The 279,153-nt window shown below is 50.5% G+C and overlaps 2 protein-coding genes and 1 long non-coding RNA gene across 9 annotated transcripts; all 3 read left to right on the top strand.

Moving 5' to 3' along the window:
- The first annotated feature begins 48,471 nt into the window (after window positions 1-48,471).
- LOC110511642 (exocyst complex component 6) lies at window positions 48,472-176,218 on the top strand. Of its 7 annotated transcripts, none has more exons than XM_036972091.1 (22): window positions 48,472-48,682; window positions 81,549-81,720; window positions 85,329-85,376; window positions 85,509-85,599; window positions 87,604-87,649; window positions 90,487-90,691; window positions 94,875-95,054; window positions 98,840-98,908; window positions 104,764-104,847; window positions 108,688-108,852; window positions 110,600-110,671; window positions 111,004-111,207; window positions 112,611-112,720; window positions 118,196-118,307; window positions 123,846-123,980; window positions 125,368-125,547; window positions 127,680-127,709; window positions 148,719-148,860; window positions 156,174-156,247; window positions 168,607-168,719; window positions 173,870-173,881; window positions 175,902-176,218. In XM_036972091.1, exons 1-22 carry the CDS (start codon window positions 48,549-48,551, stop codon window positions 176,032-176,034), a joined length of 2,511 nt encoding a protein of 836 aa, XP_036827986.1. In that variant the 5' UTR covers window positions 48,472-48,548; the 3' UTR covers window positions 176,035-176,218. The 7 variants fall into 7 exon arrangements, with proteins under 7 accessions (XP_036827986.1, XP_036827985.1, XP_036827989.1 ...); XM_036972090.1 differs by having other exon boundaries at window positions 48,473-48,682; window positions 108,685-108,852; XM_036972093.1 differs by lacking the exon at window positions 48,472-48,682 and adding an exon at window positions 49,139-49,299 and having other exon boundaries at window positions 108,685-108,852.
- On the top strand, window positions 91,870-92,459 carry LOC118947025. The gene is made up of 2 exons (XR_005041652.1): window positions 91,870-92,266; window positions 92,377-92,459. It is a non-coding gene; the product is annotated as an uncharacterized LOC118947025 (long non-coding RNA).
- An 18,096-nt stretch (window positions 176,219-194,314) lies between the features above and the next one.
- On the top strand, window positions 194,315-199,016 carry LOC110515447 (cytochrome P450 26A1). Its single transcript, XM_036972084.1, has 7 exons — window positions 194,315-194,850; window positions 194,971-195,195; window positions 195,347-195,628; window positions 195,738-195,884; window positions 197,807-197,941; window positions 198,153-198,305; window positions 198,421-199,016. Exons 1-7 carry the CDS (start codon window positions 194,662-194,664, stop codon window positions 198,757-198,759), a joined length of 1,470 nt encoding a protein of 489 aa, XP_036827979.1. The 5' UTR covers window positions 194,315-194,661; the 3' UTR covers window positions 198,760-199,016.
- Window positions 199,017-279,153: the final 80,137 nt, after the last annotated feature.

The following is a 279,153-nucleotide window of genomic DNA, read 5'->3' as shown; positions in this document are numbered from 1 at the left end:
GATTCTCTCCCGGGAGGTTCCTTCCAGCGTGGATTCCTTGATTGAACTCGCTATTCGCATTGAGCGACGGGTTGATCTTCGTCACCGAGCTCGTGGAAAGGAGCTTGCGCTCTCCGTCGCCCCCCTCTCCGCATCACTACCATCTTCCTCTGCCGGCTCGGGTGCTGAGCCCATGCAGCTGGGAGGTATCCGCATCTCGACTAAGGAGAGGGAACGGAGAATCACCAACCGCCTCTGTCTCTATTGCGGTTCCGCTGGTCATTTTGTCACTTCATGTCCAGTAAAAGGCCAGAGCTCGTCAGTAAGCGGAGGGCTACTGGTGAGCGCTACTACTCCTGTCTCTCCTTCAAGATCCTGCACTACCTTGTCGGTCCATCTACGCTGGACCGGTTCGTCAGCTTCCTGCAGTGCCTTAATAGACTCTGGGGCGGAGGGCTGTTTTATGGACGAGACCTGGGCTCGGGAACATGACATTCCTCTCAGACAGTTAAAGGAGCCCACGGCCTTGTTCGCCCTGGATGGTAGTCCTCTCCCCAGGATTCAGCGTGAGACGCTACCTTTAACCCTCACTGTTTCTGGTAATCATAGTGAAACCATTTATTTTTTAATTTTTCGTTCACCTTTTACACCTGTTGTTTTGGGCCATCCCTGGCTAGTTTGTCATAATCCTTCCATTAATTGGTCTAGTAATTCTATCCTCTCCTGGAACGTCTCTTGTCATGTGAAATGTTTAATGTCTGCTATCCCTCCTGTTTCCTCTGTCTCTTCTTCACAGGAGGAGCCTGGTGATTTGACAGGGGTGCCGGAGGAATATCACGATCTGCGCACGGTGTTCAGTCGGTCCAGGGCCACCTCTCTTCCTCCACACCGGTCGTATGATTGTAGTATTGATCTCCTTCCGGGAACCACCCCCCCCCGGGGTAGACTATACTCTCTGTCGGCTCCCGAACGTAAGGCTCTCGAAGATTATTTGTCTGTAGCTCTTGACGCCGGTACCATAGTCCCCTCCTCCTCTCCCGCCGGAGCGGGGTTTTTTTTTGTCAAGAAGAAGGACGGGTCTCTGCGCCCCTGCATAGATTATCGAGGGCTGAATGACATAACAGTGAAGAATCGTTATCCGCTTCCTCTTATGTCTTCAGCCTTCGAGATCCTGCAGGGAGCCAGGTTTTTCACTAAGTTGGACCTTCGTAACGCTTACCATCTCGTGCGCATCAGGGAGGGGGACGAGTGGAAGACGGCGTTTAACACTCCGTTAGGGCACTTTGAATACCGGGTTCTTCCTTTCGGCCTCGCTAACGCTCCAGCTGTCTTTCAGGCATTAGTCAATGATGTCCTGAGAGACATGCTGAACATCTTTGTTTTCGTTTACCTTGACGATATCCTGATTTTTTCACCGTCACTCCAGATTCATGTTCAGCACGTTCGACGTGTCCTCCAGCGCCTTTTAGAGAATTGTCTTTTTGTGAAGGCTGAGAAGTGCACTTTTCATGCCTCCTCCGTCACATTTCTCGGTTCTGTTATTTCCGCTGAAGGCATTAAGATGGATCCCGCTAAGGTCCAAGCTGTCATTGATTGGCCCGTCCCTAAGTCACGCGTCGAGCTGCAGCGCTTTCTCGGCTTCGCGAACTTCTATCGTCGTTTCATCCGTAATTTCGGTCAGGTGGCAGCTCCTCTCACAGCCCTTACTTCTGTCAAGACGTGCTTTAAGTGGTCCGTTTCCGCCCAGGGAGCTTTTGATCTCCTCAAGAATCGTTTTACATCCGCTCCTATCCTTGTTACACCTGACGTCTCTAGACAGTTCGTTGTCGAGGTTGACGCATCAGAGGTGGGAGTGGGAGCCATCCTTTCTCAGCGCTCCCTCTCTGACGACAAGGTCCACCCATGCGCGTATTTTTCTCATCGCCTATCGCCGTCGGAACGTAACTATGATGTGGGTAACCGCGAACTGCTCGCCATCCGGTTAGCCCTAGGCGAATGGCGACAGTGGTTGGAGGGGGCGACCGTTCCTTTTGTCGTTTGGACTGACCATAGGAACCTTGAGTACATCCGTTCTGCCAAACGACTTAATGCGCGTCAGGCGCGTTGGGCGCTGTTTTTCGCTCGTTTCGAGTTCGTGATTTCTTATCGTCCGGGCTCTAAGAACACCAAGCCTGATGCTTTGTCTCGTCTCTTCAGTTCTTCAGTAGCCTCCACTGACCCCGAGGGGATTCTCCCTGAGGGGCGTGTTGTCGGGTTGACTGTCTGGGGAATTGAGAGGCAGGTAAAGCAAGCACTCACTCAAACTCCGTCGCCGCGCGCTTGTCCTAGGAACCTTCTTTTCGTTCCCGTTCCTACTCGTCTGGCCGTTCTTCAGTGGGCTCACTCTGCCAAGTTAGCCGGCCACCCTGGCGTTCGGGGTACGCTTGCTTCCATTCGCCAGCGTTTCTGGTGGCCCACCCGGGAGCATGACACGCGTCGTTTCGTGGCTGCTTGTTCGGTCTGCGCGCAGACTAAGTCCGGTAACTCTCCTCCTGCCGGCCGTCTCAGGCCGCTTCCTATTCCCTCTCGACCGTGGTCTCACATCGCCTTAGATTTTGTCACCGGACTGCCTTCGTCAGCGGGGAAGACTGTTATTCTTACGGTTGTCGATAGGTTCTCTAAGGCGGCTCATTTCATTCCCCTTGCTAAGCTTCCTTCTGCTAAAGAGACGGCACAAATCATCATCGAGAATGTTTTCAGAATTCATGGCCTTCCGTCAGACGTCGTTTCGGACAGAGGTCCGCAATTCACGTCTCAATTTTGGAGGGAGTTTTGCCATTTGATTGGGGCTTCCGTCAGTCTCTCTTCCGGCTTTCACCCCCAGTCTAACGGTCAAGCAGAACGGGCCAATCAGACTATTGGTCGCATCTTACGCAGTCTTTCTTTTCGCAACCCTGCGTCTTGGTCAGAACAGCTCCCCTGGGCAGAATACGCCCACAACTCGCTTCCTTCGTCTGCGACCGGGCTATCTCCTTTTCAGAGTAGCCTCGGGTACCAGCCTCCGTTGTTCTCATCTCAGTTCGCCGAGTCCAGCGTCCCCTCCGCTCAGGCTTTTGTCCAACGTTGCGAGCGCACCTGGAAGAGGGTCAGGTCTGCACTTTGCCGTTATAGGGCGCAGACTGTGAGAGCTGCTAATAAGCGTAGAACGAAGAGCCCTAGATATTGTCGCGGTCAGAGAGTTTGGCTCTCCACTCAGAACCTTCCCCTTAAGACGGCTTCTCGCAAGTTGACCCCGCGGTTCATTGGTCCATTCCGTATCTCTCAGGTTATTAATCCTGTCGCAGTGCGACTTCTTCTTCCGCGATATCTTCGTCGCGTCCACCCGGTCTTCCATGTCTCCTGTGTTAAGCCCGTTCTTCGCGCCCCCGCTCGTCTTCCCCCCCCCCCCCCCCATCCTTGTCGAGGGCGCACCTATCTACAGGGTCCGTAAAATCTTGGACATGCGTCCTCGGGGCCGTGGTCATCAGTACCTAGTTGACTGGGAGGGGTACGGTCCTGAGGAGAGGAGTTGGGTTCCCTCTCGGGACGTGCTGGACCGTGCGCTGATTGATGATTTCCTCCGTTGCCGCCAGGTTTCCTCCTCGAGTGCGCCAGGAGGCGCTCGGTGAGTGGGGGGGTACTGTCATGTACTGTCATGTTGTCTTGTCTCTGTCCTTTCCCTTCACCCTGTCTCCCTCTGCTGGTTGTGTTAGGTTACCTTTTCTCCCCCGCTTTCCCCCAGCTGTCCCTTGTCTCCTCTAACTACCCATTCACCCCGTTCCCCACCTGTTCCCTTTTTCCCTCTGATTAGGTCCCTATATCTCTCTCTGTTTCTGCTCCTGTCCTTGTCGGATTCTTGTTTGTTTGTGTCATTCATGCCTGAACCAGACTGCCGTCATGTTTGCTGTAACCTTGTCCTGTCCTGTCGGAATCTGCCGGTCTATCTGAGCCTACCACAGTTTGGTTATTAAAGAAGCTCTGTTTAAGTTAGTTCGCTTTTGGGTCCTCATTCACTCATCGTAACACTCTCTCTCTCTCTCTCTCTCTCTCTTTCTCTCCCGTCTCTCTCGTCTCTCTCTCTCTCTCTCTCTCTCTCTCTCTCTCTCTCTCTCTCTCTCTCTCTGGCTATGATTAAAGCTCTGGACTAAACCTGACCAAACAACCAATCCACTGTTTGATAGAGAGATTCAACAGATCATATCTCTGCTCCTAAATGGACTGATAACAGGTTGATGTGATTCTCAGGGACAAAAGTTACATCCAAGATAAAACAGTCCCGCTGGACATGTGACTTTCTAAATGACGAGTCAGAAACATGACAAAGTCCTTAACATAGTAACGGACTGGAACGCACTTCTGCGTCTACGTTTCTACTTTTCCAATAAAGACATGGATACAGCTATGTAACGTATGGGCGAGGGGACGGTCTAAAGTTATACTGTTACATCTATAAACTGGCAATAATTCACCTCTGCTGACTGTTCCTCAATGCCTCGCTCTCTGCAGCTGTGGTATTAAACCATGACCAATACTCTGCAGCTGTGGTATTAAACCATGACCAATACTCTGCAGCTGTGGTATTAAACCATGACCAATACTCTGCAGCTGTGGTATTAAACCATGACCAATACTCTGCAGCTGTGGTATTAAACCATTACCAATACTCTGCAGCTATGGTATTAACCATTACCAATACTCTGCAGCTGTGGTATTAAACCATTACCAATACTCTGCAGCTGTGGTATTAAACCATTACCAATACTCTGCAGCTGCGGTATTAAACCATGACCAATACTCTGCAGCTGTGGTATTAAACCATTACCAATACTCTGCAGCTGTGGTATTAAACCATTACAAATACTCTGCAGCTGTGGTATTAAACCATTACCAATACTCTGCAGCTGTGGTATTAAACCATTACAAATACTCTGCAGCTGTGGTATTAAACCATGACCTTACTCTGCAGCTGTGGTATTAAACCATGACCAATACTCTGCAGCTATGGTATTAACCATTACCAATACTCTGCAGCTGTGGCATTAAACCATGACCAATACTCTGCAGCTGTGGTATTAAACCATGACCAATACTCTGCAGCTGTGGTATTAACCATTACCAATACTCTGCAGCTGTGGTATTAAACCATTACCAATACTCTGCAGCTGTGGTATTAACCATTACCAATACTCTGCAGCTGTGGTATTAAACCATTACCAATACTCTGCAGCTTTGGTATTAACCATTACCAATACTCTGCAGCTGTGGTATTAAACCATGACCAATACTCTGCAGCTGTGGTATTAAACCATGACCAATACTCTGCAGCTGCGGTATTAAACCATGACCAATACTCTGCAGCTGTGGTATTAAACCATGACCAATACTCTGCAGCTATGGTATTAACCATTACCAATACTCTGCAGCTGTGGTATTAAACCATTACCAATACTCTGCAGCTATGGTATTAAACCGTGACCAATACTCTGCAGCTGTGGTATTAAACCATGACCAATACTCTGCAGCTGCGGTATTAAACCATGACCAATACTCTGCAGCTGCGGTATTAAACCATGACCAATACTCTGCAGCTGTGGTATTAAACCATTACCAATACTCTGCAGCTGCGGTATTAAACCATGACCAATACTCTGCAGCTGTGGTATTAAACCATTACCAATACTCTGCAGCTGTGGTATTAAACCATTACAAATACTCTGCAGCTGTGGTATTAAACCATTACCAATACTCTGCAGCTGTGGTATTAAACCATTACAAATACTCTGCAGCTGTGGTATTAAACCATGACCTTACTCTGCAGCTGTGGTATTAAACCATGACCAATACTCTGCAGCTATGGTATTAACCATTACCAATACTCTGCAGCTGTGGTATTAAACCATGACCAATACTCTGCAGCTGTGGTATTAAACCATGACCAATACTCTGCAGCTGTGGTATTAACCATGACCAATACTCTGCAGCTGTGGTATTAACCATTACCAATACTCTGCAGCTGTGGTATTAACCATTACCAATACTCTGCAGCTATGGTATTAACCATTACCAATACTCTGCAGCTGTGGTATTAAACCATGACCAATACTCTGCAGCTGTGGTATTAAACCATTACCAATACTCTGCAGCTATGGTATTAACCCATTACCGATACTCTGCAGCTGTGGTATTAAACCATGACCAATACTCTGCAGCTGTGGTATTAAACCATGACCAATACTCTGCAGCTGTGGTATTAAACCATGACCAATACTCTGCAACTGTGGTATTAAACCATTACCAATACTCTGCAGCTATGGTATTAACCATTACCAATACTCTGCAGCTGTGGTATTAAACCATGACCAATACTCTGCAGCTGCGGTATTAAACCATTACCAATACTCTGCAGCTGTGGTATTAAACCATTACCAATACTCTGCAGCTGTGGTATTAAACCATTACCAATACTCTGCAGCTGTGGTATTAAACCATTACCAATACTCTGCAGCTGTGGTATTAAACCATTACCAATACTCTGCAGCTGTGGTATTAAACCATTACCGATACTCTGCAGCTGCGGTATTAAACCATGACCAATACTCTGCAGCTGTGGTATTAAACCATTACCAATACTCTGCAGCTGCGGTATTAAACCATGACCAATACTCTGCAGCTGCGGTATTAAACCGTGACCAATACTCTGCAGCTGCGGTATTAAACCATGACCAATACTCTGCAGCTGTGGTATTAAACCATTACCAATACTCTGCAGCTATGGTATTAACCATGACCAATACTCTGCAGCTGTGGTATTAAACCATGACCAATACTCTGCAGCTGTGGTATTAAACCATTACCAATACTCTGCAGCTATGGTATTAACCATGACCAATACTCTGCAGCTGTGGTATTAAACCATGACCAATACTCTGCAGCTGTGGTATTAAACCATGACCAATACTCTGCAGCTGTGGTATTAAACCATGACCTTACTCTGCAGCTGTGGTATTAAACCATGACCAATACTCTGCAGCTGTGGTATTAAACCATGACCAATACTCTGCAGCTGTGGTATTAAACCATGACCAATACTCTGCAGCTGTGGTATTAAACCATGACCAATACTCTGCAGCTGTGGTATCATTCAGGCTGATTATTTGAGGAGAGTCTCCCCTCCAGATAATCACCTTAAACCCTAAATGATCCTAACATTTAAAAGGTTTTAGCTTCTGTGACCCACCAGCCAGATGAGACAGAGTTTGTTATCTTTACAAATTGAACGTCCTCACGGTCAATTTCACATTGAGTCCCTTTTAAGTTCCCCCTGATGAGGCGGATAGAGGCCTCCGGCCGCCCGCTGCTAGGCCGCGTGTTAGCTTAGCTCCGCCTTCAGATTTATAGCTGTGCTCCGGGCCGGGTAATGGCAGCGTTCAACGCACTAACGCTCATTTATTAGTCCGTTTGGTTAATCCGTGTCACTCCCGTCACCGAGTGGAGACACAGCCTGGGAGATACTGTATCAACGCAAACACTGTCCTCATTCATTTATCAACTGGGCTCACAGGGGAGATAATGGTGTCCATTTATCCAAGGTCAACAGACAGACGCTGGCGCAGTAGCCGGTGAACGGCATCCCAAATGGCTACCCTATTCCCTCTGTAGTGCACTACTTTAGACCAGAGCCCTATTCCCTCTGTAGTGCACGACTTTAGACCAGAGCCCTATTCCCTCTGTAGTGCACGACTTTAGACCAGAGCCCTATTCCCTCTGTAGTGCACGACTTTAGACCAGAGCCCTATTCCCTCTGTAGTGCACGACTTTAGACCAGAGCCCTATTCCCTATATAGTGCACGACTTTAGACCAGAGCCCTATTCCCTCTGTAGTGCACGACTTTAGACCAGAGCTCTATTCCCTCTGTAGTGCACGGCTTTAGACCAGAGCCCTATTCCCTCTGTAGTGCACGACTTTAGACCAGAGCCCTATTCCCTATATAGTGCACGACTTTAGACCAGAGCCCTATTCCCTCTGTAGTGCACGACTTTAGACCAGAGCTCTATTCCCTCTGTAGTGCACGGCTTTAGACCAGAGCCCTATTCCCTCTGTAGTGCACGACTTTAGACCAGAGCCCTATTCCCTCTGTAGTGCACGACTTTAGACCAGAGCCCTATTCCCTCTGTAGTGCACGACTTTAGACCAGAGCTCTATTCCCTCTGTAGTACACTACTTTAGACCAGAGCCCTATTCCCTCTGTAGTGCACGACTTTAGACCAGAGCCCTATTCCCTCTGTAGTGCACGACTTTAGACCAGAGCCCTATTCCCTCTGTAGTGCACGACTTTAGACCAGAGCCCTATTCCCTCTGTAGTGCACGACTTTAGACCAGAGCCCTATTCCCTCTGTAGTGCACGACTTTAGACCAGAGCCCTATTCCCTATATAGTGCATGACTTTAGACCAGAGCCCTATTCCCTCTGTAGTGCACGACTTTAGACCAGAGCCCTATTCCCTCTGTAGTACACGACTTTAGACCAGAGCCCTATTCCCTCTGTAGTGCAGCCAGCCAATCAGCCAGCCAGCCAGTCAGCCAGTCAGCCAGTCAGCCAGCCAGCCAGTCAGCCAGTCAGCCAGCCAGCCAGTCAGCCAGTCAGCCAGCCAGCCAGTCAGCCAGTCAGCCAGCCAGTCTGCCAGCCAGCCAGCCAGCCAGTCAGCCAGTCAGCCAGTCAGCCAGCCAGCCAGCCAGCCAGCCTGCCAGCCAGCCAGTCAGCCAGTCAGTCAGCCAGCCAGCCAGCCAGTCAGCCAGCCAGCCAGCCAGTCAGCCAGCCAGCCAGCCAGCCAGTCAGCCAGTCAGCCAGTCAGCCAGTCAGCCAGCCAGTCAGCCAGCCAGTCAGCCAGCCAGTCAGCCAGTCAGCCAGCCAGTCAGCCAGTCAGCCAGCCAGTCAGTCAGCCAGTCAGCCAGTCAGCCAGCCAGTCAGCCAGTCAGCCAGCCAGTCAGCCAGTCAGCCAGCCAGCCAGCCAGTCAGCTACATTCCACTGTCGTTTCAATTGTAATAACACATTAACTGATGTCTACCTTCCTCTCTACCTGATTGATTATTACAGGATGGTGCTGATACCTTTCTGTACTCTACTGGAGTGTTCCGTGGTACTGGCCCTGGTCAAAAGTAGTGCACTCCATAGGGAACAGGGTGCTATTTGGGCCAGGAGCCTGGCTGTTTGTTTCAGAGTTGATCCAAGGTCCCAGAACGTATAGTCACTGAGAAGAGGATGAGGCAATAGAGGCTTTGACATTCTAGTGGTGGATTTTCTACAGATTAGCCCTGTATTAGTCCTGTATTAGCCCTGTATTAGCCCTGTTTTAGCCCTGTATTAGCCCTGTATTACCCCTGATTTAGCCCTGTATTAGCCCTGTACTAGCCCTATACTAGCCCTGTACAAGCCCTGTACTAGCCCTGTATTAACCCTGTACTAGCCCTGTATTAGCCCTGTTTTAGCCCTATACTAGCCCTGTACGAGCCCTGTACTAACCCTGTATTAGCCCTGTATTAGTCCTGTACTAGCCCTGTATTAGCCCTGTATTAGCCCTGTATTAGTCCTGTACTAGCCCTGTATTAACCCTGTATTAGCCCCGTACAAGCCCTGTATTAGCCCTGTACTAGCCCTGTATTAGCCCTGTATTAGCCCTGTACTAGCCCTGTATTAGCCCTGTACTAGCCCTGTATTAGCCCTGTATTAGCCCTGTATTGACCCTGTATTATCCCTGTATTAACCCTGTATTAGCCCAGTGGCTGATGGGAGCAGGAAGTCAAACAAAGCGATACTGTATCTGTCATAGTTGTCGAGCCTTGTGCGCCAACATAGTTGTCAAGACTTGTGCGCCAACATAGTTGTCGAGCCTTGTGCGCCAACATAGTTGTCAAGACTTGTATGCCACCGCTAGACAAACATAAGCCTTCTACTCCAAATCATAAATCTTTCTTTTAAATTTCTTATCTCTATTTCTCTGGACAAAGAATGGTTTTATAACACAGTGTCCATCAAACAGTCCAAAGAGTTGTATAATTCCCTACAGCTAGATCAAAAGAGGTGATTATCATCGTATCTCTACGAGCCAGTCAGTATACAGTAGTCCTCTATTAGAGGTGATTATTAGTAGTCCTCTAATAGAGGTGATTATCTCTACTAGCCAGTCAGTATACAGTAGTCCTCTATTAGAGGTGATTATTAGTAGTCCCCTATTAGAGGTGATTATTGTGGCAGTTATATGTTTGTGTCCCAAATGGCACCCTTTTCCCAATGTAGTGCAGAGACCGGGGTTCTGGTCAACAGTAGTGTACTACATAGGGAATAGGGTGCGATTTAGGATTCCGTTCTAACCTGGAAGGACAGTGTTATCAGCCCTCTGAGACAACATGTGATATCTGCTGCTGGTTGAAACCCCATTGATTGCGGGTAGGTTTTATGACAGCCTTGTGTTGCTGTTATGGTAGAACCATTGATTTTACTGCTGAAGTCAACACAAGCCGTTGTAAAACTAACTCAGGCCATTTATTTTTACCTTTATGTAACTGGGCAAGACAGCAATGAAAGTTTCCCAAGTAGAGGATCATCGTTTGTCTGTTGGAGCAGAAAGACGGTCAGTTGTTTATTCTGAGGGAGAGAAGTGAATGAATCAATACAGGAAACTGTTCAACGTCGGACCCTCATCTGGAAAGGGGGCTTCCTTCACGGTCACTTCATTAGGAGTTTATTGGATTGAATTAGACAGTAGACAGTCAGACAACTAGACAGTCAGTTAAGAACCAATTCTTATTTTCAATGACGGCCTGCCGGGGAACAGTGGGTTACCTGCCTTGTTCAGGGGAACAGTGGGTTAACTGCCTTGTTCAGGGGAACAGTGGGTTAACTGCCTTGTTCAGGGGAACAGTGGGTTAACTGCCTTGTTCAGGGGAACAGTGGGTTAACTGCCTTGTTCAGGGGAACAGTGGGTTAACTGCCCTGTTCAGGGGAACAGTGGGTTAACTGCCTTGTTCAGGGGAACAGTGGGTTAACTGCCCTGTTCAGGGGAACAGTGGGTTAACTGCCTTGTTCAGGGGAACAGTGGGTTAACGGCCTTGTTCAGGGGAACAGTGGGTTAACTGCCTTGTTCAGGGGAACAGTGGGTTAACTGTCTTGTTCAGGGGAACAGTGGGTTAACTGCCTTGTTCAGGGGAACAGTGGGTTAACTGCCTTGTTCAGAGGAACAGTGGGTTAACTGCCTTGTTCAGGGGAACAGTGTGTTAACTGCCTTGTTCAGGGGAACAGTGTGTTAACTGCCTTGTTCAGGGGAACAGTGGGTTAACTGCCTTGTTCAGAGGAACAGTGGGTTAACTGCCTTGTTCAGGGGAACAGTGGGTTAACTGCCTTGTTCAGGGGAACAGTGGGATAACTGCCTTGTTCAGGGGAACAGTGGGTTAACTGCCTTGTTCAGGGGAACAGTGGGTTAACTGCCTTGTTCAGGGGAACAGTGGGTTAACTGCCTTGTTCAGGGGAACAGTGGGTTAACTGCCTTGTTCAGGGGAACAGTGGGTTAACTGCCTTGTTCAGGGGAACAGTGGGTTAACTGCCTTGTTCAGGGGAACAGTGGGTTAACTGCCCTGTTCAGGGGAACAGTGGGTTAACTGCCTGTTCAGGGGAACAGTGGTTTAACTGCCTTGTGCAGGGGAACAGTGGGTTAACTGCCTGTTCAGGGGAACAGTGGGTTAACTGCCTTGTTCAGGGGAACAGTGGGTTAACTGCCTTGTTCAGGGGAACAGTGGGATAACTGCCTTGTTCAGGGGAACAGTGGGTTAACTGCCTTGTTCAGGGGAACAGTGGGTTAACTGCCCTGTTCAGGGGAACAGTGGGTTAACTGCCTGTTCAGGGGAACAGTGGTTTAACTGCCTTGTGCAGGGGAACAGTGGGTTAACTGCCTGTTCAGGGGAACAGTGGGTTAACTGCCTGTTCAGGGGAACAGTGGGTTAACTGCCCTGTTCAGGGGAACAGTGGGTTAACTGCCTGTTCAGGGGAACAGTGGGTTAACTGCCTTGTTCAGGGGAACAGTGGGTTAACTGCCTGTTCAGGGGCAGAACGACAGATTTATACCTTGTCAGCTCAGGGATTCAATCTTGCAACCTTTCGGTTACTAGTCCTACACTCTAACCACTAGGCTACCTGCCGCCCCTCCACTCTAACCACTAGGCTACTTGCCGCCCCTCCACTCTAACCACTTGGCTAACCCTTCTCTGCCTGGCCGGTTCCCCTCTCTCCACTGGGATTCTCTGTCTGGCCCGTTCCCCTCTCTCCACTGGGATTCTCTGTCTGGCCGGTTCCCCTCTCTCCACTGGGATTCTCTGTCTGGCCGGTTCCCCTCTCTCCACTGGGATTCTCTGTCTGGCCGGTTCCCCTCTCTCCACTGGGATTCTCTGTCTGGCCGGTTCCCCTCTCTCCACTGGGATTCTCTGCCTCTAACCCTTTTACAGGGTCTCTTCCATGCCGTCCCTAGGAGGAGGGCGTCACTTCATGTAGAATGTTTTTGTATTTAACCAGGGAGGCCAGTTGAGAACAAGTTCTCATTTACAACTGCGACCTGGCCAAGACAAAGCAAAGCAGTGAGACAGAAACAACACAGAGTTACACATGGAATAAACATACTGTCAATAATACAGTAGAATAATCTATATACAGTGAGTGCAAGAACTTCACATCCTCTTGATGTGCAAGTAGAAATACTGGTGTGCAAAAGAGCAGAAAAGTAAATAAAAACAATATGGGGATGAGGTAGGTAGATTGGATGGGCTATTTACATCTGGTCTGTGTACAGCTGCAGCGATCGGTAAGCTGCTCAGATAGCTGATGATTAAAGTTAGTGAGGGAGGTATAAGTCTCCAACTTCAGCAATTTTCGCAATTCGTTCCAGTCACTGGCAGCAGAGAACTGGAAGGAACGGCGGCCAAAGGAAGAATTGGCTTTGGGGAGTGAGATATACCTGCTGGAGCGCGTGCTACGGGTGGGTGTTGCTATGGTGACCTGTGAGATATACCTGCTGGAGCGCGTCCTACGGGCAGGTGTTGTTATGGTGACCTGTGAGATATACCTGCTGGAGCGCGTGCTACGGGTGGGTGTTGCTATGGTGACCTGTGAGATATACCTGCTGGAGCGCGTCCTACGGGCGGGTGTTGTTATGGTGACCAGTGAGATATACCTGCTGAAGCGCGTCCTACGGGCAGGTGTTGTTATGGTGACCAGTGAGATATACCTGCTGGAGCGTGTCCTACGGGCAGGTGTTGTTATGGTGACCAGTGAGATATACCTGCTGGAGTGCGTGCTACGGGTGGTGTTGCTATGGTGACCAGTGAGATATACCTGCTGGAGCGCGTCCTACGGGCAGGTGTTGTTATGGTGACCAGTGAGATATACCTGCTGGAGCGCGTCCTACGGGCAGGTGTTGTTATGGTGACCTGTGAGATATACCGGCTGAAGCGCGTCCTACGGGCGGGTGTTGTTATGGTGACCAGTGAGATATACCTGCTGAAGCGCGTCCTACGGGCAGGTGTTGTTATAGTGACCAGTGAGATATACCTGCTGGAGCGCGTCCTACGGGCAGGTGTTGTTATGGTGACCTGTGAGATGTACCTGCTGGAGCGCGTCCTACGGGCAGGTGTTGTTATGGTGACCTGTGAGATATACCTGCTGGAGCGCGTGCTACGGGTGGGTGTTGCTATGGTGACCTGTGAGATATACCTGCTGGAGCGCGTCCTACGGGCAGGTGTTGTTATGGTGACCAGTGAGATATACCTGCTGAAGCGCGTCCTACGGGCGGGTGTTGTTATGGTGACCAGTGAGATATACCTGCTGAAGCGCGTCCTACGGGCAGGTGTTGTTATGGTGACCAGTGAGATATACCTGCTGGAGCGCGTCCTACGGGCAGGTGTTGTTATGGTGACCAGTGAGATATACCTGCTGAAGCGCGTCCTACGGGCAGGTGTTGTTATGGTGACCAGTGAGATATACCTGCTGGAGCGCGTCCTACGGGCAGGTGTTGTTATGGTGACCTGTGAGATATACCTGCTGGAGCGCGTCCTACGGGCAGGTGTTGTTATGGTGACCTGTGAGATATACCTGCTGGAGCGCGTCCTACGGGCAGGTGTTGTTATGGTGACCAGTGAGATATACCTGCTGGAGCGCGTCCTACGGGCAGGTGTTGTTATGGTGACCTGTGAGATATACCTGCTGGAGCGCGTCCTACGGGCAGGTGTTGTTATGGTGACCAGTGAGATATACCTGCTGGAGCGCGTCCTACGGGCAGGTGTTGTTATGGTGACCTGTGAGATATACCTGCTGAAGCGTGTCCTACGGGCGGGTGTTGTTATGGTGACCAGTGAGATATACCTGCTGGAGCGCGTCCTACGGGCAGGTGTTGTTATGGTGACCAGTGAGATATACCTGCTGGAGCGCGTCCTACGGGCAGGTGTTGTTATGGTGACCTGTGAGATATACCTGCTGGAGCGCGTCCTACGGGCAGGTGTTGTTATGGTGACCTGTGAGATATACCTGCTGGAGCGCGTGCTACGGGTGGGTGTTGCTATGGTGACCAGTGAGATATACCTGCTGGAGCGCGTCCTACGGGCAGGTGTTGTTATGGTGACCAGTGAGATATACCTGCTGGAGCGCGTCCTACGGGCAGGTGTTGTTATGGTGACCAGTGAGATATACCTGCTGGAGCGCGTCCTACGGGCAGGTGTTGTTATGGTGACCTGTGAGATATACCTGCTGAAGCGCGTCCTACGGGCGGGTGTTGTTATGGTGACCAGTGAGATATACCTGCTGAAGCGCGTCCTACGGGCAGGTGTTGTTATGGTGACCAGTGAGATATACCTGCTGGAGCGCGTCCTACGGGCAGGTGTTGTTATGGTGACCTGTGAGATATACCTGCTGGAGCGCGTCCTACGGGCAGGTGTTGTTATGGTGACCTGTGAGATATACCTGCTGGAGCGCGTCCTACGGGCAGGTGTTGTTATGGTGACCAGTGAGATATACCTGCTGGAGCGCGTCCTACGGGCAGGTGTTGTTATGGTGACCTGTGAGATATACCTGCTGGAGCGCGTCCTACGGGCAGGTGTTGTTATGGTGACCAGTGAGATATACCTGCTGGAGCGCGTCCTACGGGCAGGTGTTGTTATGGTGACCAGTGAGATATACCTGCTGGAGCGCGTCCTACGGGCAGGTGTTGTTATGGTGACCAGTGAGATATACCTGCTGGAGCGCGTCCTACGGGCAGGTGTTGTTATGGTGACCTGTGAGATATACCTGCTGGAGCGCGTGCTACGGGTGGGTGTTGCTATGGTGACCAGTGAGATATACCTGCTGGAGCGTGTTCTACGGGTGGGTGTTGCTATGGTGACCTGTGAGATATACCTGCTGGAGCGCGTGCTACGGGTGGTGTTGCTATGGTGACCAGTGAGATATACTTGCTGGAGCGCGTGCTACGGGTGGGTGTTGCTATGGTGACCTGTGAGATATACCTGCTGGAGCGCGTGCTACGGGTGGGTGTTGCTATGGTGACCAGTGAGATATACCTGCTGGAGCGCGTGCTACGGGTGGGTGTTGCTATGGTGACCTGTGAGATATACCTGCTGGAGCGCGTGCTACGGGTGGGTGTTGCTATGGTGACCAGTGAGATATACCTGCTGGAGCGCGTCCTACGGGCAGGTGTTGTTATGGTGACCAGTGAGATATACCTGCTGGAGCGCGTCCTACGGGCAGGTGTTGTTATGGTGACCAGTGAGATATACCTGCTGGAGCGCGTCCTACGGGCAGGTGTTGTTATGGTGACCTGTGAGATAAACCTGCTGGAGCGCGTGCTACGGGTGGGTGTTGCTATGGTGACCTGTGAGATATACCTGCTGGAGCGCGTGCTACGGGTGGTGTTGCTATGGTGACCAGTGAGATATACCTGCTGGAGCGCGTGCTACGGGTGGGTGTTGCTATGGTGACCTGTGAGATATACCTGCTGGAGCGCGTGCTACGGGTGGGTGTTGCTATGGTGACCAGTGAGATATACCTGCTGGAGCGCGTGCTACTGGTGGGTGTTGCTATGGTGACCTGTGAGATATACCTGCTGGAGCGCGTGCTACGGGTGGGTGTTGCTATGGTGACCTGTGAGCTGAGATAAGACAGAGCTTTACCTAGCATAGACTTATAGATGACCTGGAGCCAGTGGGTCTGGCGACGAATATGTAGCGAGGGGTTGAGTGGGTTGAGTCACTGATGTGATCTTCCTGTCTGGGTTGCCTCCCCCCTTGGGTTGTGCCGTGGTGGAGATCTTTGTGGGCTATACTCAGCCTTGTCTCAGGATGGTAAGTTGGTGGTTGAAGATATCCCTCTAGTGGTGTGGGGGCTGTGCTTTGGCAAAGTGGGTGGGGTTATATCCTGCCTGTTTGGCCCTGTCCAGGGGTGTCATCGGATGGGGCCACAGTGTCTCCTGACCCCTCCTGTCTCAGCCTCCAGTATTTATGCTGCAGTAGTTTGTGTGTTGGGGGGCTAGGGTCAGTTTGTTATATCTGGAGTACTTCTCCTGTCTTATCCGGTGTCCTGTGTGAATTTAAGTATGCTCTCTCTAATTCTCGCTTTCTTTCTCTTTCTTTCTTTCTTTCTTTCTTTCTTTCTTTCTTTCTTTCTTTCTTTCTTTCTTTATTTCTCTCTCTCGGAGGACCTGAGTCCTAGGACCATGCCTCAGGACTTCCTGGCATGATGACTCCTGGCTGTCCCCAGTCCACCTGGCCGTGCTGCTGCTCCAGTTTTAACTGTTCTACCTGCGGCTATGGAACCCTGACCTGTTCACCGGCTGTTTTCAACTCTCTAGAGACAGCAGGAGTGGTAGAGATACTCTCAATGATCGGCTATGAAAAGCCAAATGACATTTACTCCTGAGGTGCTGACCTGTTGCACCCTCGACAACTACTGTGATTATTAATATTTGACCCTGCTGGTCATTTATGAACATTTGAACATCTTGGCCATGTTCTGTTATAATCTCCACACGGCACAGCCAGAAGAGGACTGGCCACCCCACACAGCCTGGTTCCTCTCTAGGTTTCTTCCTAGGTTTTGGCCTTTCTAGGGAGTTTTTCCTAGCCACTGTGCTTCTACACCTGCATTACTTGCTGTTTGGGGTTTTAGGCTTTTAGGAGTTTCTGTTCAGCACTTTGTGACATCAGCTGATGTAAGGAGGGCTTCATAAATACATTTGATTAATTACCAGATTTAAGGTTTATTGGTTGTTATACAGCAACCATGATGGAGTGAGAAAGAGAGAGAGAGCGACAGAGAGAGAGAGAGAGAGAGAGAGAGAGAGAGACAGAGAGAGAGAGAGAGAGAGAGAGAACAATAGAGTGAGAGAGAGAGAGAGAGAGAGAGAGAGCGATAGAGAAAGAGAGAGAGAGAGACAGAAAGAGAGAGAGAGAGAGAGAACGAATGAGTGAAGAAAAGATCTGAAGTAGAGACCCAGTTACCTGTGAACCAAAAGCAGTGACCCTGAGGTTAAGTCAATAGAGACAGCACTTGTCAGGCCAGGACCTAGAGACGCAGACAGTGATAATGGGTTTGGAGCTCCACTAGTCCCCTTGACTTAAACTGACTGACAAAGCTCTCCTCTTGGCTGACTGGGCCTGGAGCTTAACCCTTCAGCTGATCTCCTCCACTGGCCTCAGGAGAGCAGAACCCACATCATGGCATACCACTTCAACACTCGACTAGAATGGTGGTCAATGTTTTCACGGTGTAAGAATAACAAGGAGGGAGTGTTGCATTTACCTCTGTCTGTCTTCTACACCTGGGAGTCACTGCCCCCCCCCCCCCCCCCCGGGAGTCACTGTCCCCTCCGGGAGTCACTGGGAGTCACTGTCCCCCCCGGGAGTCACTGGTAGTCACTGCCCCCCCCCCCCCCCCCGGGAGTCACTGTCCCCTCCGGGAGTCACTGGGAGTCACTGCCCCCCCCCCCCCCCCCCGGGAGTCACTGTCCCCCCCGGGAGTCACTGGGAGTCACTGCTCCCCCCCCCCCCCCCCCCCCGGGAGTCACTGTCCCCCCCGGGAGTCACTGGGAGTCACTGTCCCCCCCGGGAGTCACTGGGAGTCACTGCCCCCCCCCCCCCCCCCCCCCCCCCGGGAGTCACTGTCCCCCCCGGGAGTCACTGGGAGTCACTGTCCCCCCCGGGAGTCACTGGTAGTCACTGCCCCCCCCCCCTGTGAGTCACTGGGAGTCACTGTCCCCCCCGGGAGTCACTGTCCCCCCCGGGAGTCACTGGGAGTCACTGTCCCCCCCGGGAGTCACTGGGAGTCACTGCCCCCCTGTCAGTGTTAACTATAATACTCCAACCCTCCAGGCCTTCAGTCAGTGTTAACTATAATACTCCAACCCTCCAGGCCTTCAGTCAGTGTTAACTATAATACTCCAACCCTCCAAGCCTTCAGTCAGTGTTAACTATAATACTCCAACCCTCCAGCCTTCAGTCAGTGTTAACTATACTACTCCAACCCTCCAGGCCTTCAGTCAGTGTTAACTATAATACTCCAACCCTCCAGGCCTTCAGTCAGTGTTAACTATAACACTCCAACCCTCCAAGCCTTCAGTCAGTGTTAACTATAATACTCCAACCCTCCAGGCCTTCAGTCAGTGTTAACCATACTACTCCAACCCTCCAGGCCTTCAGTCAGTGTTAACTATAATACTCCAACCCTCCAGGCCTTCAGTCAGTGTTAACCATACTACTCCAACCCTCCAGGCCTTCAGTCAGTGTTAACTATACTACTCCAACCCTCCAGGCCTTCAGTCAGTGTTAACTATAATACTCCAACCCTCCAGGCCTTCAGTCAGTGTTAACTATAACACTCCAACCCTCCAAGCCTTCAATCAGTGTTAACTATACTACTCCAACCCTTCAGTCAGTGTTAACTATAATACTCCAACCCTCCAAGCCTTCAGTCAGTGTTAACTATAATACTCCAACCCTCCAAGCCTTCAGTCAGTGTTAACTATAATACTCCAACCCTCCAAGCCTTCAGTCAGTGTTAACTATAATACTCCAACCCTCCAAGCCTTCAGTCAGTGTTAACTATAATACTCCAACCCTCCAAGCCTTCAGTCAGTGTTAACTATAATACTCCAACCCTCCAGGCCTTCAGTCAGTGTTAACTATAATACTCCAACCCTCCAAGCCTTCAGTCAGTGTTAACTATACTACTCCAACCCTCCAGGCCTTCAGTCAGTGTTAACTATAATACTCCAACCCTCCAAGCCTTCAGTGTTAACTATAATACTCCAACCCTCCAAGCCTTCAGTCAGTGTTAACTATAATACTCCAACCCTCCAACCCTTCAGTCAGTGTTAACTATAATACTCCAACCCTCCAGGCCTTCAGTCAGTGTTAACTATAATACTCCAACCCTCCAGGCCTTCAGTCAGTGTTAACTATACTACTCCAACCCTCCAGGCCTTCAGTCAGTGTTATCTATAATACTCCAACCCTCCAAGCCTTCAGTCAGTGTTAACTATAACACTCCAACCCTCCAGGCCTTCAGTCAGTGTTAACTATAACACCCCAACCCTCCAAGCCTTCAGTGTTAACTATAACACCCCAACCCTCCAGGCCTTCAGTCAGTGTTAACTATAACACTCCAACCCTCCAGGCCTTCAGTCAGTGTTAACTATAACACTCCAACCCTCCAGGCCTTCAGTCAGTGTTAACTATACTACTCCAACCCTTCAGTCAGTGTTATCTATAACACTCCAACACTCCAACCCTTCAGTCAGTGTTAACTATAACACCCCAACCCTCCAGGCCTTCAGTCAGTGTTAACTATAACACCCCAACCCTCCAGGCCTTCAGTCAGTGTTAACTATAACACCCCAACCCTCCAGGCCTTCAGTCAGTGTTAACTATAACACCCCAACCCTCCAGGCCTTCAGTCAGTGTTAACTATAATACTCCAACCCTTCAGTCAGTGTTAACTATAATACTCCAACCCTCCAGGCCTTCAGTCAGTGTTAACTATACTACTCCAACCCTCCAGGCCTTCAGTCAGTGTTAACTATAATACTCCAACCCTCCAGGCCTTCAGTCAGTGTTATCTATAACACTCCAACACTTCAGTCAGTGTTAACTATAATACTCCAACCCTTCAGTCAGTGTTAACTATAATACTCCAACCCTTCAGTCAGTGTTAACTATAATACTCCAACCCTTCAGTCAGTGTTAACTATAATACTCCAACCCTCCAGGCCTTCAGTCAGTGTTAACTATAATACTCCAACCCTCCAGGCCTTCAGTCAGTGTTAACTATAATACTCCAACCCTTCAGTCAGTGTTAACTATAATACTCCAACCCTCCAGGCCTTCAGTCAGTGGTAACTATAACACCCCAACCCTCCAGGCCTTCAGTCAGTGTTAACTATAATACTCCAACCCTCCAGGCCTTCAGTCAGTGTTAACTATAACACCCCAACCCTCCAGGCCTTCAGTCAGTGTTAACTATAACACCCCAACCCTCCAAGCCTTCAGTGTTAACTATAATACTCCAACCCTCCAAGCCTCCAGTCAGTGGTAACTATAATACTCCAACCCTCCAGTCAGTGTTAACTATAATACTCCAACCCTTCAGTCAGTGTTAACTATAACACTCCAACCCTCCAGGCCTTCAGTCAGTGTTAACTATAACACTCCAACCCTCCAGGCCTTCAGTGTTAACTATAACACCCCAACCCTCCAAGCCTTCAGTGTTAACTATAATACCCCAACCCTCCAGGCCTTCAGTCAGTGGTAACTATAACACTCCAACCCTCCAGGCCTTCAGTCAGTGTTAACTATAACACCCCAACCCTCCAAGCCTTCAGTGTTAACTATAACACCCCAACCCTCCAAGCCTTCAGTGTTAACTATAATACTCCAACCCTCCAAGCCTTCAGTGTTAACTATAACACCCCAACCCTCCAGGCCTTCAGTCAGTGTTAACTATAACACCCCAACCCTCCAGGCCTTCAGTCAGTGGTATGTAAAACAGACGTTTTCTGGGAAAGTTGAATCATTTCCAGCCCCCTCCGGTTGGATCATGTTCTAGATAACTACAGCAAGTGTTTGTAAGAGACCTTAGATAGTCCATTTTCTGGCGCTCCACTCAATGGGCTTCAACATAAATAGTTTTCTGTGAAGCACATATCCTGTTTTGGGGCCTTTTTTGTATTGTCAATTGGAGGGATTTGAGTCACAATCAGCTTTTCCTGCTTCTCTCAGCAGTACAGGATGGACCTGCGCTCTGTTGATGAGAGAGAAAGAGGAGAGAGGTGGGGGGGAGAGACAGGGGGAGAGAGAGAGAGAGAGGGGAGGGAGACAGGGAGGGAGGGAGGGAGGGAGGGAGAGAGAGAGAGAGAGAGGAGAGAGAGAGAGAGAGAGAGAGAGAGAGAGGGAGGGAGGGAGGGAGGAGTGAGGTGGGGGGGAGGAGTGAGGTGGGGGGAGGAGTGAGGTGGGGGGGAGAGGGGCGGGGGGAGACAGGGAGGGAGAGAGACAGGGAGGGAGAGAGAGAGAGAGGTGATGGGGAGAGGGGCGGGGGGAGATGGGGAGGGAGAGAGTGTGAGAGAGAGAGAGAGAGAGAGAGAGAGAGAGAGAGAGAGAGAGAGGGAGGGAGGGAGGGAGGGAGAGACAGAGAGAGAGAGAGAGAGAGAGAGAGAGAGAGGGAGGGAGGGACAGAGAGACAGAGAGAGCGAGAGAGAGATGAGCTTCAAGGTCTTAGCTGGGTTGGGCTCATGGAGCTGTTGGCAAGGGGCTGATATGGTGGGGGGGGGGGGGCTATCTCCTCACGACACACACAATTAATCTCCACCACTCAGGAAGTTATTCTTACATGTATGTTTCCACAAATAATGTTATTGGGAGAGCTTGAGGCCCAGAACAATGGCCACTAATTTGTTGTGCTTCCCCTCTGGCCCGCGGAGGGCTGTGAAAACAAAGATGAAAATGGGAGGAAACACCTTAATTGAGAGTTGAGGAATGCAGCCGGCTGCCGACCCAACAAGCTCAGTGGGCTATTTCTCTGAATGGAGTCAGAGGACAGGAGGGAGAATGGTCAACAGTTTCCCCTCGCTCTTCCTCTATCTGACCTGGAGAACGGAGGGAGGGAGGGAGGGAGGGAGGGAGGGAGGGAGGACAATAGGACTGACTGAGAGAGGAGGACACCAGTACTCTGTATTTTCCACAGAGGTTGAAAGCAGTAATTTTCCATGTTATGTGGTAGAAAGCAGCAGAGACAGAGGGAGGGAGCTGAGATAAACAGAGGGAGAAGGACAGTGATGTCTGTTTGGTGAGAGAGATAAATAGAGAGGGAGAAGGACAGTGATGTCTGTTTGGTGAGAGAGATAAACAGAGAGGGAGAAGGACAGTGATGTCTGTTTGGTGAGAGAGATAAACAGAGGGAGAAGGACAGTGATGTCTGTTTGGTGAGAGAGATAAACAGACAGGGAGAAGGACAGTGATGTCTGTTTGGTGAGAGATAAACAGACAGGGAGAAGGACAGTGATGTCTGTTTGGTGAGAGAGATAAACAGAGAGGGAGAAGGACAGTGATGTCTGTTTGGTGAGAGAGATAAACAGAGAGGGAGAAGGACAGTGGTCTAGATGTCTGTCTAATACATGGTCAGCAGATGTTATTGTGGAGTGAAATGCTGATGCCTCTAGATCCGACAGTGTAGCAGTATCTAACAGGTAATATCTAACTATTCAACAACAAAAACCTGATACACACAATCTAGTAAAGGAATGGGATGAGAATATATAAATATAAAATATATGAATGAGCAGTCGCAGAGCGGCTAAGATGCAATAGATGGTAAAGAATAGATAGTGAAGGATACAGTATACAGTACATACATAGGAGATGAGTAATGAGAGATATGTAAACATTATTAAAGTGACCAGTGTTCCATTTATTAAAGAGGCCAATGATATCAAAGTCTGCAGTCGCCTCTCTGTGTTAGTGATGGCTGTTTAACAAATCAAATTGATTTCAAATCAAATTGATTTATAAAGGACTTCTTACATCAGCTGATATCTCAAAGTGCTGTACAGAAACCCAGCCTAAAACCCCAACCAGCAAGCAGTGCAGGTGTAGAAGCACGGTGGCTAGGAAAAACTCCCTAGAAAGGCCAGAAGAGGAGCAGCATGGCCAGGTGGTCCTGAGGCATGGTCCTAGGGCCAGGTGAACTGGGGACAGCATGGAGTCATCAGGCCAGGTAGTCCTGAGGCATGGTCCTAGGGCCAGGTGAACTGGGGACAGCATGGAGTCATCAGGCCAGGTAGTCCTGAGGCATGGTCCTAGGGCCAGGTGGTCTGGGGACAGCATGGAGTCATCAGGCCAGGTAGTCCTGAGGCATGGTCCTAGGGCCAGGTGAACTGGGGACAGTATGGAGTCATCAGGCCAGGTAGTCCTGAGGCATGGTCCTAGGGCCAGGTGGTCTGGGGACAGCATGGAGTCATTAGGCCAGGTAGTCCTGAGGCATGGTCCTAGGGCCAGGTGGACTGGGGACAGCATGGAGTCATCAGGCCAGGTAGTCCTGAGGCATGGTCCTAGGGCCAGGTGGACTGGGGACAGCATGGAGTCATCAGGCCAGGTAGTCACGAGGCATGGTCCTAGGGCTCAGGTCCTCTGGGAGGGGAGAGGGAGAGAGAGTTGAAACTGGAGCAGCAACATCAGCATCTGAAAGAAAGAAAGAAATAAAGAAAGAAAGAAAGAAAGAAAGAGAGAGAGAGAGAGAGAAAGAATTGGAGAGAGCATACTTAAATTCACACTGGACACTGGATAAGACAGGAGAAATACTCTAGATATAACAAACTGACCCTAGACCCCCGACACATAAACTACTGCAGAATAAATACTGGAGGCTGAGACAGGAAGGGTCAGGAGACACTGTCTGATGGCCTTGAGATAGAAGCTGTTTTTCAGTCTCTCGGTCCCAGCTTTGATGCACCTGTGCAGACCTCACCTTCTGGACGATAGTGGGGTGAACAGCTAGCGGCTCGGCTGGCTGAGGTCCTTGATGATCTTCATGGCCTTCCTGTGACATCGGGTGGTGTAGGCGTCCTGGAGGGCAGGCAGTTTTCCCCCGGTGATACGTTGTGCAGACCTCACTACCCTCTGGAGAGCCCTGCGGTTGTGGGCTCCAGGCGGTGATACAGCCCGACAAGATGCTCTCAATTGTGCACCTGTAAAGGTTAGTGAGGATTTTGTGTGACAAGCCACTCAGTACTGGTACTTCCTGTATATAGCCATGTTATTACCTGGTACTTCCTGTATATAGCCATGTTATTACCTGGTACTTCCTGTATATAGCCATGTTATTACCTGGTACTCCCTGTATATAGCCATGTTATTACCTGGTACTTCCTGTCTATAGCCATGTTATTACCTGGTACTTCCTTTATATAGCCATGTTATTACCTGGTACTTCCTGTATATAGCCATGTTATTACCTGGTACTTCCTGTCTATAGCCATGTTATTACCTGGTACTTCCTGTCTATAGCCATGTTATGACCTGGTACTTCCTGTATATAGCCATGTTATTACCTGGTACTTCCTGTATATAGCCATGTTATTACCTGGTACTTCCTGTCTATAGCCATGTTATTACCTGGTACTTCCTGTATATAGCCATGTTATTACCTGGTACTTCCTGTCTATAGCCATGTTATTACCTGGTACTTCCTGTATATAGCCATGTTATGACCTGGTACTTCCTGTATATAGCCATGTTATTACCTGGTACTTCCTGTATATAGCCATGTTATTACCTGGTACTTCCTGTATATAGCCATGGTATTACCTGGTACTTCCTGTATATAGCCATGTTATTACCTGGTACTTCCTGTATATAGCCATGTTTTTACCTGGTACTTCCTGTCTATAGCCATGTTATTACCTGGTACTTCCTGTATATAGCCATGTTATTACCTGGTACTTCCTGTATATAGCCATGTTATTACCTGGTACTTCCTGTATATATCCATGTTATTACCTGGTACTTCCTGTATATAGCCATGGTATTACCTGGTACTTCCTGTATATAGCCATGTTATGACCTGGTACTTCCTGTATATAGTCATGGTATTACCTGGTACTTCCTGTCTATAGCCATGTTATTACCTGGTACTTCCTGTATATAGCCATGTTATGACCTGGTACTTCCTGTATATAGCCATGTTATTACCTGGTACTTCCTGTATATAGCCATGTTATTACCTGGTACTCCCTGTATATAGCCATGTTATTACCTGGTACTTCCTGTATATAGCCATGGTATGACCTGGTACTTCCTGTATATAGCCATGTTATTACCTGGTACTAACCCTAACCCTAACCCTAACCCTATTATTTCTCTATTGTCTTTCTCTCTGCGTTGTTGGGAAGGGCCCATTTCACTGTTAGTCTACACCTGTTGTTTACGGAGCATGTGACAAATAGAATGTGATTTAATTGTGTGTCTGTGTTTTCATGAGGGCTTGTGTGTGTGTGTGTGTGTGTGTGTGTGTGTGTGTGTGTGTGTGTGTGTGTGTGTGTTTTTCCAGAAAGTCTAGGAGGGCCACTGAAGTATCTACATCAACAGACAGTGTCTAGTAGGGAAGGTCAACAGACAGTGTCCAGGAGGAAAGGTCAACAGACAGTGTCTAGGAGGGAATGTCAACACACAGTGTCTAGGGGGGAAGGTCAACAGACAGTGTCTAGGAGGGAAGGTCAACAGACAGTGTCTAGGAGGGAAGGTCAACAGACAGTGTCTAGGAGGGAAGGTCAACAGACAGTGTCTAGGGGGGAAGGTCAACAGACAGTGTCCATGAGGGAAGGTCAACAGACAGTGTCCAGGAGGGAAGGTCAACAGACAGGGGGAAGGTCAACAGACAGTGTCTAGGGGGAAGGTCAACAGACAGTGTCTAGGAGGGAAGGTCAACAGACAGTGTCTATGGGGGAATGTCAACAGACAAGAGGGAAGGTCAACAGGCGGTGTCTAGGGGGGAAGGTCAACCAGACAGTGTCTAGGAGGGAAGGTCAACAGATGGTGTCTAGGAGGGAAGGTCAACAGACAGTGTCCAGGAGGGAAGGTCAACAGACAGTGTCTAAGAGGGAAGGTCAGCAGACACGAGGGAAGGTCAACAGACAGTGTCTAGGAGGGAAGGTCAACAGACAGTGTCTAGGAGGGAAGGTCAACAGACAGTGTCTATGTGGGAAGGTCAACAGACAAGAGGGAAGGTCAACAGACGGTGTCTAGGGGGGAAGGTCAACAGACAGTGTCCAGGAGGGAAGGTCAACAGATGGTGTCTAGGAGGGAAGGGCAACAGACAGTGTCCAGGAGGGAAGGTCAACAGACAGTGTCTAAGAGGGAAGGTCAGCAGACACAAGGGAAGGTCAACAGACAGTGTCTAAGAGGGAAGGTCAACAGACAGGAGGAAATGTCAACAGACTGTCTAGGAGGGAAGGTCAACGGACAGTGTCTAGGAGGGAAAATCGACAGACAGCGTCTAGGGGGGGAAGGTCAACCGGCAGTGCCTAGGAGGGAAGGTCAACAGATGGTGTCTAGGAGGGAAGGTCAACAGATGGTGTCTAGGAGGGAAGGTCAACAGACAGGGGGGAAGGGCAACAGGCAGGAGAAAAGATCAACAGACAAGAGGGAAGGTCAACAGACAGGGGGGAAGGTCAACAGACAGGAGGGAAGGTCAACAGACAGGAGGAAAGGTCAACAGGCAGGGGGGAAGGTCAACAGACAGGAGGGGAGGTCAACAGACAGGAGGCAAGGTCAACAGACAGGAGGGAATGTCAACAGACTGTCTAGGAGGGAAGGTCAACGGACAGTGTCTAGGAGGGAAGGTCAACAGACACAAGGGAAGGTCACCAGACAGTGACAGACAGGGATAAGTGTGAGGGGCTCATGCCTCCGACCTCTGACCCTGGTTCCACACAGTACAAACGGCCTGTTTCTCCGTGACCCCTGCCAGTCAGACAGAACTCAGAGGGCAACCCTGGTTCCACACAGTACAAACGGCCGTAAGGTTTCTCTCAGAGCCTTGACTCACTGTGGTGTCCATTGGAAAAGTGTTATCTCAGCCAGCCTCGCTACAGGAAGCTGTGTTTATCACTTCCTCCCAGTTGTAGTTTGTTTAGGGCTTCATCATATGATCAGGTTGCCTTACAGAAACCGAGGCCCAAATGGCACACTATTCACTAAATATAGCGCACTACTTCCATAGGGCTCTGGTTAAAAGTAGTGCACTAGATAAGGAATAGAGGGCCATTTGGGACAGATACGAGAAAGCGAGAGAGAGAGAGAGAGAGGGCCCATTGTGCCTTGTGCTCATCAACAGCCCTCCTGGGACCTCAGGACCCCCTATCACCTTATTGCAAATGTACTGGTGTATGAAAACAACAGCTATCTCAGGGTGACTGATCTCTCTGTTGGTTCTTCTTGAAGCTCTGGACGGAGAGCAGTGTTGTGTGGGATTTCAGAACGACAGGTTTCACTTCCCCTATCCAGCTGAACTCTGGATGAGTACCAAATGGCCCCCTATTGCCCGTAGTGCACTGCTTTCAACCAGAGCCCGGGTCAGAACTAGGGCACTATATAGGGAACAGGGTGCCGTTTGGGACACACACCTGCTGTATCACTGAGGCATGTCTGTTGGGCCGAGGTAATTTCACAACAATCACAGACGAACAAGGGGGCTGATCTGACACGGCTCAGAGGCTAAAGAGGAAACTCAGTGGACTGGTGTAGTCATCTGTCGGTTTATATTCAGGCCAGTGGGTTGTAGTGAGACAAGCAGAGACTGACTGTATTTCACACACATGATGAGGAAAGAAGAAAAGTCTTCATGTTGTTGTTTTAGAAGATGTTATGTTGCCTCTCTCAGCTGACTGTGTGTCTAGTAGGAATGAATGTAACTCTGAGTCTCCTCCACTCTCTCTCAGCTGGCTGGGTGTCTAGTAGGAATGAATGTAACTCTGAGTCTCCTCCACTCTCTCTCAGCTGGCTGGTGTCTAGTAGGAATGAATGTAACTCTGAGTCTCCTCCACTCTCTCTCAGCTGGCTGGGTGTCTAGTAGGAATGAATGTAACTCTGAGTCTCCTCCACTCTCTCTCAGCTGGCTGGGTGTCTAGTAGGAATGAATGTAACTCTGAGTCTCCTCCACTCTCTCTCAGCTGACTGTGTGTCTAGTAGGAATGAATGTAACTCTGAGTCTCCTCCACTCTCTCTCAGCTGGCTGGGTGTCTAGCAGGAATGAATGTAACTCTGAGTCTCCTCCACTCTCTCTCAGCTGGCTGGGTGTCTAGTAGGAATGAATGTAACTCTGAGTCTCCTCCACTCTCTCTCAGCTGGCTGGGTGTCTAGTAGGAATGAATGTAACTCTGAGTCTCCTCCACTCTCTCTCAGCTGGCTGGGTGTCTAGTAGGAATGAATGTAACTCTGAGTCTCCTCCACTCTCTCTCAGCTGGCTGGGTGTCTAGTAGGAATGAATGTAACTCTGAGTCTCCTCCACTCTCTCTCAGCTGACTGTGTGTCTAGTAGGAATGAATGTAACTCTGAGTCTCCTCCACTCTCTCTCAGCTGGCTGGGTGTCTAGCAGGAATGAATGTAACTCTGAGTCTCCTCCACTCTCTCTCAGCTGGCTGGGTGTCTAGTAGGAATGAATGTAACTCTGAGTCTCCTCCACTCTCTCTCAGCTGACTGTGTGTCTAGTAGGAATGAATGTAACTCTGAGTCTCCTCCACTCTCTCTCAGCTGACTGTGTGCCTAGTAGGAATGAATGTAACTCTGAGTCTCCTCCACTCTCTCTCAGCTGACTGTGTGTCTAGTAGGAATGAATGTAACTCTGAGTCTCCTCCACTCTCTCTCAGCTGACTGTGTGTCTAGAATCAGAATGAATGTAACTCTGAGTCTCCTCCACTCTCTCTCAGCTGGCTGTGTGTCCAGTAGGAATGAATGTAACTCTGAGTCTCCTCCACTCTCTCTCAGCTGACTGTGTGTCTAGTAGGAATGAATGTAACTCTGAGTCTCCTCCACTCTCTCTCAGCTGACTGTGTGTCTAGTAGGAATGAATGTAACTCTGAGTCTCCTCCACTCTCTCTCAGCTGGCTGGGTGTCTAGTAGGAATGAATGTAACTCTGAGTCTCCTCCACTCTCTCTCAGCTGACTGTGTGTCTAGTAGGAATGAATGTAACTCTGAGTCTCCTCCACTCTCTCTCAGCTGGCTGTGTGTCTAGTAGGAATGAATGTAACTCTGAGTCTCCACCACTCTCTCTCAGCTGGCTGTGTGTCTAGTAGGAATGAATGTAACTCTGAGTCTCCTCCACTCTCTCTCAGCTGACTGTGTGTCTAGTAGGAATGAATGTAACTCTGAGTCTCCTCCACTCTCTCTCAGCTGGCTGGGTGTCTAGTAGGAATGAATGTAACTCTGAGTCTCCTCCCTTTACTTCTTCCTTTGTTGATCACATGGTCTGTGGTTCCCCATGGGCTCTGGCCAAAGCGGCACACTATGTAGTGAGTATGATGCCGTTTGGGACTTGCCGCTCTTCTTTTCAGTCTGACTGCTCCCACCTTGACCCCTGTAAGAGAGAGAGGAAAGATATGTTCACATTCGTCTTCACATGTCCTGCTCCCAGAACATGTCCTCACTTACCAGCATCTCAAGAGAGATCAACAGCCTCTGAAAGGGTTTTGTGTGCAGAGCAATGGACGTCCATGTCACATGGTAGGACAGAGCCACTTAAAGGACATTACATCTCCTCAGAGAGATCTTAAAGGACATTACATCTCCTCAGAGAGATCTTAAAGAACATTACATCTCCTCAGAGAGATCTTAAAGGACATTACATCTCCTCAGAGAGATCTTAAAGGACATTACATCTCCTCAGAGAGATCTTAAAGGACATTACATCTCCTCAGAGAGATCTTAAAGAACATTACATCTCCTCAGAGAGATCTTAAAGGACATTACATCTCCTCAGAGAGATCTTAAAGGACATTACATCTCCTCAGAGAGATCTTAAAGAACATTACATCTCCTCAGAGAGATCTTAAAGAACATTACATCTCCTCAGAGAGATCTTAAAGAACATTACATCTCCTCAGAGAGATCTTAAAGAACATTACATCTCCTCAGAGAGATCTTAAAGGACATTACATCTCCTCAGAGAGATCTTAAAGGGCATTACATCTCCTCAGAGAGATCTTAAAGAACATTACATCTCCTCAGAGAGATCTTAAAGGACATTACATCTCCTCAGAGAGATCTTAAAGAACATTACATCTCCTCAGAGAGATCTTATAGAACATTACATCTCCTCAGAGAGATCTTAAAGGACATTACATCTCCTCAGAGAGATCTTAAAGAACATTACATCTCCTCAGAGAGATCTTAAAGGACATTACATCTCCTCAGAGAGATCTTAAAGGACATTACATCTCCTCAGAGAGATCTTAAAGGACATTACATCTCCTCAGAGAGATCTTAAAGAACATTACATCTCCTCAGAGAGACAGAGAGATCTTAAAGGACATTACATCTCCTCAGAGAGATCTTAAAGGACATTACATCTCCTCAGAGAGATCTTAAAGGACATTACATCTCCCCAGAGAGATCTTAAAGGACATTACATCTCCTCAGAGAGATCTTAAAGAACATTACATCTCCTCAGAGAGATCTTAAAGAACATTACATCTCCTCAGAGAGATCTTAAAGAACATTACATCTCCTCAGAGAGATCTTATAGAACATTACATCTCCTCAGAGAGATCTTAAAGGACATTACATCTCCTCAGAGAGATCTTAAAGAACATTACATCTCCTCAGAGAGATCTTAAAGGACATTACATCTCCTCAGAGAGATCTTAAAGGACATTACATCTCCTCAGAGAGATCTTAAAGGACATTACATCTCCTCAGAGAGATCTTAAAGAACATTACATCTCCTCAGAGAGACAGAGAGATCTTAAAGGACATTACATCTCCTCAGAGAGATCTTAAAGGACATTACATCTCCTCAGAGAGATCTTAAAGGACATTACATCTCCCCAGAGAGATCTTAAAGGACATTACATCTCCTCAGAGAGATCTTAAAGGACATTACATCTCCTCAGAGAGATCTTAAAGGACATTACATCTCCTCAGAGAGATCTTAAAGGACGTTACATCTCCTCAGAGAGATCTTAAAGGACATTACATCTCCTCAGAGAGATCTTAAAGGACATTACATCTCCTCAGAGAGATCTTAAAGAACATTACATCTCCTCAGAGAGACAGAGAGATCTTAAAGGACATTACATCTCCTCAGAGAGATCTTAAAGGACATTACATCTCCTCAGAGAGATCTTAAAGGACATTACATCTCCCCAGAGAGATCTTAAAGGACATTACATCTCCTCAGAGAGATCTTAAAGGACATTACATCTCCTCAGAGAGATCTTAAAGGACATTACATCTCCTCAGAGAGATCTTAAAGGACGTTACATCTCCTCAGAGAGATCTTAAAGGACATTACATCTCCTCAGAGAGATCTTAAAGGACATGACATCTCCTCTCAGAGAGATCTTAAAGGACATTACATCTCCTCAGAGAGATCTTAAAGAACATTACATCTCCTCAGAGAGATCTTAAAGAACATTACATCTCCTCAGAGAGACAGAGAGATCTTAAAGGACATTACATCTCCTCAGAGAGATCTTAAAGGACATTACATCTCCTCAGAGAGATCTTAAAGGACATTACATCTCCTCAGAGAGATCTTAAAGGACATTACATCTCCTCAGAGAGATCTTAAAGGACATTACATCTCCTATCAGAGAGATCTTAAAGGACATTACATCTCCTCAGAGAGTGTCAGGTGCGTGAATGAGGACCCAAAAGCGAATTAACAAAACAGAGTTTCTTTAATGACGAAACACACGTAGGCTCAGATGGACAGGCAGATTCCGACAGGACAGGACAAGGTTAGATGAACTGGCAGATTCCGACAGGACAGGACAAGGTTGCAGCAAACACGACGATAGTCTGGTTCAGGCATGAGAAACACAAACGAGAATCCGACAAAGACAGAAGCAGGAACAGAGAGAGATATAGAGACCTAATCAGAGGGAAAAAGGGAACAGGTGGGAAAAGGGGTGAACGAGGTAGTTAGAGAAGACAAGGAACAGCTGGGGGAAGGAGGGTAAGAAAAGGCAACCCAATACGACCAGCAGAGGGAGACAGGGTAAAGAGAAAGAACAGGAACAAGACACAACATGACAATACATGACAGTACCCCCCCACTCACCGAGCGCCTCCTGGCGCACTCGAGGAGGAAACCTGGCGGCAACGGAGGAAATCATCGATCAGCGAACGGTCCAGCACGTCCCGAGAGGGAACCCAACTCCTTTCCTCAGGACCGTACCCCTCAAAATCCACTAGGTACTGATGACCACGGCCCCGAGGACGCATGTCCAAAATCTTACGGACCCTGTAGATAGGTGCGCCCTCGACAAGGATGGGGGGGGGGGGAAGACGAGCGGGGGCGCGAAGAACGGGCTTAACACAGGAGACATGGAAGACCGGGTGGACGCGACGAAGATATCGCGGAAGAAGAAGTCGCACTGCGACAGGATTAATGATCTGAGAAATACGGAACGGACCAATGAACCGCGGGGTCAACTTGCGAGAAGCTGTCTTAAGGGGAAGGTTCTGAGTGGAGAGCCAAACTCTCTGACCGCGACTATCTAGGACTCTTAGTTCTACGCTTATTAGCAGCTCTCACAGTCTGCGCCCTATAACGGCAAAGTGCAGACCTGACCCTCTTCCAGGTGCGCTCGCAACGTTGGACAAAAGCCTGAGCGGAGGGGACGCTGGACTCGGCGAACTGAGATGAGAACAGCGGAGGCTGGTACCCGAGGCTACTCTGAAAAGGAGATAGCCCGGTCGCAGACGAAGGAAGCGAGTTGTGGGCGTATTCTGCCCAGGGGAGCTGTTCTGACCAAGACGCAGGGTTACGAAAAGAAAGACTGCGTAAGATGCGACCAATAGTCTGATTGGCCCGTTCTGCTTGACCGTTAGACTGGGGGTGAAAGCCGGAAGAGAGACTGACGGAAGCCCCAATCAAACGGCAAAACTCCCTCCAAAATTGAGACGTGAATTTCGGACCCCTGTCCGAAACGACGTCTGACGGAAGGCCATGAATTCTGAAAACATTCTCGATGATGATTTGTGCCGTCTCTTTAGCAGAAGGAAGCTTAGCAAGGGGAATAAAATGAGCCGCCTTAGAGAACCTATCGACAACCGTAAGAATAACAGTCTTCCCCGCTGACGAAGGCAGTCCGGTGATAAAATCTAAGGCGATGTGAGACCACGGTCGAGAGGGAATGGGAAGCGGCCTGAGACGGCCGGCAGGAGGGGAGTTACCGGACTTAGTCTGCGCGCAGACCGAACAAGCAGCCACGAAACGACGCGTGTCATGCTCCCGGGTGGGCCACCAAAAACGCTGGCGAATGGAAGCAAGCGTACCCCGAACGCCAGGGTGGCCGGCTAACTTGGCAGAGTGAGCCCACTGAAGAACGGCCAGACGAGTAGGAACGGGAACGAAAAGAAGGTTCCTAGGACAAGCGCGCGGCGATGGAGTGTGAGTGAGTGCTTGCTTTACCTGCCTCTCAATTCCCCAGACAGTCAACCCGACAACACGCCCCTCAGGGAGAATCCCCTCGGGGTCAGTGGAGGCTACTGAAGAACTGAAGAGACGAGATAAAGCATCAGGCTTGGTGTTCTTAGAGCCCGGACGATAAGAAATCACGAACTCGAAACGAGCGAAAAACAGCGCCCAACGAGCCTGACGCGCATTAAGTCGTTTGGCAGAACGGATGTACTCAAGGTTCCTATGGTCAGTCCAAACGACAAAAGGAACGGTCGCCCCCTCCAACCACTGTCGCCATTCGCCTAGGGCTAAGCGGATGGCGAGCAGTTCGCGGTTTCCCACATCATAGTTACGTTCCGACGGCGACAGGCGATGAGAAAAATACGCGCAAGGGTGGACCTTGTCGTCAGAGGGGGAGCGCTGAGAAAGAATGGCTCCCACGCCCACCTCTGACGCGTCAACCTCGACAACGAACTGTCTAGAGACGTCAGGTGTAACAAGGATAGGTGCGGATGTAAAACGATTCTTGAGGAGATCAAAAGCTCCCTGGGCGGAAACGGACCACTTAAAGCACGTCTTGACAGAAGTAAGGGCTGTGAGAGGAGCTGCCACCTGACCGAAATTACGGATGAAACGACGATAGAAGTTCGCGAAGCCGAGAAAGCGCTGCAGCTCGACGCGTGACTTAGGGACGGGCCAATCAATGACAGCTTGGACCTTAGCGGGATCCATCTTAATGCCTTCAGCGGAAATAACAGAACCGAGAAATGTGACGGAGGAGGCATGAAAAGTGCACTTCTCAGCCTTCACAAAAAGACAATTCTCTAAAAGGCGCTGGAGGACACGTCGAACGTGCTGAACATGAATCTGGAGTGACGGTGAAAAAATCAGGATATCGTCAAGGTAAACGAAAACAAAGATGTTCAGCATGTCTCTCAGGACGTCATTGACTAATGCCTGAAAGACAGCTGGAGCGTTAGCGAGGCCGAAAGGAAGAACCCGGTATTCAAAGTGCCCTAACGGAGTGTTAAACGCCGTCTTCCACTCGTCCCCTTCCCTGATGCGCACGAGATGGTAAGCGTTACGAAGGTCCAACTTAGTGAAAAACCTGGCTCCCTGCAGGATCTCGAAGGCTGAAGACATAAGAGGAAGCGGATAACGATTCTTCACTGTTATGTCATTCAGCCCTCGATAATCTATGCAGGGGCGCAGAGACCCGTCTTTCTTTTTGACAAAAAAAAACCCCGCTCCGGCGGGAGAGGAGGAGGGGACTATGGTACCGGCGTCAAGAGCTACAGACAAATAATCTTCGAGAGCCTTACGTTCGGGAGCCGACAGAGAGTATAGTCTACCCCGGGGGGGAGTGGTTCCCGGAAGGAGATCAATACTACAATCATACGACCGGTGTGGAGGAAGAGAGGTGGCCCTGGACCGACTGAACACCGTGCGCAGATCGTGATATTCCTCCGGCACCCCTGTCAAATCACCAGGCTCCTCCTGTGAAGAAGAGACAGAGGAAACAGGAGGGATAGCAGACATTAAACATTTCACATGACAAGAGACGTTCCAGGAGAGGATAGAATTACTAGACCAATTAATAGAAGGATTATGACAAACTAGCCAGGGATGGCCCAAAACAACAGGTGTAAAAGGTGAACGAAAAATTTAAAAAGAAAGGGTCTCGCTATGATTACCAGAGACAGTGAGGGTTAAAGGTAGCGTCTCACGCTGAATCCTGGGGAGAGGACTACCATCCAAGGCGAACAAGGCCGTGGGCTCCCTTAACTGTCTGAGAGGAATGTCATGTTCCCGAGCCCAGGTCTCGTCCATAAAGCAGCCCTCCGCCCCAGAGTCTATTAAGGCACTGCAGGAAGCTGACGAACCGGTCCAGCGTAGATGGACCGACAAGGTAGTGCAGGATCTTGAAGGAGAGACAGGAGTAGTAGCGCTCACCAGTAGCCCTCCGCTTACTGATGAGCTCTGGCTTTTACTGGACATGAAGTGACAAAATGACCAGCAGAACCGCAATAGAGACAGAGGCGGTTGGTGATTCTCCGTTCCCTCTCCTTAGTCGAGATGCGGATACCTCCCAGCTGCATAGGCACAGCACCCGAGCCGGCAGAGGAAGATGGTAGTGATGCGGAGAGGGGGGCAGCGGAGAACGCGAGCTCCTTTCCACGAGTTCGGTGACGAAGATCAACCCGTCGCTCTATGCGAATAGCGAGTTCAATAAAGGAATCCACGCTGGAAGGAACCTCCCGGGAGAGAATCTCATCCTTTACCTCCGCGCGGAGACCCTCCAGAAAACGAGCGAGCAAAGCCGGCTCGTTCCAGTCACTGGAGGCAGCAAGAGTGCGAAACTCAATAGAGTAGTCTGTAATGGATCGATTACCTTGACATAGGGAAGACAGGACCCTGGAAGCTTCCTCCCCAAAAACAGAACGATCAAAAACCCGTATCATCTCCTCCTTAAAGTCCTGATACTGGTTAGTACACTCAGCCCTTGCCTCCCAGATTGCCGTGCCCCACTCACGAGCCCGTCCAGTAAGGAGAGATATGACGTAGGCGATACGAGCAGTGCTCCTGGAGTAAGTGTTGGGCTGGAGAGAAAACACAATATCACACTGGGTGAGGAACGAGCGGCATTCAGTGGGCTCCCCAGAGTAACACGGCGGGTTATTGATTCTGGGCTCCGGAGATTCGAAAGCCCTGGAAGTGGCCGGTGGATCGAGGCGGAGATGGTGAACCTGTTCTGTGAGGTTGGAGACTTGGGCGGCCAGGGTCTCAACGGCATGTCGAGCAGCAGACAATTCCTGCTCGTGTCTGCCTAGCATCGCTCCCTGGATCTCGACGGCTGAGTGGAGAGGATCCGAAGTCGCTGGGTCCATTCTTGGTCGGATTCTTCTGTCAGGTGCGTGAATGAGGACCCAAAAGCGAATTAACAAAACAGAGTTTCTTTAATGACGAAACACACGTAGGCTCAGATGGACAGGCAGATTCCGACAGGACAGGACAAGGTTAGATGAACTGGCAGATTCCGACAGGACAGGACAAGGTTGCAGCAAACACGACGATAGTCTGGTTCAGGCATGAGAAACACAAACGAGAATCCGACAAAGACAGAAGCAGGAACAGAGAGAGATATAGAGACCTAATCAGAGGGAAAAAGGGAACAGGTGGGAAAAGGGGTGAACGAGGTAGTTAGAGAAGACAAGGAACAGCTGGGGGAAGGAGGGTAAGAAAAGGCAACCCAATACGACCAGCAGAGGGAGACAGGGTAAAGAGAAAGAACAGGAACAAGACACAACATGACAATACATGACAGTACCCCCCCACTCACCGAGCGCCTCCTGGCGCACTCGAGGAGGAAACCTGGCGGCAACGGAGGAAATCATCGATCAGCGAACGGTCCAGCACGTCCCGAGAGGGAACCCAACTCCTTTCCTCAGGACCGTACCCCTCAAAATCCACTAGGTACTGATGACCACGGCCCCGAGGACGCATGTCCAAAATCTTACGGACCCTGTAGATAGGTGCGCCCTCGACAAGGATGGGGGGGGGGGGGGAGACGAGCGGGGGCGCGAAGAACGGGCTTAACACAGGAGACATGGAAGACCGGGTGGACGCGACGAAGATATCGCGGAAGAAGAAGTCGCACTGCGACAGGATTAATGATCTGAGAAATACGGAACGGACCAATGAACCGCGGGGTCAACTTGCGAGAAGCTGTCTTAAGGGGAAGGTTCTGAGTGGAGAGCCAAACTCTCTGACCGCGACTATCTAGGACTCTTAGTTCTACGCTTATTAGCAGCTCTCACAGTCTGCGCCCTATAACGGCAAAGTGCAGACCTGACCCTCTTCCAGGTGCGCTCGCAACGTTGGACAAAAGCCTGAGCGGAGGGGACGCTGGACTCGGCGAACTGAGATGAGAACAGCGGAGGCTGGTACCCGAGGCTACTCTGAAAAGGAGATAGCCCGGTCGCAGACGAAGGAAGCGAGTTGTGGGCGTATTCTGCCCAGGGGAGCTGTTCTGACCAAGACGCAGGGTTACGAAAAGAAAGACTGCGTAAGATGCGACCAATAGTCTGATTGGCCCGTTCTGCTTGACAGTTAGACTGGGGGTGAAAGCCGGAAGAGAGACTGACGGAAGCCCCAATCAAACGGCAAAACTCCCTCCAAAATTGAGACGTGAATTTCGGACCCCTGTCCGAAACGACGTCTGACGGAAGGCCATGAATTCTGAAAACATTCTCGATGATGATTTGTGCCGTCTCTTTAGCAGAAGGAAGCTTAGCAAGGGGAATAAAATGAGCCGCCTTAGAGAACCTATCGACAACCGTAAGAATAACAGTCTTCCCCGCTGACGAAGGCAGTCCGGTGATAAAATCTAAGGCGATGTGAGACCACGGTCGAGAGGGAATGGGAAGCGGCCTGAGACGGCCGGCAGGAGGGGAGTTACCGGACTTAGTCTGCGCGCAGACCGAACAAGCAGCCACGAAACGACGCGTGTCATGCTCCCGGGTGGGGCACCAAAAACGCTGGCGAATGGAAGCAAGCGTACCCCGAACGCCAGGGTGGCCGGCTAACTTGGCAGAGTGAGCCCACTGAAGAACGGCCAGACGAGTAGGAACGGGAACGAAAAGAAGGTTCCTAGGACAAGCGCGCGGCGATGGAGTGTGAGTGAGTGCTTGCTTTACCTGCCTCTCAATTCCCCAGACAGTCAACCCGACAACACGCCCCTCAGGGAGAATCCCCTCGGGGTCAGTGGAGGCTACTGAAGAACTGAAGAGACGAGATAAAGCATCAGGCTTGGTGTTCTTAGAGCCCGGACGATAAGAAATCACGAACTCGAAACGAGCGAAAAACAGCGCCCAACGAGCCTGACGCGCATTAAGTCGTTTGGCAGAACGGATGTACTCAAGGTTCCTATGGTCAGTCCAAACGACAAAAGGAACGGTCGCCCCCTCCAACCACTGTCGCCATTCGCCTAGGGCTAAGCGGATGGCGAGCAGTTCGCGGTTTCCCACATCATAGTTACGTTCCGACGGCGACAGGCGATGAGAAAAATACGCGCAAGGGTGGACCTTGTCGTCAGAGGGGGAGCGCTGAGAAAGAATGGCTCCCACGCCCACCTCTGACGCGTCAACCTCGACAACGAACTGTCTAGAGACGTCAGGTGTAACAAGGATAGGTGCGGATGTAAAACGATTCTTGAGGAGATCAAAAGCTCCCTGGGCGGAAACGGACCACTTAAAGCACGTCTTGACAGAAGTAAGGGCTGTGAGAGGAGCTGCCACCTGACCGAAATTACGGATGAAACGACGATAGAAGTTCGCGAAGCCGAGAAAGCGCTGCAGCTCGACGCGTGACTTAGGGACGGGCCAATCAATGACAGCTTGGACCTTAGCGGGATCCATCTTAATGCCTTCAGCGGAAATAACAGAACCGAGAAATGTGACGGAGGAGGCATGAAAAGTGCACTTCTCAGCCTTCACAAAAAGACAATTCTCTAAAAGGCGCTGGAGGACACGTCGAACGTGCTGAACATGAATCTGGAGTGACGGTGAAAAAATCAGGATATCGTCAAGGTAAACGAAAACAAAGATGTTCAGCATGTCTCTCAGGACGTCATTGACTAATGCCTGAAAGACAGCTGGAGCGTTAGCGAGGCCGAAAGGAAGAACCCGGTATTCAAAGTGCCCTAACGGAGTGTTAAACGCCGTCTTCCACTCGTCCCCTTCCCTGATGCGCACGAGATGGTAAGCGTTACGAAGGTCCAACTTAGTGAAAAACCTGGCTCCCTGCAGGATCTCGAAGGCTGAAGACATAAGAGGAAGCGGATAACGATTCTTCACTGTTATGTCATTCAGCCCTCGATAATCTATGCAGGGGCGCAGAGACCCGTCTTTCTTTTTGACAAAAAAAAACCCCGCTCCGGCGGGAGAGGAGGAGGGGACTATGGTACCGGCGTCAAGAGCTACAGACAAATAATCTTCGAGAGCCTTACGTTCGGGAGCCGACAGAGAGTATAGTCTACCCCGGGGGGGAGTGGTTCCCGGAAGGAGATCAATACTACAATCATACGACCGGTGTGGAGGAAGAGAGGTGGCCCTGGACCGACTGAACACCGTGCGCAGATCGTGATATTCCTCCGGCACCCCTGTCAAATCACCAGGCTCCTCCTGTGAAGAAGAGACAGAGGAAACAGGAGGGATAGCAGACATTAAACATTTCACATGACAAGAGACGTTCCAGGAGAGGATAGAATTACTAGACCAATTAATAGAAGGATTATGACAAACTAGCCAGGGATGGCCCAAAACAACAGGTGTAAAAGGTGAACGAAAAATTTAAAAAGAAAGGGTCTCGCTATGATTACCAGAGACAGTGAGGGTTAAAGGTAGCGTCTCACGCTGAATCCTGGGGAGAGGACTACCATCCAAGGCGAACAAGGCCGTGGGCTCCCTTAACTGTCTGAGAGGAATGTCATGTTCCCGAGCCCAGGTCTCGTCCATAAAGCAGCCCTCCGCCCCAGAGTCTATTAAGGCACTGCAGGAAGCTGACGAACCGGTCCAGCGTAGATGGACCGACAAGGTAGTGCAGGATCTTGAAGGAGAGACAGGAGTAGTAGCGCTCACCAGTAGCCCTCCGCTTACTGATGAGCTCTGGCTTTTACTGGACATGAAGTGACAAAATGACCAGCAGAACCGCAATAGAGACAGAGGCGGTTGGTGATTCTCCGTTCCCTCTCCTTAGTCGAGATGCGGATACCTCCCAGCTGCATAGGCACAGCACCCGAGCCGGCAGAGGAAGATGGTAGTGATGCGGAGAGGGGGGCAGCGGAGAACGCGAGCTCCTTTCCACGAGTTCGGTGACGAAGATCAACCCGTCGCTCTATGCGAATAGCGAGTTCAATAAAGGAATCCACGCTGGAAGGAACCTCCCGGGAGAGAATCTCATCCTTTACCTCCGCGCGGAGACCCTCCAGAAAACGAGCGAGCAAAGCCGGCTCGTTCCAGTCACTGGAGGCAGCAAGAGTGCGAAACTCAATAGAGTAGTCTGTAATGGATCGATTACCTTGACATAGGGAAGACAGGACCCTGGAAGCTTCCTCCCCAAAAACAGAACGATCAAAAACCCGTATCATCTCCTCCTTAAAGTCCTGATACTGGTTAGTACACTCAGCCCTTGCCTCCCAGATTGCCGTGCCCCACTCACGAGCCCGTCCAGTAAGGAGAGATATGACGTAGGCGATACGAGCAGTGCTCCTGGAGTAAGTGTTGGGCTGGAGAGAAAACACAATATCACACTGGGTGAGGAACGAGCGGCATTCAGTGGGCTCCCCAGAGTAACACGGCGGGTTATTGATTCTGGGCTCCGGAGATTCGAAAGCCCTGGAAGTGGCCGGTGGATCGAGGCGGAGATGGTGAACCTGTTCTGTGAGGTTGGAGACTTGGGCGGCCAGGGTCTCAACGGCATGTCGAGCAGCAGACAATTCCTGCTCGTGTCTGCCTAGCATCGCTCCCTGGATCTCGACGGCTGAGTGGAGAGGATCCGAAGTCGCTGGGTCCATTCTTGGTCGGATTCTTCTGTCAGGTGCGTGAATGAGGACCCAAAAGCGAATTAACAAAACAGAGTTTCTTTAATGACGAAACACACGTAGGCTCAGATGGACAGGCAGATTCCGACAGGACAGGACAAGGTTAGATGAACTGGCAGATTCCGACAGGACAGGACAAGGTTGCAGCAAACACGACGATAGTCTGGTTCAGGCATGAGAAACACAAACGAGAATCCGACAAAGACAGAAGCAGGAACAGAGAGAGATATAGAGACCTAATCAGAGGGAAAAAGGGAACAGGTGGGAAAAGGGGTGAACGAGGTAGTTAGAGAAGACAAGGAACAGCTGGGGGAAGGAGGGTAAGAAAAGGCAACCCAATACGACCAGCAGAGGGAGACAGGGTAAAGAGAAAGAACAGGAACAAGACACAACATGACAATACATGACAGAGAGATCTTAAAGGACATTACATCTCCTCATAGAGATCTTAAAGAACATTACATCTCCTCAGAGAGATCTTAAAGGACATTACATCTCCTCAGAGAGATCTTAAAGGACATTACATCTCCTCAGAGAGATCTTAAAGGACATTACATCTCCTCAGAGAGATCTTAAAGGACATTACATCTCCTCAGAGAGATCTTAAAGGACATTACATCTCCTCAGAGAGATCTTAAAGGGCATTACATCTCCTCAGAGAGATCTTAAAGGACATTACATCTCCTCAGAGAGATCTTAAAGGACATTACATCTCCTCAGAGAGATCTTAAAGAACATGACATCTCCTCAGAGAGATCTTAAAGGACATTACATCTCCTCAGAGAGATCTTAAAGGACATTACATCTCCTCAGAGAGATCTTAAAGGACATTACATCTCCTCAGAGAGATCTTAAAGAACATTACATCTCCTCAGAGAGATCTTAAAGGACATTACATCTCCTCAGAGAGATCTTAAAGAATAGTACATCTCCTCAGAGAGAGATGGAAGTAGAGAGAGAAAGGCCTTCAACTGAGCACATGGAGTAGAGAGAGAGGGGGGATGGAGGGAGAGATTGTGGGAGGGAGATAGAGAGTGAGAGAGAGAGAAGAGAGGGGGATAGGGACAAGAGGGAGAGAGAGAGAAGAGAGGGGGATAGGGACAAGAGGGAGAGAGAGAGAAGAGAGGGGGATAGGGACAAGAGGGAGAGAGAGAAGAGAGAGAGAGAGAGAGAGAGAGAGAGAGAGAGAGAGAGAGAGAGAGAGAGAAAGAAAGAGAGAGAGAGAGAGAGAGAGAGAGAGAGAGAGAGATTCAGACATGCTTCCTCAGGTGCCCTCTGCAGGACAAACCCAGGTGGTGCAGTCCAAGGTTCAAACGCACCGTGCCAAAACATTTATCAAATAGGTTTATCAGCTATTCCAAAACATTCTATCCTCATTACCCGGGGCCTTTCTTTGAAACTTTTCAAAGCTCAGCCATCGATTCCAGTGAGTAAATAGCTGTCTGCCTCCATCGATGCCCCTCTCCCTAACTAATCTAATCTACAGCATTGACAGGAAACACAATGAGAGGAGAACAAACGTCTCTGCTAACAGAAGACCTTATCCCAGCCGTGCCAATGAACAGGGCTGATCAGTGTACCAGCCTTGTCTAGAACACCTTGTCTGTGTCCCAGGTGGCGCCCTATTCCTCTATATAGTGCACTACTTTTGATCTAGGGCGGCCCAAAGAGTACTGTATAGCGAATTGGGGGCCATTTCCAGCACAGCCTAGGTATTTGTCATCTTGTGTCTAATGAATTGTGGGTTGGTTTTGGGAGTGGAGGAACGGAGGAGTGGAGTCAGTTGTTTTACCTGTAGTGGTCACTCATTACAGGAGGAGTGGAGTCAGTGTTTTACCTGTAGTGGTCACTCATTACAGGAGGAGTGGAGTCAGTGTTTTACCTGTAGTGGTCACTCATTACAGGAGGAATGGAGTCAGTGTTTTACCTGTAGTGGACACTCATTACAGGAGGAGTGGAGTCAGTGTTTTACCTGTAGTGGTCACTCATTACAGGAGGAGTGGAGTCAGTGTTTTACCTGTAGTGGTCACTCATTACAGGAGGAGTGGAGTCAGTGTTTTACCTACCTAGTGGACACTCATTACAGGAGGAGTGGAGTCAGTGTTTTACCTGTAGTGGTCACTCATTACAGGAGGAATGGAGTCAGTGTTTTACCTGTAGTGGTCACTCATTACAGGAGGAGTGGAGTCAGTGTTTTACCTGTAGTGGTCACTCATTACAGGAGGAGAGGAGTCAGTGTTTTACCTGTAGTGGTCACTCATTACAGGAGGAATGGAGTCAGTGTTTTTGCCTGTCGTGGTCACTCATTACCAGGAACAATGGGAGGTTTATAAGATCCTTCACAGCTCTGGATATGTCATTTCCTGTACGTGTGACATCAGAGAATACAGCAAGAAACATTAGGTTAAATGTTTATCACATACATACTGTATTACCCACAGCGAATGAAACTTGGCAACATCCCCTGTTGTTTGTGTCATTGCTGTAGGTTGAGTTGAATTGACACGAGGTCAGTAGTTCCAGGACCTGTTGAAAGCCCTTCTCTGTCTATAGAGGGAAGACACAGGAAGCTGTTAGAACAAGGACAGGAAGAACACATGGAGGAAAGAATGGTACAGCCTGACCAGTTCAAGTACACTGACAATGTCCCAAATGGCACTCTATTCCCTATATAGTGCACTACCTTTGACCAGAGCCCATAGGGGGATGGGGAGAGAGAGAGAGAGAGAGAAAGAGAAAGAGAAAGAGAGAGAAAGAGAGAGAGAGAGAGAGAGAGAGAGAGAGAGAGAGAGAGAGAGAGAGAGAGAGAGAAAGAGAGAGAGAGAGAGAGAGGTCTATCAGTCAGGGGAGGCCGGATCAGGATTCCAGCGCTGGGCCAGGTGGCTATCGGTCAGGGTCAGGGGAGGCTGCTGAGGGGAGGACAGCTCATAATAAATTAAATCCGCTGGAATGGAGCAAATGGAAGCATTTACAATCATGTCGCTACACTCACAATAACATCTGCTAACCATGTGTATGTGACCCATAACATCTGATTTGGAATGGAATCAAATGGAGTCAAATGGAATCAAATGGAATCAAATGGAATCATGTGTTTGATGGATTTGATACCATTCCACTAATTCCGCTCCAGCCATTACCACGAGCCCGTCCTCCCCATTTACGGTGCCACCAACCTCCGGTGCATCAGAGTGTTGTATGATGCCATTACCACGAGCCCCTCCTCCCTATTTACGGTGCCACCAACCTCCGGTGCATCAGAGTGTGGTATGATGCCATTACCACGAGCCTGTCCTCCCCATTTACGGTGCCACCAACCTCCGGTGCATCAGAGTGTTGTATGATGCCATTACCACGGGCCCGTCCTCCCTATTTACGGTGCCACCAACCTCCGGTGCATCAGAATGTTGTATGATGCCATTACCACGGGCCCGCCCTCCCTATTTACGGTGCCACCAACCTCCGGTGCATCAGAGTGTTGTGTGATGTAAGATCAGTACTGACACTGAATCTGGCTGATAAACGAGCCTTGGACAGAGATGTCAGCAAAACAGTGTCTCTACAGCGTTGGAACAATACCATGCAGCCAGCCGCCTGTTCCTGTCCCTCAGACAGTGTGCGCGTCCCAAATGCCACCCTATTCCCTACATAGTGCACTAGTTTTAACCAGACACCTCTTTTTAGGCCCTGATCAAGTAGGGCACTCGATAGGGAATAGGGCACCATTTGGGATGCCTGTGTTTCCTGCTCTGAGCTGTTGCTGCAATCATCAGGCCACTTCTTGTTTTTGCCAGAGCAATAAGGAAACCCTTAGTCAGGGCTTTTGTTGTTTAAAGAAGTCTCTGTCCAATATTAAACCCAACCAACCACTAATGGGCCAATCCATTTCATGGCTGGGAAAGATGATTGTTTATAAGTTCAATTGGGTAACAACAAGAATTGTAGGAATTTTGATCAGAAATAATAATGACAATCAGTAAGTCATGATGTAATATATTGTTATTCTCAAAGCATCTACCAGATAAAATAATACTAAAGTCTAAAACACGTGGTGTCAAACTCCATGGAGGGAGAAGGGAGTTCCTTACTGAGACCTAGACAACCAGGTGAGACCTAGACAACCAGGTGAGGGGAGTTCCTTACAGAGACCTAGACAACCAGGTGAGGGGAGTTCCTTACTGAGACCTAGACAACCAGGTGAGGGAGTTCCTTACTGAGACCTAGACAACCAGGTGAGACCTAGACAACCAGGTGAGGGGAGTTCCTTACTGAGACCTAGACAACCAGGTGAGGGGAGTTCCTTACTGAGAACTAGACAACCAGGTGATGGGAGTTCCTTACTGAGACCTAGACAACCAGGTGAAGGGAGTTCCTTACTGAGACCTAGACAACTAGGTGAGAGGAGTTCCTTACTGAGACCTAGACAACCAGGTGAGAGGAGTTCCTTACTGAGACCTAGACAACCAGGTGAGAGGAGTTCCTTACTGAGACCTAGACAACCAGGTGAGGGGAGTTCCTTACTGAGAACTAGACAACCAGGTGAGGGGAGTTCCTTACTGAGACCTAGACAACCAGGTGAAGGGAGTTTCTTACTGAGACCTAGACAACCAGGTGAGAGGAGTTCCTTACTGAGACCTAGACAACCAGGTGAGAGGAGTTCCTTACTGAGACCTAGACAACCAGGTGAGAGGAGTTCCTTACTGAGACCTAGACAACCAGGTGAGAGGAGTTCCTTACTGAGACCTAGACAACCAGGTGAGGGGAGTTCCTTACTGAGACCTAGACAACCAGGTGAGGGGAGTTGCTTACTGAGACCTAGACAACCAGGTGAGGGGAGTTCCTTACTGAGACCTAGACAACCAGGTGAGGGGAGTTCCTTACTGAGACCTAGACAACCAGGTGAGGGGAGTTCCTTACTGAGACAACCAGGTGAGGGGAGTTCCTTACTGAGACCTAGACAACCAGGTGAGGGGAGTTCCTTACTGAGACCTAGACAACCAGGTGAGGGGAGTTCCTTACTGAGACCTAGACAACCAGGTGAGGGGAGTTCCTTACTGAGACCTAGACAACCAGGTGAGGGGAGTTCCTTACTGAGACCTAGACAACCAGGTGAGGGGAGTTCCTTACTGAGACAACCAGGTGAGGGGAGTTCCTTACTGAGACCTAGACAACCAGGTGAGGGGAGTTCCTTACTGAGACCTAGACAACCAGGTGAGGGGAGTTCCTTACTGAGACCTAGACAACCAGGTGAGAGGAGTTCCTTACTGAGACAACCAGGTGAGGGGAGTTCCTTACTGAGACAACCAGGTGAGGGGAGTTCCTTACTGAAACAACCAGGTGAGGGGAGTTCCTTACTGAGACAACCAGGTGAGGGGAGTTCCTTACTGGGACAACCAGGTGAGGGGAGTTCCTTACTGAGACCTAGACAACCAGGTGAGAGGAGTTCCTTACTGAGACCTAGACAACCAGGTGAGGGGAGTTCCTTACTGACACCTAGACAACCAGGTGAGGGGAGTTCCTTACTGAGACAACCAGGTGAGGGGAGTTCCTTATTGAGACCTAGACAACCAGGTGAGGGGAGTTCCTTACTGAGACCTAGACAACCAGGTGAGGGGAGCTCCTTACTGAGACCTAGACAACCAGGTGAGGGGAGTTCCTTACTGAGACCTAGACAACCAGGTGAGGGGAGCTCCTTACTGAGACCTAGACAACCAGGTGAGGGGAGTTTCTTACTGAGACCTAGACAACCAGGTGAGGGGAGTTTCTTACTGAGACCTAGACAACCAGGTGAGGGGAGATCCTTACTGACACCTAGACAACCAGGTGAGGGGAGTTCCTTACTGAGACCTAGACAACCAGGTGAGGGGAGTTCCTTACTGAGACCTAGACAACCAGGTGAGGGGAGTTCCTTACTGAGACCTAGACAACCAGGTGAGGGGAGTTCCTTACTGAGACAACCAGGTGAGGGGAGTTCCTTACTGAGACCTAGACAACCAGGTGAGGGGAGTTCCTTACTGAGACCTAGACAACCAGGTGAGGGGAGTTCCTTACTGAGACCTAGACAACCAGGTGAGGGGAGTTCCTTACTGAGACCTAGACAACCAGGTGAGGGGAGTTCCTTACTGAGACCTAGACAACCAGGTGAGGGGAGTTCCTTACTGAGACAACCAGGTGAGGGGAGTTCCTTACTGAGACCTAGACAACCAGGTGAGGGGAGTTCCTTACTGAGACCTAGACAACCAGGTGAGGGGAGTTCCTTACTGAGACCTAGACAACCAGGTGAGAGGAGTTCCTTACTGAGACAACCAGGTGAGGGGAGTTCCTTACTGAGACAACCAGGTGAGGGGAGTTCCTTACTGAAACAACCAGGTGAGGGGAGTTCCTTACTGAGACAACCAGGTGAGGGGAGTTCCTTACTGGGACAACCAGGTGAGGGGAGTTCCTTACTGAGACCTAGACAACCAGGTGAGAGGAGTTCCTTACTGAGACCTAGACAACCAGGTGAGGGGAGTTCCTTACTGACACCTAGACAACCAGGTGAGGGGAGTTCCTTACTGAGACAACCAGGTGAGGGGAGTTCCTTATTGAGACCTAGACAACCAGGTGAGGGGAGTTCCTTACTGAGACCTAGACAACCAGGTGAGGGGAGCTCCTTACTGAGACCTAGACAACCAGGTGAGGGGAGTTCCTTACTGAGACCTAGACAACCAGGTGAGGGGAGCTCCTTACTGAGACCTAGACAACCAGGTGAGGGGAGTTTCTTACTGAGACCTAGACAACCAGGTGAGGGGAGTTCCTTACTGAGACCTAGACAACCAGGTGAGGGGAGTTCCTTACTAATTAGTGACCTTAATTAATCAACCATGTACTAGGGAGCACACTTGGCCCTCTGTGGAATGAGTTTGACACGTAGCCTAAAATGTAACAAGTTCACCTAAATATATCAAATGTATTTATGAAGGAGTGTTGTTCAAACCCGCACGGAAAATCAATTTATCCAGAAATGAACTCCTTACATACGTCTTGTAAACGTTCTATGTTGAATGGGGTTATACGTGGCACTATTTAACAAAAAAAAGCAATTAACTCTTTTGTTGGATTCAAAGTTCCTCGGATCACAAGGTTGACGGTTTCCCCTGCTTTTCTTCTGCTGACAGCCTGATTGACCCCCAGTAGGTGTGTGACCAGGAACTCTCCACAGCTATATCCTACTGCACAAATCTCCCACCACTCTCTCCACAAAGCTAGAAATTGTGAAATGTCCAGCGATAGAGTGGAGAAACCTTTACCAGATATTCCTGAAGATGACGGTAGTAGAGATGATGAGAAGGGCTTTGGAAATGTTTTTGCTGAACTTGAATCCGTGGACTTGCCCCTGGGAACCACATTAAGGTACTTTCAATTTAATCCAAATATGAATAAAGAAAAACAAGGTTCAAACTATTGTAGAACAGATTCATTAGTCAAATGTGAGACATTTTCATCTATTCATAATAGCTAATTGTGATTACAATCAATTATTTTTATTCTCACCAGGAAACAATTATCTGTACAAATAGCTACGGTACTTTGGAAGAACAATGGAAGTGAAGTTTTAAAGGAAATGTAGCATGGACAGAATACTATTTGGTGATGATGTTTATTCTGTTACTATTAATATCCATTTATAAGTAGGGACTATTAATTCATAGATCCCTTCCTCTACTGATCTAAGGCCAGTTAACTGTATAGATGAATAAATCAGATTTGACACTGATGTGTAGGTTATTAGCAGGGTAAACATCTGCCTACGGCTGTCACTAAGACATCACACACCGGTAACGTTACGCCCCTTACCGACCGAGTCCGGTACTGACCCGTTTCCCCGCAGTGTCACCGTCACCGCTCGACACTGTGATGATTACCAGCAACATGGCGGACAATGAATCCGTGGAGTGTATAACGGAGCACGAACGGATTTTGCAAGAAATTGAGAGCACCGACACCGCTTGTGTCGGTCCGACACTTCGGTATGAAAATGTGTATTTTAAAGAAAATGTATTTTATTATCTTATCGTTGGTGGTCCAAGTAGAACAGTACACTGAAATACCTTTTGTTTGTTAGCATCCAAATCCCAAGCCAGCTCAACGTTACATATCTTACAGCCCGTTGTTGCTATGCTACAGTGACCAGGGTTTAGTTGCTATGCTAGTGAGCAGGGTGAGCTAGCTTTAGACAAACCCGGTGTTTACACGTCAAAACATCGTATTCATATGTCATGTGTTGTAACGTTTTATATGATGGTTGTAATGTCAGGTAGGGTGACATGTCACAACTCTACATAGCAATAGATGGGTGTGGCTCGTTATGCCCAAGGTTGTTGGCTAGCTAGTTGGCAAGCAAGCAGGTTAGCTAGTTGTATTAGCAGGTTAGCTTGTATTAATTGTATTAGCAGGGTATCTAGCTAGTTGGCCAGCTAGCAGGTTAGCTAGTTGTATTAGCAGGGTTAGCTAGTTGTATTAGGAGGGTTAGCTAGTTGCATTAGGAGGGTTAGCTAGTTGCATTAGCAGGTTAGCTAGCTAGTTGCATTAGCATGTTAGCTAGCTAGTTGCATTAGCAGGTTAGCTAGCTAGTTGCATTAGCAGGTTAGCTAGCTAGTTGCATTAGCAGGTTAGCTAGCTAGTTGCATTAGCAGGTTAGCTAGCTAGTTGCATTAGCAGGCTAGCTAGCTAGTTGCATTAGCAGGTTAGCTAGCTAGTTGCATTAGCAGGTTAGCTAGCTAGTTGCATTAGCAGGTTAGCTAGCTAGTTGCATTAGCAGGTTAGCTAGCTAGTTGCATTAGCAGGTTAGCTAGCTAGTTGCATTAGCAGGCCACTAACTAGCTTAATTTGATGATACTGGGTCTTGTTTATATCGATGTGATCTTAAAACGTTGCTGTATAGTTAGCTTGGTAAGTAGCTAGCAAACAAACTGGGGCACGTATTAATCACATAACTAACCTTACAGCCGTAGCTAAATGTATCATCAAGTAGCTAGCTAACGTTACATCCATAGCAATATGTATCATTAACTAAGTAGCTAGCTAGTTAACGTTACAGCATAGTTATATTTATCCTTAGGTAAGTAGCTAGCTAGCTAACGTTTCATCCATAGCAATATGTATCATTAACTAAGTAGCTAGCTAGTTAACGTTACAGCATAGTTATATGTATCCTTAGATAAGTAGCTAGCTAACGTTTCATCCATAGCAATATTTATCATTAGCTATGTAGCTAGCCAACGTTAGCTTGCAATCAAGTCATCGGCTAAGCTGTCTATTCAGTAGTAAATGATCTTAATATAGTTAGTTACAAGTTAACCATGACTAACTAGATACTCCACATCAAAAACAGTTGGGGCCAAATACAGTGTATTGTAGCATGGGGTGGATTTGAATGAATGACACCACTCCAGCCCCATCCCCTCCAGAACTGAAATAAAGCCTGCCAGCAGCACACCAGCCAGCCAGAGGGGGAAGTGATGGTGTGGCCTGTTATAGACCAATAATGGACTAAAGTAGCCTAACTTTACTCCATATAGTCCAAGGGCCTGAGATGTTCTGTTTTAAGGGATAATTGGTTCTGGAAAGCCAAATCAGCCAAATACTCCCATCTAAATTGAATTGATTCTCAAATTGTGGTATTGTTCTAGAAACATAAATTCCTCTACTTTCATATCACATCAAAATAATTTCACAAACTGGTTTTAACACCGTTACAGACTACAGTATTTGTCAGTGATGACACATTTGTGAGGTCCGTGTCTTCAGTGAAGCAGATAGCTAATTAGCACAGGTAGTCGACTCTGTCTTGCATCTGTTTTCTGTAAGCACGCGCTCTAACATGGAGATATGACTGTGTGGGAACACTAATCCTAAAAAGGTGTTTATGAATTTGACCTTTTTTTAACTGATTATTATTTCTTGCAGATATGGATGGTCCTTATGCTTCCAAAACCGTACTGCAAGTGATACGTTCAGACTGAGAGTCGGGGCTCTTTACAAAACTCCCCTGTACAGAAAACTCTTATGTCATGTAATGGAACTGAGACCCATGATCAAGGGCTTGACCTGCTATGGCCTAACAGGCCTGTTATGGCCTGGGGCCACTAATCTATCTACTCTGTCATTGCTGCTTCTGTCAAAACTATGACAGGTATGTTTCCTTGTTCAGCCAGTTTCAGCCTGGATATTGTATTGTCTCTGAGGTATAGAGGTTAGGCTACTTCCTAGTTGCGTGTCAGTTCACTGATAACACCAGTCATAAATACATCATTTAGACTGGGTTCATCATAGCATTGGGAGCTTAGCATTCCAGCTGTAGACCTACACTGTGCAATACATTGAGTTTGCCAGACAATCATTTCACTGTACTTGTTCATGTGACATTAAAACGGGAAACATTGCAGTAGTGCCTGAAAGTGTGTTAATGATTTTTCAGTTCAAAGGGCAAACCAGGTGTGTTCATATCGTTAGGAAGTTAACCTTCAGTCTTCCTCTTATTGAAGTGTGTGTGTTGTGTCCAGTGCCGACAACATCAAGGCTCATTGTTTTGTCCATCCTGCCTGTCGTCTGTTTGAATCGGTCAGTCGTCCTTTGGTTATCAGACTTCCTCAGCCCATCCTGATCTGCTTTCCAAATGTCCCCCTATGCAGTGCACTAGGACCCATAGGGCTCTGGTCTAAAGTAGTGCACTATGTAGGGAATAGGGCTCTGGTCTAAAGTAGTGCACTATGTAGGGAATAGGGCTCTGGTCTAAAGTAGTGCACTATGTAGGGAATAGGGCTCTGGTCTAAAGTAGTGCACTATGTATGGAATAGGGCTCTGGTTTAAAGTAGTGCACTATATAGGGAACTGTGGTGCTTATGGGCTGGACTGTGGCGCTTGGGGGCTGGCTGGCGCAGGCAGGATGGGTGGGGGCTGGACTGTGAAGCTGGCTGGAGGGCTGGGGGCTGGACTGTGACCCTGGCTAGAGGGCTGGGGGCTGGACTGTGGTGCAGGCAGGGTGGGTGGTGGCTGGACTGTGGTGCTGGCAGGGTGGGTGGGGGCTGGACTGTGCTGCAGGCAGGGTGGGTGGGGGCTGGACTGTGGTGCAGGAAGGGTGGGTGGGGGCTGGACTGTGGTGTAGGCAGGGTGGGGGCTGGACTGTGGTGCTGGCAGGGTGGGTGGGGGCTGGTCTGTGGTGCTGGCAGGGTGGGTGGGGGCTGGACTGTGGTGCTGGCAAGGTGGGTGGGGGCTGGACTGTGTCAGCACGTGGTCCTGTGTGAAGGCAACTGTCAGAATGGATCACTATTTAAATAGATGTGTAGCAGTTAGAATGGATCACTATTTAAATAGATGTGTAGTAGTTAGAATGGATCACTATTTAAATAGATGTGTAGCAGTTAGAATGGATCACTATTTAAATAGATATGTAGCAGTTAGAATGGATCACTATTTAAATAGATATGTAGCAGTTAGAATGGATCACTATTTAAATAGATGTGTAGCAGTTAGAATGGATCACTATTTAAATAGATGTGTAGTAGTCAGAATGGATCACTATTTAAATAGATGTGTAGCAGTTAGAATGGATCACTATTTAAATAGATATGTAGCAGTCAGAATGGATCACTGTTTAAATGTCTATTTGTAGCCAACTTTAAAATAGTCGATCATGGGGATCGAACTTGATCACAATAAACACATTTTAGAGCCCGAGACAAACGTCATTGTATTATTTTGGGTTGTTCTGGCGCAGTCGATCATGGGGATCGAACTTGATCACAATAAACACATTTTAGAGCCCGAGACAAACTTCATTGTATTATTTTGGGTTGTTCTGGCGGGTTTGTAATTTGCGTAGGCTGTCTAGGGCCGACCCGTGTGTGTAGAGGACGATTACAGGCCTTTGCATTTTAATGGCTCCATTAGCACCATCAGATTGTGTCACATGCTTGGTAAACAACAGGTGTAGTAGACCTGCAGTAAAATGCTGACTGACTGGCCCTTCCCAACAATGCAGAGAGAGAGACCAGAGAGAAATAATAGGAATGTTTTATAATAAAAGTCATAATAAATACAAAATGAGAAATGATAACTTGGCTATAGACAGGGTAGTAGTACTGAGTCAATGATAATATCGCTATAGTCAGGGTAGCAGTACCAAGTCCATGTGCAGGGGTCTGTGGTAATAACATGGCTATAGATAGGGTAGCAGTACTGTGTCCATGTGCAGGGGTCTGGGGTAATAACATGGCTATAGATAGGGTAGCAGTACTGAGTCCATGTGCAGGGGTACAGGTATTAACATGGCTATAGTCAGGGTAGCAGTACCAAGTCAATGTGCAGGGGTACAGGTAATAACATGGCTATAGTCAGGGTAGCAGTACTGAGTCAATGATAACATGCTATAGACAGGGTAGCAGTACTGAGTCAATGATAACATGGCTATAGACAGGGTAGCAGTACTTAGTCAATGATAACATGCTATAGACAGGGTAGCAGTACTGAGTCAATGATAACATGCTATAGACAGGGTAGCAGTACTGAGTCAATGATAACATGCTATAGACAGGATAGCAATACTGAGTCAATGATAACATGGCTATAGACAGGGTAGCAGTACTGAGTCAATGATAACATGGCTATAGTCAGGGTAGCAGTACTGAGTCCATGTGCAGGGGTCTGGGGTAATAACATGGCTATAGTCAGGGTAGCAGTACCAAGTCAATGTGCAGGGGTCTGGGGTAATAACATGGCTATAGTCAGGGTAGCAGTACTGAGTCCATGTGCAGGGGTCTGGGGTAATAACATGGCTATAGTCAGGGTAGCAGTACTGAGTCCATGTGCAGGGGTCTGGGGTAATAACATGTCTATAGTCAGGGTAGCTGTACCAAGTCCATGTGCAGGGCTACAGGTAATAACATGGCTATAGACAGGGTAGCAGTACCAAGTCCATGTGCAGGGGTCTGGGGTAATAACATGGCTATAGACAGGGTAGCAGTACTGAGTCCATGTGCAGGGGTCTGGGGTAATAACATGGCTATAGTCAGGGTAGCAGTACCAAGTCCATGTGCAGGGGTCTGGGGTAATAACATGGCTATAGTCAGGGTAGCAGTACTGAGTCCATGTGCAGGGGTCTGGGGTAATAACATGGCTATAGACAGGGTAGCAGTACTGAGTCCATGTGCAGGGGTCTGGGGTAATAACATGGCTATAGACAGGGTAGCAGTACTGAGTCCATGTGCAGGGGTCTGGGGTAATAACATGGCTATAGTCAGGGTAGCAGTACTGAGTCCATGTGCAGGGGTCTGGGGTAATAACATGGCTATAGTCAGGGTAGCAGTACCAAGTCAATGTGCAGGGGTCTGGGGTAATAACATGGCTATAGTCAGGGTAGCAGTACTGAGTCCATGTGCAGGGGTCTGGGGTAATAACATGGCTATAGTCAGGGTAGCAGTACCAAGTCAATGTGCAGGGGTCTGGGGTAATAACATGGCTATAGTCAGGGTAGCAGTACTGAGTCCATGTGCAGGGGTCTGGGGTAATAACATGGCTATAGTCAGGGTAGCAGTACTGAGTCCATGTGCAGGGGTCTGGGGTAATAACATGGCTATAGTCAGGGTAGCAGTACTGAGTCCATGTGCAGGGGTCTGGGGTAATAACATGGCTATAGTCAGGGTAGCAGTACTGAGTCCATGTGCAGGGGTTTGGGGAATTGTTTTTATTTCACCTTTATTTAACCAGGTAGGCAAGTTGAGAACAAGTTCTCATTTACAATTGCGACCTGGCCAAGATAAAGCAAAGCAGTTCGACACATACAACGACACAGAGTTACACATGGAGTAAAACAAACATACAGTCAATAATACAGTATAAACAAGTCTATATACGATGTGAGCAAATGAGGTGAGATAAGGGAGGTAAAGGCAAAAAGGCCATGGTGGCAAAGTAGATACAATATAGCAAGTAAAACACTGGAATGGTAGATTTGCAATGGGAGAATGTGCAAAGTAGAAATAAAAATAATGGGGGTGCAAAGGAGCAAAATAAATAAATAAATTAAATACAGTAGGGAAAGAGGTAGTTGTTTGGGCTAAATTATAGGTGGGCTATGTACAGGTGCAGTAATCTGTGAGCTGCTCTGACAGTTGGTGCTTAAAGCTAGTGAGGGAGATAAGTGTTTCCAGTTTCAGAGATTTTTGTAGTTCGTTCCAGTCATTGGCAGCAGAGAACTGGAAGGAGAGGCGGCCAAAGAAAGAATTGGTTTTGGGGGTGACTAGAGAGATATACCTGCTGGCGCGTGTGCTACAGGTGGGAGATGCAATGGTGACCAGCGAGCTGAGATAAGGGGGGACTTTACCTAGCAGGGTCTTGTAGATGACATGGAGCCAGTGGGTTTGGCGACGAGTATGAAGCGAGGGCCAGCCAACGAGAGCGTACAGGTCGCAATGGTGGGTAGTATATGGGGCTTTGGTGACAAAACGGATTGCACTGTGATAGACTGCATCCAATTTGTTGAGTAGGGTATTGGAGGCTATTTTGTAAATGACATCGCCAAAGTCGAGGATTGGTAGGATGGTCAGTTTTACAAGGGTATGTTTGGCAGCATGAGTGAAGGATGCTTTGTTGCGAAATAGGAAGCCAATTCTAGATTTAACTTTGGATTGGAGATGTTTGATATGGGTCTGGAAGGAGAGTTTACAGTCTAACCAGACACCTAGGTATTTGTAGTTGTCCACGTATTCTAAGTCAGAGCCGTCCAGAGTAGTGATGTTGGACAGGCGGGTTGGTACAGGTAGCGATCGGTTGAAGAGCATGCATTTAGTTTTACTTGTATTTAAGAGCAATTGGAGGCCACGGGGGTCTGCAGGGGTCTGGGGTAATAACATGGCTATAGACAGGGTAGCAGTACCAAGTCCATGTGCAGGGGTCTGGGGTAATAACATGGCTATAGATAGGGTAGCAGTACTGAGTCCATGTGCAGGGGTCTGGGGTAATAACATGGCTATAGACAGGGTAGCAGTACTGAGTCCATGTGCAGGGGTCTGGGGTAATAACATGGCTATAGTCAGGGTAGCAGTACCAAGTCCATGTGCAGGGGTACAGGTAATAACATGGCTATAGTCAGGGTAGCAGTACTGAGTCCATGTGCAGGGGTCTGGGGTAATAACATGGCTATAGTCAGGGTAGCGGTACCAAGTCCATGTGCAGGGGTACAGGTAATAACATGGCTATAGTCAGGGTAGCAGTACTGAGTCCATGTGCAGGGGTACAGGTATTAACATGGCTATAGTCAGGGTAGCAGTACTTAGTCAATGTGCAGGGGTACAGGTAATAACATGGCTATAGTCAGGGTAGCAGTACTGAGTCCATGTGCAGGGGTCTGGGGTAATAACATGGCTATAGACAGGGTAGCAGTACCAAGTCCATGTGCAGGGGTACAGGTAATAACATGGCTATAGACATGGTAGCAGTACCAAGTCAATGTGCAGGGGTACAGGTAATAACATGGCTATAGTCCGGGTAGCAGTACCAAGTCCATGTGCAGGGCTACAGGTAATTGAAGTAGATAAGTGAATATGCAACAGGATAGATCATTAACAGTTGCAGCAGCGTATGTGATGAGTCAAAAGGGTCCATGCAGATTGTCCGGTTAACTATTAAACAAACTAGTTAGCGGCCTTATGGCTTGGGAACAAGCTGTTCACCGTCCTGTTGATTCTAGACTTGGTGCATTGGTAACCCTTGCCATGCGGTAGCAGAGAGATGCCAAGTTTTAGGGCTTTCCTCTGACACCGCCTGGTATAGAGGTCCTGGATGGCAGGGAGCTTGTCCCCAGTTATGTACTGGGCCGTACGCACTACCCTATGCAGTCGGATGCCAGTTGCTCTACCTAGCGGTGATGCAGCCAGTCCACATGCTCTCAATGGTGTAGCTGTAAAACGTTTTGAGGATCTGAGGGCCCACGCCAAATATTTTCTACCTCCTGGGAGGGAAGAGGCGTTCTCGTTCCGTCTTCGAGACTGTGTTTGTGGACAATGAGAGATCCTTAGTAACGTGGACACCATGGACCAAGCCCTCGATCCGCTCCACTACTGCCCCGTTGATGTGAACGGGGGCGTGGCTCGGCCCTCCGTTTCCGGTAGTCCACGATCAGCTGCTTTGTCTTGCTGAAGTTGAGGGAGAGGTTGTTGTCCTGGCACCACACTGCCAGGTCTCTGACTTCCTCCCTATAGACTGTCTCATTGTCGGTGATCAGGCCTACCACCGTTGTGTCGTCCGTAAACTTAATGATGGTGTTGGAGTCGTGCCTGGCCATGCAGTCCTGAGTGAACGGAGTACCCCTGAGGGGCCTCCATGTTCAGGGTCAGTGTGGCGGATGTGTTGTTACCTTCCCTCACCACCTGGGGGCAGCCCGTCAGGATGTCCAGGATCCAGTTGCAGAGGGAGGTGTTCAGTCACAGGGTTCTTAGCTTAGTGCCCTCCAAGCTCATTACTATGGTGTTGAGCTATAGTCAATGAACAGCATTCTCACATAGGTGTTCCTCTTGTCTATATGGGAGAGGGCATTGTGGTGCAATAAAGATTCCATAGTCTGTGGATCTGTTGGGGCGGCATGCGAATTGGAGTGGGTCTAGGGTGTCTGGAATGATGGTGTTGATATCTGCCATGACCAGCCTTTCAAAACATTTCATGGCTACAGATGTGAGTGCTACTGGGCGATAGCCATTTAGACAAGTTACCTTGGCATTCTGGGGCACAGGGACTATGGTTTTCTGCTGGAAACATGTAGGTATTACAGACTGGGTCAGGGAGAGGTTGAAAAGGTCAGTGAAAGCACTTGCCAGCTGGTCAGCGCATGCTCTGAGTACCCATCCTGGTAATCTGTTTGGCCCTGTGGCCTTGTGAATATCAACCTGTTTAAAGGTCTAACCTCGGCTATGGAGACCGTGATCGCTCAGTCGTCCAGAACAGCTGGTACTCTCACGCATGGTTCAGTGTTGCTTGCCTCATAGTGAGCATAGAAGGCATTTAGCTCGTCTGGTATTTTCGTGTCACTGAGCATCTTGCGGCTGGGTTTCCCTTTGTAATCCGTGATAGTTTGCAAGCCCTGCAGCATCCGACGAGTATCAGAGCCGGCGTAGTATTATTTGATCTTAGTCCTGTTTTAATGCTTTGCCTATTTGATGGCTCTTCGGAGGTCGTAGCGGGATTTCTCATAAGCGTCCAGATTAGTGTCCCGCTCCTTGAACGCGGGACACTAGCCTTTAGCTCAGTGCGGATGTTTCCCATAATCCATGACTTCTGGTTGGGATATGTACGTACGGTCACTGTGGGGACGACGTCATTGATGCTCACGGTGAATGATGTGGTGTACTCCTCAATGCCATCGGATGAATCCCGAATCCATCGGATGAATCCTGTTTTTCTCTCTTTCCAACCAGGAAGACGATTAACTTGAACAAACCATTTCTTAAGTAGGCGGAGCACTAGACACAAAGCATAGAACATGCAGTCATCTTCATTCTGGGACATTTCCATATCAAATTTGAGACTGAACTTTTGAATCTTTTCCCAGTACCCTAGTGGCCTGGGCAAAGGAAGCATGCTAACTATTATTATTATTATTATTTTTAATTTTGTCTAGGCAACACATTCATTTTGAGTAACGAAATGCGACCTGATGAAGTTAATGTTTAGATCTAGATGGGTAAAATGTAAATGCCAAGGTATTTTAAAATGGGTCGCAATTGGTGACTTCGATTCTAATATTGAGATTGAACATTTGTTTTGTTAAGTAGAGATGGTTTTAATGAGGTTGATCTTGTATCTTTAATATACTGCTGAATAGTCAGAATATACTTAATACATTAGGGAGGTCGGGCAGTGATGTTAGGTGATTTAGGCCTGGCTCGCAGGCAGTTCCAATTCATCCCAAAGTTGTTTGATGGGGTTGAGGTCAGGGCTCTGTGCATGCCAGTCAAAAGTCTATTTTGACAAACCATTTCTGTATGGACCTCGATAAGGGCATTGTATGCTGTCGCATTAAGATTTCCCTTCACTGGAACTAGCCTGAACCATGATACACAGCCCCAGACCATTATTCCTCCTCCACCAAACTTTACAGTTGGCACTATGCATTGGGGCAGTTAGCGTTTTTCTGGCATCTGCCAAACCCAGATTTGTCTGTCGGACTGCCAGAGGGTGAAATGGGATTCATCACTCCAGAGAATGCGTTTCCTCTGCTCCAGAGTCCAATGGTGGCACCCGAAGCTTGGCATTGCGCATGGTGATGTTAGGCTTGTGTGCGGCTGCTCGGCCATCAAATCTTATTGGTCACATACACATGGTTAGCAGATGTTAATGCGAGTGTAGCGAAATGCTTGTGCTTCTAGTTCCGACCGTGCAGTAATGTCTAACAAGTAATCAGACAATTTCACAACAACTACCTTATACACACAAGTGTAAAGGAATGAATAGGAATATGTCCATGTAAATAAATGGATGAGCGATGGCCATGGAAACCCATTTCATGAAGCTCCTGACAAACAGTTGTTGTGCTGATGTTGCTTCCAGAAGCAGTTGGGAACTCGGTAGTGAGCGTTGCAACAGAGGACAGGCGATTTTTACGCACTCCGCGGTCCCATTCTGTGAGCTTGTGTGGCCTACCATTTTGAGACTGAGACGTTGCTCCTAGACATTTCCGCTTCACAATAACGGCACTTAGTTGACCGGGGCGTCTCAGAAATTTGATAAACTGACTTGTTGGACAGGTAGCAATCCAATCAATCAATCCAATTTATTTATAAAGCCCTTTTAACATCAGCCGATGTCACAAAGTGCTGTACAGAAACCCAGCCTAAAACCGCAAACAGCAAGCAATGCAGATGTAGAAGCATCCTATGACGGTGTCACGTTACAAGTCACTGAGCTCTTCGGTAAGGCCATTCTACTGTAAATGTTTGTCTAAGGAGATTGCATGGCGGTGTGCTTGATTTTATACACCTGTCAGCAACGGATGTGGCTGAAATAGCAGAATAAACCTAATACTGTGTGTCCAGTCGCTGTTTGACAGGGACAGAGTATAAACCATTCAACTTCTCATGATTTTGTCATTACTCTTCAGTTCCCCTCTGGGATATTCTATTGGTGGGTTCCCCTCTGGGATATTCTATTGGTGGGTTCCCCTCTGGGATATTCTATTGGTGGGTTCCCCTCTGGGATATTCTATTGGTGGGTTACCCTATGGGATATTCTATTGGTGGGTTACCCTATGGGATATTCTATTGGTGGGTTCCCCTCTGGGATATTCTATTGGTGGGTTCCCCTCTGTGATATTCTATTGGTGGGTTCCCCTCTGGGATATTCTATTGGTGGGTTCCCCTCTGGGATATTTTATTGGTGGGTTACCCTCTGGGATATTCTATTGGTGGGTTCCCCTCTGGGATATTCTATTGGTGGGTTACCCTATGGGATATTCTATTGGTGGGTTACCCTATGGGATATTCTATTGGTGGGTTCCCCTCTGGGATATTCTATTGGTGGGTTACCCTATGGGATATTCTATTGGTGGGTTCCCCTCTGGGATATTCTATTGGTGGGTTACCCTATGGGATATTCTATTGGTGGGTTACCCTATGGGATATTCTATTGGTGGGTTCCCCTCTGGGATATTCTATTGGTGGGTTACCCTATGGGATATTCTATTTGGTGGGTTACCCTATGGGATATTCTATTTGGTGGGTTACCCTATGGGATATTCTATTTGGTGGGTTACCCTATGGGCAGGTCTAAATGATAAAACAAATCTAAACTAAGTAAATTAAACACCCGGCGACAGACAGACGGACAGACAGACAGACAGACGGGTTAGTGAAACACCCAGCGACAGACGGACGGACAGACAGACAGACAGACGGGTTAGTGAAACACCCGGCCACAGACAGACAGACAGACAGACAGACAGACAGACAGACAGACAGACAGACAGAGGTTGAATATAAATAGTCAGTCAGGAAAGCAGCCATGCTCTATCACATCTGAGAGTTAATCACATTTTGAAAGCATGTTCGTGGTCCCGTGCCCACAGGATCAGAAAGCATGTTCGTGGTCCCATACCCACAGGATCAGAAAGCATGTTCGTGGTCCCATGCCCACAGGATCAGAAAGCATGTTCGTGGTCCCATGCCCACAGGATCAGAAAGCATGTTCGTGGTCCCGTGCCCACAGGATCAGAAAGCATGTTCGTGGTCCCGTGCCCACAGGATCAGAAAGCATGTTCGTGGTCCCATGCCCACAGGATCAGAAAGCATGTTCGTGGTCCCATGCCCACAGGATCAGAAAGCATGTTCGTGGTCCCATACCCACCGGATCAGAAATCCTGTGCGGCCTACGGGACCGTGGTCGGGGGAGTTGAATCCAGCGTTGCCTCTCGTAAAAGTCCGTAGTTTCAGAGGCTTCCGTGAAGGGGCGGGCCGTGTTGTTGAAGGGGTGGGCCGTATTGTTGAAGGGGCGGGCCGTGTTGAAGGGGCGGGTCAATGTTGTTGAAGGGGAGGGCCGTGTTGTTGAAGGGGAGGGCCGTGTTGTTGAAGGGGAGGGCCGTGTTGTTGAAGGGGCGGGTCTTGTTGTTGAAGGGGCGGGTCTTGTTGTTGAAGGGGCGGGTTGTGTTGTTGAAGGGGCGGGTCTTGTTGTTGAAGGGGCGGGTTGTGTTGAAGGGGCGGGTCGTGTTGTTGAAGGGGCAGGTTGTGGTGTTGAAGGGGCGGGGCGGGTCTTGTTGTTGAAGGGGCGGGTCTTGTTTTTGAAGGGGCGGGTTGTGTTGTTGAAGGGGCGGGTCTTGTTGTTGAAGTGGCGTTGTTGAAGGGGCGGGCCGTGTTGTTGAAGGGGCGGGTCTTGTTGTTAGGTGATCAGCAGCGTTCCTGGGTGAACCACTCCGTACCTACAGGTTGGTTTTGAACAGTACCCCTCTCACCTCATTGCAGGTAGTTTGTGTTCCCGTAGCTCTGCACTCGTATCGGGGTAGATGCTGATCCTCTGTCCCTGGTACTGCAGTGTTCCCATCTCTCCTGCGAGACAAAGAATAATTAGTTTTTCCTCAAAGCCGTGTTCTCATAAACCCGTTTCCATTTGTCATTGGTCCGATGCGATGATGTTCACCCGAGGGGGAAGGACCAAGCTTCTCTTGACCAATAAGTTGGTGATTTCTACCAGCTTCGATTCCATGATCCAATTAAAATGATTCTCATGTTCTGCTGTGGGTTTTCTAGCGTCTTCCCCTCCAACAGCTTATTCACCGTTTAGCGATTTATCGTCTTCTCCGGCGTTTCTCCAGCGTGTCGTGGATTTGGCTCAGCTTGGTGTCCAGAGCGAACAATCTCTCAGATCATCTTTGTGAGAGCGTTGGGATCCATTGGATGTTTTATATATGGCTTCTACCTGTACTTTGACGTTTGCACCAAACACAACTTTTATTTATTTTTAAGTGAAGCCAATAACGACAGATCTGACGTGGATAAAGTATTTTTAATTTGAGGGAATTCTGTGACACAAAATAAAGCTTGTTCACTGCATGTCACTGGAAGTCAGTTCTTCAGGGACCATTTCCTAGTGGAGCGAGTCACATGTTTGTGGACATCGATCAGGACAAGATCAGGACATCGATGCAGGATTCTGGAGCCTAATTTATAAAAACCCATTTAGTTTGTCGATAACTTGGACAGACTGTTGCTAGTGGCGTCATGCTCTGTCACAACGGTCCTTTTTCACAAATCACAGTTGGCGAGCAGTTCGGAGCCAAGGCTATATCTGGGTCAGTCAGTGCAGGGCGCTCCACAAGTCTACATTTACATTCTATTAGTTATTCCCTGGTTCTGGATGTCAGTGACGGAGCGGTTGGTTTGTCTCGTTGTCGTGCACAACCAGTGTCCCGGGGTGTGGGGGGGGTTGAGCACAATGGTGCCAGGCTGAGTGTTCTGTGGCTCACCCGCTTCAATCCACAGGCCAGAGGAAGCCTGAGTTCTTTCCCCTCTCCCCCATAATGCTCTAGCTCTTCCCTCAGCCCCACAGGAAGCACCTGCAGCCTGTCTCTCTCTCTCTCTCTCTCTCTCTAACCGCCTCAGCCAGTCAGGATATCACTGCATGACAGGGGGGACCCGGGAGGCCCTCCAACGTTTGAAAGATGGACTGTTTTCCGAGGCCGTTTTTGGAGGCTGAAACGAGCAGTCGTCCTCCTGCATTGTGACCCGGAGGAAAACATCTGTCCCCATCGAGCAGTTTTATCACCGGCACACGTTCACTGTTTTGTTTCAGCCTCGTGTTGATTAGTGAGAATACATATAGGTGATAATAATGAGGTTCAACTGCTCTTGGACAAGGTCATTGGGAAGTAGCATGGTCAGGTCACGCTGTTCTGTGTAGAGAGCAACACATCATCACGTCTCTATCAGCAGGGTCCTAGAAGGTCTGTTGTGGAGAACACAGAACGGAACCACACAACCCAGACATTAAAACGCAATTCAACAATATTCAAAAATGAATTGAACTTAGTAGGAAATCAACTAAATGTATTGAACTTAGTAGGAAATCAACTAAATGTATTGGACTTAGTAGGAAATCAACTAAATGTATTGAACTTAGTAGGAAATCAACTAAATGTATTGGACTTAGTAGGAAATCAACTAAATGTATTGGACTTAGTAGGAAATCAACTAAATGTATTGAACTCAGTAGGAAATCAACTAAATGTATTGAACTTAGTAGGAAATCAACTAAATGTATTGGACTTAGTAGGAAATCAACTAAATGTATTGAACTTAGTAGGAAATCAACTAAATGTATTGAACTTAGTAGGGAATCAACTAAATGTATTGAACTTAGTAGGAAATCAACTAAATGTATTGAACTTAGTAGGACATCAACTAAATGTATTGAACTTAGTAGGAAATCAACTAAATGTATTGAACTTAGTAGGACATCAACTAAATGTATTGGACTTAGTAGGAAGTCAACTAAATGTATTGATCTTAGTAGGACATCAACTAAATGTATTGGACTTAGTAGGAAGTCAACTAAATGTATTGAACTTAGTAGGAAATCAACTAAATGTATTGAACTTAGTAGGAAATCAACTAAATGTATTGGACTTAGTAGGAAGTCAACTAAATGTATTGATCTTAGTAGGACATCAACTAAATGTATTGGACTTAGTAGGACATCAACTAAATGTATTGATCTTAGTAGGACATCAACTAAATGTATTGAACTGGAACATGTTATAATTTGACCAAGTTAATCAATACCTCATGACCAAAATGCATCAGTGGTTTGTATTTTCCTACAACTTTCTGAAACATTTCGGAAACGGCACAGGAATGTGTGATGATGATGTGCAATGATGCTAATGATAACCTTCTGGTAGAGATGGATATACTCGCCCCCCCCCCCCCCCCACACACCTTCTAAATGAAATGTTAACTACTACTAACACAGGAATGTGTGATGATACTAATGATAACCTTCTGGTAGAGATGGATATACCCCCCCCCCACCTTCTAAATGAAATGTTAACTACTACTAACACAGGAATGTGTGATGATACTAATGATAACCTTCTGGTAGAGATGGATATACCCCCCCCCCACCTTCTAAATGAAATGTTAACTACTACTAACACAGGAATGTGTGATGATACTAATGATAACCTTCTGGTAGAGATGGATATACTCCCCCCCCCACCTTCTAAATGAAATGTTAACTACTACTAACACAGGAATGTGTGATGATACTAATGATAACCTTCTGGTAGAGATGGATATACTCCCCCCCCCACCTTCTAAATTAAATGTTAACTACTACTAACACAGGAATGTGTGATGATACTAATGATAACCTTCTGGTAGTGATGGATATACCCCCCCACCTTCTAAATGAAATGTTAACTACTACTAACACAGGAATGTGTGATGATACTAATGATAACCTTCTGGTAGAGATGGATATACTCCTCCCCCCCCCCCCCACCTTCTAAATGAAATGTTAACTACTACTAACACAGGAATGTGTGATGATACTAATGATAACCTTCTGGTAGAGATGGATATACTTTCCCCCCCCACCTTCTAAATGAAATGTTAACTACTACTAACACAGGAATGTGTGATGATACTAATGATAACCTTCTGGTAGAGATGGATATACTTTCCCCCCCCACCTTCTAAATGAAATGTTAACTACTACTAACACAGGAATGTGTGATGATACTAATGATAACCTTCTGATAGAGATGGATATACTCCCCCCACCTTCTAAATGAAATGTTAACTACTACTAACACAGGAATGTGTGATGATACTAATGATAACCTTCTGATAGAGATGGATATACTCTCCCCCCCCCCCCCCCCCACCTTCTAAATGAAATGTTAACTACTACTAACACAGGAATGTGTGATGATACTAATGATAACCTTCTGATAGAGATGGATATACTCCCCCCCACACACCTTCTAAATGAAATGTTAACTACTACTAACACAGGAATGTGTGATGATACTAATGATAACCTTCTGGTAGAGATGGATATACCCCCCCCCACCTTCTAAATGAAATGTTAACTACTACTAACACAGGAATGTGTGATGATACTAATGATAACCTTCTGGTAGTGATGGATATACCCCCACACCTTCTAAATGAAATGTTAACTACTACTAACACAGGAATGTGTGATGATACTAATGATAACCTTCTGATAGAGATGGATATACCCCCCCCCCACCTTCTAAATGAAATGTTAACTACTACTAACACAGGAATGTGTGATGATACTAATGATAACCTTCTGGTAGAGATGGATATACCCCCCCCCCACCTTCTAAATGAAATGTTAACTACTACTAACACAGGAATGTGTGATGATACTAATGATAACCTTCTGGTAGAGATGGATATACTCCCCCCCACCTTCTAAATGAAATGTTAACTACTACTAACACAGGAATGTGTGATGATACTAATGATAACCTTCTGGTAGAGATGGATATACCCCCCCCTCCCCCCACCTTCTAAATGAAATGTTAACTACTACTAACACAGGAATGTGTGATGATACTAATGATAACCTTCTGGTAGAGATGGATATACTCCCCCCCCACCTTCTAAATGAAATGTTAACTACTACTAACACAGGAATGTGTGATGATACTAATGATAACCTTCTGGTTGAGATGGATATACCCCCCCCCCCACCTTCTAAATGAAATGTTAACTACTACTAACACAGGAATGTGTGATGATACTAATGATAACCTTCTGGTAGAGATGGATATACTCCCCCCCCACCTTCTAAATGAAATGTTAACTACTACTAACACAGGAATGTGTGATGATACTAATGATAACCTTCTGGTAGAGATGGATATACCCCCCCCCCCCACACCACCTTCTAAATGAAATGTTAACTACTACTAACACAGGAATGTGTGATGATACTAATGATAACCTTCTGATAGAGATGGATATACCCCCCCCCCCACACCACCTTCTAAATGAAATGTTAACTACTACTAACACAGGAATGTGTGATGATACTAATGATAACCTTCTGATAGAGATGGATATACTCCCCCCACCTTCTAAATGAAATGTTAACTACTACTAACACAGGAATGTGTGATGATACTAATGATAACCTTCTGGTAGAGATGGATATACTCCCCCCCCCCCCACCTTCTAAATGAAATGTTAACTACTACTAACACAGGAATGTGTGATGATACTAATGATAACCTTCTGGTAGAGATGGATATACCCCCCCACCTTCTAAATGAAATGTTAACTACTACTAACACAGGAATGTGTGATGATACTAATGATAACCTTCTGGTAGAGATGGATATACCCCCCCCCCCACCTTCTAAATGAAATGTTAACTACTACTAACACAGGAATGTGTGATGATACTAATGATAACCTTCTGGTAGAGATGGATATACTCCTCCCCCCCCCCCACCTTCTAAATGAAATGTTAACTACTACTAACACAGGAATGTGTGATGATACTAATGATAACCTTCTGGTAGAGATGGATATACTCCTCCCCCCCCCACCTTCTAAATGAAATGTTAACTACTACTAACACAGGAATGTGTGATGATACTAATGATAACCTTCTGGTAGAGATGGATATACTCCCCCCCCCCCCACCTTCTAAATGAAATGTTAACTACTACTAACACAGGAATGTGTGATGATACTAATGATAACCTTCTGATAGAGATGGATATACCCCCCCCCCACCTTCTAAATGAAATGTTAACTACTACTAACACAGGAATGTGTGATGATACTAATGATAACCTTCTGGTAGAGATGGATATACCCCCCCCCCCACCTTCTAAATGAAATGTTAACTACTACTAACACAGGAATGTGTGATGATACTAATGATAACCTTCTGGTAGAGATGGATATACTCCCCCCCCCACCTTCTAAATGAAATGTTAACTACACAGTATCCTGGCTGAGTGATATCATGGTTATTTGCATCAATCCAGTGGCCATTTGTTTTGCCAACTCATCAATCACGTGAGCGCTACAGAAACACAGCTCACCAAACGGTCTCTGGCTGCTGCGCACTTCGGTTCAAGGGTAATTACACCCCAAAATGTACATTTCTTAGATTTATTTCTTTCAGACCTCAGACGTCTCCTGATGTGGGTTGTTTTAAGACTTGGAAGACCCAATTCTGTTGTTTAAATAAATAATAATTAAAGTGTGATTTAGAAAGCGAAACCCTGAAAGAAAGAAAAGAGGGGAAAAAACGTAAACGGACAAATCAACAGATTTTCTAGGCGCCTTATCAGTGATCTCTTTACTTCTTTAGTTATTTCACAAACAGCTCTGGCTGTTGGACCACACCCTGTGTTCATCTTCATTTCCTTCCCAAGCATCACTGGGTTTACCACAGCAGTGGTTTCACGTTCTCTCCTACTTTCTAACGCAGGAGATGTGAGGGGCATTCTGGGGAACGAGAGAAACTGGTCAGATTGTGATCTGTGGGGGTGTGTTAAAGAGGTCTGCATGGTTATTACTATATTAAAATATCCAAACAAACGTTTTAATATTCGAATACTTGTGAGACTATTTTAAAACACAGGCCTTTTCTAAATGGAAAAATATATATAATCCATGTGACATTGTGGCATAGAAGGACATTTTAAAATGCTTAATTTATAAAACGGCTAACTTTTCAATGTGCTTTTTATTACATGTGCCCAGTAGACTTCATGTGTAACTTAGCTTGTTGTTTGTTGGCCAATCGAACAGGCTCAATGTGTAACAAGTGGACTGAGGGTTACGTAATGAAATGCAAAATTACCAAATGAAGTTGGTGAAATGAGGAGTAGGTGACAAGGAGCCACCAACGGGGAGGCTGTTTTATCTGAATGGGGTTGTAGGTGACAAGGAGCCACCAACGGGGAGGCTGTTTTATCTGAATGGGGTTGTAGGTGACAAGGAGCCACCAACAGGGAGGCTGTTTTATCTGAATGGGGTTGTAGGTGACAAGGAGCCACCAACGGGGAGGCTGTTTTATCTGAATGGGGTTGTAGGTGACAAGGAGCCACCAACGGGGAGGCTGTTTTATCTGAATGGGGTTGTAGGTGACAAGGAGCCACCAACGGGGAGGCTGTTTTATCTGAATGGGGTTGTAGGTGACAAGGAGCCCCGAACGGGGAGGTTGTTTTATCTGAATGGGGTTGTAGGTGACAAGGAGCCACCAACGGGGAGGCTGTTTTATCTGAATGGGGTTGTAGGTGACAAGGAGCCACCAACGGGGAGGCTGTTTTATCTGAATGGGGTTGTAGGTGACAAGGAGCCACCAACCCGGGAGGCTGTTTTATCTGAATGGGGTTGTAGGTGACAAGGAGACACCAACGGGGAGGCTGTTTTATCTGAATGGGGTTGTAGGTGACAAGGAGCCACCAACAGGGAGGCTGTTTTATCTGAATGGGGTTGTAGGTGACAAGGAGACACCAACGGGGAGGCTGTTTTATCTGAATGGGGTTGTAGGTGACAAGGAGCCACCAACAGGGAGGCTGTTTTATCTGAATGGGGTTGTAGGTGACAAGGAGCCACCAACGGGGAGGCTGTTTTATCTGAATGGGGTTGTAGGTGACAAGGAGCCCCGAACGGGGAGGTTGTTTTATCTGAATGGGGTTGTAGGTGACAAGGAGCCACCAACGGGGAGGCTGTTTTATCTGAATGGGGCTGTAGGTGACAAGGAGCCACCAACGGGGAGGTTGTTTTATCTGAATGGGGCTGTAGGTGACAAGGAGCCCCCAACGGGGATGCTGTAGTATCTGAATGGGGTTGTAGGTGACAAGGAGCCACCAACCCGGGAGGCTGTTTTATCTGAATGGGGCTGTAGGTGACAAGGAGCCCCCAACGGGGATGCTGTAGTATCTGAATGGGGTTGTAGGTGACAAGGAGCCACCAACCCGGGAGGCTGTTTTATCTGAATGGGGTTGTAGGTGACAAGGAGCCACCAACGGGGAGGCTGTTTTATCTGAATGGGGTTGTAGGTGACAAGGAGCCACCAACGGGGAGGCTGTTTTATCTGAATGGGGTTGTAGGTGACAAGGAGCCACCAACGGGGAGGCTGTTTTATCTGAATGGGGTTGTAGGTGACAAGGAGCCCCGAACGGGGAGGTTGTTTTATCTGGATGGGGCTGTAGGTGACAAGGAGCAACCAACGGAGAGGCTGTTTTATCTGAATGGGGTTGTAGGTGACAAGGAGCCACCAACGCGGAGGCTGTTGTATCTGAATGGGGTTGTAGGTGACAAGGAGCAACCAACAGGGAGGCTGTTGTATCTGAATGGGGTTGTAGGTGACAAGGAGACACCAACAGGGAGGCTGTTGTATCTGAATGGGGTTGGGGGAAAAGCACAGCATGTAGCTTCAATTATCCTAGCTAGCTATAACTGGCTAGCTTCTCCAGACTACTCCAGTAAAGACAGTCACTGTTCTCTCTCAATCTCTCTTATTTATATATATCCTCAACTCTGGATCTCCAAGCCAGTTCTACTGCTTTAGTTAATTGTTCCCCTCTGAGTCACTGATTTAGACCTGGGACACCAGGTGGGTGATTCCCCTCTAATCAGGTTCTGATTTAGACCTGGGACACCAGGTGGGTGATTCCCCTCTAATCAGGTTCTGATTTAGACCTGGGACACCAGGTGAGTGATTCCCCTCTAATCAGGGACTGATTTAGACCTGGGACACCAGGTGGGTGATTCCCCTCTAATCAGGGACTGATTTAGACCTGGGACACCAGGTGGGTGATTCCCCTCTAATCAGGTACTGATTTAGACCTGGGACACCAGGTGGGTGATTCCCCTCTAATCAGGTACTGATTTAGACCTGGGACACCAGGTGGGTGATTCCCCTCTAATCAGGTACTGATTTAGACCTGGGACACCAGGTGGGTGATTCCCCTCTAATCAGGTTCTGACTTAGACCTGGGACACCAGGTGGGTGATTCCCCTCTAATCAGGCTCTGATTTAGACCTGGGACACCAGGTGGGTGATTCCCCTCTAATCAGGTTCTGACTTAGACCTGGGACACCAGCACCAGGCAGAGACAGCAAGGGCGGTTCGTTGCTCCAGAGCCTTTCCGTTCACCTTCACACTCCTGGGCCAGACTACACTCAATCATATGACCCACTGAAGAGATGAGTCTTCAGTAAAGACTTAAAGGTTGAGATCGAGTTTGCGTCTCTGACATGGGTAGGCAGACCGTTCCATAAAAATGGAGCTCTATAGGAGAAAGCCCTGCCTCCAGCTGTTTGCTTAGAAATTCTAGGGACAATTAGGAGGCCTGCGTCTTGTGACCGTAGCGTACGTGTAGGTATGTACGGCAGGACCAGATCAGAGAGATAGGTAGGAGCAAGCCCATGTAATGCTTTGTAGGTTAGCAGTAAAACCTTGAAATCAGCCCTAGCCTTAACAGGAAGCCAGTATAGTGAGGCTAACACTGGAGTAATATGATCACATTTTTTGGTTCTAGTCAGGATTCTAGCAGCCGTATTTAGCACTAACTGAAGTTTATTTAGTAGCTGGAAAGTAGAGCATTGCAGTAGTCTAACCTAGAAGTGACAAAGGCATGGATAACACCAGTTAAGGCCCTGTTGTTCAGGCCACATGGTGCTATCTCCACTCCAGTCTAATGTAGGGTGAGGTAGCCTAGGCCTATATTACAGAGAGATAACACCAGTTAAGGCCCTGTTGTTCAGGCCACATGGTGCTATCTCCACTCCAGTCTAATGTAGGGTGAGGTAGCCTAGGCCTATATTACAGAGAGATAACACCAGTTAAGGCCCTGTTATTCAGGCCACAAGGTGCCATCTCCACTCCAGTCTAATGTAGGGTGAGGTAGCCTAGGCCTATATTACAGAGAGATAACACCAGTTAAGGCCCTGTTATTCAGGCCACAAGGTGCCATCTCCACTCCAGTCTAATGTAGGGTGAGGTAGCCTAGGCCTATATTACAGAGAGATAACACCAGTTAAGGCCCTGTTGTTCAGGCCACATGGTGCTATCTCTACTCCAGTCTAATGTAGGGTGAGGTCACATCATTTGAATCTTTGGAAGATGATCGTCCTATACTACAAATAGAGGCTTTTTATTAGTCTTGTTGAACCCAATCTAGCCTGATTACCATGAACTGCTGGTGTTGGGTGATTCCTCACCAGACTATAACAACACAGACCAGGATTGTGATGTAATCCACACAGGGTCCTGTATTGAGAAATGATTCAAGTTGGAATATTTGCCGTTTTGGCCTTACGCAGGCCTATTGTTAAAAGATGGAATCCACCGTAGGCGGTCTCACATGGTACCTCGGCCGCCCCACCACCACCGTTGTTCATGTTTCTGTTGCAGAGCTGAGGAGCAGTATGGTAAAATAAACTGCTGTACATATTGTGCTCTTCTATCGCACATGATGTCCGAGAGGAGAAAACGTCTCGTTGCTGTAACAACTGTTGGTGTTGTAATGCCACAAATGGGCGTGGCTGTTTTCACCATTAAGGATTTCAGCTGATAACGTTCAATGATGTCCGAGAGGAGAAAACGTCTCGTTGTTGTAACGCCACAAATGGGCGTGGCTGTTTTCACCATTAAGGATTTCAGCTGATAACGTTCAATGATGTCCGAGAGGAGAAAACGTCTCGTTGCTGTAACAACTGTTGGTGTTGTAATGCCACAAATGGGCGTGGCTGTTTTCACCATTAAGGATTTCAGCTGATAACGTTCAATGATGTCCGAGAGGAGAAAACGTCTCGTTGTTGTAACGCCACAAATGGGCGTGGCTGTTTTCACCATTAAGGATTTCAGCTGATAACGTTCAATGATGTCCGAGAGGAGAAAACGTCTCGTTGCTGTAACAACTGTTGGTGTTGTAATGCCACAAATGGGCGTGGCTGTTTTCACCATTAAGGATTTCAGCTGATAACGTTCAATGATGTCCGAGAGGAGAAAACGTCTCGTTGTTGTAACGCCACAAATGGGCGTGGCTGTTTTCACCATTAAGGATTTCAGCTGATAACGTTCAATGATGTCCGAGAGGAGAAAACGTCTCGTTGCTGTAACAACTGTTGGTGTTGTAATGCCACAAATGGGCGTGGCTGTTTTCACCATTAAGGATTTCAGCTGATAACGTTCAATGCAGATGTTTTTTTTTAACCTTTTTTTAATATCAAATTATTTCTGGGTAACAATGAAGTACCTTACTGTGATTGTATTCAATTCAAATGGTCAAAATTAAACCAAAAATTGCTTCTCAGCAATGAGCAATTTCTCAAGCAGGAATTTAGCTAGGGCTGTCTGGGAGTTGTATGTGGGGAAACTAGCTGTTATTGGTCGAGGTTTGGAACACTCTCTCTTTCCTAGCCACCGTGCTTCTACTTCTGCATTGCTTCCTGTTTGGGGTTTTAGGCTGGGTTTCTGTACAGCACTTTGTGACATCAGCTGACGTAAGAAGGGCTTTATAAATACATTTATAAAGCCCTTCTAGCCTCTCTGGGCTAGGTTAAGTCTATAGCCTCTCTGGGCTAGGTCTATAGCCTCTCTGGGCTAGGCTAATAGCCTCTCTGGGCTAGGCTAATAGCCTCTCTGGGCTAGGCTAATAGCCTCTCTGGGCTAGGCTAGGGTTATAGCTCATTGTTAGTTGATTTTGGATGTGTTTGCTGTAGTAACCCCAGGGATCTCACACGGTATGACGACCAGAAGAGGATCCCAGTCACATTAGGAAGTAGAGGTTAACTGAAGTTAGTTTCCTGCTGAAACACAGTTCTGGTAAACCAAAGTGTGGCTGTGACACTTGTGTTCCTCTTTGGCCACCATGTGGACTGTGTTTACTAGGTTGCTGTCACTGTGTGGTGAGCCCTCAGCACCTTTCACTGCCTGTAGTTCAGAGGAAAAGTCAAACAAATGATTCATTAACAATACTTGTCTGTTATGGAAAGCAGAGTGATCAGACTACCTGCCACAGCTGTGTTTCTGTGGCTCTGAATGGCCATAAAGGAATAGTCGGTTATAGATACTCAACCAAATAGGCTTTCTTTATGGCCTTTCCTGTCTTTGTGTTTGCACCATTCACGTGGGGTGTTGCAGCCGGTGGGAGGCTTTCCCTGGTCGAGGTCGTTGAGTTGGTGTGGCTTATGTGACAAATGGAAAGAAAAAAAATCAGAACGTTTAAACTGATAACGTTTTTTCCATTTAAAATGCTAATAAAAATGTGAATGGACAAGGCAGCTGTGGTCAGTAATGGTTTAGATCTCACGGTGCCTTTTCAGATGGGGAAGCATGGCCCCCTGTACCTCTGTTACTGGACCTCACCAAGTCTGCATTTCCTTCTCATTTAACTTCTCAAAGTGTTGTCATGGTTCTTCGACTCCTTGCACGTCGACTCCCATTTCTGATTTGTCAACATTTTGATTCCGCAAGGAATTGACTCCGAAGATTCAATGTTTTTGGAACGGAGGAGACTGATTAGTTTGCCGTACTTCCGAGGACGAAAACACTTGCGTCTTTCAGCAGACAGTCAGAACCGTGCACTAGGCCTCTCTATCAGTACTGGCAGGTCAGCAGACATTCAGAACCGTGCACTAGGCCTCTCTATCAGTACTGACAGGTCAGCAGACATTCAGAACCGTGCACTAGGCCTCTCTATCAGTACTGGCAGGTCAGCAGACAGTCAGAACCGTGCACTAGGCCTCTCTATCAGTACTGACAGGTCAGCAGACAGTCAGAACCGTGCACTAGGTCTCTCTATCAGTACTGGCAGGTCAGCAGACAGTCAGAACCGTGCACTAGGCCTCTCTATCAGTACTGACAGGTCAGCAGACAGTCAGAACCGTGCACTAGGCCTCTCTATCAGTACTGGCAGGTCAGCAGACAGTCAGAACCGTGCACTAGGCCTCTCTATCAGTACTGGCAGGTCAGCAGACAGTCAGAACCGTGCACTAGGCCTCTCTATCAGTACTGACAGGTCAGCAGACAGTCAGAACCGTGCACTAGGCCTCTCTATCAGTACTGACAGGTCAGCAGACAGTCAGAACCATGCACTAGGCCTCTCTATCAGTAATGACAGGTCAGCAGACAGTCAGAACCGTGCACTAGGCCTCTCTATCAGTACTGGCAGGTCAGCAGACAGTCAGAACCGTGCACTAGGCCTCTCTATCAGTACTGACAGGTCAGCAGACAGTCAGAACCATGCACTAGGCCTCTCTATCAGTACTGACAGGTCAGCAGACATTCAGAACCGTGCACTAGGCCTCTCTATCAGTACTGGCAGGTCAGCAGACAGTCAGAACCGTGCACTAGGCCTCTCTATCAGTACTGACAGGTCAGCAGACAGTCAGAACCATGCACTAGGCCTCTCTATCAGTACTGGCAGGTCAGCAGACAGTCAGAACCGTGCACTAGGCCTCTCTATCAGTACTGACAGGTCAGCAGACAGTCAGAACCGTGCACTAGGCCTCTCTATCAGTACTGACAGGTCAGCAGACAGTCAGAACCGTGCACTAGGCCTCTATCAGTACTGGCAGGTCAGCAGACAGTCAGAACCGTGCACTAGGCCTCTCTATCAGTACTGGCAGGTCAGCAGACATTCAGAACCGTGCACTAGGCCTCTCTATCAGTACTGGCAGGTCAGCAGACATTCAGAACCGTGCACTAGGCCTCTCTATCAGTACTGGCAGGTCAGCAGACAGTCAGAACCGTGCACTAGGCCTCTCAGTACTGGCAGACAGTCAGAACTGTGCACTAGGCCTCTTTATCAGTACTGGCAGGTCAGCAGACGGTCAGAACCGTGCACTAGGCCTCTCAGTACTGGCAGGTCAGCAGACAGTCAGAACCATGCACTAGGCCTCTCTATCAGTACTGGCAGGTCAGCAGACAGTCAGAACCGTGCACTAGGCCTCTCACTACTGACAGGTCAGCAGACATTCAGAACCGTGCACTAGGCCTCTCTATCAGTACTGGCAGGTCAGCAGACAGTCAGAACCGTGCACTAGGCCTCTCTATCAGTACTGGCAGGTCAGCAGACAGTCAGAACCGTGCACTAGGCCTCTCTATCAGTACTGGCAGGTCAGCAGACAGTCAGAACCATACACTAGGCCTCTCTATCAGTACTGACAGGTCAGCAGACAGTCAGAACCGTGCACTAGGCCTCTCTATCAGTACTGGCAGGTCAGCAGACAGTCAGAACCGTGCACTAGGCCTCTCACTACTGACAGGTCAGCAGACAGTCAGAACCGTGCACTAGGCCTCTCTATCAGTACTGGCAGGTCAGCAGACAGTCAGAACCATGCACTAGGCCTCTCTATCAGTACTGACAGGTCAGCAGACAGTCAGAACCGTGCACTAGGCTTCTCTATCAGTACTGACAGGTCAGGCACCAAGCAGACATTTAGAACCGTGCACTAGGCCTCTCAATACTGGCAGGTCAGCCATCAGACAGACAGGCCTAGTGCATGGTTCTGACTGTCTATCAGCATTGAAAAGCTGTATCTTGCAATGTCTCACTAGGATATTGAGATGAGGTGAGATGATTCACTCTCACACAGTCACACACAGTTTCTGGCCATGTCCACGGGTTTGCTTCATATGGTAACCAGGGCACCAAAACAGCGGAGAAGTCGAGCCTCGCTCTTCCAAACACTCTTAGTTGTTGTGGAAATTGACCCACTATGCTGTTTACTGTCTGCATCTATTTCATATGGCTGAATCTTCATTTAAATGACACAACATCCCCAGGCCTCGACAGTCGACTGTCTAGTTAGGCTACAGCACTGAAATAAGGTTTTGTGATAACTGCACTGTGATTTTAAATGTGTTTTTTTTTGGTTAGGAATTTTTCTCAGCGTTATGGTTCCCAATTTGGTTTAAAAGTTTGACCGTTCATAGCCCTATTTGCTCCATCCTGCAGTATGTCGAGACTGGCTACTCCTTTTCACTTCCTGGTTCTGCTGTGGCTGTTCTGCGTTTTGTCCAGTAGGGGGAGTCGTAGGTTCACAAATTGGACAGATCTCTTTCAACCCTGTTGTTTTGTTCCCAGTTCACACACCACCCTCAGCTTGGTGTTTGTTTAGCCATCATATGGCGTTATGACTCAGGATCATGTAGCCTCAGTCTCCTAATATTGACCCATTACTTCTGCAGCCCACTGACTTTAAAGCACTAACTTCAGGCTTTGTGTACAAGGTAGTGCACTGGCTATCAGAGCCCTCCCTCCACTCTGTCCCACAGCAGCCCAGCCTACACTGTTGGTTAGGTGGTATCTCATCCCAGCCCAGCCTACCCTGTTGGTTAGGTGATATCTCTGCCCAGCCTACCCTGTTGGTTAGGTGGTATCTCAGCCCAGCCCAGCCTACACTGTTGGTTAGGTGGTATCTCATCCCAGCCCAGCCTACCCTGTTGGTTAGGTGGTATCCCAGCCCAGCCTACCCTGTTGGTTAGGTGGTATCCCAGCCCAGCCTACCCTGTTGGTTAGGTGGTATCTCATCCCAGCCTACCCTGTTGGTTAGGTGGTATCTCAGCCCAGCCCAGCCTACACTGTTGGTTAGGTGGTATCTCAGCCCAGCCCAGCCTACACTGTTGGTTAGGTGGTATCTCATCCCAGCCCAGCCTACCCTGTTGGTTAGGTGATATCTCTGCCCAGCCTACCCTGTTGGTTAGGTGGTATCTCAGCCCAGCCCAGCCTACCCTGTTGGTTAGGTGATATCTCAGCCCAGCCTACCCTGTTGGTTAGGTGGTATCTCAGCCCAGCCTACACTGTTGGTTAGGTGGTATCTCAGCCCAGCCCAGCCTACCCTGTTGATTAGGTGATATCTCAGCCCAGCCTACCCTGTTGGTTAGGTGGTATCTCAGCCCAGCCTACACTGTTGGTTAGGTGGTATCTCAGCCCAGCCCAGCCTACCCTGTTGGTTAGGTGGTATCTCAGCCCAGCCCAGCCTACCCTGTTGGTTAGGTGGTATCTCAGCCCAGCCTACCTTGTTGGTTAGGTGATATCTCAGCCCAGCCTACCCTGTTGGTTAGGTGGTATCTCATCCCAGCCCAGCCTACCCTGTTGGTTAGGTGATATCTCAGCCCAGCCTACACTGTTGGTTAGGTGATATCTCAGCCCAGCCTACCCTGTTGGTTAGGTGGTATCTCAGCCCAGCCTACACTGTTGGTTAGGTGGTATCTCAGCCCAGCCCAGCCTACCCTGTTGGTTAGGTGGTATCTCAGCCCAGCCCAGCCTACCCTGTTGGTTAGGTGGTATCTCAGCCCAGCCTACCTTGTTGGTTAGGTGGTACCCCAGCCCAGCCTACCCTGTTGGTTAGGTGGTATCTCAGCCCAGCCCAGCCTACAATGTTGGTTAGGTGGTATCTCAGCCCAGCCCAGCCCACACTGTTGGTTAGGTGGTATCTCAGCCCAGCCCAGCCTACCCTGTTGGTTAGGTGGTATCTCAGCCCAGCCCAGCCTACCCTGTTGGTTAGGTGATATCTCAGCCCAGCCTACACTGTTGGTTAGGTGGAATCTCAGCCCAGCCCAGCCTACCCTGTTGGTTAGGTGGTATCTGAGCCCAGCCTACCCTGTTGGTTAGGTGATATCTCAGCCCAGTCTACCCTGTTGGTTTAGTGGTATCTCAGCCCAGCCCAGCCTACCCTGTTGGTTAGGTGATATCTCAGCCCAGCCTACCCTGTTGGTTAGGTGGTATCTCATCCCAGCCCAGCCTACCCTGTTGGTTAGGTGATATCTCAGCCCAGCCTACACTGTTGGTTAGGTGGTATCTCAGCCCAGCCCAGCCTACCCTGTTGGTTAGGTGATATCTCAGCCCAGCCTACACTGTTGGTTAGGTGATATCTCAGCCCAGACTACCCTGTTGGTTAGGTGGTATCTCAGCCCAGCCCAGCCTACCCTGTTTGTTAGGTGATATCTCAGCCCAGCCTACACTGTTGGTTAGGTGGTATCTCAGCCCAGCATACACTGTTGGTTAGGTGGTATCTCAGCCCAGCCCAGCCTACACTGTTGGTTAGGTGGTATCTCAGCCCAGTCTACCCTGTTGGTTAGGTGGTATCTCAGCCCAGCCTACCCTGTTGGTTAGGTGATATCTCAGCCCAGCATACACTGTTGGTTAGGTGATATCTCAACCCAGACTACCCTGTTGATTAGATGATAGCCCAGCCCAGCCTACCCTGTTGGTTAGTTGATATCTCAGCCCTGCCTACCCTGTTGGTTAGGTGGCATCTCAGCCCAGCCTACCCTGTTCGTTAGGTGACATCTCAGCCCAGATCACCCTGTTGGTTAGGTGACATCTCAGCCCAGATCACCCTGTTGGTTAGGTGACATCTCAGCCCAGATCACCCTGTTGGTTAGGTGACATCTCAGCCCAGATCACCCTGTTGGTTAGGTGACATCTCAGCCCAGATCACCCTGTTGGTTAGGTGACATCTCAGCCCAGATCACCCTGTTGGTTAGGTGACATCTCAGCCCAGATCACCCTGTTGGTTAGGTGACATCTCAGCCCAGATCACCCTGTTCGTTAGGTGACATCTCAGCCCAGATCACCCTGTTGGTTAGGTGACATCTCAGCCCAGATCACCCTGTTGGTTAGGTGACATCTCAGCCCAGATCACCCTGTTCGTTAGGTGACATCTCAGCCCAGATCACCCTGTTGGTTAGGTGACATCTCAGCCCAGATCACCCTGTTGGTTAGGTGACATCTCAGCCCAGATCACCCTGTTGGTTAGGTGACATCTCAGCCCAGATCACCCTGTTGGTTAGGTTACATCTCAGCCCAGATCACCCTGTTGGTTAGGTGACATCTCAGCCCAGATCACCCTGTTGGTTAGGTGACATCTCAGCCCAGATCACCCTGTTGGTTAGGTGACATCTCAGCCCAGATCACCCTGTTGGTTAGGTGACATTTCTTGTTACCCTTTTTTGTTAATTTGAAATCTGTCCCAAATTGCACCCTATTCCCTACATAGTGCACTTCTTCTGACCAGAGCCCTGTGACTATATAGGGAATAGGAGGCTATGCAGGCTATGTCTCTGTGGGATGATGTATGGAGACTGGTATCTGAACGTTCTTTCTCCCCTTGTGACCGTGACGACATTCATCATGTTTCAGATCTAACTCCCCTGTTCCCTGACCTTGTAACTCCCCTGTTCCCTGACCTTGTAACTCCCCTGTTCCCTGACCTTGTAACTCCCCTGTTCCCTGACCTTGTAACTCCCCTGTTCTCTGACCTTGTAACTCCCCTGTTCCCTGACCTTGTAACTCCCCTGTCCCCTGACCTTGTAACTCCCCTGTTCCCTGACCTTGTAACTCCCCTGTTCCCTGACCTTGTAACTCCCCTGTTCCCTGACATGGTAACTCCCCTGTTCCCTGACCTTGTAACTCCCCTGACCTTGTAACTCCCCTGTTCCCTGACCTTGTAACTCCCCTGACCTTGTAACTCCCCTGTTCCCTGACCTTGTAGCTCCCCTGTTCCCTGACCTTGTAACTCCCCTGTTCCCTGACCTTGTAACTCCCCTGTTCCCTGACCTTGTAACTCCCCTGACCTTGTAACTCCCCTGTTCCCTGACCTTGTAACTCCCCTGTTCCCTGACCTTGTAACTCCCCTGTTCTCTGACCTTGTAACTCCCCTGTTCTCTGACCTTGTAACTCCCCTGTTCCCTGACCTTGTAACTCCCCTGTCCCCTGACCTTGTAACTCCCCTGTTCCCTGACCTTGTAACTCCCCTGTTCCCTGACCTTGTAACTCCCCTGTTCCCTGACCTTGTAACTCCCCTGTTCCCTGACCTTGTAACTCCCCTGACCTTGTAACTCCCCTGTTCCCTGACCTTGTAACTCCCCTGACCTTGTAACTCCCCTGTTCCCTGACCTTGTAACTCCCCTGTTCCCTGACCTTGTAACTCCCCTGTTCCCTGACCTTGTAACTCCCCTGTTCCCTGACCTTGTAACTCCCCTGACCTTGTAACTCCCCTGTTCCCTGACCTTGTAACTCCCCTGTTCCCTGACCTTGTAACTCCCCTGTTCCCTGACCTTGTAACTCCCCTGTTCCCTGACCTTGTAACTCCCCTGTTCCCTGACCTTGTAACTCCCCTGTTCCCTGACCTTGTAACTCCCCTGTTCCCTGACCTTGTAACTCCCCTGTTCCCTGACCTTGTAACTCCCCTGTTCCCTGACCTTGTAACTTCCCTGTTCCCTGACCCTGTAACTCCCCTGTTCCCTGACCTTGTAACTCCCCTGTTCCCTGACCTTGTAACTCCCCTGACCTTGTATCTCCCCTGACCTTGTAACTTCCCTGACCTTGTAACTCCCCTGTTCCCTGACCTTGTAACTCCCCTGTTCCCTGACCTTGTAACTCCCCTGTTCCCTGACCTTGTAACTCCCCTGTTCCCTGACCTTGTAACTCCCCTGTCCCCTGACCTTGTAACTCCCCTGTTCCCTGACCTTGTAACTCCCCTGTTCCCTGACCTTGTAACTCCCCTGTTCCCTGACATGGTAACTCCCCTGTTCCCTGACATGGTAACTCCCCTGTTCCCTGACCTTGTAACTCCCCTGACCTTGTAACTCCCCTGTTCCCTGACCTTGTAACTCCCCTGACCTTGTAACTCCCCTGTTCCCTGACCTTGTAGCTCCCCTGTTCCCTGACCTTGTCTGTTTCAGATCTAACTCTCCTGTTCCCTGACTTTGTGTGTTTCAGATCTGTGTATGATGACCAGCCTAATGCCCACAAGAGGTTTATGGAGAAGCTTGAGGTCAGGATCCGTAACCATGACAGAGAGATAGAGAAGATGTGTAACTTCCACCACCAGGGGTTTGTGGACGCCATCACCGAGCTGCTGAAAGTCCGTGCCGACGCAGAGAAACTGATGGTGAGACAGGAGACCCAATCAAATAGAAGTTTATTAGTCACATGCTCCGAATATAACAGGTGTAGTGAAATGCTGACTTACAGGCTCAAACCAACAGTGTGAAAAAAAGCTGTGTGTGTGTGTGTGTGTGTGTGTGTGTGTGTGTGTGTGTGTGTGTGTGTGTAGGTAAGTAAAGAAATAAAACAACAGTAAAAAGACATTTGAAATAAGAGTAGCAAGGCTAAATACAGACACCGGTTAGTCAGGCTGATTGAGGTAGTATGTTCATGTAGATATGGTTAAAGGGACTATGCATGTTTGATGAACAGAGATTAGCAGTAGCGTAAAAAGAGAGCTAAAGAAATGGAAACTATGGATCAATCTAGTCTACCTCTATGTTGAACCAGGGATAGTAGTGGATCTATCTAGTCTACCTCTATGTTGAACCAGGGATAGTAGTGGATCTATCTAGTCTACCTCTATGTTGAACCAGGGATAGTAGTGGATCTATCTAGTCTACCTCTATGTTCAACCAGGGATAGCAGTGGATCTATCTAGTCTACCTCTATGTTGAACCAGGGATAGTAGTGGATCTATCTAGTCTACCTCTATGTTGAACCAGGGATAGTAGTGGATCTATCTAGTCTACCTCTATGTTCAACCAGGGATAGTAGTGGATCAATCTAGTCTACCTCTATGTTGAACCAGGGATAGTAGTGGATCTATCTAGTCTATCTCTATGTTGAACCAGGGATAGTAGTGGATCTATCTAGTCTACCTCTATGTTGAACCAGGGATAGTAGTGGATCTATCTAGTCTACCTCTATGTTGAACCAGGGATAGTAGTGGATCTATCTAGTCTACCTCTATGTTGAACCAGGGATAGTAGTGGATCTATCTAGTCTACCTCTATGTTGAACCAGGGATAGTAGTGGATCTATCTAGTCTACCTCTATGTTGAACCAGGGATATCAGTGGATCTATCTAGTCTACCTCTATGTTGAACCAGGGATAGTAGTGGATCTATCTAGTCTACCTCTATGTTGAACCAGGGATAGTGTTGGATCAATCTAGTCTACCTCTATGTTGAACCAGGGATAGTAGTGGATCTATCTAGTCTACCTCTATGTTGAACCAGGGATAGTAGTGGATCTATCTAGTCTACCTCTATGTTGAACCAGGGATAGTAGTGGATCTATCTAGTCTACCTCTATGTTGAACCAGGGATAGTAGTGGATCAATCTAGTCTACCTCTATGTTGAACCAGGGATAGTAGTGGATCTATCTAGTCTACCTCTATGTTGAACCAGGGATAGCAGTGGATCTATCTAGTCTACCTCTATGTTGAACCAGGGATAGTGTTGGATCAATCTAGTCTACCTCTATGTTCAACCAGGGATAGTAGTGGATCTATCTAGTCTACCTCTATGTTGAACCAGGGATATCAGTGGATCTATCTAGTCTACCTCTATGTTGAACCAGGGATAGTAGTGGATCTATCTAGTCTACCTCTATGTTGAACCAGGGATAGTAGTGGATCTATCTAGTCTACCTCTATGTTCAACCAGGGATAGCAGTGGATCTATCTAGTCTACCTCTATGTTGAACCAGGGATAGTAGTGGATCTATCTAGTCTACCTCTATGTTGAACCAGGGATAGTAGTGGATCTATCTAGTCTACCTCTATGTTGAACCAGGGATAGTGTTGGATCAATCTAGTCTACCTCTATGTTCAACCAGGGATAGTAGTGGATCTATCTAGTCTACCTCTATGTTGAACCAGGGATAGTAGTGGATCTATCTAGTCTACCTCTATGTTGAACCAGGGATATCAGTGGATCTATCTAGTCTACCTCTATGTTGAACCAGGGATAGTAGTGGATCTATCTAGTCTACCTCTATGTTGAACCAGGGATAGTAGTGGATCTATCTAGTCTACCTCTATGTTGAACCAGCGATAGCATCCCCCCTCAGCCCTCTCTCACCATTCCCCCCCAGCCCTCTCTCACCATTCCCCCCCCAGCCCTCTCTCACCATTCCCCCCCCAGCCCTCTCTCACCATTCCCCCCCCCCAGCCCTCTCTCACCATTCCCCCCCAGCCCTCTCTCACCATCCCCCCCCCAGCCCTCTCTCACCACCCCCCCCCCAGCCCTCTCTCACCATTCCCCCCCCCAGCCCTCTCTCACCATTCCCCCCCCAGCCCTCTCTCACCATTCCCCCCCAGCCCTCTCTCACCATTCCCCCCCCCCAGCCCTCTCTCACCATTCCCCCCCAGCCCTCTCTCACCAGTCCCCCCCCAGCCCTCTCTCACCAGTCCCCCCCCAGCCCTCTCTCACCATTCCCCCCCTCAAAGTTTTGGGGATCAACTAGAAGCACAGAAGGACGTAAAAGAAGGTCATGTAAAAATGGGTGAACTTCCCCTTTTAAGGGTTCTTATAGAGAAGGAACTATGAGAGGTTTCTCCTCCTAGATGACATCATTCACTGTCTCGCTCCCCCAGGACTGAGCCGGTCTAGGTTCCCCCAGGACTGAGCCGGTCTAGGTTCCCCCGGGACTGAGCCGGTCTAGGTTCCCCCAGGACTGAGCCGGTCTAGGTTCCCCCAGGACTGAGCCGGTCTAGGTTCCCCCGGGACTGAGCCGGTCTAGGTTCCCCCGGGACTGAGCCGGTCTAGGTTCCCCCAGGACTGAGCCGGTCTAGGTTCCCCCAGGACTGAGCCGGTCTAGGTTCCCCCAGGACTGAGCCGGTCTAGGTTGACCTAATGATGCCTCCCCCAGGACTGAGCTGGTCTAGGTTCCCCCAGGACCGAGCCGGTCTAGGTTCCCCCAGCCCAGCTGCACCGAGGCCAGCTCTCTTTAACTCTCTTTCCCCAGCTGAAAGTGGTCTTTAGATGAGTAGATGGTCTGATTGGTCGACACAAGGTTGTAACTGGACCAATCATTAGCCAGTATATGAAGCATGTTCAGATAACAGGGCAGCAGGTACTGCAGCAGATCAACTAGCACACTGGCCATTTTTCTCCCACAGATTAATGAGACTTTTTAATTAACCCCAGAATAAATGGCTTGCTTATTACCATGAGCTAATGAGACGCAATGTGGGAACCTCCCTGTGTGGTCGGTCTGTCCCTACTGTCCCCCTGCACCTGCAGCTGCCTACGTCCCTCCTAACTCAGCCTGAGTTACCTCCGGATCCCTCCACTCTGTGAATCAACCAGCCAGTGACTGTTTTGCATTCAGCTCTGTTTAATTACCAGGAAATGCAGTGGGCTCTTTCACTGTAGACAATGAATGGCACATAGAGCTCATTGAGGTTATCAGGAAAGGGCCCACTGGTCAATTGGGCCATTGAGTTTAATTGAATTGTTTGACAAGACCTGTAGAGACAAGTAGAGTTCAAACATCCTCAACGTAGAATTGACAAGTTTGTCACAGAATCTGTTGGGGGGGAAGGACTGTCATAATCTATTACGCCGCCTAAAAGCCTCCATGCCGACCAACAGTTCCAAGTTCCCGTTGCAGATTGAATCAGAATATGCCTTTGTCCCTGTGCCCTCATGGAGGCTGATCTGATTACAAGGTGAGCAGCTACGACAGGAAGTTGTCTGACAGTAGTGATCTTTTTATTTAAGGGCCAGGTTACCGACACGAACAGAAGACTACAAGACGCCGGCAGAGAGGTAAGACTCTTCGTCCCCCGTGTCAGAGTTGCCTGTGGTCAGTTAGAGGACATATTGAGACAGGAAGAACCTCTGACTGACCTCTCTGCGTAATTGGGGAGGTCTTAACTCTTTTGACCTCTCTTATGTAAGGTGACAGCCCAAACGGAGGAGGTGATTCGCTGTCGGATACAGCAGAGGAACATGACTACCACTGTGGAGAGACTACAGCTGTGTATACCTGGTGAGATATAATATAACATCTATAAACACTGTGTGTTCTGAAAGCTACCTCTCCCCTCTCTTCTTTCTGTTCTAAAAGCTACCTCTCTTCTTTCTGTTCTAAAAGCTACCCCTTCTTTCTGTTCTAAAAGCTACCCCTTCTTTCTGTTCTAAAAGCTACCCCTTCTTTCTGTTCTAAAAGCTACCCCTTCTTTCTGTTCTAAAAGCTACCTCTCTTCTTTCTGTTCTAAAAGCTACCTCTCTTCTTTCTGTTCTAAAAGCTACCTCTCTTCTTTCTGTTCTAAAAGCTACCCCTTCTTTCTGTTCTAAAAGCTACCCCTTCTTTCTGTTCTAAAAGCTACCCCTTCTTTCTGTTCTAAAAGCTACCCCTTCTTTCTGTTCTAAAAGCTACCCCTTCTTTCTGTTCTTAAAGCTACCCCTTCTTTCTGTTCTAAAAGCTACCTCCCTTCTTTCTGTTCTAAAAGCTACCCCTTCTTTCTGTTCTAAAAGCTACCCCTTCTTTCTGTTCTAAAAGCTACCCCTTCTTTCTGTTCTAAAAGCTACCCCTTCTTTCTGTTCTTAAACCTCTTAAGGATGATGCAGAATCTAATCCCAGTGCAGGAACATCAATCAGCGGAAATTTCAGAGCGCCAACTATAGTTTTCGATAAAACTCAAACTTTCATTAAAACACACATGCAAGGTACTGAATTAAAGCTACACTCGTTGTGAATCTAGCCACCAAGTCAGATTTGTAAAATGCTTTTCGGCGAAAGCATGAGAAGCTATTATCTGATAGCATGCACCCCCCCCAAAATACCAGAACGTCACCTAAACAACAGATTTTGCGGTAGCCGGCGCTACACAAAACGCAGAAATAAAATATAAAACATTCATTACCTTTGACGAGCTTCTCTGTTGGCACTCCTATATGTCCCATAAACATCACAATTGGGTATTTTTCCCGATTAAATCCTTCAAAGTATGCCAAAAATGTCCATTTATAAAGGCCGTCTGATCCAAGGAAAATGCACCTTTACACGACGCAATGTCACTTTTAAAATGAACAAAGTTGCCTATAAACTTTTACAAATCACTTCAAACGACTTTTGTAAACCAACTTTAGGTATTAATAAACGTTAATAATCGATCAAATTGATCACGGGGCGATCTGTATTCGATAGCAGCAAGTCTTGAAATCATCGTCCATTTTTTTCACTTTCATAATTTCCTGGGTGCACCCCAAGACAGGAAGGGCCTATACGTCATCCCACCAAGGATAAACGTGCAAAGAAATGCCAGTATTGGCGACATCGTGTGGAAGCTGTAGGCGTTGTAAACGGAATGTCATCTATTTTCTGTCGCCTTAGACAATACATTTACTGGCGGATGAATATTTTTTTTGTGTTTTTGGTGAAAAGTTTTCCCTGGGATTTTTACTCCTAAACACGCTACGTTATAGCCACAGACAACGATTTTACCAGTTTTAGAGACTTCAGAGTGTTTTCTATACACACATACTTATCATATGCATATACTATATTCCTGGCATGAGTAGCAGGACTTTGAAATGTTGCGCAATTTTTTACAAAAAGCTGCGAAAATTCGCAGCATCCTTATTAAAGCTACCTCTTCTTTCTGTTCTAAAAGCTACCCCTTCTTTCTGTTCTTAAAGCTACCCCTTCTTTCTGTTCTAAAAGCTACCTATCTTCTTTCTGTTCTAAAAGCTACCTCTCTTCTTTCTGTTCTAAAAGCTACCTCTTCTTTCTGTTCTTAAAGCTACCTCTTCTTTCTGTTCTAAAAGCTACCTCTCCCCTCTGTTCTTCTGTTCTAAAAGCTACCTCTTCTTTCTGTTCTAAAAGCTACCTCTTCTTTCTGTTCTAAAAGCTACCTCTCCCCTCTGTTCTTCTGTTCTAAAAGCTACCCCTTCTTTCTGTTCTAAAAGCTACCTCTTCTTTCTGTTCTAAAAGCTACCTCTTCTTTCTGTTCTAAAATCTAACTCTCCCCTCTTATTGTTCCTTTTGCAGTCCTAGAAATGTACAGTAAATTGAAGGAGCAGCTGGAATCCAAAAGGTACGTGCACTTCCTTACTCTCCTCACTATGTTCACTGTTGTCGTCATCAATGTTACTCCACCACCATATATTAACAATAAAGTCCCTCTCTCTAGATAACATGGTGCTTTGGACAGTAAGACCTTAACGCTTTCCTTAGAAACCCTCTCTGGCTCAACATGGCTCACAATCAAAAGGCACGCTGTCTTTACATCACAGAATTCTCAACAATTCACAGAAATAATGATTGAAGGAAACTGTGAATGGAAGCTATTTCAATGGAACCAAGCAGAGGGGAAGTGAAGCTCACGCTGAACCTGACAGTGATGACCCTTCCCCGTCGCTTACCGTCTGTTTAATCAGTCACAACACATCACGGGGAGAGGTCACCATTCAAACGCAGGACAGTTGCCCTTCTTCACAGCACTGTGCTGGCCTAGACAACATTGCTGTCACAGGCGCCGGTTAGAGAGTTGGAAAGACCCCCGGGGTACTGGGACTCTCCACAGGGGGGACTTCAGGACTACTAGGACCCCTGGGGTACTGGGACTATCCACAGGGGGGGGACGGACTTCAGGACTACTAGGACCCCTGGGGTACTGGGACTATCCACAAGGGGGGGGGGGGGGCTTCAGGACTACTAGGACCCCTGGGGTACTGGGACTATCCACAGGGGGGACTTCAGGACTACTAGGACCCCTGGGGTACTGGGACTATCCACAAGGGGGGGGGCTTCAGGACTACTAGGACCCCTGGGGTACTGGGACTATCCACAGGGGGGGACTTCAGGACTACTAGGACTCCTGGGGTACTGGGACTATCCACGGGGGGGGACTTCAGGACTACTAGGACCCCTGGGGTACTGGGACTATCCACAGGGGGGACTTCAGGACTACTAGGACCCCTGGGGTACTGGGACTATCCACAGGGGGGGGACTTCAGGACTACTAGGACCCCTGGGGTACTGGGACTATCCACAGGGGGGGGACTTCAGGACTACTAGGACCCCTGGGGTACTGGGACTATCCACAGGGGAGGGACTTCAGGACTACTAGGACCCCTGGGGTACTGGGACTATCCACAGGGGGGACTTCAGGACTACTAGGACCCCTGGGGTACTGGGACCATCCACAGGGGGGACTTCAGGACTACTCAGACCCCTGGGGGTGGTTCAGGGGGCCTCTAGGCAGAACAAATTATAAAGGTTAGGACATGGGGGGTTATTATGTGATGTCATCACTGGGTTAAGACATGGGGGGTTATTATGTGATGTCATCACTGGGTTAAGACATGGGGGTTATTATGTTGTGATGTCATCACTGGGTTAGGACATGGGGGTTATTATGTTGTGATTTCATCACTGGGTTAGGACATGGGGGTTATTATTATGTGATGTCATCACTGGGTTAGGACATGGGGGTTATTATGTTGTGATTTCATCACTGGGTTAGGACATGGGGGTTATTATGTTGTGATTTCATCACTGGGTTAGGACATGGGGGTTATTATGTTGTGATTTCATCACTGGGTTAGGACATGGGGGTTATTATGTTGTGATGTCATCACTGGGTTAAAACATTGTGACATGTCATGCCACTCACAGTAAACACCACCCAGTCCAGGTCTTTGTCATACCACCCACAGTAAACACCACCCAGCCCAGGTCTTTGTCATGCCACTCACAGTAAACACCACCCAGTCCAGGTCTTTGTCATACCACCCACAGTAAACACCACCCAGCCCAGGCCTTTGTCATACCACCCACAGTAAACACCACCCAGCCCAGGTCTTTGTCATACCACCCACAGTAAACACCACCCAGCCCAGGTCTTTGTCATACCACCCACAGTAAACACCACCCAGCCCAGGTCTTTGTCATGCCACTCACAGTAAACACCACCCAGTCCAGGTCTTTGTCATACCACCCACAGTAAACACCACCCAGCCCAGGCCTTTGTCATACCACCCACAGTAAACACCACCCAGCCCAGGTCTTTGTCATGCCACTCACAGTAAACACCACCCAGTCCAGGTCTTTGTCATACCACCCACAGTAAACACCACCCAGCCCAGGCCTTTGTCATACCACCCACAGTAAACACCACCCAGCCCAGGTCTTTGTCATACCACCCACAGTAAACACCACCCAGCCCAGGTCTTTGTCATACCACCCATAGTAAACACCACCCAGCCCAGGCCTTTGTCATACCACCCACAGTAAACACCACCCAGCCCAGGTCTTTGTCATACCACCCACAGTAAACACCACCCAGCCCAGGCCTTTGTCATACCACCCACAGTAAACACCACCCAGCCCAGGTCTTTGTCATACCACCCACAGTAAACACCACCCAGCCCAGGCCTTTGTCATACCACCCACAGTAAACACCACCCAGCCCAGGCCTTTGTCATACCACCCACAGTAAACACCACCCAGCCCAGGTCTTTGTCATACCACCCACAGTAAACACCACCCAGCCCAGACCTTTGTCATACCACCCACAGTAAACACCACCCAGCCCAGGCCTTTGTCATACCACCCACAGTAAACACCACCCAGCCCAGGCCTTTGTCATGAACAGTCCTTTACTCTGTTACACTGATAAAAGACTGAATCTACTGTATGACGCCACATCCTGTATATTTCAACTAGCACACATTTCCCTCTTTCAAGCGTATTATAGCGAGACATTATTCATTGGTCCTCTGTCATCTAATCATCCTTAAACATATCCAGCAGTGTTTCCAGTAATACAACCCTCGGTCAGCAGAGTGATCCATTTGTACAGTAGCAGTATGAAAGCCAACCAGACTAGAGAGGAGGGATGAGATGTGACGGCAGGTATCTGTGTTCCAGGTACTATGCTGCGTTGAAGACCATGGAGCAGCTGGAGAAGGTGTACATCCCCCGGGTCAGCCGCTACCGCTTCTGTCAGATCATGGCTGAGAACCTGCCCAAGCTCAGAGAGGACATTAAGGACATCTCCATGTCCGACCTCAAGGACTTCCTGGAGAGCATCAGGAAACACTCGGACAAGATCGGAGAGACCGCCATGAAACAGGTAAGAGACGTTGTTGTTGTTGTTGTTATTATATAGAAACAGGCAGAGTACAGGTACTAAACAGGTATGAGACGTTGTTGTTGTTATTATATAGAAACAGGCAGAGTACAGGTGCTAAACAGGTATGAGACGTTGTTGTTATATAGAAACAGGCAGAGTACAGGTACTAAACAGGTATGAGACGTTGTTGTTATATAGAAACAGGCAGAGTACAGGTACTAAACAGGTATGAGACGTTGTTGTTATATAGAAACAGGCAGAGTACAGGTACTAAACAGGTATGAGACGTTGTTGTTATATAGAAACAGGCAGAGTACAGGTACTAAACAGGTATGAGACGTTGTTATTATATAGAAACAGGCAGAGTACAGGTACTAAACAGGTAAGAGACGTTGTTGTTATATAGAAACAGGCAGAGTACAGGTACTAAACAGGTATGAGACGTTGTTGTTGTTGTTATTATATAGAAACAGGCAGAGTACAGGTACTAAACAGGTAAGAGACGTTGTTGTTATTATATAGAAACAGGCAGAGTACAGGTACTAAACAGGTATGAGACGTTGTTGTTATTATATAGAAACAGGCAGAGTACAGGTACTAAACAGGTATGAGACGTTGTTGTTATATAGAAACAGGCAGAGTACAGGTACTAAACAGGTAAGAGACGTTGTTGTTGTTATTATATAGAAACAGGCAGAGTACAGGTACTAAACAGGTATGAGACGTTGTTGTTGTTGTTATTATATAGAAACAGGCAGAGTACAGGTACTAAACAGGTATGAGACGTTGTTGTTATATAGAAACAGGCAGAGTACAGGTACTAAACAGGTATGAGACGTTGTTGTTATTATATAGAAACAGGCAGAGTACAGGTACTAAACAGGTATGAGACGTTGTTGTTATTATATAGAAACAGGCAGAGTACAGGTACTAAACAGGTATGAGACGTTGTTGTTATATAGAAACAGGCAGAGTACAGGTACTAAACAGGTATGAGACGTTGTTGTTGTTATTATATAGAAACAGGCAGAGTACAGGTACTAAACAGGTATGAGACGTTGTTATTATATAGAAACAGGCAGAGTACAGGTACTAAACAGGTATGAGACGTTGTTGTTATATAGAAACAGGCAGAGTACAGGTACTAAACAGGTAAGAGACGTTGTTGTTATATAGAAACAGGCAGAGTACAGGTACTAAACAGGTATGAGACGTTGTTGTTATTATATAGAAACAGGCAGAGTACAGGTACTAAACAGGTATGAGACGTTGTTGTTATTATATAGAAACAGGCAGAGTACAGGTGCTAAACAGGTAAGAGACGTTGTTATTATATAGAAACAGGCAGAGTACAGGTGCTAAACAGGTAAGAGACGTTGTTGTTATATAGAAACAGGCAGAGTACAGATACTAAACAGGTAAGAGACGTTGTTGTTGTTATTATATAGAAACAGGCAGAGTACAGGTACTAAACAGGTATGAGACGTTGTTGTTATTATATAGAAACAGGCAGAGTACAGGTACTAAACAGGTATGAGACGTTGTTGTTATTATATAGAAACAGGCAGAGTACAGGTGCTAAACAGGTAAGAGACGTTGTTGTTATATAGAAACAGGCAGAGTACAGGTACTAAACAGGTATGAGACGTTGTTGTTGTTATTATATAGAAACAGGCAGAGTACAGGTACTAAACAGGTATGAGACGTTGTTGTTATTATATAGAAACAGGCAGAGTACAGGTACTAAACAGGTATGAGACGTTGTTGTTATTATATAGAAACAGGCAGAGTACAGGTGCTAAACAGGTATGAGACGTTGTTGTTATTATATAGAAACAGGCAGAGTACAGGTACTAAACAGGTATGAGACGTTGTTATTATATAGAAACAGGCAGAGTACAGGTACTAAACAGGTATGAGACGTTGTTGTTATATAGAAACAGGCAGAGTACAGGTACTAAACAGGTATGAGACGTTGTTGTTGTTATTATATAGAAACAGGCAGAGTACAGGTACTAAACAGGTATGAGACGTTGTTGTTATTATATAGAAACAGGCAGAGTACAGGTACTAAACAGGTATGAGACGTTGTTGTTATTATATAGAAACAGGCAGAGTACAGGTACTAAACAGGTATGAGACGTTGTTGTTATATAGAAACAGGCAGAGTACAGGTACTAAACAGGTATGAGACGTTGTTGTTGTTATTATATAGAAACAGGCAGAGTACAGGTACTAAACAGGTATGAGACGTTGTTGTTATTATATAGAAACAGGCAGAGTACAGGTACTAAACAGGTATGAGACGTTGTTGTTATTATATAGAAACAGGCAGAGTACAGGTGCTAAACAGGTATGAGACGTTGTTATTATATAGAAACAGGCAGAGTACAGGTACTAAACAGGTAAGAGACGTTGTTATTATATAGAAACAGGCAGAGTACAGGTACTAAACAGGTATGAGACGTTGTTGTTGTTATTATATAGAAACAGGCAGAGTACAGGTACTAAACAGGTATGAGACGTTGTTGTTATTATATAGAAACAGGCAGAGTACAGGTGCTAAACAGGTAAGAGACGTTGTTATTATATAGAAACAGGCAGAGTACAGGTACTAAACAGGTATGAGACGTTGTTGTTATATAGAAACAGGCAGAGTACAGGTACTAAACAGGTAAGAGACGTTGTTGTTGTTATTATATAGAAACAGGCAGAGTACAGGTACTAAACAGGTATGAGACGTTGTTGTTATTATATAGAAACAGGCAGAGTACAGGTGCTAAACAGGTAAGAGACGTTGTTATTATATAGAAACAGGCAGAGTACAGGTGCTAAACAGGTATGAGACGTTGTTGTTGTTGTTATTATATAGAAACAGGCAGAGTACAGATACTAAACAGGTATGAGACTGGCCCTTTGGACACTGTGTTAACTGACCTCCAGACGAGCTTCAATGCCATACAACTCTCCTTCCGTGGCCTGCAACTGCTCTTAAATGCAAGTAAAACTAAATTCCTGCTCTTCAACCAATCGCTGCCCGCACCTGCTTGCCAGTCCAGCATCACTACTCTGGATGGCTCTGACTTAGAATATATGGACAACCACAAATACCTAGGTGTCTGGTTAGACTGTAAACTCTCCTTCCAGACTCACATTAAGCATCTCCACTCCAAAATTAAATCTAGAATCGACTTCCTGTTTCGCAACAAAGCATCCTTCACTGATGCTGCCAAACAGACCCTCGTAAAACTGACCATCCTACCGATCCTCAACATCGGCGATGTCATTTACAAAATATCATCCAACACTACTCAACAAATTGAATGCAGTCTATCACAGTGCCATCCGTTTTGTCACCAAAGCCCATATACTACCCACCACTGCGACCTGTACACTCTCGTTGGCTGGCCCTCGCTTCATACTTGTCGCCAAATCCACTGGCTACAGGTTATCTACAAGTCTAGCTAGGTAAAGCCCTGCCTTGTCTCAGCTCACTGGTCACCATAGCAGCACCCACCAGTAGCACGTGCTCCAGCAGGTATATTTCACTGGTCACCCCCAAAGCCAATTCTTTCTTTGGTCGTCTTTCCTTCCAGTTCTCTGCTGCCCATCTCCCTCACTAGCTTTAAGCACCAGCTGTCAGAGCAGCTCACAGATCACTGCACCTGTACATAGCCCATCTGTAAACAGCCCATCTATCTACCTCATCCCCATACTGTATTTGTGCTCCTTTGCACCCCAGTATCTCTACTTGCACATTCATCTTCTGCACATCTACCATTCCAGTGTTTAATTGCTATATCATAATCACTTCGCCACTATGACCTATTTTATTGCCTTTACCTCCCTTATCCTACCTCATTTGCACACTGTGTGTGTGTGTGTGTGTGTGTGTGTGTGTGTGTGTGTGTGTGTGTGTGTGTGTGTATTATTTTTATTATTTTCTACTGTATGTTTGTTTTACTCCATGTGTAACTCTGTGTTGTTGTATGTGTCGAACTGCTTTGCTTTATCTTGGCCAGGTCGCAGTTGTAAATGAGAACTTGTTCTCAACTGGCCTACCTGGTTAAATAAAGGCAAAATATTTATTTTTTTGAAAATGAACAAAAATCTTATGCTAGGAAGCTTTGTAAGTGTCCTCTGAGAAGGAGAGAGGTCTGACTGTGTTGTCTGTCCCTCCCAGGCTCAGCAGCACAGGACGTTTAACAGTGTGGTTCAGAAGCATGACAGTGGTATGGGCTACACCAAGCCAGTCTACTCCCTGAACGGCCGGACGCCAACGCAGCACAACGGCCTAGCGGCGGAGGAGGGAATAGACCAACCAGAGGAGGAGGGAGTGGAGGAGGACCAATCAGAGGAGGAGGTGAGAGAGGACTCTTCTTCAAAGTAACTTTTCAGACCTCTTTTTCATAGTTTGTACTTTTTCATACTCTTTGGTCCAGTATTAAAACAACACGTTGAAGTTATCCACACTTAATGTGAAGGCACCCTGTACATTATTTACAAGAAAAGCCAAAGGGATCATGAAACTGTTGGAATGAGTGAATGGCTGAGTCCTGACTGTGGTTCACTACATTGTACAATGGCGCCGGAGAAGAAGGCTGACGTTTTACGAGGTCCCCAATCGATTGTGTTTTTTTGTTTTGTTTATTTGCATTTGATTGTAACTTATTTTGTACACAATGTTGCCGCTATCGTCTCTTATGACCGAAAATAACTTCAGGACCACGGCAGAATCCTTTTTCTCCTTTAACAGAATCCTTTTATTTTATTTTAACGTGTCTGACGAGTCCTACGCGAGTGATACTACTTTCTCGGGAACAGGCCCAGATCCCTGTGATACTTTCTCTGGAACAGGCCCAGATCCCTGTGATACTTTCTCGGGAACAGGCCCAGATCCCTGTGATACTTTCTCGGGAACAGGCCCAGATCCCTGTGATACTTTCTCGGGAACAGGCCCAGATCCCTGTGATACTTTCTCGGGAACAGGCCCAGATCCCTGTGATACTTTCTCGGGAACAGGCCCAGATCCCTGTGATACTTTCTCGGGAACAGGCCCAGATCCCTGTGATACTTTCTCTGGAACAGGCCCAGATCCCTGTGATACTTTCTCGGGAACAGGCCCAGATCCCTGTGATACTTTCTCTGGAACAGGCCCAGATCCCTGTGATACTTTCTCTGGAACAGGCCCAGATCCCTGTGATACTTTCTCTGGAACAGGCCCAGATCCCTGTGATACTTTCTCGGGAACAGGCCCAGATCCCTGTGATACTTTCTCGGGAACAGGCCCAGATCCCTGTGATTTGGGTGAAGAGGAGGACGGAGAAAAAGGGGCCAGAGGGCCCTGCTGCATTCTGAGAATTTGGGAATCAGGGAAACTTCAATCCGTTTTACCAACTTTCTATCTGCCTGTAAATGTGCAACCAGAGGGAAAAACTGGACCACCTTTACTCCACACACAGAGACGCATACAAAGCTCTCCCTCACCCTCCATTTGGGAAATCTGAACATAATTCTATCCTCCTGATTCCTGCTTACAAGCTAAAACTAAAGCAGGAAGCACCAGTGACTAGATCAATAAAAAAGTGGTCAGATGAAGCAGATGCTACAAGACTGTTTTGCAGCACAGACTGGAATATGTTCCGGGGTTCCTCCGATGGCATTGAGGAGTACACCACATCAGTCACTGGTTTCATCAATAAGGGCATTGATGACGTTGTCCCCACAGTGACCGTACGTACATACCTCAACCAGAAGCCATGGATTATAGGCAACATCCACACTGAGGAAAAGGCTAAGACTGCCGCTTTCAAGGAGCAGAACTCTAACCTGGAAGCTGATAACAAATCCCGCTATGCTCTCCGACTAACCAAAAAACAGGCAAAGCATCAACACAGGACAAAGATCGAATCGTACTACACCGGCTCTGACGCTCCTCAAATGTGACAGGACTTGCAAACCAATACAGACTACAAAGGGAAGCACATTCGAGAGCTGCCCAGTGAAACAAGCCTAACAGAAGGGTCAAACTACTTCTATGCTCGCTTCGAGGCAAATAACACTAAAATATGCATGAGAGCACCAGCTGTTCCGGAAGACTGTGATCATGTTCTCCGCAGCCGATGTGAGTAATGTCAAAGTTCAGAAGGCTGCAGGGCCAGACGGATTACCAGGACGTGTACTACGAGCATGCGCTGACCAACTGGCAAATGTCTTCACTGACATTTTCAACCTCTCCCTGTCCGAGTCTGTAATACCAACATGTTTCAACCTCTTAGGGATCCCTTCACCCCCATTCCCGCTCAACTCCCGGGGATTGATTTGACAACATCCAGTGAAATTGCAGCGCGCCAAATTCAAAAACAGAAATACTCGTAATAAGAATTCATTAAACATACAAGTGTTATGCATCAAAATACAGCTAAACTTGTTAATCCAGCCGCAGTGTCAGATTTCATAAAGGCTTTACGGCGAAAGCAGACCATGCGATTATCTGAGGACAGCACCCCGCATACAAACACATGAAAATCTTATTTCAACCAGCCAGGTGCGACACAGAAATAGCGATATAATTCATGCCTTACCTTTGAAGATCTTCTTCTGTTGGCACTCCAAAATGTCCCAGAAACATCACAAATGGTCCTTTTGTTCGATACATTCCTTCTTTATATCCCCAAAATGTCTGCCTGTGGTTCACTACCGGAACGTGGTTTAACTTCCTGAGTCCTGACTGTGGTTCACTACTGTAACGTGGTTTAACTTCCTGACTGTGGTTCACTACCGGAACGTGGTTTAACTTCCTGAGTCCTGACTGTGGTTCACTAATGTAATGTGGTTTAACTTCCTGAGTCCTGACTGTGGTTCACTAATGTAATGTGGTTTAACTTCCTGAGTCCTGACTGTGGTTCACTAATGTAATGTGGTTTAACTTCCTGACTGTGGTTCACTACTGTAACGTGGTTTAACTTCCTGACTGTGGTTCACTACCGGAACGTGGTTTAACTTCCTGACTGTGGTTCACTACTGTAACGTGGTTTAACTTCCTGACTGTGGTTCACTACTGTAACGTGGTTTAACTTCCTGACTGTGGTTCACTACCGGAACGTGGTTTAACTTCCTGAGTCCTGACTGTGGTTCACTACTGTAATGTAGTTTAACTTCCTGACTGTGGTTCACTAATGTAATGTGGTTTAACTTCCTGACTGTGGTTCACTAATGTAACGTGGTTTAACTTCCTGACTGTGGTTCACTAATGTAATGTGGTTTAACTTCCTGACTGTGGTTCACTAATGTAACGTGGTTTAACTTCCTGACTGTGGTTCACTACTGTAACGTGGTTTAACCTCCTGACTGTGGTTCACTAATGTAATGTGGTTTAACTTCCTGACTGTGGTTCACTAATGTAACGTGGTTTAACTTCCTGACTGTGGTTCACTAATGTAACGTGGTTTAACTTCCTGACTGTGGTTCACTAATGTAACATGGTTTAACTTCCTGACTGTGGTTCACTACTGTAACGTGGTTTAACTTCCTGACTGTGGTTCACTAATGTAACATGGTTTAACTTCCTGACTGTGGTTCACTACTGTAACGTGGTTTAACTTCCTGACTGTGGTTCACTAATGTAATGTGGTTTAACTTCCTGACTGTGGTTCACTACTGTAACGTGGTTTAACTTCCTGAGTCCTGACTGTGGTTCACTAATGTAATGTGGTTTAACTTCCTGACTGTGGTTCACTAATGTAACGTGGTTTAACTTCCTGAGTCCTGACTGTGGTTCACTAATGTAATGTGGTTTAACTTCCTGACTGTGGTTCACTAATGTAACGTGGTTTAACTTCCTGAGTCCTGACTGTGGTTCACTAATGTAATGTGGTTTAACTTCCTGACTGTGGTTCACTAATGTAACGTGGTTTAACTTCTTGAGTCCTGACTGTGGTTCACTAATGTAACGTGGTTTAACTTCCTTAGTCCTGACTGTGGTTCACTACTGTAACGTGTTTTAACCTCCTGACTGGGTTATCTAATGTAACATGGTTTAACCTCCTGACTGTGTTATCTAATGTAACATGGTTTAACCTCCTGACTGTGTAACATGGTTTAACCTCCTGACTGTGTTATCTAACGTAACGTGGTTTAACCTCCCAGGTATTAACAGCCCAGGACCTGGTGGACTTCTCTCCTGTTTACAGATGTCTCCACATCTACACCGTTCTGGTATGTACACTATTTACTGTTCCTTAACGTGCCATACAAACGGCTCCCTATTCCTGATATAGGACCTTTAGTAACCTGCTAGATTTGTGTTTACCAATAGATGGCAGTATTGACTATCCGTAGCTATTTCCTGTGTCTGCCTATATAACTGTGATTAAGAAAGCTTCAGGTAGCTTAAGCCAGGTGCGTTGGAGAATGTAATTTAAAGTTACAATTAAATACTAAACCGTACTCATGAGTCGTAACTCTAAGAAGCCTTTAAGGATACTACAGGACCCATAGGTTTCTGGTCAACAGTAGTGTTCTATATACGGAATAGGGCCCTGGTCAACAGTAGTGTTCTATATAGGGCTCTGGTCAACAGTAGTGTTCTATATAGGGAATAGGGCTCTGGTCAACAGTAGTGTTCTATATAGGGAATAGGGCTCTGGTCTAAAGTAGTGTTCTATATAGGGAATAGGACTCTGGTCAACAGTAGTGTTCTATATAGGGAATAGGGCTCTGGTCTAAAGTAGTGTTCTATATAGGGAATAGGGCTCTGGTCAACAGTAGTGTTCTATATAGGGAATAGGGCTCTGGTCAACAGTAGTGTTCTATATAGGGAATAGGACTCTGGTCAACAGTAGTGTTCTATATAGGGAATAGGGCTCTGGTCTAAAGTAGTGTTCTATATAGGGAATAGGGCTCTGGTCAACAGTAGTGTTCTATATAGGGAATAGGGCTCTGGTCTAAAGTAGTGTTCTATATAGGGAATAGGGCTCTGGTCAACAGTAGTGTTCTATATAGGGAATAGGACTCTGGTCAACAGTAGTGTTCTATATAGGGAATAGGGCTCTGGTCAACAGTAGTGTTCTATATAGGGAATAGGGCTCTGGTCAACAGTAGTACACTTTAAGAGAGGAGATAGCTTTCCTCTGAATACCAGCCCTAATGACAGGGACTTCTGACTGAGGGGCCAGGGAGGGAGAGAGGGTATTTACACACAAAAGTATGTGGACACCCCTTCAAATGAGTGTATTTGGCTTTTTCAGCCACACTCATTGCTGACAGGTCTGTGAAATTGAGCACACAGCCATGCAATCTCCATAGACAAACATTGGTAGTAGAATGGCCTTACTGAAGAGCTCAGTGATATTGAATGTGGCACCGTTATAGGATGCCACCTTTCCAACTGTTCATCTAATTTTTGCCCTGCTAGAACTGCTCCAGTCAGCTGTAAGTGCTGTTATTGTGAAGTGGGTATTACCTGGTACTTCCTGTAAAAACCATGTTGTTACCTGGTACTTCCTGTATATAGCCATGTTATTACCTGGTACTTCCTGTATATAGCCATGTTATTACCTGGTACTTCCTGTATATAGCCATGTTATTACCTGGTACTCCCTGTATATAGCCATGTTATTACCTGGTACTTCCTGTATATAGCCATGTTATTACCTGGTACTTCCTGTATATAGCCATGTTATTACCTGGTACTTCCTGTATATAGCCATGTTATTACATGGTACTTCCTGTATATAGCCATGTTATTACCTGGTACTTCCTGTATATAGCCATGTTATTACCTGGTACTTCCTGTATATAGCCTTGTTATTACCTCCCTGTATATAGCCATGTTATTACCTGGTACTTCCTGTATATAGCCATGTTATTACCTGGTACTTCCTGTATATAGCCATGTTATTACCTGGTACTTCCTGTATATAGCCATGTTATTACCTGGTACTTCCTGTATATAGCCATGTTATTACCTGGTACTTCCTGTATATAGCCATGTTATTACCTGGTACTTCCTGTATATAGCCATGTTACTAACTGGTACTTCCTGTATATAGCCATGTTATTACCTGGTACTTCCTGTATATAGCCATGTTATTACCTGGTACTTCCTGTATATAGCCATGTTATTACCTGGTACTTCCTGTATATAGCCTTGTTATTACCTCCCTGTATATAGCCATGTTATTACCTGGTACTTCCTGTATATAGCCATGTTATTACCTGGTACTTCCTGTATATAGCCATGTTATTACCTGGTACTTCCTGTATATAGCCATGTTATTACCTGGTACTTCCTGTATATAGCCATGTTATTACCTGGTACTTCCTGTATATAGCCATGTTATTACCTGGTACTTCCTGTATATAGCCATGTTACTAACTGGTACTTCCTGTATATAGCCATGTTATTACCTGGTACTTCCTGTATATAGCCATGTTATTACCTGGTACTTCCTGTATATAGCCATGTTATTACCTGGTACTTCCTGTATATAGCCATGTTATTACCTGGTACTTCCTGTATATAGCCATGTTACTAACTGGTACTTCCTGTATATAGCCATGTTATTACCTGGTACTTCCTGTATATAGCCATGTTATTACCTGGTACTTCCTGTATATAGCCATGTTATTACCTGGTACTTCCTGTATATAGCCATGTTATTACCTGGTACTTCCTGTATATAGCCATGTTATTACCTGGTACTTCCTGTATATAGCCATGTTACTAACTGGTACTTCCTGTATATAGCCATGTTATTACCTGGTACTTCCTGTATATAGCCATGTTATTACCTGGTACTTCCTGTATATAGCCATGTTATTACCTGGTACTTCCTGTATATAGCCATGTTATTACCTGGTACTTCCTGTATATAGCCATGTTATTACCTGGTACTTCCTGTATATAGCCATGTTATTACCTGGTACTTCCTGTATATAGCCTTGTTATTACCTCCCTGTATATAGCCATGTTATTACCTGGTACTTCCTGTATATAGCCATGATATTACCTGGTACTTCCTGTATATAGCCATGTTATTACCAGGTACGTCCTGTATATATACCAGGTATTTCCTGTATATAGCCTTGTTATTACCTCCCTGTATATAGCCATGTTATTACCTGGTACTTCCTGTATATAGCCATGTTATTACCTGGTACTTCCTGTATATAGCCTTGTTATTACCTCCCTGTATATAACCATGTTATTACCTGGTACTTCCTGTATATAGCCATGTTATTACCTGGTACTTCCTGTATATATCCACATTATTACCTGGTACTCCCTGTATATAGCCATGTTATTACCTGGTACTTCCTGTATATAGCCATGTTATTACCTGGTACTTCCTGTATATAACCATGTTATTACCTGGTACTTCCTGTATATAGCCATGTTATTACCTGGTACTTCCTGTATATAGCCATGTTATTACCTGGTACTTCCTGTATATAGCCATGTTATTACCTGGTACTTCCTGTATATAGCCTTGTTATTACCTCCCTGTATATAGCCATGTTAATACCTGGTACTTCCTGTATATAGCCATGTTATTACCTGGTACTTCCTGTATATAGCCATGTTATTACTTGGTACTTCCTGTATATAGCCATGTTATTACCTGGTACTTCCTGTATATAGCCATGTTATTACCTGGTACTTCCTGTATATAGCCATGTTATTACCTGGTACTTCCTGTATATAGCCTTGTTATTACCTCCCTGTATATAGCCATGTTATTACCTGGTACTTCCTGTATATAGCCATGTTATTACCTCCCTGTATATAGCCATGTTATTACCTGGTACTTCCTGTATATAGCCATGTTATTACCTGGTACTTCCTGTATATAGCCACGTTATTACCTGGTACTTCCTGTATATAGCCATGTTATTACCTGGTACTTCCTGTATATAGCCATGTTATTACCTGGTACTTCCTGTATATAGCCACGTTATTACCTGGTACTTCCTGTATATAGCCATGTTATTACCTGGTACTTCCTGTCTATAGCCATGTTATTACCTGGTACTTCCTGTATATAGCCATGTTATTACCTGGTACTTTCTGTATATAGCCATGTTATTACCTGGTACTTCCTGTATATAGCCATGTTATTACCTGGTACTCCCTGTATATAGCCATGTTATTACCTGGTACTTCCTGTATATAGCCATGTTATTACCTGGTACTTCCTGTCTATAGCCATGTTATTACCTGGTACTTCCTGTATATAGCCATGTTATTACCTGGTACTTTCTGTATATAGCCATGTTATTACCTGGTACTTCCTGTATATAGCCATGTTATTACCTGGTACTCCCTGTATATATCCATGTTATTACCTGGTACTTCCTGTATATATCCATGTTATTACCTGGTACTTCCTGTATATATCCATGTTATTACCTGGTACTTCCTGTCTATAGCCATGTTACTAACTGGTACTTCTTGTATCCATGTCATTGTTGTGTAATTATTTCCTTTTTTGTTTTGCAAATAATAGTCTCACTTTTAAACTCTGCATTGATGGTTAAGGGATTGTAATTATGTATTTCACTGTGAGGTCTACACCTGTTGGTTAAGGGCTGGTCAGTCAGCATTTCACTGTGAGGTCAGTCAGCATTTCACTGTGAGGTCTACACCTGTTGGTTAAGGGCTGGTCAGTCTGCATTTCACTGTGAGGTCTATCTACACCTGTTGGTTAAGGGCTGGGCAGTCAGCATTTCACTGTGAGGTCTACACCTGTTGGTTAAGGGCTGGTCAGTCAGCATTTCACTGTGAGGTCAGTCAGCATTTCACTGTGAGGTCTACACCTGTTGGTTAAGGGCTGGTCAGTCAGCATTTCACTGTGAGGTCTACACCTGTTGGTTAAGGGCTGGTCAGTCTGCATTTCACTGTGAGGTCTATCTACACCTGTTGGTTAAGGGCTGGGCAATCAGCATTTCACTGTGAGGTCTATCTACACCTGTTGGTTAAGAGCTGGTCAGTCAGCATTTCACTGTGAGGTCAGTCAGCATTTCACTGTGAGGTCTATCTACACCTGTAGGTTAAGAGCTGGTCAGTCAGCATTTCACTGTGAGGTCTACACCTGTTGGTTAAGAGCTGGTCAGTCAGCATTTCACTGTGAGGTCAGTCAGCATTTCACTGTGAGGTCTACACCTGTTGGTTAAGGGCTGGTCAGTCAGCATTTCACTGTGAGGTCAGTCAGCATTTCACTGTGAGGTCTACACCTGTTGGTTAAGGGCTGGTCAGTCAGCATTTCACTGAGAGGTCAGTCAGCATTTTACTGTGAGGTCTACACCTGTTGGTTAAGGGCTGGTCAATCAGCATTTCACTGTGAGGTCAGTCAGCATTTCACTGTGAGGTCTACACCTGTTGGTTAAGGGCTGGTCAGTCAGCATTTCACTGTGAGGTCTACACCTGTTGGTTAAGGGCTGGTCAGTCAGCATTTCACTGTAAGGTCAGTCAGCATTTCACTGTGAGGTCTACACCTGTTGGTTAAGGGCTGGTCAGTCAGCATTTCACTGTGAGGTCTACACCTGTTGGTTAAGGGCTGGTCAGTCAGCTTTTCACTGTGAGGTCTACACCTGTTGGTTAAGGGCTGGTCAGTCTGCATTTCACTGTGAGGTCAGTCAGCATTTCACTGTGAGGTCAGTCAGCATTTCACTGTGAGGTCAGTCAGCATTTCACTGTGAGGTCAGTCAGCATTTCACTGTGAGGTCAGTCAGCATTTCACTGTGAGGTCTACACCTGTTGGTTAAGGGCTGGTCATGTGACCAATAACATCTGCTTTATTTGTATATTTCTGTGAGGGAACGACTACTCTGTGAAGTGCGCGTGTACAATAACTCTTTGTCCTTGCGCTCCTAAACAATGTGTTTTTAGAAACTAGGATGAAGGCTACTGAACGGTCCCCTCTGGTCAGATTATAGAGAGGGAACAGAGAACTGTATGTAGATTCAATGGTTCACCAATGACAATTTGCCGAATGTCGGCCAACTTTCTCCCGCTGCCGGCCACTGGACTTCCTGTCATCACCATCTGGCTCGTTGTTCTGTGTTTCCAGGGTGACAGAGAGACGTTTGAGAACTACTACAGGAAACAGAGGAAAAAACAGGCCAGGCTGGTGCTGCAGCCCCAGTCTAACATGGTGAGGAGGGTTCCCCTCTCTATCTGTTCCCCAGTCTAACATGGTGAGGAGGGTTCCCCTCTCTATCTGTTCCCCTCTCTATCTGTTCCCCAGTCTAACATGGTGAGGAGGGTTCCCCTCTCTATCTGTTCCCCAGTCTAACATGGTGAGGAGGGTTCCCCTCTCTATCTGTTCCCCAGTCTAACATGGTGAGGAGGGTTCCCCTCTCTATCTGTTCCCCTCTCTATCTGTTCCCCAGTCTAACATGGTGAGGAGGGTTCCCCTCTCTATCTGTTCCCCAGTCTAACATGGTGAGGAGGGTTCCCCTCTCTATCTGTTCCCCTCTCTATCTGTTCCCCAGTCTAACATGGTGAGGAGGGTTCCCCTCTATCTGTTCCCCTCTCTATCTGTTCCCCAGTCTAACATGGTGAGGAGGGTTCCCCTCTCTATCTGTTCCCCTCTCTATCTGTTCCCCAGTCTAACATGGTGAGGAGGGTTCCCCTCTCTATCTGTTCCCCAGTCTAACATGGTGAGGAGGGTTCCCCTCTCTATCTGTTCCCCTCTCTATCTGTTCCCCAGTCTAACATGGTGAGGAGGGTTCCCCTCTCTATCTGTTCCCCTCTCTATCTGTTCCCCAGTCTAACATGGTGAGGAGGGTTCCCCTCTCTATCTGTTCCCCTCTCTATCTGTTCCCCAGTCTAACATGGTGAGGAGGGTTCCCCTCTCTATCTGTTCCCCTCTCTATCTGTTCCCCAGTCTAACATGGTGAGGAGGGTTCCCCTCTCTATCTGTTCCCCAGTCTAACATGGTGAGGAGGGTTCCCCTCTCTATCTGTTCCCCTCTCTATCTGTTCCCCAGTCTAACATGGTGAGGAGGGTTCCCCTCTCTATCTGTTCCCCTCTCTATCTGTTCCCCAGTCTAACATGGTGAGGAGGGTTCCCCTCTCTATCTGTTCCCCTCTCTATCTGTTCCCCAGTCTAACATGGTGCGGAGGGTTCCCCTCTCTATCTGTTCCCCTCTCTATCTGTTCCCCAGTCTAACATGGTGAGGAGGGTTCCCCTCTATCTGTTCCCCTCTCTATCTGTTCCCCAGTCTAACATGGTGAGGAGGGTTCCCCTCTCTATCTGTTCCCCAGTCTAACATGGTGAGGAGGGTTCCCCTCTCTATCTGTTCCCCTCTCTATCTGTTCCCCAGTCTAACATGGTGAGGAGGGTTCCCCTCTCTATCTGTTCCCCTCTCTATCTGTTCCCCAGTCTAACATGGTGAGGAGGGTTCCCCTCTCTATCTGTTCCCCTCTCTATCTGTTCCCCAGTCTAACATGGTGAGGAGGGTTCCCCTCTCTATCTGTTCCCCAGTCTAACATGGTGAGGAGGGTTCCCCTCTCTATCTGTTCCCCTCTCTATCTGTTCCCCAGTCTAACATGGTGAGGAGGGTTCCCCTCTCTATCTGTTCCCCTCTCTATCTGTTCCCCAGTCTAACATGGTGAGGAGGGTTCCCCTCTCTATCTGTTCCCCTCTCTATCTGTTCCCCAGTCTAACATGGTGAGGAGGGTTCCCCTCTCTATCTGTTCCCCTCTCTATCTGTTCCCCAGTCTAACATGGTGAGGAGGGTTCCCCTCTCTATCTGTTCCCCAGTCTAACATGGTGAGGAGGGTTCCCCTCTCTATCTGTTCCCCAGTCTAACATGGTGAGGAGGGTTCCCCTCTCTATCTGTTCCCCTCTCTATCTGTTCCCCAGTCTAACATGGTGAGGAGGGTTCCCCTCTCTATCTGTTCCCCTCTCTATCTGTTCCCCAGTCTAACATGGTGAGGAGGGTTCCCCTCTCTATCTGTTCCCCAGTCTAACATGGTGAGGAGGGTTCCCCTCTCTATCTGTTCCCCTCTCTATCTGTTCCCCAGTCTAACATGGTGAGGAGGGTTCCCCTCTATCTGTTCCCCTCTCTATCTGTTCCCCAGTCTAACATGGTGAGGAGGGTTCCCCTCTCTATCTGTTCCCCTCTCTATCTGTTCCCCAGTCTAACATGGTGAGGAGGGTTCCCCTCTCTATCTGTTCCCCAGTCTAACATGGTGAGGAGGGTTCCCCTCTCTATCTGTTCCCCAGTCTAACATGGTGAGGAGGGTTCCCCTCTCTATCTGTTCCCCTCTCTATCTGTTCCCCAGTCTAACATGGTGAGGAGGGTTCCCCTCTCTATCTGTTCCCCTCTCTATCTGTTCCCCAGTCTAACATGGTGAGGAGGGTTCCCCTCTCTATCTGTTCCCCTCTCTATCTGTTCCCCAGTCTAACATGGTGAGGAGGGTTCCCCTCTCTATCTGTTCCCCTCTCTATCTGTTCCCCAGTCTAACATGGTGAGGAGGGTTCCCCTCTCTATCTGTTCCCCTCTCTATCTGTTCCCCAGTCTAACATGGTGAGGAGGGTTCCCCTCTCTATCTATTCCCCTCTCTATCTGTTCCCCAGTCTAACATGGTGAGGAGGGTTCCCCTCTCTATCTGTTCCCCTCTCTATCTGTTCCCCAGTCTTAACATGGTGAGGAGGGTTCCCCTCTCTATCTGTTCCCCAGTCTAACATGGTGAGGAGGGTTCCCCTCTCTATCTGTTCCCCAGTCTAACATGGTGAGGAGGGTTCCCCTCTCTATCTGTTCCCCTCTCTATCTGTTCCCCAGTCTAACATGGTGAGGAGGGTTCCCCTCTCTATCTGTTCCCCTCTCTATCTGTTCCCCAGTCTAACATGGTGAGGAGGGTTCCCCTCTCTATCTGTTCCCCTCTCTATCTGTTCCCCAGTCTAACATGGTGAGGAGGGTTCCCCTCTCTATCTGTTCCCCTCTCTATCTGTTCCCCAGTCTAACATGGTGAGGAGGGTTCCCCTCTCTATCTGTTCCCCTCTCTATCTGTTCCCCAGTCTAACATGGTGAGGAGGGTTCCCCTCTCTATCTGTTCCCCAGTCTAACATGGTGAGGAGGGTTCCCCTCTCTATCTGTTCCCCTCTCTATCTGTTCCCCAGTCTAACATGGTGAGGAGGGTTCCCCTCTATCTGTTCCCCTCTCTATCTGTTCCCCAGTCTAACATGGTGAGGAGGGTTCCCCTCTCTATCTGTTCCCCTCTCTATCTGTTCCCCAGTCTAACATGGTGAGGAGGGTTCCCCTCTCTATCTGTTCCCCTCTCTATCTGTTCCCCTCTCTATCTGTTCCCCTCTCTATCTGTTCCCCAGTCTAACATGGTGAGGAGGGTTCCCCTCTCTATCTGTTCCCCTCTCTATCTGTTCCCCAGTCTAACATGGTGAGGAGGGTTCCCCTCTCTATCTGTTCCCCTCTCTATCTGTTCCCCAGTCTAACATGGTGAGGAGGGTTCCCCTCTATCTGTTCCCCTCTCTATCTGTTCCCCAGTCTAACATGGTGAGGAGGGTTCCCCTCTCTATCTGTTCCCCTCTCTATCTGTTCCCCAGTCTAACATGGTGAGGAGGGTTCCCCTCTCTATCTGTTCCCCTCTCTATCTGTTCCCCTCTCTATCTGTCCCCCTCTATCTGTTCCCCAGTCTAACATGGTGAGGAGGGACACAACCAGCCCTTCTACATCTCTCTGTTCCCCTCTCTATCTGTTCCCCTCCTCTATCTGTTCCCCTCCTCTCTCTGTTCCCCTCCTCTCTCTGTTCCCCTCCTCTCTCTGTTCCCCTCCTCCCTCTGTTTCCCTCCTCTATCTGTTCCCCTCCTCTATCTGTCTCTGTCTCTGTGTTCCCCTCCTCTATCTGTCTCTGTCTCTGTGTTCCCCTCCTCTATCTGTCTCTGTGTTCCCCTTCTCTTGTTCATCCCCTGATCAGTAGTTCCAAACCTCTGTCTATAATGTGAGTTGTTTTGTTTCCTGGTCCAGCAGGAGACCGTGGAGGGTTACCGGCGGTACTTCAATCAGATCGTAGGCTTCTTCCTGGTGGAGGACCACGTTCTGCACTCCACACAGGGACTGTTGACCAGAGCCTTTACTGATGAACTGTGGAACATGGCCCTGTCTAAGATCACTGCCGTGCTCCGCACACACTCTGTGAGTACACACACACACTGTGAGTATACACACACACACACACACACACACGCACGCGCGCGCTGTGAGCACGCGCACACACACACACGCTGTGAGCACACACACACACACACTCTGTGAGTATACACACACACACACACACACACACGCTGTGAGCGCGCACACACACACACACACACACACACACACACGCTGTGAGCACACACACACACGCTGTGAGCACGCACACACACACACACACACACACACACACGCTGTCAGCACACACACACACACACACACTGTGAGTACACACACACACACACACACTCTGTGAGTACACACACACACACACACACACTCTGTAAGTACAGCTAACACACACTCTGTGAGTACAGCTAACACACCCCTGGATGTGAGGGGGAGTGAGTGGCCTGGCTCGACAAGGTCTGTGGGGTCATGGAGTGCTCAGCCCTGGATGTGAGGGGGAGTGAGTGGCCTTGCTCGACAAGGTCTGAGTGCTCAGCCCTGTGTCTTTTTGCCATTGAAAGTGTCCTAGCAGGGGGCTAAAGTCTCTTATCAGTGAGAGAGGACCAGGGTAGCAGTCACACTAACCCTAGCAGTAGGGTTTGACCAGGCCTTTGTTGGCCCCTGGGACCCAGGCTGTGAGACCCCGTGATTCCCAGCTCTGGGATATCACCACCATCATCCCTGGCTGATGTCCAACCGCCCCTGATGCCTCTTTCTCCACACCTCTGAGCTCACAACCCTGTTACCATAGTCACACTAGTTCAACTGCTGTTCTTGTTCCAGTCTGTCCCCATCAATCTGTCCCCATGAGGCCAATCTGTCCCCATGAGGCCAATCTGTCCCCATGAGGCCAGTCTGTCCCCATGAGGCCGGCCAGTCTGTCCCCATGAGGCCAGTCTGTCCCCATGAGGCCAGTCTGTCCCCATGAGGCCAGTCTGTCCCCATTGGCTGCAATGCCCTGAGGTCTTCATTAGACCAGTGGAGCCCTGCTCAATGCTGCTCACTGGGATGGCCTGCCAGGAACAAGGGCCTAGATACCACTTATCATTCCTAACACCAAGGCTTCTAGATACCACTTATCATTCCTAACACCAAGGCTTCTAGATAAACCCTTATCATTCCTAACACCAAGGCTTCTAGATACCACTTATCATTCCTAACACCAAGGCTTCTAGATACCACTTATCATTCCTAACACCAAGGCTTCTAGATAAACCCTTACCATTCCTAACACCAAGGCTTCTAGATAAACCCTTAACATTCCTGACACCAAGGCTTCTAGATACCACTTATCATTCCTAACACCAAGGCTTCTAGATAAACCCTTACCATTCCTAACACCAAGGCTTCTAGATAAACCCTTACCATTCCTAACACCAAGGCTTCTAGATACCACTTATCATTCCTAACACCAAGGCTTCTAGATACCACTTATCATTCCTAACACCAAGGCTTCTAGATACCACTTATCATTCATAACACCAAGGCTTCTAGATACCACTTATCATTCCTAACACCAAGGCTTCTAGATAAACCCTTACCATTCCTAGCACCAAGGCTTCTAGATAAACCCTTACCATTCCTAACACCAAGGCTTCTAGATAAACCCTTAACATTCCTAACACCAAGGCTTCTAGATAAACCCTTACCATTCCTGACACCAAGGCTTCTAGATAAACCCTTACCTCACCCAGAAGGCTGGGAGTAACCCAATAACCCCCCCCCCCTTCCTTTCCAGTCCTACTGCAGCGATCCTGACCTGGTGCTGCAGCTGAAGAACCTCATTGTCATATTTGCAGACACATTACAGGTGAGTCTTGTCCAGCTCTTCAGACTGGGTGATAAGATAGTATGAATTAAACCTAGAGCTCTTATAAGGTATGAGTGAAGCAGCTGTTGTTGTCTGTTAACGTTCTGTATTATGTCATGTTTCATGTTCTGTGTTCTGTGTTCCATGTTCTGTGTTCTGCGTTCTGTGTTCCGTATTCTGCGTTCTGTGTTCTGCATGGACCCCAGGAAGAGTAGCTGCTGCTTTCACAACAGCTAATGGGGGATCCTGATCCAATACCCAAGCAGTTTGGTCATTAACCAGTGGAGCAGATTGTGATGCCTCTGGTTTGTAACCACCCTCTCTCTCTCCAGGGTTATGGCTACCCAGTGAACAGACTGTTTGACCTGCTGTTTGAGATCAGAGACCAGTACAATGAAACGCTGCTGAAGAAATGGGCTCTGGTGTTCAGGGAGATCTTTGAACTGGACAACTACAGCCCTATCCCCGTAGAGACTGAAGAAGAGTACAAGTCTGTCGTTAGTAGATTCCCCTTCCACGACGCAGAAATTGAAAAGGTTTGTCCTTCATTCAACACCCTTTTTTTTAAAAACAGACTAACGTCACGACATCGAGATGCGATGGGAATGTCAACGGTCTATATGCTCCTTATAGAGGTCCAAGGGGCTTCAGTTAAATAACCTGGGTTGTAAAGTCAACGGTATATATGCTCCTTATAGAGGTCCAAGGGGCTTCAGTTAAATAACCTGGGTTGTAAAGTCAACGGTCTATATGCTTCTTATAGAGGTCCAAGGGGTTAAATAACCTGGGTTGTAAAGTCAACGGTCTATATGCTTCTTATAGAGGTCCAAGGGGTTAAATAACCTGGGTTGTAAAGTCAACGGTCTATATGCTCCTTATAGAGGTCCAAGGGGTTAAATAACCTGGGTTGTAAAGTCAACAGTCTATATGCTCCTTATAGAGGTCCAAGGGGTTAAATAACCTGGGTTGTAAAGTCAACGGTCTATATGCTCCTTAGAGGTCCAAGGGGTTAAATAACCTGGGTTGTAAAGTCAACGGTCTATATGCTCCTTATAGAGGTCCAAGGGGTTAAATAACCTGGGTTGTAAAGTCAACAGTCTATATGCTCCTTATAGAGGTCCAAGGGGCTTCAGTTAAATAACCTGGGTTGTAAAGTCAACGGTATATATGCTCCTTATAGAGGTCCAAGGGGTTAAATAACCTGGGTTGTAAAGTCAACGGTCTATATGCTCCTTAGAGGTCCAAGGGGTTAAATAACCTGGGTTGTAAAGTCAACGGTCTATATGCTCCTTATAGAGGTCCAAGGGGTTAAATAACCTGGGTTGTAAAGTCAACGGTCTATATGCTCCTTAGAGGTCCAAGGGGTTAAATAACCTGGGTTGTAAAGTCAACGGTCTATATGCTCCTTATAGAGGTCCAAGGGGTTAAATAACCTGGGTTGTAAAGTCAACAGTCTATATGCTCCTTATAGAGGTCCAAGGGGTTAAATAACCTGGGTTGTAAAGTCAACAGTCTATATGCTCCTTATAGAGGTCCAAGGGGCTTCAGTTAAATAACCTGGGTTGTAAAGTCAACGGTCTATATGCTCCTTATAGAGGTCCAAGGGGTTAAATAACCTGGGTTGTAAAGTCAACGGTCTATATGCTCCTTATAGAGGTCCAAGGGGTTAAATAACCTGGGTTGTAAAGTCAACGGTCTATATGCTCCTTATAGAGGTCCAAGGGGTTAAATAACCTGGGTTGTAAAGTCAACGGTCTCTATGCTCCTTATAGAGGTCCAAGGGGTTAAATAACCTGGGTTGTAAAGTCAACAGTCTATATGCTCCTTATAGAGGTCCAAGGGGTTAAATAACCTGGGTTGTAAAGTCAACAGTCTATATGCTCCTTATAGAGGTCCAAGGGGTTAAATAACCTGGGTTGTATTTGTTGTCGCCCAACAGCAAGACTTTCCGAAGAAGCTGCCGATGTCTCAGTCTGTGCCTCAGATCTACGTTCAGGTCAAAGAGTTCATCTACGCCAGTCTGAAGTTCTCCGAGTCACTGCATCGCAGGTGAGTCAGTCGGATCATTGGCTGCTTCTCAAATCACGACCTATTTCCTGTGTCGTGCACTACTTTTGAGCAGAGTCCATTGGGCGTCGGTGTAAAAGTAGTGCACTATGTAGGGAAGTGGTTGCCGATAGGGACATCGTATAAAGCGGTTGTATTTAATACTGTGGGTCAGTCTTAACGTCTTGTTGTGTGCTATTTGCTTAGTGGGTTTGCACATGTCAGTGCTGCACAGTTTGTTATTTACACTAGCATGCTAAGGGTTTGTCTGGCTGGTCAACACCTTTCTCATCCGACTGTTATCTGGGTCAGATGATGTAATATCTGTAACAGGTGTTGAGTGTTGACCTTCAGCTGTCAGCCTGGCTGGTCCCTCTCTAGGGTCCCTAGTACAGGGGTTAATAACTGGGAATCTGTTCCCTCACTAGGGTCCCTAGTACAGGGTTAATAACTGGGAGTCTGTTCCCTCTCTAGGGTCCCTAGTACAGGGTTAATAACTGGGAGTCTGTTCCCTCTCTAGGGTCCCTAGTACAGTGTTAATAACTGGGAGTCAGAGCCTGGCTGGTCCCTCACTAGGGTCCCTAGTACAGGGGTTAATAACTGGGACTCTGTTCCCTCACTAGGGTCCCTAGTACAGGGTTTAATAACTGGAGCCTGCTGTTCCCTCACTAGGGTCCCTAGTACAGGGGTTAATAACTGGGAGTCTGTTCCCTCTCTAGGGTCCCTAGTACAGGGTTCATAACTGGGAGTCTGTTCCCTCTCTAGGGTCCCTAGTACAGTGTTAATAACTGGGAGTCAGAGCCTGGCTGTTCCCTCACTAGGGTCCCTAGTACAGGGGTTAATAACTGGGAGTCTGTTCCCTCTCTAGGGTCCCTAGTACACGATTAATAACTGGGAGTCTGTTCCCTCTCTAGGGTCCCTAGTACAGGGTTAATAACTGGGAGTCTGTTCCCTCTCTAGGGTCCCTAGTACAGTGTTAATAACTGGGAGTCAGAGCCTGGCTGTTCCCTCACTAGGGTCCCTAGTACAGGGTTTAATAACTGGAGCCTGCTGTTCCCTCACTAGGGTCCCTAGTACAGGGGTTAATAACTGGGAGTCTGTTCCCTCTCTAGGGTCCCTAGTACAGGGGTTAATAACGGAGTCAGAGCCTGGCTGTTCCTTCTCTAGGGTCCCAAGTACAGGGGTTAATAACTGGGAGTCAGAGCCTGGCTGTACCCTCTCTAGGGTCCCTAGTACAGGGTTAATAACTGGGAGTCAGAGCCTGGCTGGTCCCTCACTAGGGTCCCTAGTACAGGGGTTAATAACTGGAGCCTGGCTGGTCCCTCACTAGGGTCCCTAGTACAGGGGTTAATAACTGGAGCCTGGCTGGTCCCTCACTAGGGTCCCTAGTACAGGGGTTAATAACTGGGAGTCAGAGCCTGGCTGGTCCCTCACTAGGGTCCCTAGTACAGGGTTTAATAACTGGGAGTCAGAGCCTGGCTTGTAGGGCAGATCACGGCTGGGTCTCCATTGACTTCGTCTGGTAGAGAGGCATCGTTGGGCAGATCACGGCTGGGTCTCCATTGACTTTGTCTGGTAGAGAGGCATTGTTGGGCAGATCACGGCTGGGTCTCCATTGACTTCGTCTGGTAGAGAGGCATCGTTGGGCAGATCACGGCTGCGTCTCCATTGACTTTGTCTGGTAGAGAGGCATCGTTGGGCAGATCACGGCTGCGTCTCCATTGACTTTGTCTGGTAGAGAGGCATTGTTGGGCAGATCACGGCTGGGTCTCCATTGACTTCGTCTGGTAGAGAGGCATCGTTGGGCAGATCACGGCTGGGTCTCCATTGACTTCGTCTGGTAGAGAGGCATCGTTGGGCAGATCACGGCTGGGTCTCCATTGTAACCCGTAATGGACTGTAGCCCCTGGCACATGCCGCGGTCATCGAAGCCTGTGTAATATGATTCCACCTTATTCCTATAGTGTCCTTTTTGCATGTTGATTGACTCTGCAGAAGTCATAGCGGGACTGGTTTCTGTCCTCAGCTATAGCCTCGGTTGTCTGCGATAGCCTCTGTTTTGCGGTATCCATGTCCTATAGCTCAGTGTTTATCCAGGGCTTTTGAATGGGGAAGCAGCGAACCTCCACTGTGGGGACAACGTTGCCGATGCAGTCCCTAATGAAGTCAGTGACGGAGGTGGTTAGCTCGTTGACGTTATCGTCGGAGTCCTGGAACATATTTCAGTCACCGCTAGAAAAGCAGTCCTGTAGCATAACCTCTGATCCTGATTACCATTTATCAACAGAGCGAGTCACAGGTTTTGAGCTTCTGCTTGTAACCAGGGTGCAGGAATACGGAGTCATGATCTGATTTGCCTAATGGAGGACGAGCAAGGGCCTTGTATGCTTGCTATGTGTTTAGAGTAATAGTGGTCTAGGACTTTATCGCCCCTAGTGGCAAAGGAGTCGTATTGATGGACGTTGGGTATCACGTGTCTTAATGATGCAGAATTAAATTCGCCGGCCACAAGAAAGCAGCCTCCGGATGTATGTTTTCCAGCTTGTTTATAGCCTTGTACAGTTATTTTGAGTGCCAGCTTTTTTTTTCTTGTCCTGAGGTGGAAAGTACACCACAGTCACGATAACAGCTAAAAACTCCCTATTCCAAGACGGCTGAATAATTAGATGGAAAACCCATTGAGTTGGATAGTCATCTTGTCCAATCGCCATGTTTTAGAAAAGCAGAGCGTATTACAGTTTATGAAAGTCCCTTTGGTAGCAAATCCCCGATCGGCTGTCTTCCCTCTTATTATCAAGTGACTGTACATTGATCAATAGAATGGAGGGAGGAGGTGGTTTCCCCTTTGCTTTAATCTCACCAGGACCCCCCCTCTCTCGCTTGTCTCTTTAAACCTGACGTTTACTCTTGGGTAGTCCCAAAAAATTGGATCGGAATTACAGAAAGATGCATCCCTCACAATGTACACAGCCACAGCTCTTATCTGCAGAACCAACACACAGCTGTAGGACTCTGCTAACACAAACGGCTCAAATCAAGCAAGTCGTCTTGACTACTTTCTTATGTCATTCTCATTGGCACCAAAAGTTTAAAGTGTTGATATGTGACAGAATGCGGTCGTGCCATTAAATATTTGGCATATACATTACTCTTACAGAATTTCCACGTGGGCGAGGATATTGGACATTTAATCAACGCCTATTGTATGATAAGTTGTTTTTAACCAGGACAGAATCATTTATAACTGCTTTTTCCAACGGGGCATTCCAGTTGAGGTTTATTGATGTACTCAGAGGACTGTTATTAGCGTGTTTTAGCCACTTCTATAAAAATGATAGATTATCAGACACTCGACGTGGTCTGATTTCATTATTGCTGAGACAGGACCCAGGTGGTAAATATAAAGATCCAGTTCATTAAAAACAATTGGAGACCTCTTACACTTCAGTGTTTTGATGCAAAAAGTCTAGCATGATACATAGAATTAAAAAGGTTTTGTCAGATATTATTCATCCTAATTAGACAGTTTTCTTTTGCATGGACGATGCATTGGAGATGATATAAGACAAGTACTGGAAACAATAGAACACTATGAAAAATCTGGGAAACCAGGTCTGGTTTTCATAACTTTGAAATGGCTTTTGATAAAGTACGATTGGAGTTTATATATAAATGCCTGGACTATTTTAATTGAGGAGAATCTCTTATACAATAGGTTAATGGTATAGTAACCTACCTATAGTAAGTGTAAAATAGTAAATAATGACCACTTTTCAGAAAGTATTAAACTTTCGAGGAGTAAAACAAGGTTGTCCACTTTCGGCATATCTATTTGTTATGGCCATCAAAATGTTACCTATTAAATCAGATCCAACAATAACATCAATGGGCTAGAAATCCGGGGGTTTCAAAACAAAGGTCATTGTATACAGATTCACGTTTTCCTTTTAAAACCACAATGTTGATCCCTGCACAACCTCATAGAGGATCTAGATACTTGTTCTAACCTCTCTGGATTCCAACCAATATTACGTATTAGATCACACATATACAACCTTTACATTTACCGTGTAGTTCACCAATAAAATGGTCTGACGGTGAAGTAGACATACTTTATTCATTTCCCGAAAGAAAGAAATTCTCACTACATTACATTTTTGTAGAAAGTTATGATAAGTTAGATAAGATCTTGCTACCATGGAAAGGAAAATAACTGTCTATTTGTGTAAAAAATCTCTAGTCATATCCAAGTTTACCTATTTGCGTATGTCCTACCTTTACACCTGATGAATTGTTTTTTAAATTATATGAGCAAAAAATATTCCATTATATTTTGAATGGCAAGCCAGACAAAATTAAACGGGCCTATTTATATAATGAATATGAATTCAGAGGGCAGAAATGATGAAATATGAAAGCATTAGACCCCTCACTGAAGGCTTCAGTTATACTAAAGCTATACTTTAAATTGGAACTGGTTCTCTAGTAGGTTAGTAAAAATGTCTCACCCAGTGTTCAAGAATGGCCTTTTCCCCTTTATTCAGATTACAACCTCTCACTTTCAGTTATTTGAAAATGAAATAATCTCAAAAATATCGCTATTTTTAGAACAAGTCATAGAAGGTTGGTTGAAATTCCAGTTTAATCGACCAGAAGACAGAACAAATATTACAATATTATGGTTATACTCAAATATACTAATTGATAAAAACAACCTTCTTTTTTTTTTTTACATAAATAATCTTTGTAAATTAAATAATTAATAGTACTGGTGTCACACAAAAATATATGGAAAAGTCTGCTCTATCCAAAATTACAACCAACTAATTGCAGCATTCGCGCAAAAATGGAAGAGGCAAGTGGAAAGGGGAGAAAGTAGGGAATTTGTCGGCCGGACCGGCATTAAAGACCTACATTTGTTTAAGGAAATTGTGATGAATAAAGTATAATGCTTTCATTTAAGGACCAAGAAATGTACAGCTGTGCCATATCGATTCCTAAATAGTTCGGAAGAGATTTTCAATGTACTGATTCCATGACACATGGTTTATGAATTGAATATGAATACACAAAACACAAAACTTTGAATTTTTATTTAAATTGTTCAAAATTCTTGCAAAAAATAGTGTGTGTGTATATGTATATATATATATATATATATATATATATATATATATATATAGTAAATACAACAATCCCAGCTCTGCTCTGAAGAGACAGAATCTTTTGATTATTTGTTGTGGTCTACATACTGTCCATATGTAGCTTGTTTTTTGGTCGCAGGTTCAGGAATGGCGTGAACTCCGCAAATAGCACTGCTGGGTGATCTGAAAAGTCATAGTCAATCGATCAATAATTATAATACTGTTAATCGAAACATGTTATCTTTTCATTTACAATCTGTACAAACTATCGAGAATAGAAAAGTTGAGAACTTTTGTGAAATCTCTTGTCGTTTTGTTTTGGTTGTGTTTCCAGCTGGACAGAGATCGATGACATGCTCCGTAAATCCACCAACCTGCTGTTGACGAGGACACTGAGTGGCTGTCTACAGCACCTCACCAAGAAACCCCATATAGGACTAACTGAGGTACAGTACATTACTCCCTACATGACCAAAAGTATGTGGACACCTGCTTGTCCAACATCTCATTCCAAAATCATGGCCATTAATATGGAGTTGGTCCCCCCCCCCACCACTCTACTGGGAAGGCTTTCTACTAGATGTTGGAACATTGCTACGGGAACTTGCTTTCATTCCAATTCATCCCAAAGGTGTTCGATTTTGGTTGAAGTCAGGGCTCTGTGCCGGCCAGTCAAGTTCTTCCACACCGATCTCGACATACCATTTCTCTATGGACCTCGCTTTGTGCACGGGGGTCTTCCTGCTGAAACAGGAAAGGGCCTTCCTCAAACTGTTGCCGGAAAGCTGGAAGCACAGAATCATCTAGAATGTCATTGCTTTACCGTTAAGATTTCCCTTCACTGGAACTAAGGGGCTCGAATCATGAAAAACAGCCCCAGACCATTATTCCTCCTCCACCAAACTTTACAGTTGGCATTATGCATTCAGGTAGGTAGAGTTCTCCTGGCATCCACCAAACCCAGATTCGTCCGTCGGGACTGCCAGATGGTGAAGCGTGATTCATCACGCCAGGGAACACGTTTCCACTGCTCCAGAGTCCATCTTTAAACCACTCCAGTCGACACTTGGCATACCACATGGTGATCATAGGCTTGTGTGCGGCTGCTTGGCCATGGAAACCCATTTCATGAAGCTCCCGACGAACAGTTCTTGTGCTGACGTTGCTTCCAGAGGCAGTTTGGAACTCAGTAGTGAGTGTTGTAACCAATCTTTTTTTTTTATGCTCTACGCGCTTCAAAACTCGACAGCCCCGTTCTGTGAGCTTGTGTACCTACCACTTCGTGGCTGAGCCGTTGTTGTTCCTAGACATGTCCACTTCACTATAACAGCACTTACAGTTGACTGGGGCAGTTCTAACAGGGCAGAAATTTGATGAACTGACTCAAATTGTATTAGTCACATGCGCCGAATACAACCTTACACTGACATGATTATTTACAAGCCCCTAACCAACAATGCAGTTTAAAAAATATGAATAAGAAATAAAAGCAACAAGTAATTAAAGAGCAGCAGTAAAATAACAGTAGCGAGACTATATACAGGGGGGTACCAGTACAGAGTCAAAGTGCGGGGGCACCGGTGTTGAGCTAATATGTACATGTAAGTAGAGTTATTAAAGTGACTATACATAGATAATTACAGAGGGTACCAACAGTGTAGAAGAGGGGGGGCGGATGGGCGGCAATGCAGATAGTCTTGTTAGCCATTTGATTAGATGTTCAGGAGTGGGCGCTCCCGTACCGCTTGCTGTGCGGTAGCAGAGAGAACAGTCTATGACTAGGGTGGCTGGAGGCTGGAGCAATTTTTAAGGCCTTCCTCTGACACCGCCCCTGGTATAGAGGTCCTAGATGGCAGGAAGCTTGGCCACAGTGATGTACTGGACTGTACCCACTACCCTCTGTAGTGCCTTGTGGTCGGAGGCTGAGCAGTTACTGTACCAGGCAGTGATGCAACCAGTCCTAGATGGCAGGAAGCTTGGCCACAGTGATGTACTGGACTGTACCCACTACCCTCTGTAGTGCCTTGTGGTCGGATGCTGAGCAGTTGCTGTACCAGGCAGTGATGCAACCATGCTCTCAATGGTGCAGCTGTAGAACCTTTTGAGGATCTGAGGACCCATGCCAAATCTTTTCAGTCTCCTGAGGGGGGGGAAGGTGTTGTCGTGCCCTCTTCACGACTGTTTTGGTGTGCTTAGACCATGTTAGATGTTAGATGGTTAGATTGTTAGTGATGTGGACACCGAGGAACTTGAAGCTTCACTACAGCCCGTCAATGAGAATGGGGGAGTGCTTGGTCCTCCTTTTCCTGTAGTCCACAATCATCTCCTTTGTCTTGATCACGTTGAGGGATAGGTTGTTATTTATCCACCACACGGCCAGGTCTCTGACCTCCCTATAGGCTGTCTCATCGTTGTCGGTGATCTGGCCTACCACTGTTGTGTCATCGGCAAACTTAATGATGGTGTTGGAGTCGTGCCGGGCCGTGCAGTAATGAGTGAACAGGGAGTACAGGAGGGGGCTGAGCACACACTCCTGAGGGGCCCTGTGTTGAGGATTAGTGTGGCGGATGTGTTGTTACCTACCCTTACCACCTGGGGGCGGCCTATCTAGTACAGGGTTGGACCCACCAGAAAAGCTTGAATTCTTCTTGGATTTCGGATCGCTGCGTACCGTTGACGCCAGGCAGGATGCGTCTTTCCCCTCTATCCCTGGGACTAATCCTGACACTTCCATGACTCAACAGGAACGTTTCCATTGGAGTCGCTCCTTCTTGTTTTTAGCTGATAGGAACCCGGTGTGGTCGCCTGCTGCAATAGCCCATCCGTGAAAAGGACCGATATGTTGTGCTTTCCGAGATCCCGTTCTGCACACCACTTTTATACTGCACCGTTATTTGTCTGTTTGTGGCACGAATTCAAGCTTTTTGATGGGGTTCAAATCCAGGCTCTGGCTGGGCCACTCAAGGACATTCGGAGACTTGTCCCAAATCCACTCCTGTGTTGTCTTGGCTGTGTGCTTAGGGTCGTTGTCCCATTGGAGGGTGAACCTTCTGCCCAGTCGGAGGTCCTGAGTGCTCTGGAGCAGGTTTTCATCAAGGATCTCTCTGTACTTTTCTCCGTTCATCTTTCCCTCGATCCTGACTAGTCTCCCAGTCCCTGCCCCTGAAAAACATCCACACGGCATAATGCTGCCACCAGCATTCTTCACCGTAGGTATGGTGCCAGGTTTCCTCTAGACTTGGCATCAGACCATAGAATCTTTTTACTGAGGAGTAGCTTTCGTCTGGCCACTCTACCACCCAGGAATGGTTAAGAAGAAATGCTGGACTGCTCTGGAGTGGCCAGAGAAGAGTCCAGATCTGAATCGCATCCAAAACCTATGGCGAGATCTGACAACAGCAGTTGGTGGGGGGCACCACCTGAAATATTGAGAATTAGAGCAGTTGGTGGAGGGCACCACCTGAAACATTGAGAATTAGAGCAGTTGGTGGAGGGCACCACCTGAAACATTGAAGAATTAGAGCAGTTGGTGGAGGGCACCACCTGAAACATTGAAGAATTAGAGCAGTTGGTGGGGGGCACCACCTGAAACATTGAAGAATTAGAGCAGTTGGTGGGGGGCACCACCTGAAACATTGAGAATTAGAGCAGTTGGTGGAGGGCACCACCTGAAATATTGAAGAATTAGAGCAGTTGGTGGAGGGCACCACCTGAAACATTGAGAATTAGAGCAGTTGGTGGAGGGCACCACCTGAAACATTGAAGAATTAGAGCAGTTGGTGGGGGGCACCACCTGAAATATTGAAGAATTAGAGCAGTTGGTGGGGGGCACCACCTGAAACATTGAAGAATTAGAGCAGTTGGTGGGGGGCACCACCTGAAATATTGAAGAATTAGAGCAGTTGGTGGAGGGCACCACCTGAAACATTGAAGAATTAGAGCAGTTGGTGGGGGGCACCACCTGAAACATTGAGAATTAGACCAGTTGGTGGAGGGCACCACCTGAAATATTGAAGAATTAGAGCAGTTGGTGGAGGGCACCACCTGAAATATTGAAGAATTAGAGCAGTTGGTGGAGGGCACCACCTGAAACATTGAGAATTAGAGCAGTTGGTGGAGGGCACCACCTGAAACATTGAAGAATTACAGCAGTTGGTGGAGGGCACCACCTGAAATATTGAAGAATTAGAGCAGTTGGTGGGGGGCACCACCTGAAATATTGAGAATTAGAGCAGTTGGTGGGGGGCACCACCTGAAACATTGGAGAATTAGAGCAGTTGGTGGGGGGCACCACCTGAAACATTGAAGAATTAGAGCAGTTGGTGGAGGGCACCACCTGAAACATTGAGAATTAGAGCAGTTGGTGGAGGGCACCACCTGAAATATTGAAGAATTAGAGCAGTTGGTGGAGGGCACCACCTGAAACATTGAGAATTAGAGCAGTTGGTGGAGGGCACCACCTGAAACATTGAGAATTAGAGCAGTTGGTGGAGGGCACCACCTGAAACATTGAGAATTAGAGCAGTTGGTGGAGGGCACCACCTGAAACATTGAAGAATTAGAGCAGTTGGTGGGGGGCACCACCTGAAACATTGAAGAATTAGAGCAGTTGGTGGAGGGCACCACCTGAAACATTGAAGAATTAGAGCAGTTGGTGGGGGGCACCACCTGAAACATTGAAGAATTAGAGCAGTTGGTGGCGGGCACCACCTGAAACATTGAGAATTAGAGCAGTTGGTGGAGGGCACCACCTGAAATATTGAAGAATTAGAGCAGTTGGTGGAGGGCACCACCTGAAACATTGAGAATTAGAGCAGTTGGTGGAGGGCACCACCTGAAACATTGAAGAATTAGAGCAGTTGGTGGGGGGCACCACCTGAAATATTGAAGAATTAGAGCAGTTGGTGGGGGGCACCACCTGAAATATTGAGAATTAGAGCAGTTGGTGGGGGGCACCACCTGAAACATTGGAGAATTAGAGCAGTTGGTGGGGGGCACCACCTGAAACATTGAAGAATTAGAGCAGTTGGTGGAGGGCACCACCTGAAACATTGAGAATTAGAGCAGTTGGTGGAGGGCACCACCTGAAACATTGAAGAATTAGAGCAGTTGGTGGAGGGCACCACCTGAAACATTGAGAGTTAGAGCAGTTGGTGGAGGGCACCACCTGAAATATTGAAGAATTAGAGCAGTTGGTGGAGGGCACCACCTGAAATATTGAAGAATTAGAGCAGTTGGTGGAGGGCACCACCTGAAATATTGAAGAATTAGAGCAGTTGGTGGAGGGCACCACCTGAAATATTGAAGAATTAGAGCAGTTGGTGGAGGGCACCACCTGAAACATTGAGAATTAGAGCAGTTGGTGGAGGGCACCACCTGAAACATTGAGAATTAGAGCAGTTGGTGGAGGGCACCACCTGAAACATTGAAGAATTAGAGCAGTTGGTGGAGGACACCACCTGAAACATTGAGAATTAGAGCAGTTGGTGGGGGGCACCACCTGAAACATTGGAGAATTAGAGCAGTTGGTGGGGGGCACCACCTGAAACATTGAGAATTAGAGCAGTTGGTGGAGGGCACCACCTGAAACATTGAAGAATTAGAGCAGTTGGTGGAGGACACCACCTGAAACATTGAGAATTAGAGCACCACCTGAAACATTGAGAATTAGAGAATTACAGTTTGTTGCTGAGGGACGAATGGTCGGTAGAAAGGTGGAACTCATTGATGGCTAAAGGAAGCTTGTTGTCAGTTATCTTGGCCTAAGGCCACCAACTACTAGCTCAGGGGTGATAATAATTGTAAACCTAAGTTTACTATAACAAATGTTTTAAAAAACTGGTTCTGCAAGGTGTGGTCACCAAAATATTTAGTTTTCTATTTTATCTTATTTGAAAAGGAATAATTTAAGAAAAGTGTAAGGTTGTTGATATATTTTCCAGTTGACCCACTTGGTCCCATTTACGTCTCTCTTTGTGTTACAGTTGGTTCAGATCATCATTAACACAACCCACCTGGAGCAGGCCTGTAAATACCTGGAGGACTTCATCACCAACATCACCAACGTCTCACCTGAGACCGTGCACACCACGCGGCTCTACGGACTTTCCACCTTTAAGGTACTGTAGGAAATCTGAATTCTCCATCAGTGTTTCTACTTCACTAACTTGATATAACTATTAAACCAACCAAAACTTTTAAGGTATATTCATTAGTCATAGTCTCTTCTCTTGTGTTGCCGCTGGAATAAGGGAATTGTCATAAACTTTACAGCGCTTCCAGTACTTCAGCGTAGTTCATCAACGTGTACTGACGTAGTCTTACCTGACATTCAGCTCATTCTGTCTGTAGTAACCTCCGTAGTCTTACCTGGCGTTCAGCTCATTCTGTCTGTAGTGACCTCCGTAGTCTTACCTGGCGTTCAGCTCATTCTGTCAGTAGTAACCTCCGTAGTCTTACCTGGCGTTCAGCTCATTCTGTCAGTAGTAACCTCCGTAGTCTTACCTGGCGTTCTGCTCATTCTGTCTGTAGTAACCTCCGTAGTACTGACGTTCAGCTCATTCTGTCTGTAGTAACCTCCGTAGTACTGACGTTCAGCTCATTCTGTCTGTAGTAACCTCCGTAGTACTGACGTTCAGCTCATTCTGTCAGTAGTAACCTCCGTAGTACTGACGTTCAGCTCATTCTGTCAGTAGTAACCTCCGTAGTCTTACCTGGCGTTCAGCTCATTCTGTCTGTATTAACCTCCGTAGTACTGACGTTCAGCTCATTCTGTCAGTAGTAACCTCCGTAGTCTTACCTGGCGTTCAGCTCATTCTGTCAGTAGTAACCTCCGTAGTCTTACCTGGCGTTCAGCTCATTCTGTCAGTAGTAACCTCCGTAGTCTTACCTGGCGTTCAGCTCATTCTGTCAGTAGTAACCTCCGTAGTCTTACCTGGCGTTCTGCTCATTCTGTCAGTAGTAACCTCCGTAGTCTTACCTGGCGTTCTGCTCATTCTGTCAGTAGTAACCTCCGTAGTCTTACCTGGCGTTCAGCTCATTCTGTCAGTAGTAACCTCCGTAGTCTTACCTGTCGTTCTGCTCATTCTGTCAGTAGTAACCTCCGTAGTCTTACCTGGCGTTCTGCTCATTCTGTCAGTAGTAACCTCCGTAGTCTTACCTGGCGTTCTGCTCATTCTGTCAGTAGTAACCTCCGTAGTCTTACCTGGCGTTCAGCTCATTCTGTCAGTAGTAACCTCCGTAGTCTTACCTGGCGTTCAGCTCATTCTGTCAGTAGTAACCTCCGTAGTCTTACCTGGCGTTCAGCTCATTCTGTCAGTAGTAACCTCCGTAGTCTTACCTGGCGTTCAGCTCATTCTGTCAGTAGTAACCTCCGTAGTACTGACGTGCTGGTGTTCCCTGTCTGTAGTAACCTCCGTAGTACTGACGTGCTGGTGTTCAGCTCATTCTGTCAGTAGTAACCTCCGTAGTACTGACGTGCTGGTGTTCCCTGTCTGGTGTATCCAGGATGCACGCCATGCAGCAGAGGGAGAGATCTACACCAAACTGAACCAGAAGATAGATGAGTTTATCCAGCTGGCAGACTATGATTGGGGCATGCCGGAGTCGGACGGCCAGGCCAGTGGATACCTCATGGACCTCATCAACTTCCTCCGCAGCACCTTCCAGGTCTTCACACACCTGCCGGTGAGTTAGCCACTCCCCCCCCCCCGCAGGCAGGGGAACTCTGGGAGATGGAGTTTTGTTGTGAGTTATTGTGGTAGTGTGTTTGTTGAAGTGTTGTTCTTGTATCAGTGTTACGTCACGGTGGTGACTTGTATCTACTGTGCTTCTCATTAGGTTGAGTGACGCTGTTGATGATACCCACTGTGGCATGGCTGCAGTCCTGTACTGCAGTAATGTGTATCTACTGTGCTTCTCATTGGGTTGAGTGACGCTGTTGATGATACCCACACAGTCCTGTACTGCAGTACTGTGTATTCAGTGTTGGAGTTGTGTACTGCAGTAATGTGTATTCAGTGTTATGTACTGTGTATTCAGTGTTATGTACTGTGTATTCAGTGTTGGAGTTGTGTACTGCAGTACTGTGTATTCAGTGTTGGAGTTGTGTACTACAGTACTGTGTATTCAGTGTTATGTACTGTGTATTCAGTGTTATGTACTGTGTATTCAGTGTTGGAGTTGTGTACTGCAGTACTGTGTATTCAGTGTTGGAGTTGTGTACTACAGTAATGTGTATTCAGTGTTATGTACTGTGTATTCAGTGTTGGAGTTGTGTACTGCAGTACTGTGTATTCAGTGTTGGAGTTGTGTACTACAGTAATGTGTATTCAGTGTTATGTACTGTGTATTCAGTGTTGGAGTTGTGCACTGCAGTACTGTGTATTCAATGTTGGAGTTGTGTACTACAGTAATGTGTATTCAGTGTTATGTACTGTGTATTCAATGTTGGAGTTGTGTACTACAGTAATGTGTATTCAGTGTTATGTACTGTGTATTCAGTGTTGGAGTTGTGTACTACAGTAATGTGTATTCAGTGTTATGTACTGTGTATTCAGTGTTGGAGTTGTGTACTACAGTAATGTGTATTCAGTGTTATGTACTGTGTATTCAGTGTTGGAGTTGTGTACTGCAGTACTGTGTATTCAGTGTTGGAGTTGTGTACTACAGTAATGTGTATTCAGTGTTATGTACTGTGTATTCAATGTTGGAGTTGTGTACTACAGTAATGTGTATTCAGTGTTGGAGTTGTGTACTACAGTAATGTGTATTCAGTGTTGGAGTTGTGTACTACAGTAATGTGTATTCAGTGTTGGAGTTGTGTACTGCTTATCTTCGGGGCCATTTTCATTCTCTTTTAGTTCCACAGAAAAGCTCAAGGGAACAAGATCATTCTAGGTTTTGATAATGACTTGGCATAATGTTAGACTGAAGAGTGACTGGGGAGGATATGAATCGTTAGAGCAAAACGACATAACAAAATGAGATTGTAATTTCTGGGGGAGAACAACTGCAATGAAACAGACCAAAGAGCCAATCCCAGTTGGTCGGCAAGCAGCTAGAGACAGAGGACATACGCTGTGCTCTTGTTGCTGGTGGAACCCCAGACCAGACCTGTTGCTGGTGAAACCCCAGACCAGACCTGTTGCTGGTTGAACCCCAGACCAGACCTGTTGCTGGTTGAACCCCAGACCAGACCTGTTGCTGGTGAAACCCCAGACCAGACCTGTTGCTGGTGAAACCCCAGACCAGACCTGTTGCTGGTTGAACCCCAGACCAGACCTGTTGCTGGTGGAACCCCAGACCAGACCTGTTGCTGGTGGAACCCCAGACCAGACCTGTTGCTGGTTGAACCCCAGACCAGACCTGTTGCTGGTTGAACCCCAGACCAGACCTGTTGCTGGTGGAACCCCAGACCAGACCTGTTGCTGGTGAAACCCCAGATCAGACCTGTTGCTGGTGAAACCCCAGACCAGACCTGTTGCTGGTTGAACCCCAGACCAGACCTGTTGCTGGTGAAACCCCAGACCAAACCAGACCTGGTTGCTTTGTACACCAGCTTCCTTATCTTGAATACAATCATTTCCAGCTTTTTATTCCCGTTCTGTTTTTAAGATGTTTTTCTTCAGGAATGTCTCCTCTGTCTCCCACAGTGATGTAAATCTATAATGTATTTCTCTATTGATTTGACTTCCTCTGCCAAGCATGCTGGGTCTGTCTCTGGTTTTTCTTTTCCTGTCCATTTATTGTTGCCATCCTTTCTCTCCCTCCTATTCTGGACATGTTTCATTTGTTTGGGTGGTTCTGGTTCTGCTCAGAATAACTGCAATGACCATGCTGCCATGTCGGTAAGTACCCCCCCCCCCCTACTCTGCCCCCCCCTCCCTGCCCTACTCTGCCCCCCCTACTCTGCCCCCCCTACTCTGCCCCCGCCCTACTCTGCCCCCCCTACTCTGCCCCCCCCTACTCTGCCCCCCCTACTCTGCCCTACTCTGCCCCCTTCCTGCCCTACTCTGCCCCTCCTACCCTGCCCTACTCTGCCCCCCTCCTGTCCTACTCTGCCCCTCCTACTCCTCTCCCTCCCCGCCCTACTCTGCCCCCCTACTCCCCCCCCTCCCTGCCCTACTCCCCCCCCTCCCTGCCCTACTCTGCCCCCTTCCTGTCCTACTCTGCCCCCCCCTACTCCCCTCCCTGCCTGCCCTACTCTGCCCCCCCCTACCCTGCCCTACTCTGCCCCCTTCCTACTCTGACCATCCTACCCTGCCCTGCCCTACTCTGCCCCCCCTACCCCCCCCCCCCCTGCCCTACTCCCCCCCTCCCCGCCCTACTCTGCCCCCCTACTCCCCCCCCCCTCCCTGCCCTACTCCCCCCCCTCCCTGCCCTACTCTGCCCCCTTCCTGTCCTACTCTGCCCCCCCTACTCCCCTCCCTCCCTGCCCTACTCTGCCCCCTTCCTGCCCTACTCTGCCCTCCCTACCCTGCCCTACTCTGCCCCTCCTACCCTGCCCTACTCTGCCCCTCCTACCCTGCCCTACTCTGCCCCCCCTACCCTGCCCTACTCTGCCTCTCCTGCCCTACTCTGCCCCTCCTACCCTGCCCTACTCTGCCCCCTCCCTGCCCTACTCTGCCCCCCCTACCCTGCCCTACTCTGCCCCTCCTACCCTGCCCTACTCTGCCCCTCCTACCCTGCCCTACTCTGCCCCCCTACCCTGCCCTACTCTGCCCCCCCTACCCTGCCCTACTCTGCCTCTCCTGCCCTACTCTGCCCCTCCCTCCCTGCCCTACTCTGCCCCCTTCCTGCCCTACTCTGCCCCCCCTACCCTGCCCTACTCTGCCCCTCCTACCCTGCCCTACTCTGCCCCCCCTACCCTGCCCTACTCTGCCCCTCCTACCCTGCCCTACTCTGCCCCCCCTACCCTGCCCTACTCTGCCTCTCCTGCCCTACTCTGCCCCTCCTACCCTGCCCTACTCTGCCCCCTCCCTGCCCTACTCTGCCCCTCCTACCCTGCCCTACTCTGCCTCTCCTACCCTGCCCTACTCTGCCTCTCCTGCCCTACTCTGCCCCTCCTACCCTGCCCTACTCTGCCCCTCCTACCCTGCCCTACTCTGCCTCCCCTACCCTGCCCTACTCTGCCCCTCCTACCCTGCCCTACTCTGCCCCCTCCCTGCCCTACTCTGCCCCTCCTACCCTGCCCTACTCTGCCTCTCCTACCCTGCCCTACTCTGCCTCTCCTACCCTGCCCTACTCGGCCTCTTCTACCCTGCCCTACTCTGCCTCTCCTACCCTGCCCTACTCTGCCCCTCCTACCCTGCCCTACTCTGCCCCCCCTACCCTGCCCTACTCTGCCCCTCCTACCCTGCCCTACTCTGCCTCTCCTACCCTGCCCTACTCTGCCCCCTCCCTGCCCTACTCTGCCCCCTCCCTGCCCTACTCTGCCCCCTCCCTGTCTACTCTGCCCCCCCCCTCCCTCTGCCTCTCCTGCCCTACTCTGCCCCTCCTACCCTGCCCTACTCTGCCCCTCCTACCCTGCCATACTCTGCCCCCCCTACCCTGCCCTACTCTGCCCCTCCTACCCTGCCCTACTCTGCCCCCTCCCTGCCCTACTCTGCCTCTCCTACCCTGCCCTACTCTGCCTTTCCTACCCTGCCTTACTCTGCCTCTCCTACCCTGCCCTACTCTGCCCCCTCCCTGCCCTACTCTGCCTCTCCTACCCTGCCCTACTCTGCCTCTCCTACCCTGCCCTACTCTGCCCCCTCCCTGCCCTACTCTGCCCCCTCCCTGCCCTACTCTGCCCCCTCCCTGTCTACTCTGCCCCCCCCCCTCCCTGCCCTACTCTGCCCCCCCTGCCCTACTCTGCCCCCCCCTCCCTGCCCTACTCTGCCCCTCCTACCCTGCCCTACTCTGCCCCCTCCCTGCCCTACTCTGCCCCCTCCCTGTCTACTCTGCCCCCCCCTCCCTGTCCTACTCTGCCTCTCCTACCCTGCCCTACTCTGCCCCCTCCCTGCCCTACTCTGCCCCCCCCTGCCCTACTCTGCCCCCCCTACCCTGTCCAGTTCTGGGTAATGCATGATCATGTCTGTACTGTGGATTTGCCTCCAGGCTTGTTGCTCCACTTGTGATGATGCTGAACTATAGTAATTTACATACCATCCATCACGTTTAGTGTAAGTTAAATCTAATAGGTAATTTAATCTGTACATTGTCTGTAAATACACACAGGGTGTCGATGACTTTATTTGTACAGCTCAGTATCCAGTATGTGTAACAGACGGATAACATATGGCAAATCAAATGTTATTTGGTCACATACACATATTTAGGAGATGTTATTGCTGATGAAGCGAAATACTTGTGTTCCTAGCTCCAACAGTGCAGTAATATCTGACTAAATACTTGTGTTTCTAGCTCCAACAGTGCAGTAATATCTGACTAAATACTTGTGTTTCTAGCTCCAACAGTGCAGTAGTATCTAACTAAATGCTTATGTTTCTAGCTCCAACAGTGCAGTAGTATCTAACTAAATGCTTGTGTTTCTAGCTCCAACAGTGCAGTAGTATCTAACAATTCACAACCATACACACACATCTAAAAGTAAAATAATGTAATTAAGTCTATAAATAAATAAGTATAAGTATATAAATTAAATATATAAATATTAGGACGAGCAATGTCGTAGTCTAATAGAATACAGTATATACATACAGTATGAGATGAGTATAGCAGTATGTAAACATTATTAAACTGACTAGTGTTCCATTATTAAGGTGACCAGTGATTCCATGTATATAGGGCAGCAGCCTCTAAGGTGCAGGGTTGAGAGTAACCAGTGATTCCATGTGTATAGGGCAGCAGCCTCTAAGGTGCAGGGTTGAGAGTAACCAGTGATTCCATGTATATAGGGCAGCAGCCTCTAAGGTGCAGGGTTGAGAGTGACCAGTGATTCCATGTCTATAGGGCAGCAGCCTCTAAGGTGCAGGGTTGAGAGTGACCAGTGATTCCATGTGTATAGGGCAGCAGCCTCTAAGGTGCAGGGTTGAGAGTAACCAGTGATTCCATGTGTATAGGGCAGCAGCCTCTAAGGTGCAGGGTTGAGAGTAACCAGTGATTCCATGTGTATAGGGCAGCAGCCTCTAAGGTGCAGGGTTGAGAGTAACCAGTGATTCCATGTGTATAGGGCAGCAGCCTCTAAGGTGCAGGGTTGAGAGTAACCAGTGATTCCATGTATATAGGGCAGCAGCCTCTAAGGTGCAGGGTTGAGAGTAACCAGTGATTCCATGTGTATAGGGCAGCAGCCTCTAAGGTGCAGGGTTGAGAGTAACCAGTGATTCCATGTGTATAGGGCAGCAGCCTCTAAGGTGCAGGGTTGAGAGTAACCAGTGATTCCATGTATATAGGGCAGCAGCCTCTAAGGTGCAGGGTTGAGAGTGACCAGTGATTCCATGTGTATAGGGCAGCAGCCTCTAAGGTGCAGGGTTGAGAGTAACCAGTGATTCCATGTCTATAGGGCAGCAGCCTCTAAGGTGCAGGGTTGAGAGTAACCAGTGATTCCATGTGTATAGGGCAGCAGCCTCTAAGATGCAGGGTTGAGAGTAACCAGTGATTCCATGTATATAGGGCAGCAGCCTCTAAGGTGCAGGGTTGAGAGTAACCAGTGATTCCATGTATATAGGGCAGCAGCCTCTAAGGTGCAGGGTTGAGAGTAACCAGTGATTCCATGTGTATAGGGCAGCAGCCTCTAAGGTGCAGGGTTGAGAGTAACCAGTGATTCCATGTGTATAGGGCAGCAGCCTCTAAGGTGCAGGGTTGAGAGTAACCGGGTGGTATATATATACACACACACACACACACACACACACAACCATTCAAAAGAGGTTTGGGGTCACTTAGAAATGTCCTTGTTTTTGAAAGGAAAACATTTTTTTTTTGTCCATTAAAATAACATCACATTGATCAGAAATACAGTGTAGACATTGTTAATGTTGTAAATTACTAGTGTAGCTGGAAATGGCTGATTTTTAATGGAATATCTACATAGGCGTACAGAGGCCCATTATTAGCCCATTATCAGTCTATTCTTGTTCTGAGGAACAAGTTACCAAGAAACTGAAGATCTCGTACAACTCTGTGTACTACTCCCTTCACAGAACAGCGCCGACTGCCTCTAACTAGAATAGAAAGTGGAGTGACTACCTCAAGCTCTAAACCCTCAGAGGTGGTATACACACGTGGGGAGAGGGGCATTCTTCTTACCGAACCACATGACCTTTTGTTTTGCAGGTGTTCAGAACAAGGTTAAGTGCAAATAAAGCTTGTTGGACACTAAGAAAGCTTTGTCGTAGAGTGTTCAACACTAAATCCAGGGAGGGGCCAGCTGAGTATTAGACTGTATCATCTGCATATTAGTGGATTAAAAGAGCTTCCTACTGCCTGAGCTATGTTGTTGATGTAAATTGAGAAGAGCGTGGGGCCTAGGATCGAGCCTTGGGGTACTCCCTTGGTGACGGGCAGTTTTCCGCTGCACTCTTCGAGAGTGGTAGTTAGCAAACAAGCCAAAGACCCCTCAGAGACACCAATACTCCTTAGCCGATCCACAATCATTTATTGTCTACCGTATTAAAAGCGTTGGCCAATAAAAATAGCAGCACAACATTGCTTAGAATCAAGGTCAGTGGTGACATCATTTATTACCTTTTAAGGTTGCAGTGACACATCCATTACCTGAGCGGAAACCAGATTGGATACCAGAGAGCCAGTCAGTTGATTATTGACAAGTTTTCCCAACACTTTTGATTAACAGGGCAAGATAGAAATTGGCCTATAACGGTTAGGATCAGCTTGATACCCCCCTTTTAAATAAAGGACCAACCTTGGCTGCCTTCCAAGCACTGGGAACCTCTCCAGAGAGGTGAGACAGGCCTTCCAAGCACTGGGAACCTCTCCAGAGAGGTGAGACAGGCCTTCCAAGCACTGGGAACCTCTCCAGAGAGGTGAGACGGGCCTTCCAAGCACTAGGAACCTCCCCAGAGAGGTGAGACAGGCCTTCCAAGCACTGGGAACCTCTCCAGAGAGGTGAGACAGGCCTTCCAAGCACTAGGAACCTCCCTAGAGAGGTGAGACAGGCCTTCCAAGCACTGGGAACCTCCCCAGAGAGGTGAGACAGGCCTTCCAAGCACTGGGAATCTCCCCAGAGAGGTGAGGCAGGCCTTCCAAGCACTGGGAATCTCCCCAGAGAGGTGAGGCAGGCCTTCCAAGCACTGGGAACCTCCCCAGAGAGGTGAGACAGGCCTTCCAAGCACTATGAACCTCCCTAGAGAGGTGAGACAGGCCTTCCAAGCACTGGGAACCTCCCCAGAGAGGTGAGACAGGCCTTCCAAGCACTTGGAACCTCCCCAGAGAGGTGAGACAGGCCTTCCAAGCACTAGGAACCTCCCCAGAGAGGTGAGACAGGCCTTCCAAACACTGGAAACCTCCCCAGAGAGGTGAGACAGGCCTTCAAAGTACTGGGAACCTCCCCAGAAAGGTGAGACAGGCCTTCCAAGCACTGGGAACCTCTCCAGAGAGGTGAGACAGGCTCGGTGATAACAGAGGGCAGCAACCTTAAATAAAGAAGGATCTAAACTATCTGATCCAGGTGAACTTTGAACCTTTCCACCAACCCAGTAAAGAGCCTTGAATTCACTACGTGAGCATGAGTCTGTCTAACATGTGGAGTGAAGCTACAATATACTTCTCTGAGATGTCTGATGTTCTATAGAGGGTTAGTTGGAAAGGCAAAGTGGAAAGCCAAGCTGGAGAGAGAAGGGCAGATCGTAGATAGTCGAATGACGTAGGCATCATCATCATCATCAATGGAATACTGTATATTACATAAAACAGAACCAATTCAAATCCTTTTTCAAGCCTTATCTGCTAAATCACTGAGCGGTCTCCAGGAATGCTTGAGCTGTAGTCTGACTACAGGGATGATCAATATCTCTTTTATAGGATCCAATCACAGTTCATCTACTACTGTCTGAACGCCTCATTTACTTAGATTACAACGTCTTCCTAAACAGTCATGTCCCCCACCCAGAGTCATGTCCCCCACCCAGAGTCATGTCCCCCACCCAGAGTCATGTCCCCCACCCAGAGTCATGTCCCCCACCCAGAGTCATGTCCCCCACCCAGAGTCATGTCCCCCACCCAGAGTCATGTCCCCCACCCAGAGTCATGTCCCCCACCCAGAGTCATGTCCCCCACCCAGAGTCATGTCCCCCACCCAGAGTCATGTCCCCCACCCAGAGTCATGTCCCCCACCCAGAGTCATGTCCCCCACCCAGAGTCATGTCCCCCACCGAGTCATGTCCCCCCACCCAGAGTCATGTCCCCCACCCAGAGCCATGTCCCCCACCCAGAGCCATGTCCCCCACCCAGAGTCATGTCCCCCACCCAGAGTCATGTCCCCCACCCAGAGTCATGTCCCCCACCCAGAGTCATGTCCCCCACCCAGAGTCATGTCCCCCACCCAGAGTCATGTCCCCCACCCAGAGTCTTGTCCCCCACCCAGAGTCTTGTCCCCCACCCAGAGCCATGTTCCCCAGATAGGCAGCTTCACTCTGGCAGAAGAGGAGAGAATACTGAATAGCACCCTGTTCCCTATAGTAGGGATGTGGGAATCTGTTCAAATCAAATCACATTTTATTTGTCACATACACATGGTTAGCAGATGTTAATGCAAGTGTAGCGAAATGCTTGTGCTTCTAGTTCCGACAATGCAGTAATAACCAACGAGTAATCTAACCTAACAATCCCAGGCTCTGTCGTAACCGGCCGCGACCGGGAGGTCCGTGGGGCGACGCACAATAGGCCTAGCGTCGTCCGGGTTAGGGAGGGTTTGGCCGGTAGGGAAATTCTTGTTTCATCGCGCACCAGCGACTCCTGTGGCGGGCCATCCGGGTTGGATGGCGCTGTGTTAAGAAGCAGTGCGGCTTGGTTGGGTTGTGTATCGGAGGACGCGATGAGACAAGATAGTAGCGATGAGACAAGATAGTAGCTACTAAAAAAACAATTGGATACCACAAAATTGGGGAGAAAAAGGGGAAATAAATAAATTAAAACATTTAAAAAATAAAGATATATGAATGAGTGTTGGTCCAGAACGGCATAGGCAAGATGCAGTAGAGTACAGTATATACATATGAGATGAGTAATGTAGGGTATGTAAACATATAAAAGTGGCATTGTTTAAAGTGGCTAGTAATTCATTATGGCAAGATGCAGTAGATGGTATTAGAGTACAGTATATACATATGAGATGAATAATGTAGGGTTTGTAAACATTATATTAAGTGGCATTGTTTAAAGTGGCTAGTGATATATTTTACATCATTTCCCATCAATTCCCATTATTAAAGTGGCTAGAGTTGAGTCAGTGTGTTGGCAGCAGTCACTCAATGTTACTGGTGGCTGTTTAACAGTCTGATGGCCTTGAGATAGAAGCTGTTTTTCAGTCTCTCGGTCCCTGCTTTGATGCACCTGTACTGACCTCGCCTTCTGGATGATAGCGGGGTGAACAGGCAGTGGCTCGGGTGGTTGTTGTCCTTGATGATATTTATGGTCTTCCTGTGACATCGGGTGGTGTAGGTGTCCTGGAGGGCAGGTAGTTTGCCCCCGGTGATGCGTTGTGCAGACCTCACTACCCTCTGGAGAGCCTTACGGTTGTGGGCGGAGCAGTTGCCGTACCAGGCGGTGATACAGCCCGACAGGATGCTCTCGATTGCGCATCTGTAAAAGTTTGAGTGTTGAAGAGACGCTGCTGCGCCTTCTTCACCACGCTGTCTGTGTGTGTGGACCAATTCAGTTTGTCCGTGATGTGTACGCCGAGGAACTTAAACCTTTCCACCTTCTCCACCACTGTACCGTCGATGTGGATAGGGGGGTGCTCCCTCTGCTGTTTCCTGAAGTCCACGATCATCTCCTTTGTTTTGTTGACGTTGAGTGTGAGGTTATTTTCCTGACACCACCCTCCGAGGGCCCTCACCTCCTCCCTGTAGGCCGTCTCGCCGTTGTTGGTAATCAAGCCTACCACTGTAGTGTCGTCTGCAAACTTGATGATTGAGTTGGAGGCGTGCATGGCCATGCAGTCATGGGTGAACAGGGAGTACAGGAGAGGGCTCAGAACGCACCCTTGTGGGGCCCCAGTGTTGAGGATCAGCGGGGTGGAGATGTTGTTACCTACCCTCACCACCTGGGGGCGGCCCGTCGGGAAGTCCAGTACCCAGTTGCACTGGGCGGGGTCGAGACCCAGGTGGTGAGTTTGGAGGGTACTATGGTGTTAAATGCTGAGCTGTAGTCGATGAACAGCATTCTCACATAGGTATTCCTCTACTCCAGATGGGTTAGGGCAGTGTGGTTGCGATTGCGTCGTCTGTGGACCTATTGGGGCAGTAAGAAAATTGGAGTAGGTCTAGGGTGTCGGGTAGGGTGGAGGTGATATGGTCCTTGACTAGTCTCTCAAAGCACTTCATGATGACGGAAGTGAGTGCTACAGGGCGCAAGTCGTTTAGCTCAGTTACCTTAGCTTTCTTGGGAACAGGAACAATGGTGGCCCTCTTGAAGCATGTGGGAACAGCAGACTGGCATAAGGATTGATTGAATATGGGCGTAAACTCACCAGCCAGCTGGTCTGCGCATGCTTTGAGGACGCGGCTGGGATTCCGTCTGAGCCTGCAGCCTTGCGAGGGTTAACACGTTTAAATGTTTTACTCACGTCGGCTGCAGTGAAGGAGAGTCCGCAGGTTTTGGTAGCGGGCCGTGTCAGTGGCACTGTATTGTCCTCAAAGCCAGCAAAGAAGTTGTTTAGTCTGTCTGGGAGCAAGACATCCTGGTCCGTGACGGGGCTGTTTTTCTTTTTGTAATCCGTGATTGACTGTAGACCCTGCCACATACCTCTTGTATCTGAGCCATCGAATTGCCACTCTAGAGACAAAGTATACTGACGCTCAGCTTGTTTGATTGCCTTGCGGAGGGAATAGCTACACTGTTTGTATTCCGTCATGTTTCCGGTCACCTTGCCATGATTAAAAGCAGTGGTTTGCGCTTTCAGTTTCGCACGAATGCTGCCATAAATCCACGGTTTCTGGTTTGGGAATGTTTTAATAGTTGCTGTGGGTACGACATCGCCGATGCACTTGCTCATGAACTCGTTCACCGAATCAGCGTATTCGTCAATGTTGTTGTTGATGCAATGCGAAACATATCCCAATCCACGTGATCGAAGCGATCTTGAAGTGTGGAATGGAATCAGATTGGTCGGACCAGCGTGTTTATGTGGGAATCTGTTCCCTATAGTAGGGATGTGGGAATCTGTTCCCTATAGTAGGGATGTGGGAATCTACTCCCTATAGTAGGGATGTGGGAATCTGTTCCCTATAGTAGGATGTGGGAATCTGTTCCCTATAGTAGGATGTGGGAATCTGTTCCCTATAGTAGGGATGTGGGAATCTGTTCCCTATAGTAGGGATGTGGGAATCTGTTCCCTATAGTAGGGATGTGGGAATCTACTCCCTATAGTAGGATGTGGGAATCTGTTCCCTATAGTAGGGATGTGGGAATCTGTTCCCTATAGTAGGGATGTGGGAATCTGTTCCCTATAGTAGGGATGTGGGAATCTACTCCCTATAGTAGGATGTGGGAATCTGTTCCCTATAGTAGGGATGTGGGAATCTGTTCCTTATAGTAGGGATGTGGGAATCTGTTCCCTATAGTAGGGATGTGGGAATCTACTCCCTATAGTAGGGATGTGGGAATCTGATCCCTATAGTAGGGATGTGGGAATCTGTTCCCTATAGTAGGGATGTGGGAATCTGATCCCTATAGTAGGGATGTGGGAATCTACTCCCTATAGTAGGGATGTGGGAATCTACTCCCTATAGTAGTGATGTGGGAATCTACTCCCTATAGTAGTGATGTGGGAATCTACTCCCTATAGTAGGGATGTGGGAATCTGTTCCCTATAGTAGGGATGTGGGAATCTACTCCCTATAGTAGGGATGTGGGAATCTGTTCCCTATAGTAGGGATGTGGGAATCTACTCCCTATAGTAGTATGTGGGAATCTGTTCCCTATAGTAGGGATGTGGGAATCTGTTCCCTATAGTAGGGATGTTTTTTATTTTTTTATTTTTTTTATTTATTTTACCTTTATTTAACCAGGTAGGCAAGTTGAGAACAAGTTCTCATTTACAATTGCGACCTGGCCAAGATAAAGCAAAGCAGTTCGACAGATACAACAACACAGAGTTACACATGGAGTAAAACAAACATACAGTCAATAATAAAGTATAAACAAGTCTATATACAATGTGAGCAAATGAGGTGAGAAGGGAGGTAAAGGCAAAAAAAGGCCTTGGTGGCAAGGTAAATACAATATAGCAAGTAAAACACTGGAATGGTAGTTTTGCAATGGAAGAATGTGCAAAGTAGAAATAAAAATAATGGGGTGCAAAGGAGCAAAATAAATAAATAAATTAAATACAGTTGGGAAAGAGGTAGTTGATAGGGCTAAATTATATGTGGGCTATGTACAGGTGCAGTAATCTGTGAGCTGCTCTGACAGTTGGTGCTTAAAGCTAGTGAGGGAGATAAGTGTTTCCAGTTTCAGAGATTTTTGTAGTTCGTTCCAGTCATTGGCAGCAGAGAACTGGAAAGAGAGGCGGCCAAAGAAAGAATTGGTTTTGGGGGTGACTAGAGAGATATACCTGCTGGAGCGTGTGCTACAGGTGGGAGATGCTATGGTGACCAGCGAGCTGAGATAAGGGGGGACTTTACCTAGCAGGGTCTTGTAGATGACATGGAGCCAGTGGGTTTGGCGACGAGTATGAAGCGAGGGCCAGCCAACGAGAGCGTACAGGTCGCAATGGTGGGTAGTGTATGGGGCTTTGGTGACAAAACGGATTGCACTGTGATAGACTGCATCCAGTTTGTTGAGTAGGGTATTGGAGGCTATTTTGTAAATTACATCGCCAAAGTCGAGGATTGGTAGGATGGTCAGTTTTACAAGGGTATGTTTGGCAGCATGAGTGAAGGATGCTTTGTTGCGAAATAGGAAGCCAATTCTAGATTTAACTTTGGATTGGAGATGTTTGATATGGGTCTGGAAGGAGAGTTTACAGTCTAACCAGACACCTAAGTATTTGTAGTTGTCCACGTATTCTAAGTCAGAGCCGTCCAGAGTAGTGATGTTGGACAGGCGGGTAGGTGCAGGTAGTGATCGGTTGAAGAGCATGCATTTAGTTTTACTTGTATTTAAGAGCAGTTGGAGGCCACGGAAGGAGAGTTGTATGGCATTGAAGCTTGCCTGGAGGGTTGTTAACACAGTGTCCAAAGAAGGGCCGGAAGTATACAGAATGGTGTCGTCTGCGTAGAGGTGGATCAGAGACTCACCAGCAGCAAGAGCGACCTCATTGATGTATACAGAGAAGAGAGTCGGTCCAAGAATTGAACCCTGTGGCACCCCCATAGAGACTGCCAGAGGTCCGGACAACAGACCCTCAGATTTGACACACTGAACTCTATCAGAGAAGTAGTTGGTGAACCAGGCGAGGCAATCATTTGAGAAACCAAGGCTGTTGAGTCTGCCGATGAGGATGTGGTGATTGACAGAGTCGAAAGCCTTGGCCAGATCAATGAATACGGCTGCACAGTAATGTTTCTTATCGATGGCGGTTAAGATATCGTTTAGGACCTTGAGCGTGGCTGAGGTGCACCCATGACCAGCTCTGAAACCAGATTGCATAGCAGAGAAGGTATGGTGAGATTCAAAATGGTCGGTAATCTGTTTGTTGACTTGGCTTTCGAAGACCTTAGAAAGGCATGGTAGGATAGATATAGGTCTGTAGCAGTTTGGGTCAAGAGTGTCCCCCCCTTTGAAGAGGGGGATGACCGCAGCTGCTTTCCAATCTTTGGGAATCTCAGACGACACGAAAGAGAGGTTGAACAGGCTAGTAATAGGGGTGGCAACAATTTCGGCAGATAATTTTAGAAAGAAAGGGTCCAGATTGTCTAGCCCGGCTGATTTGTAGGGGTCCAGATTTTGCAGCTCTTTCAGAACATCAGCTGAATGGATTTGGGAGAAGGAGAAATGGGGAAGGCTTGGGCGAGTTGCTGTTGGGGGTGCAGTGCTGTTGACAGGGGTAGGAGTAGCCAGGTGGAAAGCATGGCCAGCAGTAGAAAAATGCTTATTGAAATTTTCAATTATGGTGGATTTATCAGTGGTGACAGTGTTTCCTATCTTCAGTGCAGTGGGCAGCTGGGAGGAGGTGTTCTTATTCTCCATGGACTTTACAGTGTCCCAGAACTTTTTTGAGTTAGTGTTGCAAGAAGCAAATTTCTGCTTGAAAAAGCTAGCCTTGGCTTTTCTAACTGCCTGTGTATAATGGTTTCTAGCTTCCCTGAACAGCTGCATATCACGGGGGCTGTTCGATGCTAATGCAGAACGCCATAGGACGTTTTTGTGTTGATTAAGGGCAGTCAGGTCTGGGGAGAACCAAGGGCTATATCTGTTCCTGGTTCTAAATTTCTTGAATGGGGCATGTTTATTTAAGATGGTTAGGAAGGCATTTTTAAAAAATATCCAGGCATCCTCTACTGACGGGATGAGGTCAATATCCTTCCAGGATACCCCGGCCAGGTCGATTAGAAAGGCCTGCTCGCTGAAGTGTTTCAGGGAGCGTTTTACAGTGATGAGAGGAGGTCGTTTGACCGCTGACCCATTACGGATGCAGGCAATGAGGCAGTGATCGCTGAGATCTTGGTTGAAGACAGCAGAGGTGTATTTAGAGGGGAAGTTGGTTAGGATGATATCTATGAGGGTGCCCGTGTTTAAGGCTTTGGGGAGGTACCTGGTAGGTTCATTGATAATTTGTGTGAGATTGAGGGCATCAAGTTTAGATTGTAGGATGGCTGGGGTGTTAAGCATGTTCCAGTTTAGGTCGCCTAGCAGCACGAGCTCTGAAGATAGATGGGGGGCAATCAGTTCACATATGGTGTCCAGAGCACAGCTGGGGGCAGAGGGTGGTCTATAGCAGGCGGCAACGGTGAGAGACTTGTTTTTAGAAAGGTGGATTTTTAAAAGTAGAAGTTCAAATTGTTTGGGTACAGACCTGGATAGTAGGACAGAACTCTGCAGGCTATCTTTGCAGTAAATTGCAACACCGCCCCCTTTGGCAGTTCTATCTTGTCTGAAAATGTTGTAGTTTGGAATTAAAATGTCTGAATTTTTGGTGGTCTTCCTAAGCCAGGATTCAGACACAGCTAGAACATCCGGGTTGGCAGAGTGTGCTAAAGCAGTGAATAGAACAAACTTAGGGAGGAGGCTTCTAATGTTAACATGCATGAAACCAAGGCTATTACGGTTACAGAAGTCGTCAAAAGAGAGCGCCTGGGGAATAGGAGTGGAGCTAGGCACTGCAGGGCCTGGATTCACCTCTACATCGCCAGAGGAACATAGGAGGAGTAGAATAAGGGTGCGACTAAAAGCAATAAGAATTGGTCGTCTAGAACGTCTGGAACAGAGAGTAAAAGGAGGTTTCTGGGGGCGATAAAATAGCATCAAGGTATAATGTACAGACAAAGGTAAGGTAGGATGTGAATACAGTGGAGGTAAACCTAGGTATTGAGTGATGAAGAGAGAGATATTGTCTCTAGAAACATCATTGAAACCAGGAGATGTCATTGCATGTGTGGGTGGTGGAACTAATAGGTTGGATAAGGTATAGTGAGCAGGACTAGAGGCTCTACAGTGAAATAAGCCAATAAACACTAACCAGAACAGCAATGGACAAGACATATTGACATTAAGGAGAGGCATGCTTAGTCGAGTGATCAAAAGGGTCCAGTGAGTGGAGAGGTTGGTTTAGGGTCACGGCGATTTAGACAGCTAACCAAGCCAACCGGTAGCAAGCTAGCATAGGATGGAGTCTGTTGTTAGCCACCTCTTGCGTTCGGTCAGTAGATTAGTGGGGTTCCGTGTGGTAGAGGGGATTAATCAAAATCACACAACAACAAAAATAAGAACAATAGATATAGTTATAGAGGCCCGAGAAGAAAACATAATAATTCAAATAAATAAATTGTCCGATTGTCTATTCAGAATAGCAGCCGGAAAGACAGCTAACGGTTAGCGGGCCGCAGATGGGCGTTCCGGTAACGTCGCGACAGAGGAGCCAGCCGGATCTCCTTCAGGTAGATAACGTCGGCAGTCCGGTTGTGAAGGCCCGGTGGGGCTCCGCGTAGGCAGTGAAACGGGTCCGGATAGGTGACTGCAGCCCAGGAGTGAATGATGGAACTCAGGCGTGATTGACGGAGCTGGCTAGCACCGGAACAATCGATGTTTGCTCCGGAATCGACGAAAGCCGACTGTCACACGGATAGCAGCTAGCTAGCTGTGAGATCCGGGTATGAATGTCCAGAGAGCAGTTGAAATCCAGGGACATGGAGAGAAAAATTGGTCCGGTATGTTCCGTTCCGAGCCGCGCTGCGCCGTACAAAACTGGCGATAGATTTTCGATAGATTTTCGAACTAAAGGACAGCCGATGACCACAAACCGTGGTTAGCTTCTGATTAGCTTCTGGGCTAGCTCCTGGCTAGCTTCTGGCTAGTTTCTGGCCAGCCTCCTGGAGTTTCTGGCTAGCTTCCTGAAGGATTGCAGATCTGAGGTAAATAATACTTTTTTATAAATATAAATTGGTGAGGCTGGTTGCAGGAGAGTGTTTAGAAGATGAGTTGATGGAAAATAAAAATAAAATGTATGTGAAAAAAGTTGTAAATATATATATATACAGGACACGACAAGACGAGGACAAAAGACGTCTGAACTGCTATGCGATCTTGGATGAGAATCCAATCTTGGATGGGAATCTGTTCCCTATAGTAGGGATGTGGGAATCTACTCCCTATAGTAGGATGTGGGAATCTGTTCCCTATAGTAGGGATGTGGGAATCTGTTCCCTATAGTAGGGATGTGGGAATCTGTTCCCTATAGTAGGGATGTGGGAATCTGTTCCCTATAGTAGGATGTGGGAATCTGTTCCCTATAGTAGGATGTGGGAATCTGTTCCCTATAGTAGGGATGTGGGAATCTGTTCCCTATAGTAGGGATGTGGGAATCTGTTCCCTATAGTAGGGATGTGGGAATCTGTTCCCTATAGTAGGGATGTGGGAATCTGTTCCCTATAGTAGGGATGTGGGAATCTACTCCCTATAGTAGGGATGTGGGAATCTGTTCCCTATAGTAGGATTTGGGAATCTGTTCCCTATAGTAGGGATGTGGGAATCTGTTCCCTATAGTAGGGATGTGGGAATCTACTCCCTATAGTAGGATGTGGGAATCTGTTCCCTATAGTAGGGATGTGGGAATCTGTTCCCTATAGTAGGGATGTGGGAATCTGTTCCCTATAGTAGGGATGTGGGAATCTACTCCCTATAGTAGGGATGTGGGAATCTGATCCCTATAGTAGGGATGTGGGAATCTGTTCCCTATAGTCGGGATGTGGGAATCTGTTCCCTATAGTAGGGATGTGGGAATCTACTCCCTATAGTAGGGATGTGGGAATCTGTTCCCTATAGTAGGGATGTGGGAATCTGTTCCCTATAGTAGGGATGTGGGAATCTGTTCCCTATAGTAGGGATGTGGGAATCTGTTCCCTATAGTAGTGATGTGGGAATCTACTCCCTATAGTAGTGATGTGGGAATCTGTTCCCTATAGTAGGGATGTGGGAATCTGTTCCCTATAGTAGTGATGTTGGAATCTACTCCCTACAGTAGGGATGTGGGAATCTGTTCTCTATAGTAGTGATGTGGGAATCTGTTCCCTATAGTAGGGATGTGGGAATCTACTCCCTATAGTAGGGATGTGGGAATCTGTTCCCTATAGTAGGGATGTGGGAATCTGTTCTCTATAGTAGTGATGTGGGAATCTGTTCCCTATAGTAGGGATGTGGGAATCTGTTCCCTATAGTAGGGATGTGGGAATCTGTTCCCTATAGTAGGATGTGGGAATCTGTTCCCTATAGTAGGGATGTGGGAATCTGTTCCCTATAGTAGGGATGTGGGAATCTGATCCCTATAGTAGTGATGTGGGAATCTGTTCCCTATAGTAGTGATGTGGGAATCTGTTCCCTATAGTAGTGATGTGGGAATATGTTCCCTATAGTAGGGATGTGGGAATCTGTTCCCTATAGTAGTGATGTGGGAATCTGTTCCCTATAGTAGTGATGTGGGAATCTGTTCCCTATAGTAGTGATGTGGGAATCTACTCCCTATAGTAGTGATGTGGGAATCTGTTCCCTATAGTAGGGATGTGGGAATCTGTTCCCTATAGTAGTGATGTGGGAATCTACTCCCTATAGTAGGGATGTGGGAATCTGTTCTCTATAGTAGTGATGTGGGAATCTGTTCCCTATAGTAGTGATGTGGGAATCTACTCCCTATAGTAGGGATGTGGGAATCTGTTCTCTATAGTAGTGATGTGGGAATCTGTTCCCTATAGTAGTGATGTGGGAATCTGTTCCCTATAGTAGGGATGTGGGAATCTGTTCCCTATAGTAGGATGTGGGAATCTGTTCCCTATAGTAGGGATGTGGGAATCTGTTCCCTATAGTAGGGATGTGGGAATCTGTTCCCTATAGTAGGGATGTGGGAATCTGTTCCCTATAGTAGGGATGTGGGAATCTATACTCTTACCTATCGCAATATTATATTGATATTTGACTCCCAAGTATATATATATTTTGCTGCTGTAGGTAGCGTTAGCTAGCGCTAGTCAGCTGTACCTGCGCCAAAACTCCTGTATTTTTCATCCTATAGCTTGTTGTCATCATTTGACCAGGGCCTATGGGGTATAGGGGTATCATTTGACCCGGGCCTATAGGGTGCCATTTGACCAGGGCCTATGGGGTACCATTTGACCAGGGCCTATGGGGTATAGGGGTACCATTTGACCAGGGCCTATGGGGTGTAGGGTACCATTTGACCAGGGCCTATGGGGTATAGGGTTACCATTTGACCAGGGCCTATGGGGTATATGGTTACCATTTGACCAGGGCCTATGAGGTATAGGGGTACCATTTGGAGATGCACACGTTGCTCTCTGACTGTTGGGATGGTTGTTAGAGGTCTGTTCTGGCAGCTCTTTAAGCATCAGAAGAGCCACCTTTAGGTCCCTTGCCTTTCTTTACCAGCCTGGGATCCCTGTCTATAGGGTTGGAAGATTCACTTAACTTTCACCAAATTCACAGGGTTTCCAGAAATACCAGTTAGAAATAAGCAGGAAACCTGGGAATTTCAGGAAAGCTAACTGAAAACCTGGGAAACATGTCCAACTCTAGACTGGTCCCAGATCTGTTTGTGACAGTGACCATAAAGTACCAAGACATCACAAACAGATCTGGGACCAGTCTAATCAACGCCACCTTCATCAACAGATCTGGGACCAGTCTAATCAACAGATCTGGGACCAGTCTAATCAACAGACCCGGGACCAGTCTAATCAACACCACCTTCACAAACAGATATGGGACCAGTCTAATCAACAGACCTGGGACCAGTCTAATCAACAGACCTGGGACCAGTCTAATCAATGCCACCTTCACAGACAGATCTGGGAGCAGTCTAATCAACAGACATGGGACCAGTCTAATCAACAGACCTGGGACCAGTCTAATCAACAGACCTGGGACCAGTCTAATCAACAGACCTGGGACCAGTCTAATCAACAGACCTGGGACCAGTCTAATCAACAGACCTGGGACCAGTCTAATCAACACCACCTTCACAAACAGATCTGGGACCAGTCTAATCAACAGACCTGGGACCAGTCTAATCAACACCACCTTCACAAACAGATCTGGGACCAGTCTAATCAACAGACCTGGGACCAGTCTAATCAACACCACCTTCACAAACAGATCTGGGACCAGTCTAATCAACAGATATGGGACCAGTCTAATCAACACCACCTTCACAAACAGATCTGGGACCAGTCTAATTAACAGATCTGGGACCAGTCTAATTAACAGACCTGGGACCAGTCTAATCAACAGACCTTCATGGAGGAGTTAGAACTACGAGTTATTACTGAGATTATATCTGCAGTGGATTCCATCATTGGAACTAAAATATCCCATAATAAACCTGTGATTCCTGATTCCCGTGGCAATCTACAGATCACAGGGATGTCCATGTACAGAGGTCTCCTCTAGTTTTGATTTGACATTTTCTAGGACATTGGTTTTGGTTTTCCTATGGGGACTTGGGCATTGTTTTTTTTTTATTTTAATTTTTTTATTTCACCTTTATTTAACCAGGTAGGCTAGTTGAGAACAAGTTCTCATTTGCAACTGCGACCTGGCCAAGATAAGGCATAGCAGTGTGAACAGACAACACAGAGTTACACATGGAGTAAACAATTAACAAGTCAATAACACAGTAGAAAAAAAGGGGAGTCTATATATACATTGTGTGCAAAAGGCATGAGGTAGGCAAATAATTACAATTATGCAGATTAACACTGGAGTGATAAATGATCAGATGGTTATGTACAGGTAGAGATATTGGTGTGCAAAAGAGCAGAAAAATAAAAATAAATAAATAAAAACAGTATGGGGATGAGGTAGGTGAAAATGGGTGGGCTATTTACCAATAGACTATGTACAGCTGCAGCGATCGGTTAGCTGCTCAGATAGCAGATGTTTGAAGTTGGTGAGGGAGATAAAAGTCTCCAACTTCAGCGATTTTTGCAATTCGTTCCAGTCACAGGCAGCAGAGAACTGGAACGAAAGGCGGCCAAATGAGGTGTTGGCTTTAGGGATGATCAGTGAGATACACCTGCTGGAGCGCGTGCTACGGATGGGTGTTGCCATCGTAACCAGTGAACTGAGATAAGGCGGAGCTTTACCTAGCATGGACTTGTAGATGACCTGGAGCCAGTGGGTCTGGCGACGAATATGTAGCGAGGGCCAGCCGACTAGAGCATACAAGTCGCAGTGGTGGGTGGTATAAGGTGCTTTAGTGACAAAACGGATGGCACTGTGATAAACTGCATCCAGTTTGCTGAGTAGAGTGTTGGAAGCAATTTTGTAGATGACGTCGCCGAAGTCGAGGATCGGTAGGATAGTCAGTTTTACTAGGGTAAGTTTGGCGGCGTGAGTGAAGGAGGCTTTGTTGCGGAATAGAAAGCCGACTCTTGATTTGATTTTCGATTGGAGATGTTTGATATGGGTCTGGAAGGAGAGTTTAGAGTCTAGCCAGACACCTAGGTACTTATAGATGTCCACATATTCAAGGTCGGAACCATCCAGGGTGGTGATGCTGGTCAGGCGTGCGGGTGCAGGCAGCGAACGGTTGAAAAGCATGCATTTGGTTTTACTAGCGTTTAAGAGCAGTTGGAGGCCACGGAAGGAGTGCTGTATGGCATTGAAGCTCGTTTGGAGGTTAGATAGCACAGTGTCCAAGGACGGGCCGGAAGTATATAGAATGGTGTCGTCTGCGTAGAGGTGGATCAGGGAATCGCCCGCAGCATGAGAAACATCATTGATATATACAGAGAAAAGAGTCGGCCCGAGAATTGAACCCTGTGGCACCCCCATAGAGACTGCCAGAGGACCGGACAGCATGCCCTCCGATTTGACACACTGAACTCTGTCTGCAAAGTAATTGGTGAACCAGGCAAGGCAGTCATCCGAAAAACCGAGGCTACTGAGTCTGCCGATAAGAATACGGTGATTGACAGAGTCGAAAGCCTTGGCAAGGTCTATGAAGACGGCTGCACAGTACTGTCTTTTATCGATGGCGGTTATGATATCGTTTAGTACCTTGAGCGTGGCTGAGGTACACCCGTGACCGGCTCGGAAACCAGATTGCACAGCGGAGAAGGTACGGTGGGATTCAAGATGGTCAGTGACCTGTTTGTTGACTTGGCTTTCGAAGACCTTAGATAGGCAGGGCAGGATGGATATAGGTCTGTAACAGTTGTATAGGGTAGTCTGAAGCACATTGAAGAGATGAGAGTGGAATGGTGTCTTGGACAGCATGGACCACCACACAGTCCAACCCGTGTATCTCTGCTGCTCTCCATCAGCATTCAGCATGATACAGCCCGGTGTAGCACTAACCATTCTTAGTGCATGATGTCTCTCCGTGCTCTGTTGGTCTGGTCTGGATATGATCGTTTTTCCCCTCCCTCTACAACCTCACAACCCTGTTCATTTGAATCCATCATTCTGTTTTCTCATCTGTGTTGTTCTTCTGCCTGCATGTTTTATCCATGTTCAGAGTCGTTATGTAACCTGCTGTCTAGAGAACATGGGCCAGCAGCCCACAGTAATCAATTCACAGTAATCAATTCCAAATCCTCAGGTATGATAGAGGAAGCTTTGACTAAATCTGTACTCCCATATTCTATTGACACAGATTGTCCAGACTCAAGCTGACATTTACCCTCCCCTCCCTTTTATCTCTCGGTCTCCTCTCTCTCTCTCTCTGTCTCTGTCTCTGTCTCTCTCTCTCTCTCTCTGTCTCTGTCTCTGTCTCTCTCTCTCTCTGTCTCTCTGTCTCTCTCTCTCTCTGTCTCTCTCTGTCTCTCTGTCTCTCTGTCTCTCTGTCTCTCTGTCTCTCTCTCTCTCTGTCTCTCTGTCTCTCTGTCTCTCCCCTTTCTCTCTTTCCCCTCTCTCTTTCCTTTCCCTCTCTCTTTCCTCTCCCTCCCTTGCCCCCTCTCTCTCCCTCTCTCTCCCTCGCTCTCTCTCTGTCTCTCTCCCTCTCTCTCCCTCTCCCCCTCTCCCTCTCCCTCTCCCTCCCTCTCCACCTCTCTGTTCTCCTGCAGGGTAAAGTGGCCCAGACAGCCTGTATGTCAGCGTGTAAGCACTTGTCCACGTCCCTGATGCAGATGGTGTTGGACAGCGAGCTGAAACAGATCAGTATGGGAGCCGTTCAGCAGTTCAACCTGGACGTCATACAGTGTGAATGTAAGTGGACTTAATGGGAGTTTAGCCATGCAGTGTGAATACACACACAACTCTATCATCCCCATGGAAACGGTCAGGGAGAGGGCTTTAATCATGGAGGGGTACAGTAGATGTCAGTGTGAATACACACACAACTCTATCATCCCCATGGAAACGGTCAGGGAGAGGGCTTTAATCATGGAGGGGTACAGTAGATATCAGTGTGAATACACACACAACTCTATTATCCCCATGGAAACGGTCAGGGAGAGGGCTTTAATCATGGAGGGGTACAGTAGATATCAGTGTGAATACACACACAACTCCCTATCATCCCCATGGAAACGGTCAGGGAGAGGGCTTTAATCATGGAGGGGTACAGTAGATTGATTGACAATACACACAACTCTCTATCATCCCCATGGAAACGGCAAGGGAGAGGGCTTTAATCATGGAGGGGTACGGTAGATGTCAGTGTGATTGATTGACAATACACACACAACTCTCTATCATCCCCATGGAAACGGCAAGGGAGAGGGCTTTAATCATGGAGGGGTACAGTAGATGTCAGTGTGAATGATTGACAATACACACACAACTCTCTATCATCCCCATGGAAACGGTCAGGGAGAGGGCTTTAATCATGGAGGGGTACAGTAGATGTCAGTGTGAATGATTGACAATACACACACAACTCTCTATCATCCCCATGGAAACGGTCAGGGAGAGGGCTTTAATCGTGGAGGGGTACAGTAGATGTCAGTGTGAATGATTGACAATACACACACAACTCCCTATCATCCCCATGGAAACGGCCAGGGAGAGGGCTTTAATCGTAAAGGGGTACAGTAGATGTCGAGGGGCTATTAGATAGAGGAAGAGTTGAGCCTAATGCTGGCTACATCCCTAATGGCACCCTATTCCCTATATAGTGCACTACTTTATACTACAGCCCTATTCCCTATATAGTGCACTACTTTATACTAGAGCCCTATTCCCTATATAGTGCACTACTTTATACTACAGCTCTATTCCCTATATAGTGCACTACTTTATACTACAGCTCTATTCCCTATATAGTGCACTACTTTATACTACAGCCCTATTCCCTATATAGTGCACTACTTTACACTACAGCCCTATTCCCTATATAGTGCACTACTTTACACTACAGCCCTATTCCCTATATAGTGCACTACTTTACACTACAGCCCTATTCCCTATATAGTGCACTACTTTACACTACAGCCCTATTCCCTATATAGTGCACTACTTTATACTACAGCCCTATTCCCTATATAGTACATTACTTTATACTACAGCCCTATTCCCTATATATAGTGCACTACTTTATTCCACAGCTCTATTCCCTATATAGTGCACTACTTTATACTACAGCCCTATTCCCTATATAGTGCACTACTTTATACAACAGCCCTATTCCCTATATAGTGCACTACTCTATACTACAGCCCTATTCCCTATATAGTGCACTACTTTACACTACAGCCCTATTCCCTATATAGTGCACTACTTTATACTACAGCCCTATTCCCTATATAGTGCACTACTCTATACTACAGCCCTATTCCCTATATAGTGCACTACTTTATACTACAGCTTTATTCCCTATATAGTGCACTACTCTATACTACAGCCCTATTCCCTATATAGTGCACTACTCTATACTACTATTCCCTATATAGTGCACTACTTTATACTACAGCCCTATTCCCTATATAGTACACTACTTTATACTACAGCCCTATTCCCTATATAGTACACTACTCTATACTACAGCCCTATTCCCTATATAGTGCACTACTCTATACTACTATTCCCTATATAGTACACTACTCTATACTACTATTCCCTATATAGTGCACTACTTTATACTACAGCCCTATTCCCTATATAGTGCACTACTTTATACAACAGCACTATTCCCTATATAGTGCACTACTTTATACTACAGCCCTATTCCCTATATAGTGCACTACAGCCCTATTCCCTATATAGTGCACTACTCTATACTACAGCCCTATTCCCTATATAGTGCACTACTTTATACAACAGCCCTATTCCCTATATAGTGCACTACTTTATACAACAGCCCTATTCCCTATATAGTGCACTACTCTATACTACAGCCCTATTCCCTATATAGTACACTACTCTATACTACAGCCCTATTCCCTATATAGTGCACTACTTTATGCTACAGCCCTATTCCCTATATAGTGCACTACTCTATACTACAGCCCTATTCCCTACATAGTACACTACTCTATACTACAGCCCTATTCCCTATATAGTACACTACTCTATACTACAGCCCTATTCCCTATATAGTGCACTACTTTATACTATAGCTTTATTCCCTATGTAGTGCACTACTCTATACTACAGCCCTATTCCCTATATAGTGCACTACTCTATACTACAGCCCTATTCCCTATATAGTGCACTACTCTATACTACAGCCCTATTCCCTATATAGTGCACTAATTTTGACCAGGGCCCATAGGTAATAGCGTTAAGGGTAGTTCAGCCTAATAATGTTTGAACAATAGGGATTGGAGCTTCAGAAATGTCCTGGGTCTGTCCTAAACGCCACCCTATTCCTTTTATAGTGCACTACATTTAAAACGTAGCCAGAAGCAGTGCACAATGAAGGGAAATGGAGTACAATTTGGGACACGGACTCTGCCCTCAGAATGCCCTCCGCTAAACGGCTGTGACAGAGCAGAGATGACTCCTGTCTCTCACACACACACACACACACACACACACACACACACACACACACCCACCCGCAAGCATAAGACACCCCTCTAGGAATCCAGTCAGTTGGCTCCTCCCAGGTAATCCTCCTGCTGTTAGTCAGAGTGGTGACCTATGCTCTAGCCTCTCCCTTGTCACTCCGAATGCATCGCAAATAGCACCCTATTCCCTACATAGTGCACTACTGTCGGCCAGAGCCCTGTGGGCCCTGTAAAGGGGATAGGGTCCCATTTGGAACACATCCCCCTACCCTCAAAACGAACTCTGCTGAACAGCTGTGTTGTGACAAATATTTCCTCGTACTTACCTGGAAGATATTTTCCTACAGAGCAGATCACAGTCTTCAGGTGTGTCACGGTCAAGTCTCTTAGTGTGTCGCGGTCAAGTCTCTTAGTGTGTCGCGGTCAAGTCTCTTAGTGTGTCACGGTCAAGTCTCTTAGTGTGTCGCGGTCCAGTCTCTTAGTGTGTCGCGGTCAAGTCTCTTAGTGTGTCGCGGTCAAGTCTCTTAGTGTGTCGCGGTCAAGTCTCTTAGTGTGTCACGGTCAAGTCTCTTAGTGTGTCACGGTCAAGTCTCTTAGTGTGTCACGGTCAAGTCTCTTAGTGTGTCACGGTCAAGTCTCTTAGTGTGTCACGGTCAAGTCTCTTAGTGTGTCACGGTCAAGTCTCTTAGTGTGTCGCGGTCAAGTCTCTTAGTGTGTCACGGTCAAGTCTCTTAGTGTGTCACGGTCAAGTCTCTTAGTGTGTCACGGTCAAGTCTCTTAGTGTGTCACGGTCAAGTCTCTTAGTGTGTCACGGTCAAGTCTCTTAGTGTGTCACGGTCAAGTCTCTTAGTGTGTCATGGTCAAGTCTCTTAGTGTGTCACGGTCAAGTCTCTTAGTGTGTCACGGTCAAGTCTCTTAGTGTGTCGCGGTCAAGTCACTTAGTGTGTCACGGTCAAGTCTCTTAGTGTGTCGCGGTCAAGTCTCTTAGTGTGTCACGGTCAAGTCTCTTAGTGTGTCACGGTCAAGTCTCTTAGTGTGTCGCGGTCAAGTCTCTTAGTGTGTCGCGGTCAAGTCTCTTAGTGTGTCGCGGTCAAGTCTCTTAGTGTGTCGCGGTCAAGTCTCTTAGTGTGTCGCGGTCAAGTCACTTAGTGTGTCGCGGTCAAGTCTCTTAGTGTGTCGCGGTCAAGTCTCTTAGTGTGTCGCGGTCAAGTCTCTTAGTGTGTCGCGGTCAAGTCTCTTAGTGTGTCGCGGTCAAGTCTCTTAGTGTGTCGCGGTCAAGTCTCTTAGTGTGTCGCGGTCAAGTCCCTTAGTGTGTCGCGGTCAAGTCTCTTAGTGTGTCGCGGTCAAGTCGCTTAGTGTGTCGCGGTCATGTCTCTTAGTGTGTCGCGGTCAAGTCTCTTAGTGTGTCACGGTCAAGTCTCTTAGTGTGTCACGGTCAAGTCTCTTGGTGTGTCGCGGTCAAGTCACTTAGTGTGTCACGGTCAAGTCTCTTAGTGTGTCACGGTCAAGTCTCTTAGTGTGTCGTGGTCAAGTCTCTTAGTGTGTCGCGGTCAAGTCGCTTAGTGTGTCGCGGTCAAGTCGCTTAGTGTTTCGCGGTATACCAGCACCACAGTAATATATCAACCTCTTGATACTTATGATACCAACATTTCAGAATACCCTGGTACTGTTTTATATGATACCAACATTTCAGAATAACCTGGTACTGTTTTATATGATACCAACATTTCAGAATACCCTGGTACTGTTTTATATGATACCAACATTTCAGAATAACCTGGTACTGTTTTATATGATACCAACATTTCAGAATACCCTGGTACTGTTTTATATGATACCAACATTTCAGAATACCCTGGTACTGTTTTATATGATACCAACATTTCAGAATACCCTGGTACTGTTTTATATGATACCAACATTTCAGAATACCCTGGTAGTGTTTTATATGATACTACCAAGCTCCTGTTATTAAGTCAGTTTTGTTAATAAATTCACTAAAATGGTTTAAGCAAAAACCAGTCCCATAATGACCACTTCACCTTTCAGCCATCACTCACCTTCCAGCCATCACTCACCTTCCAGCCATCACTCACCTTCCAGCCATCACTCACCTTCCAGCCATCACTCACCTTCCAGCCATCACTCACCTTTCAGCTATCACTCACCTTCCAGCCATCACTCACAGCTGTAATCAGCCAGCCGCATCACCTTCCAGCCATCACTCACCTTCCAGCCATCACTCACCTTCCAGCCATCACTCACCCTCCAGCCATCACTCACAGCTGTAATCAGCCAGCCACATCACCTTCCAGCCATCACTCAGGTTCTCTGTCTACTCTTCCTGCACATCTATTCGTCCATCATGTAGAAGAGGTTTTACTACCTGACCTCCTCAGCACTGTGTTGACCCCAGTAGTCTGACTGTAAACTCCCTGACCTCCTCAGCTCTGTGTTGACCCCAGTAGTCTGACTGTAAACTCCCTGACCTCCTCAGCACTGTGTTGACCGCAGTAGTCTGACTGTAAACTCCCTGACCTCCTCAGCACTGTGTTGACCCCAGTAGTCTGACTGTAAACTCCCTGACCTCCTCAGCACTGTGTTGACCCCAGTAGTCTGACTGTAAACTCCCTGACCTCTTCAGCTCTGTGTTGACCCCAGTAGTCTGACTGTAAACTCCCTGACCTCCTCAGCACTGTGTTGACCCCAGTAGTCTGACTGTAAACTCCCTGACCTCCTCAGCACTGTGTTGACCCCAGTAGTCTGACTGTAAACTCCCTGACCTCCTCAGCACTGTGTTGACCCCAGTAGTCTGACTGTAAACCCCATGTCCTTGTGTACAGTTCATATAAAGTCAATTGAAATAAATTCATTCGGCCCTAATCTATTGAATTCACATGACTGGGCAGGGGCGTAGCCATGGGTGAGCCTGAGAGAGCTTAGGCCCACCCACTGGGAGCCAGGTCCACCCAATCAGGAGTTTTTCAACACAGAATGGCTTTATAGACTGAAACACTCCTCACTTTCATCAGGTGTCTGGGTGGCATTCAAATTGCCATCGATAAAATGCAATTGTGTTCGTTGTCCGTAGCTTATGCCTGCCCATACCATAACCCCACCACCACCATGGGGCACTCTGTTCACAACGATGACACCAGCAAACCGATCGCCCACACAGCGTCATACGTGGTCTATGGTTGAGAGGCCGGTTGGACGTCCTGCCAAATTCTCTAAAACGATGTTGGAGGTGGCTTATGGTAGAGAAATTAACATTAAAATCTCTGGCAACAGCTCTGGTGGACATTCCTGCAGTCAGCATGCCATTTGCACGCTCCCTCAAAACTTGAGACATTTGTGGCATTGTGTTGTGTGCCAAAACTGCACATTTTAGAGTGGCCTTTCATTGTCCCCAGCACAAGGTGCACCTGTGTAATCATGATTTTAATCAGCTTCTTGATATGGCACATCTGTCAGGTGGATGGATTATCACGGCAAAGGAGAAATGCTCACAAACAGGGATGTGAAAGGGGCTACTGAGTGGCGCAGCAGTCTAGGGCGCTGCATCTCGGTGCTAGAGTCATCACCACAGACCCTGGTTCGATTCCAGACTGTATCACAACCGGCCGTGATTGGGAGTCTCATAGGGCAGCGCACAATTGGCCCAGCGTCGTTAGATGGTTAGCTTCTTCCAAAATCCATCATTTGCTTTGTATTCAGTGCCAGTATTACCGAATATCCCAGTACCAGCTTAGTGTCTCTGAAGGTCCAGCCTAGTGTCTCTGTAGGTCCAGCCGTGTGTCTCTGGAGGTCCAGCCTAGTGTCTCTGGAGGACCAGCCGTGTGTCTCTGAAGGACCAGCCTAGTGTCTCTGGAGGTCCAGCCTAGTGTCTCTGGAGGTCCGGCCTAGTGTCTCTGGAGGTCCAGCCGTGTGTCTCTGAAGGACCAGCCTAGTGTCTCTGGAGGTCCAGCTTAGTGTCTCTGAAGGACCAGCTTAGTGTCTCTGAAGGTCCGGCTTAGTGTCTCTGAAGGACCAGATATATATATGTGTGTAAATATCATTCAACCAGGCTTGGCTCGCTCCATAAGGGACTCACAATCACGGTCGGTTATGATACAGCCTGGATTCGAACCAGGGTGTTTGTAGTGACGCCTCAAGCACTGAGATGCAGTGCCAGGAGTCCCTGTGGGCCAGGGCTGTGATGGCTGTGTTCCTGTGTGTTTGTGTCTTGGCCTTGTACCTGGTGCTCCCCTGAGGCCCCTCAGGGCCCCTGATGCAGGGTGAACCAGAGTTCAGCTCCTGGGTTCAGCAGGCCGGTTCATATGTCTCTAAGGAATCTATTGACTTCTCATACGTAGAGTTCTCCAAGATATACGAGGTAGTTTAAGGTTTTTAGGTGATCATGCAGTGTTTTAACCTTAACTTGACTCTGTTTTGATTTCATTTATTCCCAGTGTAAAGCACTTTATATAAAGGTTGACTTATCCCCTGACAGAATAAATATAGTTTCTATAGGCTTATCAGTGACAGCAGGTGGTGATTGACTGTTCCTGTCTCCTCTCCCTGCTCCAGTGTTCGCCAGCTCAGAGCCTGTCCCAGGATTCCAGGGAGACACTTTACAGCTGGCATTCATCGACCTCCGACAGGTAAGCAGTATACCACTCATCCTACTGTTCCCCTGTTCTGTGACCCAACACGACCTCTCCTACAGCCGACTGATCCCCTGTTCTGTGACCCAACACAACCTCTCCTCTGACCCAACACAACCTTTCCTCTGACCCAACACAACCTCTCCTCTGACCCAACACAACCTTTCCTTTGACCCAACACAACTTATCCTCTGACCCAACACAACCTTTCCTCTGACCCAACACAACCTCTCCTCTGACCCAACACAACCTCTCCTCTGACCCAACACAACCTCTCCTCTGGCCAACTGTTCCCCGTCTCCTCTGACCTAACACGACCTCTCCTCTGACCCAACACAACCTCTCCTCTGACCCAACACAACCTCTCCTCTGACCCAACACAACCTCTCCTCTGACCCAACACAACCTCTCCTCTGACCCAACACAACCTCTCCTCTGACCCAACACAACCTCTCCTCTGACCCAACACAACTTCTCCTCTGACCCAACACAACCTCTCCTCTGACCCAACACAACCTCTCCTCTGACCCAACACAATCTCTCCTCTGGCCAACTGTTCCCCCTCTCCTCTGACCCAACACAAACTCTCCTCTGACCCAACACAACCTCTCCTCTGACCCAACACAACCTCTCCTCTGGCCAACTGTTCCCCCTGTCCTGTGACCCAACACAACCTCTCCTCTGGCCAACTGTTCCCCCTGTCCTGTGACCCAACACAACCTCTCCTCTGGCCAACTGTTCCCCCTGTCCTGTGACCCAACACAACCTCTCCTCTGGCCAACCGTTCCCCTGTCCTGTGACCCAACACAACCTCTCCTAAAGCCGGCTGTTCCCCTGTCCTGTGACCCAACACAACCTCTCCTACAGCCGACTGTTCCCCTGTCCTGTGACCCAACATGACCTCTCCTCTGACTAAATGTTCCCCTCTCCTCTGACCCAACACAACCTCTCCTACAGCCGACTGTTCCCCTGTCCTGTGACCCAACACGACCTCTCCTCTGGCCAACTGTTCCCCTCTCCTCTGACCCAACACAACCTCTCCTCTGGCCAACTGTTCCCCTGTCCTGTGACCCAACACGACCTCTCCTGTGAGCCAGTAGCACACTGTCCCCATAGGTCAGGATTAGCCTTACATTACCCTGACTCCAAGTCAATTGTTGTGGATCCATTAAGCCATTACCGGCTCTGCTAACAGCTCTTTCTTACTCTCTTAGTGTTGATGTGACCTGGTTAATCTGGGCCTCAGGTCAGGTCCAGTTATGGGTCAGGTTAGGTCTGGTGTTAGGTCTGGTGTTAGGTCTGGTGTTAGGCCTGGTGTTAGGCCTGGTGTTAGGCCTGGTGTTAGGCCTGGTGTTAGGCCTGGTGTTTGGCCTGGTGTTTGGTCTGGTGTTTGGTCTGGTGTTAGGTCTGGTGTTAGGTCTGGTGTTAGGTCTGGTGTTAGGTCTGGTGTTAGGTCTGGTGTTAGGTCTGGTGTTATGGGTCAGGTTAGGTCTGGTGTTAGGTCTGGTGTTAGGTCTGGTGTTAGGTCTGGTGTTAGGTCTGGTGTTAGGTCTGGTGTTAGGCCTGGTGTTAGGTCTGGTGTTAGGTCTGGTGTTAGGTCTGGTGTTAGGTCTGGTGTTAGGTCTGGTGTTAGGTCTGGTGTTAGGCCTGGTGTTAGGCCTGGTGTTAGGTCTGGTGTTAGGTCTGGTGTTTGGCCTGGTGTTAGGTCTGGTGTTAGGTCTGGTGTTAGGTCTGGTGTTAGGTCTGGTGTTAGGTCTGGTACAGCAGCTTGAGGAAGCTCCGTCACTTGAGCACCGATGCTGGTTTCCACTTTGTCTTCTATGATTCCACTATTAGTTTGTGTATCTTACCTTCTGCAAACATCTAGTTTGTCTTAGCAAGTTGTGGCTGAAATCAATTGTGTTAGCCAGCTAACATACTCATAAAGCACCCTGGGATCACTCACTACTCCTAAAGCACCCTGGGATAACTCACTACTCATAAAGCACCCTAGGATCACTCACTACTCATAAAGCACCCTAGGATCACTCACTACTCATTTAAACACACTGGGATCACTCACTACTCATAAAGCACCCTGGGATCACTCACTACTCATAAAGCACCCTGGGATCACTCACTACTCATAAAGCACCCTAGGATCACTCACTACTCATTTAAACACACTGGGATCACTCACTACTCATAAAGCACCCTGGGATCACTCACTACTCATAAAGCACCCTGGGATCACTCACTACTCATAAAGCACCCTAGGATCACTCACTACTCATTTAAACACACTGGGATCACTCACTACTCATAAAGCACCCTGGGATCACTCACTACTCATAAAGCACCCTGGGATCACTCACTACTCATAAAGCACCCTAGGATCACTCACTACTCATTTAAACACACTGGGATCACTCACTACTCATAAAGCACCCTAGGATCACTCACTACTCATAAAGCACCCTAGGATCACTCACTACTCATTTAAACACACTGGGATCACTCACTACTCATAAAGCACCCTAGGATCACTCACTACTCATAAAGCACCCTAGGATCACTCACTACTCATAAAGCACCCTAGGATCACTCACTACTCATTTAAACACACTGGGATCACTCACTACTCATAAAGCACCCTAGGATCACTCACTACTCATAAAGCACCCTAGGATCACTCACTACTCATTTAAACACACTGGGATCACTCACTACTCATAAAGCACCCTAGGATCACTCACTACTCATAAAGCACCCTAGGATCACTCACTACTCATAAAGCACCCTAGGATCACTCACTACTCATTGAAACACACTGGGATCACTCACTACTCATAAAACACCCTGGGATCACTCACTACTCATAAAGCACCCTGGGATCACTCACTACTCATAAAGCACCCTGGGATCACTCACTACTCATAAAGCACCCTAGGATCACTCACTACTCATAAAGCACCCTAGGATCACTCACTACTCATAAAGCACCCTAGGATCACTCACTACTCATTTAAACACACTGGGATCACTCACTACTCATACAGCACCCTAGGATCACTCACTACTCATAAAGCACCCTAGGATCACTCACTACTCATTTAAACACACTGGGATCACTCACTACTCATACAGCACCCTGGGATCACTCACTACTCATACAGCACCCTAGGATCACTCACTACTCATTTAAACACCCTGGGATCACTCACTACTCATAAAGCACCCTAGGATCACTCACTACTCATAAAGCACCCTAGGATCACTCACTACTCATAAAGCACCCTAGGATCACTCACTACTCATTTAAACACACTGGGATCACTCACTACTCATACAGCACCCTAGGATCACTCACTACTCATTTAAACACCCTGGGATCACTCACTACTCATAAAGCACCCTGGGATCACTCACTACTCATAAAACACCCTAGGATCACTCACTACTCATAAAGCACCCCAGGATCACTCACTACTCATAGAGCACCCTGGGATCACTCACTACTCATTTAAACACCCTGGGATCACTCACTACTCATAAAGCACCCTAGGATCACTCACTACTGATAGAGCACTCTGGGATCACTCACTACTCATTTAAACACCCTGGGATCACTCACTACTCATAAAGCACACTGGGGTCACTCACTACTCATAAAACACCCTGGGATCACTCACTACACATAAAACACCCTGGGATCACTCACTACTCATAAAGCACACTGGGGTCACTCACTACTCATAAAGCACACTGGGGTCACTCACTACTCATAAAGCACCCTGGGGTCACTCACTACTCATAAAGCACCCTGGGATCACTCACTACTCATAAAGCACCCTGGGGTCACTCACTACTCATAAATCACCCTGGGGTCACTCACTACTCATAAATCACCCTGGGATCACTCACTGTTAAAAATATTGTTATATATTTTGTCCATATCTCCCAGGTCTTCCACTCACTGAAGCGGCCCATTAGTAAAAGCCCATCACATTGGTCTATTACCATAGGAGCCTATCACATTGGTCTATTACCATAGGAGCCTATCACATTGGTCCATTACCATAGGAGCCTATCACATTGGTCTATTACCATAGGAGCCTATCACATTGGTCTATTACCATAGGAGCCTATCACATTGGTCTATTACCATAGGAGCCTATCACCATCTGAGCCTATCACATTGGTCTATTGCCATAGGAGCCTATCACATTGGTCTATTGCCATAGGAGCCTATCACATTGGTCTATTGCCATAGGAGTCTATCACATTGGTCTATTGCCATAGCAGCCTATCACATTGGTCTATTGCCATAGGAGCCTATCACATTGGTCTATTGCCATAGGAGCCTATCACATTGGTCTATTACCATAGGAGCCTATCACATTGGTCTATTACCATAGGAGCCTATCACCATAGGAGCCTATCACATTGCTCTATTGCCATAAAAGCCTATCACATTGGTCTATTGCCATAGGAGCCTATCACATTGGTCTATTGCCATAGCAGCCTATCACATTGGTCTATTGCCATAGGAGCCTATCACATTGGTCTATTGCCATAGGAGCCTATCACATTGGTCTATTGCCATAGCAGCCTATCACATTGGTCTATTACCATAGGAGCCTATCACATTGGTCTATTACCATAGGAGCCTATCACATTGGTCTATTACCATAGGAGCCTATCACCATAGGAGCCTATCACATTGGTCTATTGCCATAGGAGCCTATCACATTGGTCTATTGCCATAGGAGCCTATCACATTGGTCTATTGCCATAGGAGCCTATCACATTGGTCTATTGCCATAGGAGCCTATCACATTGGTCTATTGCCATAGCAGCCTATCACATTGGTCTATTGCCATAGGAGCCTATCACATTGGTCTATTGCCATAGGAGCCTATCACATTGGTCTATTGCCATAGGAGCCTATCACATTGGTCTATTGCCATAGCAGCCTATCACATTGGTCTATTGCCATAGGAGCCTATCACATTGGTCTATTGCCATAGGAGCCTATCACATTGGTCTATTACCATAGGAGCCTATCACATTGGTCTATTACCATAGGAGCCTATCACCATAGGAGCCTATCACATTGGTCAATTGCCATAGGAGCCTATCACATTGGTCTATTGCCATAGGAGCCTATCACATTGGTCTATTGCCATAGCAGCCTATCACATTGGTCTATTGCCATAGGAGCCTATCACATTGGTCTATTGCCATAGGAGCCTATCACATTGGTCTATTGCCATAGGAGCCTATCACATTGGTCTATTACCATAGGAGCCTATCACATTGGTCTGTTACCATAGGAGCATATCACATTGGTCTATTGCCATAGGAGCCTATCACATTGGTCTATTGCCATAGGAGCCTATCACATTGGTCTATTACCATAGGAGCATATCACATTGGTCTATTGCCATAGGAGCCTATCACATTGGTCTATTGCCATAGCAGCCTATCACATTGGTCTATTGCCATAGGAGCCTATCACATTGGTCTATTGCCATAGGAGCCTATCACATTGGTCTATTACCATAGGAGCCTATCACATTGGTCTGTTACCATAGGAGCCTATCACATTGGTCTGTTACCATAGGAGCCTATCACATTGGCCTATTATCATAGGAGCCTATCACATTGGCCTATTACCATAGGAGCCTATCAAAGTGGAAGGCTGTGTCCCGGGCCGCTGGTCAGCTTGATGAGTTTGTTTAGACCAGATCTGGTGCGTCTCTAGAGACCTCCTGTATCAGACCAGATCTGGTGCTTCTGTAGAGACCTCCTGTATCAGGACAGATCTGGTGCGTCTGTAGAGACCTCCTGTATCAGGCCAGATCTGGTGCGTCTGTAGAGACCTCCTGTATCAGGCCAGATCTGTCTTTAGGCCAGGGAGGGTTGACCTCAGATGAAGAGAGACACCCCAACGTCTCTCTGCTAATTACTGTGGGGCACTGATGGCAGCCTGCTTAGTTGGTGTTTTAAATATGAAAAATCTAAAAGATTAGTGAGGGGTTGGAGTCCCTAAAGGAGAATCCTCTAGGCCTGGTGACCTGTGGTGACCTGGAAGTTGAACCATAATGCATAGTGCATGTTACCGTTCATTCATTAACCAGGCAGGCATCATTCCACTGGACAAGATCATTGGATACAGTGAAGATGAGACCCTACAATCAGAAACACTTGTCTCTCAATATTCATTCTACCGCGCTCCACACTCTCATGCTCAGAGTTCATTCTCAGACCACGTTCTCTTGAGTACGTTCTTGTGAGGATGAGAGTGTGGAGAACACATAAAACCTTCAATTAGAGCAGCACTCCCCCTACTGTATTACCTCACGCTGAGCAGCACTCCCCCTACTGTATTACCTCACGCTGAGCAGCACTCCCCCTACTGTATTACCTCACGCTGAGCAGCACTCCCCCTACTGTATTACCTCACGCTGAGCAGCACTCCACCTACTGTATTACCTCACGCTGAGCAGCACTCCACCTACTGTATTACCTCACGCTGAGCAGCACTCCCCCTACTGTATTACCTCACACTCCCCCTACTGTATTACCTCATGCTGAGCAGCACTCCCCCTACTGTATTACCTCACACTCCCCCTACTGTATTACCTCATGCTGAGCAGCACTCCCCCTACTGTATTACCTCACGCTGAGCAGCACTCCCCCTACTGTATTACCTCACGCTGAGCAGCACTCCCCCTACTGTATTACCTCACGCTGAGCAGCACTCCCCCTACTGTATTACCTCACGCTGAGCAGCACTCCCCCTACTGTATTACCTCACGCTGAGCAGCACTCCCCCTACTGTATTACCTCACGCAGAGCAGCACTACCCCTACTGTATTACCTCACGCAGAGCAGCACTACCCCTACTGTATTACCTCACGCTGAGCAGCACTCCCCCTACTGTATTACCTCACCCTGAGCAGCACTCCCCCTACTGTATTACCTCATGCTGAGCAGCACTCCCCCTACTGTATTACCTCACGCTGAGCAGCACTCCCCCTACTGTATTACCTCACGCTGAGCAGCACTCCCCCTACTGTATTACCTCACGCTGAGCAGCACTCCCCCTACTGTATTACCTCACGCTGAGCAGCACTCCCCCTACTGTATTACCTCACTCAGAGCAGCACTCCCTCTATTTTTACTTCAAAATTATCAGCTAGATATGTGAATCGTAATAATCTAGCTAGCAAGCTAGTTTAACATGCAAAAATGACCTTATGCAAGGTAGATGTACATTTTTCGTGGGTAGCTAGCTAGCTGACAATTCTTCGTGGCTATCTGGCTAGCTAACAGTAATAGCTAGCCAGTTAGCCCTATTGACTTATTAATGGGTTGCGATTTACGGTACGTAGGCGGGTATAATGTTCAAATAATGTATTTATTAACGTATCAAGATAAAATATTGTAGTCAAGCAACATATGACATGTGAATAGGCAACATTTCATTCTGTAGTCGGACTGTATTTTCTCTCCCTTCAGCTCAAATGATGTCCTCCATTGATTTCAAGAAATGTCTCGTCATTTTCCTTTGACGCTTGACATTGATGGTTCAAAATATGTACAAACTGAGTACGCACTGTTTCTCACACACCACATGCACTCTTTCTCGATGTCTCTCTCTCTCTCCAGGGGATTAGTACCAGGTTTTCCTCGGCTGTGCTCCCTGCGGGGGGGAAGTGTTTCCAGGGGATTAGTACCAGGTTTTCCTCGGGGGAAAGCGTTGCCAGGGGATTAGTACCAGGTTTTCCTCGGGGGAAAGCGTTGCCAGGGGATTAGTACCAGGTTTTCCTCGGGGGAAAGTGTTTCCAGGGGATTAGTACCAGGTTTTCCTCGTGGGAAGTGTTTCCAGGGGATTAGTACCAGGTTTTCCTCGTGGGAAGTGTTTCCAGGGGATTAGTACCAGGTTTTCCTCGTGGGAAGTGTTTCCAGGGGATTAGTACCAGGTTTTCCTTGTGGGAAGTGTTTCCAGGGGATTAGTACCAGGTTTTCCTCGTGGGAAGTGTTTCCAGGGGATTAGTACCAGGTTTTCCTCGTGGGAAGTGTTTCCAGGGGATTAGTACCAGGTTTTCCTTGTGGGAAGTGTTTCCAGGGGATTAGTACCAGGTTTTCCTCGTGGGAAGTGTTTCCAGGGGATTAGTACCAGGTTGAATAACTTGTGGCTGGCTGAGAGTCAGAGCAGAGAACACTCTCCAGACAGTCATATCATATAACATCACTCGCAGCTAACGAGCCTCAGCAGCTCTGAGGTCCTGGGTTGGGATAGGGTTAAGGCTTCCCACCTGAAACAGGGGCCCGTACAGCAGGCGCCAGGTGAAGTCAGGTACCAGGTACTCACATCTTCTCTATGATCCTGGGCTAAGGTTAGGGTTATAAGGGGTCATTACAGGATTCCCAGTTGCTTCATGACAGCAGGTACAGACCTGAGGACATACTGGGGCTTCAGGATAGCAGGACAGCAGGTACAGACCTGAGGACATACTGGCGCTTCAGGACAGCAGGTACAGACCTGAGGACATACTGGGGCTTCAGTATAGCAGGACAGCAGGCACAGACCTGAGGACATACTGGGGCTTCGGGACAGCAGGTACAGACCTGAGGACATACTGGGGCTTCAGGACAGCGGGTACAGACCTGAGGACATACTGGGGCTTCAGGACAGCAGGTACAGACCTGAGGACATACTGGGGCTTCAGGACAGCAGGTACATACCTGAGGACGTACTGGGGCTTCAGGACAGCAGGTACAGGACCTGAGGACTTACTGGGGCTTCAGGACAGCAGCCCTGCTTTTTTTCTGTCAGCAGTCACTAGAGACCTAAGCAGTTCACATATGAAAAGACACCAAAACAGACATGCAGCTAACTGAGATCCTTCAATTCTACTCTGCTGATTGGGTCAGGGAGGGGAGAAGAGAACTGGGGAACAGTTTGGGATCCTTCCATTCTACTCTGATGGGAGCAGAGCAGGAGGGGTCCATTCTACTCTGATGGGAGCAGAGCAGGAGTGGTCCTTTCTACACTGATGGGAGCAGAGCAGGAGTGGTCCATTCTACTCTGATGGGAGCAGAGCAGGAGGGGTCCATTCTACTCTGATGGGAGCAGAGCAGGAGTGGTCCATTCTACTCTGATGGGAGCAGAGCAGGAGTGGTCCATTCTACTCTGATGGGAGCAGAGCAGGAGGGGTCCATTCTACTCTGATGGGAGCAGAGCAGGAGTGGTCCATTCTACTCTGATGGGAGCAGAGCAGGAGTGGTCCATTCTACTCTGATGGGAGCAGAGCAGGAGGGGTCCATTCTACTCTGATGGGAGCAGAGCAGGAGTGGTCCATTCTACTCTGATGGGAGCAGAGCAGGAGTGGTCCATTCTACTCTGATGGGAGCAGAGCAGGAGTGGTAAGCCTCTGGCTCTATAGACCCCTTCATAAAGACCACCAAGCAGCTTCCCAGTCCCCTGCCATTAGCATACACTGAGAGGGGCTTTCGGTCTTCACAGCATCAGTCTGTCTCCCAGCTCCTCTTCCTGTGAATGAGAGGTACTGGGTGTTGCAGAAGCCATGAAGTCACTTTATACGGTACTGCCTGACAGGGCTAGGGTTACTGGGGTAACCCCAACCCTAATCTCCTCTGTTAGGTAAAGTTTACTCTCTCCCGCTACTCACGTTTTGAAGTGCTGCGGCTCCTAAAAGTGATTCAACGCAGCAGCAGCCATCACACACTCCCTCTAGCCCTTAATGCCCCAGGTCTGTTGACTGAGAACACACTCCCTCTAGCCCTTAATGCCCGAGGTCTGTTGACTGAGAACACACTCCCTCTAGCCCTTAATGCCCGAGGTCTGTTGACTGAGAACACACTCCCTCTAGCCCTTAATGCCCCAGGTCTGTTGACTGAGAACACACTCCCTCTAGTCCTTAATCCCCCAGGTCTGTTGACTGAGAACACACTCCCTCTAGCCCTTAATGCCCGAGGTCTGTTGACTGAGAACACACTCCCTCTAGCCCTTAATGCCCGAGGTCTGTTGACTGAGAACACACTCCCTCTAGCTCTTAATGCCCGGGGTCTGTTGACTGAGAACACACTCCCTCTAGCCCTTAATCCCCGAGGTCTGTTGACTGAGAACACACTCCCTTAGTCCCCCAGGTCTGTTGACTGAGAACACACTCCCTCTAGCCCTTAATCCCCGAGGTCTGTTGACTGAGAACACACTCCCTTAGTCCCCCAGGTCTGTTGACTGAGAACACACTCCCTCTAGCCCTTAATCCCCCAGGTCTGTTGACTGAGAACACACTCCCTTAATCCCGCCGGTCTGTTAACTGAGAACACACTCCCTCTAACCCTTAATCCCCCAGGTCTGTTAACTGAGAACACACTCCCTCTAACCCTTAATCCCCCAGGTCTGTTGACTGAGAACACACTCCCTCTAACCCTTAATCCCCCAGGTCTGTTGACTGAGAACACACTCCCTCTAACCCTTAATCCCCCAGGTCTGTTGACTGAGAACACACTCCCTCTAACCCTTAATCCCCCAGGTCTGTTGACTGAGAACACACTCCCTCTAACCCTTAATCCCCCAGGTCTGTTGACTGAGAACACACTCCCTTAATCCCGCCGGTCTGTTAACTGAGAACACACTCCCTCTAACCCTTAATCCCCCAGGTCTGTTGACTGAGAACACACTCCCTCTAACCCTTAATCCCCCAGGTCTGTTGACTGAGAACACACTCCCTTAATCCTCCAGGTCTGTCGACTGAGAACACACTCCCTTAATCCCCCAGGTCTGTTGACTGAGAACACACTCCCTTAATCCCAAAGGTCTGTTGACTGAGAACACACTCCCTTAATCCCAGAGGTCTGTTGACTGAGAACACACTCCCTTAATCCCCCAGGTCTGTTGACTGAGAACACACTCCCTCTAGCCCTTAATTCGGGCGGCAGGGTAGCCTAGTGGTTAGAGCGTTGGACTAGTAACCGAAAGATCATATAGAAAAATCTATCGTTCTGCCCCTGAACAAGGCAGGTAACCCACTGTTCTCCTGAACAAGACAGTTAACCCACTGTTCCCCTGAACAGGGCAGTTAACCCACTGTTCTCCTGAACAAGACAGTTAACCCACTGTTCCCCTGAACAGGGCAGTTAACCCACTGTTCCCCTGAACAAGGCAGTTAACCCACTGTTCCCCTGAACAAGGCAGTTAACCCACTGTTCCCCTGAACAAGGCAGTTAACCCACTGTTCCCCTGAACAAGGCAGTTAACCCGCTGTTCCCCTGAACAAGGCAGTTAACCCGCTGTTCCCCTGAACAAGGCAGTTAACCCGCTGTTCCCCTGAACAAGGCAGTTAACCCGCTGTTCCCCTGAACAAGATAGTTAACCCGCTGTTCCCCTGAACAAGGCAGTTAACCCACTGTTCCCCTGAACAAGGCAGTTAACCCACTGTTCCCCTGAACAAGGCAGTTGACCCACTGTTCCCCTGAACAAGGCAGTTAACCCACTGTTCCCCTGAACAAGGCAGTTAACCCACTGTTCCCCTGAACAAGGCAGTTAACCCACTGTTCCCCTGAACAAGGCAGTTAACCCACTGTTCCCCTGAACAAGGCAGTTAACACACTGTTCCCCTGAACAAGGCAGTTAACAAACTGTTCCCCTGAACAGGGCAGTTAACCCACTGTTCCCCTGAACAGGGCAGTTAACACACTGTTCCCCTGAACAAGGCAGTTAACACACTGTTCCCCTGAACAAGGCAGTTAACCCACTGTTCCCCTGAACAAGGCAGTTAACACACTGTTCCCCTGAACAGGGCAGTTAACACACTGTTCCCCGGCAGGTCGTCATTGAACATAAGAATTTGTTCTTAACTGACTTGCCTAGTTAAATAAAGGTATAAAAAAAACAGGTTTGTTGACTGAGAACATGTTCTCCTTTACAGCAACGGCCTGGGGAAGAGTTACAGGGGAGAATAAATGGAATTGATCCAGGACACCGCTTTTAACCTCCCATCCAAAACATGGCACCCTACACTTGGCAATGTCCCCAATCACTGTCCTGAGATATTTATTTAGACCAGAGGAAAGAGTCCCTCCTCATGGCCCTCCAACACCATCTGGTCTCCCATCCAGGGACCGACCAGGACCGACCCTGCTTAGCTTCAGAGGCCAGAGTCCCTCCTACTGTCCCTCCAACACCACTTCCAGCAGCATCTGGTCTCCCATCCAGGGACCGACCAGGACCGGCCCTGCTTAGCTTCAGAGGCCAGCCAGCAGTGGTATGCAGGGTGATTTACTGCTGTCTTTTCCCTCACTAACTCCCAGAATATTGTCTTCTCTGTGTGTTGATTCAGCTGCTGGACCTGTTCATGGTGTGGGACTGGTCTACGTACCTGGCTGACTACGGACAGCCCACCTCCAAGTACCTTCGGGTCAACCCCTCCACTGCACTAGCACTTTTGGAAAAGTGAGTACTGCCGTTTCTACAGTCTCTACTCAATGTGTAGTCAGTTTGTAGTTCTACTGTCTCTACTCAATGTGTAGTCAGTTTGTAGTTCTACTGTCTATACTCAATGTGTAGTCAGTTTGTAGTTCTACTGTCTCTACTCAATGTGTAGTCAGTTTGTAGTTCTACTGTCTCTACTCAATGTGTAGTCAGTTTGTAGTTCTACTGTCTCTACTCAATGTGTAGTCAGTTTGTAGTTCTACTGTCTCTACTCAATGTGCTGTCAGTTTGTAGTTCTACTGTCTCTACTCAATGTGTAGTCAGTTTGTAGTTCTACTGTCTCTACTCAATGTTTAGTCAGTTTGTAGTTCTACTGTCTCTACTCAATGTGTAGTCAGTTTGTAGTTCTACTGTCTCTACTCAATGTTTAGTCAGTTTGTAGTTCTACTGTCTCTACTCAATGTGCTGTCAGTTTGTAGTTCTACTGTCTCTACTCAATGTGTAGTCAGTTTGTAGTTCTACTGTCTCTACTCAATGTGTAGTCAGTTTGTAGTTCTACTGTCTCTACTCAATGTGTAGTCAGTTTGTAGTTCTACTGTCTCTACTCAATGTGTAGTCAGTTTGTAGTTTTTCTGTCCTGCTAGACTGGTTAGTCTGGCCTGTATCTGTTATCTACATATTCACTACTAGACCTCTTAGTCTGTATCTGTTATCTACATATTCACTACTAGACCTCTTAGTCTGTATCTGTTATCTACATAATCACTACTAGACCTCTTAGTCTGTATCTGTTATCTACATATTCACTACTAGACCTCTTAGTCTGTATCTGTTATCTACATATTCACTACTAGACCTCTTAGTCTGTATCTGTTATCTACATATTCACTACTAGACCTCTTAGTCTGTATCTGTAATCTACATATTCACTACTAGACCTCTTAGTCTGTATCTGTTATCTACATATTCACTACTAGACCTCTTAGTCTGTATCTGTTATCTACATATCTACATATTCACTACTAGACCTCTTAGTCTGTATCTGTTATCTACATGTTCACTTCTAGACCTCTTAGTCTGTATCTGTTATCTTCATATTCACTACTAGACCTCTTAGTCTGTATCTGTTATCTACATATTCACTACTAGACCTCTTAGTCTGTATCTGTTATCTTCATATTCATTACTAGACCTCTTAGTCTGTATCTGTTATCTACATATTCACTACTAGACCTCTTAGTCTGTATCTGTTATCTTCATATTCACTACTAGACCTCTTAGTCTGTATCTGTTATCTACATATCTACATATTCACTACTAGACCTCTTAGTCTGTATCTGTTATCTACATGTTCACTACTAGACCTCTTAGTCTGTATCTGTTATCTACATATTCACTACTAGACCTCTTAGTCTGTATCTGTTATCTACATATCTACATATTCACTACTAGACCTCTTAGTCTGTATCTGTTATCTACATATCTTCATATTCACTACTAGACCTCTTAGTCTGTATCTGTTATCTACATATTCACTGCTAGACCTCTTAGTCTGTATCTGTTATCTACATATTCACTACTAGACCTCTTAGTCTGTATCTGTTATCTACATATTCACTACTAGACCTCTTAGTCTGTATCTGTTATCTTCATATTCACTACTAGACCTCTTAGTCTGTATCTGTTATCTACATATTCACCAGTAGACCTCTTAGTCTGTATCTGTTATCTACATATCTACATGTTCACTACTAGACCTCTTAGTCTGTATCTGTAATCTACATATTCACTACTAGACCTCTTAGTCTGTATCTGTTATCTCCATATCTACATATTCACTACTAGACATCTTAGTCTGTATCTGTTATCTACATGTTCACTACTAGACCTCTTAGTCTGTATCTGTTATCTACATATTCACTACTAGACCTCTTAGTCTGTATCTGTTATCTACATATTCACTACTAGACCTCTTAGTCTGTATCTGTTATCTTCATATTCATTACTAGACCTCTTAGTCTGTATCTGTTATCTACATATTCACTACTAGACCTCTTAGTCTGTATCTGTTATCTTCATATTCACTACTAGACCTCTTAGTCTGTATCTGTTATCTTCATATTCACTACTAGACCTCTTAGTCTGTATCTGTTATCTACATATTCACTACTAGACCTCTTAGTCTGTATCTGTTATCTTCATATTCACTACTAGACCTCTTAGTCTGTATCTGTTATCTACATATTCACTACTAGACCTCTTAGTCTGTATCTGTAATCTACATATCTACATATTCACTACTAGACCTCTTAGTCTGTATCTGTTATCTACATATTCACTTCTAGACCTCTTAGTCTGTAATTTACATATCTACATATTCACTACTATACCTCTTAGTCTGTATCTGTTATCTACATATCTACATATTCACTACTAGACCTCTTAGTCTGTATCTGTTATCTACATGTTCACTACTAGACCTCTTAGTCTGTATCTGTTATCTACATATTCACTACTAGACCTCTTAGTCTGTATCTGTTATCTACATATCTACATATTCACTACTAGACCTCTTAGTCTGTATCTGTTATCTACATGTTCACTACTAGACCTCTTAGTCTGTATCTGTTATCTACATATTCACTACTAGACCTCTTAGTCTGTATCTGTTATCTACATATTCACTACTAGACCTCTTAGTCTGTATCTGTTATCTTCATATTCATTACTAGACCTCTTAGTCTGTATCTGTTATCTACATATTCACTACTAGACCTCTTAGTCTGTATCTGTTATCTTCATATTCACTACTAGACCTCTTAGTCTGTATCTGTTATCTACATATCTACATATTCACTACTAGACCTCTTAGTCTGTATCTGTTATCTACATGTTCACTACTAGACCTCTTAGTCTGTATCTGTTATCTACATATTCACTACTAGACCTCTTAGTCTGTATCTGTTATCTACATATCTACATATTCACTACTAGACCTCTTAGTCTGTATCTGTTATCTACATATCTTCATATTCACTACTAGACCTCTTAGTCTGTATCTGTTATCTACATATTCACTGCTAGACCTCTTAGTCTGTATCTATTATCTACATATTCACTACTAGACCTCTTAGTCTGTATCTGTTATCTACATATTCACTACTAGACCTCTTAGTCTGTATCTGTTATCTTCATATTCACTACTAGACCTCTTAGTCTGTATCTGTTATCTACATATTCACCAGTAGACCTCTTAGTCTGTATCTGTTATCTACATATCTACATGTTCACTACTAGACCTCTTAGTCTGTATCTGTAATCTACATATTCACTACTAGACCTCTTAGTCTGTATCTGTTATCTCCATATCTACATATTCACTACTAGACATCTTAGTCTGTATCTGTTATCTACATGTTCACTACTAGACCTCTTAGTCTGTATCTGTTATCTACATATTCACTACTAGACCTCTTAGTCTGTATCTGTTATCTACATATTCACTACTAGACCTCTTAGTCTGTATCTGTTATCTTCATATTCATTACTAGACCTCTTAGTCTGTATCTGTTATCTACATATTCACTACTAGACCTCTTAGTCTGTATCTGTTATCTTCATATTCACTACTAGACCTCTTAGTCTGTATCTGTTATCTTCATATTCACTACTAGACCTCTTAGTCTGTATCTGTTATCTACATATTCACTACTAGACCTCTTAGTCTGTATCTGTTATCTTCATATTCACTACTAGACCTCTTAGTCTGTATCTGTTATCTACATATTCACTACTAGACCTCTTAGTCTGTATCTGTAATCTACATATCTACATATTCACTACTAGACCTCTTAGTCTGTATCTGTTATCTACATATTCACTTCTAGACCTCTTAGTCTGTAATTTACATATCTACATATTCACTACTATACCTCTTAGTCTGTATCTGTTATCTACATATCTACATATTCACTACTAGACCTCTTAGTCTGTATCTGTTATCTACATATCTTCATATTCACTACTAGACCCCTTAGTCTGTATCTGTAATCTACATATCTACATATTCACTAATAGACCTCTTAGTCTGTATCTGTTATCTACATATTCACTTCTAGACCTCTTAGTCTGTATCTGTTATCTTCATATTCACTACTAGACCTCTTAGTCTGTATCTGTTATCTACATATTCACTACTAGACCTCTTAGTCTGTATCTGTTATCTACATATCTACATATTCACTACTAGACCTCTTAGTCTGTATCTGTTATCTACATGTTCACTACTAGACCTCTTAGTCTGTATCTGTTATCTACATATTCACTACTAGACCTCTTAGTCTGTATCTGTTATCTACATATCTACATATTCACTACTAGACCTCTTAGTCTGTATCTGTTATCTACATATCTTCATATTCACTACTAGACCTCTTAGTCTGTATCTGTTATCTACATATTCACTACTAGACCTCTTAGTCTGTATCTGTTATCTACATATTCACTACTAGACCTCTTAATCTGTATCTGTTATCTTCATATTCATTACTAGACCTCTTAGTCTATATCTGTTATCTACATATTCACTACTAGACCTCTTAGTCTGTATCTGTTATCTTCATATTCACTACTAGACCTCTTAGTCTGTATCTGTTATCTTCATATTCACTACTAGACCTCTTAGTCTGTATCTGTTATCTACATATTCACTACTAGACCTCTTAGTCTGTATCTGTAATCTACATATTCACTACTAGACCTCTTAGTCTGTATCTGTTATCTCCATATTCACTACTAGACCTCTTAGTCTGTATCTGTAATCTACATATTCACTTCTAGACCTCTTAGTTTGTATCTGTTATCCTCATATTCACTACTAGACCTCTTAGTCTGTATCTGTTATCTACATATTCACTACTAGACCTCTTAGTCTATATCTGTAATCTACATATTCACTACTAGACCTCTTAGTCTGTATCTGTTATCTCCATATTCACTACTAGACCTCTTAGTCTGTATCTGTAATCTACATATTCACTACTAGACCTCTTAGTCTGTATCTACATATCTACATATTTACTACTAGACCTCTTAGTCTGTATCTGTAATCTACATGTTCACTTCTTGTTCTTTTCTCTTGTCTACTTGATCTTTGAACCTCTACCATGCAGAGTCTACAGGGGGTATGTTACACGTTTTGGCTTATTTGTTTCTTCCAATAGTCTGGTGTCCATTGAAAGTCATTTACACCGTATGGGTCAAGGGTCATTTATACCGTATGGGTCAAGGGTCATTTACACCGTATGGGTCAAGGGTCATTTACACCGTATGGGTCAAGGGTCATTTATACCGTATGGGTCAAGGGTCATTTATACCGTATGGGTCAAGGGTCATTTACACCTTGTGGGTTAAAGGTCATTTACACCTTGTGGGTTAGGGTCATTTACACCGTATGGGTTAGGGTCATTTACACCGTATGGGTTAGGGTCATTTATACCGTATGGGTCAAGGGTCGTTTATACCGTATGGGTCAAGGGTCATTTACACCTTGTGGGTTAGGGGCAATTTATACCGTATGGGTTAGGGTCATTTACACCGTATGGGTCAAGGGTCATTTACACCGTATGGGTCAAGGGTCATTTACACCGTATGGGTTAAGGGTCATTTACACCAAATGGGTTAGGGTCATTTACACCGTATGGGTTAGGGTCATTTACAGCGTATGGGTTAAGGGTCATTTACACCGTATGGGTTAGGGTCATTTACACCGTGTGGGTTAGGGTCATTTACACCGTATGGGTTAAGGGTCATTTACACCATATGGGTTAAGGGTCATTTACACCGTATGGGTTAGGGTCATTTACACCGTATGGGTTAGGGTCATTTACACCATGTGTGTTAAGGGTCATTTACACCTTATGGGTTAAGGGTCATTTACACCATATGGGTTAGGGTCATTTACACCATATGGGTTAGGGTCATTTACACCGTATGGGTTAGGGTCATTTACACCGTATGGGTTAAGGGTAATTTACACCATATGGGTCAAGGGTCATTTACACCGTATGGGTTAGGGTCATTTACACCGTATGGGTTAGGGTCATTTACACCGTATGGGTTAGGGTCATTTACACCGTGTGGGTTAGGGTCATTTACACCGTATGGGTTAGGGTCATTTACACCGTATGGGTTAAGGGTCATTTACTCCATATGGGTTAAAGGTCATTTACTCCATATGGGTTAAAGGTCATTTACTCCATATGGGTTAGGGTCATTTACACCGTATGGGTTAGGGTCATTTACACCGTATGGGTTAAGGGTCATTTACTCCATATGGGTTAAAGGTCAATTACTCCATATGGGTTAGGGTCATTTACACCGTATGGGTTAGGGTCATTTACTCCATATGGGTTAGGGTCATTTACACCGTATGGGTTAGGGTCATTTACTCCATATGGGTTAGGGTCATTTACACCATATGGGTTAAGGGTCATTTACTCCATATGGGTTAAAGGTCATTTACACCATATGGGTTAGGGTCATTTACACCGTATGGGTTAGGGTCATTTACTCCATATGGGTTAAAGGTCATTTACACCATATGGGTTAGGGTCATTTACTCCATATGGGTTAGGGTCATTTACACCGTATGGGTTAAGGGTCATTTACTCCATATGGGTTAAAGGTCATTTACACCATATGGGTTAGGGTCATTTACACCGTATGGGTTAAGGGTCATTTACACCGTATGGGTTAAGGGTCATTTACTCCATATGGGTTAAAGGTCATTTACACCATATGGGTTAGGGTCATTTACACCGTATGGGTTAAGGGTCATTTACTCCATATGGGTTAAGGGTCATTTACTCCATATGGGTTAAAGGTCATTTACACCATATGGGTTAGGGTCATTTACACCGTATGGGTTAAGGGTCATTTACTCCATATGGGTTAAAGGTCGTTTACACCGTATGGGTTAAGGGTCATTTACACCGTATGGGTTAAGGGTCATTTATCAAATAAAATAAGTCTCTATTCTTTAAGTGGGCAATAAGCCAAAACCCTGCAGCTCCTCCATCCAACAGTCTGTGGTTTGATGTATCTCCCTCTCTTCCCCTCTTCCCCCCTCTCTTCCCCCCTGCCTCTCTTCCCCCCTCCATCTCTCTTTATCTCCCTTGCTCTCTCTCTCTCTCGCTCCTCCAGAATGAAGGACACCAGTAAGAAGAACAACATATTTTCTCAGTTCAGGAAGAATGACCGAGACAAACAGAAGCTGATTGAGACGGTGGTGAAACAGCTGAGGAGCCTGGTCAATGGGATGTCTCAACACTCCTAGAACACACACACAGATGGACACACAGACAGACAGAGACACACAGACAGACAGAGACACACAGACAGAAACACACACAGACAGAGATACACACACCAACCAGCCATCACCTTTCAGTTTCACCAGATTCCATGCGTAGTGTAAATAAAGGAAGACAACACACACACACACACACACACACGAGACATCAAGCTAAAACAGTTTCTCTGTCAGGAATGAGAAAAAGAGTGAAATGTTTGAAATGTATTTTTTAAAGGCTCAGAATACTATGTTTTGTATATAGTGAGAGTGCAGTGATTTGTATCACCACGGTGATGTAAGGAATGTAAAGATGGCATCTCAGATGAAGACTGGACAGGAAACTGATGTTCACTGGGTGAAATGGCCCAGATAGGGGACTGAGCCATGAAGTATAGGCTCCAATCCCCCGAGCCCTATGGACCCTCTCCGCCCTGCTCTAAAGTGGTGCACTATATAGGGAATAGGGCCCTGGTCTAAAGTAGTGCACTATATAGGGAATAGGGCCCTGCTCTAAAGTAGTGCACTATATAGGGAATAGGGCCCTGGTCTAAAGTAGTGCACTATATAGGAAATAGGGCCCTGGTCTAAAGTAGTGCCCTATATAGGGAATAGGGTGTGATTTGGGACACGTCCTGGAAGATCTCTACATCGCTCCATAATGCAGTACTGGGTGGAGTTAGTTTCTACTGTAAATATATTGGAGAATATTTAACACTACAGATAATCACGCTGGTTGGGTCACAAATGTCGTCCTATTTCCACAGGGCTCTGGTCAATGCCAGGGATGCACTCTCTCCCTGTCTCTGCCAGGCATTCAGCTCTCTCCCTGTCTCTGCCAGTCATTCAGCTCTCTGCCAGTCATTCAGCTCGCTCCCTGTCTCTCCCTGTCTCTGCCAGGCATTCAGCTCTCTCCCTGTCTCTCCCTGTCTCTGCCAGGCATTCAGCTCTCTCCCTGTCTCTCCCTGTCTCTGCCAGGCATTCAGCTCTCTCCCTGTCTCTCCCTGTCTCTGCCAGGCATTCAGCTCTCTCCCTGTCTCTCCCTGTCTCTCCCTGTCTCTGCCAGGCATTCAGCTCTCTCCCTGTCTCTGCTAGGCATTCAGCTCTCTCCCTGTCTCTCCCTGTCTCTCCCTGTCTCTGCCAGGCATTCAGCTCTCTCCCTGTCTCTCTCTGTCTCTCCCTGTCTCTGCCAGTCATTCAGCTCTCTCCCTGTCTCTGCCAGGCATTCAGCTCTCTCCCTGTCTCTGCCAGTCATTCAGCTCTCTCCCTGTCTCTCCCTGTCTCTGCCAGGCATTCAGCTCTCTCCCTGTCTCTCCCTGTCTCTGCCAGTCATTCAGCTCTCTCCCTGTCTCTCCATGTCTCTGCCAGGCATTCAGCTCTCTCCCTGTCTCTGCCAGGCATTCAGCTCTCTCCCTGTCTCTCCCTGTCTCTGCCAGGCATTCAGCTCTCTCCCTGTCTCTGCCAGTCATTCAGCTCTCTCCCTGTCTCTCCCTGTCTCTGCCAGGCATTCAGCTCTCTCCCTGTCTCTCCCTGTCTCTGCCAGGCATTCAGCTCTCTCCCTGTCTCTCCCTGTCTCTGCCAGGCATTCAGCTCTCTCCCTGTCTCTCCCTGCCTCTGCCTGTCATTCAGCTCTCTCCCTGTCTCTGCCTGTCATTCAGCTCTCTCCCTGTCTCTCCCTGTCTCTGCCAGGCATTCAGCTCTCTCCCTGTCTCTCAAAATGACCTGCATGAACATGGGTCCATTGTTTAAACCCAGTACAGGACAGAGAGCTTTGTTAATTTACACTCTAAATATTATCTTTTGACAAGAAATACACCCAAAATCATGTTTTTTTTTTGTATTAGCTAAATCAATTTCTTGCATCCAAAATTCGACTTGTTTTTGTTCCTCAGGGTAAATGAACACTTTTGGTTTCAAATGCTTTAGATTCTACCGCTAAGACATTTAGATTCTACCGCTAAGACATTTAGATTCTACCGCTAAGACATTTAGATTCTACCGCTAAGACATTTAGATTCTACCGCTAAGACATTTAGATTCTACCGCTAAGACATTTCAAAAAGCAATAATGATCTCGTCCACCTGCAGGTTCTGCTTAAAGAACGACTTCTGTCTCGAATCTGAAATCACATTTCATAGTTGGATTTATGGTTTTTAAATCTCCTTTTTAACAGGCATTTTGCCCTGAATAGATATTATTTCAGTTAGTCTTTTTATTTAATTTTAAATAGTTGCTTGTAAATGTCCTTGTACATACTGCATATTTTGTAAAGAAAGTAAGAATGCGGTTTACTTCTGTTACGAATAAATGAAGTTTGTTGTTCTGAGATGCATCTCTTAAATCTAAAATATGTACACATTTAATTAGTCTGTCAAATGAATTAAATTATAACTGCTATTAGTCAATACATCACCTGGTGAGAAATGTCATTTTTCTCCATTTCTTTTTGGTTTCTAGTGTCAGAGTCAAAGAAATCCCTGCTGAATAACCCGCTCAACATTCCAAAGGGAAATGAACTGAGTGTTGGTAAGGATGGAGGGGCAGGAAAGGGAAATTAACTGAGTGTTGGTAAGGATGGAGGGGCAGGAAAGGGAAATGAACTGAGTGTTGGTAAGGATGGAGGGGCAGGAAATGGAAATGAACTGAGTGTTGGTAAGGATGGAGGGGCAGGAAAGGGAAATGAACTGAGTGTTGGTAAGGATGGAGGGGCAGGAAAGGGAAATTAACTGAGTGTTGGTAAGGATGGAGGGGTGGGAAAGGGAAATGAACTGAGTGTTGGTAAGGATGGAGGGGCAGGAAAGGGAAATGAACTGAGTGTTGGTAAGGATGGAGGGGTGGGAAAGGGAAATGAACTGAGTGTTGGTAAGGATGGAGGGGCAGGAAAGGGAAATTAACTGAGTGTTGGTAAGGATGGAGGGGCAGGAAAGGGAAATTAACTGAGTGTTGGTAAGGATGGAGGGGCGGGAAAGGGAAATTAACTGAGTGTTGGTAAGGATGGAGGGGTGGGAAAGGGAAATGAACTGAGTGTTGGTAAGGATGGAGGGGCAGGAAAGGGAAATTAACTGAGTGTTGGTAAGGATGGAGGGGCAGGAAAGGGAAATTAACTGAGTGTTGGTAAGGATGGAGGGGTGGGAAAGGGAAATGAACTGAGTGTTGGTAAGGATGGAGGGGTGGGAAAGGGAAATGAACTGAGTGTTGGTAAGGATGGAGGGGTGGGAAAGGGAAATGAACTGAGTGTTGGTAAGGATGGAGGGGTGGGAAAGGGAAATTAACTGAGTGTTGGTAAGGATGGAGGGGCAGGAAAGGGAAATGAACTGAGTGTTGGTAAGGATGGAGGGGTGGGAAAGGGAAATGAACTGAGTGTTGGTAAGGATGGAGGGGCGGGAAAGGGAAATTAACTGAGTGTTGGTAAGGATGGAGGGGCGGGAAAGGGAAATGAACTGAGTGTTGGTAAGGATGGAGGGGCAGGAAAGGGAAATTAACTGAGTGTTGGTAAGGATGGAGGGGCGGGAAAGGGAAATGAACTGAGTGTTGTTAAGGATGGAGGGGCGGGAAAGGGAAATGAACTGAGTGTTGGTAAGGATGGAGGGGCGGGAAAGGGAAATGAACTGAGTGTTGGTAAGGATGGAGGGGCGGGAAAGGGAAATGAACTGAGTGTTGGTAAGGATGGAGGGGCGGGAAAGGGAAATGAACTGAGTGTTGGTAAGGATGGAGGGGCGGGAAAGGGAAATTAACTGAGTGTTGGTAAGGATGGAGGGGCGGGAAAGGGAAATGAACTGAGTGTTGGTAAGGATGGAGGGGCGGGAAAGGGAAATGAACTGAGTGTTGGTAAGGATGGAGGGGCGGGAAAGGGAAATGAACTGAGTGTTGGTAAGGATGGAGGGGTGGGAAAGGGAAATGAACTGAGTGTTGGTAAGGATGGAGGGGTGGGAAAGGGAAATGAACTGAGTGTTGTTAAGGATGGAGGGGCGGGAAAGGGAAATGAACTGAGTGTTGGTAAGGATGGAGGGGCGGGAAATGGAAATGAACTGAGTGTTGGTAAGGATGGAGGGGCGGGAAAGGGAAATGAACTGAGTGTTGGTAAGGATGGAGGGGCGGGAAAGGGAAATGAACTGAGTGTTGGTAAGGATGGAGGGGCGGGAAAGGGAAATTAACTGAGTGTTGGTAAGGATGGAGGGGCGGGAAAGGGAAATGAACTGAGTGTTGGTAAGGATGGAGGGGCGGGAAAGGGAAATGAACTGAGTGTTGGTAAGGATGGAGGGGCGGGAAAGGGAAATGAACTGAGTGTTGGTAAGGATGGAGGGGTGGGAAAGGGAAATGAACTGAGTGTTGGTAAGGATGGAGGGGCAGGAAAGGGAAATTAACTGAGTGTTGGTAAGGATGGAGGGGCAGGAAAGGGAAATTAACTGAGTGTTGGTAAGGATGGAGGGGTGGGAAAGGGAAATGAACTGAGTGTTGGTAAGGATGGAGGGGTGGGAAAGGGAAATGAACTGAGTGTTGGTAAGGATGGAGGGGTGGGAAAGGGAAATTAACTGAGTGTTGGTAAGGATGGAGGGGCAGGAAAGGGAAATGAACTGAGTGTTGGTAAGGATGGAGGGGTGGGAAAGGGAAATGAACTGAGTGTTGGTAAGGATGGAGGGGCGGGAAAGGGAAATTAACTGAGTGTTGGTAAGGATGGAGGGGCGGGAAAGGGAAATGAACTGAGTGTTGGTAAGGATGGAGGGGCGGGAAAGGGAAATTAACTGAGTGTTGGTAAGGATGGAGGGGTGGGAAAGGGAAATGAACTGAGTGTTGTTAAGGATGGAGGGGCGGGAAAGGGAAATGAACTGAGTGTTGGTAAGGATGGAGGGGCGGGAAATGGAAATGAACTGAGTGTTGGTAAGGATGGAGGGGCGGGAAAGGGAAATGAACTGAGTGTTGGTAAGGATGGAGGGGCGGGAAAGGGAAATGAACTGAGTGTTGGTAAGGATGGAGGGGCGGGAAAGGGAAATTAACTGAGTGTTGGTAAGGATGGAGGGGCGGGAAAGGGAAATGAACTGAGTGTTGGTAAGGATGGAGGGGCGGGAAAGGGAAATGAACTGAGTGTTGGTAAGGATGGAGGGGCGGGAAAGGGAAATGAACTGAGTGTTGGTAAGGATGGAGGGGCAGGAAAGGGAAATGAACTGAGTGTTGGTAAGGATGGAGGGGTGGGAAAGGGAAATGAACTGAGTGTTGTTAAGGATGGAGGGGCGGGAAAGGGAAATGAACTGAGTGTTGGTAAGGATGGAGGGGCGGGAAATGGAAATGAACTGAGTGTTGGTAAGGATGGAGGGACGGGAAAGGGAAATGAACTGAGTGTTGGTAAGGATGGAGGGGCGGGAAAGGGAAATGAACTGAGTGTTGGTAAGGATGGAGGGGCGGGAAAGGGAAATGAAGTGAGTGTTGTTAAGGATGGAGGGGCGGGAAAGGGAAATGAACTGAGTGTTGGTAAGGATGGAGGGGCGGGAAATGGAAATGAACTGAGTGTTGGTAAGGATGGAGGGGCGGGAAAGGGAAATGAACTGAGTGTTGGTAAGGATGGAGGGGCGGGAAAGGGAAATGAACTGAGTGTTGGTAAGGATGGAGGGGCGGGAAAGGGAAATTAACTGAGTGTTGGTAAGGATGGAGGGGCAGGAAAGGGAAATGAACTGAGTGTTGGTAAGGATGGAGGGGCGGGAAAGGGAAATGAACTGAGTGTTGGTAAGGATGGAGGGGCGGGAAAGGGAAATGAACTGAGTGTTGGTAAGGATGGAGGGGTGGGAAAGGGAAATGAACTGAGTGTTGGTAAGGATGGAGGGGCAGGAAAGGGAAATGAACTGAGTGTTGGTAAGGATGGAGGGGTGGGAAAGGGAAATTAACTGAGTGTTGGTAAGGATGGAGGGGCGGGAAAGGGAAATTAACTGAGTGTTGGTAAGGATGGAGGGGTGGGAAAGGGAAATGAACTGAGTGTTGGTAAGGATGGAGGGGTGGGAAAGGGAAATTAACTGAGTGTTGGTAAGGATGGAGGGGCAGGAAAGGGAAATGAACTGAGTGTTGGTAAGGATGGAGGGGTGGGAAAGGGAAATGAACTGAGTGTTGGTAAGGATGGAGGGGCGGGAAAGGGAAATTAACTGAGTGTTGGTAAGGATGGAGGGGCGGGAAAGGGAAATGAACTGAGTGTTGGTAAGGATGGAGGGGCAGGAAAGGGAAATTAACTGAGTGTTGGTAAGGATGGAGGGGTGGGAAAGGGAAATGAACTGAGTGTTGTTAAGGATGGAGGGGCGGGAAAGGGAAATGAACTGAGTGTTGGTAAGGATGGAGGGGCGGGAAATGGAAATGAACTGAGTGTTGGTAAGGATGGAGGGACGGGAAAGGGAAATGAACTGAGTGTTGGTAAGGATGGAGGGGCGGGAAAGGGAAATGAACTGAGTGTTGGTAAGGATGGAGGGGCGGGAAAGGGAAATTAACTGAGTGTTGGTAAGGATGGAGGGGCGGGAAAGGGAAATGAACTGAGTGTTGGTAAGGATGGAGGGGCGGGAAAGGGAAATGAACTGAGTGTTGGTAAGGATGGAGGGGCGGGAAAGGGAAATGAACTGAGTGTTGGTAAGGATGGAGGGGTGGGAAAGGGAAATGAACTGAGTGTTGGTAAGGATGGAGGGGCAGGAAAGGGAAATTAACTGAGTGTTGGTAAGGATGGAGGGGCAGGAAAGGGAAATTAACTGAGTGTTGGTAAGGATGGAGGGGTGGGAAAGGGAAATGAACTGAGTGTTGGTAAGGATGGAGGGGTGGGAAAGGGAAATGAACTGAGTGTTGGTAAGGATGGAGGGGTGGGAAAGGGAAATTAACTGAGTGTTGGTAAGGATGGAGGGGCAGGAAAGGGAAATGAACTGAGTGTTGGTAAGGATGGAGGGGTGGGAAAGGGAAATGAACTGAGTGTTGGTAAGGATGGAGGGGCGGGAAAGGGAAATTAACTGAGTGTTGGTAAGGATGGAGGGGCGGGAAAGGGAAATGAACTGAGTGTTGGTAAGGATGGAGGGGCAGGAAAGGGAAATTAACTGAGTGTTGGTAAGGATGGAGGGGTGGGAAAGGGAAATGAACTGAGTGTTGTTAAGGATGGAGGGGCGGGAAAGGGAAATGAACTGAGTGTTGGTAAGGATGGAGGGGCGGGAAAGGGAAATGAACTGAGTGTTGGTAAGGATGGAGGGGCGGGAAAGGGAAATGAACTGAGTGTTGGTAAGGATGGAGGAGCGGGAAAGGGAAATGAACTGAGTGTTGATAAGGATGGAGGGGCGGGAAAGGGAAATTAACTGAGTGTTGGTAAGGATGGAGGGGCGGGAAAGGGAAATGAACTGAGTGTTGGTAAGGATGGAGGGGCGGGAAAGGGAAATGAACTGAGTGTTGGTAAGGATGGAGGGGCGGGAAAGGGAAATTAACTGAGTGTTGGTAAGGATGGAGGGGCGGGAAAGGGAATACGCCCCCCTGTAACACAATTCTATTTGTTTTTATTTGTGTGAAGTAATAAAAATGTGTTCACTCAATCAAATGCAGACTGGTGTATATATATATCAAGGCATTTTAAATTGTAAGTCTTGACAGAAATGGTTGTGTTGTTGACATCACATGAAGTTGATAACATGAGATATTACTGATTTACGTCTTTATGGGAAGCTAGTAGCTATCTTATCTCTGTGAAACCAAAAAGCCGGCCTAGAGGAGGAGGGCGCGATCACTGGAGATGGGAAGGGATAACACCGTCCTCCGCCCAGCCAGGCAGACGAACGTACGCAGTCCTAGATCACTGGAGATGGGAAGGGATAACACCGTCCTCCGCCCAGCCAGGCAGACGAACGTACGCAGTCCTAGATCACTGGAGATGGGAAGGGATAACACCGTCCTCCGCCCAGCCAGGCAGACGAACGTACGCAGTCCTAGATCACTGGAGATGGGAAGGGATAACACCGTCCTCCGCCCAGCCAGGCAGACGAACGTACGCAGTCCTAGATCACTGGAGATGGGAAGGGATAACACCGTCCTCCGCCCAGCCAGGCAGACGAACGTACGCAGTCCTAGATCACTGGAGATGGGAAGGGATAACACCGTCCTCCGCCCAGCCAGGCAGACGAACGTACGCAGTCCTAGATCACTGGAGATGGGAAGGGATAACACCGTCCTCCGCCCAGCCAGGCAGACGAACGTACGCAGTCCTAGATCACTGGGGATGGGAAGGGATAACACCGTCCTCCGCCCAGCCAGGCAGACGAACGTACGCAGTCCTAGATCACTGGAGATGGGAAGGGATAACACCGTCCTCCGCCAAGCCAGGCAGACGAACGTATGCAGTCCTAGATCACTGGAGATGGGAAGGGATAACACCGTCCTCCGCCCAGCCAGGCAGACGAACGTACGCAGTCCTAGATCCCCCTGCAGAGTACAAGACCGGTGCAGAGGGATCTGTCGTGCTCTCTCAGCCAGCAGGCAGAAACACTGTGAAGGACCCAGCTCTCAGCCAGCAGGCAGAAACACTGAAGGACCCAGCTCTCAGCCAGCTGGCAGAAACACTGTGAAGGACCCAGCTCTCAGCCAGCAGGCAGAAACACTGTGAAGGACCCAGCTCTCAGCCAGCAGGCAGAAACACTGTGAAGGACCCAGCTCTCAGCCAGCAGGCAGAAACACTGTGAAGGACCCAGCTCTCAGTCAGCAGGCAGAAACACTGTGAAGGACCCAGCTCTCAGCCAGCAGGCAGAAACACTGTGAAGGTTTCCCTGGCGTCACGAAACGGCTGAACAACCTGCTCTCAGCCGTCTGGCTGAACAACCGGCTCTCAGCCGTCTGGGTGAACAACCTGCTCTCAGCCGTCTGGCTGAACAACCTGCCTGCTCTCAGCCGTCTGGCTGAAGAACCTGCTCTCGGCCGGCTGGCTGAACAACCTGCTCTCGGCCGGCTGGCTGAACAACCTGCTCTCGGCCGGCTGGCTGAACAACCTGCTCTCGGCCGTCTGGCTGAACAACCTGCTCTCAGCCGGCTGGCTGAACAACCTGCTCTCAGCCGTCTGGCTGAACAACCTGCTCTCAGCCGGCTGGCTGAACAACCTGCTCTCAGCCGTCTGGCTGAACAACCTGCTCTCAGCCGGCTGGCTGAACAACCTGCTCTCAGCCGGCTGGCTGAACAACCTGCTCTAAGCCGTCCTGACAGGATATCCACACTACTACCCCAGTCCATTTCATTTAGTCAACATCTCCCTGCCAGAGAGGTAAAGGGGTTTGGGCTACCTGACTGAAACTGAATTAGATCATGTTAGTAGTTGACAGTAGATAAATTAGCCTTGGGGCAACACCTTAATGTTAGTAGTTGACAGTAGATAAGTTAGCCTTGGGCAACACCTTAATGTTAGTAGTTGACAGTAGATAAATTAGCCTTGGGGCAACACCTTAATGTTAGTAGTTGACAGTAGATAAGTTAGCCTTGGGCAACACCTTAATGTTAGTAGTTGACAGTAGATAAGTTAGCCTTGGGCAACACCTTCATTTGGGTAAACTGAATAGGTTGTACTGGTATTGCTGCTTTACCTGGAGCAAAATGTCCTAATTAATTGGAAGACTTAAATATTTTTTTTTCTTCTAGCAACTCAAGAATTGATGACATTGAAGTTTTGTCAATGCAGCTCAATGCCTGTTATAATGGACTAGTCCATTTAGGCCTGTTATAATGGACTAGTCCATTTAGGCCTGTTATAATGGACTAGTCCATTTAGGCCTGTTATAATGGACTAGTCCATTTAGGCCACCTTTCTCTTACATACTTTGGTCATCAGATGGCTGGGTGTATGTATGTGCACTTTGTGACATCTGCTGATGTAAAAAAAAAAGGGCTTTATTAATACATTTTGATTGGTCAAATCAATCTGGCAAGTTGGTAGTTACTAAATGTATTGACTAAGACTCGGGGCAGGCACACTCCTTTTACCCAGATTTTAGCAGAGGTGCACCGAAGCATATTCTGTTACTTTACAAAAAGTTTATTTTCTAGCTTCAATGGCACATTCTACATGTGATACACTTGCTATGTCACTTAGAATATTTAGACTCCGTTGAATAGCTAACACTTGAATGAGAGCTGCCCAGCTCTACGTATTTGATTGGTTTCTGACCCCCTGACTCCGCCCCCGGTTAGACGGGAATAAAGCAGCCCAGGAGTTAACACACTTATTTAAACCCACTGAGGAAGATGAACACGGGGATGTTAACGCACCCCATCAACACATGTCCACCCACGTCCTCAGACTGGAAAAAAAACACTGTTCAGGCCAGCAGATACGTCTACGCTTGAGAGAGCAACGGACCCAACTGGCCATCAGGGCTAGCTAGGAGCATCAACCACAGGACGCTTTAGAGAACAACAGATCCAACTGGCCATCAGGGCTAGCTAGGAGCATCAACCACAGGACGCTTTAGAGAGCAACGAACCCAACTGGCCATCAGGGCTAGCTAGGAGCATCAACCACAGGACGTTTTAGAGAGCAACGGACCCAACTGGCCATCAGGGCTAGCTAGGAGCATCAACCACAGGACGCTTTAGAGAGGAACGGACCCAACTGGCCATCAGGGCTAGCTAGGAGCATCAATCACAGGACGCTTTAGAGAGGAACGGACCCAACTGGCCATCAGGGCTAGCTAGGAGCATCAACCACAGGACGCTTTAGAGAGCAACGGACCCAACTGGCCATCAGGGCTAGCTAGGAGCATCAACCACAGGACGTTTTAGAGAGCAACGGACCCAACTGGCCATCAGGGCTAGCTAGGAGCATCAACCACAGGACGCTTTAGAGAATAACGGACCCAACTGGCCATCAGGGCTAGCTAGGAGCATCAACCACAGGGCGCTTTAGAGAACAACGGGACCCAACTGGCCATCAGGGCTAGCTAGGAGCATCAACCACAGGACGCTTTAGAGAGCAACAGACCCAACTGGCTAGCTAGGAGCATCAACCACAGGACGCTTTTGAGAGCAACGGACCCAACTGGCTAGCTAGGAGCATCAACCACAGGACACTTTAGAGAACAACGGACCCAACTGGCCATCAGGGCTAGCTAGGAGCATCAATCACAGGACGCTTTAGAGAGAAACGGACTCAACTGGCCATCAGGGCTAGCTAGGAGCATCAACCACAGGACGCTTTAGAGAACAACGGACCCAACTGGCCATCAGGGCTAGCTAGGAGCATCAACCACAGGACGCTTTAGAGAACAACGGACCCAACTGGCCATCAGGGCTAGCTAGGAGCATCAACCACAGGACGCTTTAGAGAGCAACGGACCCAACTGGGCATCAGGGCTAGCTAGGAGCATCAACCACAGGACGCCTTAGAGAGCAACGGACCCAACTGGCTATCAGGGCTAGCTAGGAGCATCAACCACAGGACGCTTTAGAGAGCAACAGACCCAACTGGGCATCAGGGCTAGCTAGGAGCATCAACCACAGGACGCCTTAGAGAGCAACAGACCCAACTGGGCATCAGGGCTAGCTAGGAGCATCAACCACAGGGCGCTTTAGAGAACAACGGGACCCAACTGGCCATCAGGGCTAGCTAGGAGCATCAATCACAGGACGCTTTAGAGAGCAACAGACCCAACTGGGCATCAGGGCTAGCTAGGAGCATCAACCACAGGACGTTTTAGAGAACAACGGACCCAACTGGCCATCAGGGCTAGCTAGGAGCATCAACCACAGGACGTTTTAGAGAACAACGGGACCCAACTGGCCATCAGGGCTAGCTAGGAGCATCAACCACAGGGCGCTTTAGAGAACAACGGACACAACTGGCCATCAGGGCTAGCTAGGAGCATCAACCACAGGACGCTTTAGAGAACAACGGACCCAACTGGCCATCAGGGCTAGCTAGGAGCATCAACCACAGGACGCTTTAGAGAGAAACGGACCCAACTGGCCATCAGGGCTAGCTAGGAGCATCAACCACAGGACACTTTAGAGAACAACGGACACAACTGGCTAGCTCGGAGCATCAACCACAGGGCGCTTTAGAGAGAAACGGACCCAACTGGGCATCAGGGCTAGCTAGGAGCATCAACCACAGGGCGCTTTTTTCCTTAGGTACTGGTCCTCCTTAGGACCTGGTCCTCCTTAGGTACTGGTCCTCCTTAGGACCTGGTCCTCCTTAGGTACTGGTCCTCCTTAGGTACTGGTCCTCCTTAGGACCTGGTCCTCCTTAGGACCTGGTCCTCCTTAGGTACTGGTCCTCCTTAGGTACTGGTCCTCCTTAGGTTCTGATCCTCCTTAGGTACTGGTCCTCCTTAGGTGCTGGTCCTCCTTAGGTGCTGGTCCTCCTTAGGTAATGGTCCTCCTTAGGTACTGGTCCTCCTTAGGCTCTGGTCCTCCTTAGGTCCTGATCCTCCTTAGGTACTGGTCCTCCTTAGGACCTGGTCCTCCTTAGGTACTGGTCCTCCTTAGGTACTGGTCCTCCTTAGGTGCGGAGATCATCCGTTCACCTACTCTGCGTCTCACAAGGACACGGCGGTTGGAACCAAAAATCTCAAATTTGGACTCATCAGATCAGAGGACAGATTTCCACCGGTCTAACGTCCATTGCTCGTGTTTCTTGGCCCAAGCAAGTCTCTTCTTATTATTGGTGTCCTTTAGTAGTGGTTTCTTTGCAGCAATTCAACAATGAAGGCCTGATTCACGCAGTCTCCTCTGAACAGTTGATGTTGAGATGTGTCTGTTACTTGAACTCTATGAAGCATTTATTTGGGCTGCAATTTCTGAGGCTGGTAACTCTAATGAACTTATCCTCTGCAGCGCAGGTAACTCTGGGTCTTCCTTTCCTGTGGCGGTCCTCAAGAGAGCCAGTTTCATCATAGCGCTTGATAATTTTTGCGACTGCTCTAGAAGAAGCTTTCAAAGTTCTTGAAATGTTCCGTATTGACTGACCTTCATGTCTTAAAGTAATGATGGACTGTCGTTTCTCTTTGCTTACTTGAGCTTGCCATAATATGGACTTGATCTTTTACCAAATAGGGCTGTCTTCTGTATACCACCCCCACTTTGTCACAACACAAGTGATTGGCTCAAATGCATTAAGAAAGAAATCAATTCCAGATATTTTGATTTGTTTAACACTTTTTTGGTTACTACGTGATTCCATATGTGTTATTTCATAGTTTTGATGTAGATTTATATCCAGAGTCGCTAATGCATCAATGGCCAAAAACCAGATGTGCATAAGTCAAGAGAGCTTCTGATTTGAATAGTATAATTGATGAGGGGCTGTGGTCAGACCAATGACAAGATAGTGTGTCAGCGACCATCCACTCTAGATACACTTTATAAGAACTGACGTTGGAGATGAGAAGCAGGTACAGAGAGTTGAACATTTAATTTACACAGACATGGAACAGGACAGGAACAGAACCGGGAAACAACGACAAACGAACATTAATCCAGAAGCGGGGAATAGAACTGAGGAACAGACAGATATAGGGGAGGTAATAACACGAGTGATTGAGTCCAGGTGAGTGTAATGAATCGCTGATGCGCGTAACGAGGGAAGCAGGTGTGCGTAATGCAGGGCATCCCGGCGCCCTCGAGCTCAAGGGAGGGAGCTTTTATTACGGAGGTCCCGTTCCCACTTGTCCCTGAAATATGCATTCTGGGTAACTTCACAACATGTGAATTTGAGGAATAACTTCAACATCAAACGTACAGAATATCGCCCCGTTTACCACTGCAAGAAAATGTGTTGCATTGACATAGAAATCAGATTCCCCTTCAACCAATTACCAAGACGTCCCTCTGAAATTAATACGTGTATTCCTATGGAGAAGATGACCTATGATTTAAGAAATAAATTAAACTACTTTGTTAATAAATATGTCAACTCTTCCTGGACTATATGGGAGCATTTCCATTGAGTTTGTTGGATGTCCTCTTGCAGATTGATGTAGCTATTGTCTCTCTAATATACTGTTTGTATTGCTTTTATATACAGGATGTAAAGTGTAATGTTATTTATAGAGCATTTATAGAGAGGATGTAAAGTGTTATTTATAGAGCATTTATATAGAGGATGTAAAGTCTAATGTTATTTATAGAGCATTTATATAGAGGATGTAAAGTGTTATTTATAGAGCATTTATAGAGAGGATGTAAAGTGTTATTTATAGAGCATTTATATACAGTATGTAAAGTGTTATTTATAGAGCATTTATATACAGGATGTAAAGTCTAATGTTATTTATAGAGCATTTATATACAGGATGTAAAGTCTAATGTTATTTATAGAGCATTTATATAGAGGATGTAAAGTGTTATTTATAGAGCATTTATATACATGATGTTTATATAATGACCAGGTGATGAGGGAATTATGTAATAGAGTTTACCAACCTGAAACATTCCTTTTGTCCTAGTTGGGTTTTTTTAATTGGTAAATTTGACAAAGTTAATCAAATTGAATACTTTCCCATTGTACCTATACTTTAAATAAGAAGGATCTTCCCCTGTCGGTGAAGAAGACAGAAACAGACCAAGAACCTTTGTCTCAGTTCCAAATGACATGCTATCCCCTTTTTAGTGCACTACATTTGACCAGGTAGGGCACTATGGGAGGGCTGGTGTAAAGTAGTGCACTATATAGGGAATAGAGTGCTTTTTGGGACGTGTCTGGCTTCCTTTCCGTGCGCCCTGCGATGTGTTATGTGGTAATAACGAGCTGGTATCAAAGATCAGTGGTTGGCCCAACCTGTTTACACATGAATCCCATTCTAAATCAGTGGTTGGCCCAACCTGTTTACACATTAAACCCATTCTAAATCAGTGGTTGGCCCAACCTGTTTACACATGAATCCCATTCTAAATCAGTGGTTGGCCCAACCTGTTTACACATTAAACCCATTCTAAATCAGTGGTTGGCCCAACCTGTTTACACATGAATCCCATTCTAAATCAGTGGTTGGCCCAACCTGTTTACACATTAAACCCATTCTAAATCAGTGGTTGGCCCAGCCTGTTTACACATTAAACCCATTCTAAATCAGTGGTTGGCCCAACCTGTTTACACATGAATCCCATTCTAAATCCTGATCCACTTTTCTCTCCTATCACACCTTTTCCTTTCAATACAAATCTGACATAATAAATGGCCCATTGTTTCCCATTCAACTAAAAAAACAACACTTGAGGGTGTTTTTCACAGGATGGGTATAACTCCACCTACCGAGCCTCCCTCCCTTAAACAAGCCCAGAGACATTAGACCTGACAGGGGGAATGGCTGTACCTCCAGCCGCTGGGTCGGTGGAGGGACTGACCTCAGGGTGAACCGCTGAGCCTCTCCTGACTCCCCACACCCCCACCCTCTCCTGACTCCCCACACCCCCACCCTCTCCTGTTGTGACAGCACCTCCAACTGCACATACGTCATGCAAACCTACAAATCAAATCTCCTCCCTCTATAATTGGACAGAGGAGCCCTTTACGCAGCGCATGAGAGAGACACATCGAGGTTTTAATGGAAGATGTGTGGTCATTAAAAAAGAAACTGAATGAACGATGCTGAAAAATCTTTGATCTGTCTTAAATTATCCTAGTGGGTAGGTTACATAGGCTACTAGTGATAATATATTACATTATCCTAGTAGGTTACAGGCTACTAGTGATAATGTATTACATTATCCTAGTAGGTTACATAGGCTACTAGTGATAATATATTACATTATCCTAGTAGGTTACAGGCTACTAGTGATAATATATTACATTATCCTAGTAGGTTACAGGCTACTAGTGGTAATATATTACATTATCCTAGTGGGTAGGTTACAGGTTCTAGTGATAATATATTACATTATCCTAGTGGGTAAGTTACATAGGCTACTAGTGATAATATATTACATTATCCTAGTAGGTTACAGGTTCTAGTGATAATATATTACATTATCCTAGTGGGTTACAGGTTCTAGTGATAATATATTACATTATCCTAGTAGGTTACAGGCTACTAGTGATAATATATTACATTATCCTAGTAGGTTACAGGTTCTAGTGATAATATATTACATTATCCTAGTAGGTTACAGGCTACTAGTGATAATATATTACATTATCCTAGTAGGTTACAGGCTACTAGTGATAATATATTACATTATCCTAGTAGGTTACAGGCTACTACTGAAAATATATTACATTATCCTAGTAGGTTACAGGCTACTAGTGATAATATATTACATTATCCTAGTAGGTTACAGGCTACTAGTGATAATATATTACATTATCCTAGTAGGTTACAGGCTACTAGTGATAATATATTACATTATCCTAGTAGGTTACATGGTCTACTAGTGATAATATATTACATTATCCTAGTAGGTTACAGGCTACTAGTGATAATATATTACATTATCCTAGTAGGTTACAGGCTACTAGTGATAATATTACATTATCCTAGTAGGTTACAGGCTACTAGTGATAATATTACATTATCCTAGTAGGTCACAGGCTACTAGTGATAATATATTACATTATCCTAGTAGGTCACAGGCTACTGGTGATAATATTAAGCAGAAGGATCCAATTAAAATGTTTTATTCCAACAAGTGGGAAGCCATTTTATCTCTTGACCCAATTAGACTGTTACCGCTTTATTTGATTTGTGTGATTGACCGACAGCGGGAGATAATAACTGTTCCTCTGTAATTGCTGCTTGGTGTTCGTTCATGCCCGGTCCCGGTCCCCTATCTCGTTATTTGATGGACAGTGAACTTGGCGAGGTTGGTGCGCGGGAGTTCACCGAGATGTCAGGGTCCGTGGTGTAGGGCACTGGCAGGTCAGCGTCAGCGCTTGGGAATGAGGAGAGATCCCCCTCCCGGCGTTGCAGAGCCTCTCCGGCCTCCAGCTAATCGCTGACGATGCGCCCCCCGACACAGACCTCATCTCTCTCAATCTCTTTCTCTGTTTCTCTCTCACACGCAGACAGAGAGGCGCGCGCGTAATAGCTATGCATTTTGTGGGACGGGAAGCACGAAAAACATCACCGGTGGCCATTTAAGTCAATGTCCTGGTCTATCTAAAGGAAATATATGATTCGTCACGGGTCAGATGGTGGTTTTATAGGCTATTAAAAAGGCACGTTTTAAAGACCACCTGTTTAAAAGAGTTAAATGATGTGTCCGTATGGACTGAATATACAGTGAGTGATGTACTCTTGAACTTCAGCTGACACCAGTGTGGACTAGAGTAAGGACATCATATCACGGAACTATTTCACACAATGTTCTTATTCACCGGGGGGTAGCTTTGTTTGAAATAACCTATATGCCCTCAAACGTGCAGTAAGGTAATGTCATAATACACGTCCTTCGGTGTCTTGGATAGGCTATGTGGTTGAATTCTTAATCAGTAAATGTGCATTTAAACGCCTGAGAAATCCTTATATTTATGGGCTATTTCTCCTCAAGCTATTAGCATGGATTACTCCATACATAGTGAGGAGGTGAACTGCAGGGCAACGCTTCAGCACATCGGTGCGACCCGACAGAGAGAGAGAGAGAGAATGGGGGGACGGGAAATGTAGAACGTGTCGCTGTAAAATGTGGAGCCACGCCGTCTCCTGTTTGACTGGCTGAGTCGCCTGTCCGCTCCATGTTATAGCTGTCATAAACATGTTTAGCCTCCCAGTAACCTTGTTAACACCAAGACACATTTTGTTTTATTTCCCACCAACTGACCCAAGTTTGAACCCACTGCAAGCAAGATATCATTTTTTATAACAGAGGCCCTTCCACAGATACAGACAGAGCAGCGTCACCGACTGCAGAGGGAAACGGTAGTCAAGACAGACAACAGGTTAAAGTCTCATTCTAGATTAGACAAGTTTAACCAGGGTGCGCACTACGTCACTGAACGTCTCCAACTCTCAAAAGAAAAACTTGTCAGTTTAGCCTCCAAACAACTGTCATTAATTCGTATAGCCTAATAAAATACAATATAAACAACTTGGTTATTCCAACTAAATGCTGGATTAAATCTTTTAGACGATTGTTTAATGCTTTAATGCATGGGTCGAACAAAGCAAAGACGTGTGTTGGAATTTAAAGGGGAATTTAAAGGGGGATTAAGGAAATTATTTAAATTCGGAACCAACAGCGCTAATTGAAATGTGTTGAAAGCAGTTCAATTAAGACCCGCCCCGGGCATTACATGCAGAACTCATCACATGTAATGAGGCTAAACTGCGGAATATTTGCAACAAAGAACCTTGGATGGTTCCTATTGTTAGAGGGACTTAACACCTTTTCAGAGTTAAATCCCTGATTGTGCGTCTCCAACAGGAGGTGGTATTAAAATGCGCCTGTAACAAATGGGGTTTTGGAGAAGCTGCTACTCCGTGGGCGGAGCGAGATGACACAACAATTAAAGATGAACTTTGTGTGAACTAATTTCTGTCGCCAAGCCAAGGTAACAGAAGGCCGAGACCTGGGGGAAAGGGTATAAAAAGGCCGTAGAAAACACCCAGACTTTCAGTAGCAAACAAACTCTTGCTCCACCTAAAAGTCCTCACACGTTTATAGTTGGTTTGGTTACGCGACTCGTTACGCGCACTAGGACAATGGCTTTGAACACGTTGGTGGCGACCCTTTTGTGCACGATTGTGCTTCCAATCTTTCTCTTTTTAGTCGCGGTGAAGTTATGGGAGGTTTATTTGATCCGTGGTCGGGATCCCAGCTGTCGAGCCCCTCTCCCTCCTGGGTCCATGGGCTTACCTTTCATTGGCGAGACGCTCCAACTCCTTCTCCAGGTAATTATAACACTTTTTTTCAAACTTAATAATAGTAATATTGTATAATATTAACCTGTTGGTGTATATGGTTTCCGTTGATAATAAACAAAGCATTTTTATTTATTCCTTTTATTGCAGAGGAGAAAGTTCCTGCGGATGAAACGGCAGAAGTATGGATGCATTTACAGAACGCATCTCTTTGGCAACCCCACGGTGCGCGTCATGGGAGCGAACAACGTCAGACAGATTCTGCTGGGTGAACACAAACTTGTCGCGGTGCAGTGGCCCGCTTCCGTCAGAACTATTTTGGGATCGGACACGCTCTCCAATATGCACGGGACCCAGCATAAAAACAAGAAGAAGGTGCGTTTATTTTTTTTCATTAATACAACATTTAAAATAGCAAATAAAATGTAGGATTTTACGCATAGATATTTGGCTAAAATCTGCACTTATTTAAAGTTTTATTTTAATGTCCCTCCCGTCTTAACGGAAAGTTGCTCCTGTATTTTAGGCTATAATGAGAGCGTTTTCCCGGGATGCCTTGGAACACTACATCCCGGTGATCCAGGAGGAGGTGAGGAGCGCCGTGAGGGAATGGCTCGAGAAGGACTCCTACGTTCTAGTCTACCCCGAGATGAAGCGCCTCATGTTCCGCATCGCCATGAGGATCCTCCTGGGCTTCGACCCGGACCAGATCAAGACCGACGAGCAGGAGCTGGTGGAGGCGTTCGAAGAGATGATCAAGAACCTTTTCTCCCTTCCGGTCGATGTCCCCTTCAGCGGCTTGTACCGGGTAAGTAGCGGTGCACTCAATTCTAATTCTATGACATTTTTAAACAATGTATTCAGAATATTGTCAGGGCCTAAATTAATGTTTAAAAAAATACATATTTTATCTACAGGGATTGAAAGCCCGAAATGTAATCCACTCCAAAATCGAGGAGAATATCCAGAAAAAAATAGACAGTGGTAAAGAGGTGAAACACAGAGACGCGCTACAACAGCTGATAGACATCAGTAGGAACAGTGATGAGCCGTTCAGCATGCAGGTAATACTTTATTCTATACATGTATCCCCATCTTCAACAACAGAGAGGCTGGGGGCGGCAGGTAGCCTAGTGGTTAGAGTGGAGGGGCGGCAGGTAACCTAGTGGTTAGAGTGGAGGGGCCGGGCGGGTAGCCTAGTGGTTAGAGTGGAGGGGCCGGGCGGGTAGCCTAGTGGTTAGAGTGTAGGGGCGGCGGGTAGCCTAGTGGTTAGAGTGTAGGGGCGGCGGGTAGCCTAGTGGTTAGAGTGTAGGGGCGGCGGGTAGGCTAGTGGTTAGAGTGGAGGGACGGCGGGTAGCCTAGTGGTTAGAGTGGAGAGGAGGCAGGTAGCCTAGTGGTTAGAGTGGAGGGGCGGCAGGTAGCCTAGTGGTTAGAGTGTAGGGGAGGCAGGTAGCCTAGTGGTTAGAGTGTAGGGGCGGCAGGTAGCCTAGTGGTTAGAGTGTAGGGGCGGCAGGTAGCCTAGTGGTTAGAGTGTAGGGGCGGCAGGTAGCCTAGTGGTTAGAGTGTAGGGGCGGCAGGTAGCCTAGTGGTTAGAGTGTAGGGGAGGCGGGTAGCCTAGTGGTTAGAGTGTAGGGGAGGCGGGTAGCCTAGTGGTTAGAGTGTAGGGGAGGCGGGTAGCCTAGTGGTTAGAGTGTAGGTGCGGCGGGTAGCCTAGTGGTTAGAGTGGAGGGGCGGCAGGTAGCCTAGTGGTTAGAGTGTAGGGGAGGCAGGTAGCCTAGTGGTTAGAGTGTAGGTGCGGCGGGTAGCCTAGTGGTTAGAGTGTAGGGGAGGCAGGTAGCCTAGTGGTTAGAGTGGAGGGGAGGCAGGTAGCCTAGTGGTTAGAGTGGAGGGGCGGCAGGTAGCCTAGTGGTTAGAGTGTAGGGACGGCGGGTAGCCTAGTGGCTAGAGCGGAGAGGCCGGGCGGGTAGCCTAGTGGCTAGAGCGGAGGGGCCCGGGCGGGTGGCCTAGTGGCTAGAGCGTAGGGGCCGGGCGGGTGGCCTAGTGGCTAGAGCGTAGGGGCCGGGCGGGTGGCCTAGTGGCTAGAGCGTAGGGGCCGGGCGGGTGGCCTAGTGGCTAGAGCGTAGGGGCCGGGCGGGTGGCCTAGTGGCTAGAGCGTAGGGGCCGGGCGGGTGGCTTAGTGGCTAGAGCGTAGGGGCCGGGCGGGTGGCTTAGTGGCTAGAGCGTAGGGGCCGGGCGGGTGGCTTAGTGGCTAGAGCGTAGGGGCCGGGCGGGTGGCTTAGTGGCTAGAGCGTAGGGGCCGGGCGGGTGGCTTAGTGGCTAGAGCGTAGGGGCCGGGCGGGTGGCTTAGTGGCTAGAGCGTAGGGGCCGGGCGGGTGGCTTAGTGGCTAGAGCGTAGGGGCCGGGCGGGTGGCTTAGTGGCTAGAGCGTATGGGCGGCGGGTGGCCTAGTGGCTTGAGCGTAGGGGCCGGGCGGGTGGCCGGGTGGCTAGAGCGTAGGGGCCGGGCGGGTGGCCTAGTGGCTAGAGCGTAGGGGCCGGCCGGGTGGCCTAGTGGCTAGAGCGTAGGGGCCGGCCGGGTGGCCTAGTGGCTAGAGCGTAGGGGCCGGCCGGGTGGCCTAGTGGCTAGAGCGTAGGGGCCGGGCGGGTGGCCTAGTGGCTAGAGCGTAGGGGCCGGGCGGGTGGCCTAGTGGCTAGAGCGGAGGGGTGGCCTAGTGGCCAGAGCGTAGGGCCAGTAACCAGCAGGTAGCCTAGTGGTTAGAGCGTTGGGGGAGGGCAGGTGGCCTAGTGGTTAGAGCGTTGGGCCAGTAACCAAATAAGAATTTGTTCTTAACTGACTTGCCTAGATAAATAAAGGTTGAGTAAAACACATTTATCAAGTTATTCTTCATGCATAAATAAACAGATGATAGATGTACATTTTAAACCAGCTGTGGTGTTATAAGAATCTTTGCTCGGTGAGTAAAACAAAATAATTCTCTCTATCTGAAGGCAATTAAGGAGTCGGCCACAGAGCTTTTATTTGGAGGCCATGAGACCACTGCCAGTACAGCCACCTCACTGGTCATGTTCCTGGGACTCAACCCCGACACGCTCAACAAACTCAGACAAGAACTGCACCAGCAGGTAAGAACCCGTTATTTATAGCCGGGAATCATCAATTCAGTCAATCCATATTCATCCAGTCATTTACTAGGACATTGATAACGTCCTTTAGATCTCATTGGCTTATGGAATAATTGTGAAATAATACTCTGTCTCCGCTCTCTATCGCTTTCTGTGTGTCTCGCTCTCTGTCTCGCTCTCTCTCCGCTCTCTCTCTCTGTGTCTCTGTCAGGAGGAACTAGGTGTGGATCTGCTGGGGCAGAATGTGAACATTGAGGTGTTGGAACAGTTAAAGTATACAGGCTGTGTCATCAAAGAGACCTTGAGGATAAACCCCCCTGTACCTGGAGGCTTCAGAGTGGTACTGAAGACATTCCAGCTCAATGTAAGTCCTCCTTTTTTCTTTTTTTTTACAGATGATTTGAATACAATACTAATCTGACGGGATAGTGACTGAAACTCCAGACCAGTTGTCTAACAGGGCTGTTGTATGTTTCCAGGGTTACCAGATCCCCAAAGGCTGGACCGTGATCTACAGTATCTGTGACACCCACGACGTGGCCGACGTGTTCCCTAACAAAGAGGAGTTCAACCCGGAGCGGTTCATGGACAGATCCTCTGAGGACTCCTCGCGCTTCAACTACATCCCGTTCGGCGGCGGCTCCAGGATGTGTGTCGGGAAAGAGTTTGCCAAGGTTCTCCTGAAGATATTCCTGGTAGAGCTGACACTGCAATGTGACTGGACTCTATCGAACGGCCCCCCCACCATGAAGACCGGCCCTACGGTCTACCCTGTTGACAACCTGCCCACTGTGTTCAGCAGTTACAGCCGTACCTAGTGACAAACACGCCTCCATATTAAAGCTATCAAATTGTAAATATAAAATATTGTAATGAGTTTTAGATTAAATGATTCATACTTGATGTGTGAAAATACAGAGTTGTGTATATTTTATGTTTTATAGAAACAAACGACACTCATTCCATTAAGGTGTCTGTACATTTGTTATATAACTTTTCATTATTTATATTACACGTTGTTGTCTGGGTTTTATTTAATAAAAACATGTCAATAAATGTTTTTTTACTTCCATGACATTTAGACCTGGTATTGTTGCGTCACAATTTCAGACTAAATCTAAACCAACATATCCTCGACGTTTCCACTTTCCCTCACGGTCAATAGACTGTCTAGTCAGGAGACCGACAGGCTCACGGTCAGTAAGACCAATAGACCTGTATAATAACAGGGGGCCTATGTAGGGGGCCATTTGACCACTATGTAGGGGGCCATTTGGGACACAGCCAGAGATATAGTGCCCTGTTACTGGTGAGGACTTGATATTTCATGACCTGGAGTCAATGAGACTGTTCCTATCTGTATGTACCTGTCTGCAGCCCTCTTTAAACCTGACCCCTTTTTTCAATTTTCACCTAAAATGACACCCAAATCTAACTGCCTGAAGCAAGGGTATGCATATTCTTGGTACCAATTGAAAGGAAACACTTTGAAGATTGTGGAAATGAATGTAGGATAATATAACACATTAGATCTGGTGAAAGATAATACAAAGAAAAAAACAATTTATTTTCATTTTTTCTTTTACCATCATCTCTGAAATGCAAGAAAAAGGCCATAATGTATTATTCCAGCCCAGGCGCAAAATAGATTTTGGCCACTAGATGGTATCAGTGTGACTCAGTCTCAACATTTAAGTCTTTACTGAAGACTCATCTCTTCAGTGGGTCATATGATTGAGTGTAGTCTGGCCCAGGGGTGTGAAGGTGAACAGAAAGGCTCTGGAGCAACGAACCGAACTGGCTGTCTCTGCCTGGCCGGTTCCCCTCTCTCCACTGGGATTCTCTGCCTCTAAGCCTATTACAGGGGCTGAGTCACTGGCTTACTGGTGCTCTTTCATGTCGTCCCTAGGAGGGGTGCGTCACTTGAGTGGGTTGAGTCGCTGACGTGGTCTTCCTGTCTGGGTTGGCAAGACCCCCTTGGGTTGTGCCGTGGCGGAGATCTTTGTGGGCTATACTCGGCCTTGTCTCAGGATGGTAAATTGGTGGTTGAAGATATCCCAAAAGTGGTGTGGGGGCTGTGCTTTGGCAAAGTGGGTGGGGTTATATCCTGCCTGTTTGGCCCTGTCCGGGGGTGTCATTGGATGGGGCTACGGTGTCTCCTGACTCCTCCTGTCTCAGCCTCCAGTATTTATGTTGCAGTAGTTTGTGTCTGGGGGCTAGGGTCAGTCTGTTATATCTGGAGTACTTTTCCTGTCTTATCCAGTGTCCTGTGTGAATTTAAGTATGCTCTCTCTAATTCTCTCTTTCTTTCTTTCTCTCGGAGGACCTGAGCCCTAGGACCATGCCTCATGACTACCTGGCATGATGACTCCTTGCTGTCCCCAGCCCACCTGGCCGTGCTGCTGCTCCAGTTTTAACTGCTCTGCCTGCGGCTATGGAACCCTGACCTGTTCTCAGGACGTGCTACCTGTCCCAGGCCTGCTGTTTTCAACTCTCTAGAGACAGCAGGAGCGGTAGAGATACTCTCAATGATCGGCTATGAAAAGCCAACTGACATTTACTCCTGAGGTGCTGACTTGTTGCACCCTCGACAACTACTGTGATTATTATTATTTGACCATGCTGGTCATTTATGAACATTTGAACATCTTGGCCATGTTGATATATCAGCTGATGTAATAAGGGCTATATAAATACATTTGATTTGCAAAGTTTTTTAGACTGATCCAATGAACTGTTGTATTAAGACTGCCCAAATGTGCCTAATTGGTTTAATAATAAATTTTCAAGTACATAACTGTGCACCTTCCTCAAACAATAGCATGGTATTAGCTTGTAATAGCATGTAATAGCTACTGTAAATTAGACAGTGCAGTTAGATTAACAAGAATGTAATCTTTCTGCCAATATCAGATATGTCTATGTCCTGGGAAATGTTCTTGTTACTTACAACCTCATGCTAATCGCATTAGCCTACGTTAGTTCAACCTCATGCTAATCGCATTAGCCTACGTTAGTTCAACCTCATACTAATCGCATTAGCCTACGTTAGTTCAACCTCATGCTAATCGCATTAGCCTACGTTAGTTCAACCTCATGCTAATCGCATTAGCCTACGTTAGTTCAACCTCATGCTAATCGCATTAGCCTACGTTAGTTCAACCTCATGCTAATCGCATTAGCCTACGTTAGTTCAACCTCATGCTAATCGCATTAGCCTACGTTAGTTCAACCTCATGCTAATCGCATTAGCCTACGTTAGTTCAACCTCATGCTAATCGCATTAGCCTACGTTAGTTCAAACGTCCTGCGGGGGGGACCCACCGGTCGTGTATTAACCTCCTGGCCAATCACATCAGACTTTTAATCCCCTGGCCATTTGTCATGGGTCCTCAGATCCTCAAAAATTTCTACAGCTGCACCATGCTGACTGGTTGCATCACCGCTTGGTATGGCAACTGCTCGGCATCCGACCACAAGGCACTACAGAGGGTACGGCCCAGTACATCACTGGGGCCAAGCTTCCTGCCATCCAGGACCTCTATACTAGGTGGTATCAGAGGAAGGTCCATTAAATCATTAAAGACTCCAGTCACCCTAGTAATAGACTCTCTGCTACCGCACGGTAAGCGGTACCGGAGCACCAAGTCAAGAACCAAAAGGCTCCTTAACGGCTTCTACCCCCAAGCCATTAGACTGATGAACAGCTTCTACCCCCAAGCCATTAGACTGCTGAACAGCTTCTACCCCCAAGCCTTTAGACTGCTGAACAGCTTCTACCCCCAAGCCATTAGACTGCTGAACAGCTTCTACCCCCAAGCCATTAGACTGCTGAACAGCTTCTACCCCCAAGCCATTAGACTGCTGAACAGCTTCTACCCCCAAGCCATCAGACTGATGAACAGCTTCTACCCCCAAGCCATTAGACTGCTGAACAGCTTCTACCCCAAGCCATCAGACTGCTGAACAGCTTCTACCCCCAAGCCATTAGACTGATGAACAGCTTCTACCCCCAAGCCATTAGACTGATGAACAGCTTCTACCCCCAAGCCATTAGACTGCTGAACAGCTTCTACCCCCAAGCCATCAGACTGCTGAACAGCTTCTACCCCCAAGCCATTAGACTGGTGAACAGCTTCTACCCCCAAGCTATTAGACTGGTGAACAGCTTCTACCCCCAAGCTATTAGACTGGTGAACAGCTTCTACCCCCAAGCTATTAGACTGGTGAACAGCTTCTACCCCCAAGCCATTAGACTGATGAACAGTTCATCAAATGGCCACCCAGACTATTTGCATTGACCTCCTTTTTTACATTCCTGCCAATCTCAGTTTATTATCTATGCATAGTCACTTCACCCCTACCTACATGTACAAATTACCTTGACTAACCTGTACCCCTGCACACTGACTCTGTACCGGTACCTCCTGTATACAGCCTCGTTATTGTTATTTTATTGTGTTACTTTAATTTATTTAATTTAGCATTTATTCATTTAGCATAGATTTTTTTAAACTTACTTAAAAAAAAACATCTGCATTGTTGGCTAAGGGTTGTAAGGATTTCACAGTAAGGTATTCAGCGACTAGATTAGATTTGATATCAGACTCCCCCCCCAGCCAATCATCTCAGCGCCCCAGCTCTCATTGGGACGGCCCATTGGCAACCCATTGCTGTTATTCATAATCAGAGAGGCTTTTCTCAGGTCCCAACAGGTCACACAGAGTTCAGTGATCTGGGGAAGCAGTCCACCTTAAAGAGACAGGAAGCAGGCTTGACTGCCTTAAAGAGACAGGAAGCAGGCTTGACTGCTTTAAAGAGACAGGAAGCAGGCCGCCTTAAAGAGACAGGAAGCAGGCTTGACTGCTTTAAAGAGACAGGAAGCAGGCCGCCTTAAAGAGACAGGAAGCAGGCCGCCTTAAAGAGACAGGAAGCAGGCCGCTTTAAAGAGACAGGAAGCAGGCCGCCTTAAAGAGACAGGAAACAGGCCGCCTTAAAGAGACAGGAAGCAGGCCGCCTTAAAGAGACAGGAAGCAGGCTTGACTGCTTTAAAGAGACAGGGAGCAGGCCGCCTTAAAGAGACAGGAAGCAGGCTTGACTGCTTTAAAGAGACAGGAAGCAGGCCGCCTTAAAGAGACAGGAAGCAGGCCGCCTTAAAGAGACAGGAAGCAGGCCGCCTTAAAGAGACAGGAAGCAGGCCGCCTTAAAGAGACAGGAAGCAGCTAGAATTGAACATATTCTGTTGCTGTTTGAACGAGCATCACTTTGTGACATCATACTGAATGACGCTGTATTTCAACCATATGATACTGTATAAAAAGACCGAATGCAAAACAGAAAGAAGGCATTTTGTTGAGTAGGAAAAGGATTTACAGTAGCAGCTAGCGGGTCAGGCTTAGGGATGGAAGTAGAGAGTGACGCTGGAGCCCGAGATGTCGACGTCACTAAACATCATATTAGCTTCCAAACTCCACCACAGTTGATATGACAATGACTCTAGCTGATAATGGTTCTGAATGAGAGAGACGACTGGTATATTCCAGCATGTCTGAGTTCATCGTAACATACTCTGGTAAAGTGTAAACTACCTTGAGAGCGGAGATGTATTGAAGTAGATACTGGAGTAAATGAAAGTGATAGTGTCTTTGTTCATCATATTGAATATAGTCATTGTCCTTTATGTATTCTGCAGTATTTGGATAAGAAATAAGCTTGAGGAGTCACCCTGATGGGAAGGCCCCACCCCGATACAGTTCCACTCCTGTCTCTCTTCACAGTCACCCTGATGGGAAGGCCCCACCCCGATACAGTTCCACTCCTGTCTCTCTTCACAGTCACCCTGATGGGAAGGCCTCACCCCGATACAGTTCCACTCCTGTCTCTCTTCACAGTCACCCTGATGGGAAGGCCTCACCCCGATACAGTTCCACTCCTGTCTCTCTTCACAGTCACCCTGATGGGAAGGCCTCACCCCGATACAGTTCCACTCCTGTCTCTCTTCACAGTCACCCTGATGGGAAGGCCCCAACCCGATACAGTTCCACTCCTGTCTCTCTTCACAGTCACCCTGATGGGAAGGCCTCACCCCGATACAGTTCCACTCCTGTCTCTCTTCACAGTCACCCTGATGGGAAGGCCTCACCCCGATACAGTTCCACTCCTGTCTCTCTTCACAGTCACCCTGATGGGAAGGCCTCACCCCGATACAGTTCCACTCCTGTCTCTCTTCACAGTCACCCTGATGGGAAGGCCCCAACCCGATCCAGTTCCACTCCTGTCTCTCTTCACAGTCACCCTGATGGGAAGGCCTCACCCCGATACAGTTCCACTCCTGTCTCTCTTCACAGTCACCCTGATGGGAAGGCCTCACCCCGATACAGTTCCACTCCTGTCTCTCTTCACAGTCACCCTGATGGGAAGGCCTCACCCCGATACAGTTCCACTCCTGTCTCTCTTCACAGTCACCCTGATGGGAAGGCCTCACCCCGATACAGTTCCACTCCTGTCTCTCTTCACAGTCACCCTGATGGGAAGGCCCCAACCCGATCCAGTTCCACTCCTGTCTCTCTTCACAGTCACCCTGATGGGAAGGCCTCACCCCGATACAGTTCCACTCCTGTCTCTCTTCACAGTCACCCTGATGGGAAGGCCTCACCCCGATACAGTTCCACTCCTGTCTCTCTTCACAGTCACCCTGATGGGAAGGCCTCACACCGATACAGTTCCACTCCTGTCTCTCTTCACAGTCACCCTGATGGGAAGGCCCCAACCCGATCCAGTTCCACTCCTGTCTCTCTTCACAGTCACCCTGATGGGAAGGCCTCACCCCGATACAGTTCCACTCCTGTCTCTCTTCACAGTCACCCTGATGGGAAGGCCTCACCCCGATACAGTTCCACTCCTGTCTCTCTTCACAGTCACCCTGATGGGAAGGCCTCACCCCGATACAGTTCCACTCCTGTCTCTCTTCACAGTCACCCTGATGGGAAGGCCCCACCCCGATACAGTTCCACTCCTGTCTCTCTTCACAGTCACCCTGATGGGAAGGCCCCACCCCGATACAGTTCCACTCCTGTCTCTCTTCACACCCTGCAGGACCTGAAGCAAGGATATGCATATTCTTGGTACCATTTGAAAGGAAATACTTTGAAGTTTGTGGAAATGTGAAAGGAACGTAGGAGAACATAACACAATAGATCTGGTAAATCACAATACAGAGGAAACAACAACCGTTCTATTGTTTTGTTTTTGTACCATCGTCTTTGAAAAGGCAGCAGTGTATCTGCAAAGTTTTAGACTGATCCAATGAACCATTGCATTACTGTTTAAAATGTTGTATCGAGACTGCCCAAATGTGCCTAATTGGTTTACTAATACATTTTCAAGTTCATAACTGTGCACCTTCCTCAAACAATAGCATGGTATTCTTTCACTGTAATAGCTACTGTAAATTAGACAGTGCAGTTAGATTAACAAGAATTTAAGCTTTCTGCCAATATCAGATATGTCTATGTCCTGGGAAATGTTCTTGTTACTTACAACCTCATGCTAATCGCATTAGCCTTCGTTAGCTCAACCGTCCCGTGGAAGGGACACCGAAGAGGTTAAAAGCCAGTCCGTCAGCAGTGAGAGGAATGCTGGAACTCTCTTAGAAATAGATGTTGAATGTTGAGGGAAAATGGCACACTGATTCTAACAGTCAGTCCTTTACCCATCATTTACATCTATATACTGGACCTCTCCATCATAAATGTTGACGAGCGGAGCTTTAGATTGCACTTCCCTGACTAGGCTCCGGAGCCGGGGTGGCCGAGTGACTGGGGGTTGCAGAGCGGAAGGGGCTGAGTGGGTGGCTGGGAGCAGCCGGGGTGGCCGGGTGACCGGGGGACTGGGTGGCTCAAGGGCTGGGTGGCTCGGGGGCTGGGGGGCTAGGGGGCTGGGGGGCTCAGGGGCTGGGTGCCTGGGAGCAGCCAGGGTGGCCGGGTGACCGGGGGACTGGGTGGCTCAAGGGCTGGGTGGCTAGGGGGCTGGGGGGCTGGGGGGCTCAGGGGCTGGGTGCCTGGGAGCAGCTAGGGTAGCCGGGTGACTGGGTGGCTCGGGGGCTGGGTGCCTGGGAGCAGCCGGGGTGGCCGGGTGGCTGGGTGACTGGGTGGCTCCCAGGCAGCCACCCTGGCTGCCTGGGAGCAGCCAGGGTGGCTGGGTGGCCCGGGGGCTGGGGGGCTAGGGGGCTCGGTGGGTGGGGGGCTGGGTGGCTGGGGGGCTGAGGTGAGAGGATATAACACGTCCCTGACACCTTGGTGAAAGAGAAGAGGTCTTTTGAAGCATATTGTTCTGACCGGCTCTTGACCGACCCAATAATAGTTTAATTGTTCTGACCGGCTCCTGACCGACTGGCCCAATAACAATTTCATTGTCTTGCCAAGACAGGAAGGAGCTAGCTAGCGTTACCCTAACCATGAAAGGGACCAGTGTTGTTTAAAACCTCCATCAGGAGCTGTTAACAGACTAGTAAAACACACCAACACAGTAAACCAGAGGATATCTGGGATGGCAGGGAGGCGTTTGGTCAGTCAAGCCAAGTTATTAAATAGTTTGTGGTTGATACCTCTAGATTCATCATTAGGAGGTATGAAATGCCATGTTAAGCTACTACATGTATTGTACTATTAATAAAGCTAGTTTATATCTTGAATATTCAGCACCCCCCACCCATCAACTCAGAAGAACATAGGAAAAAGAATAAGCTCATAACACTGCAACTAAACATGCAGTAGTTTTCACCTTCAGAGGATGCTGATCCAAAGCCTGTATCAATTTTATACGACCATCTCTGGCTGAAACTGCCTGGCTAGCCTAGGCTCCAATCCCCCAGAGCAGAGGGCTCCAATCCCCCTGAAGTAGCCTAGGCTCCAATCCCCCTGAAGTAGCCTAGGCTCCAATCCCCCCGAAGTAGCCAGGCTCCAATCCCCCTGAAGTAGCCAGGCTCCAATCCCCTGAAATAGCTTAGGCTCCAATCCCCCTGAAATAGCCTAGGCTCCAATCCCCCTGAAGTAGCCTAGGCTCCAATCCCCCCCAAGGTAGCCTAGGCTCCAATCCCCCTGAAGTAGCCTAGGCTCCAATTCCCAAGAGCAGAGGACTCCAGTCCCCAAGAGCAGAGTGCTCCAGTCCCCAAGAGCAGAGGACTCCAGTCCCCAAGAGCAGAGGGCTCCAGTCCCCAAGAGCAGAGGGCTCCAGTCCCCAAGAGCAGGGGGCTCCAGTCCCCAAGAGCAGAGGACTCCAGTCCCCAAGAGCAGAGGGCTCCAGTCCCCAAGAGCAGAGGGCTACAGTCCCCAAGAGCAGAGGGCTCCAGTCCCCAAGAGCAGAGGGCTCCAGTCCCCCTGAAGTAGCCTAGGCTCAAGTCCCCCAGAACAGAGGGCTCCAGTCCCCCAGAGCAGGGGGCTCCAGTCCCCCAGACATAGGCTAGGCTCCAGTCCCCCAGAACAGAGGGCTCCAGTCCCCCTGAGGTAGCCTAGGCTCCAATCCCCAAGAGCAGAGGGCTCCAGTCCCCCAGAACAGAGGGCTCCAGTCCCCCTGAAATAGCCTAGACTCCAGTCCCCCAGAAATAGCCTAGGCTAAAGTCCCCCAGAACAGAGGGCTCCAGTCCCCCAGAGCAGGGGGCTCCAGTCCCCCAAACATAGCCTAGGCTCCAGTCCCCCAAACATAGCCTAGGCTCCAGTCCCCCTGAAGTAGCCTAGGCTCAAGTCCCCAGAACAGAGGGCTCCAGTCCCCCAGAGCAGGGGGCTCCAGTTCCTCAGACATAGCCTAGGCTCTAGTCCCCCAGAACAGAGGGCTCCAGTCCCCAAGAGCAGAGGGCTCCAGTCCCCCTGAGGTAGCCTAGGCTCCAATCCTCAAGAGCAGAGGTCTCCAGTCCCCCAGAACAGAGGGCTCCAGTCCCCAAGAGCAGAGGGCTCCAATCCCCCTGAAGTAGCCTAGGCTCCAATCCCCCTGAAGTAGCCTAGGCTCCAGTTCCCAAGAGCAGAGGGCTCCAGTCCCCAAGAGCAGAGGGCTCCAGTCCCCAAGAGCAGAGGACTCCAGTCCCCCAGAACAGAGGGCTCCAGTCCCCCTGAAATAGCCTAGGCTCCAGTCCCCCAGAACAGAGGGCTCCAGTCCCCCTGAAATAGCATAGGCTCCAGTCCCCCAGAACAGAGGGCTCCAGTCCCCCAGAGCAGGGGGCTTGAATGCCCCTGAAGTAGCCTAGGGCCTGCTGTCCTCTCCACCTCTCTCTCAGTCATCTGGCCTGCACTTGAACTCCGTTAAACTTTGTTCCACCCCTCCAGCCCTACAGCCCTCTACCCCTCAAGCCCTCTACCCCTCCTTAATAAAGTATGTATCAGCAAAGTTAGTGCTAGCGGGAGCTGCCTCCTGTAGAGGTGGGAGGGCCAGGAGACCAGAGGTGACAGATCATAGCCTGAATGTAACAGGGAGGGGCAGTTCCTCTTACTGCTCTGTATTCAAGTACCATGGTCTTGTAGTGGAGTGTGTGAAGGAGCGGGGTGATATGGGAGGACTTGGGAAGGTTGAACACCAGGTGGGCTGCAAGCATGCTAGATAAGTTGCAGGGGTTTGATAGCACAAGTAGTGAGCTCAGCCAACAGCTGGTTGCAGTAGTCCAGACGGCAGAGGACAAGTGCCTGGATTAGGACCTGCACCACTTCCTGTGTGATGTAAGGTCGTACACTACGGTTGTAGAGCATGCACCTGCAGGAGCATGTCACTGCTTTGATGTTTGCAGAGAACAACGACCCTGTTGTCCAGGGTCACGCCAAGGTTCTTTGCACTCTGGGAGGGGGACACCGTGGAGTTGTCAACCTGTGATGGAGAGGGCTTGGAGCGGGCAGGCCGAGGTAGGCTTGAAGTGGTGGGCCAACATCCAAGCTGAGATATCTGCCAGGCATGCAGAGATGTGTGTCGCCACCTGGGTGTCAGAAGGGGGAAGGAGAAAAGTAGTTATGTGTCATCCTCATAGCAGTGATAGGAGAGACCATGTGAGGATATGACGAACCCAAGTGACTTGGTGTATAGAGAGAAGAGGAGAGGGCCTAGAACCGAGCCCTGGGGGACACCAGTAGTAAGAGTTGTTCAGACACAGATCCTCTCCTTGTCACGTGGTATGAACGGCCTGCGAGGTAGGATGAAATCCAAGAGTGTACATAGCCCGAGATGCCCAGCCCTGAGAGGGTGGAGAGGAGGATCTGATGGGTCATAGTGTAAGAGGAGAGCAGTCTTAGTTGAGTGACCCGTCTTGTGGACCCTGGTTAGGGTCCAGAAGATCCTCTGTGACACAGAGGAGAACAGAATCGTGTTGAGTGACCCGTCTTGAGGCCTGACTGGTTAGGGTCCAGAAGATCGTTCTGAGAGAGTCGGTCAGAGATGCTCAAGTGTTTTAGAAAGAAAAGAAAGAAGGGATAAAGGTCTGTAGTTTTAGACGTCAGATGAGTAGAGTTTTGGTTTCTTGAGAGAAATTGCCAAGAAACTGAAGATCTTGTACAACGCTGTGTACTGCTCCCTTCACAGAACAGCGCAAACTGGCCCTTACCAGAATAGAAAGAGGAGTTGGAGGCCCCGGTGCACAACTGAGCAAGAGGGCAAATACATTAGAGTGTCTAGTTTGAGAAACGGACGCCTCACAAGGACCTCAACTGGCAGCTTCATTAAATAGTACCCGCAAAACACCAGTCTCAACGTCAACAGTGAAGAGGCGACTCCGGGATGCTGGCCTTCTAGGCAGAGATGGAAAGAAAAATCCATATCTCAGACTGGCCAATAAAAAGAAAAGATTTAGACACAGACACTGGACAGAGGAACAGCTAACCATCCTAAAATGTAAGAAATTATGTGGTGTGTTTTGATTTAACAGTAACATTAAACTATCATATTTGGTTCTGTTATTTAGAATACTAATGAATCGTTCATTTTGTGATCTTCCAAGACATTCATTTAGCTTTGATCTAACTTTACTAAACCAGCACCAAGTGTCAGAGTGATGCTGAGGCAGCACTACACCCATGCTCCTGCTGCACCGAACCAAACGCACCTCGGCTATATGTATATAGGCAGCACTACATCCCTGCTACTGCTGCACCGAACCAAACGCACCTCGGCAATATGTATATAGGCAGCACTACATCCCTGCTCCTGCTGCACCGAACCAAACGCACCTCGGCAATATGTATATATAGGCAGCACTACATCCCTGCTCCTTCTGCACCGAACTAAACGCACCTCGGCTATATGCCTCGATCACACCTACAGCGTCGTTGCACAAAATGGTGCACAGCATCATGTGGATACGTCGGCAACAAAAAGTTCAACATTCACCTTCTGCTCCCGTTTCTGTGAAGCCGTCTAGCCAAACAGTTTGAAACATGCGTATGATAGATCCAACGTAGGCACCACGGAGAACGCACTTCAACTGCCTCTGCAACGCTGCAAGACAAACGGAGCGATCCATTGGAAATCAACGCACTTCTGGTGTACCAAAATGCAACGACATTGTCGGTGTGATCGAGACGTTAGGCTACCACATCCTTATGATATACAGTATCTTTTCATAAGCGCAATGTGACTGCGAGAGACAGGTCGGAATGTCTGATGGAAAAATAGGATCAAATCAACTGTTTTTTTTTCTTCAAAATTAGTGGTGTTTGAATTTGTTGCTAAAATGCGGGACAAAGATAATTTTGTCTCTTTGTCCTGCATTTTAGCAACAAATTCAAACACCACTAATTTTGAAAAAAAACAACCAGTTGATTTGATCCTATTTTTCCGTAAATGCGGGACTGTCGAACACAATCCAGGACATGTGGTCACCCTACCTAGCCCCAAGGCAAGCAGTACCTAGCGCCAAGGCAAGCAGTACCTAGCGCCAAGGCAAGCAGTACCTAGTCCCAAGGCAAGCAGTACCTAGCCCCAAGGCAAGCAGTACCTAGCCCCAAGGCAAGCAGTACCTAGCCCCAAGGCAAGCAGTACCTAGCGCCAAGGCAAGCAGTACCTAGCCCCAAGGCAAGCAGTACCTAGCCCCAAGGCAAGCAGTACCTAGCCCCAAGGCAAGCAGTACCTAGCGCCAAGGCAAGCAGTACCTAGCCCCAAGGCAAGCAGTACCTAGCCCCAAGGCAAGCAGTACCTAGCCCCAAGGCAAGCAGTACCTAGCCCCAAGGCAAGCAGTACCTAGCGCCAAGGCAAGCAGTACCTAGCGCCAAGGCAAGCAGTACCTAGCCCCAAGGCTAGCAGTACCTAGCCCCAAGGCAAGCAGTACCGATGCACCAAGGCAAGCAGTACCTAGCCCCAAGGCAAGCAGTACCTAGCCCCAAGGCAAGCAGTACCTAGCGCCAAGGCAAGCACTACCTAGCCCCAAGGCAAGCAGTACCTAGCCCCAAGGCAAGCAGTACCTAGCGCCAAGGCAAGCAGTACCTAGCCCCAAGGCAAGCAGTACCGATGCACCAAGGCAAGCAGTACCTAGCCCCAAGGCAAGCAGTACCTAGCCCCAAGGCAAGCAGTACCTAGCGCCAAGGCAAGCAGTACCTAGCGCCAAGGCAAGCAGTACCTAGTCCCAAGGCAAGCAGTACCTAGCCCCAAGGCAAGCAGTACCTAGCCCCAAGGCAAGCAGTACCTAGCCCCAAGGCAAGCAGTACCTAGCGCCAAGGCAAGCAGTACCTAGCCCCAAGGCAAGCAGTACCTAGCCCCAAGGCAAGCAGTACCTAGCGCCAAGGCAAGCAGTACCTAGCGCCAAGGCAAGCAGTACCTAGCCCCAAGGCAAGCAGTACCTATGCACCAAGGCAAGCAGTACCGATGCCCCAAGGCAAGCAGTACCGATGCGCCAAGGCAAGCAGTACCGATGCACCAAGGCAAGCAGTACCTATGCCCCAAGGCAAGCAGTACCTATGCCCCAAGGCAAGCAGTACCTAGCCCCAAGGCAAGCAGTACCGATGCCCCAAGGCAGGAACCAACAGGACCCTGAACAGCTTCTACCCCCAAGACATAACACTGATAAATAGTTAGTTAAATAGTTAACCAAATAGTTACCTGGACTTACAACTGACCCTGCATCTGCGTTGTTGGGAAGGACCCATAAGTCAGCATTCACACCCGTTGTTTACCAAGCATGTGATAAATAAAAATGGATTTGATTTGATCTCGGTGTCAGACTGGTAAACTGGGCCCTTAACGGTTGGTGTCCATCACTAGGGACAGAAACTGGGCCCTTTATGGTTGGTGTCCATCACTAGGGACAGAAACTGTGCCCTTTATGGTTGGTGTCCATCACTAGGGACAGAAACTGGGCCCTTTATGGTCAGTATTCATCACTAGGGACAGAAACTGGGCCCTTTGTGGTTGGTGTCCATCACTAGGGACAGAAGACTGGGCCCTTTATGGTTGGTGTCCATCACTAGGGACAGAAGACTGGGCCCTTTATGGTTGGTGTCCATCACTAGGGACAGAAACTGGGCCCTTTATGGTCAGTATTCATCACTAGGGACAGAGACTGGGCCCTTTATGGTTGGTGTCCATCACTAGGGACAGAAACTGGGCCCTTTATGGTTGGTGTCCATCACTAGGGACAGAAGACTGGGCCCTTTATGGTCAGTATTCATCACTAGGGACAGAAACTGGGCCCTTTGTGTTTGGTGTCCATCACTAGGGACAGAAACTGGGCCCTTTGTGTTTGGTGTCCATCACTAGGGACAGAAACTGGGCCCTTTATGGTTGGTGTCCATCACTAGGGACAGAAGACTGGGCCCTTTGTGTTTGGTGTCCATCACTAGGGACAGAAACTGGGCCCTTTATGGTTGGTGTCCATCACTAGGGACAGAAACTGGGCCCTTTATGGTTGGTGTCCATCACTAGGGACAGAAACTGGGCCCTTTATGGTTGGTGTCCATCACTAGGGACAGAAGGCTTCGCTCCATCTGGAGGAAGGAGATAAAACTGAAACGTTTAGCTACTCCTTTAGGGGGAAAAGACACGGGCAAACTAAAGGTACAGTGAGGAAATACTGCCCTTTCTGAATTGAAAACTAGTCCTAATTGAGATGTAGATTATTTTCAACCACAGATTAATTGGGGGGCAACACTTGTGCACTTCTTCACTTCCATGCACCAATAGCTTCCCAGATGGTACTGAAACAGAATGTTCCGGTACTATGACAGGAGGTCTCCTGTTGACAGATTGAGAGGGATGGGATGACTCAAGGTGAATCAGAGGGCAGACGTGTGAGAATCCAAGGGCCTCTTTTCAAAACAGAGCATGCACCGACCTCGACACGTCCGCTAGCTACTGGCTCTTCACAGTACCTCTCTCTCTCTCTGTCTTTCTCCCCCTCCTCTCTCTGTACCTCTCTCTCTGTCTTTCTCCCCCTCCTCTCTCTCTCCCCCCCCTCTCTATATCTCTCTCTCCACAGTACCTCTCTCTCTTTCTGTCTTTCTCCCCCTCCTCTATATCTCTCTCTTCATAGTACCTCTCTCTGTCTGTCTTTCTCCCCCTCCTCTCTCTGTACCTCTCTCTCTCTCTGTCTTTCTCCCCCTCCTCTCGCTCTCCCTCCCCCCTCTCTATATCTCTCTCTCTCCACCTTCCCTCTCTCTCTCTTTCTCCCTCCCCCTTCTCTCGCTCTATGTTCTCTCCCCCTCCCTCCCTCTCTCTCTCTCTCTCTCTCTCTCTCTCTCTCTCTCTCTCTCTCTCTCTCTCTCTCTCTCCCCATCTCTCCCTGCTTGCCTTCCTGCTTGCCTTCCTGCCCATACATTCATCATGCAGTTTCACTTTTGTTGAGGCCATACATCATGTGATCACTCATAGCCCGGTGTTAGTTGAACTGTCAGCCATCTTTCATTGTCACCATCAAAGAGGGGAGAAAAGAGAGAAAGAGGGGGTAGGTGACAATGAAAGATGGCTGACAGTTCAACTAACACCGGGCTATGAGTGATCACATTATGTATGGCCTTAACAAAAGTGAAACTGCATGATGAATGTATGGGCAGGAAGGCAAGCAGGGAGGGAAGCAGGCAGGGAGGCAGGCAGGCAGGGAGGTAGGCAGGGAGGCAGGCAGGGAGGGAAGGCAGGGAAGCAAGGAGGCAGGCAGGGAGGGAGGGAGGGAGGTAGGTAGGCTGGGAGGCTGGGAGGGAAGGCAGGCTGGGAGGCAAGGAGGGAGGCAGGCTGGGAGGCAGGGAGGGAGGCAGGCTGGGAGGCAGGCAGGGAGGGAGGCAGGGAGGGAAGGCAGGGAGGGAGGCAGGCAGGGAGGCAGGCAGGCAGGGAGGGAAGGCAGGCAGGGAAGCAGGGAGGCAGGCAGGGAAGCAGGGAGGGAGGCAGGGAGGGAAGGCAGGCTGGGAGGCAAGGAGGGAGGCAGGCTGGGAGGGAGGCAGGCTGGGAGGCAGGCAGGGAGGGAGGCAGGGAGGGAAGGCAGGGAGAGAGGCAGGCAGGGAGGCAGGCAGGCAGGGAAGCAGGGAGGGAGGGAGGGAGGGAGGGAGGGAGGCAGGCAGGCAGGCAGGCAGGCAGGCAGGCAGGCAGGCAGGCAGGCAGGCAGGTAGGCAGGCAGGCAGGCAGGCAGGCAGGCAGGCAGGCAGGGAGGAAGGAAGGGAGGGAGGCAGGCAGGGAGGCAGGGAGGGAGGAAGGGAGGTTGGTAGCCAGGGAGGGCTGCGAGGCAGGTAGGTAGGCAGGGAGGGCTGGGAGGCAGGCAGGCAGGCAGGAAGGCAGGAAGGCAGGGCAGGGCAGGGCAGGGCAGGGCAGGGCAGGGCAGGGCAGGGCAGGGCAGGGCAGGGCAGGGCAGGGCAGGGCAGGGAGGGAGGGAGGGAGGTAGGGAGGTCTGGGAGGTCCTCTTCAACCCAGAACAGCTAATGGAAGTTCCAAAGCTACACCGTGTCTCAACGTTGCCTGGAGATCACTACAGTTTCTACTGGTTCATGGAGGGGAATGACTCCATCAGCATGGAATCACTACAGTTTCTACTGGTTCATGGAAGGAAATGACTCCATCAGCATGGAATCACTACAGTTTCTACTGGTTCATGGAGGGAAATGACTCCATCAGCATGGAATCACTACAGTTTCTACTGGTTCATGGAGGGAAATGACTCCATCAGCATGGAATCACTACAGTTTCTACTGGTTCATGGAGGGGAATGACTCCATCAGCATGGAATCACTACAGTTTCTACTGGTTCATGGAGGGAAATGACTCCATCAGCATGAAATCACTACAGTTTCTACTGGTTCATGGAGGGAAATGACTCCATCAGCATGGAATCACTACAGTTTCTACTGGTTCATGGAGGGAAATGACTCCATCAGCATGGAATCACTACAGTTTCTACTGGTTCATGGAGGGAAATGACTCCATCAGCATGGAATCACTACAGTTTCTACTGGTTCATGGAGGGAAATGACTCCATCAGCATGGAATCACTACAGTTTCTACTGGTTCATGGAGGGAAATGACTCCATCAGCATGGAATCACTACAGTTTCTACTGGTTCATGGAGGGGAATGACTCCATCAGCATGGAATGGTGGATTCCTGAAGTGCAGCAAAGCTTTCATCGTCTGCCACTTTACACCACTAACACCCCTCATCTAAACTGTTTGTCCTGAACAAAGGAAGAACAAAATCCTACTGGTCCTAGTGTATCTGGGAGGTGTTGGTACCCCCCCCCAGGCCTGTAGTGTTCTGTTATCCCTCTCCCCCCTCTGCCTGTCTCCCAGCATCGCTCTCCTTTCAGCTCCCTCTGACCGAGTCGTTGTCTCATAAAGAGGAGTTTATCAAAGTGTGTTTATGAAGGAGAGCCTCTTTGATCCCACTGCCTTTATAACGCTTAAAACCTGCACCTTCTGTCCCCACCAGAATCCCACAGAGGACTGTTGTCCCTGAAGATCTGACTAACACTGTCTGTCCCGACCAGAATCCAGTCCCACAGAGGTCTGTTCTCCCTGAAGATCTGACTAACACTGTCTGTCCCCACCAGAATCCCACAGAGGACTGTTCTCCCTGAAGATCTGACTAACACTGTCTGTCCCCACCAGAATCCCACAGAGGACTGTTCTCCCTGAAGATCTGACTAACACTGTCTGTCCCGACCAGAATCCAGTCCCACAGAGGACTGTTCTCCCTGAAGATCTGACTAACACTGTCTGTCCCGACCAGAATCCCACAGAGGACTGTTCTCCCTGAAGATCTGACTAACACTGTCTGTCCCGACCAGAATCCAGTCCCACAGAGGACTGTTCTCCCTGAAGATCTGACTAACACTGTCTGTCCCGACCAGAATCCAGTCCCACAGAGGACTGTTCTCCCTGAAGATCTGACTAACACTGTCTGTCCCGACCAGAATCCAGTCCCACAGAGGTCTGTTCTCCCTGAAGATCTGACTAACACTGTCTGTCCCAACCAGAATCCCACAGAGGACTGTTCTCCCTGAAGATCTGACTAACACTGTCTGTCCCGACCAGAATCCCACAGAGGACTGTTCTCCCTGAAGATCTGACTAACACTGTCTGTCCCGACCAGAATCCAGTCCCACAGAGGTCTGTTCTCCCTGAAGATCTGACTAACACTGTCTGTCCCGACCAGAATCCAGTCCCACAGAGGTCTGTTCTCCCTGAAGATCTGACTAACGCTGTCTGTCCCGACCAGAATCCCACAGAGGACTGTTCTCCCTGAAGATCTGACTAACATGGCAGCTCTCTACGGCACAAACTGACCGACAACCTGGTAATGTTTGAGACTGAAAGAAAGTTTCCAAATAATGTCGAAACGTCACATGTATCTGGGACCCAGGTAAGACCCGTTGACCAGAAATCTATTATGCTCCCACAAAATGTCCCTTGTCAAAGATTGACAGCTATTGTCGCCCTTCAAATGTTTTAGGATATTTTCTCCCTATTAATCTGATATGGTGTGCTACTGGTCTAGTTTGACCCATAGCCCCGTTTATAACTGCCACTAACATGCCTCTCTTGTCCTAATCTTGTCCACATTCTGATTGTCCCCACATTTTCAGAAACGTGTCTGCACGTGGCGTTATAACGTGTCTCATATCCGTTCGGCATTGTGACCACATTGCGGTGGTCCCTCCTTGTATACAAATGATTTAACAGCTATTCTTTCAAAACAATATTTACTCATTTTAAGGTAAATACTGATGCCATACGTCAATGGTGCCACCTGTCAATGATTTGTATGTTTGTTTATTCCATGTGTAACTCTGTGTTGTTGTTTGTGTCGAACTGCTTTGCTTTATCTTGTCCAGGTCGCAGTTGTAAATGAGGACTTGTTCTCAACTTGCCTCCCTGGTTAAATAAAGGTGAAATCAAATAAAAAAATATGTATAAAAAAATGTAGAGGGCGGGATAATGACGATTAAGATGGTTTCACTGTCCAGTTCCGTCTACATGTGTAAAGATGCCCAGACACAATGTGTGCCTGACTACCTTATGAGGTGGGCAGGAAGATCAGATCACAATCAGATCACAATGTGTCTTTTACACATCTACACCTGTCTAATAATGTGGCTACAATCAGAATTTGCACCAGGGCATGAACGGGGCTATTGACAATCTGTATCTGTATTGTATGTGTTGAGTTGGGATGAATCTGATCATTAATCAGTGGTTTGAGTTGGGATGAATCTGGTCATTAATCAGTGTGTTGAGTTGGGATGAATCTGGTCATTAATCAATGTGTTGAGTTGGGATGAATCTGATCATTAATCAGTGGTTTGAGTTGGGATGAATCTGGTCATTAATCAGTGTGTTGAGTTGGGATGAATCTGGTCATTAATCAATGTGTTGAGTTGGGATGAATCTGATCATTAATCAGTGGTTTGAGTTGGGATGAATCTGGTCATTAATCAGTGTGTTGAGTTGGGATGAATCTGGTCATTAATCAATGTGTTGAGTTGGGATGAATCTGATCATTAATCAGTGGGTTGAGTTGGGATCAATCTGGCCATTAATCAATGTGTTGAGTTGGGATGAATCTGATCATTAATCAGTGGGTTAAGTTGGGATGAATCTGATCATTAATCAGTGGGTCATTGAAAAGAGTGGAACATTAGGCCTTAATAGGTAATACATAAGAGTTAAGGTCACGGGAGTTGAGTTGGGGTCGGGACAGGGTCTATAGTTACTTGCTACCTGGACTGTCTGCATCGACCCTTCTTGCACTAACGTCTTAGACTGATCACATAAGCTGCTACTATTTATTATCTATCCTGTTGTCTAGTAATTTTATTCCTAGTTATATCATATAACTACTGTATCACCTCGTGCTAAATCTTGCAGAATTTCTATATAAAAAATTAGGTTTTAGATTTTACCTAATGCTAGCTAGCTAGCTAACGTTTCCTAGCTAGCTAACGTTTCCTAGCTAGCTCGGTAGGGACAGAGGAGCGTGTTAAATCATCCAGCAGAACTTCTGTGTCCAAAAGTGAAAAGAATTGTATACAGAATTTACCCTCTCTCTCCTCTGTCAACATATTTCACTTGTGAACAACGTATCTTCTGTCTGGCCTTTGAACACTTGTCATAGCTACGTCCATCCTGATTCTTCACGACGTCACATTATGTCAGTTTAAACACAACATTATGGGCACGTTCCAGTTGGGCTGATCTCACAAAATTGGGGGAAATTCTCAGAAACCAGCGAACCATCCCAGTAATATGACTTGGGATCTTCAGATGAGGCCTTCATTCCTGGAATAAATAAGTCCACCGATGCATCATTAGGGTTTCAAACGTAGGGCAAGACGCATCATGGGAGTTGACTGACAGAGCAACAATGCGTCACACTCAAACGTGAGAAAATAACCATAGTTTAACTGTGCAACCATTGAAAATCAGGTTGAATGACACATAAGGGTTCAATATTAGACGCATTTGTCAGTGCATTAATAAATGTTTAACTGCTGGAGTTAAATAGTGTCTCACTATTTGGCAAGCACTGACTGGCTATCTCACTATTTAGCAAGCACTGACTGGCTATCTTTGTAAATGAGAACTTGTTCTCAACTTGCCTACCTGGTTAAATAAAGGTAAAATAAATAAATATCTTACTATTTTGACCAATTTGTTATAACCCATTTATTAATGGTTTATAATAATTTACTAATGATTAAATAACCGTTAATAACATAATAACAAATCCTCTATAATCCCTTTACAAATGGAACCTCATTGTAAAGAATTACCAAAATGTTATTTGACAACCTATGTGTCCCTACCCTCTTACTGAACCCTGGGTTGCCCTGCTTCCTGAGTCTCCACACACACAATTACCCTGTGGTTACCCTCCCGTTACCCTGGGTGAACTACAGATGAACCCTGCTCTCTCTCTCCGAACCAGGCAGCTGCTCATACATCTGAATCCATGGTTAATTTCCAGCCCCAATTCACCAGCACAACCTCTCGCCCTCTCTCTCTCCTCTATGATGTAACATCTGAACTGGCATCACCTCGCTCTGATCACTTCACGCTTGGAGGACCGTATTCTGCTGTGTTATGTCACAGGAAATGACTGTCGGTGTCAATTCACCCCCCCCAACCGCCCTTTAATCAATTATTTGAAGCACAGCTCAACCTCAGTCATACCCCCACCAGATATCTTCAGTCATACCCCCACCAGATATCTTCAGTCATACCACCACCAAATATCTTCAGTCATAACACCACCAGATATCTTCAGTCATACCAACACCAGATATCTTCAGTCACACCACCACCAGATATTTTCAGTCATACCACCACCAGATATTATCTTCTCAACATGCACACACACACACACACACACACACACACACACACACACACACACACACACACACACACACACACACACACACACACACACACACACACACACACACACACACACACACACACACACACACACACACACACACAGCTGGAGATTGCACATATTTGGTTTCCTTCCAAATATCTGTTGTTATGGTGTGGATTCAACTGTGCGTGAAACAGTGCAATACTTAGATCAGTTGAAACAAGTTTTTTTTGTTGCCTTCTGCTATTGTTGTCTCCTGGCTGACCAATCGGTTGTTTGTATCTTATTCCAGGAATCTAACAATGCTCTCATCTGATCCGTTACAGGATCTGACTGCACCTGCACTACTGGGCCAGGAGCCAAGAAGCCAATAGCCAGCCAGCGAGCTGTGGAGAGAGCAGTCTGCTTTACGGTCACTGGGTTAATACACGGCCACCAGGGTAGAGATGTCAGCTGCACAGTCAGAGCCTGGGGAGACACTCTGTCAGGGGCAGAAGAGAAGAGAAGGGGGCAGCAGGGAGGGAGGGAGGCAGAATCACTGGAAAAGAAGGGGGGATATGCTGGAGGTGCTGGAAGAGCTAACCCTAACCCTGGAGGATCCCCTCCCTGCTCCGCTAACCCTGGAGGATCCCCTCCCTGCTTCCCTAACCCTGGAGGATCCCCTCCCTGCTTCCCTAACCCTGGAGGATCCCCTCCCTGCTCCCCTAACCCTGGAGGACCCCCTCCCTGCTCCCCTTACCCTGGAGGATCCCCTCCCTGCTCCCCTAACCCTGGAGGATCCCCTCCCTGCACCCCTAACCCTGGAGGATCCCCTCCCTGCTCCCCTAACCCTGGAGGCTCCCCTAACCCTGGAGGACCCCTCCCTAATCCCCTAATCCTGGAGGATCCCTCCCTGCTCCCCTAACCCTGGACGATCCCTCACTGCTTCCCTAACCCTGGAGGACCCCTCCCTGCTCCCCTAACCCTGGAGGATCCCTTAACCCTGGAGGATCCCCTAACCCTGGAGGATCCCCTCCCTGCTCCCCTAACCCTGGAGGATCCCCTCCCTGCTCCCCTAACCCTGGAGGATCCCCTAACCCTGGAGGATCCCCTGCCTGTTCCCGTAACCCTGGAAGATCCCTCCCTGCTCCTCTAACCCTGGAGGATCCTCCCTGCTCCCCTAACCCTGAGGGTCCTCCCTGCTCCCCTAATCCTGGAGGATCCTCCCTGCTCCCCTAACCCTGGAGGATCCCCTAACCCTGGAGGATCTTTCCCTGCTCCCCTAACCCTGGAGGATCCCCTAACCCTGGAGGCTCCCCTAACCCTGGAGGACCCCTCCCTGCTTCTCTAACCCTGTAGGATGCCCTCCCTGCTCCCCTAACCCTGGAGGATCCTCCCTGCTCCCCTAACCCTGGAGGATCCCCTAACCCTGGACACTCCCCTAACCCTGGAGGACCCCTCCCTGTTTCCCTAACCCTGGAGGATTCCCTCCCTGCTCCCCTAACCCTGGAGGATCCCCTCCCTGCTCCCCTAACCCTGGAGGCTCCCCTAACCCTGGAGGACCCCTCCCTAATCCCCTAATCCTGGAGGATCCCTCCCTGCTCCCCTAACCCTGGACGATCCCTCACTGCTTCCCTAACCCTGGAGGACCCCTCCCTGCTCCCCTAACCCTGGAGGATCCCTTAACCCTGGAGGATCCCCTAACCCTGGAGGATCCCCTTCCTGCTCCCCTAACCCTGGAGGATCCCCTCCCTGCTCCCCTAACCCTGGAGGATCCCCTAACCCTGGAGGATCCCCTGCCTGTTCCCGTAACCCTGGAAGATCCCTCCCTGCTCCCCTAATCCTGGAGGATCCTCCCTGCTCCCCTAACCCTGGAGGATCCCCTAACCCTGGAGGATCTTTCCCTGCTCCCCTAACCCTGGAGGATCCCCTAACCCTGGAGGCTCCCCTAACCCTGGAGGACCCCTCCCTGCTTCTCTAACCCTGGAGGATGCCCTCCCTGCTCCACTAACCCTGGAGGATCCTCCCTGCTCCCCTAACCCTGGAGGATCCCCTAACCCTGGACACTCCCCTAACCCTGGAGGAACCCTCCCTGTTTCCCTAACCCTGGAGGATTCCCTCCCTGCTCCCCTAACCCTGGAGGATTCCCTCCCTGCTCCCCTAACCCTGGAGGATCCCTTCCCTGCTCCCCTAACCCTGGAGGATCTGCTCCCTGCTCCCCTAACCCTGGAGCATTCCCTCCCTGCTCCCCTAACCCTGGAGGATCCCTCCCTGCTCCCCTAACCCTGGAGGATCCCTCCCTGCTACCCTAACCCTGGAGGATCCCCTCCCTGCTCCCCTAACCCTGGAGGATCCCCTCCCTGTTCCCCTAACCCTGGAGGAGCCCTCCCTGCTCCCCTAACCTTGGAGGATCCCTCCCTGCTCCCCTAACCCTCCAGGCTCCCCTCCCTGCTTCTCTAACCCTGGAGGATGCCCTCCCTGCTCCCCTAACCCTGGAGGATCCTCCCTGCTCCCCTAACCCTGGAGGATCCCCTAACCCTGGAGACTCCCCTAACCCTGGAGGACCCCTCCCTGTTTCCCTAACCCTGGAGGATTCCCTCCCTGCTCCCCTAACCCTGGAGGATCCCCTCCCTGCTTCCCTAACCCTGGAGGATCCCCTCCCTGCTCCCCTAACCCTGGAGGATCCCCTCCCTGTTCCCCTAACCCTGGAGGAGCCCTCCCTGCTCCCCTAACCCTGGAGGATCCCTCCCTGCTCCCCTAACCCTCCAGGCTCCCCTCCCTGCTCCCCTAACCCTGGAGGACCTCCTTGCTCCCCTAACCCTGGAGGATCCCCTCCCTGTTCCCCTAACCCTGGAAGGTCCCTCCCTGCTCCCCTAACCCTGGAGGATCCTCTAACCCTGGAGGATCCCCTCCCTGTTCCCGTAACCCTGGAAGATCCCTCCCTGCTCCTCTAACCCTGGAGGACTCTCCCTGCTCCCCTAACCCTGAGGATCCTCCCTGCTCTCCTAACCCTGGAGGATCCCCTCCCTGTTCCCCTAACCCTGGAAGGTCCCTCCCTGCTCCTCTAACCCTGGAGGACTCTCCCTGCTCCCCTAACCCTGGAGGATCCCCTCCCTGCTCCCCTAACCCTGGAGGATCCTCCCTGCTTCCCTAACCCTGGAGGATCCCCTCCCTGCTCCCCTAACCCTGGAGGATCCCCTCCCTGCTCCCCTAACCCTGGAGGATCCCCTCCTTGCTTCCCTAACCCTGGAGGATCCCCTCCCTGCTCCCCTAACCCTGGAGGATCGCCTAACCCTGGAGGATCCCCTCCCTGCTCCCCTAACCCTGGAGGATCCCCTCCCTGCTCCCCTAACCCTGGACTAGCCCTCCCTGCTCCCCTAACCCTGGAGGATCCCTCCCTGCTCCCCTAACCCTCCAGGCTCCCCTCCCTGCTCCCCTAACCCTGGAGGACCTCCCTGCTCCCCTAACCCTGGAGGATCCCCTCCCTGTTCCCCTAACCCTGGAAGGTCCCTCCCTGCTCCCCTAACCCTGGAGGATCCTCTAACCCTGGAGGATCCCCTCCCTGTTCCCGTAACCCTGGAAGATCCCTCCCTGCTCCTCTAACCCTGGAGGACTCTCCCTGCTCCCCTAACCCTGAGGATCCTCCCTGCTCTCCTAACCCTGGAGGATCCCCTCCCTGTTCCCCTAACCCTGGAAGGTCCCTCCCTGCTCCCCTAACCCTGGAGGATCCTCTAACCCTGGAGGATCCCCTCCCTGTTCCCGTAACCCTGGAAGATCCCTCCCTGCTCCTCTAACCCTGGAGGACTCTCCCTGCTCCCCTAACCCTGGAGGATCCCCTCCCTGCTCCCCTAACCCTGGAGGATCCTCCCTGCTTCCATAACCCTGGAGGATCCCTCCCTGCTCCCCTAACCCTGGAGGATCCCCTCCCTGCTCCCCTAACCCTAGAGGATCCCCTCCTTGCTTCCCTAACCCTGGAGGATCCCCTCCCTGCTCCCCTAACCCTGGAGGATCCTCCCTGCTTCCCTAACCCTGGAGGATCCTCTCCCTGCTCCCCTAACCCTGTAGGATCCCCTCCTTGCTCCCCTAACCCTGGAGGATCGCCTAACCCTGGAGGATCCCCTCCCTGCTCCCCTAACCCTGGAGTAGCCCTCCCTGCTCCCCTAACCCTGGAGGATCCCTCCCTGCGCCCCTAACCCTCCAGGCTCCCCTCCCTGCTTCTCTAACCCTGGAGGATGCCCTCCCTGCTCCCCTAACCCTGGAGGATCCTCCCTGCTCCCCTAACCCTGGAGGATCCCCTAACCCTGGAGACTCCCCTAACCCTGGAGGACCCCTCCCTGTTTCCCTAACCCTGGAGGATTCCCTCCCTGCTCCCCTAACCCTGGAGGATCCCCTCCCTGCTCCCCTAACCCTGGAGGCTCCCCTAACCCTGGAGGACCCCTCCCTAATCCCCTAATCCTGGAGGATCCCTCCCTGCTCCCCTAACCCTGGACGATCCCTCACTGCTTCCCTAACCCTGGAGGACCCCTCCCTGCTCCCCTAACCCTGGAGGATCCCTTAACCCTGGAGGATCCCCTAACCCTGGAGGATCCCCTTCCTGCTCCCCTAACCCTGGAGGATCCCCTCCCTGCTCCCCTAACCCTGGAGGATCCCCTAACCCTGGAGGATCCCCTGCCTGTTCCCGTAACCCTGGAAGATCCCTCCCTGCTCCCCTAATCCTGGAGGATCCTCCCTGCTCCCCTAACCCTGGAGGATCCCCTAACCCTGGAGGATCTTTCCCTGCTCCCCTAACCCTGGAGGATCCCCTAACCCTGGAGGCTCCCCTAACCCTGGAGGACCCCTCCCTGCTTCTCTAACCCTGGAGGATGCCCTCCCTGCTCCACTAACCCTGGAGGATCCTCCCTGCTCCCCTAACCCTGGAGGATCCCCTAACCCTGGACACTCCCCTAACCCTGGAGGAACCCTCCCTGTTTCCCTAACCCTGGAGGATTCCCTCCCTGCTCCCCTAACCCTGGAGGATTCCCTCCCTGCTCCCCTAACCCTGGAGGATCCCTTCCCTGCTCCCCTAACCCTGGAGGATCTGCTCCCTGCTCCCCTAACCCTGGAGCATTCCCTCCCTGCTCCCCTAACCCTGGAGGATCCCTCCCTGCTCCCCTAACCCTGGAGGATCCCTCCCTGCTACCCTAACCCTGGAGGATCCCCTCCCTGCTCCCCTAACCCTGGAGGATCCCCTCCCTGTTCCCCTAACCCTGGAGGAGCCCTCCCTGCTCCCCTAACCTTGGAGGATCCCTCCCTGCTCCCCTAACCCTCCAGGCTCCCCTCCCTGCTTCTCTAACCCTGGAGGATGCCCTCCCTGCTCCCCTAACCCTGGAGGATCCTCCCTGCTCCCCTAACCCTGGAGGATCCCCTAACCCTGGAGACTCCCCTAACCCTGGAGGACCCCTCCCTGTTTCCCTAACCCTGGAGGATTCCCTCCCTGCTCCCCTAACCCTGGAGGATCCCCTCTCTGCTTCCCTAACCCTGGAGGATCCCCTCCCTGCTCCCCTAACCCTGGAGGATCCCCTCCCTGTTCCCCTAACCCTGGAGGAGCCCTCCCTGCTCCCCTAACCCTGGAGGATCCCTCCCTGCTCCCCTAACCCTCCAGGCTCCCCTCCCTGCTCCCCTAACCCTGGAGGACCTCCCTGCTCCCCTAACCCTGGAGGATCCCCTCCCTGTTCCCCTAACCCTGGAAGGTCCCTCCCTGCTCCCCTAACCCTGGAGGATCCTCTAACCCTGGAGGATCCCCTCCCTGTTCCCGTAACCCTGGAAGATCCCTCCCTGCTCCTCTAACCCTGGAGGACTCTCCCTGCTCCCCTAACCCTGAGGATCCTCCCTGCTCTCCTAACCCTGGAGGATCCCCTCCCTGTTCCCCTAACCCTGGAAGGTCCCTCCCTGCTCCTCTAACCCTGGAGGACTCTCCCTGCTCCCCTAACCCTGGAGGATCCCCTCCCTGCTCCCCTAACCCTGGAGGATCCTCCCTGCTTCCCTAACCCTGGAGGATCCCCTCCCTGCTCCCCTAACCCTGGAGGATCCCCTCCCTGCTCCCCTAACCCTGGAGGATCCCCTCCTTGCTTCCCTAACCCTGGAGGATCCCCTCCCTGCTCCCCTAACCCTGGAGGATCGCCTAACCCTGGAGGATCCCCTCCCTGCTCCCCTAACCCTGGAGGATCCCCTCCCTGCTCCCCTAACCCTGGACTAGCCCTCCCTGCTCCCCTAACCCTGGAGGATCCCTCCCTGCTCCCCTAACCCTCCAGGCTCCCCTCCCTGCTCCCCTAACCCTGGAGGACCTCCCTGCTCCCCTAACCCTGGAGGATCCCCTCCCTGTTCCCCTAACCCTGGAAGGTCCCTCCCTGCTCCCCTAACCCTGGAGGATCCTCTAACCCTGGAGGATCCCCTCCCTGTTCCCGTAACCCTGGAAGATCCCTCCCTGCTCCTCTAACCCTGGAGGACTCTCCCTGCTCCCCTAACCCTGAGGATCCTCCCTGCTCTCCTAACCCTGGAGGATCCCCTCCCTGTTCCCCTAACCCTGGAAGGTCCCTCCCTGCTCCCCTAACCCTGGAGGATCCTCTAACCCTGGAGGATCCCCTCCCTGTTCCCGTAACCCTGGAAGATCCCTCCCTGCTCCTCTAACCCTGGAGGACTCTCCCTGCTCCCCTAACCCTGGAGGATCCCCTCCCTGCTCCCCTAACCCTGGAGGATCCTCCCTGCTTCCCTAACCCTGGAGGATCCCTCCCTGCTCCCCTAACCCTGGAGGATCCCCTCCCTGCTCCCCTAACCCTAGAGGATCCCCTCCTTGCTTCCCTAACCCTGGAGGATCCCCTCCCTGCTCCCCTAACCCTGGAGGATCCTCCCTGCTTCCCTAACCCTGGAGGATCCTCTCCCTGCTCCCCTAACCCTGTAGGATCCCCTCCTTGCTCCCCTAACCCTGGAGGATCGCCTAACCCTGGAGGATCCCCTCCCTGCTCCCCTAACCCTGGAGTAGCCCTCCCTGCTCCCCTAACCCTGGAGGATCCCTCCCTGCGCCCCTAACCCTCCAGGCTCCCCTCCCTGCTTCTCTAACCCTGGAGGATGCCCTCCCTGCTCCCCTAACCCTGGAGGATCCTCCCTGCTCCCCTAACCCTGGAGGATCCCCTAACCCTGGAGACTCCCCTAACCCTGGAGGACCCCTCCCTGTTTCCCTAACCCTGGAGGATTCCCTCCCTGCTCCCCTAACCCTGGAGGATCCCCTCCCTGCTTCCCTAACCCTGGAGGATCCCCTCCCTGTTCCCCTAACCCTGGAGGATCCCCTCCCTGTTCCCCTAACCCTGGAGGAGCCCTCCCTGCTCCCCTAACCCTGGAGGATCCCTCCCTGCTCCCCTAACCCTCCAGGCTCCCCTCCCTGCTCCCCTAACCCTGGAGGACCTCCCTGCTCCCCTAACCCTGGAGGATCCCCTCCCTGTTCCCCTAACCCTGGAAGGTCCCTCCCTGCTCCCCTAACCCTGGAGGATCCTCTAACCCTGGAGGATCCCCTCCCTGTTCCCGTAACCCTGGAAGATCCCTCCCTGCTCCTCTAACCCTGGAGGACTCTCCCTGCTCCCCTAACCCTGAGGATCCTCCCTGCTCTCCTAACCCTGGAGGATCCCCTCCCTGTTCCCCTAACCCTGGAAGGTCCCTCCCTGCTCCTCTAACCCTGGAGGACTCTCCCTGCTCCCCTAACCCTGGAGGATCCCCTCCCTGCTCCCCTAACCCTGGAGGATCCTCCCTGCTTCCCTAACCCTGGAGGATCCCCTCCCTGCTCCCCTAACCCTGGAGGATCCCCTCCCTGCTCCCCTAACCCTGGAGGATCCCCTCCTTGCTTCCCTAACCCTGGAGGATCCCCTCCCTGCTCCCCTAACCCTGGAGGATCGCCTAACCCTGGAGGATCCCCTCCCTGCTCCCCTAACCCTGGAGGATCCCCTCCCTGCTCCCCTAACCCTGGAGTAGCCCTCCCTGCTCCCCTAACCCTGGAGGATCCCTCCCTGCTCCCCTAACCCTCCAGGCTCCCCTCCCTGCTCCCCTAACCCTGGACGACCTCCCTGCTCCCCTAACCCTGGAGGATCCCCTCCCTGTTCCCCTAACCCTGGAAGGTCCCTCCCTGCTCCCCTAACCCTGGAGGATCCTCTAACCCTGGAGGATCCCCTCCCTGTTCCCGTAACCCTGGAAGATCCCTCCCTGCTCCTCTAACCCTGGAGGACTCTCCCTGCTCCCCTAACCCTGAGGATCCTCCCTGCTCTCCTAACCCTGGAGGATCCCCTCCCTGTTCCCCTAACCCTGGAAGGTCCCTCCCTGCTCCCCTAACCCTGGAGGATCCTCTAACCCTGGAGGATCCCCTCCCTGTTCCCGTAACCCTGGAAGATCCCTCCCTGCTCCTCTAACCCTGGAGGACTCTCCCTGCTCCCCTAACCCTGGAGGATCCCCTCCCTGCTCCCCTAACCCTGTAGGATCCTCCCTGCTTCCCTAACCCTGGAGGATCCCTCCCTGCTCCCCTAACCCTGGAGGATCCCCTCCCTGCTCCCCTAACCCTAGAGGATCCCCTCCCTGTTCCCCTAACCCTGGAAGGTCCCTCCCTGCTCCCCTAACCCTGGAGGATCCTCTAACCCTGGAGGATCCCCTCCCTGTTCCCGTAACCCTGGAAGATCCCTCCCTGCTCCTCTAACCCTGGAGGACTCTCCCTGCTCCCCTAACCCTGAGGATCCTCCCTGCTCTCCTAACCCTGGAGGATCCCCTCCCTGTTCCCCTAACCCTGGAAGGTCCCTCCCTGCTCCCCTAACCCTGGAGGATCCCCTCCTTGCTTCCCTAACCCTGGAGGATCCCCTCCCTGCTCCCCTAACCCTGGAGGATCGCCTAACCCTGGAGGATCCCCTCCCTGCTCCCCTAACCCTGGAGGATCCCCTCCCTGCTCCCCTAACCCTGGAGTAGCCCTCCCTGCTCCCCTAACCCTGGAGGATCCCTCCCTGCTCCCCTAACCCTCCAGGCTCCCCTCCCTGCTCCCCTAACCCTGGACGACCTCCCTGCTCCCCTAACCCTGGAGGATCCCCTCCCTGTTCCCCTAACCCTGGAAGGTCCCTCCCTGCTCCCCTAACCCTGGAGGATCCTCTAACCCTGGAGGATCCCCTCCCTGTTCCCGTAACCCTGGAAGATCCCTCCCTGCTCCTCTAACCCTGGAGGACTCTCCCTGCTCCCCTAACCCTGAGGATCCTCCCTGCTCTCCTAACCCTGGAGGATCCCCTCCCTGTTCCCCTAACCCTGGAAGGTCCCTCCCTGCTCCCCTAACCCTGGAGGATCCTCTAACCCTGGAGGATCCCCTCCCTGTTCCCGTAACCCTGGAAGATCCCTCCCTGCTCCTCTAACCCTGGAGGACTCTCCCTGCTCCCCTAACCCTGGAGGATCCCCTCCCTGCTCCCCTAACCCTGGAGGATCCTCCCTGCTTCCCTAACCCTGGAGGATCCCTCCCTGCTCCCCTAACCCTGGAGGATCCCCTCCCTGCTCCCCTAACCCTAGAGGATCCCCTCCCTGTTCCCCTAACCCTGGAAGGTCCCTCCCTGCTCCCCTAACCCTGGAGGATCCTCTAACCCTGGAGGATCCCCTCCCTGTTCCCGTAACCCTGGAAGATCCCTCCCTGCTCCTCTAACCCTGGAGGACTCTCCCTGCTCCCCTAACCCTGAGGATCCTCCCTGCTCTCCTAACCCTGGAGGATCCCCTCCCTGTTCCCCTAACCCTGGAAGGTCCCTCCCTGCTCCCCTAACCCTGGAGGATCCTCTAACCCTGGAGGATCCCCTCCCTGTTCCCGTAACCCTGGAAGATCCCTCCCTGCTCCTCTAACCCTGGAGGACTCTCCCTGCTCCCCTAACCCTGGAGGATCCCCTCCCTGCTCCCCTAACCCTGGAGCATCCTCCCTGCTTCCCTAACCCTGGAGGATCCCTCCCTGCTCCCCTAACCCTGGAGGATCCCCTAACCCTGGAGGATCTTTCCCTGCTCCCCTAACCCTGGAGGATCCCCTAACCCTGGAGGCTCCCCTATCCCTGGAGGACCCCTCCCTGCTTCTCTAACCCTGGAGGATGCCCTCCCTGCTCCCCTAACCCTGGAGGATCCTCCCTGCTCCCCTAACCCTGGAGGATCCCCTAACCCTGGAGACTCTCCTAACCATGGAGGACCCCTCCCTGTTTCCCTAACCCTGGAGGATTCCCTCCCTGCTCCCCTAACCCTGGAGGATTCCCTCCCTGCTCCCCTAACCCTGGAGGATCCCTTCCCTGCTCCCCTAACCCTGGAGGATCCGCTCCCTGCTCCCCTAACCCTGGAGGCTTCCCTCCCTGCTCCCCTAACCCTGGAGGATCCCTCCCTGCTCCCCTAACCCTGGAGGATGCCCTCCCTGCTCCCCTAACCCTGGAGGATCCCCTCCCTGTTCCCCTAACCCTGGAAGGTCCCTCCCTGCTCCCCTAACCCTGGAGGATCCTCTAACCCTGGAGGATCCCCTCCCTGTTCCCATAACCCTGGAAGATCCCTCCCTGCTCCTCTAACGCTGGAGGACTCTCCCTGCTCCCCTAACCCTGAGGATCCTCCCTGCTCCCCTAACCCTGGAGGATCCTCCCTGCTCCCCTAACCCTGGAGGATCCCCTAACCCTGGAGGATCTTTCCCTGCTCCCCTAACCCTGTAGGATCCCCTAACCCTGGAGGCTCCCCTAACCCTGGAGGACCCCTCCCTGCTTCTCTAACCCTGGAGGATGCCCTCCCTGCTCCCCTAACCCTGGAGGATCCTCCCTGCTCCCCTAACCCTGGAGGATCCCCTCCCTGCTCCCCTAACCTTGGAGGATCGCCTAACCCTGGAGGATCCCCCCTGCTCCCCTAACCCTGGAGGATCCCCTCCCTGTTCCCCTAACCCTGGAAGGTCCCTCCCTGCTCCCCTAACCCTGGAGGATCCTCTAACCCTGGAGGATCCCCTCCCTGTTCCCGTAACCCTGGAAGATCCCTCCCTGCTCCTCTAACCCTGGAGGACTCTCCCTGCTCCCCTAACCCTGAGGATCCTCCCTGCTCTCCTAACCCTGGAGGATCCCCTCCCTGTTCCCCTAACCCTGGAAGGTCCCTCCCTGCTCCTCTAACCCTGGAGGACTCTCCCTGCTCCCCTAACCCTGGAGGATCCCCTCCCTGCTCCCCTAACCCTGGAGGATCCTCCCTGCTTCCCTAACCCTGGAGGATCCCCTCCCTGCTCCCCTAACCCTGGAGGATCCCCTCCCTGCTCCCCTAACCCTGGAGGATCCCCTCCTTGCTTCCCTAACCCTGGAGGATCCCCTCCCTGCTCCCCTAACCCTGGAGGATCGCCTAACCCTGGAGGATCCCCTCCCTGCTCCCCTAACCCTGGAGGATCCCCTCCCTGCTCCCCTAACCCTGGACTAGCCCTCCCTGCTCCCCTAACCCTGGAGGATCCCTCCCTGCTCCCCTAACCCTCCAGGCTCCCCTCCCTGCTCCCCTAACCCTGGAGGACCTCCCTGCTCCCCTAACCCTGGAGGATCCCCTCCCTGTTCCCCTAACCCTGGAAGGTCCCTCCCTGCTCCCCTAACCCTGGAGGATCCTCTAACCCTGGAGGATCCCCTCCCTGTTCCCGTAACCCTGGAAGATCCCTCCCTGCTCCTCTAACCCTGGAGGACTCTCCCTGCTCCCCTAACCCTGAGGATCCTCCCTGCTCTCCTAACCCTGGAGGATCCCCTCCCTGTTCCCCTAACCCTGGAAGGTCCCTCCCTGCTCCCCTAACCCTGGAGGATCCTCTAACCCTGGAGGATCCCCTCCCTGTTCCCGTAACCCTGGAAGATCCCTCCCTGCTCCTCTAACCCTGGAGGACTCTCCCTGCTCCCCTAACCCTGGAGGATCCCCTCCCTGCTCCCCTAACCCTGGAGGATCCTCCCTGCTTCCCTAACCCTGGAGGATCCCTCCCTGCTCCCCTAACCCTGGAGGATCCCCTCCCTGCTCCCCTAACCCTAGAGGATCCCCTCCTTGCTTCCCTAACCCTGGAGGATCCCCTCCCTGCTCCCCTAACCCTGGAGGATCCTCCCTGCTTCCCTAACCCTGGAGGATCCTCTCCCTGCTCCCCTAACCCTGTAGGATCCCCTCCTTGCTCCCCTAACCCTGGAGGATCGCCTAACCCTGGAGGATCCCCTCCCTGCTCCCCTAACCCTGGAGTAGCCCTCCCTGCTCCCCTAACCCTGGAGGATCCCTCCCTGCGCCCCTAACCCTCCAGGCTCCCCTCCCTGCTTCTCTAACCCTGGAGGATGCCCTCCCTGCTCCCCTAACCCTGGAGGATCCTCCCTGCTCCCCTAACCCTGGAGGATCCCCTAACCCTGGAGACTCCCCTAACCCTGGAGGACCCCTCCCTGTTTCCCTAACCCTGGAGGATTCCCTCCCTGCTCCCCTAACCCTGGAGGATCCCCTCCCTGCTTCCCTAACCCTGGAGGATCCCCTCCCTGCTCCCCTAACCCTGGAGGATCCCCTCCCTGTTCCCCTAACCCTGGAGGAGCCCTCCCTGCTCCCCTAACCCTGGAGGATCCCTCCCTGCTCCCCTAACCCTCCAGGCTCCCCTCCCTGCTCCCCTAACCCTGGAGGACCTCCCTGCTCCCCTAACCCTGGAGGATCCCCTCCCTGTTCCCCTAACCCTGGAAGGTCCCTCCCTGCTCCCCTAACCCTGGAGGATCCTCTAACCCTGGAGGATCCCCTCCCTGTTCCCGTAACCCTGGAAGATCCCTCCCTGCTCCTCTAACCCTGGAGGACTCTCCCTGCTCCCCTAACCCTGAGGATCCTCCCTGCTCTCCTAACCCTGGAGGATCCCCTCCCTGTTCCCCTAACCCTGGAAGGTCCCTCCCTGCTCCTCTAACCCTGGAGGACTCTCCCTGCTCCCCTAACCCTGGAGGATCCCCTCCCTGCTCCCCTAACCCTGGAGGATCCTCCCTGCTTCCCTAACCCTGGAGGATCCCCTCCCTGCTCCCCTAACCCTGGAGGATCCCCTCCCTGCTCCCCTAACCCTGGAGGATCCCCTCCTTGCTTCCCTAACCCTGGAGGATCCCCTCCCTGCTCCCCTAACCCTGGAGGATCGCCTAACCCTGGAGGATCCCCTCCCTGCTCCCCTAACCCTGGAGGATCCCCTCCCTGCTCCCCTAACCCTGGAGTAGCCCTCCCTGCTCCCCTAACCCTGGAGGATCCCTCCCTGCTCCCCTAACCCTCCAGGCTCCCCTCCCTGCTCCCCTAACCCTGGACGACCTCCCTGCTCCCCTAACCCTGGAGGATCCCCTCCCTGTTCCCCTAACCCTGGAAGGTCCCTCCCTGCTCCCCTAACCCTGGAGGATCCTCTAACCCTGGAGGATCCCCTCCCTGTTCCCGTAACCCTGGAAGATCCCTCCCTGCTCCTCTAACCCTGGAGGACTCTCCCTGCTCCCCTAACCCTGAGGATCCTCCCTGCTCTCCTAACCCTGGAGGATCCCCTCCCTGTTCCCCTAACCCTGGAAGGTCCCTCCCTGCTCCCCTAACCCTGGAGGATCCTCTAACCCTGGAGGATCCCCTCCCTGTTCCCGTAACCCTGGAAGATCCCTCCCTGCTCCTCTAACCCTGGAGGACTCTCCCTGCTCCCCTAACCCTGGAGGATCCCCTCCCTGCTCCCCTAACCCTGGAGGATCCTCCCTGCTTCCCTAACCCTGGAGGATCCCTCCCTGCTCCCCTAACCCTGGAGGATCCCCTCCCTGCTCCCCTAACCCTAGAGGATCCCCTCCGTGTTCCCCTAACCCTGGAAGGTCCCTCCCTGCTCCCCTAACCCTGGAGGATCCTCTAACCCTGGAGGATCCCCTCCCTGTTCCCGTAACCCTGGAAGATCCCTCCCTGCTCCTCTAACCCTGGAGGACTCTCCCTGCTCCCCTAACCCTGAGGATCCTCCCTGCTCTCCTAACCCTGGAGGATCCCCTCCCTGTTCCCCTAACCCTGGAAGGTCCCTCCCTGCTCCCCTAACCCTGGAGGATCCCCTCCTTGCTTCCCTAACCCTGGAGGATCCCCTCCCTGCTCCCCTAACCCTGGAGGATCGCCTAACCCTGGAGGATCCCCTCCCTGCTCCCCTAACCCTGGAGGATCCCCTCCCTGCTCCCCTAACCCTGGAGTAGCCCTCCCTGCTCCCCTAACCCTGGAGGATCCCTCCCTGCTCCCCTAACCCTCCAGGCTCCCCTCCCTGCTCCCCTAACCCTGGACGACCTCCCTGCTCCCCTAACCCTGGAGGATCCCCTCCCTGTTCCCCTAACCCTGGAAGGTCCCTCCCTGCTCCCCTAACCCTGGAGGATCCTCTAACCCTGGAGGATCCCCTCCCTGTTCCCGTAACCCTGGAAGATCCCTCCCTGCTCCTCTAACCCTGGAGGACTCTCCCTGCTCCCCTAACCCTGAGGATCCTCCCTGCTCTCCTAACCCTGGAGGATCCCCTCCCTGTTCCCCTAACCCTGGAAGGTCCCTCCCTGCTCCCCTAACCCTGGAGGATCCTCTAACCCTGGAGGATCCCCTCCCTGTTCCCGTAACCCTGGAAGATCCCTCCCTGCTCCTCTAACCCTGGAGGACTCTCCCTGCTCCCCTAACCCTGGAGGATCCCCTCCCTGCTCCCCTAACCCTGGAGGATCCTCCCTGCTTCCCTAACCCTGGAGGATCCCTCCCTGCTCCCCTAACCCTGGAGGATCCCCTCCCTGCTCCCCTAACCCTAGAGGATCCCCTCCCTGTTCCCCTAACCCTGGAAGGTCCCTCCCTGCTCCCCTAACCCTGGAGGATCCTCTAACCCTGGAGGATCCCCTCCCTGTTCCCGTAACCCTGGAAGATCCCTCCCTGCTCCTCTAACCCTGGAGGACTCTCCCTGCTCCCCTAACCCTGAGGATCCTCCCTGCTCTCCTAACCCTGGAGGATCCCCTCCCTGTTCCCCTAACCCTGGAAGGTCCCTCCCTGCTCCCCTAACCCTGGAGGATCCTCTAACCCTGGAGGATCCCCTCCCTGTTCCCGTAACCCTGGAAGATCCCTCCCTGCTCCTCTAACCCTGGAGGACTCTCCCTGCTCCCCTAACCCTGGAGGATCCCCTCCCTGCTCCCCTAACCCTGGAGGATCCTCCCTGCTTCCCTAACCCTGGAGGATCCCTCCCTGCTCCCCTAACCCTGGAGGATCCCCTAACCCTGGAGGATCTTTCCCTGCTCCCCTAACCCTGGAGGATCCCCTAACCCTGGAGGCTCCCCTATCCCTGGAGGACCCCTCCCTGCTTCTCTAACCCTGGAGGATGCCCTCCCTGCTCCCCTAACCCTGGAGGATCCTCCCTGCTCCCCTAACCCTGGAGGATCCCCTAACCCTGGAGACTCTCCTAACCATGGAGGACCCCTCCCTGTTTCCCTAACCCTGGAGGATTCCCTCCCTGCTCCCCTAACCCTGGAGGATTCCCTCCCTGCTCCCCTAACCCTGGAGGATCCCTTCCCTGCTCCCCTAACCCTGGAGGATCCGCTCCCTGCTCCCCTAACCCTGGAGGCTTCCCTCCCTGCTCCCCTAACCCTGGAGGATCCCTCCCTGCTCCCCTAACCCTGGAGGATGCCCTCCCTGCTCCCCTAACCCTGGAGGATCCCCTCCCTGTTCCCCTAACCCTGGAAGGTCCCTCCCTGCTCCCCTAACCCTGGAGGATCCTCTAACCCTGGAGGATCCCCTCCCTGTTCCCATAACCCTGGAAGATCCCTCCCTGCTCCTCTAACGCTGGAGGACTCTCCCTGCTCCCCTAACCCTGAGGATCCTCCCTGCTCCCCTAACCCTGGAGGATCCTCCCTGCTCCCCTAACCCTGGAGGATCCCCTAACCCTGGAGGATCTTTCCCTGCTCCCCTAACCCTGTAGGATCCCCTAACCCTGGAGGCTCCCCTAACCCTGGAGGACCCCTCCCTGCTTCTCTAACCCTGGAGGATGCCCTCCCTGCTCCCCTAACCCTGGAGGATCCTCCCTGCTCCCCTAACCCTGGAGGATCCCCTCCCTGCTCCCCTAACCTTGGAGGATCGCCTAACCCTGGAGGATCCCCCCTGCTCCCCTAACCCTGGAGGATCCCTCCCTGCTCCTCTAACGCTGGAGGATCCTCCCTGCTCCCCTAACCCTGGAGGATCCCCTAACCCTGGAGGATCTTTCCCTGCTCCCCTAACCCTGTAGGATCCCCTAACCCTGGAGGCTCCCCTAACCCTGGAGGACCCCTCCCTGCTTCTCTAACCCTGGAGGATGCCCTCCCTGCTCCCCTAACCCTGGAGGATCCTCCCTGCTCCCCTAACCCTGGAGGATCCCCTCCCTGCTCCCCTAACCTTGGAGGATCGCCTAACCCTGGAGGATCCCCCCTGCTCCCCTAACCCTGGAGGATCCCCTCCCTGCTCCCCTAACCCTGGAGGATCCCTCCCTGCTCCCCTAACCCTGGAGGATCCCCTCCCTGCTCCCCTAACCCTGGAGGATCGCCTAACCCTGGAGGATCCCCTCCCTGCTTCCCTAACCCTGGAGGATCCCTCCCTGCTTCCCTAACCCTGGAGGATCCCTCCCTGCTTCCCTAACCCTGGAGGATCCCCTCTCTGCTCCCCTTACCCTGGAGGATCCCCTCCCTGCTCCCCTAACCCTGGAGGATCCCTCCCTGCTCCCCTAACCCTGGAGGATCCCCTCCCTGCTCCCCTAACCCTGGAGGATCCTCCCTGCTTCCCTAACCCTGGAGGATCCCTCCCTGCTCCCCTAACCCTGAAGGATCCCCTCCCTGCTCCCCTAACCCTGGAGGATCCCCTCCTTGCTTCCCTAACCCTGGAGGATCCCCTCCCTGCTCCCCTAACCCTGGAGGATCCTCCCTGCTTCCCTAACCCTGGAGGATCCTCTCCCTGCTCCCCTAACCCTGGAGGATCCCCTCCCTGCTCCCCTAACCCTGGAGGATCGCCTAACCCTGGAGGATCCCCTCCCTGCTCCCCTAACCCTGGAGGATCCCTTCCCTTTTCCCCTAACCCTGGAGGATCCCTCCCTGCTCCCCTAACCCTGGAGGATCCCCTCCCTGCTCCCCTAACCCTGGAGGATCGCCTAACCCTGGAGGATCCCCTCCCTGCTTCCCTAACCCTGGAGGATCCCCTCCCTGCTCCCCTAACCCTGGAGGATCCCTCCCTGCTCCCCTAACCCTGGAGGATCCCCTCCCTGCTCCCCTAACCCTGGAGGATCCCTCCCTGCTCCCCTAACCCTGGAGGATCCCCTCCCTGCTCCCCTAACCCTGGAGGATCCCCTCCCTGCTCCCCTAACCCTGGAGGAGCCCTCCCTGCTCCCCTAACCCTGGAGGATGCCCTCCCTGCTCCCCTAACCCTGGAGGATCCTCCCTGCTTCCCTAACCCTGGAGGATCCCTCCCTGCTCCCCTAACCCTGGAGGATCCCCTCCTTGCTTCCCTAACCCTGGAGGATCCCCTAACCCTGGAGGATCCTCCCTACTCCCCTAACCCTGGAGGATCCCCTAACCCTGGAGGATCCTCCCTGCTCCCCTAACCCTGGAGGATCCCTCCCTGCTCCCCTAACCCTGGAGGATCCCCTCCCTTCTTCACTAACCCTGGAGTATGCCCTCCCTGCTCCCCTAACCCTGGAGGATCCCCTACCTGCTCCCCTAACCCTGGAGGATCCCCTCCCTGCTCCCCTAACCCTGGAGGATCCCCTCCCTGCTCCCCTAACCCTGGAGGATCCCCTCCCTCCTCCCCTAACCCTGGAGGATCCCCTCCCTGTTCCCGTAACCCTGGAAGATCCCTCCCTGCTCCTCTAACCCTGGAGGATCCTCCCTGCTCCCCTAACCCTGAGGGTCCTCCCTGCTCCCCTAACCCTGGAGGATCCCCTAACCCTGGAGGATCTTTCCCTGCTCCCTTAACCCTGGAGGATCCCCTAACCCTGGAGGCTCCCCTAACCCTGGAGGACCCCTCCCTGCTTCTCTAACCCTGGAGGATGCCCTCCCTGCTCCCCTAACCCTGGAGGATCCTCCCTGCTCCCCTAACCCTGGAGGATCCCCTAACCCTGGAGACTCCCCTAACCCTGGAGGACCCCTCCCTTTTTCCCTAACCCTGGAGGATTCCCTCCCTGCTCCCCTAACCCTGGAGGATTCCCTCCCTTCTCCCCTAACCCTGGAGGATCCCTTCCCTGCTCCCCTAACCCTGGAGGATCCCCTCCCTGCTCCCCTAACCCTGGAGGATCTTTCCCTGCTCCCTTAACCCTGGAGGATCCCCTCCCTGCTCCCCTAACCCTGGAGGATCCCCTCCCTCCTCCCCTAACCCTGGAGGATCCCCTCCCTGTTCCCGTAACCCTGGAAGATCCCTCCCTGCTCCTCTAACCCTGGAGGATCCTCCCTGCTCCCCTAACCCTGAGGGTCCTCCCTGCTCCCCTAACCCTGGAGGATCCCCTAACCCTGGAGGATCTTTCCCTGCTCCCTTAACCCTGGAGGATCCCCTAACCCTGGAGGCTCCCCTAACCCTGGAGGACCCCTCCCTGCTTCTCTAACCCTGGAGGATGCCCTCCCTGCTCCCCTAACCCTGGAGGATCCTCCCTGCTCCCCTAACCCTGGAGGATCCCCTAACCCTGGAGACTCCCCTAACCCTGGAGGACCCCTCCCTTTTTCCCTAACCCTGGAGGATGCCCTCCCTGCTCCCCTAACCCTGGAGGATCCTCCCTGCTCCCCTAACCCTGGAGGATCCCCTAACCCTGGAGACTCCCCTAACCCTGGAGGACCCCTCCCTTTTTCCCTAACCCTGGAGGATTCCCTCCCTGCTCCCCTAACCCTGGAGGATTCCCTCCCTTCTCCCCTAACCCTGGAGGATCCCTTCCCTGCTCCCCTAACCCTGGAGGATCCCCTCCCTGCTCCCCTAACCCTGGAGGATCTTTCCCTGCTCCCTTAACCCTGGAGGATCCCCTAACCCTGGAGGCTCCCCTAACCCTGGAGGACCCCTCCCTGCTTCTCTAACCCTGGAGGATGCCCTCCCTGCTCCCCTAACACTGGAGGATCTTTCCCTGCTCCCTTAACCCTGGAGGATCCCCTAACCCTGGAGGCTCCCCTAACCCTGGAGGACCCCTCCCTGCTTCTCTAACCCTGGAGGATGCCCTCCCTGCTCCCCTAACCCTGGAGGATCCTCCCTGCTCCCCTAACCCTGGAGGATCCCCTAACCCTGGAGACTCCCCTAACCCTGGAGGACCCCTCCCTGTTTCCCTAACCCTGGAGGATTCCCTCCCTGCTCCCCTAACCCTGGAGGATTCCCTCCCTTCTCCCCTAACCCTGGAGGATCCCTTCCCTGCTCCCCTAACCCTGGAGGATCCCCTCCCTGCTCCCCTAACCCTGGAGGATCTTTCCCTGCTCCCTTAACCCTGGAGGATCCCCTAACCCTGGAGGCTCCCCTAACCCTGGAGGACCCCTCCCTGCTTCTCTAACCCTGGAGGATGCCCTCCCTGCTCCCCTAACCCTGGAGGATCCTCCCTGCTCCCCTAACCCTGGAGGATCCCCTAACCCTGGAGACTCCCCTAACCCTGGAGGACCCCTCCCTGTTTCCCTAACCCTGGAGGATTCCCTCCCTGCTCCCCTAACCCTGGAGGATTCCCTCCCTTCTCCCCTAACCCTGGAGGATCCCTTCCCTGCTCCCCTAACCCTGGAGGATCCCCTCCCTGCTCCCCTAACCCTGGAGGATCCCCTAACCCTGGATACTCCCCTAACCCTGGAGGACCCCTCCCTGTTTCCCTAACCCTGGAGGATTCCCTCCCTGCTCCCCTAACCCTGGAGGATTCCCTCCCTTCTCCCCTAACCCTGGAGGATCCCTTCCCTGCTCCCCTAACCCTGGAGGATCCCCTCCCTGCTCCCCTAACCCTGGAGGATCCCCTCCCTGTTCTCCTAACCCTGGAAGGTCCCTCCCTGCTCCTCTAACCCTGGAGGATCCTCCCTGCTCCCCTAACCCTGAGGGTCCTCCCTGCTCCCCTAATCCTGGAGGATCCTCCCTGCTCCCCTAACCCTGGAGGATCCCCTAACCCTGGAGGATCTTTCCCTGCTCCCCTAACCCTGGAGGATCCCCTAACCCTGGAGGCTCCCCTAACCCTGGAGGACCCCTCCCTGCTTCTCTAACCCTGGAGGATGCCCTCCCTGCTCCCCTAACCCTGGAGGATCCTCCCTGCTCCCCTAACCCTGGAGGATCCCCTAACCCTGGAGACTCCTCTAACCCTGGAGGACCCCTCCCTGTTTCCATAACCCTGGAGGATTCCCTCCCTGCTCCCCTAACCCTGGAGGATTCCCTCCCTGCTCCCCTAACCCTGGAGGATCCCTTCCCTGCTCCCCTAAACCTGGAGCATTCCCTCCCTGCTCCCCTAACCCTGGAGGATCCCTCCATGCTCCCCTAACCCTGGAGGATCCCCTCCCTGCTCCCCTAACCCTGGAGGATCCCCTCCCTGTTCCCCTAACCCTGGAGGAGCCCTCCCTGCTCCCCTAACCCTGGAGGATCCCTCCCTGCTCCCCTAACCCTGGAGCATCCCATAACCCTGGAGACTCCCCTAACCCTGGAGGACCCCTCCCTGTTTCCCTAACCCTGGAGGATTCCCTCCCTGCTCCCCTAACCCTGGAGGATCCCCTCCCTGCTTCCCTAACCCTGGAGGATCCCCTCCCTGCTCCCCTAACCCTGGAGGATCCCCTCCCTGTTCCCCTAACCCTGGAGGAGCCCTCCCTGCTCCCCTAACCCTGGAGGATCCCTCCCTGCTCCCCTAACCCTCCAGGCTCCCCTCCCTGCTCCCCTAACCCTGGAGCACCTCCCTGCTCCCCTAACCCTGGAGGATCCCCTCCCTGTTCCCCTAACCCTGGAAGGTCCCTCCCTGCTCCCCTAACCCTGGAGGATCCTCTAACCCTGGAGGATCCCCTACCTGTTCCCGTAACCCTGGAAGATCCCTCCCTGCTCCTCTAACCCTGGAGGACTCTCCCTGCTCCCCTAACCATGAGGATCCTCCCTGCTCTCCTAACCCTGGAGGATCCCCTCCCTGTTCCCCTAACCCTGGAAGGTCCCTCCCTGCTCCCCTAACCCTGGAGGATCCTCTAACCCTGGAGGATCCCCTCCCTGTTCCCGTAACCCTGGAAGATCCCTCCCTGCTCCTCTAACCCTGGAGGACTCTCCCTGCTCCCCTAACCCTGAGGATCCTCCCTGCTCCCCTAACCCTGGAGGATCCTCCCTGCTCCCCTAACCCTGGAGGATCCCCTAACCCTGGAGGATCTTTCCCTGCTCCCTTAACCCTGTAGGATCCCCTAACCCTGGAGGCTCCCTTAACCCTGGAGGACCCCTCCCTGCTTCTCTAACCCTGGAGGATGCCCTCCCTGCTCCCCTAACCCTGGAGGATCCCCTCCCTGCTCCCCTAACCCTGGAGGATCCATCCCTGCTCCCCTAACCCTGGAGGATCCCCTCCCTGCTCCCCTAACCCTGGAGGATCGCCTAACCCTGGAGGATCCCCTCCCTGCTTCCCTAACCCTGGAGGATCCCTCCCTGCTTCCCTAACCCTGGAGGATCCCCTCCCTGCTCCCCTAACCCTGGAGGATCCCCTCCCTGCTCCCCTAACACTGGAGGATCCCTCCCTGCTCCCCTAACCCTGGAGGATCCCCTCCCTGCTCCCCTAACCCTGGAGGATCCTCCCTGCTTCCCTAACCCTGGAGGATCCCTCCCTGCTCCCCTAACCCTTGAGGATCCCCTCCCTGCTCCCCTAACCCTGGAGGATCCCCTCCTTGCTTCCCTAACACTGGAGGATCCTCTCCCTGCTCCCCTAACCCTGGAGGATCCTCCCTGCTTCCCTAACCCTGGAGGATCCTCTCCCTGCTCCCCTAACCCTGGAGGATCCCCTCCCTGCTCCCCTAACCCTGGAGGATCGCCTAACCCTGGAGGATCCCCTCCCTGCTCCCCTAACCCTGGAGGATCCCCTCCCTGCTCCCCTAACCCTGGAGGAGCCCTCCCTGCTCCCCTAACCCTGGAGGATCCCTCCCTGCTCCCCTAACCCTCCAGGCTCCCCTCCCTGCTTCTCTAACCCTGGAGGATCCCCTCCCTGCTCCCCTAACCCTGGAGGATCGCCTAACCCTGGAGGATCCCCTCCCTGCTCCCCTAACCCTGGAGGATCCCCTCCCTGCTCCCCTAACCCTGGAGGAGCCCTCCCTGCTTCCCTAACCCTGGAGGAGCCCTCCCTGCTCCCCTAACCCTACAGGCTCCCCTCCCTCCTTCTCTAACCCTGGAGGATGCCCTCCCTGCTCCCCTAACCCTGGAGGATCCTCCCTGCTCCCCTAACCCTGGAGGATCCCCTAACCCTGGAGACTCCCCTAACCCTGGAGGACCCCTCCCTGTTTCCCTAACCCTGGAGGATTCCCTCCCTGCTCCCCTAACCCTGGAGGATCCCCTCCCTGCTTCCCTAACCCTCCAGGCTCCCCTCCCTCCTTCTCTAACCCTGGAGGATGCCCTCCCTGCTCCCCTAACCCTGGAGGATCCTCCCTGCTCCCCTAACCCTGGAGGATCCCCTAACCCTGGAGACTCCCCTAACCCTGGAGGACCCCTCCCTGTTTCCCTAACCCTGGAGGATTCCCTCCCTGCTCCCCTAACCCTGGAGGATCCCCTCCCTGCTTCCCTAACCCTGGAGGTTCCCCTCCCTGCTCCCCTAACCCTGGAGGATCCCCTCCCTGTTCCCCTAACCCTGGAGGAGCCCTCCCTGCTCCCCTAACCCTGGAGGATCCCTCCCTGCTTCCCTAACCCTGGAGGATCCCTCCCTGCTCCCCTAACCCTGGAGGATCCCCTCCCTGCTCCCCTAACCCTAGAGGATCCCCTCCCTGTTCCCCTAACCCTGGAAGGTCCCTCCCTGCTCCCCTAACCCTGGAGGATCCTCTAACCCTGGAGGATCCCCTCCCTGTTCCCGTAACCCTGGAAGATCCCTCCCTGCTCCTCTAACCCTGGAGGACTCTCCCTGCTCCCCTAACCCTGAGGATCCTCCCTGCTCTCCTAACCCTGGAGGATCCCCTCCCTGTTCCCCTAACCCTGGAAGGTCCCTCCCTGCTCCCCTAACCCTGGAGGATCCTCTAACCCTGGAGGACTCTCCCCTCCCTGTTCCCGTAACCCTGGAAGATCCCTCCCTGCTCCTCTAACCCTGGAGGACTCTCCCTGCTCCCCTAACCCTGGAGGATCCCCTCCCTGCTCCCCTAACCCTGGAGGATCCTCCCTGCTTCCCTAACCCTCCAGGCTCCCCTCCCTGCTCCCCTAACCCTGGAGCACCTCCCTGCTCCCCTAACCCTGGAGGATCCCCTCCCTGTTCCCCTAACCCTGGAAGGTCCCTCCCTGCTCCCCTAACCCTGGAGGATCCTCTAACCCTGGAGGATCCCCTCCCTGTTCCCCTAACCCTGGAGGATTCCCTCCCTGCTCCCCTAACCCTGGAGGATCCCCTCCCTGATTCCCTAACCCTGGAGGATCCCCTCCCTGCTCCCCTAACCCTGGAGGATCCCCTCCCTGTTCCCCTAACCCTGGAGGAGCCCTCCCTGCTCCCCTAACCCTGGAGGATCCCTCCCTGCTCCCCTAACCCTCCAGGCTCCCCTCCCTGCTCCCCTAACCCTGGAGCACCTCCCTGCTCCCCTAACCCTGGAGGATCCCCTCCCTGTTCCCCTAACCCTGGAAGGTCCCTCCCTGCTCCCCTAACCCTGGAGGATCCTCTAACCCTGGAGGATCCCCTCCCTGTTCCCGTAACCCTGGAAGATCCCTCCCTGCTCCTCTAACCCTGGAGGACTCTCCCTGCTCCCCTAACCATGAGGATCCTCCCTGCTCTCCTAACCCTGGAGGATCCCCTCCCTGTTCCCCTAACCCTGGAAGGTCCCTCCCTGCTCCCCTAACCCTGGAGGATCCTCTAACCCTGGAGGATCCCCTCCCTGTTCCCGTAACCCTGGAAGATCCCTCCCTGCTCCTCTAACCCTGGAGGACTCTCCCTGCTCCCCTAACCCTGAGGATCCTCCCTGCTCCCCTAACCCTGGAGGATCCTCCCTGCTCCCCTAACCCTGGAGGATCCCCTAACCCTGGAGGATCTTTCCCTGCTCCCTTAACCCTGTAGGATCCCCTAACCCTGGAGGCTCCCTTAACCCTGGAGGACCCCTCCCTGCTTCTCTAACCCTGGAGGATGCCCTCCCTGCTCCCCTAACCCTGGAGGATCCCCTCCCTGCTCCCCTAACCCTGGAGGATCCATCCCTGCTCCCCTAACCCTGGAGGATCCCCTCCCTGCTCCCCTAACCCTGGAGGATCCTCCCTGCTTCCCTAACCCTGGAGGATCCCTCCCTGCTCCCCTAACCCTGGAGGATCCCCTCCCTGCTCCCCTAACCCTGGAGGATCGCCTAACCCTGGAGGATCCCCTCCCTGCTTCCCTAACCCTGGAGGATCCCTCCCTGCTTCCCTAACCCTGGAGGATCCCCTCCCTGCTCCCCTAACCCTGGAGGATCCCCTCCCTGCTCCCCTAACACTGGAGGATCCCTCCCTGCTCCCCTAACCCTGGAGGATCCCCTCCCTGCTCCCCTAACCCTGGAGGATCCTCCCTGCTTCCCTAACCCTGGAGGATCCCTCCCTGCTCCCCTAACCCTTGAGGATCCCCTCCCTGCTCCCCTAACCCTGGAGGATCCCCTCCTTGCTTCCCTAACACTGGAGGATCCTCTCCCTGCTCCCCTAACCCTGGAGGATCCTCCCTGCTTCCCTAACCCTGGAGGATCCTCTCCCTGCTCCCCTAACCCTGGAGGATCCCCTCCCTGCTCCCCTAACCCTGGAGGATCGCCTAACCCTGGAGGATCCCCTCCCTGCTCCCCTAACCCTGGAGGATCCCCTCCCTGCTCCCCTAACCCTGGAGGAGCCCTCCCTGCTCCCCTAACCCTGGAGGATCCCTCCCTGCTCCCCTAACCCTCCAGGCTCCCCTCCCTGCTTCTCTAACCCTGGAGGATCCCCTCCCTGCTCCCCTAACCCTGGAGGATCGCCTAACCCTGGAGGATCCCCTCCCTGCTCCCCTAACCCTGGAGGATCCCCTCCCTGCTCCCCTAACCCTGGAGGAGCCCTCCCTGCTCCCCTAACCCTGGAGGAGCCCTCCCTGCTCCCCTAACCCTACAGGCTCCCCTCCCTCCTTCTCTAACCCTGGAGGATGCCCTCCCTGCTCCCCTAACCCTGGAGGATCCTCCCTGCTCCCCTAACCCTGGAGGATCCCCTAACCCTGGAGACTCCCCTAACCCTGGAGGACCCCTCCCTGTTTCCCTAACCCTGGAGGATTCCCTCCCTGCTCCCCTAACCCTGGAGGATCCCCTCTCTGCTCCCCTTACCCTGGAGGATCCCCTCCCTGCTCCCCTAACCCTGGAGGATCCCTCCCTGCTCCCCTAACCCTGGAGGATCCCCTCCCTGCTCCCCTAACCCTGGAGGATCCTCCCTGCTTCCCTAACCCTGGAGGATCCCTCCCTGCTCCCCTAACCCTGAAGGATCCCCTCCCTGCTCCCCTAACCCTGGAGGATCCCCTCCTTGCTTCCCTAACCCTGGAGGATCCCCTCCCTGCTCCCCTAACCCTGGAGGATCCTCCCTGCTTCCCTAACCCTGGAGGATCCTCTCCCTGCTCCCCTAACCCTGGAGGATCCCCTCCCTGCTCCCCTAACCCTGGAGGATCGCCTAACCCTGGAGGATCCCCTCCCTGCTCCCCTAACCCTGGAGGATCCCTTCCCTTTTCCCCTAACCCTGGAGGATCCCTCCCTGCTCCCCTAACCCTGGAGGATCCCCTCCCTGCTCCCCTAACCCTGGAGGATCGCCTAACCCTGGAGGATCCCCTCCCTGCTTCCCTAACCCTGGAGGATCCCCTCCCTGCTCCCCTAACCCTGGAGGATCCCTCCCTGCTCCCCTAACCCTGGAGGATCCCCTCCCTGCTCCCCTAACCCTGGAGGATCCCTCCCTGCTCCCCTAACCCTGGAGGATCCCCTCCCTGCTCCCCTAACCCTGGAGGATCCCCTCCCTGCTCCCCTAACCCTGGAGGATGCCCTCCCTGCTCCCCTAACCCTGGAGGATCCTCCCTGCTTCCCTAACCCTGGAGGATCCCTCCCTGCTCCCCTAACCCTGGAGGATCCCCTCCTTGCTTCCCTAACCCTGGAGGATCCCCTAACCCTGGAGGATCCTCCCTACTCCCCTAACCCTGGAGGATCCCCTAACCCTGGAGGATCCTCCCTGCTCCCCTAACCCTGGAGGATCCCTCCCTGCTCCCCTAACCCTGGAGGATCCCCTCCCTTCTTCACTAACCCTGGAGTATGCCCTCCCTGCTCCCCTAACCCTGGAGGATCCCCTACCTGCTCCCCTAACCCTGGAGGATCCCCTCCCTGCTCCCCTAACCCTGGAGGATCCCCTCCCTGCTCCCCTAACCCTGGAGGATCCCCTCCCTCCTCCCCTAACCCTGGAGGATCCCCTCCCTGTTCCCGTAACCCTGGAAGATCCCTCCCTGCTCCTCTAACCCTGGAGGATCCTCCCTGCTCCCCTAACCCTGAGGGTCCTCCCTGCTCCCCTAACCCTGGAGGATCCCCTAACCCTGGAGGATCTTTCCCTGCTCCCTTAACCCTGGAGGATCCCCTAACCCTGGAGGCTCCCCTAACCCTGGAGGACCCCTCCCTGCTTCTCTAACCCTGGAGGATGCCCTCCCTGCTCCCCTAACCCTGGAGGATCCTCCCTGCTCCCCTAACCCTGGAGGATCCCCTAACCCTGGAGACTCCCCTAACCCTGGAGGACCCCTCCCTGTTTCCCTAACCCTGGAGGATTCCCTCCCTGCTCCCCTAACCCTGGAGGATTCCCTCCCTTCTCCCCTAACCCTGGAGGATCCCTTCCCTGCTCCCCTAACCCTGGAGGATCCCCTCCCTGCTCCCCTAACCCTGGAGGATCTTTCCCTGCTCCCTTAACCCTGGAGGATCCCCTAACCCTGGAGGCTCCCCTAACCCTGGAGGACCCCTCCCTGCTTCTCTAACCCTGGAGGATGCCCTCCCTGCTCCCCTAACACTGGAGGATCTTTCCCTGCTCCCTTAACCCTGGAGGATCCCCTAACCCTGGAGGCTCCCCTAACCCTGGAGGACCCCTCCCTGCTTCTCTAACCCTGGAGGATGCCCTCCCTGCTCCCCTAACCCTGGAGGATCCTCCCTGCTCCCCTAACCCTGGAGGATCCCCTAACCCTGGAGACTCCCCTAACCCTGGAGGACCCCTCCCTGTTTCCCTAACCCTGGAGGATTCCCTCCCTGCTCCCCTAACCCTGGAGGATTCCCTCCCTTCTCCCCTAACCCTGGAGGATCCCTTCCCTGCTCCCCTAACCCTGGAGGATCCCCTCCCTGCTCCCCTAACCCTGGAGGATCCCCTCCCTGCTCCCCTAACCCTGGAGGATCTTTCCCTGCTCCCTTAACCCTGGAGGATCCCCTAACCCTGGAGGCTCCCCTAACCCTGGAGGACCCCTCCCTGCTTCTCTAACCCTGGAGGATGCCCTCCCTGCTCCCCTAACCCTGGAGGATCCTCCCTGCTCCCCTAACCCTGGAGGATCCCCTAACCCTGGAGACTCCCCTAACCCTGGAGGACCCCTCCCTGTTTCCCTAACCCTGGAGGATTCCCTCCCTGCTCCCCTAACCCTGGAGGATTCCCTCCCTTCTCCCCTAACCCTGGAGGATCCCTTCCCTGCTCCCCTAACCCTGGAGGATCCCCTCCCTGCTCCCCTAACCCTGGAGGATCCCCTAACCCTGGATACTCCCCTAACCCTGGAGGACCCCTCCCTGTTTCCCTAACCCTGGAGGATTCCCTCCCTGCTCCCCTAACCCTGGAGGATTCCCTCCCTTCTCCCCTAACCCTGGAGGATCCCTTCCCTGCTCCCCTAACCCTGGAGGATCCCCTCCCTGCTCCCCTAACCCTGGAGGATCCCCTCCCTGTTCTCCTAACCCTGGAAGGTCCCTCCCTGCTCCTCTAACCCTGGAGGATCCTCCCTGCTCCCCTAACCCTGAGGGTCCTCCCTGCTCCCCTAATCCTGGAGGATCCTCCCTGCTTCCCTAACCCTGGAGGATCCCCTAACCCTGGAGGATCTTTCCCTGCTCCCCTAACCCTGGAGGATCCCCTAACCCTGGAGGCTCCCCTAACCCTGGAGGACCCCTCCCTGCTTCTCTAACCCTGGAGGATGCCCTCCCTGCTCCCCTAACCCTGGAGGATCCTCCCTGCTCCCCTAACCCTGGAGGATCCCCTAACCCTGGAGACTCCTCTAACCCTGGAGGACCCCTCCCTGTTTCCATAACCCTGGAGGATTCCCTCCCTGCTCCCCTAACCCTGGAGGATTCCCTCCCTGCTCCCCTAACCCTGGAGGATCCCTTCCCTGCTCCCCTAAACCTGGAGCATTCCCTCCCTGCTCCCCTAACCCTGGAGGATCCCTCCATGCTCCCCTAACCCTGGAGGATCCCCTCCCTGCTCCCCTAACCCTGGAGGATCCCCTCCCTGTTCCCCTAACCCTGGAGGAGCCCTCCCTGCTCCCCTAACCCTGGAGGATCCCTCCCTGCTCCCCTAACCCTGGAGCATCCCATAACCCTGGAGACTCCCCTAACCCTGGAGGACCCCTCCCTGTTTCCCTAACCCTGGAGGATTCCCTCCCTGCTCCCCTAACCCTGGAGGATCCCCTCCCTGCTTCCCTAACCCTGGAGGATCCCCTCCCTGCTCCCCTAACCCTGGAGGATCCCCTCCCTGTTCCCCTAACCCTGGAGGATCCCCTCCCTGTTCCCCTAACCCTGGAGGAGCCCTCCCTGCTCCCCTAACCCTGGAGGATCCCTCCCTGCTCCCCTAACCCTCCAGGCTCCCCTCCCTGCTCCCCTAACCCTGGAGCACCTCCCTGCTCCCCTAACCCTGGAGGATCCCCTCCCTGTTCCCCTAACCCTGGAAGGTCCCTCCCTGCTCCCCTAACCCTGGAGGATCCTCTAACCCTGGAGGATCCCCTCCCTGTTCCCGTAACCCTGGAAGATCCCTCCCTGCTCCTCTAACCCTGGAGGACTCTCCCTGCTCCCCTAACCATGAGGATCCTCCCTGCTCTCCTAACCCTGGAGGATCCCCTCCCTGTTCCCCTAACCCTGGAAGGTCCCTCCCTGCTCCCCTAACCCTGGAGGATCCTCTAACCCTGGAGGATCCCCTCCCTGTTCCCGTAACCCTGGAAGATCCCTCCCTGCTCCTCTAACCCTGGAGGACTCTCCCTGCTCCCCTAACCCTGAGGATCCTCCCTGCTCCCCTAACCCTGGAGGATCCCCTAACCCTGGAGGATCTTTCCCTGCTCCCTTAACCCTGTAGGATCCCCTAACCCTGGAGGCTCCCTTAACCCTGGAGGACCCCTCCCTGCTTCTCTAACCCTGGAGGATGCCCTCCCTGCTCCCCTAACCCTGGAGGATCCTCTCCCTGCTCCCCTAACCCTGGAGGATCCCCTCCCTGCTCCCCTAACCTTGGAGGATCGCCTAACCCTGGAGGATCCCCTCCCTGCTCCCCTAACCCTGGAGGATCCCCTCCCTGCTCCCCTAACCCTGGAGGATCCCCTCCCTGCTCCCCTAACCCTGGAGGATCCATCCCTGCTCCCCTAACCCTGGAGGATCCCCTCCCTGCTCCCCTAACCCTGGAGGATCGCCTAACCCTGGAGGATCCCCTCCCTGCTTCCCTAACCCTGGAGGATCCCTCCCTGCTTCCCTAACCCTGGAGGATCCCCTCCCTGCTCCCCTAACCCTGGAGGATCCCCTCCCTGCTCCCCTAACACTGGAGGATCCCTCCCTGCTCCCCTAACCCTGGAGGATCCCCTCCCTGCTCCCCTAACCCTGGAGGATCCTCCCTGCTTCCCTAACCCTGGAGGATCCCTCCCTGCTCCCCTAACCCTTGAGGATCCCCTCCCTGCTCCCCTAACCCTGGAGGATCCCCTCCTTGCTTCCCTAACAATGGAGGATCCCCTCCCTGCTCCCCTAACCCTGGAGGATCCTCCCTGCTTCCCTAACCCTGGAGGATCCTCTCCCTGCTCCCCTAACCCTGGAGGATCCCCTCCCTGCTCCCCTAACCCTGGAGGATCGCCTAACCCTGGAGGATCCCCTCCCTGCTCCCCTAACCCTGGAGGATCCCCTCCCTGCTCCCCTAACCCTGGAGGAGCCCTCCCTGCTCCCCTAACCCTGGAGGATCCCTCCCTGCTCCCCTAACCCTCCAGGCTCCCCTCCCTGCTTCTCTAACCCTGGAGGATCCCCTCCCTGCTCCCCTAACCCTGGAGGATCGCCTAACCCTGGAGGATCCCCTCCCTGCTCCCCTAACCCTGGAGGATCCCCTCCCTGCTCCCCTAACCCTGGAGGAGCCCTCCCTGCTCCCCTAACCCTGGAGGAGCCCTCCCTGCTCCCCTAACCCTACAGGCTCCCCTCCCTCCTTCTCTAACCCTGGAGGATGCCCTCCCTGCTCCCCTAACCCTGGAGGATCCTCCCTGCTCCCCTAACCCTGGAGGATCCCCTAACCCTGGAGACTCCCCTAACCCTGGAGGACCCCTCCCTGTTTCCCTAACCCTGGAGGATTCCCTCCCTGCTCCCCTAACCCTGGAGGATCCCCTCCCTGCTTCCCTAACCCTCCAGGCTCCCCTCCCTCCTTCTCTAACCCTGGAGGATGCCCTCCCTGCTCCCCTAACCCTGGAGGATCCTCCCTGCTCCCCTAACCCTGGAGGATCCCCTAACCCTGGAGACTCCCCTAACCCTGGAGGACCCCTCCCTGTTTCCCTAACCCTGGAGGATTCCCTCCCTGCTCCCCTAACCCTGGAGGATCCCCTCCCTGCTTCCCTAACCCTGGAGGATCCCCTCCCTGCTCCCCTAACCCTGGAGGATCCCCTCCCTGTTCCCCTAACCCTGGAGGAGCCCTCCCTGCTCCCCTAACCCTGGAGGATCCCTCCCTGCTCCCCTAACCCTCCAGGCTCCCCTCCCTGCTCCCCTAACCCTGGAGGACCTCCCTGCTCCCCTAACCCTGGAGGATCCCCTCCCTGTTCCCCTAACCCTGGAAGGTCCCTCCCTGCTCCCCTAACCCTGAAGGATCCTCTAACCCTGGAGGATCCCCTCCCTGTTCCCGTAACCCTGGAAGATCCCTCCCTGCTCCTCTAACCCTGGAGGACTCTCCCTGCTCCCCTAACCCTGAGGATCCTCCCTGCTCTCCTAACCCTGGAGGATCCCCTCCCTGTTCCCCTAACCCTGGAGGATCCTCCTTGCTCCCCTAACCCTGGAGGATCCCCTAACCCTGGAGGATCTTTCCCTGCTCCCCTAACCCTGTAGGATAACCTCCCTGCTCCCCTAACCCTGGAGGATCCTCTCCCTGCTCCCCTAACCCTGGAGGATCCCCTCCCTGCTCCCCTAACCTTGGAGGATCGCCTAACCCTGGAGGATCCCCTCCCTGCTCCCCTAACCCTGGAGGATCCCTCCCTGCTTCCCTAACCCTGGAGGATCCCCTCCCTGCTCCCCTAACCCTGGAGGATCCCCTCCCTGCTCCCCTAACCCTGGAGGATCCATCCCTGCTCCCCTAACCCTGGAGGATCCCCTCCCTGCTCCCCTAACCCTGGAGGATCCCCTCCCTGCTCCCCTAACCCTGGAGGATCCCTCCCTGCTCCCCTAACCCTGGAGGATCCCCTCCCTGCTCCCCTAACCCTGGAGGATCCTCCCTGCTTCCCTAACCCTGGAGGATCCCTCCCTGCTCCCCTAACCCTGGAGGATCCCCTCCCTGCTCCCCTAACCCTGGAGGATCCCCTCCCTGCTCCCCTAACCCTGGAGGATCCCTCCCTGCTCCCCTAACCCTGGAGGATCCCCTCCCTGCTCCCCTAACCCTGGAGGATCCCCTCCCTGCTCCCCTAACCCTGGAGGATCCCTCCCTGCTCCCCTAACCCTGGAGGATCCCCTCCCTGCTCCCCTAACCCTGGAGGATCCTCCCTGCTTCCCTAACCCTGGAGGATCCCTCCCTGCTCCCCTAACCCTGGAGGATCCCTCCCTGCTCCCCTAACCCTGGAGGATCCCCTCCCTGCTCCCCTAACCCTGGAGGATCCCCTCCCTGCTCCCCTAACCCTGGAGGATCCCCTCTCTGTTCCCCTAACCCTGGAAGGTCCCTCCCTGCTCCCCTAACCCTGGAGGATCCTCTAACCCTGGAGGATCCCCTCCCTGTTCCCGTAACCCTGGAAGATCCCTCCCTGCTCCTCTAACCCTGGAGGACTCTCCCTGCTCCCCTAACCCTGAGGATCCTCCCTGCTCTCCTAACCCTGGAGGATCCCCTCCCTGTTCCCCTAACCCTGGAAGGTCCCTCCCTGCTCCCCTAACCCTGGAAGATCCCTCCCTGCTCCTCTAACCCTGGAGGACTCTCCCTGCTCCCCTAACCCTGGAGGATCCCCTAACCCTGGAGGATCTTTCCCTGCTCCCTTAACCCTGTAGGATCCCCTAACCCTGGAGGCTCCCCTAACCCTGGAGGACCCCTCCCTGCTTCTCTAACCCTGGAGGATGCCCTCCCTGCTCCCCTAAACCTGGAGGATCCTCTCCCTGCTCCCCTAACCCTGGAGGATCCCCTCCCTGCTCCCCTAACCTTGGAGGATCGCCTAACCCTGGAGGATCCCCTCCCTGCTCCCCTAACCCTGGAGGATCCCCTCCCTGCTCCCCTAACCCTGGAGGATCCCCTCCCTGCTCCCCTAACCCTGGAGGATCCATCCCTGCTCCCCTAACCCTGGAGGATCCCCTCCCTGCTCCCCTAACCCTGGAGGATCGCCTAACCCTGGAGGATCCCCTCCCTGCTTCCCTAACCCTGGAGGATCCCTCCCTGCTTCCCTAACCCTGGAGGATCCCCTCCCTGCTCCCCTAACCCTGGAGGATCCCCTCCCTGCTCCCCTAACACTGGAGGATCCCTCCCTGCTCCCCTAACCCTGGAGGATCCCCTCCTTGCTTCCCTAACCCTGGAGGATCCCCTCCCTGCTCCCCTAACCCTGGAGGATCCTCCCTGCTTCCCTAACCCTGGAGGATCCTCTCCCTGCTCCCCTAACCCTGGAGGATCCCCTCCCTGCTCCCCTAACCCTGGAGGATCGCCTAACCCTGGAGGATCCCCTCCCTGCTCCCCTAACCCTGGAGGATCCCCTCCCTGCTCCCCTAACCCTGGAGGAGCCCTCCCTGCTCCCCTAACCCTGGAGGATCCCTCCCTGCTCCCCTAACCCTCCAGGCTCCCCTCCCTGCTTCTCTAACCCTGGAGGATCCCCTCCCTGCTCCCCTAACCCTGGAGGATCGCCTAACCCTGGAGGATCCCCTCCCTGCTCCCCTAACCCTGGAGGATCCCCTCCCTGCTCCCCTAACCCTGGAGGAGCCCTCCCTGCTCCCCTAACCCTGGAGGAGCCCTCCCTGCTCCCCTAACCCTCCAGGCTCCCCTCCCTCCTTCTCTAACCCTGGAGGATGCCCTCCCTGCTCCCCTAACCCTGGAGGATCCTCCCTGCTCCCCTAACCCTGGAGGATCCCCTAACCCTGGAGACTCCCCTAACCCTGGAGGACCCCTCCCTGTTTCCCTAACCCTGGAGGATTCCCTCCCTGCTCCCCTAACCCTGGAGGATCCCCTCCCTGCTTCCCTAACCCTCCAGGCTCCCCTCCCTCCTTCTCTAACCCTGGAGGATGCCCTCCCTGCTCCCCTAACCCTGGAGGATCCTCCCTGCTCCCCTAACCCTGGAGGATCCCCTAACCCTGGAGACTCCCCTAACCCTGGAGGACCCCTCCCTGTTTCCCTAACCCTGGAGGATTCCCTCCCTGCTCCCCTAACCCTGGAGGATCCCCTCCCTGCTTCCCTAACCCTGGAGGATCCCCTCCCTGCTCCCCTAACCCTGGAGGATCCCCTCCCTGTTCCCCTAACCCTGGAGGAGCCCTCCCTGCTCCCCTAACCCTGGAGGATCCCTCCCTGCTCCCCTAACCCTCCAGGCTCCCCTCCCTGCTCCCCTAACCCTGGAGGACCTCCCTGCTCCCCTAACCCTGGAGGATCCCCTCCCTGTTCCCCTAACCCTGGAAGGTCCCTCCCTGCTCCCCTAACCCTGAAGGATCCTCTAACCCTGGAGGATCCCCTCCCTGTTCCCGTAACCCTGGAAGATCCCTCCCTTCTCCTCTAACCCTGGAGGACTCTCCCTGCTCCCCTAACCCTGAGGATCCTCCCTGCTCTCCTAACCCTGGAGGATCCCCTCCCTGTTCCCCTAACCCTGGAAGATCCCTCCCTGCTCCCCTAACCCTGGAAGATCCCTCCCTGCTCCTCTAACCCTGGAGGACTCTCCCTGCTCCCCTAACCCTGAGGATCTTCCCTGCTCCCCTAACCCTGGAGGATCCTCCCTGCTCCCCTAACCCTGGAGGATCCCCTAACCCTGGAGGATCTTTCCCTGCTCCCCTAACCCTGTAGGATAACCTCCCTGCTCCCCTAACCCTGGAGGATCCTCTCCCTTCTCCCCTAACCCTGGAGGATCCCCTCCCTGCTCCCCTAACCTTGGAGGATCGCCTAACCCTGGAGGATCCCCTCCCTGCTCCCCTAACCCTGGAGGATCCCTCCCTGCTTCCCTAACCCTGGAGGATCCCCTCCCTGCTCCCCTAACCCTGGAGGATCCCCTCCCTGCTCCCCTAACCCTGGAGGATCCATCCCTGCTCCCCTAACCCTGGAGGATCCCCTCCCTGCTCCCCTAACTCTGGAGGATCCCCTCCCTGCTCCCCTAACCCTGGAGGATCCCTCCCTGCTCCCCTAACCCTGGAGGATCCCCTCCCTGCTCCCCTAACCCTGGAGGATCCTCCCTGCTTCCCTAACCCTGGAGGATCCCTCCCTGCTCCCCTAACCCTGGAGGATCCCCTCCCTGCTCCCCTAACCCTAGAGGATCCCCTCCCTGCTCCCCTAACCCTGGAGGATCCCTCCCTGCTCCCCTAACCCTGGAGGATCCCCTCCCTGCTCCCCTAACCCTGGAGGATCCCCTCCCTGCTCCCCTAACCCTGGAGGATCCCTCCCTGCTCCCCTAACCCTGGAGGATCCCCTCCCTGCTCCCCTAACCCTGGAGGATCCTCCCTGCTTCCCTAACCCTGGAGGATCCCTCCCTGCTCCCCTAACCCTGGAGGATCCCCTCCCTGCTCCCCTAACCCTGGAGGATCCCCTCCTTGCTTCCCTAACCCTGGAGGATCCCCTAACCCTGGAGGATCCTCCCTACTCCCCTAACCCTGGAGGATCCCCTAACCCTGGAGGATCCTCCCTGCTCCCCTAACCCTGGAGGATCCCTCCCTGCTCCCCTAACCCTGGAGGATCCCTCCCTGCTCCCCTAACCCTGGAGGATCCCCTCCCTGCTCCCCTAACCCTGGAGGATCCCCTCCTTGCTCCCCTAACCCTGGAGGATCCCTCCCTGCTCCCCTAACCCTGGAGGATCCCCTCCCTGCTCCCCTAACCCTGGAGGATCCTCCCTGCTTCCCTAACCCTGGAGGATCCCTCCCTGCTCCCCTAACCCTGGAGGATCCCCTCCCTGCTCCCCTAACCCTGGAGGATCCCCTCCTTGCTCCCCTAACCCTGGAGGATCCTCCCTGCTCCCCTAACCCTGGAGGATCCTCTAACCCTGGAGGATCCCCTCCCTGTTCCCGTAACCCTGGAAGATCCCTCCCTGCTCCTCTAACCCTGAGGATCCTCCCTGCTCTCCTAACCCTGGAGGATCCCCTCCCTGTTCCCCTAACCCTGGAAGGTCCCTCCCTGCTCCCCTAACCCTGGAAGATCCCTCCCTGCTCCTCTAACCCTGGAGGACTCTCCCTGCTCCCCTAACCCTGAGGATCTTCCCTGCTCCCCTAACCCTGGAGGATCCTCCCTGCTCCCCTAACCCTGGAGGATCCCCTAACCCTGGAGGATCTTTCCCTGCTCCCCTAACCCTGTAGGATAACCTCCCTGCTCCCCTAACCCTGGAGGATCCTCTCCCTGCTCCCCTAACCCTGGAGGATCCCCTCCCTGCTCCCCTAACCTTGGAGGATCGCCTAACCCTGGAGGATCCCCTCCCTGCTCCCCTAACCCTGGAGGATCCCTCCCTGCTTCCCTAACCCTGGAGGATCCCCTCCCTGCTCCCCTAACCCTGGAGGATCCCCTCCCTGCTCCCCTAACCCTGGAGGATCCATCCCTGCTCCCCTAACCCTGGAGGATCCCCTCCCTGCTCCCCTAACCCTGGAGGATCCCCTCCCTGCTCCCCTAACCCTGGAGGATCCCTCCCTGCTCCCCTAACCCTGGAGGATCCCCTCCCTGCTCCCCTAACCCTGGAGGATCCTCCCTGCTTCCCTAACCCTGGAGGATCCCTCCCTGCTCCCCTAACCCTGGAGGATCCCCTCCCTGCTCCCCTAACCCTGGAGGATCCATCCCTGCTCCCCTAACCCTGGAGGATCCCCTCCCTGCTCCCCTAACCCTGGAGGATCCCCTCCCTGCTCCCCTAACCCTGGAGGATCCCTCCCTGCTCCCCTAACCCTGGAGGATCCCCTCCCTGCTCCCCTAACCCTGGAGGATCCCCTCCCTGCTTCCCTAACCCTGGAGGATCCCTCCCTGCTCCCCTAACCCTGGAGGATCCCTCCCTGCTCCCCTAACCCTGGAGGATCCCCTCCCTGCTCCCCTAACCCTGGAGGATCCCCTCCCTGCTCCCCTAACCCTGGAGGATCCCCTCCCTGTTCCCCTAACCCTGGAAGGCCCCTCCCTGCTCCCCTAACCTTGGAGGATCGCCTAACCCTGGAGGATCCCCTCCCTGCTCCCCTAACCCTGGAGGATCCCTCCCTGCTTCCCTAACCCTGGAGGATCCCCTCCCTGCTCCCCTAACCCTGGAGGATCCCCTCCCTGCTCCCCTAACCCTGGAGGATCCATCCCTGCTCCCCTAACCCTGGAGGATCCCCTCCCTGCTCCCCTAACCCTGGAGGATCCCCTCCCTGCTCCCCTAACCCTGGAGGATCCCTCCCTGCTCCCCTAACCCTGGAGGATCCCCTCCCTGCTCCCCTAACCCTGGAGGATCCTCCCTGCTTCCCTAACCCTGGAGGATCCCTCCCTGCTCCCCTAACCCTGGAGGATCCCCTCCCTGCTCCCCTAACCCTGGAGGATCCATCCCTGCTCCCCTAACCCTGGAGGATCCCCTCCCTGCTCCCCTAACCCTGGAGGATCCCCTCCCTGCTCCCCTAACCCTGGAGGATCCCTCCCTGCTCCCCTAACCCTGGAGGATCCCCTCCCTGCTCCCCTAACCCTGGAGGATCCCCTCCCTGCTTCCCTAACCCTGGAGGATCCCTCCCTGCTCCCCTAACCCTGGAGGATCCCTCCCTGCTCCCCTAACCCTGGAGGATCCCCTCCCTGCTCCCCTAACCCTGGAGGATCCCCTCCCTGCTCCCCTAACCCTGGAGGATCCCCTCCCTGTTCCCCTAACCCTGGAAGGTCCCTCCCTGCTCCCCTAACCCTGGAGGATCCTCTAACCCTGGAGGATCCCCTCCCTGTGCCCGTAACCCTGGAAGATCCCTCCCTGCTCCTCTAACCCTGGAGGACTCTCCCTGCTCCCCTAACCCTGAGGATCCTCCCTGCTCCCCTAACCCTGGAGGATCCTCCCTGCTCCCCTAACCCTGGAGGATCCCCTAACCCTGGAGGATCTTTCCCTGCTCCCTTAACCCTGTAGGATCCCCTAACCCTGGAGGCTCCCCTAACCCTGGAGGACCCCTCCCTGCTTCTCTAACCCTGGAGGATGCCCTCCCTGCTCCCCTAACCCTGGAGGATCCTCTCCCTGCTCCCCTAACCCTGGAGGATCCCCTCCCTGCTCCCCTAACCTTGGAGGATCGCCTAACCCTGGAGGATCCCCTCCCTGCTCCCCTAACCCTGGAGGATCCCCTCCCTGCTCCCCTAACCCTGGAGGATCCCCTCCCTGCTCCCCTAACCCTGGAGGATCCATCCCTGCTCCCCTAACCCTGGAGGATCCCCTCCCTGCTCCCCTAACCCTGGAGGATCGCCTAACCCTGGAGGATCCCCTCCCTGCTTCCCTAACCCTGGAGGATCCCTCCCTGCTTCCCTAACCCTGGAGGATCCCCTCCCTGCTCCCCTAACCCTGGAGGATCCCCTCCCTGCTCCCCTAACACTGGAGGATCCCTCCCTGCTCCCCTAACCCTGGAGGATCCCCTCCCTGCTCCCCTAACCCTGGAGGATCCTCCCTGCTTCCCTAACCCTGGAGGATCCCTCCCTGCTCCCCTAACCCTGGAGGATCCCCTCCCTGCTCCCCTAACCCTGGAGGATCCCCTCCTTGCTTCCCTAACCCTGGAGGATCCCCTCCCTGCTCCCCTAACCCTGGAGGATCCTCCCTGCTTCCCTAACCCTGGAGGATCCTCTCCCTGCTCCCCTAACCCTGGAGGATCCCCTCCCTGCTCCCCTAACCCTGGAGGATCGCCTAACCCTGGAGGATCCCCTCCCTGCTCCCCTAACCCTGGAGGATCCCCTCCCTGCTCCCCTAACCCTGGAGGAGCCCTCCCTGCTCCCCTAACCCTGGAGGATCCCTCCCTGCTCCCCTAACCCTCCAGGCTCCCCTCCCTGCTTCTCTAACCCTGGAGGATCCCCTCCCTGCTCCCCTAACCCTGGAGGATCGCCTAACCCTGGAGGATCCCCTCCCTGCTCCCCTAACCCTGGAGGATCCCCTCCCTGCTCCCCTAACCCTGGAGGAGCCCTCCCTGCTCCCCTAACCCTGGAGGAGCCCTCCCTGCTCCCCTAACCCTCCAGGCTCCCCTCCCTCCTTCTCTAACCCTGGAGGATGCCCTCCCTGCTCCCCTAACCCTGGAGGATCCTCCCTGCTCCCCTAACCCTGGAGGATCCCCTAACCCTGGAGACTCCCCTAACCCTGGAGGACCCCTCCCTGTTTCCCTAACCCTGGAGGATTCCCTCCCTGCTCCCCTAACCCTGGAGGATCCCCTCCCTGCTTCCCTAACCCTCCAGGCTCCCCTCCCTCCTTCTCTAACCCTGGAGGATGCCCTCCCTGCTCCCCTAACCCTGGAGGATCCTCCCTGCTCCCCTAACCCTGGAGGATCCCCTAACCCTGGAGACTCCCCTAACCCTGGAGGACCCCTCCCTGTTTCCCTAACCCTGGAGGATTCCCTACCTGCTCCCCTAACCCTGGAGGATCCCCTCCCTGCTTCCCTAACCCTGGAGGATCCCCTCCCTGCTCCCCTAACCCTGGAGGATCCCCTCCCTGTTCCCCTAACCCTGGAGGAGCCCTCCCTGCTCCCCTAACCCTGGAGGATCCCCTCCCTGCTCCCCTAACCTTGGAGGATCGCCTAACCCTGGAGGATCCCCTCCCTGCTCCCCTAACCCTGGAGGATCCCTCCCTGCTTCCCTAACCCTGGAGGATCCCCTCCCTGCTCCCCTAACCCTGGAGGATCCCCTCCCTGCTCCCCTAACCCTGGAGGATCCATCCCTGCTCCCCTAACCCTGGAGGATCCCCTCCCTGCTCCCCTAACCCTGGAGGATCCCCTCCCTGCTCCCCTAACCCTGGAGGATCCCTCCCTGCTCCCCTAACCCTGGAGGATCCCCTCCCTGCTCCCCTAACCCTGGAGGATCCTCCCTGCTTCCCTAACCCTGGAGGATCCCTCCCTGCTCCCCTAACCCTGGAGGATCCCCTCCCTGCTCCCCTAACCCTGGAGGATCCCCTCCCTGCTCCCCTAACCCTGGAGGATCCCTCCCTGCTCCCCTAACCCTGGAGGATCCCCTCCCTGCTCCCCTAACCCTGGAGGATCCCCTCCCTGCTCCCCTAACCCTGGAGGATCCTCTCCCTGCTCCCCTAACCCTGGAGGATCCCCTCCCTGCTCCCCTAACCTTGGAGGATCGCCTAACCCTGGAGGATCCCCTCCCTGCTCCCCTAACCCTGGAGGATCCTCCCTGCTTCCCTAACCCTGGAGGATCCCTCCCTGCTCCCCTAACCCTGGAGGATCCCTCCCTGCTCCCCTAACCCTGGAGGATCCCCTACCTGCTCCCCTAACCCTGGAGGATCCCCTCCCTGCTCCCCTAACCCTGGAGGATCCCTCCCTGCTCCCCTAACCCTGGAGGATCCCCTCCCTGCTCCCCTAACCCTGGAGGATCCTCCCTGCTTCCCTAACCCTGGAGGATCCCTCCCTGCTCCCCTAACCCTGGAGGATCCCCTCCCTTCTTCACTAACCCTGGAGTATGCCCTCCCTGCTCCCCTAACCCTGGAGGATCCCCTACCTGCTCCCCTAACCCTGGAGGATCCCCTCCCTGCTCCCCTAACCCTGGAGGATCCCCTCCCTGCTCCCCTAACCCTGGAGGATCCCCTCCCTGCTCCCCTAACCCTAGAGGATCCCCTAACCCTGGAGGATCCCCTCCCTGCTCCCCTAACCCTGGAGGATCCCCTCCCTGCTCCCCTAACCCTGGAGGATCCCCTCCCTGCTCCTCTAACCCTGGAGGATCCTCCCTGCTCCCCTAACCCTGAGGGTCCTCCCTGCTCCCCTAACCCTGGAGGATCCCCTAACCCTGGAGGATCTTTCCCTGCTCCCCTAACCCTGGAGGATCCCCTAACCCTGGAGGCTCCCCTAACCCTGGAGGACCCCTCCCTGCTTCTCTAACCCTGGAGGATGCCCTCCCTGCTCCCCTAACCCTGGAGGATCCTCCCTGCTCCCCTAACCCTGGAGGATCCCCTAACCCTGGAGACTCCCCTAACCCTGGAGGACCCCTCCCTGTTTCCCTAACCCTGGAGGATTCCCTCCCTGCTCCCCTAACCCTGGAGGATTCCCTCCCTTCTCCCCTAACCCTGGAGGATCCCTTCCCTGCTCCCCTAACCCTGGAGGATCCGCTCCCTGCTCCCCTAACCCTGGAGGATCCCCTCCCTGCTCCCCTAACCCTGGAGGATCCTCCCTGCTTCCCTAACCCTGGAGGATCCCTCCCTGCTCCCCTAACCCTGGAGGATCCCCTCCCTTCTTCACTAACCCTGGAGTATGCCCTCCCTGCTCCCCTAACCCTGGAGGATCCCCTACCTGCTCCCCTAACCCTGGAGGATCCCCTCCCTGCTCCCCTAACCCTGGAGGATCCCCTCCCTGCTCCCCTAACCCTGGAGGATCCCCTCCCTGCTCCCCTAACCCTAGAGGATCCCCTAACCCTGGAGGATCCCCTCCCTGCTCCCCTAACCCTGGAGGATCCCCTCCCTGCTCCCCTAACCCTGGAGGATCCCCTCCCTGCTCCTCTAACCCTGGAGGATCCTCCCTGCTCCCCTAACCCTGAGGGTCCTCCCTGCTCCCCTAACCCTGGAGGATCCCCTAACCCTGGAGGATCTTTCCCTGCTCCCCTAACCCTGGAGGATCCCCTAACCCTGGAGGCTCCCCTAACCCTGGAGGACCCCTCCCTGCTTCTCTAACCCTGGAGGATGCCCTCCCTGCTCCCCTAACCCTGGAGGATCCTCCCTGCTCCCCTAACCCTGGAGGATCCCCTAACCCTGGAGACTCCCCTAACCCTGGAGGACCCCTCCCTGTTTCCCTAACCCTGGAGGATTCCCTCCCTGCTCCCCTAACCCTGGAGGATTCCCTCCCTTCTCCCCTAACCCTGGAGGATCCCTTCCCTGCTCCCCTAACCCTGGAGGATCCGCTCCCTGCTCCCCTAACCCTGGAGGATCTTTCCCTGCTCCCCTAACCCTGGAGGATCCCCTAACCCTGGAGGCTCCCCTAACCCTGGAGGACCCCTCCCTGCTTCTCTAACCCTGGAGGATGCCCTCCCTGCTCCCCTAACCCTGGAGGATCCTCCCTGCTCCCCTAACCCTGGAGGATCCCCTAACCCTGGAGACTCCCCTAACCCTGGAGGACCCCTCCCTGTTTCCCTAACCCTGGAGGATTCCCTCCCTGCTCCCCTAACCCTGGAGGATTCCCTCCCTTCTCCCCTAACCCTGGAGGATCCCTTCCCTGCTCCCCTAACCCTGGAGGATCCGCTCCCTGCTCCCCTAACCCTGGAGGATCCCTCCCTGCTCCCCTAACCCTGGAGGATCCCTCCCTGCTCCAGTAACCCTGGAGGATCCCCTCCCTGCTTCCCTAACCCTGGAGGATCCCCTCCCTGCTCCCCTAACCCTGGAGGATCCCCTCCCTGTTCCCCTAACCCTGGAGGATCCCCTCCCTGCTCCCCTAACCTTGGAGGATCGCCTAACCCTGGAGGATCCCCTCCCTGCTCCCCTAACCCTGAAGGATCCCCTCCCTGCTCCCCTAACCCTGGAGGATCCCCTCCCTGCTCCCCTAACCCTGGAGGATCCATCCCTGCTCCCCTAACCCTGGAGGATCCCCTCCCTGCTCCCCTAACCCTGGAGGATCGCCTAACCCTGGAGTATCCCCTCCCTGCTTCCCTAACCCTGGAGGATCCCTCCCTGCTTCCCTAACCCTGGAGGATCCCCTCCCTGCTCCCCTAACCCTGGAGGATCCCCTCCCTGCTCCCCTAACACTGGAGGATCCCTCCCTGCTCCCCTAACCCTGGAGGATCCCCTCCCTGCTCCCCTAACCCTGGAGGATCCTCCCTGCTTCCCTAACCCTGGAGGATCCCTCCCTGCTCTCCTAACCCTGGAGGATCCCCTCCCTGCTCCCCTAACCCTGGAGGATCCCCTCCTTGCTTCCCTAACCCTGGAGGATCCCCTCCCTGCTCCCCTAACCCTGGAGGATCCTCCCTGCTTCCCTAACCCTGGAGGATCCTCTCCCTGCTCCCCTAACCCTGGAGGATCCCCTCCCTGCTCCCCTAACCCTGGAGGATCGCCTAACCCTGGAGGATCCCCTCCCTGCTCCCCTAACCCTGGAGGATCCCCTCCCTGCTCCCCTAACCCTGGAGGAGCCCTCCCTGCTCCCCTAACCCTGGAGGATCCCTCCCTGCTCCCCTAACCCTCCAGGCTCCCCTCCCTGCTTCTCTAACCCTGGAGGATCCCCTCCCTGCTCCCCTAACCCTGGAGGATCGCCTAACCCTGGAGGATCCCCTCCCTGCTCCCCTAACCCTGGAGGATCCCCTCCCTGCTCCCCTAACCCTGGAGGAGCCCTCCCTGCTCCCTAACCCTGGAGGAGCCCTCCCTGCTCCCCTAACCCTCCAGGCTCCCCTCCCTCCTACTCTAACCCTGGAGGATCCCCTCCCTGCTCCCCTAACCCTGGAGGAGCCCTCCCTGCTCCCCTAACCCTGGAGGAGCCCTCCCTGCTCCCCTAACCCTCCAGGCTCCCCTCCCTCCTTCTCTAACCCTGGAGGATGCCCTCCCTGCTCCCCTAACCCTGGAGGATCCTCCCTGCTCCCCTAACCCTGGAGGATCCCCTAACCCTGGAGACTCCCCTAACCCTGGAGGACCCCTCCCTGTTTCCCTAACCCTGGAGGATTCCCTCCCTGCTCCCCTAACCCTGGAGGATCCCCTCCCTGCTTCCCTAACCCTCCAGGCTCCCCTCCCTCCTTCTCTAACCCTGGAGGATGCCCTCCCTGCTCCCCTAACCCTGGAGGATCCTCCCTGCTCCCCTAACCCTGGAGGATCCCCTAACCCTGGAGACTCCCCTAACCCTGGAGGACCCCTCCCTGTTTCCCTAACCCTGGAGGATTCCCTCCCTGCTCCCCTAACCCTGGAGGATCCCCTCCCTGCTTCCCTAACCCTGGAGGATCCCCTCCCTGCTCCCCTAACCCTGGAGGATCCCCTCCCTGTTCCCCTAACCCTGGAGGAGCCCTCCCTGCTCCCCTAACCCTGGAGGATCCCTCCCTGCTCCCCTAACCCTCCAGGCTCCCCTCCCTGCTCCCCTAACCCTGGAGGACCTCCCTGCTCCCCTAACCCTGGAGGATCCCCTCCCTGTTCCCCTAACCCTGGAAGGTCCCTCCCTGCTCCCCTAACCCTGAAGGATCCTCTAACCCTGGAGGATCCCCTCCCTGTTCCCGTAACCCTGGAAGATCCCTCCCTGCTCCTCTAACCCTGGAGGACTCTCCCTGCTCCCCTAACCCTGAGGATCCTCCCTGCTCTCCTAACCCTGGAGGATCCCCTCCCTGTTCCCCTAACCCTGGAAGGTCCCTCCCTGCTCCCCTAACCCTGGAAGATCCCTCCCTGCTCCTCTAACCCTGGAGGACTCTCCCTGCTCCCCTAACCCTGAGGATCTTCCCTGCTCCCCTAACCCTGGAGGATCCCCTCCCTGCTCCCCTAACCTTGGAGGATCGCCTAACCCTGGAGGATCCCCTCCCTGCTCCCCTAACCCTGGAGGATCCCTCCCTGCTTCCCTAACCCTGGAGGATCCCCTCCCTGCTCCCCTAACCCTGGAGGATCCCCTCCCTGCTCCCCTAACCCTGGAGGATCCATCCCTGCTCCCCTAACCCTGGAGGATCCCCTCCCTGCTCCCCTAACCCTGGAGGATCCCCTCCCTGCTCCCCTAACCCTGGAGGATCCCTCCCTGCTCCCCTAACCCTGGAGGATCCCCTCCCTGCTCCCCTAACCCTGGAGGATCCTCCCTGCTTCCCTAACCCTGGAGGATCCCTCCCTGCTCCCCTAACCCTGGAGGATCCCCTCCCTGCTCCCCTAACCCTGGAGGATCCCCTCCCTGCTCCCCTAACCCTGGAGGATCCCTCCCTGCTCCCCTAACCCTGGAGGATCCCCTCCCTGCTCCCCTAACCCTGGAGGATCCCCTCCCTGCTCCCCTAACCCTGGAGGATCCCTCCCTGCTCCCCTAACCCTGGAGGATCCCCTCCCTGCTCCCCTAACCCTGGAGGATCCTCCCTGCTTCCCTAACCCTGGAGGATCCCTCCCTGCTCCCCTAACCCTGGAGGATCCCTCCCTGCTCCCCTAACCCTGGAGGATCCCCTCCCTGCTCCCCTAACCCTGGAGGATCCCCTCCCTGCTCCCCTAACCCTGGAGGATCCCTCCCTGCTCCCCTAACCCTGGAGGATCCCCTCCCTGCTCCCCTAACCCTGGAGGATCCTCCCTGCTTCCCTAACCCTGGAGGATCCCTCCCTGCTCCCCTAACCCTGGAGGATCCCCTCCCTGCTCCCCTAACCCTGGAGGATCCCCTCCTTGCTTCCCTAACCCTGGAGGATCCCCTAACCCTGGAGGATCCTCCCTACTCCCCTAACCCTGGAGGATCCCCTAACCCTGGAGGATCCTCCCTGCTCCCCTAACCCTGGAGGATCCCTCCCTGCTCCCCTAACCCTGGAGGATCCCTCCCTGCTCCCCTAACCCTGGAGGATCCCCTCCCTGCTCCCCTAACCCTGGAGGATCCCCTCCTTGCTCCCCTAACCCTGGAGGATCCCTCCCTGCTCCCCTAACCCTGGAGGATCCCCTCCCTGCTCCCCTAACCCTGGAGGATCCTCCCTGCTTCCCTAACCCTGGAGGATCCCTCCCTGCTCCCCTAACCCTGGAGGATCCCCTCCCTGCTCCCCTAACCCTGGAGGATCCCCTCCTTGCTTCCCTAACCCTGGAGGATCCCCTAACCCTGGAGGATCCTCCCTACTCCCCTAACCCTGGAGGATCCCCTAACCCTGGAGGATCCTCCCTGCTCCCCTAACCCTGGAGGATCCCTCCCTGCTCCCCTAACCCTGGAGGATCCCCTCCCTTCTTCACTAACCCTGGAGTATGCCCTCCCTGCTCCCCTAACCCTGGAGGATCCCCTACCTGCTCCCCTAACCCTGGAGGATCCCCTCCCTGCTCCCCTAACCCTGGAGGATCCCCTCCCTGCTCCCCTAACCCTGGAGGATCCCCTCCCTGCTCCCCTAACCCTAGAGGATCCCCTAACCCTGGAGGATCCCCTCCCTGCTCCCCTAACCCTGGAGGATCCCCTCCCTGCTCCCCTAACCCTGGAGGATCCCCTCCCTGCTCCTCTAACCCTGGAGGATCCTCCCTGCTCCCCTAACCCTGAGGGTCCTCCCTGCTCCCCTAACCCTGGAGGATCCCCTAACCCTGGAGGATCCCCTCCCTGCTCCCCTAACCCTGGAGGATCCCCTCCCTGCTCCCCTAACCCTGGAGGAGCCCTCCCTGCTCCCCTAACCCTGGAGGAGCCCTCCCTGCTCCCCTAACCCTCCAGGCTCCCCTCCCTCCTACTCTAACACTGGAGGATGCCGTCCCTGCTCCCCTAACCCTGGAGGATCCTCCCTGCTCCCCTAACCCTGGAGGATCCCCTAACCCTGGAGACTCCCCTAACCCTGGAGGACCCCTCCCTGTTTCCCTAACCCTGGAGGATTCCCTCCCTGCTCCCCTAACCCTGGAGGATCCCCTAACCCTGGAGACTCCCCTAACCCTGGAGGACCCCTCCCTGTTTCCCTAACCCTGGAGGATTCCCTCCCTGCTCCCCTAACCCTGGAGGATCCCCTCCCTGCTTCCCTAACCCTCCAGGCTCCCCTCCCTCCTTCTCTAACCCTGGAGGATGCCCTCCCTGCTCCCCTAACCCTGGAGGATCCTCCCTGCTCCCCTAACCCTGGAGGATCCCCTAACCCTGGAGACTCCCCTAACCCTGGAGGACCCCTCCCTGTTTCCCTAACCCTGGAGGATTCCCTCCCTGCTCCCCTAACCCTGGAGGATCCCCTCCCTGCTTCCCTAACCCTGGAGGATCCCCTCCCTGCTCCCCTAACCCTGGAGGATCCCCTCCCTGTTCCCCTAACCCTGGAGGAGCCCTCCCTGCTCCCCTAACCCTGGAGGATCCCTCCCTGCTCCCTTAACCCTCCAGGCTCCCCTCCCTGCTCCCCTAACCCTGGAGGACCTCCCTGCTCCCCTAACCCTGGAGGATCCCCTCCCTGTTCCCCTAACCCTGGAAGGTCCCTCCCTGCTCCCCTAACCCTGGAGGATCCCCTCCCTGCTCCTCTAACCCTGGAGGATCCTCCCTGCTCCCCTAACCCTGAGGGTCCTCCCTGCTCCCCTAACCCTGGAGGATCCCCTAACCCTGGAGGATCCCCTCCCTGCTCCCCTAACCCTGGAGGATCCCCTCCCTGCTCCCCTAACCCTGGAGGAGCCCTCCCTGCTCCCCTAACCCTGGAGGAGCCCTCCCTGCTCCCCTAACCCTCCAGGCTCCCCTCCCTCCTACTCTAACACTGGAGGATGCCGTCCCTGCTCCCCTAACCCTGGAGGATCCTCCCTGCTCCCCTAACCCTGGAGGATCCCCTAACCCTGGAGACTCCCCTAACCCTGGAGGACCCCTCCCTGTTTCCCTAACCCTGGAGGATTCCCTCCCTGCTCCCCTAACCCTGGAGGATCCCCTAACCCTGGAGACTCCCCTAACCCTGGAGGACCCCTCCCTGTTTCCCTAACCCTGGAGGATTCCCTCCCTGCTCCCCTAACCCTGGAGGATCCCCTCCCTGCTTCCCTAACCCTCCAGGCTCCCCTCCCTCCTTCTCTAACCTTGGAGGATGCCCTCCCTGCTCCCCTAACCCTGGAGGATCCTCCCTGCTCCCCTAACCCTGGAGGATCCCCTAACCCTGGAGACTCCCCTAACCCTGGAGGACCCCTCCCTGTTTCCCTAACCCTGGAGGATTCCCTCCCTGCTCCCCTAACCCTGGAGGATCCCCTCCCTGCTTCCCTAACCCTGGAGGATCCCCTCCCTGCTCCCCTAACCCTGGAGGATCCCCTCCCTGTTCCCCTAACCCTGGAGGAGCCCTCCCTGCTCCCCTAACCCTGGAGGATCCCTCCCTGCTCCCCTAACCCTCCAGGCTCCCCTCCCTGCTCCCCTAACCCTGGAGGACCTCCCTGCTCCCCTAACCCTGGAGGATCCCCTCCCTGTTCCCCTAACCCTGGAAGGTCCCTCCCTGCTCCCCTAACCCTGAAGGATCCTCTAACCCTGGAGGACCCCCTCCCTGTTCCCGTAACCCTGGAAGATCCCTCCCTGCTCCTCTAACCCTGGAGGACTCTCCCTGCTCCCCTAACCCTGAGGATCCTCCCTGCTCTCCTAACCCTGGAGGATCCCCTCCCTGTTCCCCTAACCCTGGAAGGTCCCTCCCTGCTCCCCTAACCCTGGAAGATCCCTCCCTGCTCCTCTAACCCTGGAGGACTCTCCCTGCTCCCCTAACCCTGAGGATCTTCCCTGCTCCCCTAACCCTGGAGGATCCTCCCTGCTCCCCTAACCCTGGAGGATCCCCTAACCCTGGAGGATCTTTCCCTGCTCCTCTAACCCTGTAGGATGCCCTCCCTGCTCCCCTAACCCTGGAGGATCCTCTCCCTGCTCCCCTAACCCTGGAGGATCCCCTCCCTGCTCCCCTAACCTTGGAGGATCGCCTAACCCTGGAGGATCCCCTCCCTGCTCCCCTAACCCTGGAGGATCCCTCCCTGCTTCCCTAACCCTGGAGGATCCCCTCCCTGCTCCCCTAACCCTGGAGGATCCCCTCCCTGCTCCCCTAACCCTGGAGGATCCATCCCTGCTCCCCTAACCCTGGAGGATCCCCTCCCTGCTCCCCTAACCCTGGAGGATCCCCTCCCTGCTCCCCTAACCCTGGAGGATCCCTCCCTGCTCCCCTAACCCTGGAGGATCCCCTCCCTGCTCCCCTAACCTTGGAGGATCGCCTAACCCTGGAGGATCCCCTCCCTGCTCCCCTAACCCTGGAGGATCCCTCCCTGCTTCCCTAACCCTGGAGGATCCCCTCCCTGCTCCCCTAACCCTGGAGGATCCCCTCCCTGCTCCCCTAACCCTGGAGGATCCATCCCTGCTCCCCTAACCCTGGAGGATCCCCTCCCTGCTCCCCTAACCCTGGAGGATCCCCTCCCTGCTCCCCTAACCCTGGAGGATCCCTCCCTGCTCCCCTAACCCTGGAGGATCCCCTCCCTGCTCCCCTAACCCTGGAGGATCCTCCCTGCTTCCCTAACCCTGGAGGATCCCTCCCTGCTCCCCTAACCCTGGAGGATCCCCTCCCTGCTCCCCTAACCCTGGAGGATCCTCCCTGCTTCCCTAACCCTGGAGGATCCCTCCCTGCTCCCCTAACCCTGGAGGATCCCTCCCTGCTCCCCTAACCCTGGAGGATCCCCTCCCTGCTCCCCTAACCCTGGAGGATCCCCTCCCTGCTCCCCTAACCCTGGAGGATCCCTCCCTGCTCCCCTAACCCTGGGCGGATCCCCTCCCTGCTCCCCTAACCCTGGAGGATCCTCCCTGCTTCCCTAACCCTGGAGGATCCCTCCCTGCTCCCCTAACCCTGGAGGATCCCCTCCCTGCTCCCCTAACCCTGGAGGATCCCCTCCTTGCTTCCCTAACCCTGGAGGATCCCCTAACCCTGGAGGATCCTCCCTACTCCCCTAACCCTGGAGGATCCCCTAACCCTGGAGGATCCTCCCTGCTCCCCTAACCCTGGAGGATCCCTCCCTGCTCCCCTAACCCTGGAGGATCCCTCCCTGCTCCCCTAACCCTGGAGGATCCCCTTCCTGCTCCCCTAACCATGGAGGATCCCCTCCTTGCTCCCCTAACCCTGGAGGATCCCTCCCTGCTCCCCTAACCCTGGAGGATCCCCTCCCTGCTCCCCTAACCCTGGAGGATCCTCCCTGCTTCCCTAACCCTGGAGGATCCCTCCCTGCTCCCCTAACCCTGGAGGATCCCCTCCCTGCTCCCCTAACCCTGGAGGATCCCCTCCTTGCTTCCCTAACCCTGGAGGATCCCCTAACCCTGGAGGATCCTCCCTACTCCCCTAACCCTGGAGGATCCCCTAACCCTGGAGGATCCTCCCTGCTCCCCTAACCCTGGAGGATCCCTCCCTGCTCCCCTAACCCTGGAGGATCCCCTCCCTTCTTCACTAACCCTGGAGTATGCCCTCCCTGCTCCCCTAACCCTGGAGGATCCCCTACCTGCTCCCCTAACCCTGGAGGATCCCCTCCCTGCTCCCCTAACCCTGGAGGATCCCCTCCCTGCTCCCCTAACCCTGGAGGATCCCCTCCCTGCTCCCCTAACCCTAGAGGATCCCCTAACCCTGGAGGATCCCCTCCCTGCTCCCCTAACCCTGGAGGATCCCCTCCCTGCTCCCCTAACCCTGGAGGATCCCCTCCCTGCTCCTCTAACCCTGGAGGATCCTCCCTGCTCCCCTAACCCTGAGGGTCCTCCCTGCTCCCCTAACCCTGGAGGATCCCCTAACCCTGGAGGATCTTTCCCTGCTCCCCTAACCCTGGAGGATCCCCTAACCCTGGAGGCTCCCCTAACCCTGGAGGACCCCTCCCTGCTTCTCTAACCCTGGAGGATGCCCTCCCTGCTCCCCTAACCCTGGAGGATCCTCCCTGCTCCCCTAACCCTGGAGGATCCCCTAACCCTGGAGACTCCCCTAACCCTGGAGGACCCCTCCCTGTTTCCCTAACCCTGGAGGATTCCCTCCCTGCTCCCCTAACCCTGGAGGATTCCCTCCCTTCTCCCCTAACCCTGGAGGATCCCTTCCCTGCTCCCCTAACCCTGGAGGATCCGCTCCCTGCTCCCCTAACCCTGGAGGATCCCCTCCCTGCTCCCCTAACCCTGGAGGATCCTCCCTGCTTCCCTAACCCTGGAGGATCCCTCCCTGCTCCCCTAACCCTGGAGGATCCCCTCCCTTCTTCACTAACCCTGGAGTATGCCCTCCCTGCTCCCCTAACCCTGGAGGATCCCCTACCTGCTCCCCTAACCCTGGAGGATCCCCTCCCTGCTCCCCTAACCCTGGAGGATCCCCTCCCTGCTCCCCTAACCCTGGAGGATCCCCTCCCTGCTCCCCTAACCCTAGAGGATCCCCTAACCCTGGAGGATCCCCTCCCTGCTCCCCTAACCCTGGAGGATCCCCTCCCTGCTCCCCTAACCCTGGAGGATCCCCTCCCTGCTCCTCTAACCCTGGAGGATCCTCCCTGCTCCCCTAACCCTGAGGGTCCTCCCTGCTCCCCTAACCCTGGAGGATCCCCTAACCCTGGAGGATCTTTCCCTGCTCCCCTAACCCTGGAGGATCCCCTAACCCTGGAGGCTCCCCTAACCCTGGAGGACCCCTCCCTGCTTCTCTAACCCTGGAGGATGCCCTCCCTGCTCCCCTAACCCTGGAGGATCCTCCCTGCTCCCCTAACCCTGGAGGATCCCCTAACCCTGGAGACTCCCCTAACCCTGGAGGACCCCTCCCTGTTTCCCTAACCCTGGAGGATTCCCTCCCTGCTCCCCTAACCCTGGAGGATTCCCTCCCTTCTCCCCTAACCCTGGAGGATCCCTTCCCTGCTCCCCTAACCCTGGAGGATCCGCTCCCTGCTCCCCTAACCCTGGAGGATCTTTCCCTGCTCCCCTAACCCTGGAGGATCCCCTAACCCTGGAGGCTCCCCTAACCCTGGAGGACCCCTCCCTGCTTCTCTAACCCTGGAGGATGCCCTCCCTGCTCCCCTAACCCTGGAGGATCCTCCCTGCTCCCCTAACCCTGGAGGATCCCCTAACCCTGGAGACTCCCCTAACCCTGGAGGACCCCTCCCTGTTTCCCTAACCCTGGAGGATTCCCTCCCTGCTCCCCTAACCCTGGAGGATTCCCTCCCTTCTCCCCTAACCCTGGAGGATCCCTTCCCTGCTCCCCTAACCCTGGAGGATCCGCTCCCTGCTCCCCTAACCCTGGAGGATCCCTCCCTGCTCCCCTAACCCTGGAGGATCCCTCCCTGCTCCAGTAACCCTGGAGGATCCCCTCCCTGCTTCCCTAACCCTGGAGGATCCCCTCCCTGCTCCCCTAACCCTGGAGGATCCCCTCCCTGTTCCCCTAACCCTGGAGGAGCCCTCCCTGCTCCCCTAACCCTGGAGGATCCCTCCCTGCTCCCCTAACCCTCCAGGCTCCCCTCCCTGCTCCCCTAACCCTGGAGGATCCCCTCCCTGTTCTCCTAACCCTGGAAGGTCCCTCCCTGCTCCCCTAACCCTGGAGGATCCTCTAACCCTGGAGGATCCCCTCCCTGTTCCCGTAACCCTGGAAGATCCCTCCCTGCTCCTCTAACCCTGGAGGACTCTCCCTGCTCCCCTAACCCTGAGGATCCTCCCTGCTCTCCTAACCCTGGAGGATCCTCCCTGCTCCCCTAACCCTGGAGGATCCCCTAACCCTGGAGGATCTTTCCCTGCTCCCCTAACCCTGTAGGATCCCCTAACCCTGGAGGCTCCCCTAACCCTGGAGGACCCCTCCCTGCTTCTCTAACCCTGGAGGATGCCCTCCCTGCTCCCCTAACCCTGGAGGATCCCCTCCCTGCTCCCCTAACCCTGGAGGATCCCCTCCTTGCTTCCCTAACCCTGGAGGATCCCCTAACCCTGGAGGATCCTCCCTACTCCCCTAACCCTGGAGGCTCCCCTAACCCTGGAGGACCCCTCCCTGCTTCTCTAACCCTGGAGGATGCCCTCCCTGCTCCCCTAACCCTGGAGGATCCCCTCCCTGCTCCCCTAACCCTGGAGGATCCCCTCCTTGCTTCCCTAACCCTGGAGGATCCCCTAACCCTGGAGGATCCTCCCTACTCCCCTAACCCTGGAGGATCCCCTAACCCTGTAGGATCCTCCCTGCTCCCCTAACCCTGGAGGATCCTCCCGGCTCCCCTAACCCTGGAGGATCCCCTCCTTGCTTCCCTAACCCTGGAGGATCCCCTAACCCTGGAGGATCCTCCCTGCTCCCCTAACCCTGGAGGACCCCTCCCTTCTTCACTAACCCTGGAGGATCCCCTCCCTGCTCCCCTAACCCTGGAGGATCCCTTCCTGCTCCCCTAACCCTGGAGGACCCCTCCCTTCTTCACTAACCCTGGAGGATCCCCTCCCTGGTTCCCTAACCCTGGAGGATCCCTCCCTGCTCCCCTAACCCTGGAGGATCCCTCCCTGCTCCCCTAACCCTCCAGGCTCCCCTCCTTGCTCCCCTAACCCTGGAGGAACCTCTAACCCTGGAGGATCCCCTAACCCAGGAAGATCCCCTAACCCTGGAGGATCCCCTAACCCTGGAGGATCCTCCCTGCTCCCCTAACCCTCCAGGCTCCCCTCCGTGACAGAACGGCCCATTACAACCAGAAGTTCTGGTCTGATACCAATGTAGGGATGGAGAGAAGGAGGGATGGCGGGACTGAGGGAGAGACTGATGGAGGGAGGTAGGGATGGTGGGACTGAGGGAGAGACTGGTGGAGGGAGGTAGGGATGGAGGGACTGAGGGAGAGACTGATGGAGGGAGGTAGGGATGTTGGGACTGAGGGAGAGACTGATGGAGGGAAAGAGGGAGAGACTGATGGAAAGAGGGAGGGATGGAGGGACTGAGGGAGAGACTGATGGAGGGAGGGTTGGAGGGACTGAGGGAGAGACTGATGGAGGGAGGGTTGGAGGGACTGAGGGAGAGACTGATGGAGGGAGGGTGGGATGGAGGGACTGAGGGAGAGACTGATGGAGGGAGGGATGGTGGGACTGAGGGAGAGACTGATGGAGGGTGGGTGGGATGGTGGGACTGAGGGAGAGACTGATGGAGGGAGGGATCAGGGACTGAGGGAGAGACTGATGGAGGGAGGGATCAGGGACTGAGGGAGAGACTGATAGAGGGAGGGTGGGATGGAGGGACTGAGGGAGAGACTGATGGAGGGAGGGTGGGATGGAGGGACTGAGGGAGAGATTGATGGAGGGAGGGATGGTGGGACTGAGGGAGAGACTGATGGAGGGAGGGTGGGATGGAGGGACTGAGGGAGAGACTGATGGAGGGAGGGATGGAGAGACTGAGGGAGAGACTGATGGAGGGAGGGATGGTGAGACAGAGGGAGAGACTGATGGAGGTAGGGATGGTGGGACTGAGGGAGAGACTGATGGAGGGTGGGTGGGATGGAGGGACTGAGGGAGAGACTGATGGAGGGAGGGATGGTGGGACTGAGGGAGAGACTGATGGAGGAATGATGGGACTGAGGGAGAGACTGATGGAGGGAGGGATGGAGGGACTGAGGGAGAGACTGATGGAGGGAGGGAGGGATGGAGGGACTGAGGGAGAGACTGATGGAGGGAGGGATGGTGGGACTGAGGGAGAGACTGATGGAGGGAGGGATGGTGAGACAGAGGGAGAGACTGATGGAGGGAGGGATGGTGGGACTGAGGGAGAGACTGATGGAGGGAGGGATGGTGAGACAGAGGGAGAGACTGATGGAGGCAGGGATGGTGGGACTGAGGGAGAGACTGATGGAGGGAGGGATGGTGGGACTGAGGGAGAGACTGATGAAGGGAGGGATGGTGGGACTGAGGGAGAGACTGATGGAGGGAGGCAGGGATGGAGGGACTGAGGGAGAGACTGATGGAGGGAGGGATGGTGAGACAGAGGGAGAGACTGATGGAGGGAGGGAGGGATGGAGGGACTGAGGGAGAGACTGATGGAGGGAAGGGGGGATGGAGGGACTGAGGGAGAGACTGGTGGAGGGAGGGATGGTGGGACTGAGGGAGATACTGATGGAGGGAGGTAGGGCTGGTGGGACAGAGGGAGAGACTGATGGAGGGAGGGATGGAGGGACTGAGGGAGAGACTGATGGAGGGAGGGATGGTGGGACTGAGGGAGATACTGATGGAGGGAGGCAGGGCTGGTGGGACAGAGGGAGAGACTGATGGAGGGAGGCAGGGATGGAGGGACTGAGGGAGAGACTGATGGAGGGAGGGATGGTGGGACTGAGGGAGATACTGATGGAGGGAGGCAGGGCTGGTGGGACAGAGGGAGAGACTGATGGAGGGAGGCAGGGATGGAGGGACTGAGGGAGAGACTGATGGAGGGAAGGGGGGATGATGGGCCTGAGGGAGAGACTTCTGGAGGGAGGGATGGTGGGACAGAGGGAGAGACTGATGGAGGGAGGGACTGACTATGTACCGAGTGTGAAAACAGTAGATAACATCAGGTCACCCACTGAGCAGGAGATCACCCAGAGCAGCAGCAGGCTAAATCACCCTCAGACCCCCAAACATGTTGTCTTTGGCCCGGTCAGCCCACACATCTCCAGTCGACAGGCCCCATGCCTTGGCCACACCATAGAGTGTCCTGGGCCCCTGACACAGACCTCAAGCCTCTTCACACAGGAACCCTCCTAGAACCCAGACCTTGATCCTAGAAGGTAAAACCTGCTGTCACAGGGACATGGCTGGAGCGGACAGAACAGACAGAGGAACCAGGTTGGGAGGTAAAGCGTCAGAACACACACCCCTGTCATTGATCTGTGGAGGCGGTAGGGAGGTCGCAGAGAGGACAGAAGCACACAGGCAGCCTCTGCCCTTGCTTTAAACTCTCACCCCCTCACCTCCACCTCGCCTCATCCCACCCCCTTTCCTTTCCTCCCCCGACTCCCAGCCCCAAAGACACGAGCTGATTCAATCAGATTTGTCCGTTTTTTAAGGTCCTGACCCCTGTGCCTTCGGGAATGTGAACTTTTCCTGTTTATTGATGCTCGTCAGGCCAACGCTTGTGGATAACAGCTGTGTGTGTGTTTGTGAGAGAGAAATGAACTCCATCTGTGGATAGCTCCTGTTCAGCCAATCACAAGCCCCGTCTCTGCATTTCCCCCTCTGCCAGTCCAAGTTTCACACTTTATAAACACACAGTAACAGGTGTTTACCACCACCTCAAACATCCAAAGGAAAGAGATGGAAACCTGTTGGTTGACACCGGTCCTGGGTGAATACCTGTGACACCGGTCCTGGGTGAATACCTGTGACACCGGTCCTGGGTGAATACCTGTGACACCGGCCCTGGGTGAATACCTGTGACACCGGTCCTGGGTGAATACCTGTGACACCGGCCCTGGGTGAATACCTGTGACACCGGTCCTGGGTGAATACCTGTGACACCGGTCCTGGGTGAATACCTGTGACACCGGTCCTGGGTGAATACCTGTGACATCGGTCCTGGGTGAATACCTGTGACACCGGCCATGGGTGAATACCTGTGACACCGGTCCTGGGTGAATACCTGTGACACTGGTCCTGGGTGAATACTTGTGACACTGGTCCTGGGTGAATACCTGTGTATCGTCCCACTGTCCTGCTGTCATGTGAGTGCTCCTGCTGTTGGCTGTTTGCGCTTAAGGCCTAACATGTGACAGGCAGGGAGGAGCCCAGGCAGTCGGGGGGGGGGTGGCAGTAGAGCCAGTCTGCTGTCAGCAGAACAAATTTATGACGCCTCCTGTCACTTTGAACACTGCTCCTGTTTGCTTAATTAAAGACCCTTAACTACTCTACATGGCCTGGCTCAGCCCCTCAGCCCTCTGGTTCTCTATCCTGTCTCTCTTGCTCAGCCCCTCAGCCCTCTGGTTCTCTATCCTGTCTCTCTTGCTCAGCCCCTCAGCCCTCTGGTTCTCTATCCTGTCTCTCTTGCTCAGCCCCTCAGCCCTCTGGTTCTCTATCCTGTCTCTCTTGCTCAGCCACCCTGCCCTCTGGTTCTCTATCCTGTCTCTCTTGCTCAGCCCCTCAGCCCTCTGGTTCTCTATCCTGTCTCTCTTGCTCAGCCCCTCAGCCCTCTGGTTCTCTATCCTGTCTCTCTTGCTCAGCCCCTCAGCCCTCTGGTTCTCTATCCTGTCTCTCTTAGCCCTTTAATCATGTTTACATGATGTTTTACTCACTTCATACTGTATTCTAGTCAAGGCCATCCTATATAACTACTGTCTATACACACCATCCTATATAACTACTGTCTATACACTCCATCCTATATAACTACTGTCTATACTGTCTATACACACCATCCTATATAACTACTGTCTATACACACCATCCTATATAACTACTGTCTATACACACAATCCTATATAACTACTGTCTATACACTCCATCCTATATAACTACTGTCTATACACACAATTCTATATAACTACTGTCTATACTGTCTATACACACCATCCTATATAACTACTGTCTATACACACCATCCTATATAACTACTGTCTATACACACCATCCTATATAACTACTGTCTATACTGTCTATACACACCATCCTATATAACTACTGTCTATACTGTCTATACACATCATCCTATATAACTACTGTCTATACACACCATCCTATATAACTACTGTCTATACACACCATCCTATATAACTACTGTCTATACACACCATCCTATATAACTACTGTCTATACACACCATCCTATATAACTACTGTCTATACACACCATCCTATAAAACTACTGTCTATACACACCATCCTATATAACTACTGTCTATACTGTCTATACACACCATCCTATATAACTACTGTCTATACACACCATCCTCAATAACTACTGTCTATACACACCATCTTATATGACTACTGTCTATACACACCATCCTATATAACTACTGTCTATACACACCATCCTATATAACTACTGTCTATACACTCCATCCTATATAACTACTGTCTATACACTCCATCCTATATAACTACTGTATATACTGTCTATACACACCATCCTATATAACTACTGTCTATACACACCATCCTATACAACTACTGTCTATACACACCATCCTATATAACTACTGTCTATACACACCATCCTATATAACTACTGTCTATACACACCATCCTATATAACTACTGTCTATACACACCATCCTATATAACTACTGTCTATACACACCATCCTGTATAACTACTGTCTATACACACCATCCTATATAACTACTGTCTATACACACCATCCTATATAACTACTGTCTATACACACAATTCTATATAACTACTGTCTATACACACCATCCTATATAACTACTGTCTATACTGTCTATACACACCATCCTATATAACTACTGTCTATACACACAATTCTATATAACTACTGTCTATACACACAATTATATATAACTACTGTCTATACACACCATCCTATATAACTACTGTCTATACTGTCTATACACACCATCCTATATAACTACTGTCTATACACACCATCCTATATAACTACTGTCTATACACATCATCCTATATAACTACTGTCTATACACACCATCCTATATAACTACTGTCAATACACACTATCCTATATAACTACTGTCTATACACACCATCCTATATAACTACTGTCTATACACACCATCCTATATAACTACTGTCTATTCACACCATCCTATATAACTACTGTCTATACACACCATCCTATATAACTACTGTCTATTCACACCATCCTATATAACTACTGTCTATACACACCATCCTATATAACTACTGTCTATACACACCATCCTATATAACTACTGTCTATACACACCATCCTATATAACTACTGTCTATTCACACCATCCTATATAACTACTGTCTATACTGTCTATACACACCATCCTATATAACTACTGTCTATTCACACCATCCTATATAACTACTGTCTATACACACCATCCTATATAACTACTGTCTATACTGTCTATACACACCATCCTATATAACTACTGTCTATACACACAATTCTATATAACTACTGTCTATACACACCATCCTGTATAACTACTGTCTATACTGTCTATACACACCATCCTATATAACTACTGTCTATACACACCATCCTATATAACTACTGTCTATACACACCATCCTATATAACTACTGTCTATACTGTCTATACACACCATCCTATATAACTACTGTCTATACACACCATCCTATATAACTACTGTCTATACACACCATCCTATATAACTACTGTCTATACACACCATCCTATATAACTACTGTCTATACTGTCTATACACACCATCCTATATAACTACTGTCTATTCACACCATCCTATATAACTACTGTCTATACACACCATCCTATAAAACTACTGTCTATACTGTCTATACACACCATCTTATATGACTACTGTCTATACACACCATCCTATATAACTACTGTCTATACACACCATCCTATATAACACCTGTCTATACACACCATCCTATATAACTACTGTCTATACACACCATCCTATATAACTACTGTCTATACACACCATCCTATATAACTACTGTCCACACTGTCTATACACACCATCCTATATATAATTACTGTCCATACACACCATCCTATATAACTACTGTCTATACTGTCTATACACACCATCCTATATAACTACTGTCTATACACACCATCCTATATAACTACTGTCTATACACACCAACCTATATAACTACTGTCTATACTGTCTATACACACCATCCTATATAACTACTGTCTATACACACCATCCTATATAACTACTGTCTATACACACCATCCTATATAACTACTGTCTATACACACCATCCTATATAACTACTGTCTATACACACCATCCTATATAACTACTGTCTATACACACCATCCTATATACAATGGGGCAAAAAAGTATTTAGTCAGCCACCAATTGTGCAAGTTCTCCCACTTAAAAAGATGAGAGGCCTGTAATTTTTATCATAGGTACACTTCAGACCTTTCCCCCACACCCCATCCCTTCATCCCCCATCCCTTCATCCCCCAATCCTCCATCCCTTCATCCTCCATCCCTCCATCCCTTCATCCTCCATCCCTACATCCCTTCATC

This window comes from Oncorhynchus mykiss, unplaced genomic scaffold (assembly GCF_013265735.2).
Source record: "Oncorhynchus mykiss isolate Arlee unplaced genomic scaffold, USDA_OmykA_1.1 un_scaffold_119, whole genome shotgun sequence".
Classification (NCBI taxonomy): domain Eukaryota; kingdom Metazoa; phylum Chordata; class Actinopteri; order Salmoniformes; family Salmonidae; genus Oncorhynchus; species Oncorhynchus mykiss.
Note: the sequence above shows the minus strand (reverse complement) of the source record. Positions and strands in the feature narration are given on the sequence as shown.

Bases quoted from the DNA above. Each gene is read 5' to 3' on its own strand.
- LOC110511642 (XM_036972090.1), top strand. From the start codon at position 48,549: ATGTCCAGCGATAGAGTGGAGAAACCTTTACCAGATATTCCTGAAGAT. The intron at 87,650-90,486 runs GTACGTGCACTT...TCTGTGTTCCAG, and splicing joins GAGCAGCTGGAATCCAAAAG to GTACTATGCTGCGTTGAAGA. The intron at 125,548-127,679 runs GTGAGTTAGCCA...GGTTCTGCTCAG, and splicing joins AGGTCTTCACACACCTGCCG to AATAACTGCAATGACCATGC.
- LOC110515447 (XM_036972084.1), top strand. From the start codon at position 194,662: ATGGCTTTGAACACGTTGGTGGCGACCCTTTTGTGCACGATTGTGCTT. The intron at 194,851-194,970 runs GTAATTATAACA...CTTTTATTGCAG, and splicing joins CGCTCCAACTCCTTCTCCAG to AGGAGAAAGTTCCTGCGGAT. The intron at 195,629-195,737 runs GTAAGTAGCGGT...TTTTATCTACAG, and splicing joins CCTTCAGCGGCTTGTACCGG to GGATTGAAAGCCCGAAATGT.